General features: G+C 49.7%; 4 protein-coding genes across 9 annotated transcripts in view; 1 reads left to right on the top strand and 3 right to left on the bottom strand.

Annotated features, from left to right (window-relative positions):
• Positions 1 to 8,275: 8,275 nt before the first annotated feature.
• Ghrhr (growth hormone releasing hormone receptor) lies at positions 8,276 to 48,618 on the bottom strand. Its single transcript, XM_076566097.1, has 16 exons — positions 48,470 to 48,618; positions 21,318 to 21,408; positions 20,426 to 20,578; positions 17,858 to 17,960; positions 17,634 to 17,741; positions 17,041 to 17,138; positions 15,965 to 16,062; positions 15,000 to 15,132; positions 13,577 to 13,730; positions 13,280 to 13,340; positions 12,786 to 12,855; positions 12,127 to 12,218; positions 11,462 to 11,591; positions 10,187 to 10,228; positions 8,514 to 8,621; positions 8,276 to 8,388 (listed from the first exon to the last, which is right to left on the bottom strand). The coding sequence occupies exons 1-16, from the start codon at positions 48,616 to 48,618 to the stop codon at positions 8,317 to 8,319; spliced, it is 1,662 nt and encodes a 553-aa protein (XP_076422212.1). The 3' UTR covers positions 8,276 to 8,316.
• Aqp1 (aquaporin 1 (Colton blood group)) lies at positions 47,832 to 60,461 on the bottom strand. Its single transcript, XM_006986911.4, has 4 exons — positions 59,776 to 60,461; positions 50,864 to 51,028; positions 50,501 to 50,581; positions 47,832 to 49,739 (listed from the first exon to the last, which is right to left on the bottom strand). Exons 1-4 carry the CDS (start codon positions 60,403 to 60,405, stop codon positions 49,560 to 49,562), a joined length of 1,056 nt encoding a protein of 351 aa, XP_006986973.2. The 5' UTR covers positions 60,406 to 60,461; the 3' UTR covers positions 47,832 to 49,559.
• A 17,259-nt stretch (positions 60,462 to 77,720) lies between these two features.
• Mindy4 (MINDY lysine 48 deubiquitinase 4) lies at positions 77,721 to 187,186 on the bottom strand. Of its 6 annotated transcripts, none has more exons than XM_042273362.2 (19): positions 186,880 to 187,068; positions 183,792 to 183,911; positions 178,792 to 179,024; positions 175,458 to 175,704; positions 169,762 to 170,168; positions 136,260 to 136,315; positions 131,207 to 131,313; positions 128,613 to 128,729; positions 127,952 to 128,040; positions 119,649 to 119,750; positions 118,160 to 118,223; positions 117,161 to 117,226; positions 110,863 to 110,930; positions 98,864 to 98,927; positions 95,604 to 95,765; positions 88,847 to 89,027; positions 88,279 to 88,351; positions 85,309 to 85,399; positions 77,721 to 78,121 (listed from the first exon to the last, which is right to left on the bottom strand). In XM_042273362.2, exons 1-19 carry the CDS (start codon positions 186,940 to 186,942, stop codon positions 78,026 to 78,028), a joined length of 2,406 nt encoding a protein of 801 aa, XP_042129296.2. In that variant the 5' UTR covers positions 186,943 to 187,068; the 3' UTR covers positions 77,721 to 78,025. The 6 variants fall into 6 exon arrangements, with proteins under 6 accessions (XP_042129296.2, XP_042129297.2, XP_076422963.1 ...); XM_042273363.2 differs by having other exon boundaries at positions 119,649 to 119,747; XM_076566848.1 differs by lacking the exons at positions 85,309 to 85,399; positions 186,880 to 187,068 and adding exons at positions 184,141 to 184,235; positions 185,519 to 185,647.
• Positions 187,187 to 211,038: 23,852 nt separating this feature from the next.
• Positions 211,039 to 215,490, top strand: part of Inmt (indolethylamine N-methyltransferase) — a 5,340-nt gene continuing 888 nt past the window's right edge. Inside the window, exons 1-2 of the mRNA XM_006986912.4 lie at positions 211,039 to 211,246; positions 212,484 to 212,691. Of these exons, the coding sequence (XP_006986974.1) occupies positions 211,099 to 211,246; positions 212,484 to 212,691 (356 nt within the window). The 5' untranslated portion in view covers positions 211,039 to 211,098. The remainder of the gene's footprint in view (positions 211,247 to 212,483; positions 212,692 to 215,490) is intronic.

Raw genomic sequence — 215,490 nt, 5'->3', positions numbered from 1 at the left:
CCATCACAAGTGGCATCCAGAAGAGTCCAGGTCCTGGGCTTCCTGTAGCAATGGCTGCTTCCCCAGGTCCTCTCCATCCTGATCCTGACTTTCTCTCTGTGCTGTCCCCCCCATGTTAAGTTGTACTTCTTGAGATTCCTGGTCTTCTTCAGGGTTCCCAAAGTTCCGGAGACTCGGGCTCAAGTTCTCCTGGCCCCTCAAACCCCAGCCTTCCTCTTGGCTGACAGTAATGCCCAGACTAATGGTCAGCACCCAGCCCAGCAGTCCCCTCTCTCCTTGCCTCCAGAGGCCCCCTCAACTCCACACAGTCTCCTCTTTCACTCTTTCAGGACCCCTGGAAGCAGCTGCATGCTGCCCCAAGAGTGCTGTAAAGCCTGCTGCCTGGATAAAAACCTCATCTCCTCCCAGGGCTCCTCCTCAGCAACTCTGCTCCACCCTGAGCATCCCAGGTCCACGTCCCATTCAGTCGGCATCCTTCCCCTTAGCTCCATGCCCACTGCATAAGTCCTCTTGCAAATGTCGTCAAGTCTCTTGTTCCCTGTCTCTGAGAAAGCCTAATCCTGCCTTCGCTAGTTGAGGTGCCTACATTATTAATACTGTCTGGAAGTCCCCATGTGCCCTGTCCTCCTGCTTTGTAGCCCCCAGATACTATCGTTTCCCATCACCATGCGTCCACAAGATTGCACCTCCTATCTACCACCTCAGCTCCAGCCAACCGTGAACCTAGCTATCATGGTAGACTAGGAATGAGCAGCTCACCCCCCTCTACTGCCCACTGTCATGCCAAGCCTCGTGAGCCTCTGCTACTACCTCTAGGCAGATACCCTCTTCCCAGCTGTGCCCCGCCCCCCACACCTGTGTTCTTGGTCCTCCTCGGTGTCCAGCCACCTTCCCTTGATTTCTTCACACCCTCGGTCCTCAGTGGCTCCATCTCCATCTGAACGGCATTTGTGCCCAATTCCTCCCAGCCAAACACAGCCACACCTGCCTGGGTCCACTTGGACCTAGAATTGCCTCCTGTTGCCTAGGATGCTCCCTCCCGTCCCGGGCACACCTCCGTCAGGAGCTGCTGCATACACTGCCCCCACTTTCCCACGGCCCATTCACTTCTCAGTACCCTTCTGTCTGGCTCCCACGTCTGCCAGTCCTCTGCCAAATTTGCTCTTGCTGTGCGCGGTGCTGCCAAATCCTGGATGCGTCTCCAGCCTCCTCTTGAAAGGCTGCTCAGCAGTGCTCAGACCCTTCGCCAGAAACTCCTTGCCACACTCTTTGTTTGGCCCCATGATTCCACCGTTCATCTGCTTTCCTCCCACCTCTCTGGCTGTTCCTTCTCAGCCTCCTCAGGAACTCCGGCTTCTCAGTCAGACCCGGGAGGAAGTCTGGAAAGCCGGTGTTGTTCCCCGTGAGGTGGCTTCACCCCATGCTCTTGGTGTTGAAACCCAGTCATAGTCCAGCCGCCGCCATCCCCAGCTCCAAACTAGATCTCTTTCAACCCCACCGCTTCCTGTGGCCCACGGACATCTCATGTGTACCTCACTGGAAATTTCATGGCTACCCCTATGGATCTGCTCAGACAGATCGCCACTCTCCCCTAACACTCTCTCCTCTCTGTCTCTGCACACACCGAGACACCTCTGAGAAACTTTGCTTCTCACATTAGCTTCAACTGTTAACACCTTTTAAGTCTGCCCTTGTGGCTTAAACTATCATCTCCCTAGTGAGAGCCCCCGATTTGGATCTCACTGCTTTTGGTAGAGGTCTCTGCTTGAAATTCAGTCTGCACATACCAGCTTGGCCGAGGGGGAGCGGACTATTTTAAATGTATAACCTTCATTATTTCAGACACTTTCGATAGCTCTTGGGATAAAACCTCCCTCTCGTGGCTCTCCTGGCACTTTGCTATCTGGGTATGGCCTGGCCTGCCACACTGTGGTCTTGGTCATCTTCTCCTTTCCTCACTGAAATTCATCCACTAGTCCCCTCAATGCCAAGTTCCTCCCTGCCACTGGGCCTTTGCACATATTCTTTCCTCTACCTGGGCTTCACCTAGCCAATGCATATTCATGGTCTAACTCAGCTTAGATATGCCTTCCTACAGGGACTGCCTTCAAAAAATAACCACCACCACCACAACAAGATCCCCACACTATGGCCCTCCAGACCCTTGTTCTCTGCACATTTGACTTTTCTTTTTCAGACTTATGGCTAGTACAGTTTTGAGAGTGGTCATTTGTCTCCCTGTGCTGAACATCTGTCACATTAGTGGCTGGCCAGCTTGTTTGGAATGACCTTCCTATGTTTGAGGCACTTGCTACACAAGGAGGACCCTGCCATGGTGCTAGCTACACCTTGCTGTCCCAGCCCTGCCGAAGTAAGGTGGCAGGGTCAGGACTGAAGCTCTCTCCATCAGTAAAAGCTCCATGGGACTGGGTTGGAAGAAGGCAACACAAGGAGTCCAGGACCAGGTAGGGCTGGGGTTTTGAGAAGCCATGGCAGTAAGAGACTTCAGCGTCTCAGGACAGCCAGGCAGGGTTTCTGGCATTCTGTCTCCAGTATTACTGGTGCGAACCGCTACGTCTGTGACTAAAGACAGTGGGAGACAATACTGGCCCTGGTGGTGTGAGATGCGCACTGCTCGTGGCTACTCGGCCTCTACCCTGAGTCCCAGCCCCCCAGAGACCAAAGACCCCACAAAGGCCTTGACAGCATCGTGTTCCTGCAGAGTGGAGAGTGAAATGGAGGCATTCTTAACACCCTCTGCACTCATCGAGGTTCTTCAGAAAGATGAAGTGTGTGTGCGTGCCGGCGTCACGTGTTCATGTGTGAGTGTGTGTGTGTGTGTGTGTGTGTGTGTGTGTGTGTGTGTGTGTTTGTATGTGTGTGTGTGCATGTTGTGTTGCTGTGAATCAAACCCAGGACCTTGTACTTCCTAGGAAAGTGGTCTACCACCCTACCACTAAGCTGTCCCCTCCGTCTTAAAAAGAAATGGACATAGCACTGGCTCATGTAGTTATGGAAGTCTGCTCACTGGGAGTCTTGTGAAGGCCTGGGCGCTTTACTGGAAGGCCCGAGAACTAGAGGCAGTCAGGCAGAAAGCGCATGTTGCAGCTCAACGGTCAGACAGAGGAGGTGTGCACCCAATCTTCAAATTTTTCTGTTCTCTTCAGACCTTGGAGAGTGGGACAGTATCCACTGACCTCGGGAAAGGTTAAGTGCTTGACTTGGCCTACACATCCTTACAGTCCATAAACAACTCCTAGTTAGATGCCCCTGTCCAGTGAACACATCAGTCTCGAAACCCTGAGAAGACCACCGCTATCTCCAGACTCTAGCACACCCACTGTCACTGAGCCTGATACTTGTCTAATGATGACACCGGGTGTCCTGTTTCCCGAGGGACTGCAGAACCAGGTCTGAGGCTCATCGTCCTCCACATTTCCTCGAAGCACGGTTCTCGGCACTGAAATCAGACACAGTCTTGAGCCACGGTCTTGTCACCTGGGCAGCAGAACCAGGACACGCCCTGTGCAGCCCAGCCCAGCTGGGTTCCAAGATACACAGTCAGCCAAGTACTTGTTCCCTAGCCACCCCTGCCTTCGCCCATACCCTCTGCCCTGATCGTCCACATCCAACATGGCTGTTCTCACATCCAGCCCCATGCTCTATCGTAGGGCTTTGCACACTCCTAGGAGTGGAGGTGCCCCAGCACCAAGGAAAGTCCTTTCCTTCCTCCCTCCCTCCCTCTCTTCCTCCCTCCCTCCCTCTCTCCCTCTCTCCCTCCCTTCCTTTCCTTTCTTTCTGTCTCCATACAAAACTCCTCTCAGGATCTGAAGAGAGGTGCCGAGAGGAGCATGTGGATTGGAAAACAGAAAAGAACTTTTCCTCAAAAAAGCCAGGGTCCCTAGGAAGCTCCCTGTGGCTTGACCCTTGTACATAGACTCATGGGATAGTGATTTTCCTGTCCTGGCTCCTCAGAGCTCCCTCTCCCTTCTTCCAGGACCCTCCTTTCCCCTGCCCCCCCCCCTGCCCTTCTTCCACCAGCCTCTTAGACTTGCTGAGCCCCAAGCCAGATTCTGTGAGTCTCCTCTCCCTCTCCAGGTCAGGACCTCCTCCAGGGAGTACCAACTGCTCAGTTCCCAATCTTAGCCACAGTTCATATGCCACCTGGTGGCCAGGATGAACATTGCCTTTCCTCTTCCCCAAGTGTTTTTTCCATATGTGGATTCTACCACTGAACTAACTATACACCAGGCCAAGCAGTGTCCTTCAAGAAAACCCTCAGACATCACCTTCTAGACATTCTCTCCTGACACCGAGGGAAAGCCAAGATTCTGAGAGAGGAAGAGTTTGCCAGTCAAGAGATTTACCATGAACTTGCATGTGCAGATATATTCTAAGTCTGCAGAGCCCTTTCACAGAGTAGATTAAAGAAATGGTAGGCAAAATCATGATGGGGAAAGCTATAGAGACAACCAAACCAAGCTAATGGGAACTCATGAACTTTAGACCAACAGCTGTAGAGCCTGCATGGGACTGGATTAGACCCTCTGCATAAGCGAGACAGTTGTGTAGCTTGGTCTGCTTAAGGGGCCCCTGGCAGTAGAATCAGGATCCATCCCTGGTGCATGAGCTGGCTTTTTGGAGCCCAGTGCCTATGGTGGGACACCTTGCACAGCCTTGATGCAGGGGGAGGGCTTGGACCTGCCTCAACTGAATGTACCAGACTTTGCTGACTCCCCATGGGAGACTTTACCTTTTTGGAGGAGGGAACTGGGGATGGGTGGGTTAGTGGGGAAGCTGGGGAGAGAATGGGAGGAGGGAAGAGAGGAGGATCTGTGGTTGGTATGTAAAATGAATAAAAAATTTCTTGATAAAGAAAAGAAAAAAAGAAATGGTGGCAATTTAAAGCTCAGAATGAAATTGGAAGGGACTAAGAATTAACCACAATAAAACTCCTAGCACCAGATGCATAATTCCCAAAGCCATTGTTTCCACCAAAGCTGACAGCATAAGCTTCATTAGGAAAGTACTACCCAGCCACTAACTAGCATTTACTGCCACTAACCATTAACTAGCAACTAACTTCCCATTAACCACTAACACTAAGCACTAACTCTAGACCCTAACTGCTAACACTAACTAGCCACTCACCACTAATTAACCACTAAGGTTAACACTAACTGAGCTAACACTAACCATTAATCAACACCACTCCAATAGTGCAACACCAGTCAGAATATTATTGAAAGGTGTTTCCATGGGAACAGTGCAGGAAATCCATCACATTGTCACAGTCATGGAAGCACTAAACCACCTTTGCGGGAGCAGTATTTTGGATACAAGAATCCTAGGTCTAGGAGAATTGACTCTGGAAGTCTCTGTTCATTCCAAATACCCACTTTGTCAAAGTTCACAGAGAATTTCATGAAAGAAAGTTTGCCACCACAGCTATCTACTTTAAAAAAAGAAAGAAAGAAAGAAAAGAAGAGGAAGGAGTAGAAAGAGCAGGATGAAGAAGATGGAAGAGGAAGAGGAGGGGGGAGAAGAAGGAAGTAAAGAAGAAGAGGAGGAGGGAGAAGTCTTCACCCAAGACAAGTTCATAAATAACCATCAGCTAAATAAAGGACATCATACAGACTTTGCAAACTTCAGAGCAGAAAAAAAAAAAGAAATCTGCAAATATCCTGCAGCAACTTTCACTAATCACTGTGGCCGCTTTACACTCCCACCAGGGATGTGTGAGTTCCAGTCTCTCCACATCCTTAACAACATCTGTTATTGTCTAGTTTTCTTCATTACCCTCATTGTCCTAAGTGTGGTTGTATCTCAGTGTGGATTTATCAGCATTTTCCTAATGACTGCTGCTGCTGACCACCCTCCTATGGGCTTATTGTCTTTGAATGTTATTTTTAAGCATAACGACAAGAAGCAAACTAACAAATTTATTATGACACCAAAATGTTGCTGAAATGCAGAGGGGAAAGAAATCTTTCAGGAAACAAATCTTAGGATGTGTGTCTTGGTATATGAATGAATACAGCTGGCTTTTATTTTATTTGTAACCCCTTCTGTATGCCCCAAGTGGCGTAATGACTGTTAATTACTTGTGTGATCTGAGACTAGAGGCAGGAACGTACTGTGGCTTTTAGATAGGACCACACTGAATTTGACATTTGCCTGCCACCTTCCAAGACAGAAGCCCTGTAGCAGGACATCACGGGCTTCATACAGCTGCACCCCTCTCAGGAGCCCTCCTGAATGTGAGAGGAAAATGTCATCCTCCCCCATCAGACACACCTGCACACCAGCAGGCTAGCCTTTCTGTTCCCAGTACATAGGAAAGGAAGCCTGGATAGAAAATGTGGCCATGCAAGATGAGCAAATCCTTCCTACAACACAAGACCGCAGGGCATCCCAGAGCCACAAGCAAGGTCTGGAACAAAGGAAGTAGCACCTGGACTTCAGCCCAAGTGGGCAGGGACTAGAGCAGTGGTTCTCAATCTTCCTAATGCTTCAACCCTTTAATACAGTTCCTCGTGTCGTGGTGACCCCCAGCCATAAAATTATTTCCATTGCTACTTCATAACTGTAATTTTGCTACTGTTATATATCATGATGTAAATATCTGATATTCAAGACATCTGTTATGCAACCCCTGTGAAAGGGTAACTTGACTCCTGAGGGGGTCGCGCCCCACATGTTAAGAACCACTGGGCTAGATAGACAGACTAGGAGATCTGAGCTCTTGGGGCAGCGAGAGGGCTGTGTAGTACGGGCAAGGCTTCCTGCTAGGGTGGAGCTGGGCTCTGCAGAGCACGACTGCTGTGGTAGACCAAAAGAAGAGGGGTTGTATGCTGACACAACACTGTGCGTACTTCTTCCTGTCCTAATTAAATCCCCCACCCCATCAGGCAGCGAACAAGTCCCCGAGGACAGCGCCTGCTCTCTTCCTCCTTCCTCCTGCCAAGGAGGAGGGCGGAAGATGATGGAGAGTGAGGATGTGTGGCATCAAGAAAGCCTGCATTGAGAGAGAGCAGCTGGCGGTAGGCTCGGACATAGAAGGACGTACGTTAGTATCTGAACGGGAAATGGCCCCCATAAGCCCGTATGTTTGAACACTCGGTCCCTAGATAGCACTGTCCAGGGAGGCTGTAGAGACTTCAGAGTGAGGCCTTGGTGGAAGAGATGGGTTACTGGAGAATGGGCACTACGGATTACAGCCTGGCCTGATTCTGGTTCTGGCCAGATCCCCCACCTTCCTGACCGTTGATGCAGTGAAACCAACTGTCTCGCAACCCAGCTCTTCCAGGTGGACCCGTTTCTCCCAACCAAGCTTTCCCACCATGGGGAAGTGCGCCCTCTTAAACGGTGAGCTGAAATCAATTCTCTTTCCCTTCAGTTGCCTCTTTCTGGTATTTGTTCAGGAGAACAAAAGAGAAAGGTGTAAAGCTGGAGACTCCCACCTCTCTGGAAAAAACAGAGATGTGAGCAGTTTCCAGACCAAGCCCAGAAGGCTAACAGCAGCAAGAAGAGCTGTTCACGCTTGTTTGACATTAGAGGAAAGGGACCAACAGCCTGCTGCCACTTTACACCCATTTAGCTTGTAAACATTGGAAGGAAGGCGGGTGCCAAGTGCTCCTGGGGCTACAGGACTGCCGAACAGCAAGGGCTGCTAGGGTGCTGATGCACAAGCTTGCAATCTGGCACTCCTGAGTCATATGGAAAGGGGGGGGGTGTGACTGATGCCCGGGGCTCTGTTCCTGGTAAGTCCCAGAGAAAAGCTTGTCTTACAGTCCTTGGAAGGACAGGCAGATGGGCACTCACCTAGAGGGAGGGGGACTGGGTAACCCGTGGGCAATGGTGTCAGGTGGCCCAGTTCAGTCAAAACAGGGGACCAGATGTACACCCAGCAATGCAGTGGAGCTCTTAAAAGCGCAGTGCTTGGGGGGAAATGTTAGCGGCAGGATGAGACACATAACGGATAGCATTTATTTGAATTCGAACACAGACACGTGGCACACTCCACATTTGCAAGACACATAGAAATGCAAAGATTAGCATCTTTGCCTGTGGAGGAGGAGGGGATGGGAGGAGGGGTCAGGACAAAAGAGAGTGCTTTTAAAAAATAAATAAAACATGAGAATTCTTATAGAGACAAATGGCGATAAGGCAGCTGGAGCCAAGGAGTGAGGAATGCACCGGAAGTACAAATAAAGGCTGCTACAGAGCTCCCCTTCAGAGCCACATTGACTCAACCACAGATCATTCACAAACAAGTACAAGTTTATTGGTTTCTCTGGGCCTTGGGCAATAGCCCTAGATGAGAGGCAAGAACAGATGGGGGGCAGAGACAGGAGCTGAGAAAGTCAGAGGTTGACATACAGGCACCTGGAGAAAGAAGATGCAAAGAGCAGGAGGGAGGACCTCCTTGCCCACAGTGGCATGGCAGGCTGAGTGCAGGGAATGGGGCTCAGCCCCTGGGGATGGCTGGCCTAGCACTCTGAGGTCAACACCTTCTTCACTCTGGGCCGGGGAGGCGTGGTCCACTCAGCGCAGGTCCGACGTGCTGGCAGAAGTTCAGGGTCGTGGCCATACCATTTGCGTGAGACCTCCGTCCTCACCTCCACAGACAAGGCAGAGGATGTTAAAATAGACCCCACTGCCTCTCCTCAGCTTAACCCCAGGACACTAAAGGTGCCTGGAGAGACGGTGTGGAAGAAATGGGGCAGGCTAGGAAAGCCTGGTCGTGGGCCTTCCTTGGAGTCTTTCTGGCATTTGCCTTTAACTCTCTCATTTCTTTCAGCACTGCCTGTGTCTGAGGCCAGTCAAACACCTGGGTACCCTCTGCGCCTCCTGGCCAGATCACTAGATGGTCCTCTCTGAGCGGCTTTGACCTACCCTTGTCTTCATGTTCAAGTCATGGAGACCAGTGGATAGAGAAAGCTGGGAAGAGGGAGTGGAGTCATCTCTATCTGTGTCTGGCTGAGGGGCAGAGGAAACTGAGAGACGTTCTGCCTGATAGCTAATCTGGGGCTGTATGATGGAGAAAGGGAAAACTGGTTCCTGTCCTGGGAATCAAAAATAGAAAGTGTCATTGAAAGGAAGTGAGTTCCCTGTTGCCAAAAGTATGTGACCACCTCATGTCCAACTCTGCTTCCTAAAACAGATCCCCTCACAACCTACTTTCTGTGTGTACTCCTTTCCCAGACTGAACTCGCCTCAGTGGGGTTGATCCTTAATCCACCCTCTTCCAGGACTGCTAGTCTCAGATACTATGGTCTTGTGTTGACATTACAGTTAGAGTTGAGCAAGACTCAGAGACCAGGTTGGGTGCACTGGGAGTCAGAGGGGGAGAAGGACCGTTGGGGACAGAGGTGGCAGATAAGGTAGGATGGATGGACAGAAAGATAGAAAGAAAGATGAATGGATGGGCAGGTTAAAGGAAGGACAGAAGGAAGGGGGAAGAGAGGGAGGAAGGAAGGAATTTCCTAACCATAGAGAAATAGCACAGGAGTCGTCCAGGTTGGCCGACCACAGAGCCCTGCCAAATACAAGTCCAGCAGGAGGATCTGTGATGCCGCTGTGCACCCTGCCTGTCCCCACACAGCAGGACTTTCACAAGAGGGGAACCCACAGGGTCTTCAGGGTGAACGTCTCTTCTCAGCATCCTGCCTTCTCCCGGAGTCCCACATGTGCCATGACCTCTATGCTGTCTGTGTTCTCCACCTCTGCCTCCACTTCTGGCATCCTGGTCTAGATTCCCTTTCTTCCAGAGTTTTTCTCTAGTTCCTGTTCTGCTCTGGCTCTTCCGGTCTCTGCTTTCCCCTAGTTTCTTCTATATGAACCTCTGACTTTCTTGGTTCCTGTCTCTGTTCTTTCACTCTCTGTCCACCAACTAATCTACTTTGTCCTCCATCCTTCCTTGACCCCTGAAAGACCTCCTCCATCTCATGAGTTGGCGGTAGAACATATCCCAGCTCACAAGGGAGATGTGTACAAGGTATTCAGCAAGTATTCAGGTTCGAATTGATTCGGGAACTCAGGACCTGCTCCCACACAGGCTCACAAGAGTGGAGGATTATGGGAGTCAGCCTAGCTGGAATTTACAGAGCAGGGGCAAAAGAAAAGGAGACCGGGGAGAAAATCTACTTGTTGAGTAAAGGTGAGCCATCGGGAGCACACATACCTCTTGGTTGAGGAAGCAGTAGAGGACAGCAACAATGAAGCCCTGTGGGATCAAAGAGGAAGGAAGGACTCCATGAGAACACTTTGGCTGACCTTGGAAGGGGGCAGTCTTTCTAGTGTTTTCTCCCTCATTCATTACTCACAGTGCTCTAGACATACCAAGTCGTGCCTGCCAGGGCTGTGTAGGTAGCCCCATCTCACTGTGTATCTTCATTTTTGTATCTACATTAGTGAGCACGCAACCTGATACACGATAGGTACTCCGTAAGAATTGAAAATATAAGATAGATTAATAAATGAATGTATGGATGGATAAATGAGTGGACATATGAATAAGAAGAAGGAAGGAAGGACAGATGGGCAGGTGGGTGAACATATGGATGGATGGATGGATGGATGGATGGATGGATGGATGGATGGATGGGAAGATAGATGTAAAGAAGGATGAATATATGGGTGAGTGGATTGAAGGAAGGAGGAATAGAAGGAAGAATAGATATATGAATGGATGGATGGATGATAGATCAGAGGATGGGTGGATGAATATGGATAGATGGAAAGGACAAATGGATGGATGGATGGATGCATTGACATATGGATAGAGGATAGATGAACAGATGAGTAGAAAGAAGAATGAATGGATAGGCAAGTGGACTGAAGGAAGGAGGAATGAAAGGAAGAATGGATATATGGATGGATGATATATGGAAAGAAATATGGATGGATGGATGGATGGATGGATGGATGGATGGATGGATGGATGAAGAGTGAGTGGAATGATGCAGGAGTGAGTGGGGCAGATGGAAGGAAAGAGAAAGGAAGGGAAGAAAAGAAAGAAAAATGGATGGAAAGATGGATAGGTGGGTGGGTGGATCAATTGATCAATTGATAACAAATGATGGATAAATGAATGAGAGAGAGAGGAAGGAAAAAAGAATTGATGGTTAGATAATAAAGGATGGATGGATGAGCAGGTGATGGATAGGTAGGTGGGGATGATTAGAAGGAAGAAACAGTGCTGAATTGATTAACGGATAATGGACGGTGGATGGATGAGTGGGTGAGTGGATGGGTGGATGGATGAATATCTGGGGAATAGGCAGATGAATGTATTAGTAGAGAGATATATAAAGGTAAGTGGAAGATGGACAGGTGGATGGATGGACAGATAATTGAATAGACAATGTATAACAATAGGCCGCACCCTAACATGAAGTTAGTCAAGGTCTGCTGCCATAATCCTTGGAAGGAAGGAATGCCCGTGGGAAGGTCTCACCTGGAAGGAGCCCAGTCCCAGCTCCAGGGGTAGGCGAATGCCAAGGCCAGCACTGTCAGGCAGGAAGTTGAAGATGATGTAATGAATTCCAAACAGTGGGATAAGGAGAAGTGTTGACTTGGAAAGCCGCCTTGGAGAAGACAAATTCTAGATTACAAGGCTGCCTACCATCATCCCCCTGGAGACTCTGTCCTTCCCACAAATCTCCAGGCTTCTTTACTAAGGCTCATCACACTGCTGTGGCCATGCAGTTATCCCAGCTACTCCAGAGTCTAGATACATCTTTCAAAGTCTGCTTCTTCTAGGAAACCTTCTCTAAGTCCCCTTTCTAGGTATTTCCCATCTAGATTTAATCTCCTTCTCCGGGCCCCCATAGAAACAGATGCAGCACTTGTCAGCCATTTGCCATGGTAACTGGCAGTTTTATGTCCCACTGTCCTCTACTGTGATCTCATGAGAGGCAGGTGCCAGATCTGTTCTCTCTCTAGGGGGCATAGGGAAGAGGACAGGACCAAGGTAATAAATAACTGCCCGATGAGACAAAAACAAATGTCATTCCCTCCAAGTGCTTTCCATGAAGATTCCTCAAATATACAACACACACACACACACACACACACACACACACACACACACACACACACACACGAACACATGCACAGTACCAGTACTGAGCCCGAGTGTGGAGGCCACCCTGTGCAGGCTCCAGTTTCCTCAGCAGGATACAAATGATATTGAGAAACAGCCCAAAGTTCACCTGAAAATGAGGCACAGGAAAGTGGGTGCAAATGTCAGAGGCAGCACCAGGTGGCCCAGGACTGGCCCCAGCCCCTTTGGTGACTAGGAACCTCAAGCCCATGAGATGCAAGTCAGGAGAAGACTGAGGACTCCCCTCCCTCTCCAGCCCTGCCAGCAAGGGTGAGAGTCAGGGCTGGCCATCTGCCTCCAGCCACCTCCCAGGGTCACTACGGGATAAAGCAGCTGCCCATCACTGGGCAGTTTCTCTGCTGGGGAGAAATAACACATTCACAGAAACCATGACACATCGGGAGTGGGAGCAACTGAGTGCTCACCAATAGGGGCCATCTCCAATCATTACCACCCCAGCAAGAGATGCTCCCCGAGCCAGACACATGGAAAGTAGAAAACAGGTCTAGGAGCTGACAAACCAACCAGTGAGCGCGGCCCAGAGAGGCTGCCAGAGAAGCTAGACGCCAGTTTCCTGATTTCCTTCGGGTAGTCATGTCGCCACCCCTGCAGGACCATACAAAGAAACCTAGAGGCTGGCTGAATAAGGCAAAGGACACTGGCCTCAGAGACTGACCCCGACAGAGAGGACTATGGGCCCTTTGATGATCCACCAGTAGGGGGAGCTGTCGTCTAGGTCCCAGCACCTGGGAAGAAGACAGCCTGGGCTTGAAGGCGCCCCTTTTCTACGGTGATGATTCTATGGCTTCTGGGATCCTCTCCCATCTAGTGCTCAAGCCTTCGGCCTCGCCCTATCTCCTTCTGGCCTGATCTTCTCTCTCAGCCTCTCTATAGGAGAGCCCCAGTGAAGGCTGGCTGACTCTTCTCATCCTTGTCCGGATGTTTCCCTTCCTGTAAAAGGCCTGCTCAGAGCTGGTCTCCAGGGATACACAGCTCTGACAGCCTCTCCTGTCGAACCCCCTCCCACCCGCCCCGCCCCCTGTGCTACGGGCAGCCTGTACACCCTCGACACTCTAAGCTAGGGATTCCCTCCTCCTCCTCCTTAGACGGTCTACTGCATGCCCTGCTGACAGCACAGGGGCGGGGGGGGGGGGCAGTTGTTCTACTCACGCTGTGTCCTCGAAAGCCAATTTGCAGCCCACCCATGTACCAGTGCATAGCACAGGGAGCCCTGCGGGTGAGACGACACTGGCGTGAGCGAGTGCCCCGCAGACCATAACGGTGGGGACCAGGCAAAGGCTGGAGGGGATCTGGTCTACGTCCCCATGCTCCGTACAGGACTGTGGCCTGTCCCTTCCCCTCCCTGGGCCTCAGGGTCACCCACAATAAGAAAGGCCCTTTATGAGCTCCCTGGGCCCGCCCAGCCTCCACCTCCCCTATGGCGGCCAATGAGCCCTTGATGCTCACCCCAGCCAGCGAGAACCAGCCACCAGAAAGCGGGTTGGGACCTGGGGGACGTGGAGGCCAACAGGCAGCTCAGGTAGACAGCTTCCGCCAGCAGCCAGCTGAAGTTGGTCATGGTTGCAAAGTGGGAGATGGCCACAGAGACCTTGCACAGGATCTGGAAGCAGGGAGCTGACGTGTCAGATCTTGGGGCCCCATTTCAGCCCCTGCTGGGTCTCTTTCACCCCACTGAGACACTGAATCCTCAGGTCCCCTCTACTCTGGGCTGGACCGCTCCATTCCTTGGGCTGCCCCAAAAGGAATTTGACAGTATAATGGTGAAAGGCAGAGGACAGGTTGGGTTCATGGGTGCCCTCTGTCAAACATGTAAACCACCTCAGCCTCAACATTCTCTGTGAAAGGAAGAACTCCAGGATCTCTCGTGGCCTTGGCTCAGGGTCACTAAGAACTGCTCTATGTCCTCTGCTATATGACCTTCTAAAGCTGAAGTTCTTAAGCGTGATAATCATGGCCTGGTCATGCATGCACAGCTTTGATCTGCGATCTTCGAATATAGATGCACTCATCATGCATGTGACCATCGGCCTTGCTCCCTCGCCTACCTATGTGGGCAACAGTACCACCTCTGAGCCCGGCTGCCCAAGCTCTATCCATTCTCCAACTGTGTAGCTGGGTGACCTGGCCAGCTGCCCCTGGTTAACAAAACAGGCTTAAAGTGAGGCTTTCACAGCATTTGAAGATCACACGAGACAATACATGTAAAGTACTTGGTGTGCTGCCCGGCCTAAGTAAGTGTGCCTCTCATTTAGCAATTAATCCATCTATTAAAACAGGCCACTTGTTGGTCTGGGGAGTCACTTATCTATTCATTTCCAGAACACTTTCGAAGACCTTGAACTCTGACCCCTTCAGTTTTTAATCTGTTCCTCTCCTCTCCTTTCCCGGCCCCTCCACTTAGAACTTCCAGTTCGGTGGCTCTGCTATCACTGATAGCTTCTTCCTGGTCTCTACTGTTGTGCCAACACAGCTCTAAGGCCACCTCCTCCCTGGAGCCCTTTGATTCCCTCAGTTCTCAGCTTTCTTCACCCACTAGTCCCCAGATCTGAGTACTTCCTATCCCCTAGGTGCTTCTGGAAGGAGGGGGCCAAGCTCCACCCCGGTCCTTGGATGCTCATTAAAGGTGATGAAATGGCTGGCTGGACACCGGAGCCAACTTAAACGGGAGCATGGGTAGAAGAGGAATGGTGCCTGCCAGGTAGCCTGGCAACATTGTGGTCTATGAATGTGTGGAGAAAACTCGAGGTTCCCTTCGCTTGTCACTGGCCATGAATCCAGGGTCAGCCTGTGTGGCAACAGGCCAGGAACATTCAGGCCTGCCCTCTACCCTCTGCCCTCTGCCCCAACCCCCTCCAGCCACAGCCTTTACAGTGGACAAGCCGCAGTGGTCCGTGCTGTCGCCCCGGAAGAGGGCAGCATCCTTCAGGAACACAGCGCTGGCCTTGAGGATGAAGGTGGCGAACAGCTGCATGTGGATGTAGTTCCGAGGGCAGTGGAGCCTCCTGGAAGGGACAGGAGAGATGAATCAGGGCTTGGGCTGCAAGAGAGCTTCCCAAGGGCCTAGAGTAGGCCTGGCGTGGCTGGGGAGCTGGGCAGAAGTGAGCACCTGCAAAGCAGCTAATGCTACATCGAATGAAATCAAACCCAAAGAACTGAGTGGAATGGAGTGTGAATGGAGTGTGTCAGTCTGACCCCAAAGGTCATCTGGCCAGCGTCCTCCTGGGCTAGGTTCAAGGACAAGAGCAAGATGATTACAGCCTCACCTTCAGATAGCTCTGTAATTGTGGGTGCAGAGGCAGCCATAGCCCAGCAGAGCCTATGGGAGCCTCTGGGTGATCAGAGAGACACAGCCCCATGGGGAACTCAGCCTCTGAAGGCTGAAAAGCCATTGCACCCAGGAGTAAGGGCTGAGGGTGGGTTTAGTGGCAGAGCCCATGCAGGGGACCTTGGATTCAAGCCCCAATCCTGAAAACCAAACCAAAAAGCACTATAGTGCTCAGAAGGTTGCATCCTTCAAAGGTGTCATACAGGGACAAGGAGGATTCTCGGAACCTGAAGAGAGCTGGACTTCCAGTGTTGGCAGCCGTGGACACCCCACCAAGCAAAAGAAGGCACTGGAAGCAAGTGGACTGAGCTCTGTATGAGCAAAGGTGTGGCCACAGAACTGAGTTCTGGTGTGACGGCCCCCACACTGGGGAAAAGGCAAGATGTCAGCCATGGTCGTCTCACTTAGCTCTGAGCCCCTCCTGACCGTCCAGGCAAAGAACTAGACTTGGTCCCCGGACAGTAGAGGAGCCAGCGAAGGTCACTGAGCAGGTAACAAGAATGGTGCACCTGAGGGTAACCAGGACGGCAATAGCCACGCAGAGGGCGGCAATGGAGATGCTGTGGCCGGTGGTGTAGATGATCTTCACCGTGGAGAAGTAAGATTGCTGGGGACAACAGGAGCAGAACAGAGGTTTGGCAATCAAGCAGGGGGCCTGCAGCTCCACCAACCGCCCAGGCACTGACGTCACAGAAAGCCCCGTATGGGCACTGAGGCTGCAGGAATGGGACAAGGCAGCAGAAACCACCTCCCCGATGACTAACAAAAACCCAAGGAGAAATTAGCCCTGCTCATTACACCAGCTAGCTGCCCTTTTGAGAACACGGTCACTCCCAGGTAAAGGTAACGTCCAGGACACCAGGAACAGCCACAGGCAGTCAGGAAAAGGCTATATGGGGCCCAAGTATATGAATCAGCCTGAGCTGGGGATGTAATATGGCCAGGTACTGCCTCTACTCCAGCCCTGATGTTCATCTCAGGCAATTCCTGTGCCTCTTTGACCTGAATCTGCTTCTGAAAGATAAGCATACCCACAGTTTCGATCTTAGGGCTGAGGGCTGAGGGAAACGGGATTGTGAGTGTGGATGGGCCTTGTGAAGACACTGCTCTGTGCAGACTGTGAGGTATGCTGCCCAGAGCCAGGGGTCTCTATAATTACCACATCCTTGAGTTCCTCCTCTTGCCCATGCCACCGTCCCAGTATACTGTCCTACTGGCTGAGGACCAGAGAGAGCAAGTGCTTCCTGTCTAGCATGGCCAGCGGTCTGCTTCCTCTGAAATAACTAAAGTTTCTGCACTGGAACCTGAGAACAGACAAGGCTGACCAAGAGGAAGTTGACCAGAACTTTCAGCTGGCCCTCTGCTTCCCTTCTCCGTCAAAGCAAAGGAGCCCAAGTGTCCACAACCCTTGAGTAAATGGGCCACCTTCACTAGGCACTTTACTGCCATCTGCTGGACAACTCTTGTAAATACTACGCCCACATGATGGCTATGGTGGGAACGGCAGCCACCTGCTGAGATGGTAATCTATCACCTTTATCTGTATTTGTGGTCACCTTCCTCCAAGATGCTGGGAGCTGCTTACCTCCTCGGTTAGCAGCTCCAAGGGCACAGGGCAGGCCACAGGGTATGGTGGGAAGGGATCAGACCAGCCAGTGGTGGTGCAGTCCCTCTTCACATCCCCTAGAGGCAAGCAAGAGTCTCTGATGACAGGATTCTCCCTTTCCCAGGCAAGTGGTGGGAGGACCCTGTCAGTCAATCAAGTGTCCCAGTGAGTTGTGCACAAGGAGTCCTTCAAAAAGGTCTACCTCTGGCCTCCAAGAAACCTCTGCTGAACAGTATTCATCTGAGGAACACAGAGTGGAGTGATGGACCTCTACATCCTAAGGGCAGGAGGGAAGAAAGCAGACACCCTCTTCCCCCTAAGAGAGAGGCAACAGCCAGAGAGCCCTGGATGGATGACAGCCCTGCCCCCACCCCACCCCCCATGCTCTCAGGAATCCTACACTGAGAGGTTGGCATTATCCACCCTTATTCAAGATGACTAAAATTTTCAGGGTAACACTAGGAGAGAGAAGGTGACACTCAAACAAACCCAGGACGTCTGTCACCAAATCAGTGATGTGCAACCTAGAAAGGACCACCTGCTCCCCACCCCTGCCCTACTTGGCCACTCACCTGCCTCTGAGCTGAAGTGAGAGAAGAAGTCAGGGCAAGGGAGGGCCACCCACTGGCCAGAGCCTGTTGGGGGCCAGCACAGCAGCCCATCCCAGGTCCCGGGGCAGCCTAGGTGGAGAGGAAGAAGACACAGCGAGACCTATGAGGGAAGTGGATATGGCGTTCTGAAGGGCAACGCTGGAGAGGTCAGGATCAGGGAAGATCCATCCCCCACCCCCTCATACCCAGGGAGGTGCTGTTGGTCCCCTCCGCCACCTGAAGACATGCAAGCTCATCCTCTCTCAGCTGAGTGATGAAGTCACATTCTGGGTGGAGGTGACCCAGTGCCTAGGAGAAACGGTGACACAATGAGCCAAGCCCACTGGCAGCCTCAGGCTCTCTAGCTCTGGTGATCTGAAGACAGAGACCAAGGCAGAGACATTTCTGTGCCCTGATTCTGAGAAAGACCCATCTGCCCCACTGGGATCACGGCACGTTTGGGGGGGGGGGCATAAAGAAGGAGAGAGTGGGGAATGGAGGGAAAGTTCAGAAAGGAGAGAAGAATCGGGGGAGAGAAAGAGGGAGAAAAGAGAACAGAAGAAAGGGGGAGAGGAAGGAAAAAGAAGGGAGAGAGGAGGGGAGAAGGGAGGGATGGATGCACTTTTCCATCCATCTCATGGCAGTGAGTCCTGAGACACATTAAAGAAAGCCATCTAGAGACCCCATGGACATGACAGTGCAGTCCCTAACTTGGCCTTTTCTCTTTCCCTATACTTCTAGGCCCTGAAAGTGCTTCTGCATAAGCAACCCTGGTAGGTAGAACAATGGTCCCCAAAGATGTCCGTTTCCCAATCCCCAAAGCCTGACACAGGCAAGGGACTTAGCAGATAATCTCTCCAAGCAGGAAGATGTCTTTGATTATCTGAGTGGGCCCAGAGTCATCAGGATGCCCAAGGATCAAGTCAGAGAGAAAATGACGGGAAGAGAGGGTAGAAGGAGGTACTGTGCTTACAGTATGAAGATGAAGAAGTGCCTCAGGCCAGGGAAGGAGACTCCAGAAGAACCACAGTCCTGCCAACCATTTGGGTTTAGCCCATTGACAAGCATGTTGGCTTTCTGATGTGTCTCAGGCAAGTTACATGAGAAAACGTGCAGACTAGTAAGTGGGAGAGTACACAGGTGGCTGGGAGAGCAAGAAGACAATAGCACCCGACTGAGGAAAAGGAACACCGAGCAGGAAGGAAGGAGGTCCCTGGGAGAGGGGGAACTAGCTGGAGGGCTGGTGGAGTAGATGGCTGTTCAGACACACAGTGAGATGGGGGAAGACAGACACATAAGGATGCATGGAGGTATGGTGGATGATAAGGGTCCTGTATCAGGGTGGCTGAGTTGATCATTAGATGGATAGAAGGATGCCGCCTTCGTGTGTGGCTTGGTGATCATAAAGATTGCAGGTTGGGTACCTCCCAGAGCCCGGGGGCCACAAGGAATGGTCTCTAAGCTTTTCTGGACATCTCTGTGTTTCTGAAGGGTGATTCTGAGGCCATCTGGAGCCCAAGTGATCTGGGACATGTTTAGGATTTGGCGTTTGACCTTTTGTTAAGAGAACTAGAATTCCTAACATCTCTCAAGACTTACCCAGTTGCCCTTGCAAGATCACACACACACCACACACACACACACATTGGTCCATCAACTCTAGTCCTTAATCAGGTATCTACCCCAGTTACTGAAGGACAGGTTTAGGTCTAGGGTTCCCTCCCCTAAATGAAGCTTTCACGGGGCTGTGTACACAGAGGAGAGTGTGAGTCCTTTGCGGCATACAGAGAGTTATTGGAAGTTACCTGCAAGACATCCACATGCCAGCCCTTGACAAGTCAGATCACTCGTCCCCACCCCCCTCCCCCAGGCATGGCGGTCCCCTGTAGGCTGCCCTATCATCCTCAGCGTAGCCCAGACTAACATCAAACTCATTGTAATTCTCTTGCCTCAGCAAGTGCCGAGGCTACAGGTGTGAGCCGCCACACCACACTCGTTTCTCTTTTTACAGAGACAAATGGAGCCTCAAGTGTCACACAGTTCACTCCGTGGTCCCCAGATGCCAGCATCTTGAGTGAAGGGCAGTGAGGCACCAGGATGGATGGCCACCCTGGCAAGGCAGCAGCGGAAAAAGGCAGCCTCTGTCCCCCATGTGCTCCCACTAGTGCCTTGTGACTCCTCCCCTCCTGGCCCCTGATGCTACTTTCAGTGACCCAGAAAGTCTGCTGGGAAGTTGCAGTCCATTCAGGGAAGCCTCCTCTTTTGGCTGACCCACACCCTGGTGCACAGGCCAGGGAGCGGTGGCTGGTTTCTGAAGCCTCTCCAACCCTGGCATCACCAAAGAAAGAGTCCGCAAACGCCACAGCCGGAAGAGCTAACGCTGCAGGCCCCACAGCATCCCTGGCCACACTCCCTGCCGGAGGTGGCTCAGGAGACAGGACAATTGGGGGGTTGGGGTTGGTTCTTTTTGAGAAGGAACAGGTGGCAGCCTGGAGACGTGTGGCTTAGAGAAGGGGCAGGCTCAGGTGTGACAGGGAGGCCCTATCTGGCCTCAGCTATTCCAAGATAGAGTCTCTGGACACACGTCTCCGGGAGCCCCAGAGGAAACAGATAAGACATGGGTGAGGGAACAAGGGCACAGCTCACGTCCAGGCAGAATCTGGGACTAGTCGGGGGAAGAAAAGAGGGAGCCAGCACTCAGGAGTTCCCCAGCCACGGCCTGCCACCACCCAGCTGGAGAAGAAAAGAGAAGGAGGCCTGAGCTGGCTACTTACAACTCCCAACAGGTTCAGCAAGCAGAGGGCACGGGTACCCCACAGCAGGCAGTCCATGGCAGTGATGCCGGCACTCAGCCTCAGTGAACCCTGGCCCTTCCCTCCCAGACTGTCTCGACTGATGCCACCTAGGTACACCTTCTGCTGCCTCACCTACCCAGGAACCGTGTAGGCAGGGCCAACAGAAGGGACACCCGGCTGAATATTGAGCAGCACGGTGGGACACTGTGTTACTGCTGGCCCTAGATGGGACTCCGTGTCCTCAGCAGGGGGTGGCTGAGCTCCGCGACACCACTTCACTCTGCCTCTATGTCTGAGTGTATCTGTCCTGCCAGCAAGAATCCAGAGGACACAGAGAGGTGACAACCGCAGGACACTGCTGCACTTAGTCAGTATGCTTTCCTGTCATTTGCTGAGCCCAGTTCCCCGATGGTCTTACCTGGAAGTATAAGATAGCCCTACGCCTGCATCAGAGTGAGGGGACCTCCTATGCCTGCATCAGAGTGAGGGGACCTCCTATACCTGCATCAGAGTGAGGGGACCTCCTATACCTGCATCAGGGTGAGGGGACCTCAGAAAAATAAGAAGATGACCCAGATCTGCCTTTAAGGATCCCCAGATCTGTTGACACCCCCAGTCTCTCCCATTGGGATGGAGGGTGAGCTCAAAGCTGAGGGGACCCAGAAGAAGTGGGGCAGGCGACAGTAGAGCCTGGAAGGTTTGAATGAGCCTTATAGAAAGTGGCCATAAGGGTCTTGGGGGGGTGTGGCTCAGTGGTAAAGCATTTGCTCAACATGTGTGAGGCTCTGGGTTCAAATCTCTGGCACCACAAAGCAAAGAAGCAGTCACTAAACACAGTTTGTGCTGCCCAAGAACGTGCCACATTATTTACCTGACGGGGACACTCAGACGGTGAGGTGACATCTGCGACATCAAGGCCCCCAACTTCACATGGGGCTAAGCAAAATTTCTCAATAATCCTCCTGTCCAGAAGGGAAGCTGAAGCTAATTGGAGGCCTCTCGGAGGGATCCCTGGAGCTGGGCCACTCAAGAGGGATAAGGCATCCATCTTCCATTACAGGAGTGAAGAAATCCACTCTAGTTATTTGACTTTAAAAATACAAGCTCTCGCCTGACCAGGCTAACGACAATGTCCTAAACCAGACTAGATCTTGCTCAGCATTTGGAAATTGAAAATGAATGTCACCTTTAACAACTCTGAATAATGGGGGGACTAAGGGGTCTTGATTGTTGAATGGCATGGCCGTCTCCATTTACAGAGCTGCTGGGCTGTATGCTGGGGGTGCCAGATGTGTTCCTAGTGAATTTGTGTCATGAATGTGGAGAGCTTCCCGCCACCACATCTGCGTTTAGGACTCGTCTGACATCAGCAGGGCTTTATTTTTCCACTCTTGTTCGTTGTCAACAAACCGCTGAAAATATTTTCTACACACGTTGGCCAGCGTGGGTGGCACACGGCTCCCCTCTGGCAGGCTGAGGAGACTCAGGCAGGAAGGAATCGATGGCTGTAGAAAAGGCACGACTGAACGGGGACAGGGGCCACCGCACCAGAAGAAATACGTGATTGATCATGCTTCATAATTAGCATCTCTCCCACTAGCATTAGAGGTATTAATAATCGATATCAACAATTCATAGCCATTCATATTAGTTAAACGAGTGGCACTTAGCAGAGAAACGTCGCCCCCCTTGGAGACATTTAGCAGTGTCTGGCAGGATGTTTTACTACCACAGGCAGGGGCTGGGCATGGGGAGGAGGGCAGCCAGGTACTACTGGTGTGTGGTAGGAAGCTCCTGGAGCCATACAAAGAAAGGTCAGCAGGACAAGACTCGACTAACCACCTGTTTGTGCTTCTCCACAAACTTCCCAGGACAATCCTTAGAACCCCCTGGTGCAGTACATCACCCAGGGTGTGAGTTGCCTCCACCACTTGCTTGCTGCCATACATCTTACTGAGCTTCTGTTTTCCCACCTGTAAAAAGTGGGATTTTCTAACTAGGGTTACTATTGCTGTGATGAAACACCATGACCAAATCCTCTTGGGGAGGAAAGGGTTTATTTGACTTACACTACCAGGTAACAGTTTTATCACTAAGGGAAGTCAGGGCAGAAACTCAAACAGAGCAGGAACCTAGAAGCAGAAGGTGATGCAGAGGCCATGGAGGGGTGCTGCTTACTGACTTGCTCCCCATGGTTTGTCTGTCCGCTTTCTTATAGAAGCCAGGACCACCAACCCAGGAGTAGCATCACCCACAATGGGCTGGGCCCTGCCCCATCAATCACTCATTTAAAAAGTACCCTACAGCCAAATCTTATGGCAACATTTTCTCAGTTGAGGTTCTGTCCTCTTAGGTGGCTTTAGTTTGTGTCAAGTTGACATAAAACTCTCCAGCACATGGGGTTAACACTAGGACCTTTCATATAGACACAGATAGACAAAGAAAGGCATATAGAGCCTTCATCTAGAGCCTTGCTTCTCAATGGACAATAACCAGCACGTCTAAGAATGGACCATCAACAAAGCTGGCACCACACATCCTTTGTATCAAAAGAAATCAGAACTCCAGCTCACAATTGTGAAATATAAATTTGAAAATATTTAAACCCCTAACCATAAGATGGTAGAATAATAAGAACTTTGTGAAAACAGAAATCCATTCCATGATCTTAGAATAAGAAGACTTTCTTACATAATAAAATAAAACTGTAAGGGAAGTATCCTTAGGACTGGCCTTGTGGACATTAAGATAAATGCATGCTCAAGAAAGGACACTGTGGATGAAAATCAAACACAAGTTCCACAGTGAAAAACATTTGCCAACAACACTGACAAGCAGATGCATAGCTTTCAAAATACTCACACACAATTAATAAAGAGAAATGCAACAGAAAACGGAGCTAAGGATATGTACATACAGGAAACTGAGAAAAGTAAAACATATATACCACTGAAGAGATGAGAAGAAAATATGCTTAACATTAATAGTACTCAAGAAAGTGAAAAATGCTGTTACCCCCTTCTTTACATTGTCCTAATCTTATTTTCAAGCTTTGTTTTATTTTTAATTTGTGTATGTATTGAGGGAAGAAGTGTTCCAGTGCCCATGGAAGCCAGAAGAGGGCATTGGATCCCCTGAAGCCAGAGTTCTAGGTGGTTACAAGCCTCCCAGTGTGGATCCTGGGAACGGAGCCCAGGTCCTCCACAAGAACAGTACATACATGCTCTTAACCATCCAGTCATCTTTCCAGCCCTCGCTCAAAACTTTTGTGTTTGATAATGTACCATTATGATGATGTGAGGAAATAAGTCTCTCTGTCTCTCTCTCTCTCTCTCTCTCTCTCTCTCTCTCTCTCTCTCTCTCTCTCTCTCTCTCTCTGTGTGTGTGTGTGTGTGTGTGTGTGTATGTGTGTATGTGAATGGATAAAAATGTTACTGAACAGCTCTGAAAAATAACAACCTACTGACTCTATAATGAACATGTCTTAAGAACAAGAAGTTTTATTTCTGCATGTTTTTATTCTAAGAGAAGGTTGCCTTAAAACGTAACCTATGCGTGTGTATAATGAGTGAAAGTGTGAACTATGGGGCTGGTGAGATGGCTCAGCTGGAAAAGGCACTGGCCACCAAGCCTGATGACCTGAGTTTGACCCCTGGGCCCCACATGGTAGAAGGGAAAAAACAACTTCCACAAGTTGTCCTCTGACCTCCACACATGTACCACAACATACACATGCAAAACCAAAATTAATCGATCAGTCAATGAATAAGAAAAAATTGAAACATGAACTTGAATTTGGTTGGTGGTGTGGATCAGTAGTAGAGTGCATGCTTAGCAAACACGTAGCTCTTGGTTCTGTCCTTGATGCCAAAAACAATGGATACAAAAATATGAGTTAAACTTACTTGTTTCAATATGGAAATATGTCAGAAATGCTTTTTGAGAAACTGCATCCAGTCAACACGGAATATCAGGGACTGATTTGCCCTCCCACCTTAATAACAATAGATCCAGAAATCTGAAGAGAACATTGCTTTTTCTAACACTGGAAACAAACAAAGCAAAACATGGCTGCATATATCGAGCACTCGAAAGGCAGAGGTGGGATTATAAGTTTGGGTATTGTCTGGGCTCCATAGAAAGTTCAGGTAAACCTGAGTTATGCAGACAGATCCACCTCAAAAAAAAAAAAAAAAAAAACCCTCATAAACTAAAATCACAGACACGCTGAGCCCTTTACATCTGGATGGTTTCCAGGACACAATTCGAAGAGGAGGAACCCAGACTCAGGCTGTGGTCCTGGTGAGTAGAGGAGGTGGAAACTGGGCAATGAGGAGAAGAGTGTCGGGAGAGTTCATGTCTCCCCAGAAAAGGTCACGCAGCACAGCTGCTGGCCAAACCATGACCAAAGACGAGTTGGGAACAATTGTGTGGCCCCTGCGATGGGTGACGAGACATGTGATTGAGGTTGAACTGGGTGAAGATTGAGTGTCTGAGGAGGCAGTCTCAACATGGGCTCCTTTCCTCATGGTGTACCTCCTTGCTGTAGTGGTGATTGCATGATCCTGTGATAAACATGCTAAGACATGCTAACAAAGCCAAGCTCTCTGAGAGTGGCACATCCTTGAGGAATTCCAAGGTGATGATGTTCTTCTAAATAGGGTAGCATGCCTCCTTGAAGAATTGGGTCCACCACACAAATATGGTGTAGCTTCCTGGATGGTTGATGGGTTAAAGAACATTGTGCACTTTCTCAAAGTAGCATATGTGAGGCAGAACTAGAAGCAGGCTGTGCAGTCAATTTCACGGGCCTTGTGAGTGAAAAGACATTCATCTGAGACTTAGCCGTTGACCCAAAAAGAAGTTGCCCACGTTAAAAAAAAAAAAAAAAAAAAAAAAAAAAAAAAAAAAAACAGTTACAATAAGAAAAGAACATGAGGATGCTATCTAGCTGTGGTGGTCTGAATAAGAATGGCCCCATAGGTTCATATATTTGAATTCCTTAGTCACCAGGGAGTGGCACTATTTGAGAAGAATTAGGAGGCGAGCCTTGGTGAAGGAAGTATGTCACTGGGGGTGGGCTTTGAGATTTCAAATCCCCATACCAGGCTCAGTCTCACTCTCTCTGGATGTAGCTCCCAACTGCTTCTCCAGCACCTGCCTGCCATGCTCTCCACCATGATGATGATGGACTAAAGCCTCTGAAACTAAAGCAAGCCCCCAATTAAATCTCCCTCTCTCTCTCAAAACAAAGTTTCTCTGTGTAGCCCTGGCTGCATGGAACTCACTCTATAGCCCAGGCTGGCCTCAAGCTCACAGAGATTCCCCTGTCTCTGCCTCCCTAGTGCTGGGATTAAAGGCATGTGCCACCACTGCCCAGCTAAAATGCTTTCTCTTATAAGAGTGGTCATGGTCATGGTGTCTCTTCACAGCAATAGCATAGTGATTAAAACCCCGGCACATGAGCCTCTTCTTTGGCAGGAAAGACCAGAAAATATGGGGGATGAGATGGAGGTATTATCTTGCTGTTTCTTAATGCTTGAAGGAGCTGAGGGAATTAAGAATATAAGTTATATCTGTGTTAAAGAATCCTTTCTAGGATCCAAAGGGGAAGAACTGGATAGTGAAAAGAATGTGATAGAAGTGATAAAAGATAACCCTCAGGTTCAGTCTTTAATGGAGACAAAGAGAAAACCTATGATTGAGCATGCAGATCGGAGCCTCAGTACCAGCCCAGTATAGGAAACTGATAATCAGGGAACATTCAACATCTGAACTACTTGCACCAAAAAGGACTGAAATAAGGAATAAAAGAGCCTCTCACAGACTAACCAGTGAAGCTATGGTACAGGGGGGTGCATGAGGTAACATGCTTCGGAAACAGAAAAACCCAGTAAGACATGTAAAATACCCATTCCTCAAGGAGACAAATGCTGAGGAAATATGAGGGAAATCAATCTCCAGTAGACTGGCACATACAAGCCACGACTCAGGAACCTGGTGAAACTCTCTGACTCAGGAAGATCCTGAAACTTAAAAAGATCCACAAGGCCCTTCCCAAACTGATAGCATCTAGGGGTCTTGATCAGGTTTGTTTTTTCTACCAGTTAAAGGGCAGAAAAAATCTAAGCATGACAGGTAACAGCTGGGGCAGTTGTTAACGTAGCAAACAGGAGCAGATGGAATTAACAGTAAACATTGATGAAGGCTTTTAATGGGGTGTAAAAGCACACACCTACAGCAGAAAAATTCCTCTGCAGAGCAGAGGAGGCCCTCAGGAAGCCAAAGCATAGCTTCTCCTTGAAGGCTGAGAGTTTTCAAAGTGTGAAAGGTTGCCCCCGCCCAATTTAGGGTTAGTCGGTTTGAAGAAAATGACTAGGATAGCTGATTGGACAACTGTTGGGTCTGTCCATCAGCAAGGGACCTATTGGCAGAGAAAAATCCCACAGGGCCTTTGTTTTAAGCTGTCGGCTTTTGTCTCAGGTCAGGAGAGTGAGGAAGAAGCTGACCATCCTTGAAGTTTATCATCTTTATTTCCTAGTTATATCTCTTCTCCCTGTCTACCTACCAGAGAATTTGTTTAACACCTAGTCCTTCACAAGGATATATGTGTGTGTGTGTGTGTGTGTGTGTGTGTGTGTATGTATGTGTGTGTATATATATATATATATATGTGTGTGTATGTATATGTGTATATATGTATATACATATATATGGAGAGAGATACAGACATATACACACATTCTATATATATTTGTACATATATATGTACGCATATATATGTAATTGCTGATGTGAAGAGATTCTTTGATTGTTGAGCTGCCAACAAGTTGCACAGAAGCATCCAGAAAGGCAGCTTTCACAGGTCATCACCCATGCTATAACGGGCTTCTCTCTCAGACTCCTCCTGTGTGCTGCCCCCACAATTCGTTCTCAAAGTCACGGCCTCTTATTCTTTAATTATTATTACATGTATGTTTCTAATATAATTTGCTAAATATGTTTACTGTTGCTCATGTGTATAAGTGATCAGGGCTGACTGCTTGGAATTGGATAATCTTTCAGGGTTCTCATCCCTAAAGAAGATGAATTTTTCCCTCTCTCAGCAACCATTGATTTGTAGCTATTAATCTTGGGGTAGGGCCATATGAGGGGAGAAATGATGTGAATACACTACTCACATGGGAAATTCTCTAAATAAATAAATAACATTTCAAAGCACTGCTGTTGCTGTGATAAATGACAAAAGGTTAATTATTTCTCCTAAGATAAGGATCCAAGAACAGAGCATCCTTTCCTACTCCTCCTCAGTATCAACAGGAAAGTCGGGAACTGGAGATGGCAATGAAAAAAGTAAAGCTCACTTTTTTTATTTTGTTTTGTTCTGTTTTTCTTTTAGTAGACACTATAATTTGTAGAAAACCCAAGACACCCACAGCAAAGTTCCTAGAACTAGTGGGTGGATTAAGTAGTGTCACGGGGGGCCCAGGATCAGGAATACAAATGACAACAAATACTGGCATGGATGTGCAGAAAGAGGAACCCTTATAAACCATCAGTGGAAATCAATCCGGAGGTTCCTCAAAAGCTAGATATAGACCTATCATGTGACCCAGCCGTATCACTCCTGGTATATACCCAATGGACTGTATATCTTACTACCAAGACCCTGCACATCCACATTCACTGTGTCTTGATTCACAATAGCTAGGAAATGGAATTTCTCAAGCTGTCTATCAACCCATGAATGGATAAGAAGAATGTAGTGCATACATACAATAGAATATTATTCAGCTGTAAAGAAAACTGAAACCATGAACTTTGCAAAATGTTGTGGTTTTGATAAGAATGGTCCCATGAACTCATATATTTGAATGTTTGGTTACCAGTTGGTGGAACAGTTTGGGAAGGATTAGAAAGAGTGCCCTTGTTGGAGGGAGTGTATCACTGAGGGTGAGCTTTGAAATTTCAAAAGCCCATGCCATTTCCAGTTAGCTCTTTCTGTCTCCTGCTTGCAAATCAGGATATAAGTTCTCAGCTATTGCACCAGCCTCGTGCCTGCCTGCAACACAGTAGTTATGGACTCTAACCCTCTGAAGCAGTAAGCCCCCAGTAAACTCTTCTATAGGTTGCTTTGGTGATGATGTCTTATCCCAGCAACAGAAAAGTAACTAAGACACCGGTAAATGGATGGAGTTAGAAAAAAATAATACTGAGTGAAGTCCTCCTGACACAGAAAACAAACGTGGCATATTGTTTCTCATAGGTAGACCCTAGCTTTAATACTTTTGTCTGGTATGTTTAACCTGGGGTACATGTGGAAACCAGGATGCTAGAAAATGGATCACTGGGTGTAGACATCCAATAGTAAAATACAGATAAAGCAAAAGCAAATTTAAAAAGAGGACGTAGGAATCCTGGATTCAGAAAAGTTTAAGCCTGGAGTGGGGTGGATAGGGAAAGGAGGTGCTTGCGAGAGCCTTAATAAAAATGAAGTGTGCATGGAAAAAGCTATATGGAAACTTCCAACACAAGAAAAATTTCAATTAGAAGGAGACACTAGCACATACGTGGCATGAAAGGAGAGGCGGGGATGTACTTGAGGTTAGAGGTCTAAGTGGGAGGTTGGCGACAGGTCAAAGGTGAAATAGAGCTAAAACCAAGGTTACATGAAGAAACCTTATGCAAACCCCCCATTTTATGAGCTAATTAAAATATATATAACATAGATTTGTAATTATTATTTTCAAACTTCATTATTAAAAATGCTGCAATTAAAAAACAACAACAATGTATTTTTAAAAGGAATTTAAACAGAAGTACCTTCATGGGTAGACAATGCTGTTGCCAGAATATAAGGGCTATTAAATGAAAATCTCAGTGCTACGTATTTGGGGTGCATCCCTATGAGTTATTGATCGGGGAAGCCCCAGAGGCAGCCAAAAACAACACAAGGTATTGCCATTATCCTTGGTTTCCCACCACAACTAGATGATAATACCCCATTGCTGAAGACACCACCCACTTTGCAGGCAAGATGAAGAGAACCCAACCTGGAACTGATCAGAAAACCATCTCCCTAGCTGGGCGGTGGTGGTGCATGCTTTCCAGCACTCAGGAGGCAGAGCCAGGTGGATCTCTGTGAATTCGAGGCCAGCCTGGTCTATAGAGCAAGATCCAGGACAGGCTCCAAAGCTACATAGAGAAACCCTGTCTTGAAAAACAAACAAAAAGGAAAGAAAGAAAGAAAACCATCTCCCTGATGGGTAGTGCCCGAAGTGTTGGGTCTATGCAGCCTTCTTGGGGAGAGAAGACATCAATAGTCTGGAGCCTTTGTGATACAACACTTACCTGCTTCCAAAACATGCTCACTGGTGCAATAGTGGCATGATGATTTTGGTGGTAACCAACTACTTTCTGATTGGTAACCAATTACTTTCCAACCCAGTCAGATGCCCATGACCAGGAGATAATAGGCCCTAGGGGGTAACCTACTGTTGTTGTTTTGATAAATAGTCATATTATCAAACTACCTTCTAAATCTTAATAGTTATATCCGTAGATTTGTGCTGCTCTCAACTTTGTAAGAGGAGCTTCTTTTGCAGGGGGTAGAAGTTAATGCATTGACTCCTATCTACTTGAAGTGCTGAGTATAAATAGCACTGAGTGCTCAGCTGTGGACAGATCATCTATATCAACTTCCCATCTTCCAAAGCTCAGGGAATATCCTGGAAGAGGGAGCAGAAAGAATGTAAGAGCTGAGCCGGGCGGTGGTGGCGCACGTCTTTAATCCCAGCACTCGGGAGGCAGAGCCAGGCGGATCTCTGTGAGTTCGAGGCCAGCCTGGGCTACCAAGTAAGTTCCAGGAAAGGCGCAAAGCTACACAGAGAAACCCTGTCTCAAAAAACCAAAAAAAAAAAAAAAAGAATGTAAGAGCTGGTAGATGGGAAGGAGGGTTGGTGGATGGGAAGGAGAGCTGGTGGATGGGAAGGATGTCTGGTAGTTGGAAAGGAGGGCCAGTGGATGGGAAGGAGGGCCAGTGGATGGGAAGGAGGGCCAGTGGATGGGCAGGAGGGCCAATGGATGGGCAGGAGGGCCGGTGAATGGGAAGGAGGGCTGGTGGATGGGAAGGAGGGCCGATGAATGGGAAGGAGGCCTGTGAAATGCTAACTTCTGGGCTTGATATGGCTTTCACATGCATCAACTCACAGCAGCTGTGGTTGCTTGCATATTAATCAAGTCAATCAAAACACTAGCGTGAGTGGTAGAGGGGTCCCCAAAGCCCTACCCTATCAGATGAGCTATTTAGGCAGGTGAAGACTACTGAGCAAGGGACAGTCACTCTTCATTGGGGATGTGGCCATAATGAGTTGTTCATGACCCAGTGAATAGTCCTACACTCATGTGCATACAGATAGCACTAATTGGACTCAGGGTTTATTACTAACATAACAAAATTAAATTAAACTAAAAGAGGACATGAATCTGGGAGGGGAAAGGAGCAGGGGCACTAGAGAGAGGTGGAGGAAGGGATGGTGGATAAATATGATCAACATACATTCTATAAATATAGGCAATTTGCAAAGAATAAAAAAATTAAAAAGAAAATGCTTTTTTTTAGTTCTCTCTGATCTGAACTGTAAAATCAACATAGCTTTAGGTAGCTGCTTTACCGACATATTTTAGTAATTTTACAGAAAAACCAAAGGAAGTCAAATAGGTAACAGTTCTGTTAAAGAAGGGAAGTTAAAGGACCCCTCTGTGGGAGACACCACTTCAATCGCTGTGGCAACATATCTGGCCAAAAGGGCTCAGGAAGGAAAGGTTTGCCTCGGCTTGTGTTTTCAGAGGGCTCCAGCCCCCAACAGCTAGGAGAGCACAGCAGAATGGCTCTGTGGTGACAGACGGGTGGCACCTTGCCTGATGTGAAAGAGAGAATGCAGGCTAGCATCAGAAGTGGGTAGGATCTTCCAAAGTGTCCTCCTGCTGCCAAGGCTCCACTCCTTAACAGCTCCACAGCCTTCAAAATAATACCACAAGCACTCGAGAGATGAGCCACGGGCAATCTAACATACTCGGATCCTGGTGCCCACCGTCCAATTTAAAAACCTACCTCAAGTCAACAATAGACATGGTGGTGTGGTACCGGCCAAAGAACAGCCACATAGAGGAATGACACAAAACAGGGGACCCAGAAACAGAGCCACACAAATTTAAGTACAGAGGCAATTCGCTGAGAAAGGATCATCCCTTTAACAAACTCTGCTCAAACAACTGAATGTCCATACACGAAAGAAGAAAGTAAACCTCAATATATACCTCACAGCATTTATAAACCTCACCTAAAGCAGGTCATAGGCCCCAAACCAATAAATAACCCAGAAGAAAGCTCAGGGCGATTTGCAGGTCCTTGAGTTTGTCCATAGTAGAAGCAATTCACAGCACAACCCATGTGAGGGAAAAATGAGCCCATTATTACCCAACAGAGTAAAGCCATGTGCTCTGCAAAGAGAAGACGACAAACCACCGATCAGTTTATTATTTCTTAAAGGACTTACAGATCAGATGTCAGGTCTTAAATCAGAATTGTGCCAGCAACATAGAGAAAGCATTCAAAACCCAGTTAGAGAAAAACAAAGTAAAATTCTAAATGTGCAAAAGAACTAAGCAGGTACTTCTCCAAGGAAAACACATCAATGGCAAATGGCATCTGAGAATATTCTCCACATAGGTCATTAAGAAAATTAAAACCACAAGCTACAAAAAAAAAAAAAAAAAACTATATACCTCTTAGCACCTACTATAATGGCTAAAAAATTAAAACTGATATAACTAAGTATTTACCAAGATGCAGAGCAACTGGAGCCCTCTGTAACCTTTGCTAAGAGTGTCAAACAGTTCCGCTGAGTTTGAAAACACTCTATAATGAGATAGAAGAGGTCCACATCTCCCTAAGGACAGTTGGCCAGAGGTTAAACACCATTAAGTACCATTGAAAATCTCAATGTCATGATAAATCCTTACTATAAACACTCTTAAGTACCTAGTTTACCTTCAGATAAGCTAAGCTACTGGGGAGATGGGTTCTTTTTTGACCCTTTGATTGACAGTTATCAAATCTTCTGCCTGTGCTGATTGCCTTGCGCTGGGAGACATCAACCAAGCAACTCCTCCTTGGACAATCAGCCAGATGGTCACATGGCAGCTTAGCTGATCTGAGCACACCATAGGCGCACAGGGAGGCCCGTGCAGGTCACAGGAGCACTGCAATCACAATTTCTGGTCCAGGGTGGCTTGCTCCAGACACCACTACTCCAGGCACCTTGCACAAGCCCCCAAATCAAGACACAGAGATATATTATCAATTATGAATGCTCGGCCTTATCTTATGCTTGTCCGACTAGCTTTTATAACTTAACTTGTTTCTCGTCATCTACAATTGCCTTGGGGCTTTTTACCTTTCTTTCATTCGGTATGTACTACTCTGTGTCTGGCTGTCTGGCTGCCTGGCTGTCTGGCTGCCTGGCTCCAGGTGTCTCCTCTTTCTCCCTCATTCTCCCTTCTTCCCCCACCCAAGTTCCTCCTCCTCTTATTCTCTCTGCCCGCCATGCCCACCTATCCATCTCCTGCCTAGCTATTGGTTATTCAGCTTTTTATTAGACCAATCAGGTGCCTTAGGCAGGCAAGGTGAAACAGCAACACATCTTTACATAATTAAACAAATGCAGCATAAACAAAAGCAACACACATTTAAATAACTAAACAAAGGCAGCGAAAACAAATGTAGCACATCTTTACATAGTTAAAAATAATATTCTGCAACATAAATAAATGTAATACAACTTTACATAGTTAAAGTAATGTTCCACACAGACTTCACATGGGTCATCAGCCTCCTGAGATAAAGATGGCTCTGGTCATCCTGCCACAGGAAGGGGGCACCTCCTCAGTGACTTAGCAAAAAACCTGTGGTAGTTTGTGGGAGGCTTGTGATTGATGAAACCAGAAGCTGTCAAAGACTGTGCCTGTGCGTGCCCCTCATCTAGCAGATAAGCTGGCTGGTTGTCGCTGTTTGAGGATCATTCTGTTCCTGCAGGCTTATCTCAGGTGTGTCACCCCCAAACTAAAGGCTTTTCTTTTAGTTTTTTCCTTTAGGTTTTTGATGGTCTACTCCTGATTTTTCCCCCAAGTTGAGGAAGCTGAGCTGGCAACATTGTAAACAGGAGAATCCTTGACTTCCAGTGCCCAGTAGCAGTAGCCAGGGGGTGTATGTAAAGGATTGATTGTCGTGACAGTAACTCCCTGAACCCCACAGCCAATGAGTCTGCAGCCTAGTCAGGAGCCAGGAGGCCACTGGGAGCTCCAGAGAGTAACAAGAACAGAGACTATGAAGGAGGGCATAAACACTAAGACAGAGGGACAGCAGAAAGCTGAGAGGACAGAAGGCAAGAGGCTATGAAAAGCCAAGACAGTGAGACTGAGTCACGAGACTTCCGGAGAACTGGGCACGGCTAAGAGCCAAGCATGCCAGTGACTGCATTTCAGGGGTCTTCATGACCTCAGCAGGGCCGCTAGCTTCTAGGGCCCAGAACTTGTCTCTGCACTTGACAGTTGAGCTATAAGATTCCAGGTATCAGGGGCCAGGTGACAAGCCTAGGTCTAACAACCCTGGCCCCAAGCATCTGGCCCTCTGGAACTTGGGGTTGCCAGCACTGAAGAAGCTGCCCTGCCTATTCGTGATGTCTGTTCAAATGAGCACAGGATTCCTGCCAGCCATGTGATGGGTTATTTTCATGTTAAACATACACCTGCAATCAATCCTACTCCAAGGTGTATGTCCAGGTTAATTGAACATGGAAGTTCACCTATACACAAATGCTTATAGTGGGTAAATTTATTCCAAACGCCTGGGTGTTACCTAGATGGCCTTCAACGTGTGAATGCTTGCTCATGGGAAAATTATGCATCAGTGAAAAGGAATGCTTGATTCATGTAACAGTGCAGATAGATGAATTAATATCCACCCTCACAAACTAAAAATATAAGAAGTCAAATCCCATAGGCTACATGCCATACCATTCCATTTCTATGACACTCTAGGGGAAGGAAAGATGGTGGGCCAGGAAGCAAGTTAGTAATTACCTAAGGCTGGGAGAAGGAGAAAGGGCTCTCTCTCTCTCTCTCTCTCTCTCTCTCTCTCTCTCTCTCTCTCTCTCTCTCTCTCTCTCTCTCTCACACACACACACACACACACACACACACACACACACACACACACACACTGAACTGTAATGTGGTATTGCATGTATGATTCTGTGCATCATACAGTCCCAATTTTACTGATGAGAGCAGGCTGTGACAAATTAGCTTGGCTAGATCACAAATGTATAGCTTAGTCACCTGTAGTGGAGAGAAAGGAGAGGATATGGTCTAAATATTTCACTGGATGCTGTGAGGCTAAAGACAAAAAAAATGTGCATATATTATGCTCTCTCAGCGTGTTTCTTGGCAGGGTTTAAGTCAAAGAATCTGAATGATTACTGTATGGTGGAATAAATGTTATAGTTTGGAAGCTAGGAAGTAAAGAGTAATGAACAGTTTGTGCTGGACAAGAATCAGTGTTAGTGTAAAATCAGGCTTCTTTTTAATAGATGATATGATGGATGGTGGGTTGACATATCAATTGACCTTCAATCAGTCCATAAACAAACATACCTGTGCATACATATTTATGTTCACAAGTGTCCCAATTCTGGCCTATGACATCACAGAAGCATCAATATCTCCACTGCACCTAGCAGCTGGCTAGTATTTAAATGCATTTAAATACCACCTACAATATAGGACCTAAGGTTGTTTAAGAAAGTATTGGCTTGGGAGCTACATCCCGAATAATTCAAGATATTCCTGGAGGAATCTCTCTTGGTGCCAGAAACAGCATGAGCATTCAGGAAAGACAGGGAGAGAGAGAGAGAGAGAGAGAGAGAGAGAGAGAGAGAGAGAGAGAGAGAGAGAGAGAGAGAGAGAGAGAGAGAGAAACAACTGGAGAGAAAACCCAGGCATCACAGAACCAGCCAAAGCTGGCAGAGTTCCCACTGCAGGGACTGGGCAAGTGAGCGGCCAAATAAAGGGCAGAGGTGTAGAGTTATGATCTAAAGAGAAGAGCAAACACCCACAGCGCTGTAAATAGATCACAGAGAAGGGAATCCCTCCCTGCAGTCAGACTCCAGACAGTACAGGTAGCTGAAACAAGGGACTCCACATCACTGTCAGAATATCATGGGAACAATAGCTGCCAGCAAACCTACCAGTGAGTGCAAAGATTTAGGAAGAATAGGATATTTGTCTGGTCTCCAGGTGTCTCTCCCAAATGTGCATTAGACATAAAGGAGGAAAATGGTAACTTAACCAGTAGAGAAAGCAATCAGACATGAAACATTCGACGCTATCACCTCCAGTGAGAAGTTGGGTGCACCATGGTATGATATAATGAGAATGTGTCATATTCTCCAAGTCCAGGAGCCCGATCTAATGAGGAGAAAGCTGTGCACAAGGCACTGGAGGGCTTCTGACAAAATACTAGACCAACACAGGTTAGAACAGACCAGGGAGACATAACTAGATCTTGGTCTTGAGAAAGCACGCAGCTATTTACAATGTGGTGTTAATGTTGATTCTAATTTTGACCACTGTACTGTGGCTGAGATTCACCATTAGGAGAACTCAGTGTGACCTCTACAATGGTTCTAACGTTCTCTCCAAGTAAAACTACCTAAGATGAGAAGGAAAGCTACTGAGAGGGAACGTTTCTAAAGCATGTATTATTTCATAAAAGCCACCTACCGCTTAATGATAAGGAAGCAAAAAGATTTTAGAAGAATGGACAGGCTCTTAACAGTTTGTTAGCTAAGGAAGCTATGAATAGCCAATAAGAGTTCTTCAAGACATTCAGCATCACTGACCATTAGAGAAATATAAACTCCACCATGACACCCCAGTGCACACCAAACTAGAAAGGCTAACGGTGCGTGAAGGGCCAATGCAGGCATTGGCGAAGAAGGGAGCATCCACAGTTCTGGAATACAAAACAGAGCCTATCTAGAAAACAGGCTAGCAGTTAAATATAAAGTCAAACACACTTACACGAGCCCATAATCTTCCTTCTAAGTACATATTTACCCAAGATAAACAAAAGCAGGATAAGACAAAGACTTGTATTCAAATATCCAGAGATCTTTATCCACTGTAGCTCAGACCTGGAAGACTCCAGAGACTCACCGCTGGCGGGAGTCCATGCGGCATATGCATACCATGGAATATTACTTGACGATAAAAAGGGACATAGCTCTTACACACCACAAAGGTGAATGTCAAGGGCATTGTGCTGAGTGAAAGAAGTCAGGCTCAGTGTGAATCCTTCCAGGTGAAATTCTAGAAGAACAAAACTGCAGCAGCAGAGAAGCTGAGAGGAAACCAGGGCGTGTGTGTGTGTGTGTGTGTGTGTGTGTGTGTGTGTGTGTGTGTGTCCGTCGGGGGGGGGGGGGTTGAATGAACAATGCAGAGTTGGCTTGGTAGAGAATGTTTGGGGATTGCTAGGAATGTTCCAGGGATCATGGTCACGGTTATGCACACTGGGTAAAATCCACCAAATCTTACGTTTAGAAATATATGTAAATCATTACTCAATAAATCTAATTAAAATACATAAGTCTTAAGACAAAAACATAAAGTACAGAAATAGTTTTTGTTGTTTGTTTTTTTAATGAAAAAAAAAACAATTTTTGTATGTAAACGTTTCTGTGTAAAAGTCTAGACGTTTCCAGGGCCAGGGCATGGAGTTCTGTAATGTGGGTAAACCGCCAAAACAAGCATTATCTTTTATTCCAATACTCTAATTTTAAAAAAAATATTTATCTGGACACCACATATACAATTACATTTAAACTACGGCAGTAGCGAATGGTAGGGTTTTCCTGCCACGCTGGGTGAGCACTGGAGATAGCAGGGTGAAGTCTTTCTGCCCATCCCATAAACAGGTGGACTCCTTGATAGTGGGCACTTGGCTTCTCCCTGGCACTGAGAGCCGCCTGGTGTCTGCAAAGCTGCCAGAGCTGCGCTGAGACATTTGGTCCCGCCTGCGTCCACCGCCCCTGGTGGCGAACCTGAGCAACTACATCATCTTCTAGCAGCAGACCCCGGAGAATATCCCAAGGAATGTCAAGGGTCCCTAACACTTACCCTGTCTGGGGCTGGTGCCTTAGACATGGACAGATTCAGGAGGTCAGCTGCCTCTGGATACTTGGCTCAAATGGCTTTTTGCTGTAGGTTGCAGGGTGTGCTCAGGGCAAGATCAGGATAACCACAATCCCAAGCTGTGCTCTCATATTGCCCTCCCTCCAGAGAAAAGAAAAGTCTAGAACAGAGATTCTCATCGTGACCCCTTTGGGGTCACAAATCAGATATCCTGCATATCAGATATTTACAATACGATTTATAAAAGTAGCAAAATAGCAGTTATGAGGTAGTTACAAAAATACTTTTATGGTCGGGGATCACCACAACATGAGGAACTGTATTAAAGGGTCCTAGCACTAGGAAGGCTGAGGGCCACTGGTCTAGAAGAAGCAGGGGCCCTGGCACCTCATAATGGATCACACAAAGGCAGATACCTTATCCTCAGCCTTTTCTTAGCCATAACTTTGCAGCCACTGGCCACTCTCCCCTGATCCCTGTGGTGACCCAGCCTTCATGGGTCACTCTCAGAACTGTTTCTGTCCAGGGTTTATTAGGATATCTGCTGGCTTAGAATTAGGGGTCAGAATTGGAGTCAAGGTAAGGGGTATACTGGGTCTTCTATGGTACTGTGTTCCTAGAGTTCATGTACTGGACATTGAATGCCCAGTGCCACCTGTGAGAAGCAATTAGGGCATGGAGGAAGAGAATTCTAGTTTCCCCAGTGGGGGTAGGAGGACCATGCTACCTCTTTACCTGACCTTGGCCCTGCCCACCCAAAGCCACCCTACCCAGACCCTAGTTCATTTCCTGGATGCCCCTTTCCCTTTCTACCAGAAGCAGTCTGGCCCCGTCCGGTATCTGTTCAGGGCGACCGCTAAGGAGGTGGAGGTGGAGGTGGAGGGCAGGGTAGGTGTGAGAGGCGAGGCTGAGGAGGAGCGCTGGCCTCCAGCCAGGCCAGGCGATGTGGGAACAACGTGTCACTTTGTTTTCCTCTAGCGGAAGGAGTACTTTGATGTGTACATGGATAACTCGTTTCTTTATAAACTCCCAACTTCTCCACAGACTTTGCCCTCCTCCTTGGGGCACCGGGTTGGACAGACCCAGCTGTTCCTTGCATGTACCCTGTGTGATAATTGGCTTGAGTCTGCAGGAGAAAGTGGGACATCCAAGGTACTCTAAGTGGGAACCCCCAGGCACACAGCGCCATACCCATGCTGCCATGCCCTGTGATGTTTTTATTCAGATCTACAAAGTCTTGGTTTGGGTGGTAAAGCAGTTATTGCGTATTAGCTTAAGGGACACAGGGAGTGGCGTCCCCAGAGCACTGTGGGGGCGTGCTGAGGGAAGGAACCCCAAGCCCCAGCTGAGAAGGAGCAAGCAGGCTACAGACTGAATTCCAGCTCGGCCCTGACCCCTGAGCATGGCAAGTGAAGCACAGGCCCTCAGGCTGATGCCGGCAGGACTGGAATCCTTTCACTTGTCTCTATGGATAGACACGCTGAGAACCAGAGAGGGCAACAGTCCTATCTAGGATCACACAGCCAGCCACCAAGTCAGCACTCAGGTCCAGTGGCCCCTGACCAGCCACTCTGCCTAGAGCCATACGTAGATGGAGGAGGTGGTGGGACCTACAAAACGGGGCACCTCCAGGCCAAGCCCTTACCCGTAGCTCCTTTGGCCCTGATTCTCTGCTTCTTTCTCCACTCTACTCTGTGGCCCCCTACTTGTTCCCTGGGGAAATGGTTATCCCAGCCCCACTTGGGGTTCATCCAGTCTTCAAAGTGTAGGTGGGACAGAGCTGGGGCTGTAGAGCTGGGGGGTGAGCCAGAGCACTGCAGTGTGGAGAGTCTACACCCACACCTCTGAAGGTGTGGCCTTTTCTGAGATGGAGAAACTGAGGCACAGTGACCCTTGATGATCACATGGCTGGTATCAGACCCCAGATTCTAAGCCAAGCTGTCTGACTCTGTCTCATGTTGCCCAGGGTGCCATGGAACTCAAAATGGTTGACTTTGAATTCCTGATTCTCCTACCTCCACCTCCAGAGTGCTGGAATTATAGAAGTATGCCCCAATGCCTGACTACACATTCTATTTGTTAATGAAATAAATAATTGAAGTGTCTTGGGAGAGTGGAAAGGGTCAAAAAATGAGATGGCCACAGAGTCCTAAGCAAGGGGCGAGAAGCTTGAGAGAGAGCCTCTCTCTCTCTCTCTCTCTCTCTCTCTCTCTCTCTCTCTCTCTCTCTCTCTCTCTCTCACACACACACACACACACACACACACACACACACACACACACACACACACCTCCATCAGCTCCTCCTTTTCCTAAGCACCTGGTGTTGATAAGCTCCTCCTTCTTCCTTCCATTTACAAACATAGAGCATGTCCTGGTGTGGTCCAGAGAATCTGGAAGACTTTGAGGAGGAAGCAGCCTTAATCCCTCTGGGAGGACCTGGGTTGGGCCAGGACTTTGCTCCTTCTGTTTCCTTCAGAGCTGCTGGGGCTGGGGCTGGTGCAGGGGGCTGACAGTCAGTTCTGATCTGAGGAGGAGTCTGCTCCTTGGGGAAGGGATGTGAATCCAAGGTGGGGGTAGAGACCTGAGACCTTCTGCCTCCCCCTGCAGCTCCCCTCCCCACGTCCTACCTGATTCGTCCTCATCCTGCCCACCCTTATTTATAAACCACATGTCCCCGTGTCCCAGCCTGCCCTGCCTGTTTGTCCACAACCTCAGCTGCTTCCCCTGATAACCCGAGGACCAATTCTGGGGAACTGGGAGGGGCCCAGGGCATGTGGAGTTCAGGGATGCTTTGGCAAATCCCTTCCCTGGCTGGGGAATCGTCCCTGCCTTCCTATAGATGCCGAAGAAGCTAATGCCTAGACCTTGTTCAAAAGTGGACAGCTGTTCTCGCGCAAAATTTTAATTTCTATTATTGCCCAGGAGCAGTTTCTCACTGCTTGGCCAAGGGCCTAGAAGTCAGTTGAGAAAAATGAGGCTCAGAACAAAAAGTGAGCGGCCTTGACTTGAACGGCCAGGTAGTTCGAAGCCTTCTACTTCGCCACCCTGCATTTCTGCCCAGCCAGTGCCCAGATGTGGAAAGAACTCCATCTCAGAACTCCGCAGCTCTGACTCTGTATCTTGGTCTGCCTTCTCTAGCAACCTTGGGCTTATTGCCCAGCCCCTCTGACTTGTTCTCCATGAAACATAAACGCTACCCCTTCTGCTTAATACCAAGCAGCCAGAATAGGTGCCTGGCACCTAGGAGGAGCTTAGTACAGATTTCTCAGATGTAGTGAGTACGGAATCCTTCACGCTCAGCTCATTTATTAACATCAGGCGTGCTAGTGTGTTTATAAAGTCCCTGTAGCATGCCATGTGCTGCAGGAGCATTGGGGGCCCCCCTCTCTGCTCTGAGGGCTTTAGTCAGGGATCCCCAGTCTCCAGGCCCAGATTCCATTCCGAAAGACAAAGCTACCGAGAACTCCAACCCCCCCCCACCAGTTCCCACAGCCCTTGCTCCCCAGTTATCTCCCCATACCCTATCCCTCCACTTAGTACTAGGGAAAACAGCATTTCTGGCCACCCTTTGAGGGACAACCAGTAAAACCTGAGCTCCAGACACCCTGCTTCTCTCCATTGTTCAACCAACTGGTCCCCAGATGCATGAAGTCCCAGGACCTGCCCCATAGGAGGTCAGAAACAGCTTGGTCTCCGGGCAGGGAGGGGTGAGTGAGAAGGTCTGGAGGACAGGGCTTCACAAATAGCTTCTGCAGGCCTCGGCCTTCGGACATAACTCTCTCTCAGCTTCCAAAAGCGTTGGTCTCAGGGACTGATGGGGTAGGGTGCTGTTTCCACCTGGATAAGCTGCAAGGGATGTGGAATGACAGACATGTGAAGGAAGCAGCCTGGACTGGGTCTTATTCCTGTGGCCAGAGCACTGAGGGGTTCTGCCCAGTACAGCCTGTGACGACCTGTTTCGGGCCTTCTTCTCAGTGCTGTATTTCAGGGGACCTGAGATGGAGAGAGGCTGCCAGGGTACCACAGCTAGGTGAAGACAAGGTGGCGTGGAGGTTGGTGGGTACCACAGCTCCCTGGCTGGCATGTGGGCCTGCGCCCTCCAGAGGTGGGCAGACAGAAGAAAATGGAAAATCACCATGGCTGAAATCCCCAAGTCGGCTCAATTCCTTTCAGATCTAACATTCTAGAATATTTTTTCCTGCCAAAGATCTTGCCAAGGGTAACCTAGGGTGGCTTCCCACTCAAACAGAAAGATGGCAAGGAACGGGAGCAGGGGCTCTCAGAATCTTCTGGAAGCAAAGCCCCGGCCCCTCTAAGAGTTTCCGGTCTGGTGTCTCTGGTCCCTGAGTTTCTGGTCTGGTATCTCCGGGCCCCACATTCCTGGAGGCAGATGCGCTGCCCCTCCCAGCTCAGGAGGTCCCTGGCAGCTGTGCAGTTCTTGGAGTCCGTCTCGCGTGGTCAGTGCTCTGGCCCATCAGCCACAGTCCAGGTGAATCAGTGATCCCGGAAACTTCACGAACGGTTGAGCAGTCAATTCATCTCAGGGCCTAGAAATCCCCAGGAGGGGCAGAGAAGCTTCTTTGAGTCTGCAGCCTAACAGAAATCTCGATGGTGCAGCGAGAGGCAGGAGGCAAAAGGATCAGGTGCCAGGGGAGCCTGGAAGTTCCTGCCCATCCATCCCTCCATCACTGAGGTCCCAAGGTGCAGGTGAACATTCAGGATGCAGGAAAACACATCTTGGATGCTGACTCCAAGGTAGTGTGCATGTCAGGCCCCTGCTCATGCCAAGTCACCTGTGGGACCTGCCTCCCAAACCTGGTTTGGGTGAGACACAGGACTAGCAGCTCTGTCTAAGCTGAATGTCTTCAGTATAGATGGGCAGCTGAGGAAACAGGCTGAATAAAGACACCGGTTACCAATATTCTTAGCGAAATTTGAATTTAGTATCTATTTCTCAGTGAAACAAAATTATCCCGTGGAGAGGAGCACAGTGGCATTGTATGGTATCAATGAAGGGAAGAGATGAGTTCAGACAACACATCTACAGAGCAGATGGCTAGGGACACTGATGTCACCTGACCTGGCAAAGCCACCCAGGGGCTCTCTTCGCTTGTTATGCACATAACTCTGAGTGCCTCTGCTCAGAAGTGAGGCCTACCCTGTGGCTGCCCTCATGTTGTTCAAAACTCAAGTGAAAGAAAGGTATCCTTGGAGTTCAAATACGTGACCAGAAAGGTATGCGGTGGGCATGGCATATTTGGGCAAATGGAGTCCTCCAGTGGATTCCATAGTTAGCTCTGACTCAGTGTAGGCCTTCCACGAGTGGGCCTGGCAGCTCTCTACAATGAACTGAACACACACACACACACACACACACACACACACACACACACACCACAATGACACCTGAGATATAACAGTTCAAAGGCATGGATGCCCGCCCCATCAATTTTAAACTTAATTTGAATGCATCTTACTGATTTCTTTGGTTTCATTTTTTTATTTGATTTGCATTAACAAACAGTAAGTTTAAAAAAAAATAGTGACGTTCACGTTAATAAGGTGTCAGGATACACCGGCCTCTTCCAGAACATCAGAGACTGCAATCAATGGTGGGCTCCGGTCCTTGGAGGATGTGTCTCTCTTTAACTAACGCTTTGGGTTTTCATTTCCCCCCCATCTTTGGATTAGACTACTTTGCAGAGTGTCTCTTCCCTTGCCTATGACGTCATAACTGCAGACAGATTATGAGCTTGTCGCTTACTTTGCAGCTTACTTTCAAACACGTGCCAGTCCCCCTATGACCCAAGCTGAGCTAGTTAAACGCAAACAGCAGGATGGAGGTGGGCAAACCAAACGGCACCCGTGGATAGAGCAACTACTGGCAGAAGATATTTCTGCGGCCTCTGTTTATGTGGTAGACTTGGTCCTGGGTTAGGCTGCAAATCCCCAGAGACCTGAGGCTTGAGCTGGCCTTCCTCAGGACAGTCAACTACAAGGAAGGGTCTATAGAAGGACGAATTAAAACAGGGTGTGATCAATGAAAGTTATTCCCACTGGCCAACACAAGTGCATGTGTGCACATACTTTGGCCTTTAACCTTTACTGCATGGACAACTCTGAATTAAATGCGCTCTCCCAGTTGAAAGAATTACAATATTTTTAAAACAGACATGGAAACTAGGAATGTAGCTCAGTTGGTAGGGTACTTGCCTAGCATTCCTGAGGCCCTGGATTCTGCCTCCAGCATTGCATAAAATAGACTTGATGGAACAGCACTTAGGTAGAAGCTGGAGGATCAGAAGTTTAAGTTCATCCTTAGCTCCATAGAGACTTCAAGGCCAACCTGGAGACCTTATCTAAATAAACAAACACCCCAAATCAACAAAACCAAGTGTAGCCCAGTTGCCCTGGAGCTGCAGAGCAGTGGAACCCTCTCCCTGTGCCCAATCAGTGAGCTCCAAGAAGAGTAATGGGACAGGCTCCACGTGTAGTCAAAGTAGTTTGCCAGCGTGAAGGGGAATCACCAGCGCAGGTAATTTCTTGAAATTGCTGGATAGATACCCTCCGTCACAGGCCCCGCTGAACATCGGTCCCAAAGTACAGATGGGGACTGATGGTCCCATGGGTCTGGTAAAGATGGCCCTGTAAGAAAGGACTTCGCCTCCCTTCCCTTTGGCACTAAGAATGGTAAACACCAGCACCTTTGGTCCTTGGCCTCCCAAGAATGGCCTCACCCAGCCCCCTTTGCTAGGCAGCGAATTCCAATCATCGTCTTCATTGTATTCTAAACCTAAAGAAAACAAGGCATCATGCCCAGCAGCTCGTCCATAAAACATTAATCACTGTCCCCTCCTTGAGAAGCCTCTGACCAACGAAGGTATGCTCTACAGGAGCCATGGAAAAATCCTAATGGCCCCACACATGGCCTGGCCACAGAGAGGGTGGGGGCCTGGCACCAGTTCCTCCAGTGCTTTTCCAGCTGGGCTTCTAGCTTGGGCTCCAAGGATGCTGAGGACCAGCCTGGGAGCTCCAAAGAAAAAGAACCCTCCAGACATCTACGAAATTTCCCAAAGGTACTGTGGACCTTAGGGTCAAGTGGCAAGTGGGTGCCTTAAACCACCACATTTTCCACCGGAGCTTTGAGCCCATAGGTAACAGTGCTGGGACCAAGGTCAGTATCATACGTCGCATTAACCGGCGGGTGATCTAGCCCAGGGTACCTGCATATGCCCATCCTCTTACAGACCTCGCCAGCACCCACACCACAGAATCCCTCCGATTCTGATGGAGAAATTGAGCTGCTGAAGGAAGAAATATGGAGCTGGGGAGATGGCGTAGTGGGTGAAAGCACTCGCCATACACGGCATGAGAACTTGAGTTCAGATGCTCAGAATCCACACACAAAGCAATTTAAAAATTAAAAAAAATGAATGTAGTAATATCTGTAAACCCAGCATGTCCCTACAGGAAGATGGAAGCAGAGACAGGACAATCTCCAGATGTGTCACAGCCAGTTAGCCTGGTACAAAGAGACTCTGCCTCAAACAAGGCGGAAAGGCAAGTACTGATACCTGAAGGCTGTCTTTGGACCTTCACAAAAATGCTGTGGCTACCCACACACACACACACATACATTCACACCTCTCTCTCTCTCTCTCTCTCTCTCTCTCTCTCTCTCTCTCTCTCATACACACACACACACACACACACACACACACACACACACACACACACACACACATCTGTAAAGATTCCTGACTTCTACATCTTTAGAAACAAAAGACAAAAGAGGATTCACCCAACACTGATCCAACCTCCTGCTGACAGGACCCTGAATACAGGACCCTGGCTGGTGCTCCCTGTAAAGGGGTTTGGAAAAGCTTCTAAACTGTACCAGGTCTGATCAGGGGCCTCCGGTGGGGTGTGACAATTGTAGTGTTTCAGCATTTTGCTCTTGTGAGTTTAATGGAAAGACAAATATTCTAGGATTCGGTGGCTGCTAGAACACATCCTGCTTCCTTGTAGGCCAGGTGCAGACGGCATGAATCATCCTCAGATTAATGCTGTGGATAGTTTTGACAGGGGTGGGTGACCTGTAGTCTAATCTCAGCAAGGACACAATCTAGAGGTCAGTGACAGGTGCCCCCACCAAGCCACCTCACGTGCTAGTCACCAGACTATTCAGGAGCCTGGGGACAAAGGTTGAGTCCTGGAGGCTTTCAGGAAATGTGCTGCCTGTGTTAAAATCTGATGAACAAAACAGACAAGGGCCTCTGCTTACTCAAGAAGTCCCATCCCATCCCAGTTATTTCCCAAACCCACTCGTCTGTGCTGGGCCAAGTAGAACATGAGCAGAACAAAGTCTGCAGACCCCAGGGAGAGGGATACCTGGAGCACCAATCCCATGGGATACAGGAAAATTCTGAGACAGCCTGACCCCAAAGTTATTCCACCCAAACCTACTGGGTATTAAAGATCTGTCTTGGTGCATTATTATCCTTCATGGTGCAGCATTGGCCTTCTCCTGTTCATATACTCTATGAGCAAGTTGATCATATTCCCTTCCATTCAGGAATAGGTACAGTTTCCTGGTGTTACCTTAAGCCATCACCACATGAGTCTATCTAGAAAGAGCAGGCTTTTCAGAGTGTTGGGGGCTCCAGGGCCAGCCCTTTTCCCTCTGCCTCCTCACTACCCTGTAGGAGTGGATGCAGCTGCAGCTCATCCTGGCTTCTCTGCTGGCCCAGAGCTAATTCTACAAAGCATCACAACAAAACAGGTGAGCATCACATGATGGAGACAGCCAATTGTTGAAGCCAGGCAGAGCAGGTTCAAATCTCAATCATACTACCTTCCTGTTGTGTAGCCTTGAGCAAAAGATTTCAGGAGCCTAAGCAACCTCTGTAAATGCATATATCTCTATCTTCTAAAATTGTAAGTCACAACAGGGTCCCTGATGTCTCGTAGGTACTCCAGAAACCCCAGTTTGGCTCTTGGATTCTAGAATTAGCAACATATAGAAGTCATATAAGAAAGTGTGGAATGGAGCTGAGGTGGGAGTGGCTGAGCAGGATTTAAGTGACTGGAGTTCATAGTGGCTGGAGACTGAGGGGACCTGAGATCTGAGAGATGGAACAAGGAGGAGGCGGGCTAAAGGGGACTGTGAGAGATCACCTTGGCATACACTCACAGGTGAGGCTTTGGGCTAGCCTCTACAATGTTCCTGTAGTCTGGCAGCCACTCTCTCATTCCAGCAGCACAATACCTCACCAGGAAGAAGCCAGGGGAGTTTGGATGGGCCGAGGCAGCTCCAGGTTCCTTGCACACTGCAGTAAGAAGCACTGTTCGCACAACACTAAGCCCTCTTCGGCGTCACCGCTTACGTCGCCAGGAAACGTGATGGAGTACAGAGCCCTTCCCCTGCATCCTTCCCTTCCTGGCCTGCACTCCCCGTGACACTCGTGCTTGTGGTCTGGAGAGCATCCCTTGAGGATGGGAGTTCTCGTCTCCTAGAGCCAGCCTCTGTGGAAGGAGCAGGCTTGCCCATAGCCTGGTTCACAGTTTCCCTCAAGTGTGTTATGTGCCTCACAAGGAATCAGTGTCAGGAACGTTTGCCCAAATCTCAGTATACCACAGCACAAGAGTCATTTTCTCTGACGAGTCTACCCCCAAAAAAGCTCTCCTGGGGGTCCCAAGACACAAGTATAGGCAGAGCTTCTAGAGGGATCTGAGGGAGGGTAGAGGCCTGGCAGAGCTGTGCGTCCTCCAACTCTGCCCTGAGAACAGAGGGGTGAACAGGGGTATGACCTTGACCCTGCTTCCCCTAACTCTTCCATCCTCCAGAACCCAAAATGGCTCCTATCACTCTGTTTAAACTGGTCCCAAATTTTCCTCCACTTCCCCATAGTTGTCCCAAGATCTTCACCTCCTCAGAAGTCTCCCTGTTAAGAGCAAGACCCTGTGCCGTCCAGGACCTGTGGTGTAGCTGTACCCATCCCCTTAGGACACAAGAGCATCTGCCTTCTTCCCAGACTGGGTGGCATAACAGTGAGACTAATCCCCTGTGGACCAGGGTTCCTTTGTGGGGATGCAACACCAGCAAAGCAAAAACCACAGGAAGCCCAGAAGACCTTACAAGTCATTGTCCTTTATTTTCTTGCCATAAGATGAAATTTCAATTGCAAAGAAACATACACAGAGCAGACAGATGCAGGGTCCTTGATCATAGTGGCCAGAACCAGGTGGGATGGGTCTGCCCCGCCCCCTCCAGCATATCCCTCACCTCCACCCCGGGCCCTGAGCCATTACCCAGGCAGAAACTGAGAAATTGGAGGTGAGAGGAGTCCACTTTATTGACCAGGGAGTGAGCAGACATGGCCTTGGCTGCTAAGATTGACCCAATATGATTTAGTTGGGCACATGGGTCCTCAGTGTCCTTATCTGTTAAGTGGGCTACAGTGCCTGCTAGGGAATGGAGCGGAGTGTGCAGCCACAGGCCTCCTGACTGTCCTGTTGCTCCTGAGCACCTGAAGAATGTATCTCTCAGTTTATGTTCACAACATGGTTAAGGGCACAGTAGTGGAGCCGCTCCGGCCTGATGGGATTGAATGGACCAACTTGAGAGCTGAATCCAAGATGCCAAGCCCTGAACTGACTCTACTCTGAGCTGTCCTTGGGCTGCCGCAGAAGCTGCATCACCGGGTCAATAAAGGAAGACGATGCCTAGGGTCACACATATGCCTGTTCAGGTTGCCCAGCCTCTGACCAAAGGCAGCTGGCCAGGAGCTCATAAGCTAGGGCAGCAGTGGCCTCCTCCATCATGATGTGAACTAGGGGCACCCAAGCCCCCTGCTTGCCCAGCATGGGCATCCGTCCCCGGACTGCTCCACACCCGCTGCTTCCCTCCTTAGACATGGTGCTGTGGCTAGTTCAATGCTCTTTAACAAGCCCACTCCCCAAACCGACACTCCAAGGGGGACTGGAGAACTGAAATAAACTACCCAGTCAGTGCCATGCTAGATGGGCAGACCAAGTAGAGCTAGATATTAGAGTGTGAGCTCATCCTCCACGACAAGACAGCCTTCATTCTGCCGCAGCAAGCCTACCTAAGGGAAGCCTCTCTGGGTGACAGGCACTTCCAACATCTGAGCTACGTCTCTGCTTCCTAGTTCATCCACGTGTGCTTGTGGGCTGTGGATGTTGGGCAAGAGCTCGGGCCAGGTGGACAAAGCAGTGCTGTAGTCTGCTCCTTCTAGAACCTGTGGCGTGTCCACACTTATGTCCATAGTTCTCCCTTCCTTGCCGCTTTCCAGATGTGGTCACTGAGGCCCCAGGAGAGGGACAATTTCAAGGTCCTATAGTGAGTCTAAGGGGAAGGGTCTTGGAGGTAAGTCAGACCAAAGGCAGAAGTTAGGGGACCTCCTCTCCCTCAAAGTGCCTTTGGGGACAGAAGGCCTCCTCAAGGAAGGCCATGATCAAAGGCACGAAGCAACAATGGCAGAATCCCAGGCACCTAAGGCGGGTGACGTGCTGGGCAACTTTGGGATGAGGGGGACTTCCTAGCACACTCTGAGGGGACAACTAGCAGGGTGGGTCCCTCCCTTTCCCTCCTCCATGATGTCAGTGGAATGAGGTGCTGAGTTGATAAATCTTGGTCCCCAGGAAGCTCTGAGACCAGGAGACAGAAAGAAAGACAGTGATAATGCTGCCCCAGATAAGGCAGGACCACTCAGGTCAGGCAGGTCTTGGGGAGTCTTTGGTCAGCCTGTCAGAGTGTCTACAATATGATTTCAGCCCTCCCCTCCCTCCGCCCATCCCTGCCCCACCCCCATATGGATGCCTAGGCCAAGCCTCCTCTATTTGGGCTTCATCTCCACCCTGGAGTTGAGGTCATCAGCATCCAGGTCGTACTCCTCCACCTGGCCACTGGTCCACACCTTCATGCGGTCTGTGAGGTCGCTGCTGCGTGGGGCCAGGATGAAGTCATAGATCAGCACTGCCAGGGCACCCCCAATGAATGGCCCCACCCAGAAAATCTAGGAAAGAAGAAGCATGGGAGTTTAGAGGACAGCCGGTCATACCACCCCTTCTCCCCTTGGGGATCTCCCCAATCTGTCTTAAGTCAGAAGTAGATAGACCAGGCCCCTTCTTTCTAATCCCAGTGCCCCTCAGAGTGGGCCCAGACTAGGGTGTGTAGTAGGGACATGTCCTGGCCTCTGAACCCAACTCAGGCATCTCTGTAGCAGCCTATTCCTGAGGATGGCTCCTCCTCTCTTCCCCCAGCCTTGGAAGGTCCCCAGAGATGGGCTCGTCTAATAGAAGGCTGGCCAGGAGCACACAGACCAACAGTAATTAGAGCTAAAGCCTACGCAGCCCATGCAGCGCTTCCTCTGCTCAGAGCTCTGCTTGCAGACATGTCCTCTCCTGATTCTACAAACCCCGGGAGAGCCAACTCTCCTAAGCCCACTTCATTCACAGCCCGGGAAACCAAGGCACGAAGCCTGTCTGGGGTTGCTAAATCCAAAGGTGGCAGAGCCAAGAGTCCAACCCCACTCTCCACTACATTGTTAGGATAACAGGAAAGGACAGTGGCCAGGGCAGTAGGCCCGAGCTGCCAGAGTGGAGACTAGACACCGATCTTTATATGATGCAAACCCCCTCCTTCATCTCGGGCTTTGGTTCCTTTATTTCCTCCGCCCTATGTGAATCTCCCAGAATCTCTATGAGAGGAAACTGTGCCTCGAGGGTGGGGTAGAACTTGCTTCCACCACGAGCCTGGCGGCCCATGGTGACTTACCCAGTGGTTTGAAAAGTTGCGGGTAAGCACAGCAGAGCCGAACGACCGAGCAGGGTTGATGCCACAGCCAGTGTAGTCGATCTGGAAGGGGAGCATGTCAAGAACAGGAATGCAAAGAAAGTGACAGGGAGGGGAGGGAGAGAGGGAGAGCAGGGGAGGGGAAAGTCAACCCCAGAGGAGAAAGGGCCATGGACCAGAGGTCCTTGTGTCCTTTTCCTGGCACCCAGGGTGGGTCTGCTCCCCCTCACCCCGTGGTGGAAGTTCTATCCAGAGTACCACAGATACCACACTAGCCCTACTCACCAGTTCCTGACACGGCCCTCACCCCGGCCATGGCCCCAACCCTGGAATTCCCCTACTTACCGCCAGCAGGTGTCCCAGAGCCACAGAGAAGCCGATGGCAAGGGGGGCTGAGCCGCCTAAGTCCCGGCGCCTCCGGTCAGTGGTGGCCAGCACGCACAGCACCAGCTGCAGAGTGCCAATGATCTCGATGCCCAGACCCTGGCCGGAGTTTACTCCTGGCGCCAGCTGCAAGGGAGAGAAGCAAGAAGGCCCCGTGAGCCGGGCAGCTGGCACCAACAGACATGCTTCAACCCCTTCCTAGCTTATTACTCACCTTCTCACTGTGTGACCCCGGAGGGCACCAGACATATGAGGCAGGTAACCCAAACCACCCCTTGTCCCCTCCGACACCTGACGATCCTCTAGCTTGATTCCTAGTCCTGTCTAGACCCTGCCTCACTCTGGCCAGAGGCCCAGGGTGAAGCAGGGCCTCCTTGTTGGCTGCATGGAGTGCTCAGTGGTGAGCCTCAGGCACGGGAGGGGATCAAGGACACCCAGAGAAGAGAATCACGGGTAGGAGGACCCAAGAGGAGCTACTGCTGCATCCTTTCAAGTCCAAAGCTTTTCCTGTCTCCACCTCCTTCCCCCTCTGCATTCCCTCTCTTTCCTCTTTTCTTTCCTGGCTCCAGCCCTGCCTCCCCTCTCTTTGGCTTACATGGGCCCCACCACTGTAGTCCGGCTACCCCTGTGCCCAAGCCACTTTTGGAAACATGACTCATGGAAAAAGAAGGGAATGAGAGCTGCCGCGCAGTCACGGAGCCCCAGCATCCCTGCAGCGGCAGGGAGGAGACCCCCCCTCCCAGGGGATCCACACAGCTGCTGCAGGTCAGGGGCTGGGGCCAAGTGTACCCCACCGGGGAGCTGGGCCATGCTGGTGAAGGTGCCGGGGTAGGACCCCCTTTCCGTCTGTCTCCCATGAGGGACAGCTGAGCCCCAACAAGCTGACTCTAAAGACTCGTTCCCAGCTGAGTGGTGCTATCTCCAAGGCAACCAGGCATTCTGCAGGGCCCTAGGTGGGAGGCACACCTCCACTTCTTCAGGGGTTTTCCCAGTTCGGCCCGGAGGCCCTCTCAGAAGAACAATTCTCTTCCCGCCTTTGTCCACAGTGCTGGCTCTCAGGGCATGACTCACATCCCCTCCGCAGCCTTGAAGCCCAGCTTTGGGCCCTTCCTGACCAAACCCAAAGCTGTATCCCCCATGCCCAGTAAGCTTTCTGGGTCAATGCCCAATTATCGTCCCACTACTAAGTCAGGCAACAGAGACAGAATCCCAGTGTTGAGGTTCTTACTCTTCTACTTGTTGGCACCATGAACATGGCTCTCTTACTGGGCCTCAGTTTCTCCATCTGCAAAATGGGTTCAAGGTCTCAGTTCTGTCTAGACTCTAGGCTCTAGAGCCTCCAGAAGACTCAAAGATCACAGGGCTGTCTCAGACATTTGGTGAAGGTGGTAAAAGCAGGAACTATCAGGAGGTGGAGATGGGAGGGAGGATGGCTGCCTCGGCTGGCAGAGGCTGCCTGCAGCTGGGAAGGCTTGATGCAGGAATGAGGCCAGGATGTCTAGCCCCACTTCCACCTAGAAGGCCGTGGCCTTCGTTTAAATTCATGGCTTCTCTCCCTCCATCTCCTCTGCTCTCTTGGGATGGCCTAATTGCTGGCTGGCAGGAGTCCTGAGATGAGCACTTCCTCACCAATTAAGGGAGCTGTCCCTAAGTCTCCTTCTCAGATCCAATCCCCACCCTGCTCTTCTCACAGAGGTATCCAGAGCTAGTTCGTCTCTTGCCCCGGTTCTTAGCCAGGGTTGAGTCCCAGCCTATACCCAAAGCACGACTTTCTGCACAAGGCAGAACAGGCAGTTCCAGGCCCAGAGGTCTGAGTCCTCAGGAAGCCTGGGAACTCCAGGAGGTGCCCACTCCTGACTGCCGAGAGCCATAAGGCTGGAAGCCTTTCCCTTCCAATGCCCACATCCACTACCACCCCCAGTAGTCGCCGGCTCCCCCCACCCACCTCACTTGCCTCGGCAGCTAATGACAGCTGCTCTCCCACTCCCTAATGCACTTGATCTGCTTACATCTGGGAAAACAGTAAGAGGGATAGACACGAAAAAGGCCTGCAGAAACTCTCTGTCCAGGAAAGAGCAGGTTAGAAAAGTCAAACCATAGCAATCGTGAACAGCCCATTACATTTCAAACAACTGCTTTGATAGCACCAATTACTGTCCTTTATCACTAGAAAGGACCCATGTCCATATGCAGGTGTAGACTTTTGCCTGGATTTCCACTGGTTCAAGTGAAAACTGCAACACCGAGTTCTGTGAATGCAAGTGTGAGTGGTCATGCAGCCCTTGTGAAGCATCCGAGACCTCCCAATCGCTGGGCCCAGGCGATCTCATGGCTTAAGTTCAGACACACCAGCTCAGAGCTTTCTATGGGACGTGGCTTCTTTCTCCTCCCACGTGGAATCACCTGAGCAGCTGAGCCTCACAGAGAAGAGGAGTCCACCTGCCACCTAGCTGGGTGTTTGTCCTTCCTGGCTTGGGAGCCTTCCCAGGTCTCTGCAAACCTCTGAGTGGTTTGTCCTGCTCATTGTGCAGGACAAAGGGGATTGAAAGTGCACATTTCCCAGAACTTCCAGCCTCCTTAAGGCAGCTGACTCCGACAAAGCTGTCGGAGTGAAGGGAGGGCCTATGCTTTTATTGTTTAGCTGGGAGATGATAGGCCAACCAATGGCCTTTGAGACTCACATGTGGAAGGCTGGAACATTCCCCTATGTTCAAGAAGGAGACAGCAAGGCCAGGACCCTCACCTCAGGATTTGTGTCACTCCAAGTTCATAGGCTAATATGCTGGCTACCAAGGGACCAGACTGTTCCCAGTTTGGAATGGGTTGCTGGCAGGAGGGGTGTGTGTGTGTGTGTGTCCCAGCCCAGGACTGACCTTTCCATGCCATGCTACCTGAACCCACCCTGCCACTTGGAGGCATGTCATCAGGACAACCAAGTCCCAGGCGCAGGGCCCTGACCACCCCCCCTGTGCCCCACCCACGAGGAGCAGCAGAGTCCAGAGCTAGGCCTGGCTGAGCCTCTGCTCTCAAGGAACAGCTCCAGAGACGTGGCTGTCTGCCCACCCCACTGTCTCCAGGACTCAGCACTGGCCCGCCAGGGAGCAGTGGGCCCCACCTTGTCACCTCGCAGACGGCATCAGCATGTGCCCAGAGCTCAGCGTACAGCTGCAAGGGTTTGTGGACCACCGTCGGCTGTGTCTACAGGGGGCCGTGTGTCTGGGGCACCTCTTGTTTCCTCTCTTTTGTTAGACCTTAGGTTTATTACAGGATAATTAAATGATCTAAGAACTATAAAAATATTAGACCTCCAGGCAGTAAAAACAAATGATTTAGACTAAAAGTAAATTATTAAAAAAAAAGTGGACAGCTACAAGAATCAGATCAACCTATTCCCAAAGTGAAAGTTTTTTTTTTTTTTTTTTAATAATCCACCCCCTTAGAAACTGATAGAATGAGGAGGCAGTCAAAAAGGCTAGTAACATAAACGGGCAAGAATTAAGCCACGTAACTAGCAACACCTCATTAAAGGAAAGTAGGGAAACCGGCACCTTGGGATTAGAGGCTAATCAGTCTTTTGATGTCCCCGAGGGAAATTTAAACAAGCTGATAGAGTCCTGGCCAAGTCCTCCCGGGCACATTCGCCGTGACTCAAGACACCACGTTGGGCACGCTCTGACGAGCGGGGGGCTCCGCGCAGCACAAAGTCCCAGATGGTTCCTGTGTGTTTGCACTGGTGTGTCTGATGGCGTGTCTGAATGCGTCACTGTGCCCTCCTCGTGCTTCACACCCTCAGGGGTGGTGCCACTACTAGCTGGAGAAGGGAGGGGAGTGGCGAAAGGGGGCGACCCCTCAAGGGAGAGAGTAGCTGGCCTCAAAGGCCCTTTATGTGCTCCCAGAACCGTTTTATCTTTCTGACAAGAAACAATACACAAAGCAATGGTTTCCAACTTCCTCTCCTCCTTTTCCTTACTGCAGGGCAGGGAGAGGAAGGGGCTCCCGCGAGGAGCCTCCCCCTCCTGGGCCCCCCAGATCCAAGCAGTGTTGAGAGCATGCTGTGTGCCCCATGTCATGTATGTGCATGGGTGTGTACATGTTCAAGCAGTACATGGGCATTTCGGAGGATTGGGAGGCAGATGGCTTGAAGGGAGCATGGTCCTGCCCTGACATTACCCATTGCACGGCCTTAATTGAGTCTCAGTTTTCCCAACAGCAGAATGGAGGTGTTGGCCAGTCTTCCTTCCTGCCTGAAATCAGGTAGTGGCCCTCTAGCCAGCACCCAGAAACCCGAGTACAAGTCTCCATTCTCAGCATGGCACAAAGCCTCTGTCACAGACCCTCTCGCCCACCTACACGGCACCTCCACACAGCCAGGCTCTCCCAGAGCGGCTGGCTTCCTTGTCAGGTGGGTCCAACCTATGTCTTTCTAGAGACAGGGGGCTCATCTGTTTAGAAGAAGCTGCTTCCTGAGTTCAAAACAAAACAAAATCTTGCTTATAACAGGGAGAAACCTCCTCTCTGGAGAGGCTTGATTGGGATTTCAGGCCCTTGGAGGGGCTGATCATGCCCGCCCACTGTCTTTGGTCTATGGGCTTTACAGTCTCAAGGATGCTCAGGAACATTAGCTGCTTGGGTGAGTAAGGACAGCCCCCTGCTCATCCCGCCTAGGTACCACCCCACTGTGATGGAGGAGCCCCTCTAGTCTCCAGGAAAAGGCCCAGACAGAGGAGTCCCTGATCACCATGGGGCCCCAAGGACATTTCCCAGCCCATATCTGCAGGAATGAGGTTCAAGTTTCAACTGTTCAAGTGTCCCGAGACCTACAGGTGCTTCTAAATGGTAGGGACTGGAGTTCCCAGGGAACTGCTGCCAGCAAGAACTTAGGGCTCTTCTGTCACCATAAATGATGTCCCAGACACGCTGGGTGTTGCAGGGAGGGTGGGTATTGTGACCTGCCTGAAAAGGCTTGGTGGGTTGCCGTTGAGGACACCCTGAGTGGGGCCCTAGAGAGAGTACAGCTGTGTAGGGGCTTTCCAGAGGAGCTGCTGAAGGCTTCTTGGGCTAGAGAGGGGATCACCAGGGCAGAGGGGCTGAGGCTGGGGTGGGGTGGGGTGGGGTGGGGTAGGAGCAGCTTTTCTCAGATGCCACCTGCATATTCCCTCTTGGAGTACCCTTTTTCAAATACTTGTCCCAGGTGGACCCTGGTTTGGGACAGGCGGTCCACACTTGCTGCGCTGCTCAGCGGATGCCGTGGAGAATCCGGCCTCAGAATTTTTGTGAGAAGGAATGTCTACTCTGCCACCAAGCTCCACCTCTACATGCTCTTCCCCCTGCCCTTTCTTTCTCTCCCAGGTTCTGGCTGGAAACAATAATTACAGGTCTCAGCTAAGCTGTTACACCCAGCCCCCAGCCTTGTCCCTGGCCACGCTGGACTGGGCCAGGGCATTGGAAAGACTTCTTTTCATAGCCCATTCCTAAGTCCTGGTGGAGGCAGCAGGGGCCTCAACTCTGGTAGACCTACAGGTAAGAGGGACCCTCTCTCCTCACTGCTGGGGAAGCTAACACCCAAGAAACTGGGAGAAGAGTGAGAATTTAGAACGAAGATATAGGCCATCTGGTATGGCAGGTGGAAGCATTTCCAAGCATTTGGGTCCTGAATCAATAGGACTAACCGATGACCCTGAAGAGAACAGGGCTGCCCTCTGCCTCAATCCCCAGGTAGATAGACTGCAAGGCTCTGGGAACACAGTTCCCTCCAGATGCACTCAGATACCAGCCCAAGTCCAGAGCTCCTACCGCCTTCAGAGTCCAGCCTCCTATTATGACCCCAGTCTGCCCAAACTCAATGACCGCCTCTAGTCCATGACCTCCCTCACCCTTTGCTTGAGATCTACCCAGAAGCCCCTTCTTGGTCCACATTTGGGTTCTTACAGGACTGCCTCCTTGCAGCTCTCCTGGCCCTCCCATCCTTCCAGTTCAAAAGTTCTCTGGCCCGCCCTGACACCTCTTATCTCACCTGCCTCCTGCCTGGTATCACAGGCAGCTGTGCTGCTTATCTGGCCTCAAGCCCACGAGCTGCCCAGTGTGGGGAGCCTGGCTGACCCAGCCTTGCCCTCAGCACCCAACGGCCCCAGTCATTTCTGCAGGATGAGGGCCAGAGAGGGGAAGAATGAAAACAGCCGGGATGCCAGGACTCTAAGGCCCCAGCATCCTCTACTTTCCGAAGCCAGCCACACCCTTTTACATCCTGTGCATGGTCCATAGGTGGGAATTAGGGTCATCTAAGCCCCATCAATTGCATGGGGCAACACAGGGTGCAGGTGGCTGACCCTGGGCAGGCAGCCTCAGGGCCTCCAACTAAGAGTGAAAAATTAGGCTCCAGCTCTTTAACCCAGAAGGGACGAATGGGCTTGTAGGAGGCCCGTGGTCTCTCAAGGGCGTTTCCTGAGCCCTGACTTAGTCAGGAGAGAGTTGTCCCCACCATGTCCCCGGGGGACACCCCCTGACTCACCCAACCACTTCCTGCCACTTTTCTCTCTATTTTCTTTGGAAATCTCCATGCCAACAACTCACCCCACCCAGGTTTTGGCGGCAGGGTGGGGGTAGGAGCCGAGGAGCCGTGAGAGCCGGGATGCAGAGGAAGAGACTGCCACCTGTTCCACTTACTGCTTGTCCCTCCTAAGGCACTGAGACCAACCCCAGCCCCTCCAGGTCCAGGAGCCAGTGCCTGAGGAGAGCCATTTGGCTGGGGGACAGACTGTGTCCTGCACGCCAAAAGTCGATGGTTTGGATGGAGAGCAGGAGCCCCACCACCATGTTGGTCCCCTCCGTATGGCACTGACGTTGGAGGTCCTTTTCGGCAAGCCCTTCTAGGGTAGCTCCAACCAACAATTTAAGTTGGTAGTATGAGCGTAGCAGAAATGTCACCAGAACCTAGGCCCCCTCTTGAACGTCAGGATGCTCGGCTCCGGGAAGACTCAGGGTTAACAACAAGCAGGACTTTAGGCTAGGGTGCCTGTCCCCAGGCTATCCCCACACGAGCCTGAAGCTCCTTCTCCTTCAGCTGTACCCTGCCTGACACAGGTACTCTGGCCACTCTGGAAAGTGGAGAGGGGCGCAGAAGCCGAAGTGGGGTGTAGCCAGACTCAGGTGCTGCCGAAGCAATCACATGCTGCCTCTGCCTTCGATGACATATTAGAGAATGCAAAGCCTTTGCCAGCGAGGGCAGAGGTCCTGCCTGTCACTTGACTTGGAGGGGACAAGAGCTGGGAGTCTCCACCACCTCCTTCCCACAGGGGCCCTTCATTGCTTCCATCCTGCCCAGCCCCCACCTCAGGGGGGAACTTGAGCCTTCTCAGAGGAATTCACGGAGGCACCTAGCCCTGCTCCGACTGGAGAGACTGAAGTCTGTAGGGACACTGCCTGTCTAATTCTGCTCCTTGTGCCTGCTGCAGCCAAGTTTTCTCCAGCTAAAGTCTAAACTCCAGCCACAGGGCTAATCTTCAATCTCCAGTTGAGCAGAGGTTGGCTTAAAAGCGCGATCCTGAGGTGTTACTATGACACAGAAGTGTTCATCCTTGCAGTGGAGCCACATCAGCTGCCCTCTGCACCAGACTTTAACCCCCCCCTCCCCGTCCATCTCCAGGACTTGAACCTCACCTCGGAAATGAAAGGAGTCCACTCAGCCATAGCCATCGGACTCACAGGAGCCCTGGACCACTCCCTTGCCCCTGTCCCCATGCACCTGCCCTGCCAGGGTCCAGTCAGCTTGGTTTCTCTGGGGCTGGCTCCTCTACTGTACCTTTAGTCTTTGCCTCTGGTGAGGGATTCCAGCCTATTCCCCTCTGAGACATCATCCATCCTTGTTCAGACACTCCCGCTAAACTGGTCCCCATTAAACCCAAGTGCACTCAGCCTGGGCACTGAGCTAAGAAGTTGGAAAGGGTCTGGGACCAGGCAGCCACCCGCAAGGCCAGCCACTGAGCAGTGTGGAGTAGCCCAGGGACAGTTATTTTGAACAGCTGCCACACAGCTGTCAGCATCTGCTTATCATTCAAGCCAGGAATGATGGGCACAAGTGGTTACACACTCTCAAATGCAGCATCCACTTGGAAATCGCTTACACAAGTTCGGGACCCATGTCAACACAGTCACACCTCCACTTCCACACACAACAAGCACACAGGGCACCATTCGGTGGCCAAGGACTGTGGAGCTGAACCCTTCTCCTGAACTGTTATCCAGAAAACTCTTCCAGCAACTCCAGAGAGTTTTGTTCCCTCAACTTTGACTATGGAGGGCAGAGGAACGACTAGGGGACTGTCTCCTGACTTTCTGGGAAAGTTGATTTGGGGACGTGAGTGCAGATTAGGGGCTGCCTAGAAGTCCAGGCAACTTCTTCACAAGGGTGTCCCGCTCAGATACTTGCAAAAGTCTCTGGAGAGAGTGGACTTGGGACAGTAGGCAGAGGTTGCCGAGGGCCCAGGGCTGCCAAGGAGGGAAGTGGCTTCCCAGGTAGGACAGAGGCGGGCCGAGAAGCTCTCCAGTGGAGGGGTGAAGAACTGCTGGCACACAGCTGGCTGTCCCCTCGGCTCATTCCTGGCGGTGGGTACTCTGCAGGGGACTTGGGTCCAACCATTACTGTCTAAGTCTTCCATGCCCACAGCACCGGGCAGCACACAGACCCTGTCACATAGCCCCTGGAGTTCCAGCCCCAGTGCTCGGCAGGACCCCAGCGACCCTCATCACTTCCTCTGTTCCTCAGGGTCCCCCCATTGCAGTAGGCAAAAGGAGCCATTGCCCTCTCTGTATCCTCCTATAGACCGACCCCCCCCACCCCCTGCACGCGCCCAAGCCTGAGACGACACCCCACTCACGTCGTTGCGGCCAAGTGAGTTCTCAATCAGGGAGGAGGTGATGCCCGAGAGGATGGCCGTGGCGACGATGGCCCCCACGCACTGGGCGATGATGTACATGACAGCCCGGAGGATGCTGATCTGACAGCTGAGCAGCAGCCCCAGTGTGACAGCCGGGTTGAGGTGAGCACCGCTGATGTGACCCACGCTTTGGGCCAGAGTGGCAATGCTCAGACCGAAGGCCAGCGACACCTTCACGTTGTCCTGGACATGTGTCTGGTTTGTCCCCAGTGGGTAGTTGAAGCCTAGGGCAGAGCCGATGCTGATGAAGACGAAGAGGGTCATGGCCAGGAACTCGGCCACCACGGCCCTCCAGAAGATCTTCTTCTTGAATTCGCTGGCCATGCTGGCAGGAGGCTCGACTTCACTGCTGGATGTGCCTGGTGCTCGACTCCCTCCAAGAGCTGAGCCACAGCCTGGGCTGGGCCTATTTATAGGGCTGGGTGGGGGGGGAGCACAAAGGGAGGAAGGCCTCTCCTTGCTCCCGGCCCGCCCCACGCCACACGGGCCTCCTCTCTGCGATGGATGCAGACAGGGCTCTGCTGTCTGCCTGCCAACTTTTTCCTTCCTCCTCTCCCCCTCCTGCCCCATCTTGCTCCCTCCACCCCGCCCTGCCCAGCCTGAGGAGGCAGGCAGGAGGCAGCCGTTGCTCTAATAGGCTTTGGGAAATTCTTCCAAGCTGGCCCTTCTCAGGGGGGGCCAGAGAAATCCAGGTGTCCCCGCCCAGCCTGCAAAGCTCAAGGGTGCCTGAGGGCAGAGCCAGACACTCTAGAGGGGGCGGGGAATAGGGGTTGACTGGACTCTCTCAGGATGGACGTTGCCCTCCCTGGAGGTGGCACCCGCACCCGCCTGCCTGTCCCATCCCGCTCTGAGCGGTTACTAATCTGAAGTCCTCAGGCCCAGGGATCTGAGAGCCAGTCTGGCCTCCAATATCCCGGCCTGGGCCAAGGGGCTGCTTGTCACTTTGGGGATGTCCCCCCACCACCCAGGCCTCAGTTGATGGGAATAGAGAAACTTTCTGGGAGCCACCTACCATTCTGCCCATACGGATAGGCCTAAGCCGGGCAAGACTGTTGGAAAGCTCCCCCAAATCCTCAAACTTAAAACAATTTGAATCAACGAGAAGGAGAGTGATGTTTAGTTAGTTAGTTATAGTTAGTTAGTTAGTTAGTTTGTCGTTTTCCTCTAATAGGCAATGGAGCTGGCAGGTCACTGGGGAGATAGGAGGAAAGGCAGCTGGACCTGAAAAGGGGAGAAAGGGACACACACACAGGCTGAGGCTAAGACCCAGACACAGAGAGACAGGATGACAGACGGGCAGAGGCGAGCTTTATCAGAGTGAGAGTGGAAAGCGAAAGAGGGTCTCCCAGCCAGACAGGGAGACAGCAGGAAGAGCTAAGGATGTAGCCCCCGGGGATAGAATACTTGTCTGGGCACCGGGTTCAAACCCCAGCAACACAGAAAACAAAAACAATACTTCAGAAACAGGAAGCGCACACACTGAGCAGAGGGGACATTTGGCTGAACCGGAGTCGAGATACAGAAACGAGGCAAGAGAGAGGCCAGAGGCACTTTCCAACAGCAGGAAGGGAGGAGGCCATGCTGCTGACCCAGCACCCACCCCGTCCCCTGTGCACCCCCAGAATCTGGAGTTAAGGACCAGAGAACTGGTCACTTACCTACTGTGTGAGTGTGCTGGAAAGTGAACCAGGCCCAGTAAGGGGGCCTTTCTCTGTGACCCCAGGGCAGGGCCTGAGATGATCAGGTTCCCCTCTCTTCCCACCTTAGATCTTTGGCTTCTTACCCATTAGAGGTGGGAAACCAAGGCCCACTGAGAGAGAAGAACATCTTTGAATCTGACATCTGTCAAGGTAGAGCAGGATGAATTCGTGGTCCAAGCACCTTCTATACAGGGTCCATCCTACAGAGGATGATACTGTCTCCTAAGGGCCACCTTATGTCCAGCTGCAGCCCTGGGGCTGGATGTGACCTGCAGGGATCCTGTGGTATGTTTGATGGGAGCAGGTGGCTGGTTGGGAATGCATTCACGACCATGCACCCAAATACTTACAAGGCCAAGAAGGAGGAGCTCTGAGCAGAACGGTGGTATAAAGGCTGCTTGGCCCCCTCTGCCCAGGCAGTCTTGGCATCTGGAGGTAATCAAAGGCTTGTTAACCCTCTAGAGAGGCAGCCAGAATGATGGACCACCTCCCCGAACCTCCACCACATCCTTTATTCTGAGAGGTTCCCTGTGGCCTGACAGTGGCATGGCCCCTCTAGGATCTGGTTCTTCAGTTCCAGGGGCCTCTAACCCAACGATCAGTCTGCAAGGCTGTGCAAGGCTCAGTCAGATCCAATGCAGTCTGGCTCAGGGACCCTGCCAGGAGGATTCTAGGAAAACAGTAGGAGAAGCACTTTCCAGAGCCTGGTGTGGCCAGGCAGCAGAACAGCACAACAGAACCAAGTTGTTCTTAGGCCCTTTGGGGCCTAAGTATGTCCCAAGAGGCTCTGGCAGTATCTGCAGACCAGATACTGAAGTGTGTGTGTGTGTGTGTGTGTGTGTGTGTGTGTGTGTGTGTGTGTGTGTGTGTTGGGAGCAGTGTCAAGATTTCCTTGGGAACTACCAACATATTCTCTAGCACAGGTATCTTATTGGCACTGATAGCATGCCAAATACCATTTAGGATACTGCTGGGCAACCATGGGCCACTGAAACCAGCGCCTTGTCTTCTGGAAGCTTCCCTTCCATATCACCTCACAAACTCCATGTAAACCCAATTTAGAACTGAGCCGATGACCGTGACTTCATTCTTTGGACAAAGGTGATGTCAACAGTAGGAGACGCCATCAGAATGCAGGCATTGCCAGAAATACCAGTGGGGACCTTACCTGTCACGACCTCCCACGATGTCAAGGGGCCACTGCAATTCTAAACTGGCTGTTTGCAGGGAAAAGTGGGAAGGTTCCTGGCTGGATGTCAGGCAGAAAGGCCCTGTACTCCAAGCTCGTTCTCACTGGAGCTCGTTCTCACTGGTCTGTCACAATCCAGGCTGGCTGGCCAGGAGAGGCAGGCCAAAAGTGGGCAGTGTCTTGCTGTGCCAGGGAAAGGGATACCCCACCACTTAATCCTGATCCCAGAGCCTAAGTACCACCCCTCAAAGAAAGGTCCCCGAGGCACAGGTTACTCTACCCAGTTCACTGGCCCAGAACAAAGGCCAAGGGCCTTGGGCTACAAGCCTCAGGGTGGATAGGGGTGCTAGTGAAAGCAGTTCCAGCTTCCATGCATGGCTGGGCCGGGGAGGGCTGCAGTGGTCTAAGGTGAGATCACAGAGGTGCAGGGAGCAGCCAGAATCCTGCAGTGCAGTCAGGCCCTAGGTTCAAGGCCTGGTGCCGGCTGTGATTCTCCTTCAAGGTGTCCCAGTGCCCTGGGACTGGCTCATGTGTCTTTCCTGTGAACAGGTTCCCAGGCTCAGGCCAGACTAAATAAAGTCGGTGCCCTCCAACCTAGTGCCCAAGCTCCAGGCAGGACTTGAGGTCACTGGGGCCCTGGTGGCAGGCACGGTTTTGTTCTAGTAAGTGCTTTTCCAGATGTGTCCCGCTCCCAACATGCCCAGGAGGCTGGTGCCAGTCAGAGCCGGCTGTTCTTAGGATCGTCTGGGGCTGTCTCACTTCTTCAGAGATCCACAGCACTTGAATCTCCGTCTCAGAGGACGATGACCAGAGCCCCGGATGCAGGCTAAGGACAGGATTATTAGGTGTATGGAAAGGAAACGTCCCTGGGTGTGGTCCATCTTCCAATGCCTAGCTTCTGTGACATGCCGGGCAGAGGAGCTGAAAGGAATGGATTCCACCTCTTGCCAGCCAAGATGCTTTCCATAAGCCAGTAGGGACAAGGAATGACTTTAGTCCCTCCAGAAGGTCCACCAGGAAGAGAGTGTGGGATAAGAGGGGACTTGGCAGCCCACAGTCACCATAAGCTCACCAACAGCTTGGATGAGTTTTCCCAGCTGGCTCCAGCTTTCCTGAGTTGGAAGTTAGAACAGTGAAGCAGAAGGAGGAGATAGGATATTCCCTCCGAGGCCTGAGGAAAGTGGGCCCCCTTTCCCTTCCTGGCCTACCAATTGGGGCTCCCAACTTTGTCTGAAAACTCTCCCCAGTGGGGCACCTGCTTATACCCCTCTCCTGGCTGTCAATCCAGGACTTGTTAGCCATGGTTCTCTGGACCCCTCTCAGGAGTTCGTGGCCAGAGGTGCCAATCTAGAGGCACCCTCCTCATGTGAGGCAGGGCCAGCCCCTCCAACAATGGGGAAGATAACCTCAGCTCAAAACCAGGGGCATGGGATTTCTCAGTGCCTTGGAAGCTCAGCTCCTCTGTCCTGCGCTCAGGTTCCTCACAGCCCAGTATGGCCTCATGTTGGCCTCCCACTTCCCAGTCTTGTGGCCTAGCTCATTACACCTGCTGTGGCCATTCACATTCCTCCCCTGCCACAGTGCCCACCCCTCCTCCTTCCCAGACGCTCCTGCAGCCGCTCCACCGTGTCGGCACCCTGGACCATCCCATGATGAGCCCAGGGAAGGCTAGGTCCCTAAGGTTGCTTAGGGAGCAGAGAGCTGGGCATGGTGGGAGTTCTCGTAAGCATCTGCCCCTGCTGTCAAGGGAAGGACACCTGCCTCTCCCAGTGTATGAAGTGTGGGGAGCCTCCTTGTCTAAGAGGCAGTGCCTGGGCATTTAGGTATCACAGGGTCACTCTTAAATCAAAAACGGATTTAGCAGGTCCCCAGTGATTCAGCAGGGATGGAACAATTTAATAATTTTCTTGGCTACTGCCTCCCATTCACCCTGCTCCTCCCTACCCTCATCCGCACCCCTGCTTGCCTTGAGCCATGAGCCAGGCTCCTTGTCTTTGGGGTGAGGGGGCAAAACCACACCCATTTCTGGACAGTGGGGGTTTCTATTTTAACGTTTTACCAGCAATTTTCTGGCCGTAGTGGAACAGTGTCTGAGACAGGATGGAAAAAAAGCCGCCATTGGCCTGGTGGAGTCTATACCACTCTGCTCCTGGTCTCATATCCAGGATTAAAAACGGAGATTCAAGAATCAGGCTGAGGTCCAAGGAGGGCGCCTGAGGAGACAGGGCTGCCCCTGCCTCTCCCCCAACCCACTCGGGGCTGGCAGAGACCTCCATGAGGGAGTATCGTCACAATTTCTCCAAGCCTGTTCTGCAATGGGAATCCCTGCTGGTCCAGGAGGGCGGCTTCCTCCCACTTTGCAGAGAACACTGTTGGTGGTTTCTGAAATGGGCAGCCTGACCGCACCCTCGGAGAAGGCAGGACAGGACAGGGGCTCTGCTGCTCGGTGGGGCCTTGGGAGGAAGTGTCATGTGTGTAAGCGGTTTGGGAGGACTTCCTCACTCTGGGTTCCTTCTCTGCTCTGGACCCAGCCCGTCTGCAGCTTCCTGCTCCCTGCTATACCGGCTCCCTGCTATCCTGGCCTTTTTTAGACATCTCCTGTCTTTGCCTTGTTGCATTATAAAGCCTCAAGAGAAGGGATCCAGAAACCATTTGCGCTGAAGTCCTTGGAGAAGCTGGGGCTGAGAAAAGAAAGGAAACATGGTCCAGAGCTTGGGGGAGAGGCATCAGGATGGATCCATGACAATCTGGCCTTCTGTGTTCTTCTGATCTGCTAGCCATACCCAGCTTCCCCTTCTTCCCTTCTTGACTGAAATCCACCTCATCAGGCGGCTGCATGGGCTTTCAAAAGAGCCTTTCTTGAAAAGCACCACAATACCTGGGCAGCAGAAAGGTCTGGAACCAACCGAGTGCCCATCAACATCCCCTCCAGCCCAGCGGTCCCTCCATCCTCCTGACTGCTCAGCTTCTGAGGGTTTCATAGCACCCCACCAATGTTGTCCCTGCTCTTCACAATCCCCACAGATTCTGCCCAGGTGTTCAGACCCAGGCCACAGGGCAGGGACTTGGCAATGTCTCCCTGGGGTACACCCCCTTCTGAATGCCTCTGGGATGGGCCCCTGGGCTGGTACCGGGGTCTCAGCCTTGAATGGGGTCTGACGGCCTCTGTCACTCCACTGCTTCTTGTGGGTTCTGTCAACCGATGAGAACCATCACGACACCACTCCTGCACCTCTCAGTGAAACCCAATTTTCTGGGGCCTCCTCCGGTGATGCGGCAGGAGAATCAGGGGCTCCAAGGGCCAAGACCTCTCTGGCTTTTTTTGGTGGTTTCAGGTTTCTAGCATGCAAAGCCCAGCAAGTCCCAGACACCTTCTCCAAGAAAGCCTCCTATTCTGGGCTGTGTTCCCAGTGACACTGCTTACCCATAGGCACCAGAGCCTTGAGGACACTGCTCTGCTGAAGAACTCAGAGCCCACAAAGATGTAGTGTGGCTCGGTCCACCACCACCAGTCAGGAGTGCTCTTAGCAGCCACACACCTGCCCCATGTAGCTAAACTCTCATTAGCCTCTCTGACAAGCTCCTGTGGGTTGGTTTCCCTGAATGTCTCCACCCCAAGCCCCCTTGACAAGTCATGCAAGCCCTAAGAGTCACCCTAATAGGCCTATTTGTCCCTTCTGCCTCTCCCTAACTGTGCATGGGATGCTTGCACACACACACACACACACACACACACACACACACACACACACACACGCTTTCACATGCATGATCAAACACATGTGAATACAAACATGCATAGTTTATACTTGTTTACCCACACATGCATATATCACACATAGACGCCATGTATATGAACACGCAGACATAGGGACACTACTCACATGCATGCATGAATATGCTCCCAAAGAATAAAGATAGCCTCACATACATCTGAACCTCCACCATGGACTGTGGCCCTGCTATCAGTAGCCCTGGTCCCTGTACTTCTGTCCCATGTCTCTTCCAAATGCTCACAGCTATTATCACCTACATGGCTCATAGTATAGGAACCTGACTCTCCTCATCTACGCATGGAGCTGAATTTAATGGTGCAGGGAACAAAAAGGGATACAGCAGTGGGACTTCCTGGGGCCACCTGACTTATAGTCTTTCTTGGGGAGACACTCTGCTCTCTCTCTCTGTGCTAGTCTCTCTTCATCTCCTGGCAGTACTCTGCACCCTGGGTGCCCTCTGCCCTTGCCCAGGAGGGGAGCAGGCTTTGCAGACAGGGCATCTGGGGAGCATTCTCCAAGCTGAACAGTGCTGGACATCTCTAGGCCCTCAGGCAGCCAGTACCAGTGTGTGTGTTAGACCCCCATGGAGCAAAGACAGGCAGGGCACCTACGAGACCATTCTCGTTCATGCTTTATTTCCTCGGGTATCGTGGGCCTGTGAGCCAGGGTAGGGAGCTGAATACTAGGGGTGGGAGGCAGAGAGAGCGTGGCCAGCCCCTGCCCCATTGCCTTGGAGACCCCTCCCCCTCCTGCGTCCATCTGAGCATTCTATTCATGTGAAGCCAACATTCCAGGAGCCCACCGGGCCAGCAAGATCATCTCACACAGGCGATCACTGTCTCATCTAATGAGAAAATGATGACATGGCCCCCTGCTGTAAGCTCTGCACCCAGTCCAGTCCCCAGATCCACACACATTCTCCTTGCTTTGTGGTATTGCTCTGCGACTGTGGCCCACCAGGTCACTTTCCAGGGACTCCCTGTCTTCTACTCTGGGGCTCTGCAGTCACCTGTGTTGAACTCCCCCACCCCCCGACTCCCAGGATCTTAGAACACGGGAGCAGCTGGGGCTTTGGTCACGACAACCCCACTGCACATTGGTAAACTGAGGCTACAGGTTCAAGTGATTCCCTAAACATTATATATAGCAGGCCACCACCTCCCTCTGCCAGGCAGAGTAGCTCCAGCAAGGCACTGGGCACACCAGAAAGGACATGCTACTTCATGAACCAGGAATGGTTCATTCCTTCCTTTCTGATTACCCTCATGGCTGAGGATGAATGGTCACGAGTGGAGACCCAAGCCCTGATCTGCAAGCTGCAGGGAACCCACACTCATAAGAAAGATTAAAGGACCCAGGGCACAGCCAGATGCCACTGGGAATAGCCTGGTTGTTGAGGCAGAAGTCTTAGAGGCCTTCCTGGAGGAGGCAGTGTTTGAACCACAGATGCTTTAGAACTGAAGGGCTATAAATACATTATCAGATGAGAAATCCCCTTGGTAAGTCCTGCCCCCTGCCTGACATATCTTCCCTTCCCAGGCAGCCTACCCCATCTCAGGGCAGCTCTGAGTGGCTTCTTTCATTCTTTCCTAGTTACTCAGCCGCCTGCTCCAGGGCCGTGCTTCAAGGCCACAGTCCAAGTGTGTTCTCCTCCTCCACGCAGTAACGCTCTTTAGATCAGAATGGGGACTCGAGAGTCTATCTTCTCAAGCTGCAGCTTCTCGAAGGGCCTCTCCAGGTCTCTAGGGCTGCTTGCCCTGTCCTAGTAGCAGTACAGCACCCAAGCCTGGCACGATAACACAGTGCCCCTGCCTGTTACTGAGGGACGACCAGAACCACAGAGGATGCCCAGTCACTCCTGAGCTGAGGCATATGCCTACCACCTGCCTCGGAAAACCCCATGTAGAGTGCTCAGGGTGTGTGTACAGAGAGCCCCACAGTCCCCAGATCCCGACCCTGCCAGAGCAAAGGAGAAAGGTCGAAGGCAGACTGATTTTTTTTTTCAGGCGTGCCCGACCTGAGGGGCCACGAAGTCACAGAGGACAGAGGGGAAATGTAACAGGCATTCCTGAACGGACCTTTCACATCTGTTCTAGAAGCCTTCGTCTTGAGTCCCTGGCATGTCTCAGCTTTTCACAGGAACTTGAGTTCTTAAAATGCAGTCTCTGATTACTAAGTCTGACTGGTAGAACCTACGAATTCCGCGTTCTAACACACTCCCAGGGAATGCCAGTGAGTCCAGAGCTGCGCCATGAGCAGTAAGGGACTGAACTGTCAGGACTCTCCCATACAGCCAGCTGTTTACCGTATCCGTGGCTGAGCACAACTGATCGTTACTTCCACCTGAGCTGGAAGTCATTGCAAGAATGCAAAGAACCACTCGTGAGTTATTACCATGAGATAACCAATGCAGCTGTTTGCTATCGGTAGAAAGTATTTTCCCTGATTCTGGCTGCCAGCGAATTGACTGAAACATCTTACAGTCAGAGTCTTGAAGAGCAGACTGTGACTGGGTGTGCTATGGGAGGGACTCAGGCTCTGTGTGGTATTATGGTAAGTCTCTTGTCCAGAGAGAGATGGTTGGGATATGATAACACAGTGCCCCTGGTGCCCATCCTGGGCCCAAACTGACATCCCTGCCCAGGGAAACATTGTCATGCTGTACACTGGCTTGGACACCAGCCAGCTGAGCACCCCTGCCTACAGACAAGATGGAAAGTAGATCTTTGATGTACCATCATGTAGCCCTGCAGGGCACACGTGAGGACAGCTGAGACTCAGGACAGGAAGTGGCAGTGTGGGTCTGTGGGCAGCAGAGCCCCGCCTCTTCTCATCGACCAGGAAAGGTTTCCCGGAGGAGGGGATATGGCAGATGGATTTGTTTATATCAAGGAAGGAAGGTGGTGTAGAGGACAGTCCAAACAGAAGAAGGGAAAAGGTGGCTTTTTAGTCATGCCGGGCACATACGCGGTTCCCATGAAGCCTCTTTGCTTTGGCTGGGTTTGACTTTGAGACAGGGACTTGGGAGGATGGGATGGGATGTCCCCTGCCATCTCCAGTCCCTGCTGTGGGAGTCTGTTTTCTTTCTCCTACCTGAACTCTGAGCAGTGGAGATCTCAGCAGACCTCTTCTTGCACTATGTACAGATAAGGAGGCCTGAGGCAGTCTGGAGCACCCTGCTGGAGGCAGAGGACTTGGAAGTGGAAAAGCTTGGGCCTCTACAGAGGGGGCCCTACTCCTCACACCTAGCCAGTGGAGGGGGAGCAGAGCTGAGTGAGGACCTAGCCAGTCAGCCTTCTGAAGGTGAGGTGAGTGTGAGCACGGGATGGTGGGACAGAGAGAGGAAAGACCTAAGCAGGCCCCCTGCTAAGAGGCCGTGGGGAGTGCTGTCTAGTCCCTCTTTTCCCGTTCTTAAACAGGTACACTCAGTGACCCGAGAGGATAACAGAGCGCAGGTTCTAAGGACCCAGCCATCCTTGGAACACACCGACCCCTTCCCAGCCTCCCTTGTGGAGGCAGCTTTCAGGCCCCTGACGATTTTCCAGAAAAGGAAACAGGAGATCGCCAGAGGTACAAACCCAAGCTGCGTGCGCCGTGGGCGGGAAGAAGGGAAATGCTTGGCATTTTCTGCAAAGGTTTGGGAATGATAGGAAGCAGGTTTACAGGTGCCTAGGCTGAGAGCTGCCCACCTTAGCTAGCTGGCTGCCTTCAGGGTCTGTGGGCTGCCGACCTGTTGTTCCGTGCGCTGCTCACCCTTGGGGAGAGGGCTGAACTGAAGGAAAGGTCAGGCTCCCACACAATAGGGCCGGGTGTAGAATCAGGACACCCAGCTACACAAGCTCCCAGAACCTCAGGAAACCGGAGGAGATAAGAGGGGCGGGGCTCCAGGAAACTCCACCCATCCTCAGCCGTGGAGATGCTTCTGGAGCCCCCCTCCCCCGCCCCGCTTCTTCACAGAGCAGCCGAGCACGAAGGAAGGATGAACGTCCCCAGACTCAGTTTCCAAATCTGTCCCCAGGATCACTGAGGCTGCACCCAGAGCTTGTCACAGTGGCCTGCAGTCTCATTCTCAGAAGCGGTCACTGCTGAGGAGAGAGGCCCACCTTTAGGGCTCATCATGTGGCCCAATCTCATTTTTCCAAACCAGAGGCCAAAGCCTGGTATAGGGAGGACCAAACCAAAATAGAAGGCATTTCTCCATGTGGCCCAGGAGAGGTCAGAGGTGCCAGAGGGAAAGGGATACACCATGTAGGAAGGGACTCTGGGCATGATGAAACCAGCATCATCCAGGACTCAGCCAACATACATGAGGTCCAGCCAGCCTCAGTCTACCAAAACATCCCATATAGTCCCACTTGCATCTCAGGCCCTCTATGCATCTCACAGGAGCAAAGCCAACCCTCCTGAGCACTTCTAGTTGCCAGCTCCACTCTAAGCCCTCTATGGGGTATCCTCACACCAGAGGGGTAACATGTGCCACCATGATTACCGTCGCCAAGAGTAGAGAAACTGAGGCACAGAGTCAGTTCACTTGTTCGCTTGTTCCCTCATTTGTGTTTTGAGGCAGAGTCTCTCAGAGTGTGGGCTGACCTTGTGTTTGCTTTGCAGCCAAGGACAACCTTGAACTCTTGATCCTCCTGCCTCTACCTCCGGAATGTTGGGATTCTGGGACTTGAATTTAAGGCTTTGTATGTGATAGATACACACTCTACCTACTGAGCTATCCTCCCTGCCTGCTGTTTGTAATTTAACTCGGGTGACACAGAGGGGTGACGGGAGCTAAGACCTGAACCGAGCTCAAAATCATAAACACTCCAGTACCCCAACTCCCTACTTTGTCCTATAGCACAAAGCCCATGATTGGTGTCCCCCAAACCCAGGGTGAGTAACAGCAGCAAAAGACAGACTTGGGCCTCTGACCCATAGAAGAGCTCTCAGAACCCGACACCAGTCACGGGTACCAGAGACCCATCCTGGGGCTGGAAGTTTGACATCTGATGGAAGCTCCTGGTCCTTGGGGGTTGAACATTTTCCACGATGGCTGCTGAAAGCCCAACTGGCCAGAGGGGTGTCTCAGACCCTCAGAACACAGACAGGAGCCCCGAGTATCCCCATGGGAAGAGCCCTGTCCAAGGCTACCAAGGGACTGAGACCCATTCCGCCAGCCCGGCTGTACTCGACAATGCTTGCCATCTGGCCCAAGGTCGCCAACAGTAAGGGAAACAATGGGCAGTGCGTCCAGCCATGGCCAGCATCTGAACAAAGGCTTGGCACCTCCCCGACCCGAGGCCCCTCCTTCATGGTTTGCCAAGGCAGGCGAGTAGCGGAAACCTTCATCTGAGGCTGGGAAGTTTTACAGACTATTTCTGGGAGAACTGTGGCCGCCAGAGCAGCCAACAGAGGGGGCAGCTGCTCTGGGCCAAGCCCTGCTTGGCAAGAAGTAGAGGTGACAGCAGGACTTGAATCCAGGACATGGCCGCACCCACCTGGTTCCTGGGGTGCCTCGTTCTCTCCCACCTTGTCCTTTAGCCCCAGCTCTAAAGTTGGTCTCTTGTCTAGGGTCTACCGTCCATACTGTTGACATCTCAGTCTTCTGAGCACAGCATGGAGCCATCACCGCCCTAAAGCCTGCTGTGGCTCCCCGGTACTCATGCTCAAACTCGGCAACCTATTCAGAGTCTTTTCGATTCCTTTCTGACATTTTTAACCTTCCCATCACCCCTAGATTCCCCCAGGCCCCTTCCATCTGATAGCTATGCCCCCAGAGTATCCTCTGTGCACCTGCTCCCCCCCACACCCCCAGAGTATCTGTTCCTCCCCACCACCTTTCCCCCAGGAACTAGCATTACTCCTTCTCCCTTCGGGAAGCCTGTCTGTCTGCTTCACCCAGAGTCATCCAAGAAAGAATTGGGCTCATGAATGTGTGAGACAGGGGGCAGGAGATCAATTGTGAACAACCCTTCCTCGGAGCAAGGTTCCCATGCACCGCAGTGGCTGTTTACACACTGCCCCCATGTAATTATTAATCATGCTCCAGGTTCTTCCTGTGCTAGGGCAGGAAGGGGCAGGGCAGGGCAGGGCTTAGGGATGGTATTGAACCCAAGTGTCTCAAGCACCCTGAAAGTGATCGGGCTACAGGGAGGTGGTTATGCACTGTGCTTATCACCAGGTTCTCCGAGGCTACCTAGAGAAGTTGGCGTTTGTCAGACTTCTTAGACTCAAAAGGGTCAAAACAAAAAAAAAAAAAAAAGTACCAGATAAACACCCAGGATCACTCTTATCGGAGGGGCCACAGGAAAGGCGCCAGGTTTAATCTCAGAACCACACCCTGAACCAACGGTTTAGATGCCCAGCCCAATGTTCAGTGACAAGCTGTTGGTGGAGGAGACAGGCTGTGGGGAGGGACAGGGCGAGGTTTCTTAAAGCCTGTAGCTGTAACCTTGGGCTGGATCAGTACCTGGGGAAAGGAGGAGGGAAGTGCCCTGGGTCCGGGGAGAAGCAAAACAGCACCGTGCCTTAGATGCAGGGCTGCACTGTATGTGTGCGCGGTGCATCTGTGCTAAAGGGGAGCCCGTTGACCAGGACCCCTGCAGGATCTGCAGTGGTGGCAAAGAAGTCAAGGGCATCACGAGAGTACCTCGGGGGGGGGGGGGGTTCTCGGGGGAGGGTTTTGGAGCCAGCCCATGTTATTGACAGGACATGACGGCTGGAACGGGGAGCAGGAAGGCGGGAACCAGCCCTATCAAGGAACACCAAGGAAGGCTTCAACAGAGACGGACTCGTGGAGAATCTGCTGCTGTGATTTCAGGTGGATGGAGCTCACTCAGGGCTGGAGGGGAGGTGGGAAGAACGCCGGGAGAAGCAAACTGGACCCACCCACCCCCAACCACCTAAGTACCACCTGCTGGTCTGGCCTCCAAGAGCCTGCCACAAAAGAAAAGTGCCTCAGTTTCCCCATCTGCGGAGGTAAAGAAGGTCTCTGGTGACTCTCTTGAAGAAAGGCACAGAATGGGTATTTGTGGAACTGGGGACTGGAGAGAGAGCATGGTCAGAGAGGCCACCTGCAGGCTACGGCCACCACTGAGCCCTCAGCTTGCCCGGTGCGGCCCTGAGCCCTCTCTGTGACCGCTAGGGCTACCCGAAGCTTAGACTGCCACCCCACACAGAAGTCCTGGTCATATTACACCTGGCTATGCCATTTCCCCGCCAACCCCCATCCTGCAGTGTGCATGAAGCAATCTCCATTATCACACATGCTTGGCATTTTTGCCTGATAATCACACCTCCCACAGCCCCATGAGGGATTAGGGCATGATTAGGGAGGAGGGAAAACTGGTAAGTGGAGCCAAACATCTGCCAAAAGACTTGGCCGCCTCGTGTGATGGCCTCCTCTGAGGGTCTGGTGGACGGGTCAGGACCCTACCCAGGGGCTGTGGTAGCACAGGACATCCACATCTTACCCACGCATGTGCTCCGATGCTGCCTTCCCGCCAGCGGCCCCCTGCTCCTGCCCTGTGCACCTGAAGGGGAAGAGACCTGACCCAGAACTCGAAGCAAATCTCCTTTGCAAGGGAAGGTGCCCCACCTCGGCCCCATATGGGGTCTTTATCTGCTCTCTGCTCCTGACCCTGGTCCTGTGGGAACGAGGTAGACAGACACTGGGACTGCCACGGTCTGTCTGCCCACACTGTGCCTTCCATCTGGAATGATCATTCACTCAATTATTCACTTGTGCTTGAAGGCCCAGGGTAGCAGCTTCCTCCAAGAAGCTCCTTCTTTGTCCATCAGAGAACCTGGCAAGAAGCATCCACCGAGCCCTCACACAGTGCTGAGACCTGTTCTAAGTGCTTCAGTGTGGGGACTCTCCATCTTAGCTGACATTTTATACACGAGACACCAAAGCTCATCAAGTGTAAGTCAAGTGCTCAGGGCCACATGGGGTCAGACTGGGGCAGCTTCTTCCTCCCAGATTTACGAGGCGAGTTTCCTATGTATCCCTCTGAACTTCACAAAAATGGCCAGCTCTACAGCAGAGCCTTTCAGGCTTGAACTGGTCCACCCATTTAAAATGCAGATTCCCAGTTGAGCGGGGTTGGGATGGAGCCTGGATGAGAAACTCAGCGGCGCTGCTGCTCTGACGATCACTCTGAGTAGGAAAGCTTAGCATCCAGAACAAGGAACAGTCCTCTGTTGTCACCGCTGCTTAGCAGAGATGAAGGCATGTGGTAACTAGGTAACTAGTCTCTTCACTCCTAGCCGACTGGAGGCCCTGCTGTCCATTGGTCCGTGCTGCTCCCGTCCCTGTGATACAGAGACACTGGGCAATCAGGCCAAGTCTGAATGTATCCTTACCTTTGGACATGTCTAAGCCCTGGCCTAGTTCTGACCCCCAGGAACCCCTGCTGTCCTGGAAACTGCTCTGTGTGGCACTCTAAGGGAACAGAGCCAATGTCCTACCAAGCTAGCCATCTGGACGTGAGTGAAGGTGAGCAGCTTGGGTCCCGCAGTTAGCAAGGGTGTCTTTGTAGAGAGGCATCAGCTTCAAGGACAGAAAGAGATGTGCCCTTGCTCCTAAGGCTAAGTAAGACAGGCCCCAGGAAAATGCCTGGAAAGCTGCTGTGAACTGCAGAGTGTCTCCAAGTAGAGCAAGAGACGGAGAAATATGGCTCCTTAACACACAAGTGTGTGAGCATTCAAGATTTTAATACAGGTTGGGAGAGGGCTATGTGCCACAGAAGCCTACCCACTGCATCCCTAGAAAACCATGGGCCCACACGGACAGTGCCCACTTGTAATGGAAGGAATCACAGCTGAGTCACCTGGGAAAGTTATGGAAATAGCCGAGGTACCGAGCACACAGCCAGAGCTGATCCGGTGTGTAGGGGCAAAGCTGTGTGGGGCTTCATATGGCTCTCAAGTGGAATCCACAGAGAGAAGACTCAGGTGTTCCACAGAGGGGATGGAGGAAGAGGTTGTCCCCCACAGAGGAAGCTGGCTTACCCTAAGCAGTAGGTAGGGTAACACACACACACACACACACACACACACACACACACACACACACACACACACACCTGCCCAGCATAAGACATCCTGAGATATGAAGGAGCCAGAGCTATCTGAGTGCCCACTGGTGGCAAAGAGCAGCCTCTAGGATGGCTGTACTATACAGTAAGAAGTGTCTAGCTGACCCCTCTTTTCTGAAAGAGCCAGAGACAGCACACGGTCTGGAGGCCATGGAGCAAGGCAGGAGAGTGAAAACCGGCTGCCACAGCACCCTGTTCAAGAGACCATCCCAGGGCAAGGGGAGGCCTTTCCTCGTGAGAGTTTGGAGTTAAGTGGCCATTACACTTATCCCATGTACTCCTCTTCAGAAGTCAATAGTCATGGCCTGTTTGTCCATCTAGATCAAGGAGCAAACACTAAAGACAGAGGGGGAAGTCAATGGGAAAAGACTGGCCAGCGTATTCAGGACTTTGTCTCTAAGTAGAGAACAGCGACAGAGAACGATGGACCCCTAACACACAAGTGTGTGAGCATTACAGATTTTAACACAGGCTGGGAGAGGGCTATGAGCCACAGAAGCCGAGCCACTGCATCCCGAGAAAACAAGGAGCCCATGTGGACGATGCCCACTTGTGATGAGGCAGAATCTCGTGTGTTTCGTTCCTATAGCGCGGAGAGGGTAACTGAGAATGTGTTCTGGCTTCGGAGCCTGCGAGTGGTGGTACCTGGCTCTGCCCACCTTCCACTCCAAGGCATCATCTAAGTATCTGCATCTGGGCTCCTAGAAAAGCAAGCAAGCTCTGTGCTTTGTTGGGTTAACCTTCTGCGGCAATGCTGGGAATTGTTTGTTTTCTCTAGCGCTGCCAAAGCGCCCCTGGCAAGGAGACTAAGTGGGTTTCATTGAAAAGATACTTTTCCTCCCCAGGCCGATAAACAAGGCCACTGCAGGGAAACCAACTTCCTCAGCCAGGCACTCTGCAGCGGCCCATCCCTGGCCAAGGAAAACAAATGCATAAACATTTCAAGGAGATATAGGAAGCATTTCTACTGGGAACCTGCTGTGAATGGCCACTAAAGTTTACACAGCAAGCCCCAAGGGAGCCTGGTGCAGGACACAGCCCTCCCCGCCCTCCCATTCTCCTATGGCATGGCTGACTCCTCCCTGTCGCCCCAAAGATCTGCAGTTGGGACACAGCGTGTGCCCTATTCAGCGAAACACAAGACAAGCTCTGTAGTTGTCCCCACCAAACCCCCAACTCCCTAAAAAGGAGGGGTGCATTCTTGCAGTAGAGGAAACAGCCCTGGAGAGCCTAGAGCTCTTAAACCACATGGGGACACATGGAGGCCAAAGATGGGCTGACATAAAGCATCTACAACTCCCGTGTGCCTCTCTTGACACGTGTATAAGCACCCACCTCTTCATGGCCCCTGAGCTGGGGGTGGAGGCACCTGCTGGCTTCATCATTATTTTAGTCCTAGTTTCTTACCTGGATAGCCATATGACAGGGACTTTGAGGGCTGGAACTTTGCCCCAGGTCCCTCTTGTGAACTGCTGTGAGTAGCCCTGGACTCTGGCTTTGATCCAGACACTCCCGTAGTTATGCCCCAGCCTCCCACTGCTGCTTTATCCCACTCCTTGATGAAAGCCACAGGCCAGACACCAATGTAGTAAGCGAAATGCAGAATATACCATTTTCCCACACAACCTCTCTCCTTATTCTGCAATGTGAGTACTTCCAAAGCCCTGCCCACTCACACTGGCAGTCAGTTCTCCCCATAGCCACAGGGAAGTCTACACTTGATCCCTCTGCTTATCCCCATCTTCTTGGCTCACACGCATGGCCAAAAAGTCACTCCCTGGGCAGCTTTCTAGCCCTGCCCATTCCAGTCTCCTTCGAGACTCACCCCCATCCTCATGTGGCCTCGTAGGAGAAGCAGGTCTCCCTGGTGTGGGCTCTCTAGGGTTTGGGCTACTCTTGGACAGCAGACCACACAGCTTGTATCTTAGACTATGCTGCTCCTGCAGAAAACAGGAAGACCAGGAGACCTGACAAGGACATCCTTGAAACAAAGGGCAGGGCTTGTCCTCAGATCTTGGCTAGGAGATACTTAGCCTACTGGGGGGCCTCCACCTCGCTGTCCCACCTTGGCCATGATGAGAACAGATCTGCGCTCCCCTCACACTAATGAATCACAAAGTCTCGGCCCTGGTCATAGACTTGACTTCTGCTTTATAGAAACTGTAGTAACAAGTGTCCAGAGTCCCCAAGGCCAGCTACACCAGAGGCCTTGGAGAGAGGGGCTGTCCAGGAGGGATGCAGATGGAAGACAGGATCTTTGATGGCCTTCTTGTCTTTGGTAGTCACAGCTGCATCAGGAGGGAACCTCAGCGGTGCACCGGGCCCTACCACGGCCCTTCATGGAAGAAACTGGAAGGCTCGGTATGCCTCTGTGGCCATGCAAACTCAGGCAGGAGGGTTCCTCTGAGAGACTTGACCCTAAGACCTGGGGTCCAAGGGTCATCCCAGTGATGAGTGCTGAAGCCAGAGCTTGATGCATCCAGGGGTCACAGGATGGGGTCTGAGCCATTCCAGTTCACGGATGCCCCCTTCCATCTATGAAGAGAGTGACAGGAGAGTGTTAGAGCTGCAGAGGCCCAGGAAGGAGGCCTTGAGGACTCCACCCTGCCCAGCAGATTTCCACTTTGCCCAACCTAAACACCCATATGGCATGCAGAGCAGACACCCCAGGACCTGGTAACAGTAGGGAAGGCAGAGGTGACAGGCAACTTGTCCATTTGTGCCACAGCTGACTGTGCCTGGTGCTGGCACTATAGCTTTCTAACGATTTATGGCACCCAAGGAAATCAGGGCCCAGCTCTTGTCCAGCAGTGCCTGACAATGGCCCTTCAGGGGCACCTGTGGAATCAGGGAAACCGATATTCTGGGATGGCCAAGGTCCAGAAGAGGAGCCAGAAAGGCAGGGAAAGAGGTGCAGAGGAGGCTGGAGAGCTGAAAACAGACCAGGGCATTTCTCTACGTGCCACAGGAGCTACTGAGGTCTGTGAGTTCCACAGAAACAAGACAGGTTTTGAAAACTGATTTATAAATTAAGGAAAACTAGGTAGATAAACGGTAGTATCTCAGATCCAATGGGACAGTTGTTGTAGGTGAGACCAGGGGATTTCCTAACACCTGACTCTAATCCATAGAGTTGATTTTCCAAACAATTAATGGGCATCACATTTACAGCAGATGGAGAACCTATGCAAATCCACCACAAGGGGTAGTCTGCGTATACACGCATCCTAAGACAACACAAATTAGAATATGCATGTTGCCAGACAGCACTATCGGGCAATCAGGAGACTGGGGCTTAACAACGTGTTCACGGTGTATGAAGTTTATTAGAGAGGGAACCAACATCATGTTTGCAAATCCAGAGGTCAAGTCCAAATCGCAACTGCCACAGGCAAGGGAAAATGAGAAGCTGTACTTGTTTTAATTCAGTAACTCTCTGGGAAAGCCTAAGTTCCCAAGATGGGAACCTCAGCAAGAGAGAAAACAGGTTCTCTCAGAGTAACACTGCATGCAGCACCTCCCAACAGAATGACCAGGAGCAGCAGGCCCTATCCATCCACAGAGATATGACTGGCATTTGAAATGTCCCCCACAGGCTCGTGGTTTGAATTCTTGGTGGTGCCATTTTGGGAAGCTGTGGAACCTTCAGGAAGTGAGGTCACTAGTAGTAAGTCTCTGGAGATGATACCCAACCTCTGGCTCCTGTAGACTCAGTTTTCTGGTCTACCATGATAGGAACATCCTCCACCGCTGTTTTACTATGCATGCCCTCCCCACCCAGACTAGCTGAACCCCCTAAACCATGAACCAAGCAAAATCTCTCTCCTTTAAGTTGTTTCTGTTAGGTACTGTGGTCACAGGACTATGGACACAACTAAAACACTGGGTTCCCACCCACAGATCAACCATCTGTAGAACAAGAAACAGCAGCAACCAAAATGCACCCTCCACAAGCCAAGAATCTAGCCCGTACTGAACATGTACAGCCTGACTTCCCTTGTTATTATTCTGTAAACAATATAGTATAACAAGTGTTTGCATATTAGACATTATAAGTATCCAGAGACTAAACTATACCGAAAGATGTGTGGGCCATATGTAAATACTATGCTATTTTATAGAAGAGATTGAAGCATCCTCAGATTTTTATATTCTCAGGTGGTCCTGAAACCTCCCCATTTTTATGGAGTGACAATTGAATGGTTCATCTTGGACCCAATGTTCCTCTCCCTTATTAGCCCATCCTCCAGCTCAACTCCTATTTCCTTCCTCCGAGGCTGCTCCTTGTCTTCTCCAGCCCTCTGAACTGCTGCCTCAGTATCTCTAGTTTTTAGGCTGAAAATAACACTGTTCCAGAGGTAGCAGGATTCATACTCACTCTGTCTTCTAACTCACTTTCCTGTAGATTATAAGCAGCTTCTTGGTAGATGTATAAACTGTATTTCCCCCATTTCATATATTGTTTTACATCATCCCATTTCCCATTTAAAAAAAAAAGAGAGCGTTCTTGTCATTTGCAAAAAAACAACAACAACAAATCTTAGTTGTAATTCTGCGCCTCTTTCTCTCACAGGATGCTCTTCAGTGTGGAAGACAGAAGTTGTACACAGTCACACAGGAACATTAACATCACATTCTAGCCCCACCAGGACACCACAGGGACAAGATAGTATATAGTATTCCCAAAGCACTGAGGATGTGAGAAAGTCCTGTGTAAGACAGAAGGCTGCCCTAATGTACACACTAGTCAATGTTCCAGAAAAGCTGGGCATCTGAATGTTTTGTAAAAAAAATAAAAAAATAAAAAAAAATCTAACAGCCCACAGTTCCAGAGAAGCTAGCTAACAAGGAGGACCCTAAGAGGGGCACATAGATCACCCAGTGAAAGGGAAATAGATGAGATCTACATGAGCAAACTGGGAGTTGGGGGAGGTGATGGAGGGTAAAGGATGGGGGATGCGAACATAAGGGAATGGGAGGGTCGAGCTGGAACAAGGACAGAGTGGGAGAGCAGGGAAAGAGATACCATGAAAAATGAAGATATCATGGGAATAGGGAGAAACAGGGTGCTAGGGAAGTTCCCAGGAATCCACAAGGATGACCCCATCTTAGATGACTAGCAATAGTTGAGAGGGTGCCTGAACTGGCCTTCTCCGGTAATCAGATTGGTGAATACCCTAACTGTCATCATAGAGCCTTCATCCAGTAACTGATGGAAGCAGATGCAGAGATCCACGGCCAGAAGTCCAACTGATGAGAGAGAGGAGGGATTCTATGAGCAAGGGACATGGAGATCATAATGGGGAAACCTACAGAGACAACCAGCCAAACTAGGAGAAATGGATTAACTGTGGACCAATAGCTGTGGAGCCCCCATGGGACTGAACTAGGCCCTCTGGATAGGCAACACAGTTGTTTAGTTTGAACCGTTTAGGAGGCCCCCAGGCAGTGGGATCAGGATCCATCCCTGGTGAATGGTCGAGCTTTTTGGAGCCCAGTGTCTATAATGGGACACCTTGAGTGCCTTGGTGCAGGGGGAGGGGCTTGGACCTGCCTCAACTGAATGTACCAGGCTCTGCTGACTCCCCATGTGAGACCTTGCCTTGGAGGAGGTAGAAATGGGGGGGGGTGGTTTGGGGGGGGGGAAGGCTGGGGGGTATTAGGAGGGAGGAGAGGGGGATCTGTGGTTGGTATGTAACATGAATAGAAAATTTCTTAATAATAAAAATTTTTTAGAAACCCAGTCTATTTAAAAGGCTAGAATAGGCAGGTGGGGAAAACCAGCTTAGGCATAAATATTCATTTGAGGAACTGTCCCCAAAGTTCTGTGTTCTCTTTGGTGTCATTTGGCGGCACCCAGCAATGCTGAAAGACCTCACCCGCTAGGGTCATGCAGTTTTCTGGCAGTCCGTCCCTAACTGCCTGCAGGACAGGCATTTGGTTCTGCTTTGGTCACAGTACTCAGAAACAACTACAAAAGGAGGTCTTTCAAAAGCCAGTGCTGGCAGAATCGCCTGTGTAAGGTCCAGCCTAACCTGTGTTTGGAAACAAATGCCAACAAACTCACATTCAACACTGCCTGCATCCTTCCTAACCATCAGCAGGAGAACCCCAAGGGTCGGTCTCATAATCTACTAGGTATGGGAGACCTGGGTGGCTCAGTGATCTCTTGCTCTGGACCACTTCCCAAGCTTCCTGTATGTCAGGTAGAGCCAGGGGACTCTTACCAATTTGCTCACTTAGACAGAACACACCCACTTTGATGGAAGGTGTCCACATTGCATTCCACTGTCTAAGTGGTAGTTGCACCAGTGGGCAACCTGACAGAACTTGGAGAAATTGACGGTTACATGAGGAGTCTTCTGTTGGTAAGACTTTGGGGTTGGGATCTCATGAGGTCCCAGGGAAGGCAGCGCAGGTCTATGAGCAGGGGAAATGGTCCCTGCTCTAACTGGCACACATATGAGCAGGCATCGGTAGAGCAGTGCTAAGCCTATGTTCTGAAAAGCAGGCTGATCTACTGCAGATAATGAGTTAGTAGCGATTCAGTGATCTGTAACAATATAATGCTATTTGAAAATTTTAATTATCTCTTCCTGATCATCTCTGCAGCTCTGAAAGTACACCATTAAAAATCCTTTTATTGTTCTAGTAAGATTTGTATATAAGCAGCAAAGTCTTGGGTACCAAGATCTTAGGGGCCTGAAGTGATGGCTCAGTGGTTGAGAACACTGGCTGCTCTTCTGGAGGTCCTGGGTTCAATTTCCATCACTCCCATGGTGGCTCACAACTTTCTGTAACTGTAACCCCATGGGATCCAATGCCTTCTGGTGTACAGATGTACATGTAGACAAAACACCCATATACATAAAATAAATAAATGAATCTTAAACAAACAAACAAACCTGAAACACACATCTTAAATGCAGATTCCCAAACAGTGACAAAAAGGAGACACAATGGAGAGGGACAGATCCCCCTTCAGCCTGGTCCCCAAGGTCTAGACTGTCATTCTCTCCATACCCACTCAACCCCCAGCCTCTGCCTTCCCCGTGGGAGGCAAACCTAAGCTCTCCCATGAGCTCCCGACAGACAAAATGGGATTTGGCTTCAATGCAGAGTGAGTCACATTCGCCCGTCACCGAACATCTGTGTCACACCAGTCACGGAGCCTCGTTGGCACGCTGCTGGGTCTATGGTTGGTTTTGAAGCCATTCACAAGGAAACGAGCCCTCCCATCCTGGCCAGGTGCAAAAGCCGCGGAGAGAAGCACTTCGCTATGGTATGAGGAATCAGCCGTCTGGAGGGCGGGAAGGGCTGGTGGGCAGGACAGCGGGTCTGAATGAAGAAGAGCTTTGACAAGGCTGTAGCAGCAGCAAGGAAGGGCTGCAGAGAAGTGAGTGGGGGAGACGGAGAGGTGCCCGAAGCTGCAGCGGGAGTCAACGGCCCGGGCTGTCAGCAGCAGTAACTCAGGAGGCAGGCAGACGGTGCACTTCAAAGCACCTTGGTACTGGATAACCCTGGTGTGGGAGCTGTTTTGCCCACTATGGGACATTTTGTGCTCTTTTCCTGGACTATAATTGCCGAAAGTGTTTCAAGACTGCCAAATAATCCCAAAGGTGAAAAACCACCCTACCAAGGACCACCAACTTAATAGTTGAGCTTTGAGCTCAAAGCCAATAGCAACCTCACCAGAGAGGGCCATGGCATGCAAATGCTCCCCCCCCCACCCCCCAGCCTCAGGGCAATCACAGCAGCACAGCTGGCTCCAGCCTGAACCGAACCAGACCACTGCCGAACCCGATGGACTTCACCTAGGAAAAGGGCCCGTGTGAGGCGGTAGCAAAAGGTAGGCAGGCCTGGTTTCCATGCTCCAGACTGCGGAAGATACACCCAGGAGTTCTTTTGCTGGCCTTGATCTTCCAGACAGCTCTGCGCACGTTTCTGTCCCTTGGGCCATCCTGAATTACAAGTGGTTCTAGAGCTAGGCCTGCATGCTCCCTGCCACCTGTGGCCGTGGCCAGTCCTTCCCCTGGCACACCCAACCTTCTCTAGGCTCAGATCCAGACCCCTTGCAGAACAGATCTGGCTTGGAGGTGGTTCTCACACTTGTGCTAGGCTCAGAAAGAGCTGATATCACCTGTCACCCAGAGTTCTGAGGTACGGGGACACTCCTCTACCCCAGGTCTCCTCTTATACATTGACTCTAAAGCCCACTGCCTCCCCAGACCCCCACATGGAAATCCAGGTCTTTATTCACTCTTTACACGACTCAGCACACTGTCCTGTACTCACCCCCATGCCTTCACCCATCTGATCCCTTTCCTGCCTGCCTTTCCCCACATGTTCAGAGCCCCTTATAAAGGTCAGGGAATCTTCTGTGGTTCTACTTTCTCACAGCAGCTCAGGAAAGAGGTAGTGATACCTGACTGACAGATGGACAGAACTGAGCTCAGGAGGACAAACCGTAGGATGTGACAAGCCAGGGCAGAGGGGGGAATATGTGGACAGCAGCACACACAAGAGTGTGTCTGACACAGATAGTGGGATGCCAGGGGGAGCCCCTTCTGTGGCTAAGGGGCACTGTGAACGGGGAGCCCAGGCACGGGCACCAGGAGGGAAGTGGGGTGCATAGGAGGGCAGGGCATCCCTAAGGAAGGTAGGTGCTCTCCCAGACCTCAGAAACACCGACCCTGGCTGGAACCAGTTTCCCTCTCTTGTCTGAACCTCCCTCCAAACAGAAACATCTGGGCCCTAGCTCCAGGCCCGGTTATGAGCTCTTTCCTCTCCTCTCTGGCCTGCTGACAACTCTTTCATTTTTCTCGCACTCCAGTGAGGATGGAAGCCTGGGAGAGGTCAGTGTGTGCTGTTAGAAGTGACCCCCAAAGAGTCTGGTTTGGTTGATGTGGTTTCAGAACAGCAAGGGGAGGGGCAAGAGATGGACCCCACATTCCTGACACAGCAAAGGTGACAAGACACTCTGTGGGGCTGAGATGCGCATCATTCAAGAGCAGGGACAGCACAGAGACCTCGCGATGTTTCTAATTAGGATGCTGTTCTCTGAAGGCAAAACCCGGAGTCTGGGTTTGTGCAATGCCTCCGTGGCCACACAGCCAGGTGGCAGGAAATCACACTGTCCGCTCGGTCACTGACCACCGGGCTGGGACAGTGACGGTGACAGTCTATGCTGCTGGTGACTCAAAGTAACTGTACAACCTATACCTCCCCATCTATTAAAGAAAGGGCTAGACTGAGGGGGGGTCTGGGCACCCCTCTGTGGACTAAGCTCATCGCCAGATGGCCAGATATGTGATAGGTCCGTCCTGTAGGGTAGGTCACCAGTTCCTGCAGAGCAGCAAGGCTGGCCGTAAGGACAAGAGGTCATCTTCCCCTGGATTGGATCAGGGTGGATTCTGAACTTGACTTCCATTTGATTGAACTCCCTGAGAGTAGGAAGTGATTCGTATCCAGCTGTTTCTTCTAAAGAATCGAGACCAGAGCCTCCGGGAGAGTTGGCATGAGGAGGAGGAAGCTGCCCCCGCCCAGTAGGTGCTCCAGCTAGCCACTCTTCCCCTGCATGGACAGGAGGATTTGGAACATTCAGCTGCATCCCACCATGTATTTGAAATCTGACTCTGGTTTTGGCAGTGACCCTGAGCATGGGCTATGGTACCAGCTGTAGTCTAAGGCAGGTCTACAGGCAGCAGGATTCGCCCCCTCACCTCAACCCCATAGCCAAGACCATTCCAGCAGGTCCTCAGAGTGACCTCAGGGGCCACTTTCCCAAGTTCCTCCTTTGAGCTGTTTGAGAATCTGCAGCAAGAACAAAACACAAAGCCTTTGTAATTCAACCCCCTTGGACTAGGATGCCTGGCCTGCTGTTTCCCATTACAGTGGCATGTTATCTGATGGATGGAGGGGACAGGGACCCAACCATTCCACTCTTCACTCACCCACTCAGCCTTCCGGCAATAATTCTGGGAAAAACTCTGGGAAAGAGCTCCCATGGTAACTGGCCAGGTAGACCCACCATGGCGAATGTAAGGAGAAAGCAGAGCAGGCCAAAACCTGTTGTTAGGAATAAAGTTCCCTGGCCTCTGGTTATCATTCAGGCTTGGTACCTTCCTTGGTATCTGACTCCCAAAGGCAGGTTCACAAGGCAGATGGACACAGATGGGGCCTGGGAAGGCCCTTACCCATCGTTAACCAGCACTTCTGAAAAGTAGTTCTAGGGCCTAGGGAGATGGTTCCACAGTTAATAGTGCTTTCTGAGCACCAATGAGGACCAGAGTTCAAATCCCAGCACCAGCTGATAAGCCAGGTGCCCCACATATGTCTCTGCCTCCACCTGCAATGTGAGTATTGCTGGGCCGTGCTGGCCTCTAAACTATCCAAGAAAACATGAGCCCCAAGTTCAACAAGAGACCCTGCCTCAAAGAAATCTGGTGAGGAGAGGGTACCTGCTGCCTTCTTCTGGCCTCCATAGTATGCATAGGTATGTGTGCGCGCGCGAGCACACACACACACACACACACACACACACACACACACACACACACACACAGGCACTTTAAACACAAATGAAAGAAGGAATATTTTCTGAAGTGGTCCTAGGGCTGTAGCACCAGTAGCAACTAGGAACTGCACTGAAGTTTCACATCCTCAGGCCTCAGCGCAGAGGCCCTGGGGGCCCTGGAGGCTCCAGTTCTAACATATTCTGCAAAGGAGCTGATGTCTGGGACGACTTCCCAGTGAGTGATCCAGAATTCACATGGGCTTCCCCTAGGCTTCCTGGGGATGGATGGGGTCTGGGATGCCCAAAGTCCCTAGGCCTGCTGTCCCTAACCCTGTATGCTATATAAATGGTGATATTTCTCTCCATGACAAACACTGGGAAGCACTTCTGAAGAGGCCAGGGCTATGGCCAGATCAGGGAGCAGAAGCGAGGGCATGGAAAGCCAGGGACCACGCCCCAACTCAACCTGCTCTCCAGCTCCCCTCACGAGGGGATAGAATGGTTTAGGCATCGTCCCAAGAGACCAAAGCACCAACAGAAGAGATCCAAGCCCACCCTCGATGACTCTGAACTGAGCTCCGTGCCAGCCACCTCAGGGCAAGGGGCTACCTCAAGACGGGCCAAAACCCTGAGCCATTCTTGAACAACTAACTGCCCAAGAGGCTGAGCTCCAGAAGGCCAGTCAAGACTGGGGGCTGCTTGGTCAACCAGGAACGATCTATTGCCAAAAAGGGGCAGTGAAGAGATTAAGGGTTACCACTGGCGGGAGGGGTACAAAGAGAAAGTCAAATGGAGATATCAAGGAGCATCCCAGTGGTCTGTATGCTGTAGAAAGAGGCTGTGCCTAGAGGGCAGCTGGGGCCCTTCTCCGTCAGAAAAGTCATCCTGTGGCCTCCTGTACTAGCCTGCACTAAATGCCAAGGCCAATGTCACCTCCTTTCCCCTTCAAAGCCCTTCACTCATCACCTTGAATGAGTGGCCCTTTGTACTTGAAAGGACAGCGACCCACATGTGCCCCTGATCCTCTGATGAAAACAGCCAGCCTATGACCTACAGGAATGCTGTATCCCTGGAGGGGGGGACTGGCACAATGGGGATGTGCCTGTAGCCCTCCCATTTCCCCTTCCTGACGCTTCCACAGTGCCAAAACAGTCCCTGCTCTCTTCCTCAGTCCCACTCAAAGGCTTGTCTGCAAGGGGCAGCATGCCTGGGACTCCAGGTATGCCTTCAGGTGGTCAGCCTCTCAGGGCCGGGCTGTGGCTCTGGCCCCAGCCACAGGGAAACAGATTCCTTCTGAGACAGCATCAGTCATGAGTGCCAAGGATGATGACAGTGAAAGCTAATGCTAGAAAGTTCTCCATGCGGGCTCCAAGCTGCCCTTGCCCCCACTTTACAGATGACAAAGTAAGTCAGAAAATGAAGTCCAGTGTATCACAGCCAGCCTGCAGCCTTCCTCCAGAATTCGTGCTCGGAACCGCTATGGCACGCACTACATCCCCGGAAAAGCAACCAGAACCTGGTCTCCCTCCCGAGATGCTCCTCGATGCTTCTCTACCACACACTAAGGTCTCCCAGTCGTCACTATAGACTTGGAGAAGAGCTGGCCAAGTAAGCCAGAGGCTTCTACCAGCGACAGCCCACAGGCTCTGCAGAGCACAGCCCCAGCCTAGGGCACAACCAAATATTTAGGGAAGGAAGGGATAGGCTTGTGCCAACTCTAGCCTGGGCCACAACCTTCCCTGAATGCAGAGTCTGAATGAGATCTCAAGGACCTACCCAGTGCCTTAGAGACAGGGACGTCTCTGCTCAGTGTTCAGACTGGCTGTACCACACCAGGGTAGGCAGCTACTGCTGTTGTGGGCAGCCACCCCCCCACCACACCATGGCCATCTCATGCCCTCCCACCACATCCTGGTCATCCCATTGCCCCACCACCACACCCTGGCTATCCATGTCCTCTTCCAGTTCTATTCCATTCTCTCTCCCTCAGCCCATGGAGACACCTGCTTAAGTGTGTAAGTCCCCATCCCAGTGTCTTATCAGCTGCTTGGTATTACCTGACCACACCCCTCTCCATCAAGCCCCCCAGGAAGCTATCTACAGGTCTAATGTCCCCAGTCAATGCACATCCTCGCCTCAGGGTGAGTTTTACAACGTTAGAGGCAGCCCCACTCACTTGGTTCTGATACAGAGCTCAAGGGGAGGGACAAGGTCGCTGCAGCTGTCCTCTGGGCTGGTCTTGGTGGTGTCTAGGGAGGAGGGAGAAAAAAAGCACTCACATCATCTCAGGATATGCACTTGCCCTGAGTCCAGGACAGGCAACTCCAGGGAGCCAACCCAGCCCTCTGAGTATCACGCTCTCGTCTCCATCTGAACTGGATCTACCCTCCCTCTTGGTCATGGATTCTTACCTAGACAGTGCACTGGCCTCTCACCTCCAGCCTCCACCAAACCCAGGCCCTACTTCAGTTACCACAATATTTTTTTTTTCTAAAAACACATGTGGCCTCATTATTCTCCTGCTCTAAAACCTCCCGTGACTCCCTACTTCCTTAAAAGCAAATCCAAACCCATCAGCAACGCTCACAGGACACTCTATGGTCAAGTGCTCAAGGTCCATCCATGGCCCTCCCGTGCAGGCTAGCATCACTCTCTGGCCCCCATGAGTATCCCAAGAAGGCATGTTAAGGCTGCTTCTGGAGCAGCCTGGAGGCTCCCTGAGGAGACCGGTTAGGGTATCTCACCAACAGTCAGCCGAATCTCCTCCTGCTGGTTGGCCAAGCCGTCGTAGTAATAGAGGTCGAAGAGCCGCTCCGTCTTCCAGTTGGACAGGAGCTCTGGTTGGAGGCTGAAGAGGATGCTGAAGTGGCTCTCGCTGCAGACCACCCAGATGGGGAACCTCGGAGTCTTCAGGAAGCAGCCAACCTGAATCGGGAGGGAAAGACCTGACGCAATGTGCCGCCCGGCCGAGGCGAGGCTGCATTCCCAGAGATCCCTGGTGTGATGCTGGAAACCCCTCCTGCTGCCCAGACCTTCCAGAGCAGGCCACCTCACAACAAGGATCTCGGGGAATTCACACGCAGCATTGGTTCCAGGTGGCAGCCATGACACAGCCCACTGTCCTCTAACCTTCTCTTCTCCTCCACTCTCTCCCACACCTCACTTGCGTGGGGCTCAGCCACGGCCTCCCAACTAACTCTTGCTGCACTCCTCACAGCCACGCAGCCCACCAATCCCTGGGCCTTCCCAATCTTTGTCTTCCCTTGGAAGAGCTGTACCACTCCAACAGCTTGGTCAGTGAGCGGGCATCACTGCCTCCTTCTGGTTCCCCGGGGGCAGCTGCCCCCTCAACCACGGCGCCACAGTCCGCCTTGTGCCTTGTGATGCCACCACATGCACCCCTCCCAAGAGCCTGCCCAATGTGTGAACAAGTGGTTGAAAAATGGAGGTCCTCAGGACCTCCACTGACTTCAACTAGAATTGTGCACTGAAGACAGGTAGGCCTGGGAGCCCTGGGGAGCCAGGAGGGAAGGGTATGAGTGAGCAGTCCCACGGTGTCAGGGTGAACGTCTGAGAAAGTCAGGGTGCAGAGGGCTGTTTGGTGAGGGAGCCTGGAGGATGAGGCCAGGGTAGCACAGGAACACGGAGCAAAAAGTCACTCTGCAAATCCCCAGCCAGGGACTCTCGTAGCTGGCCAAGGATGTGTGGGAACAAACCAGAGACCCCTCCAGCACACTGGCACAATGCTTCCTGCAAAGACCTATTCTATTTATGACCCCTTGGGTAGGCCACCGGACACACTCTTCTGTAAGTGCCCCAGGCGGCACCTCGCCTGCCAGAACTAGTTTATTTAGCCATGCTGAGCTGGTCCTACCTAATCCACAGCCTCCCCCAGAGGAGATATTTGCTGCTCAGGTGTTTCCAGCCTCTGCTGTGGATTAAGGAAAGAATGGGAGCTATTTTTTCCAATGGGGAGAAGGGCACACTTGCTCTAGGGCCCACCGCAGAATACTGAGGCAGCTTCCACCACCTCAGGGGTAAAGCTGAAGATACTCGGGACTGAGGGGGTGTGCTCAGAATGTCTTCCGTGAAGGACTCATCCATTCAAGTGGAGCGCAGAAGGGACCGTGTTGGCCAAGTGCTAGCTGCTTTCTTATCTAAAATAAAGCTCCCTTTCGGTGCTCAAAAGAGGTATTCTTGGGAGGCCCGGCCCGGGACTGTACTCACTCACAACAGGCAAGGAAGGAGCCTCAAGCCAGGCATTGGCAGGCCTGGGCGCCATCAGCTCCTGAATTTTCCAAACGAGGAACAGAGGGCAGCTTGCCATTTATAAACAACAGTCAAAAGATTAAGAGCAAAACACTGCCCAGAGGGCTTATAAATGAGTGTACTCATTCACAAGCCTTTTCCACGAGGAGACATTTTCCAGAGAGACTTCCGTAGGGGTCTTAGGGAGCTGGGTGTGCAGGCCAGGCTCTCTCCTGGGGGCCATGCTGCACCATCACAATGCTTTTATTTGTTTGTTTTTATTGTTCTGAACTTTTAAACTTCTTCTTGGTGTTGAGAAATAAACTCAGGTGATTGTGGTAAACCTGTGCTCTGCCACCGAGCCGCACTCCTAGCTAGCTCCTGAGATTGTTATTTTAAATGCCATTCAAATACTATGAGTTTTGTCAATACTGTGTAAATCAATAACAATGACCTGATTATGAACATGCAAATGGGAAGCTTTTGAACTGTAAATGTGCTATAGGATGTACTATTTCTCAGGAGAATAGCTTCCAGAGTCAACGTTTTGAGGTCAAGGATTGTGTCTTAATTTGCTGTAGCATGTCAAGTTTCCTTCCATCAGCTTTTATGCATTTTACATCTCATTCTTGTAGATCTGATTAACAAACTGTGAACTTAATGTAATTTGCATGTCTTGATTGCTAGTGTGATGTGAGTGATTTTTCATGTATTTATTTGCCAAATGACTGATAGACTTCTAGACTTTTATCAAATAAATAACCGATTGCTACAACATTCTCTGGATTTTTGTTGGTTGGGTTTATTTTAGTTTTTGGTTTTGGGGGATAGTTGGTTGTATGTTGTTGTGAGACCGAGTTTCCACATGTAGCCCAGGCTAGCCTTAATATCTAGATCCTCCCGAGTGCTAGAATTACAGACATATATCACAAGCCCAGGTCTCCTGTAATACTTTACATTAAGTGAACTAACCTTTCTCCATTAATTTGAAACCCAGCCATTGTGCCATTGTGTGTATGTGTGTAATTATATTTCTGCCAATTTTTTTCATTGATCCATTTGTCTATTCCTATGCCTTATGTTTTGATTACTATAGTCTTGACTGTATCTGCTGGAGGTTGCAAATTTCATTACGTATTTCAAAACTGCCTGGCTGTTCCTGAGCACTTTTCTTTCTTAGATAAACTATTTTAAAAACCCTTTGGGCCGGGTAATGGTGGCACACACACCTTTAGACCTAGGACTAGGAGGCAAAGGCAGGCAGGTACAACTATGAGTTTGAGGTCAGCCTGGTCTACAGAGTGAGTTCCAGGACAGCCAGGTCTACAAAGAAAAACCCTGTCTCAAAACAAAACAAAACAAAACAACTTTGGGATTTTTTTTTCCCTCGAAGTGCTGGGGTCTTAATCTCTATCAGTGATTCTCAACCTTCCTAATGCTGTGACCCTTTAATATAGTTCCTCATTCTGTGATGATCCCCAACCACAAAACTATTTTCATTGCTACTTCATAACTGTAATTTTGCTACTGTTATGAATTTTAATGTAAGTATCTGATATGCTGGATGTCTGATATGCGACCTCCAAAGGGGTCGCGATCCACAGGTTGAAAACCACTGAGCTAGTATCTTGAGGCCAGTGCTCTGTACTGAGTTTCATGTCCCAGTCCTACTCGGGACTTTCAATGTTCAGTTTAGGGAAAGCAGTATCTTTACCACACTGAATCTCACTGCCCAGACTTGATATTTTACTCTGTTTTTCTAATCTTTTATGTATTTCATAAAATCATTTAGAAATCTTGTATTATCTTGGTTAGGATTGAGAAATCTTGTATTACTTTTATTCCTTGGTATTTTCACATTTTTGGATTTTTGAAAAGTATTTTCTTAGGTTTTACATTCTCTTTATCAAGAGTGTTTTTCAGTGTGTGTGTGTGTGTGTGTGTTGTGTGTGTGTGTGTTATTCCCAGTCATCTTTCTAAACTTTCAAAAGATGATTAATGATTTTTAGTTAACTTATCTTTATTTCTGAATAGGTTACTGTATCCACATATGAAGTTTCAGGGATTTTTGTTGTTGTTGTTGTTTTTCAAGACAGGGTTTCTCTGTGTAGTTTTGGAGCCTGTCCTGGATCTCACTCTATAAACCAGGCTGGCCTCGAGCTCACAGAGATCCTCCTGGCTCTGCCTCCGGAGTGCTGGTATTAAAGGCGTGTGCTTTAGGGATGTTTTTACAATTTCTTAAACATTAAGTTATTTTGTATACGTGTGTGGGGACACATGTGCAGTGACATGTATGTGACAGTCAGAGAACAACCTGAGGGACCCAGTACTTTGCTCCCACCATGTGGGTTCTGGGGATTGAACTCCGGTCATCAGGCCTGGCAGCAAGCCTTTTTACCTACTGAGCTATCTTGCTGGTTCTCAGGGGCGTTAAAATCCGAATCTTAATCTCTCACAGAGGTAGTGAATGGCCCCAGCCAGTATGGATCGCCATATTCAGGCACTTGTTCTCCAGGATCAGCATGAGACTGGTGAGGACGGCAGAGAGTCACCAAACGAGTATACATGTGCTGTACCTCACCACCGTCACCACCACACCACCATCACCAAGACAGACAGACGCTGACCCAGTCTGATGCACTACTAACTAGAGTCGTGTGCGATCATCTCAGAAGCGCTGATATGTGAGGAAAATTCCATCCTAAGGCAATAAAATAGGATGCTTACATCAAGGAAAGGTCTACGGAGCAACCAGGCGCTTGGCTGGAGGATGACAAGAGGGGACGAAGGCCTCCCTTTCGGAGGTGGGGAGGCAGGGCAGGTGGAGGGGACGGCATACGCAAAGGCCCAGAGGAAGGCCTGACCACACGGAGGCGGGTGGAGCTAAGGCCCAGCATCAGCAGGTGAGCCACGGGGAGAGGAAGGGCGCAGCTCTGGGAGGGCCCACAGCTCACGGCCAGCTTGGGATTTTAGCCTCTGCATCAGTTACCTGTGCCCAGGCCACCACAGCACACACCGCAGAATGTGTGGTTTAAACAACATAAACTTATTTTCTCAAAATTCTGGAGCAGTCTGCAACCGAGGTGTTGTCTGAATTGTCCGCCTGGGCATGTCTCTCTGGCTTCGGCTAACTGGCCCTCTGTGCCTCACAAGGTCTTCTCCCCCTGTGTCGACGTCCTAATCTCTTCTTATGATGACACTGTTGTTGGGATTAGGGCCATCCTGGTGACCTCATTCTAACTTAATCACCTTCTTAAATACCGTCACCAGATACAGTCCTGCTCAGAGGTACTGGGGTCAGGACTTCAGACATGAATTTTAGTGAACATAGTGTAACTCACAGTCTGGAAAGTGAAGGGCCCTGGAGGTTCTGAACACAGAATGGTGATTGGAACGATGTTTTAAAGATTATACTGCCTTAGTGAAGGGACCGGATGAAAAGCAGGTGGTCTCCGGATCGATGATATTAAAATACTGGGTCTTCCTCATGGCTGTATTAATGCTATCCAGTAAAGGGGGCTGACTAGGCCAAAACTTGTCTCACTTCAGACCTGGACTTGAGTTTTCAGCTTCCCTGGGGCTCCTCTGTCCCATGTGACTGATGGAGGGTCCTAGTGCCACAGGGACAGATGGCAGGAAAGGTGATATCAAAAAGGTGAAGGCTCCTGGCCCCACTCGGTCTTTAGGGGAAGGAGAGGCCAAGACCCAGCCTGATGACTTCTTGAGAGAAAGAGGAAGTGGCATCTAGAATTCCATCCTTAGTGGGCTTGCCATGGTACAACATAGGAAAGAATCCACTCCCCACAGGGGACAATACTCCCCAGCTTCGCCAGCAAAGGGGCCATGCGGGTTCCGGGAATCTATGAGAAAACAGCCACTGGCCCCAAGTTTCTCTAACCGTCACTTCATTCTCAATGCAGGGTGATCTTGACTGGTTTTCCCATCATTTGCCCTCTACTGACCAAATCACAATGGTTTATTTTTTTCACCAGCAGCCCGGACCATCGGAAGACATCGGGGACCGTGGTTAAGACAGTCTATGAAACTGGCCAGGCTCGTCCTGTTCAATCCATGGACCGTGGGGCTGGAGACTACTGGAGCCTCCCAAGTTCTCAGTGCTTCTCCTTGGCCACGGGGTCAAACTGCTGCCTTACTCCCGACAGCAACACAACCAGAGAGGAACTGTCCCCTCTCCTCTCCAGGCAATTAGAACCCACACATCTGCATTCCGTGATGGGGGTGGCACTCAGAGAGGGGGTCAGAAAGAGGCCCATCACATGGCCCATGAACAAGAGACAGCATATCCTAAATAAGAGGTCACGCAGGAAGGGTGGGACAAAGTCCCAGCTCCCTCCCACTCTGCTAAGTCGTTTACCTAGCACTCAGGAGGGGGGGGGCATGCGGTAAGGCCCCTGCTTCCTGTTTGTGGCAGTGAGGAAGCCTCAACTAGTGTCTTAGTGTTTGAGTGGTCTCAGCCTTCATGTAAGTCTCCCGTTGACCCTCAGGACAGTGCTCTCCTCAGCCAGGGAACCATGGGCCATATGAAACCACTAAGAGTGAGGTTCTGAGAAGGTCTGAAAGTAGCTGAGGCAGCAGGTCTGATCAAGAGCACCTCTAGCCAGCCCATGGTACCCTCACAAGTGCCCCACCAGCTTTACTTAAGGCCTGGGCCTTTGCAAGCTTTCTTTCCCAGCAAGAAAGGAGGCAGGGGGCCCACAGCCCAGCAAACAGGCCAAAAGAAGCTATGCAGACTGAACTGTGCCCCTCAAAGGACATGTAACCCCGAGTGCTTCTAAATCAGATGTTCTCTGGAACTGGGGTTGCTGTACTTGCCATTGGCTAAGAAGAGGTTATACTGGAGCAGTGTCCCCGTAATCCAACTGAGGTCTTCAGAAACAAAGACACAGGGAGCAATCAGCCAAGTGACACCAGAGGCAAGTCACGCACGCACCCATGCACGCACGCACACGCGAGTACGCGCCAGATGCAGCCACTCTGATGCACAGTCACATTATGAACCCTCAAGAGTTCTTTTCAGCTCTCTTTCCTGAACCCCAGAATCTGCTGTTTGAGTCTGAAGTGTCTGTGGCATTGGCAGCAAAGTCGTATTTCTTCTAGTCTGCTCTGTATTCAGGCTTGACCTAAACTCCAGCCAGACTTGGGAACCAGAGACCAGCTTCCCTTCTTCCAAGTCCTTCTATCTCATGGGTCGAGGGAACTAGGCTGCTGGGGTCCCAGAGTGCACATGGGTACCTGGCACACATTGTAGTGTTCAAAGAGCGATAAGAAACCGATGTCGCTGCGTGCCTCGATGCCTCGGAGGAGCGTGATGTTCCCATCGCCTGAGTCCAGCTCCACTATATCATTGAAAACATTGGACACGGCTCTCCCGGTCAGGAGAAGATTGACAAGTTCCTGTTGATGAGAGAAGGGAAGCTGCGTCAGATCTCTGAAATCAGCCTCGGGAGGGCGGAGGGGAGGCGGGAGCAGGGGAAAGGGGTGGAGGAGGAAAGAACCCAGGGAAGGCAAGAAACAGAACGCAGAGTGGAGACAGTAGGGGCCTGATTTTTCCACAGGCTCTGATGGGGGAAATCTGCCAACAGCTTCCATCAAAGCACCCCAAGGGAATCAGCAACCGATCTGCAAGTATTCTTTGAACAATGGCAACACAGGAGCCTGTCCTAAATCTCAGTACTGGGGAGACCTTTGAGTAGTTACAACCCAGCTCCACGCTCTGGAACAGCTACAGAGGTCAAGGATGCATCTGTGTGGTTGAAACCTAATGTAGGATATGAGTGGGACTATAAAAATGTGTGCACAGAATTTCTCTGCCCCACAGAGACACGCGATCACATAACCGAGCCAGAGCAGCTTTGTTGGAGAGTGACCTCTGGGAGAGTCTTGAAAGACAGTGTTTTGAAAAATAAGCATCTTAATGATTGAAATGACTTTAGATTCAACAGAAGTTGCAAAAATAGTCCACAGAGTTCCTGTGTACCCTTTACCCAGCTTCCCTGTTGATAACATCTCATGGGACCCAGCACATCTCACAGCCAGGAAGCCAGCCAACCCTGAGCACTGTAGCACCAAGGAGGTGCCCCTTGTCTTACGGGGTCTCACAGGGATGGTAAGGAAAGCAGGATGGGGCGAGAGCAGAGGCAGGGAGGGTAGCAAGAAGTTGGTGCTGGGCTTGCCCCAGACACTAGGTATCCAGTAGCCCTGTGGCTCATGCCACACACCCAAGCAGTCACCAAATGAGTAACCTCGGCCTGGAGCCAGTGTCGAGTGCAGTGTGGCATCTCTGGGGGGGTCTCCATCTCTGGTACGGCAGTGTATCACCGAGGCTGGACACCTCCACATCCCACCACTGGTTAGGAATAAAGCAACTAGACCTGACAGATGAGACAGGACTTGTCCTAGCCACATGGCCAGAAAGTGACTGAGCTGAACTTTCACTCACATCTGCTGAGTACATCTCTGCCACCCTTGCTACCCTGACAGCAACCTGTCTAGACAAACACTCCAGCTGAAAGGTGGTAGCTTCCAAGGACTCTTTGGAGAGGAACTCTGATGAATCCACCCCTAGCATTCAGACAAGCAGTCGCTCTGTGTCACCCTCCCTCAGCAGGGCTGGCATCGCCAGTGAGACAAGCAAGCACACAGCTGTCTCCTAGCCCATAGGAATGGCCATGCCACCCTGACCCAATCTATGATCTGCAGGGCAGAGTTGACAGAAGTATTTTCCCTTGAATTCTGAAATTGATGTTCCGGGTAGGGTACATAAACCTTCCATTGATGCTAACACCCCTGCCCCAGTGACAGTTAGGATTCTATTGATGGCCACCAAGGGGCCCCCATTGGAAGGCAACAGTGAAGGGCCTCATTGTGTCCCTGCAGCGGAAATGATAAAAGAATTCAGAGGAAATAACTGCTCTAGGATACTGTACCTCATGTCCAGAGGCTACCAAGAAAGGTGCAGGATTTTTTTTTTTTAATTTTGTTTTTAAGCGGAAAGTTTTTCCATCTGGTTTGCAATAAGAATAAAGGCCCCTGCTCTTCCATCTGGGAAGTGTTCAAAACATTCCTCCCAGCAGGAAGTGTTCTTGAGAGAGCAGGAGGACCTCCTGCCCATGTACCTCCTGCCCTTGGTGTGGAAAACCCAAAGTAGCAAAGCTTAGCCACCATCCAGTCCATTGCTACTCCAAGTGTGTGCCACAGACTTTCCTCCTGGGGGAGCTTTTAGAAACTTGGCACCCATGGAGATTACAACACTCTGTAATCTCAGCCCTAAAGAGACTGAGACAGGAGGATCTGGAATTCAAGACCAGCCAGGGCTATAGAGCAAGACATAATCTCAAAACAACGAAAAGAAAATAATGAAGAAATTCCCTAGCCCCAGCCCAGCATGAGTCAGAACCTGCTTTTCAACATGACCCACAGGGACTGGTGTGCAAATCAAAGCTAAGCAGCCATGGACTGGGGCAAATGCCTCTTCCCCATGGGAGGAAAGTGGAGTTCTGGAAGCTGGGAAGATGCCTCAGCTCCCTCCGTGAGTGTAGCAGAGAACAGGCTTGAATCCAGCCCGGGATGATGCTGGTCCAGCCTCCTCTGCTTCCTAGTTTGATTTCCCCTGCCTGGGCAGCTCCATTCTCCACCACCACAAGAGGAGACTCCCTTGGAGCAAAGAGGAAAAGCATCCAAGAGAGCAAGGCCACCAGGCAGCCAAAAGAGAGGACATTCTCCATGGCCTCTTTCCAGGGAGGGGTAGAAGCCATCCCCACACCCCTCTGTGTGTGTCTATTATACCACAGACCTCAAACTTGCCCTTGCAAAAAGGACCAAGGTAGCTTCCCAGGGTTAGGCACAGGTGAGTCAAAAATCCCAGAACAGCTAGTTAGTTCCTAGCTCATCAGAAGACTGTGAGTTCTGGAACCTGCATACAGAGAGGGTAACACATCAGTATGATCCACATGGCCATTCTCAGAGGCCTTGTGTGCTAAGGAAGGTGTGTATGGAAGCTCCATGCACACTAGAGAGGACCTTGAACGGGTGTCCTTAGTGGCATTACCTAACAGGGAGTACAAATGACAAGAGAGGTCGGGGTCTCTCCTGTCCCTAACAGGGCTTTGTTCGAAAAGACGCAGAGGGAAGAGCGGTTGTGAAGGCAGTGCCCTCTGCAAGTGGAACCAGTGCATGCGGGACCCAGGGTTACCAGCCATGCTGGGGCATGTTCTGACAGCCTGGGCTCTGTGCAGTTCAGCACCTAAGTGGATCGGTGGTCCACCTCCTCTACATCCCCATGACTCCAAGAATACCAGCCAGCAGGTAGAAAGCACGCTACACGTGAAAAACAAACTGAGCTTTCCTCCCGGGTCTCCCAGACTGTGAAGCCCAGAAGAGGCAGACTTCGGAGAGCATCATGGAGGGTGTTTGGTGATGAAGAACAGAGAAAGAAACTCAAGGAGAGGACGGGCTACCTGGCTTCCCCTCTGTGGGCCCCATTGTCTCCTGACCTGTGTGCAGTATCCGTGAGCTCCAATCAGATGGCTGGTTGGGACATCGAAGTCCTGGCGGACACTAGGAAGCACAAAGGGAGAGGCGTTAGCATGGCTGTGCCTTACTGGGGCGCCAGGTGCTCTCTCAAGGCCTCGGCTATAGATCCAGGTTTGCTACGAACCTAAGGAACCTAAGCATCCTGCACTGTGACCTTGTGGAGGTGCTACCACAAACGGCCTCCATTTTGGCCGCACCTAAATGTGGTGAGCAAAATGTAACAGGCCCTTGGGCTGGGAATCCAATGCCCAAAATTCATACCACAATTACCACTCCTAATAGTGAGGATGGAGTATCTGCCATGTGCCTCAGGACCACTCCTAATGGTGAGGATGGAATGTCTGCCACGGGCCTCAGGCAGCCAGTCTGTTCAACAGGAGGCATTAGCTGGAATGAACTCTAATGACCTAGTGACTCTGCTGTGGTTCCAATATGGTTTGAGTATGTCTCTCCAGGGATCGGGTGCTAAAATATAATTCCCACTGTGAGGTAGCAAGGGGGTAAAAAGTTGTGTGCACACATGTGTGCTTCTGGAGACCACAGGCTGACATCAGATAGCCTCCTCTATAACTCTCTACCTTATTGTTTCTAGATTTAGTGTGTGTGTGTGTGTGTGTGTGTGTGTGTGTGCAGGTGTGTATACACACACACACACACACACACACACACATACATGTACATGCATGCAATGCCAAAGCAAATCAGAGACTACTTTCAACCAACAAGAGTTCGTTTTTTCCTTCTTCCCTGGGGGCTCCGGGGACTGAACTCAGGTCACTCGGCATGGTGGCAAGCATGCTTTTCCACTGAGCCATCTTGACAGCGTATCTTTTTAAACATTTCCTTTGAGAATTTCACATGCTTAGACAATGAAATATGACATCTAGCCCCCCTCTAGCCACACCCCCTGGTCCCCCAATCACACCCTCACCAACCTCATGCCTTTTTTGTTATTATGTGGCCTAGGACCGTTCGGCCAGCATACATGCTTCCCTATGGGAACGCCACAGCGTGGCCACTGACTACAAGAGCAAAGAAGGACTTCCTACATCTGTTTTCATAGATGTGGAAAGACGCTCAGGCAGGTGGGTACTGGGGACAGGTGGAGTGAGAGCCTGATTTCTAGGCCTCCAGAGCTACACACAGACCTGGATACATACTGCCCAGGGCCTGGTGAGCTTCCTGCATTCATACCCCCAAAAAGAGCACTGAGCTGGGGCCGAGGGTAGGAAGGGCTCTGTGATTAAACAATTGTTTTTCCTTTTAATGGAAGAGGAGAACCTGGTCTAAATAGACGCTTTAAATTCAAGATCCCCATACACTCAAAAACTCAAAACGCACACTCCAATCCTCTGCTCTTCCAAGATAACCTCGGAAACTCAAACTCCACCATCCTTACCAGGAAACTGTGTGTGTGTGTGTGTGTGTGTGTGTGTGTGTGTGTGTAGTTTCTAACGGAGGGTCAAATGGGGAAGGAGTGCTCAGGAGATGGGCCTCGGGTAGCATCACAGAGACACGTAAAGAACCGCAAAGACCCAGGGTACTCTGGGAAGGCCACCAGAAGCCGACCATCGTGCCTGGGAGAGAGCCAGCGAGGGGTGACTCATGGCCAGCACAGTGCTGGGCCGGCGCTAGCTGAGGCAGAAGAATTGATGGAAACGTTCTCTGTGGCATATACAACATCTTCTGATGAGGAGAAAATAACCTCAAAGCAGCCCTGGGGGGACTGATAAGCATCGCTGGCCGTGGGCCACCTGTGGCTTTCAGAAGCAGTCCGATCTTCATAAGCTCTGGGCCGCGTGTTCACCCAGCGGGCTAGAAAGCCTGCGTCAGCTGGGAGAAGAGGGACCAGCAGAACGGACAATGGCAGGAAATGGTAATTGCATCCTTAGGTGCAAACACGATGGGAAATTCAGAAGCTGCTCGGATCTTAAAAGGGAGGGACATGTGTATTTCACATTAGGGCACTCGGGAGACGCCAAGGAGCAGCTTATGGCTTAGGAGATTTACAACTTTGGCAAATAGCAATGCCCAGTCCTCCTCCCCTGGGGAGCTCTGACAGAGCGCACGTGTGAGGAATCCTGGGGCAGAGGCCATCCTCCTCTGCTTGGGCTGTACAGGAGATCAGTTTACACAGAAGCCTGACCCAGCCCTAAGTTCTAGCTCCAGCCTACTCACTGTGGAATTGCTAGTCTTTCTTCCCTGGGCCTCAGCCTCCGGTTCTGGAGCAAATCGGTCTTGGTCTGAATTCTGTCTCTCCAAATCCACACATTGAACCCACCTGAAGACAAGCCTGCCTAAACAACCCCAGTTACTCAGGGGGCCGGGGCAGAGGGACTGAAGGTCCAATTAGCCTGGCGTGGGGATGCACACCTTTCCCCCCAGCACTTGTAGAGGCGGGCAGATCTCTGAATTCGAGGCCAGAGTGGTCTGCAAAACTAGTTACAGGACAGCCAGGCATACACTGAGAAACCCTGTCTTGAAAAACAAATGGAGGAGGAGGAGGAGGAAGAGGAGGAGGAGGAAGAGGAGGAGGAGGAGGAGGAGGAATAATAATAAGAAGAAAGTCCAAAGTCAGCCTGGTTTAGAGCAAAACTCTTTTAAATTTTAAAATGAGAAAAGAATTTGTTCAACAAATGTGAGGTTCTCAGTTCAGTACTCAGTATAGTGTGTGTGTGTGTGTGTGTGTGTGTGTGTGTGTGTGTGTGTGTGTGTGTGTGTGTGTCTCAAACCCCAACCAACCCCACGGCCCTCAGAATATGCATTTAGGGAAAGTGGGGGCCTTTAAATGGGTGCTGATATTAAAATGAAGCCAGCAGGGTGGGTCCTGATCCAGCCCAGCCTGCAGAGTTGTAGAAGAAGATTCTGTCCAAGTGCTCCTGGCCTTGTTAGCACCAGCCTCGGATACTAGGACAAATGACATCCAATGTCCTCGTAGACTCAAAGCTCTCTTTGCATGAATCTGTGCAGAAGCCCACTTTACAGAAGCTAAGGGCAGAGCTTCCATGGTGAAGGCAGACATGGGCTTGCTCCCTAATCTCACTAGGATACGGAGCTATAAACGCTAGGAGGCCAGGGTCCAGCTGACCATGCCACAGAAGCCGTCCTGGGTGTGCAAACTGTGCTTTCCTGCACTGCAAAGCCAATACGCACAGAGGGAAAGTCTGTGTGAACTTGACCATGGGAGGAGGGACTCAGTAACAGATGCTCTGCTCGCAACTCTTCAGCATCTGGGAGTAATGGGCCAGGACCAAGAGACCTGACCTGTGGGTATCTGGGTCACTTTGTGACAAGAGGCAACGGAAAGCTCTTCTTGGGAGGGCAGCAAGGACCAAGCCCCTCAAACCTTCTTACCATCCAGAGGTCCCTGGGCCACCGTGCTGTGCCAAGGAATAGAACAAGAAAACCTCAGGCTGGGAAAGCCCTCAGGGCTTAGAAAATGCAGGCTCTGGGAGTGGCCTGGTTCAAGCTAGTGATGTGCGCCATCCAAGATTCAAGCCAGTTAGTGCTGCTGCCGTGGAGCAAGCTGGCAACACAGCAGCTTCACACCTGCAGTTTCGGGCCCTTCCAAATGCATTCTTCTCTCAGAGCTTTCAGAGGTGAGGAGGGCAAGACCCTCATCTCTCACTGACAGGGAAACTGAGGTCCCAAGAAAAGACTAGACTTTGTACTCGTGTGGTCACACCATGAGCAGGGCCAGTGTTCTCCGTGGCCTGGGACACAGCCAGACGTTAGCCTGATCAGGCAGCTCCAGGCAGGCCAAACCCCTGAAGCCCCACCCAGGTTCCACCAACCCTGGCTCCAGCCAACTTGTCCCTTCACCCAAAAGTCTCCCATGTGAACATGGCATTTGGCACAGAAACTTCTGAATAGAATGGAAAATAATGGGCTCGTGTAGCCTAGAGACGTGGCCCCATCTGTAGTCACGACCATTTACCTGAACAGGGCAGGTCTGTGGCCAGCTCAGGGTGGCTCTAATAAAGTGAGCAACACCCCCACCCCCAGCCTAAATCCACACTGACAGAATAAGAGACCAGGGAATGGTTAGTGTGCTCTGGGAACTTCTGGGATGGGAAGAAGGGTGGTTGGTCCCTGACTCTGACCTCTGAAACACTGAGCCTTGTGTGGACAGCAATCAGCCATTCCTTTTCCACCTGACCATTAGTACTCGGGCTCTGCAGAACCAGGTCCCCTGGGTGAGCACCTGTGGCCCCTCCGATGGCTGCATTCCTTCTGCACCCCCAACCTACTCCAAGGTGGCGAGTTTCTCGGTGGGAAGAGCAGCCGTGATATAACAGAGAACCTGGGCTCTAAGTTGGGGGTGCCTAGGTTTAAGCCCAAGTGCTGCCATTTAAAACTTGCCCCTTCTTGGGAGTCTGTTTCCCCAAAGGCCATACGAGCATGGTGATGTCTCCTTCTATTATGGGTTACTGTGAGAACAGAGTGAGATAAACTATATAAAGCCTCTGGCATGTGGTAAATGTCACTTCCTTTTTCCTACGATCACAACAATTAAAAACAGGAAAACAATGACTGAGAGGTCATGATTCCTGAAATCTCAACCATTCATGTCACAGCCAAGAGCCGATGGTAAACCCAGGCCTCCAAGAGCTTGAAATATAGCCGAGGACATCTACAAAGGATTTGGAGAGATGGTTTTTTTCCAGGAAGGCCCAGAGAAAAGGGACAGTGGTCGGATACTTGGATGTCAAGCCTCTTCTTCCTCCTATTCTGTGTCCCCTGGGATAACAATAGTTACCCTACTGGGTTGTTACAAGGAGGAACCAGACCATGGACAAGCCTTGCATATTGCAGGAGAGCACCGTGCAGGAGGTCTAGGCCCTTCCCATTCCCAAGCAGTGAGAAGAAATAGAGAATACTTGGTGTAAGGAAGACTCCAAAGAGTGGAGAAAGGCCTTCCTGAAGGGAGAAAAAGAAAGCACAGGAACCCAGGGCCTTCACTACTGCCCAGGGTACTCCCTAAGGAACCCATGGCCTTCACTACTGCCCAGGGCATCCCCTAAGGAACTCATGGCCTTCACTATTGCCCAGAGTACTCCCTAAGGAACCCATGGCCTTCACTATTGCCCAGAGCACCCCCCAAGCTGCCTATAGTTCACAACTCATGATCTCTCCCTGGCTTTGGTCCCCCCAGGCAGACCCCAAGCAGCTGATTTTTCTACCTGACAAGCCTGAATTGCCAATCCTCAGAGCGGTGCGAAGTGTTCCCTCCTCCACAGAGAGAGCCTTCTTTAGCCCAGGGACAGAAATACCCCATCTCTCCTCTCCTTCCGTCCCATCTCCAGGGCCCATACCCACTGTTCTCATATGACCACTTTGCCCCTCTAGGCAGCAAGGGCTTTTAGGACCATGTGATGTCCCGTTGGGTCCTCACTGCCCAGAACTGGGCTCCAGACCCTGTGGACGCATAGCAGGTACCTGAGGTGCCAACCCCATTGTGGGAGAAGCTGTGAGCAAGGGAAGCCCTGATAACACCGAGATTCTGGGTGGCAAGCACAGGAAGGGATAACTAAGCAGCCCACCCTGGGTCCCGGTTGCCCTTCTAAGGTTGAGTGCATTACCCTCCTCTTCTCCTACTGAGGCCTGTCCTCTTCCTCTGGATACCGGAGCCCTCAATGGAAGAGGTAGGGAGAACTAAGACACACACACGGGCCTGGGGGCAGGAGGGCCTTCCACTCAGCTGTCAACCACACTGTACCTCAGACCACAGAGTGGGCCCCTCTCATGTGCATGCCCAGGCCCGGAGCCCACTGGCAGAGCGACTGCCCGCAGCTAGCCCCAGCGGGCACTCCCCAGCGACAACTCTGCAGCCCGGGGACCTAGCTCAGAGCCTAGCAGCTGAACTTGGAAGGACAGAAGGCTGTCAAGCTCCTGGGCTAGTGTGAGCCTATCTGAAACCTCGAGTTCCACTCACTCTAAGTCTTCCAGCACACCCGAGCAGCACCCGTCACCCTCCCGCAGGGAAGAAGACCTGTGCACGGCCTATTGAACGTGGAGACACAAGACAAGTGACGCTGCCAGCCATGCCACTGACTTATCCTTCACTTCCCAGTGACCCCTGAGAAGTGGGGCGGGTGGTCCCAGGCCTATGCTCTATTCCTGGGGTTGCCACAAGATCACAAAAGCCCAAGGTAGCAGCAACGGCCCCCATTCCTTTTCTCCTCTACTTCTGGCTAAATTGCCTCCAGATTGCACATTCTGTGCCGGCGAGATCTAGGTCAGCTTGACCCAAACTGTAGTCATCTGAGAGGAGGGAACCTCACCTGAGAAAACGCCTCCATAAGATTGACCTGTGAGCCAGCCTGTGGAGCAGTGGTTCTCAGCCTTCCTAAAGTTGTGACCCTGTAATATAGTTCCTTGTGTTGTGGTGACCCCCCACCATAAAATTATCTATGTTGCTTCTTTATAACTGTAATTTTGCTACTGTTATGAATAATAATGTAAATATTTTTGGAGACAGAGGTTTGCCAAAGGGGTCTTGACCCACAGGTTGAGAACCAGTGCTGTAGAGCATTTTCTTAATTAGTGATTGATGGGGAAGGGCCCAGCCCATTGTGGGTGGAGCCACCCCTGGGTTGGCGGTCCTGGGTTCTATAAGAAAGCAGGCTAAGCAAGCCCTGAGGAGCAAGCCAGTATGCGGCACTCCTCCAAGGTCTCTGCATCAGCTCCTGCCTCCAGGTTCCTGCCTTATTTGAGTTCCTGTCCTGGCTTCCTTCAGTGATAAACTATGATGTGGAAGTGGAAGCCAAATAAACCCTTCTCTCCCCAACTTGCTTTTTGGTCATGGTGTTTCATCACAGCAATAGAAACCCTAACTAAGACTCATTCCTTAAGGGGAGAGGATGGAAGACCCTGGCCACGTACTTACAGGGCAGTAGAAAGAATGACCCAGCCTAAGGGAGTCTGGGTGAGGCATCTGCTAAGACATGGGGATTCCCAGAACTTGGGTCTCCAGCAGTTTAGCTGGAAATGTTTGTTAGTGTCATCTCTTGTGAGAAGTACTATTGGAATTCACTGAGGGACTTCTCCCATCTGCCAGCTGCAGTATAAAGATCTTAATGGGTCCAGTACAAGGGCCCTTCCCCATCCTGGGCAGCCTTGCACATTATGGAGGAGCCCCAGGAAGGAGATGGCTGGAGATCTCTCCAACAACATGGAGCCTATAGTTGTCTGTGGAGATGACAGCCCATCTGGTCTTGGTGGCTTTTGTTTCTCATTGTCCAGGGCTGAGAAAGCTTGGGAACTCTGAGGACACTGCCTGCCAAGCACTGTGCACACAATGTAGGTTCCCCACAAGAGCTTCTCCGCTCTTGGCCTCACTGCACATGTCTCTGGTCTCCCAGCTCCCCTCTGGGGGTCTGCAATTGGCCAGTCTTGTGCTTGCCTTTATCTGTTTCTGAGAGGCCATCCCTAAACTGACCTTGGCTCTCCTAGTCTCCTATGTACCCCATGCCTCTACTTCCTGACCTAAGTCAAAGCATCCATCCTACTTCACTCTGAAAGGTTCCCCAACCAACGGGGTGAACCTCTGGGCTGTGACTGTCTTCCGGGGGCACACCAGGTTCTACACACTCTATGTCCAGTGCAGCCTGGGCTGGCCACACCATACGAGGCCTGGGAGCCTGACACCTAGCAGGGTACAAACTGCAGGAGTCTGCTTTTTCTTGGACACACAGCTGGTATATAAGAGAGGGGTGAAGATACAGAGGGGACACCCAAGTCCCGAAGACAGCATTTGTTCCCAGGTGTCCTTCTCCTACACCCGGGCTTTTACAGGAACGAGTTAAGCTTTGGCTTCTGCTTCCTGTGGCTGGGACTGACCTTTTGCCACCTGCCTTCTAGCCAGCATTCATGGCTGACTTTCATTTCAGGGCTCTTTTCTCAAGGAAAGAAACGGTCCGGCTGCCACTGCTGTTTTTAATCTCAAGAGTTTCGAGAACAAGAGTCACACAGTGGGATGCCGTGTGGCCAGGCCCTGGCCCCCAATGCCTGGCTGCGCTGCCCAACATTGTTTTTTGAACTTTCAAGATTGCCCTTCAGCTGCCAAAGATGCTGCAGTAATGAGTACTGATGGTCTACTGGACAGAAAATTTCTGTTCAGGCTGCTGGCACAACCTCTTGCCACTGACCGGCACTGCCCCCACTGTGAGCCGGGCTGTGCTCCCCACAGCACCCTCCCTCTCCTCTCCCCACCCCCAGCCCCGGGTCACCCAGGCCTGACTTGGAGAGTCCCCTGACTTCAGGGCTCTGAGCATCCCGGGGAGTTGGCAAGAACTCCCTGGGGAAATCTCTAGCCACACGGCTCAGTGTTCGGAAGCCAGGCGAGCATGAAATGTAACATGGGCGTTACTGTATGTAACTGCAGATCTTAAGGAAGAATGTGAACAGCTTGGCATCATGAGGAGAAAAGAATAACCTACACGAGCTCAGCCTCCACTGGGGGAAGCGAGGCTCAGAGGCCTGCTTCTGCCTGCTCCTAAGAGCAGCTGGGCTGCGCATGCTGGGTTTGTATCTGCCCACAGCTCCACTCTGGCTTAGAAATGACATGTGAGTGATATGCGGGCAACATCTAGGCTGGAGAGAGAACCCTGCCAGGAAGGGGAGAGTGTGTGACCCTTCTGTCGCACATTCACATCACACATGTCATCATGCTATCCTCCGCACAATCTCAGAACAACAATATCCACCTCACTGCCCACCTGGCCCCCATCCTCCCCCCACACACAGTGCTTGGAAGGAACTAGGGAGGCCTTCCCAGCTCAGTACTCTCACGGCTATGCAGCGTTTGATATTAGAGACTCTCTGGGCTCCTAGAACCTGTTTCCAACTACCACCCAAAGTAGTAACAGACCATCCAGAACAGCATCAAAGGATTCTGCAAGCTGACTCGGAACCCAGAGCAGGAAGGCCCTCGGCTATAGTCTGCTCCCTACGTTTTTAAGCAGAGCTGGGATTTCTCCAAGGAAGATCCATGCCAGATGTTAAGGAGGGGCAGACAGGGGACTTGCATTCCCCACCACCAGGCACCTGACTGCATCTGCTTTACTCCGTGAGCTTTGAAATGGTGTGTGTGTGTGTGTGTGTGTGTGTGTGTGTGTGTGTGTGTGTGTGTGTCTTTTTGTATTTTTGAGAAATAAATTAGATTTAGTTTCATTTCAATGAAAGTTTAAACAGTACGATCTAGCTCCAGTCAGCTAATGATAAAGAACTGAAGACACACTGGCTAGCAAGGGCTGTGGGTAGCTGAGTCGGGGAGGATCCAAGTGCCCTTGATCTACAATGAAGCTGTCAAAGGTTTGCATTTGTGGTTTCCCCAGTGGGCCACCTGGTGCCTGAGCTGGGTGACATCTGTACTTCTGTGTCCAGATGTTTCTATGTCCAGATGTCTATGAAGAAAGATCTTTGAGGACTGCCAACCCCTAAGGTAGTAGACAGGAAGTGGGTTCTCCCAGTTCTAGGGCCACTACCCAGCAGAGCCAGTCATCAGCAGAGCTGTCCCTCCAAAACTGGGGGCAGAGGGCTGTGACGTCACTTCAACGTCACTCTCAGAATCTGGGCAGTATTAGGACTGCATGGGCTGCTCTTGCCCTCACTGTGGCCCCATCTTTCCTCCAAATTTTACGAAACCCGTGGATCACAGGTGGGGCAGGCAAGGTTAGCTCTGCTGGGATGTTCCCACCTCAAGCAGCCTTCTGGGAGTCCATGCAGATGTCACCCAGGCTACACCGATCTGCCCTGGTTCTCCATGAAGCCTTCAGTCTACATGCCTCATAGTACTTGATCAGATCCGAAGTAATTGATGTCACCTCAAGTTTACTTCACACTGGACACCCCTGGCCAGTGATTGGTCTTCCCACCAGGCCCACCTCAGGCCCCATGGTGCTCAGTCTTGGCAGGAAGCGCATACTGGAGGCTAGCACTCAGCATGAACACAGCCCGTCTTTCATGCTCCCAGAGGGTTGCCCAAGGTGGGAGGATCCAAGCAGAGGTGATCTTGCCCTACCTGTGTTCCAGGGGCTTCCTGTAGAGGAAAGATGGGGCAAACCATGAGGGATAAGTAGCCCCGGAAGCTCCAGTTCTTAGGGGAAGAAACTCCAGCACAGAGGAGCAATCAGTCCAGACCCTAAATCTGTCTATCACCCAAAATTCGCCTCTGTATGCAGCAAACCAAAAAAACTGGGTGGGGCGAGCCTGCTTGGTAGCCGGCTGCCAGCTTGCCTTGCTGTGTAGCCTGGGCAAACCATTCACCTCCTAAAGCCACAGTGACCACAGTGGACCCACCCAGTGGGGTGGGGTTGAGACTCCATGTGGTTCAGTATGACTGTCAAGGCAAAGAGTGGGACACACTGAAGCTGCAGATGCTGCAGATGCAGAAGCAGAACATGCTGGCTGTCATTATTCTCACTGTACATGGGTCTGTCCTCTAAAGAAAGGTGAGGAGAGAACACTGGGGTGAGACAAAGCCCAGCCCACAGCAGGTCCCTATTCAGCTCCTTGGGAAGGAAGAGGCCTGACCTAGACAATCCTGCCTTAGGGACCCCAAGACACTTGCCTACAGGGCTCAAGAAAGCTGCCCAGAGGCCCTGGAGTCAGCTGGACCACACCTCTGTGTCCACGTTACATATGTGTAGATCCCTGTGCATGCCTATCTAGGAGTCAGTGTCTATGTGTCTGTGTGTACATCCATGAGTGCGTGTGTGCGTGCACGCACGCACAAGCACACATGTATGCACATGCATGTGTTGCCAGAAATGTAACTGCTATCCCCACCCTGACGGATGCCCACAAGGGACACAGGCTGGATGGGGGCTGCTGACCTGCCTGGCCAGGTGGGATGGGTCAGTGAGAGGTGGCAGTCGCTCTCTGCTCGGCCAAATGGGAAGATCACTTGGATGCAGAGCCCTGAGTCCCTTCTGGAGGGAGAGGGCTACAGGCAGGAGCTTGCATGTGGCCAGGGTGCCTACTCACTTCAGACTGCTCCTGTGAGTGCAGCAGTCAGTGTGCCCATGGGCACCATAACCTGGACCCTGGGCCAGAAGCCCCTGCACAGATGGGAAGCTGAGTGGAGAATTACCAAGCTTGGTCCCCAAGAGCAGAGCTCCCCTCAGTGAGGCTGAAAGCTCCCTAGGCCACCCTCCCTCCATCCAGGGATTAACAAATCAAGCCTGGGAGAAGGTAGAAAGGCTTATGGTCTCCACGCACGTGAGCCCATACCAGGAATGAATCATATCATTATGGCAGGATTAGAAATAAAATGCCATTAGAAAGTGCTGTGCACACTCGGGTTTAATAAGGTCAGCAGCAGCAAGCAGCAGGAGGGCCAGTGCACGAGACTGCAAAGCCCCATGCCTCCCCCCACCCACAGCAGAGGCCCAGGGGAACAGCACTAGGCCACCAGCCCAGCTGACACCAACAGGGGAACAAATGCTCTTTCTGCCAGGGCAACCCAGGCTCAACCCTTTCCCCAGACCTGCTAAGAGCCATTTCCCAAATCCTCCTCACCAGGTACTCCTAGCCAGACTCCCTCCCCCAGAGTTCCGCACCCTAGACCTGCCTCTGCTTGGAAGGAATGGAGGATCGATCGATCGATTGTACTGCACAGAAAATTCATGTGCTATTAATCCGCTGGGTTCCCTCGTGGCAATGCCCGGGTCTCTGCCTCCATTATCCACCCCTGCGCACGTGTCAGGGGAATCGCGCTGCGTGCTCAAGCCCACGGGCACTGCAGTTGCATGGAAGCTTTTTGAGGGAGGGAGAGGCCTCCCCTGCTGTCCCTGGTACATATGGGAAGGACACAGAAGGTAGCCCCAGGAAGACGTGTATATAGATTGTGACTGCTCTTCTCCACCCCAGCCAGCTCTCCTTCCTGGCTGCTCCATCGACTGTGCTGTCCGGGGGACAAGACCGACAATAAAGGGAGACAAAGGGAGATACTCACAGCTCCAGGGATCTGGACAGGATGGCAGACAAGGTGAGCAGGATGCAACCATAGGGTCCCACTTCGAACTGAGGGGGGAGGAAAGAGGAACTGTCAAACACACACTGCCACCTCAAGCCAACTGTGCAGCCGTATCTAGGGAAAAGCCTGCCAGGGCCACGGCTTCATGGCCTCCAGCCCAGTCACAGAGGTTGGTGGGTAGCCATAGAGGATACATCCCATTCAGATCTTCCTAGCCAGGCCTTCTGAAGGACAGAGGAGCACAGAACTGAGCCCCCAAAACCTAGGCAACACAAACACCATCATGGAGCCCATACATGACCTCAGAAGCACCAAAGCCCCGGAGCTAGCGGCAGTGACAGAACGTTCCATTCTGGGACCACTGTCACCTCTGACCCTGACCGAAGGGAGCTGAGCTCTGCTGTTATCGCCTCTACCAGAGAACGAGCTGCCCAGCCCCTGTGCAACACCGTGGGGGTCTAAGAGGGCTCCGCTTGACACAACTCCTTATGCAGAAGACCTGAGTTACTCAGTCAGTAAGTAGACAGCAGATGTGGAACAGGGCTGGAAGCCAGCAAGTTGCCCACTTTTGCTACAAAGCTGCCCTTTTAAAAGGGTTTTTAAATATACAGTTTTGATTATCTGGTTATCCTGGGTTTGATTTGTCTGATACTAAAATGTTGCTGATGCCGCATCTGGCCTATTTTGCACCATAGTCTCCAGGCCATGGCTGCCTGGCTCTACCACTTGAGGCAGCCACGTGGCTGGAGAGGTGTTTCTGAACTTCCTGGTTCCTACCCACCTTGCTCCACTGTAAACTACAGGCAAAGGAGGAGTCTCTGCTTACAGCAAGTTGTAAAGCACTTAGAGCAGGTCCTGCCTGGCAGCCACAGTGGCTATGGCACACTATGGTTTAGAGCAGGGCATGCCTGGCACCCACAGTGGCTATGGCACACTATGGTTTAGAGCAGGGCATGCCTGGCACCCACAGTGGCTATGGCACACTATGGTTTAGAGAAGGTCCTGCCTGGCACACACAGTGGCTATGGCACACTATGGTTTAGAGAAGGTCCTGCCTGGCACACACAGTGGCTATGGCACACTATGGTTTAGAGAAGGTCCTGCCTGGCACACACAGTGGCTATGGCACACTATGGTTTAGAGAAGGTCCTGCCTGGCACACACAGTGGCTATGGCACACTATGGTTTAGAACAGGGCATGCCTGGCACCCACAGTGGCTATGGCACACTATGGTTTAGAGAAGGTCCTGCCTGGCACACACAGTGGCTATGGCACACTATGGTTTAGAGAAGGTTCTGCCTGGCACACACAGTGGCTATGGCACACTATGGTTTAGAGAAGGTCCTGCCTGGCACACACAGTGGCTATGGCACACTATGGTTTAGAGAAGGTCCTGCCTGGCACACACAGTGGCTATGGCACACTATGGTTTAGAACAGGTCCTGCCTGGCACCCACAGTGGCTATGGCACACTATGGTTTAAAGCAGGGCATGCCTGGCACCCACAGTGGCTATGGCACACTATGGCTTAGAACAGGTCCTGCCTGGCACCCACAGTGGCTATGGCACACTATGGTACACTTCTAGCTCTGCACTACCTACCTGACTCATTAGCCCAGGGACCACAGATGTGCTGTTAGTTTTGTTCGTTGTTGTTATTACTGTTTTGTTTTAGTGTTTGGCAACTTGACACAAGCTACAGTCATCTGGTAAGAAAATGCTCAATTGAGAAAATGCCTCCACCAGATTGCCTATACGTAGCAAGTCTGTAGGGCATTTTATTAACTGATGATTGATAATGTGTTGTTATTATTATTATTATTTCTTAAAAGCCTGTTCTTTTCTAATAAGAGACAGAAAGGGAGTGGATCCAGATGAGGGGGGAAGTGGGGAGGAACTGGGAGGAGTAGAGGGAGGGGAAACTGGAACCAGGATGCTATGTGAGAAAAGAATATTTTCAATAAGAGGGATAAAAGTAAAAATTAAAAATGTTTAAAAGCAAAATAAAAAAGCAGGATGAGAAAGCCATGGGAGCAAGTCAGTACGAAGCATTCTATGGCCTGTGCTTCAGTTCCTGCTGCAGGTTCCTGCCTTCGGATCCTTCCCTGATTCCCTCAGTGATAGAGTATGACCTAAGAGTTGTAAACTGAAATAACCCTTTTCCTCCACAAATTGTATCAGTCACGGCATTTTATCAAAGCAATAGAAACCTAAGACAATGGTCTACTGAGATGGAGAATCAATAGCTCCCAGCTCCAAACCAGTAAGAAATTTGACTCCTCCCACTTGGGCATGACGAACTGTGTTTGAAGATGCAGTTATAATAGTACTCTTTGTATGTCAACAATAATTTCTGAACTTAAAGCTAAAAAGAGAAATGGCTATTTCAACATGAATGATGTAACTGAGTACATTTTCATTCCTTCCTTGGCTACCAAGAAACTCAGAATCAAATATGGTATTCCAGTTCGGAAACTATGATAGCTCAAAGTTCTAATAAAATTATCTTTCCTTCAAAGTACAGTCTTTGTTTTCACCCTGTAACTCAACTCGTCAGTTAACTGAGCATAAAAACATACTAATGAGTGAAGTTCCTGTACCAAGAGCATGGTCCCTCGAGGCACAGCAGTGCACATTTGTGATCTCAGCCCTGGAAGGTGGAGGGTATTGCAAGCTCAGGCCCGCTGTGGGCTATAAGTGACTGTACGGTCAACCTGGACTGTGCAGAGAGAACCCGTTTCAAAAGTAAGCAATACAAGAGGCTGGTCTCTACGAAAGGGGCTACCTGAGAAGCAGGTGGGCATGTGTCTGCTAGGTGCGGGTAACTCAGAAAGGAAAAGGAAAAGAAAAAAAAGAAAAAAACTTGGAAAGTGTGGAGGATGGTTCATTCAGAACAGGGTTACAAGCTCCTCTGGAAACACACGGGAAGGTGTCACACAAATCTGGGTGGAGAAGGAGTTTCAGAGAGGGCTTTCTGGAGGTGTGGTGTCTAACAGAAGTCCAGGAGACAGCAAGAAGAGAAGTGACCCCTGCTTCAGTCAAGGAAAGCGAGTGCAAAGGCCCAGAGGCTGGCCAGAGGGGACCAGAGAGCCTAGAAAACACCACCCATTTTATAAACATTCTCAACTCTGACTTTGGTAACAAACAAAATGAATGAATATCGCTCAACCTCATCTCAATCCCGTGACCTCAAACCAGGCACTTGGTGCTGTGGCTTCTACAGTGAAAAACAAAGATGACTAAGACCCTGCCTTGCCGATTTCCTGGGTTATTTATGGTGCACATTCTCAAAGACAATTCCTGTGGATGGGACGGTTGCAAAGTCATGCTGCTGTCCCCACTCAGGTGACCTAAGCTCGACAGGACTTGGACGGCAGATCCTGTGTGCAGCTTTGACACAACCTTGCAGTATCCTTAGGGAAGTCACCAAGCTCACCTCCGTCTCCCCTTCTGCTATGGCGTTGCTCTTTGTCTAGGGGAAGCCTCAGATTTAGGATCTGTCTCCCCAGCCAAGCCTGAGGAGTATATCACCCTGTAGGGCTGCAGTATAGCTGAGGGAGGATAGGCCGTGCGAGCCACTGACGCTGAACTCACAATGCACAGTGAGAAGCTATTACTGTGAGTGTGGCATGGTCCCAGGCCTTAGGACTCCTCAGAAAGTGCTTGCCTTGTTCCCCCAGCGGGTAGAGAGCCCAGACCAACCTGGCCTTTTTGCCCTCTCAGGACAAAACTGAATGGCACCAATATTCCTTCTTGCTTTAAAAAAATATTTATTAAAATTATCTCATCAAATTCAAGCTGCCAAGACATGGGAGGCCTCGGGGCATCATGATGGCATGAAAGGCAACCTGGGCCGGAAACCATGGCTAAAGGTGGGAACAATGTCTGCTGCCACTTGGGAAGAAGGAACGGTTCTCTCAGCACAGCTCTGGCCCTGGAGAGACATGAGCCCACGGAGGTATTCCAATGGGCAGCTGGACAGAAGCCTCCCACACTGGCCTGGGGCCACCAGACACCTCTCAAGTGGTGAACAGCAATGAAAACAACATGGAGGCTGTTGGTTTTGGGCCGTGGTGGCATGCATTCCCAAGCCTGGCACGAGGAGCTCTCTCTTAAGCACAGCCCATGAAAAATGGATTTGGTGTCCTCAGTGCTGAGGCAGCTCAACTGCTTCCAGAAAAAACAGAAATGAAGCTGTGGGGGAAAAGCACTGTTTCCAGAGGAACGGGGCCCAAGCATGGACTAGACAGGCTGCCCTGAGGAGCCACGGCCAGCAAAGAAACATGCCTAGAGCCCAAAGGTGGAACCCAGGGGCCTCAGCTGACAGCAGGCCCCTCTCTCTGAACTCCTCCCTGGTCTCTGTCATGCACAGGCTTCATGGAAACCCCAGGCTGAGGCACGAGATCCCACTTGCAGGCGAGGATACATAGGCCCTAGTGCTGAGGGCCACCACTGCAGGGGCAGTGACCTGGCCGAAGAGCCTCTCATCGACTGCATTACGGCCCCTGGTTGGTCCTCGGTCACTTTCCTTCTCTGGCTAGAACAGCTCCATGCTCCATCTGCCTAAGGGGACAACCTTCTATTGGCATCCCTTAGGCACACTGCTGTGCCCTCGGACACCTCCACTCACCAGGCAGCCCTGGTTCTGCTCAGAGCGCCTGCGCTTTGTGTAGAAAGCATTTTCCCACAGGTGCTCAAGGGTCTTCATTGACCCAGGAGCTATTCAACTGCTCCAGCTTCTCCAGCTTCCTCATCTCTAGATGAGGAAACAGGGCTTTCCCAAGGCCAAGGCCACATGTAACAGGAGGTCTCTTAGCCCTTGTTCCAAGCTCTCTCATTGTTCTCAGAGCCATTGCCAGACACCCTTTAGGGTTATTCTAAGAAAAAAAAAAAAAAAAAAAAAACAGAGAGAACCAGGGATGGGGCAAGTGACAGACAGCTAGTTTAGGACTTTCCCTATATGTCAACCCCTCTGCCTAGACCCAGCTGGAAGCTGCCCTAACCGAGACAACTGTACAGGCCCCCAGCTCTCCTGGGCTGCCCCAGAATGGGAAGGGACAGTTCTAGGACGAAAGGTCTTCAGTGGGGCCAGTGCCCCTGGACCACGCCTGTCTTCAGTTATTCTTAGAGTGGGACTCTGTTTCCTTCCCAGGGAACATCTGGTGCCGTCAGGGTCAGGATGCTGCTGGGGCTGTGCCAAGACCCTCAGGACCTTCAGGGAATGTGCTGAGAAAGGGCATCTAACAGGAGCTTCAGGTTGAGTCCCACCTCCCTGCTAGGCTCACCACTCAATGCCCCGCCCCCCCCCAACATCTCATCACCACCACCACCACCACCACCACCATCCCCACCTCACCACCGCCGCCGCCGCCGCCGCCGCCGCCGCCGCCGCCGCCCCCTGCCCTGAGCCTTTCCTGACTCTCATGGAGCAGGACCATTTCAGAAAGGACTTCCTTCTTTATATGCCTATTCCATGAAGCTAGGGCTCCTACACAATTTGTGAGGCAGGCACAGCTGTTATCCAGGCATGACAGATGAAGTGACGGAGGTACAGAGAGCTTCAGGATGGTGCCCAAGTCTCAGAGCCACCCAGAGTCAAAAGCAAGATCCAAAGCCAGGCTGACTATGCTCATAAGTCAAGTCCTTTGCCCCTCGAATGTACGATCCATCCTCCACACACTCCATAGTGCTTTATCCCACTGGGAATTACAAGACCCCCTATGTTTCCCGTCCCACCTAGCCATAGCCATGAGCCAAGCTGAGAACCAGCAGTGAAGTGCAGGTCTACTGGGGCAAACCAGGCGCTGTGGGGTCCCGCATGGTTCAGCCCGCCTCCCCGGGTCACTGGCGAGGTCCTGTACCAAGCAGGGTCCCCTGCAGCCTTCCCGCCGAGGAAGCTGCTTTCTTGTCACCTCCCAACTTGTCCTAGAACCCTCTCTGCTGATTCAGAGTCTAGCCTTCCAGAGCGGCTGCTTACTTCAGCAGAGGGAAAGCCCTAGAAAGCCAAGCCTCAGCTGGGCTTCTACGCCCAGATGCAGCCCAGTTGCCACAGCTCCCTGGGCCCCGTGACCACTACCAACCTGCAAGGATGTCATGGAAACTGTGTCTCCTACCCACAGCCGCACTGCTCCAGCCCCTGTCAGCACTTTCTGCCCAGTCTCTCTGCCAACCCCGGGGCGGAGGTGACCAGAGCACTACTCCACCTACCACCCTCTTCCATAAAGACATTCGGAAGCTTAGCAATGCTCGCGCCCCCGAGGAAAGCGCTGCTCCTACCTGATGAATGCTCTGCTGGAGAAAAGTCACCAGGTCCTCAGAGCAGGTCAAACTATACAGGGAGAGCTGTGAAGAAACACACGCAGGGTGAGCTACACGTCCCCAGAAGCTGTGCCCAGTGCCGGGTCAGGCCCTGTAGCCCTGGCTTTACTACAAAAAATAAAGTGCTTTTTTTTCACAGGGTCTTGTGAGTGATTCTGGACTGTTCAGCCATGCTGGGTGAGCTCGTGCAGGGTCCCCTGTACTCCCCTGTCATGGTACACAGGGATCCAGCTCCCCATCTTTCGAGGCTGGGACGACGAAGAGGAGGGGAGGGAAAGAATCACTTCTCCGTGTCACCATGCTAGGCCAGGCCAAAACCCAACAGGCTGTTCTCAAGCAGGTCAGCAAAAAAACCCATGTCCAGAACACATCTAATCAAGCAAGGCCCTGAATGAGGGTTCGGGGGTCACATGTGCACATGGCTAAGTCACAGGAAACAAATCAGCTAAAATAAAAATAGTCAGTGACTGACGGGGTATAAAGTTCTGACTGCCTTCACTGTGTCTGCGTTCTCAGTGATATGTCTTTCCTACTTCTTCCCGGAGCCTTGCACTCAGGTTGGGCCTATGACTGCAGCTCCATGCTTTCAATTGCCCTCCCCCACTTCCTACATTCCAAAGCCTCTCCCCATCCATGAGAATCCTAGAAAAGACACTGGAGACACAGGGGGGCAGGAGGCCAGTGTAGTCAGGGGACACGGCACACAGGGACCTGAGGGCACACAGGGCACCCCACACCTGTGCACATGGAGGTGATAGGGAGACACTGGGCCTCCCAGCCAGTGAGCCAATCCCCAAAGCCACCCACCTCTCCCCCACCCCCCAAGGGCAGGATTCTGGGGGCCTGGGCTGCAGGGACGGCCAGCCAGCCCCAGCTGGGGGAGGATTTACTTATATGAAAGGAGATAGTCCCCAAACAAGGCCAAAGGTGGCACGAGAGTTTTCCAGAAAGCCGTACTGTTTCTAAGACTCCATCTGCTTTGTATTTCCCTGTTGGACTGAAGTGTGGTGTTCCTGAAGCCCTAAAAAGGAAAAGAAGGTGCGTAAGTCCTCCACCAGATGAACAGGCACGCCCTCCCGCCAGCAAGACCACATGTGCCATGAAATAAATGAGGACAGGAGAGACAGCTCCAGAGAGAAGAGAGCCAAGGGGTTCTCGTTTTTCCTGCTATGAACTCACCCACGAGTCCAGGGCATGGAAAAAGAGAGTGGTGGGTGAGCTCGGAACAACCACGCCTATGTCTGGCAGGAAGAGACCTGACTCTCCCTTACAGTTGGCAAATACATCTGCCGAGGAAGGACTGCCGCCTTGCCGCTGTCTTCCCTCGGGGCCAGGATTCCAGCCATCCTCTTCGGAGCCTCCCCACCCACTGAGACAACCCCCAGCCACAACAGGGAGTGTAGCCCAGGGCAGTTCTGACTAAGAGAAGGATCTGGGTCGGGACCCACTTGTCAGCAGCTTCGATGTGGCCTGGGACACACCACCTTTCCTCTCTGGACTTCTGTTCTATAAAGTCTTGACCCTCTGCCCTTAGAGCTGCCAAACAGATAGGCGCCAAGGTTAATAAGCTGCCTGGCATAAGGCAGGTAGCAGTAGCTGACGACCCTAAGCACAACTGATGTGATAGATACTGCCCTAAGCACATCACATTTATTATCCACCATTATTATTTACAGTAATAAATGATTCATACTGGTAACATTATTAGATTTAATACGTATCATTTATTTATGCTTACTCATTTAGTTCTCACAACCACTAAGTCACCATCATTATCACCCCCATTTTCTAGACAAGTCAACAAATGATAGGCGAGGTCAATTCCCAAGGTTACACATCCAACAAGCAACAGCTTGGAGTCTGCCCTAGAGAGCCCTCCTTCTTAAGCACTATGCTAAAGTAACCAAACTGGTCCCCAGACCACATCCTTCACCAAAGCTTAGCCACCGAGCTGGGCAAAGTGATGTTTCCACCCTGAGGGGCAAGGCTGAAGATCCGGCAGACTACCTGAGGGACGGCAGGGCAGGATGGAGGTGCCGTCAAGGTAACAGAATCCAGGGCCTAGGTTGCAGCCTCTGCCACTCACCTCTCTACCTCATCCTCACTTGGAATGAGGTCCAAGTGACACAGGCAGAAGTATGCCTTGGGGTCTTAGATGGTGGTACAGATTCACGATGTCACAGCTGAGTCAGCCTGTGGCCTCAGCATCAGGGAAACACTGAGGGGAACTGAGCGTCTGGGTTACAGGCTTTCTCCTGTGCTTCCTGGGTGGCAGGCAGGCAGGCAGGAGCACACTCTCCTTCGTGAGTCTGGAGCTTGGACACCAGCAGAGCTCAGCTGCCCAGCACACAGACTCTCTGTCCTGGACTAGGACAGCCTTAGCCATCAGCTGGGCCAGAACAAGTTGGGGGTTAAATGGGATACTACGATCCCCAGAACCACTTACAGAGCAACCACGGCTTGCTTTCTGCCTCCAGCTCGCCACAAGATGTCTGCCAGGGCCAGGGCAAGGCAATGGGTCCTCTGGGAGTCTGAGGGCTGCAGCCTGCTAATGAGAAAGGGAACATGTTCAGGTTCATGAAAACACAAAGCAGAACAGGCATGCTCTATCAAATATGTTTAGGTGGTCCCTCTGCACATGGCTCCTCTTTCCTTGCAGGCTAGGGATCCCTGGCTAAGCATTGGGGTCTCTAGGCTCTACAGATGAGGACCATAGGAAGAGCCTTGAGGGGAGCCCTTGAGGTTAGAGACAGTAGGTTAGAACATTACCTACTGGAGTAAAGAAGACCTCAGAGGCTTGGCGGGGCCCTGGACATGAACTATTGGAGGATTTCTCATTCTGACGGGACCAAGAATACGCTGGCACTACTGCCACACTGCCCTGCCCTGGCCTTGGCCAGTCCCAACAGCTAGGGGCGGATGAGACGACAAGTGTTCAGGAGCCAGTACCCTAAGTAGCTGACTGTGTAAATGCAAGTTACGGGTGAGGAAGTCAGTCTCGGGGATGGCTGCAGGGGTGGGTGAGGAGGTCAGACTCGGGGATGGCTGCAGGGGTGGGTGAGGAAGTCAGACTCGGGGATGGCTGCCGGGGTGGGTGAGGAGGTCAGACTCGGGGATGGCTGCAGGGGTGGGTGAGGAAGTCAGACTCGGGGATGGCTGCAGGGGTGGGTGAGGAAGTCAGTCTCGGGGATGGCTGCAGGGGTGGGTAAGGGGGTCAGACTCGGGGATGGCTGCAGGGGTGGGTGAGGGGGTCAGACTCGGGGATGGCTGCAGGGGTGGGTGAGGGGGTCAGACTCGGGGATGGCTGCAGGGGTGGGTGAGAAAGTCAGACTCGGGGGTGGCTGCCGGGGTGCCACCATGCTGCCAACTGAAACCGGTGTGTGACTGGCAGCAGCGGCCGTGTTGTGACGGGAGCTGCCACTCCCTCCTCAGACCCCCTGAGGAGCTGTGAGATTCATGGAAAGCAGAGGACAAAGTGGGCTGGCATAGATTTCCTAGATGAGAAGGGCGGCTAGGGTGGACCTCCGGGGCGTGCGGAAGGCACAGGAGAGGAAGGTCGGGGAGAGAGAGAGGCAGGACACGGAGCAGCAGCGCGTAGGCGCGGGGAAGTTTTAGGAAGCTCAGTCAGTCACCACATCTAAAGCCGATGAGCCATCCTGCAATAAGAACGGTGACTAAGAGGTTCCTGGGACACAGCGAGAATAAGAGGGAGGAAGGCAGCGGCCAAATATAGCCGTTTCTTTCCACTTGGCATTTCCAGGCCTCCTCGTGCGATGCTCCTGGCTTCCCTCTGTGCTCTGTGGATCTCCCTACATTCTTGCAGAAGCTGGCTTAAATCTCTTCCTAACCAACAGGATGAAGACCTGCTGGGGGCAGGGCACAGGAATGCACACTCAAGAACTCCAGGTTTTCACTAACCAAAGAACGCCTGACCGCCACACCGAGATGCGTGAGCGAGAGAGTGCTGGAATCCGCCCCTCCTGCCAGCGGAAGAGGAGAGAAACCAGGAGACCAGTAAACAGCTACCATGGTGGGACACAGAGCTGTGCATCTATAGCCAGGCTGTTATTTAAAGTGAAAATCTACTTATTTTAAAATAAAATATGACAAGACACGGTGGTGCCTCCGTTTCCCCATTAGAAAGTGGCATCAACACTGAGCTCCCCTCAGGGTTGGGAGCATCCTGGTGCATGGGGAGTTTTCAGTCTCTGGCTCCATCACTACTGTCACCACATGGGCCACATCCACAGACAGGGGTTGGGGGGGGGTCACCTGACACCTACTGACGACGTGGAGCTCCTGCACTTGCTAGGCTGTGGAGGCAACAAGATGAACAATGAGGCTCAGCCTGGAAGAAAAGAAGCCAGTGACCGCCCGATGCCTCCTCCAACTCAGGAAGCCTGCCATATTTCTCACAGGAAATGGGGACCATCTCATCGCCAAACCGGATGGCCTACGCTGTTAGGAGCACCGACCCAGGTCAGCACTTGCTAGGAAAATAACATTGAAAAAACATTTCTCTGGGTTTCAGCAGAGGCCATGCCAAGGACAAGGCAGCCTGGATGGTAGAGATGGGCAAACAACAGGCGAGAGGGTTGGCTGTTAATTCTTTGGATTCAGAAACTACAGACAGGCTTCACGGCTCTCCAAAGGACGACAATGGCTTACTCACTTCATGCCCGCATCTCACGTCCACCTTCTTCTGACGCGTGCTCCACTGAACGGGTACCGCCTTCCTCCCGCTGAGTTTCATTCTCTCCTCGACCACCTCCCGTCTCATAGTACACATGCACCAGAATGTTCGAGGTGGGACTTCTTCCCACAATGACCCCACCTCCACCCAGGTTAAAACCCCCTCCGCGCAGGAGCTGTGTAAAAGCTTGCCTGAACAGAAGCACACTGCCTGGTACACCCATGGCTGGGAAACCTACAGTCTATGGATGGGGACCCCATCTGAATACTGCGCTTGAAGTGAAGGACTGAAACAAGCAATCCTGGCTTGGAAACCTTTCAGCGCAGTGACAGTCAAGATTTTCAGTCATGTACATTACTGTTTTATCTGCATTTATGTCTTTGTGAGGGTGTCAGATCCCCTGGAACTGGAGTTACAGACAGTTGTGAGCTGTCACATGGGTGTTGAGAATTGAACCTGGGCCCTCTGGAAGAGCAGCCAGTGCTCTTAACCACTGAGCCATCTCTCCAGCCTGTCATTTAAGATTTTTAAAAGCTAGCACGTGAGTCCTTAGCAAGCGCCTGGCACTGATGATGAGTACTCTCTATATGTCACTTTATGAGCCTGTTAAAACAACCTCAGAGTTCAGAACTCTATCATCCTCTTGAAGGAAGAAGAACTACATCTTGGGGGTGAAGTGATTTGTCCAAGTCACAGGGAGGAAAGGGAAGGAGAGTATGGGAAAGTCGAGCTAACCATGATGCCTTGCAGCCCATCTGTCAAGCATCTTGTGGCACACTCAAGACAGCCTGCTCATGGGCCAGTGTCTCCCTGTTCCCACTGGCCTTGCCTGCAGCCTCTCGGAGCTGGCCTGTTTCTAGAGTCTTCCCATTTGTGTCAGCTTCTAGTCAGCAGCTTCTACAGCTCCCACCTTATCCTGGCCTTCTCCATCTTTCTAAGGCATGGCTTCTTGAGACCTTGAGACCTCATTTTCTAGATAAGAGAGTGGACCACAGAAAATGCAGCGACCAGCAGTCAAGAGGTCTGCAATCTATATCTAGCCCCCAGGCAGCAGGGAGCCCACACCCTCCACACAAACACACACACACACACACACACACACACACACACACCAAACATGCACTTATCCCAAAGGTGACAACAAAGAGATGCGTCACCTATAACTGCCTACACAACCAGGACTTGACCCTCACCAGTATCTAGACAATAGCTTCACTGGCAACCCCATGGTGACGGAGAAGGTCCTCCATTTCCTAGACATCAGATACATATTTATCAACATTCCCACCAGGAATCTGGCCCCCAGCCAGGCTCTTACAGCAGAAGTTTCTTCAAGAGTCTAATTCCTCCAGAAGTGCAGGCTGAAGTGCCTAGGGAGGGCGGGGTGGGGAGCCTGTGTTTGCCCTAGTGTCTCAGAGAAAACAGGTGCTTTTACCCTAATTATCTCAAGACAATTGTACCTGTCCCCAAAGATGTGCCCATGTGAACTAAGTCTATAGAAAGTTCTGGATAAAGCTGGAGAGTGTGTCCAGGCCATGGTTTCCTCATTTCTGCTCCTCTGAGGGAGAGCAGAGGGCTGGCTGGCTGGGGACCACAGGGACCAAGTATCTGGAGGTTTAAGGCAAGTGCTCCTGCTATGGTCTTCAAGTCCCATGATTTCAGAAAGGAGGTATGCTAAGAGGGCAACATCCCAGATCCCCTCTGCATTCCTGCCAGCCTCTAAAGGGCTCTCCTGGGGCTTGTGGAGGGGATGAGCCAAGCTGCATAGCTCCTGTCCAGTGGAAAAACACCGCATCCTGCCGCCTGGCTTTGCCGGGCTAAGTGAGGCGAGGCAGCTGCCAGCCTGATGGGCTGAGTCGTAATGAGGCCAGACATCCATACAGAAAACACATGGCCTCGCCAAGCACCATTTATTTCTGCCTGGCTTCCCCGAAGGGGCCACCCACCCTCAGCCCTGCTCTCCTAGAGCCTTGTTCCTTTCTCAGGATCCTTCAGACCCGGTGTGCAAGAACCCAGCCCAGGAGCTGCTGCACGTGTGGAAGATCCTCGGGTTGGCAGAGCACCCTGAGAAGCATCACAGTCCCAAGGCCAAAGGAGGAGCTTATCCTTTTCCCCGCCCCAGCCCTGCTCTTATTAAACTGGGCAGTTTCTAAAAACATAGAAATTTCAGAGTGAAAAGGGACCACTCAGGCCTCAAAGCCTCCGAGCATACACAGCCCAGGCAGGAACATGGATGACTTTATCCACCAGTACTTGGCACGAAAGTCACTCAAACTGAAGATCTAAAACACACATAATTGCACTCACAACCCATCCCATCTGACTACAGAGTAGCTGTCTGTCCTCTTCGGACAGAAGAGGTTCTGCTGAGAAGCCCGTTATACACAGAGAGCCTGAAGAGTACCGGAGCATCCATCAGCAGTTTCCAGCCCCAACAGCCTCATCTCTTCCTTCCGTCTCTGGTCCCCACTGCTTCTAGTGTGCAGCAACATGCCGTGATAGGCAAGATACCACAGGCCAATCTTGGCTCAGGAACGGTGCCAACTTTGACCCTGAGCTAGCATCTCTCCATCTGTGGGCCTCAGTTTCCCCATCTGTACTGTGATGGGCTGAGTTCCACGGACCTATTCACTTGCATGGTCCTGGGAGGTTTTTTTAAAGGCTGTTTGCATTTTCTCAAGGAGTGCAACTCGAGAGCGCACCCAGAGATGCGAGCCCTCGACCACCACTGTCGCCCTGGTCCTGGCCAGGTCCTGCGCTCTCTGCCGCCTCAGCCCCAGCACACTGACTCCCTCCTCCCTCGGGACACACCACACCCGCTAGATAAGGATGCCTACTATAGACTTCAACCTGCAGAACACTAGCAAGGCAGAGGCTCAAACTGCAAATGACACCCCCACACACACTCCTCCTGGCCCCGAACAGTCCCCTGCTCGGTCCTTCTAACAGTACTGGACTAAGCCCTGGGTCCCCAGTGCTTCTCCTCCCTGTCCCTGTCCGCCTAAGGTGGCAACACCACTCCTCTGATGGGAGACTGGGGAGTGCATCAGTGCCCTTACCTGGAGCCCTCTGGCCAGCAAGCGTTCATGCTAGTCAGCTCAGAGGGGGGCCTTAGGGACTCTTACAGATCACCCCTCCACCATTTCTCCCTAAGTTTCCTTGGACTTGAAAGGGAGCTGAGCCAAGTGCTCCTGCTTCCCTCTCACTGAGCATGAAGGAACACCCTGGGCACTCAGCCTAAGGACCACAGGGATGAGGGATGCAGAGGGATGATGAGCAGCATCCAGAGCTACCAGGCCCAAAGAAAGGGAGCCTCATCATCTTCCACAGACAGATCCTACATCACATACTCACACAATACAAACCACACACAACAAAGCTTATTCACACAATACAACCCTCACACAGCATAACCCACACATGCAACATCATCCACCCCACACAGAATGTAACCCACTGACCTAACACTACCCACATACAACCTCCTGTAAACAGGACCCATTCAAATAACATAACCTACCCAAACACTCCAACACGACACAGCTTCCACACATAACACAGCCCTATACAACCCAACCCTCACACCACATAACCCACATACAACACAACCTCCAATCACCCACAACACAGTCCCAAGGCACAATTCTCACACAACATAATTCACACACTACAAACAACATACCTCACACACAAGATAAACCTCAGATCCAACACAATCCCACATATAACACACCCTCTAAATAGAAGACAGTTACCCCATAAAACAAAATTCACACACATACAATACAATCCCACAGATGATGCAACTGTTCTACATTACGTAACTCCCATGCAAATACAATCTCCACACAGCACAACCCTCCCAATGTAATACAACCCATACATAATACAACTCTCTCACACACAACACAGCTGCCCTCACAAAGTACAACCCACATGCAGCAATTCGAACATATAGCAAGTCCCACATACAACCCAACCTTCCCCCACACATGCCCCATACAGCACAATCCCCCAACATTAGAGCTCCCACACAGAACACAATCCTTATACATCACATAACCCCCAAAAGCAACCTCCTTCCCCTTCCTAGGTGTGCCCCCTCTGCCCCAGCACCCCGCCTGACCCAGGTCCCACATACAAATACAACAGGCTTGGCCTCTGGGTTTTGGTCCAGGTGAACTCACTTTCTGTCTCAGGTCAAGCACACAGGCGCTCTAAGCCAAGGCCACATTTCTCCCTGCTCCTCTCCCTAGCAGAGCCCTGGTACAGCTGCCCATGCAGTGGTGCACAGATTAGGCCTAGACAGCGCTTGACGGGTGCTAAACAATGTGAGGCCAGTGAAAGAGTATCACCTTCTACCACTTGGTAGGGTTTTCTTTTGACTCAGAATCACCTTAGGCTCCAACCTGAGGGGCCTCTGGCCTTTACAGCTCTGGCTCCCTTCCTCTGTGGGCTGTAAGAAACTACGACTGTTTGTATCCTGGGTGGTATCCCACTTCCAGAACGTCAACAAAGCCTTCCGACTACTGGGAAACCATCTAGGTAGGACTCCTCCAGAAGTCCAAAGCCAGGGATCTAAAGAGGCTCTGAGGGCGATTTGGGCTGACGTGAGTCATGAGGCATCGCTCCCAAGGGCCAGGGCCAAGGCTTACTCAAAGCTGCTGGTAGTCCTAAGAGCCCAGAGGCCCTCCTGGTTGCTTGGCCCAACCCCATCCCTCGCCACCTCAGGCAACCTCTGTTCTTCTCCATGCCCTAGGGCCTTTGCACATCTTGTTCTCTTTAGTGAAATACCACTCTGCCTGCCTCCCCTCCCTGTTTGTCTGGACAATTCATTCATTGCTCATACACTCATTCAACAAAAATCCTAAGGGCCTCTCCTGTGGACCGGGCAGCTCGGGGAAGTAAGTTCCTGTTCTCATGGGGCTTGTGTTCTTTGGGAAGAGGCAGATACAGACTCCTAACTGCACCAGTGAACAAGAGTATAGTGAGTGATGGCGTAACTGGAGGCAGGGCATGGGATTACCTTCCCTGGAGGTCAGGGAAGGCCGTCCTTGACAGGATCGTGAGAGGGGCCAGCAGACAACCCACTTGGGCACAAAGGGAAAGAATTGGAGGGCATAAGCTGAGAGGCAGGAAAATTTAGAGGAACTAAAGTATGACATGTATGTGTGATGGAGAATAAGGAGCTTCCTTCCTTCTGCAGACATCAGTAAGATGCAAATGTACCTGCAGGAAGCCTGTTCTCCCACCTTTGGTGGCCCGCATGACCCCGCACCACCTGTCTGTCTGGCTCTCCTGCTCAGTTCCAGCGGCCATGAGGGGAAGGGGACCACCACCACAGCTCTATGATTTACGGTCCAAGCTAAGAAGGGAAGTGGGCAAGGGCCCTGCTGAGGGTGTCAGGGACCCCAAACTCAGCAGGTACTGTCACATCAGGAGTGTCAAGTGCTTCTGGAGAGCAGAGACAGTGCTGGCCTCCGCAGAAATCAATGGCAAATCTCGAAGCTCTTGGTTGGCACCTCTGGTGGGAAGAGGGAGAGAAAGCACTGGTTTCCCTCGCTGCACAGAGCTGTTCTAGGGGTGTTGACCACATGCGGATGAGCAGGGGTGCCTAGGAACAAATACTCCGTGTGTAAAATGGAAAATACGAAGCCACAAAGGGGGAGAAAGTCATGCACAGTGGAGATGGCTGGAATGTGCAGTTCTGGCTGTTGACAGAGAAGAGACGGGCAGGGAGGGGAGGAGGGAGCCTTGGACATAGTCAGAGGGTCAGCAGGTACTTCTGGGTGCAGAAGGAGGTGGGTAAAGCTGCAAAGCCATCTTCAGTCACTTGCTGTGTAGAACAAACCATGACTCACCCACCTTGCCTGATCCTAGAAGCAGAAGTACCCTGTCCGTGTAACCAGGTCAGCAGGACCCCCGCTAGCTAACTGTTTTTTGCCCGTCTTGACCTCCAGGAGATGGGAACTATCAGGGAACACCCACACTTCCTTGCTTATTTATTCTGGACACTTGAAAGAAGCCTTAAGAAGGGAAGATGAGCACCGACTTACAGATTAGAGTTGGTTTTTCTATCTCCTTCAAACAGGAGTTTCTGCAGTACACAGCCTTGAACAGCCGCCAGAACGCCACAGGGACCACCCTGCAGAGAAAGACACATGTCACTACCAGTGAGAACGGCCCCAAGAAGCTGTCCATTCCACCCACCAGTCTCTAGCCCCACTATCCTGCTGAATATGTCCAGGGCAGGTACAAAGCGTCCCTCACCTAACTCTGGCTCTGTGACAACCACTGCACCTTCCCAACACCTGATGTGCACACATGATGCCTTGGCATTTCCTGAAGCACGCCCCCTACCCTTGCTCTGGCTTCCATTTTCTGAAAGGGACCCCCTCCAGCTCTACCTGTGAAACCCCCAGCCTTTCCCAAGGTTTGGCCTTTCTCCAAGCATGGTCAAGGCCACCTTCTGTTCTTTCATGTTGATATCCCGGTGTCAGAGGAAGTGAATTTGAGAAGAATGTCCCCAGCAAGGATCACAATGGCCCTTCTCACTCTAGTAACCATATCGTAACTGCCAGCACCAAGTGATAACCTGGGGATTGTAGGGTAGGCCAGATTATCCCCCTGATGCCCTCAGAGGTCACCATGTGATGGTGTTCCCACTTCATGTGGGACAACCCAGAAGGGTCCCTGGGGAGCCCAAGAGCAGCCTGCCTTATTCTGCACAATGCCATATTTTAACGAGGCGGAGTCATTGAAGGAAAAGTTCTGAAGTTTCCATTCTTCACTGAAGCAGCAAAAGGTAGAGCCGAACAGAAGGGTCTTCAGCTCCTGGGAAGGAAAAGCATTTTGTGGGCTGTTTGTAAAATAAACAATAACAAGGCTTGCAGCACAGGCCCTGCAGGAGTCGGTCATGGGTTCTAGAAAGTGAATTTTCTCCCAGTGGTCTCTATTTTGCAAGCCCATTCTTCTCATATTTGAGGAAGATAAACCTGACCTTAAGGGCGTCCTTACCTCTGGAACATCTGTAAACCACACCAGCCCATGCTAACATGGGCCAAGATTTTCCTTACACAGACCTTGAAATGTAAAACGTTGGCCTCACCAGGGATCCTGGAGGGCCTCGGATCCTCCATCGGAAAGACTCTAAGTTTTCCAGCCTGACCTCACATTAAAATTATCTAGGGGCACTTAAAAATAATCCTGATGCGCAGGCCATGGGCCAGGTCAATTTAATCCACATTCCTGAGGATGCGAGGCCGGTATCCATAGGTTTGTTTGCTCTTTTAGTGTGCTAAGAATGAAAGCCATGGCTATCTGCCTTAGCCCCATTATCAGATTCTAACTGCCCAAGTGATTCCACTTTGTAGCAAGGTTTCAGAGCCACAATTCTGGCACAACGTTGGCAAACTATAGTCCACAAGCTAAATCGGGCACCTATCCGGTTTTGTAAATAAAGTTTTATTAGCACACAACAATGGGCATTGTTTGCATTTTGTCAATACGGCTGCTTCCACAACAACACAGTAGCAGATATAAGTAGTTGCAACAGAGCCCTGAGCAAAATCAATAGCATGTTCTCTAGCTTTCTTTAAAAAAAAAAAGCATTCCCTCTAAGATGCCACCTATAAGTGACCTCCCTTTAAATCTTATGGAAAACCCCACCACCCAGAGGGCTTCCTGCCATCTCCCAAGGCCATGTCTCCATTCTTTAAGATCTCTACCATCTCTAGACTTAAGATAGTCAGTTTGTGGTTCATCTTCTAGTAACCCAAGTACTTCTGTCTGCTCTGCAATACCAATGCTTCATGTTCACGGGCCCTACCCTCTGCTACCCCATGATGGTGTATGGCTTTCCATCACAGTTTTACAACCAAAGTGGGGTACTCTGAAGCCCCAAGAGGGCTCTAGGACCCGCAGGCTGTTCTGCAGCCCCCCCACCCCAGTCTGCTCCCAAGGTCAGGCTCCTCCTGGGGACCTGGATCACTGTCCACTACAATCAATTCTTTCATTGCTTCCTTTAGTACAAGGAATCTCCATGACAAAGACATGTATCTGCATGTCATCATCAAATGTGGCTGACAGCACAATGGACAAATGAATTCATCCATCAGGGCTTGGTTCCCCTTTCGTGCCAAGTGTAACCATGAGTATGCTTGGAATGTACTTCCAACAGCCTGAAAACTACAGACTTGGGTCTTCTGGGTGGACCTTGTTGCCATCCTCTTAGCCAAAGAGTGACAGTTCCAGGACCCCGCAGTGTGTTTAACAACCCGGAAGCCTGAGCCCTGTCCTCTCCCATCTGCGAAACTCCTTCTCTGGGATTGGTTTCGGACAGTCCTTGCTGGGCAGGCTCTGGGGGCCTCCCAGGGCTCAGCACCAAGCGGAAGTGCCTGTGCCGAGGACCACGGTCCTGTGGTCGTGACCACGTATGCATGGTCGGAGCATGGTGACCAGCTTTGGGGCCCCTTCCCTGTGTCTAGCCCTCTGTAGCTTCAAAAGCTGGAAGGGGAACAGAGAGGAACAAAAAAAGGGAAAGGAAAACAAACCCTCTAGAAAAATCTTTTACATCAGGATCTATGTGCTTCTCACACAGTTAAGAGGGACAAGAAAGAAGCTGGCTGCATCTCTAGGAGCTTCTAGATTTTCCTCTGGAGCCTGGCTGAAAGGCTGGTGTGGGGCAGCAGGAACAAAACTTCATCCTGCAGGAACCTCCAGACAAAGGGGGAGTGAGCCACCCTGGCAATTAAGGGCCCCGAGGAACACAGGGAACCTTTGCCAAGAAGGCCATAAGGCAGGGAAGCTGTGTCCTGCTGTCATGGGTCCATCTAAAAAGCCACAGGTTCAAGGCTGGGTACGCTGACGAACTGCCAGCCCTCCCTGTCCTTCCAGCTCTGTAGCTGCCCAGAGCCGGTCACACAGGACGACTTCATTACTGTCACACCACAGCACGTGAGGCAGCTCTGGGACATCAAAGAGCAGGGTCCTGCATAACCTAGAAGACACAGCCCTCCCTCCCACAGCCCTTCCACAGTCCTGGGACTGTCACTCTCTGCCTCAGAGGATGGCCACAAGGTCCTCCCAGAAGACCCAAGTCTGTCTCGTGGAGGCAGGAGAGCAGTCAGGACTAAAACAGTCTTCCTGACCCTCGGTTCAGGCTTCTTATACATCACATCCCAGTTCCCACTTCAACAGTGTCCAGGAGATTATAATGAGAAAGAACCACTGAGCCAAAAACATCCAAGCTGTGCAGTTCGCGTCAGACGGTGTTTAACGTGGACTCCTTACACCTCAGCACCGACACCTACCTTCGCCAAGGAGAGGTCCATCGGCTTTGACACAGTTTGCAGCTTGAGCATCGATGGAGGTGGGGACAGGACAACATCTTCCTTTATCAGTTCATCCTCAACATCCTCTGGAAGAAAACATGGCCATGATGTGGTTCAGGGGAGATGGAACAGGAAGTCACTTATACAGCCACCACAGTGAGAACTCAGGAAAACCTGGAGAATGCCCCCAGCCTGAACAGCAGCCTCCACACCAGGCCCCAGGCCTCCCCCACCAGGAAAGAAGGCAAAGAGGGGCCCACTCCTGGCCACCACCCCTCCCTTGCTGTGCCACAGGTGGACAGAGTGAACCAGGGCCTTAGAACCGATAGCCAGTGAGCCAGGCCCAGCCAGGCCCAGCTCTGACCCATTCTTTACAAAAGGTGAGCAGGGGGCACACGTCTGTCGCCCCAAGGACCCACGAGAAGAGGCCAGCACAAAAGGAGTCACATTTCCGCAAAAACAAGAGTAGTAATCTTATTGTCCTCCGTGCTATTTATCGGGCATTTGAGTTGTGCTCCCCAACCCCAACTTGGCCTTTTGAAAGCTCGATTCCTACAGCCTCACTTACAACACAAACAAGAAGCATAGGCAGTGATGTAGCTGTCCCGAGTTGGGCAGAGAGAAAATGGCAGAGACAGAACACAAACCAAGACGACTGGAAACCGCCTGGTACCCTGCCTCGCCCGGACCTCCAGCCAGAAGGGCCTCCAGAACATCTCTTAAGTCTATCCTCTCCCAGCTGTGATGATTGAGGGAGAAAGAGAATCCTGCCAGTCTTCAGCAGCACACGCCTGTGACACCTCAGCTATCGAGACCCTCTGGGCCTCCCCCGTTCTGTGCAGCATACACTAGAATGCTCAGATAAAGGACCGCAAGAGAAGGTACCCCGAGGTAAGCATGCTGGCAAAGCTGGGCACACACTCCCCAGAGACCCTGCCAGGGTGGGCCTGGCATTGGGAGTGGGGGCGCAGAGGGGAATCTCAGGCCAACTTCCCAATTGTATCTCCCTCGACAGCCTCCTTCCCCCATTGGGGAGAACCAGCCACCCCACAAGGGAAACTCATCCACTGAATAAGAAGATAAGACATGAAAATGGAGTGGGGGCCATTAGGAGGGGGCAGAAGTGATGGCAAGGGGGGTGAGAACGACGAAAATTCATTCTGTACGTGTATGAAACTGTCAAAGAATATTTTTTAAGGCTGAACTTTAAGTAAGAAGCTACATTTAAATGAGACCTTTCTTCGTTTGAATCTCTGGAAACGTTACCCTGTGACCACGGCCTTATAAAAATAACCAGAAATAGAAACCAGATGTTCCCAGCAACGTGAATGGATTTTAGAAACATGGTACTATGTAGAGAAAGGAAGAAATCAAACGAGATGGCAAATAAAGACACACGCATCCCGAGCAATGCCCCAGACTCTGCGGGAACAGATGCAGCTCACGCCTAAGATAGGGAGGCTTGACGGGAAATAAGGACAGAGAGGAAGAAGGAGAACATGGCTGGCAGGCAGACTTCGGAAAGACACATGGTGAGAGCAGAGACCAGAAACATGTGGCTTATCTCACTGTGGGCACCAGAGGCCCCCGTCTACCAGGAAGAGCAACCTAAGTGATTGACTCTACCAGGCCTGAAGGGCTCCTTGCAATGCCTGGGGTCAGCCTGATTCCTGGGGGGTGAAAGGGACAGTGTTTGGGCTCATTTGGAGACCTCTGTTTGGTTTTGTGGGGGTGGAGGGGTCAGCAACATACTCTGCTCAGTCCAAGAAGTGAGTCTGGGATGGAGGCTGGGAGTCAGGGAGCAGGACTCATGACACATACGGGGTGGGGTGAGCAGCGGGGCAGGCAACCTCCCTTGGATTCCGTGGGGAGGAGCTGGCCCAGCACAGGGAGTTGATTCAGGACCACATAGCAGGCCTCAGGACCAGATGTGGCGAGACCGCCATGCAAGGGAAAAACAAAGCACTGAGGAATGACATGTTGGCTAGGACACCAAACTGTCGGCAAATGCCAGTGGTTTGAGAATGTTATTTTTAAGGCCGTCATCTGAATGCCTGATTGAACAGGAGCTAGGGGTTTGTTTTCCCATTTTATATACCCTTTGGAGGGAAAAGACATTGAGGGAGGAGGGGTATGTGGGTGGAGAGAGAGAGAGAAAAAGAATCACATTCCCCTTCAAGTGGGATCCAAAGAGAGCAAGAGACATGGTGCTGATGCTGAGTGATGGCCTTCGGACTCTTTTCTATATGAACTACTCAGATAGCATCTCTATCAGTGAGCTGGTACTTCCTACTGACCCCAGGATATCCACTGGGAGCCCCCCATCACCAGACACTGACGGTCCTCCAAGACTTGGGTTTGATAAGGATGCCCTCCCCCTCCCCTAGTGCCCCAAGATGGAAACTCAGTCCTCTCCACCCACTGTGGCTTCAGTCTCTGGATTGTTCCCATCTTTCAAACATCTCATGTCTATCCCTTCTCTCTCCACTGTCCAGGAAAGAGTGTTTTTCTATTTATTCAAAAGCACTTATTTGTTTATTTGTTTGCAGAACTGAGCATCGAACCCAGGGCCTCATCTGGCACTGCGCCTTATTCCCAGTCTTCTCTGCTCTCTTTTTCACTTTTTATTTTGAGACAAGGTCTGACTAAGTCACCCTGACTTTGAACTCACTTTGTAACCCAAGCTGACCTCGAACTCATGGTAGTCCTCTTGCCTTCAACTTCCAAGTAGCTGGAATTACAGGTCTGTATCACCGGGCCTGGTTTTATGGCATCCTCTACCAAATACCCATAGTTAATATACTAGAGACAGCATGAGACAGAGAGGCCCAGAACTGATGAAGGGATCATTCTGTTCTCCAAGAGATCCCAGCCGCCCAGAGAAAGAGACACAGTGCCCCAAACACAATGGTGAAATGTGCTGGAGGAGGAATCAGGGCAAAGGTTCAGGAACAAAGAGTAAGACAAGGACCTCTGCCATGAGAAGGCAGGGAAGCAGCCTGGTAAGGTGGCGTGTGAGGTCTTGAAACACTCTGAGACAGAAGAGCCTTATCACTCTGCTGTGACTCTCTCAAGAGCTCCTCACAAATCCCTTTCTGGGGATTTCTACATTGAAATCCATCCTATGCCAAGTCTACACAGCCCAATGCACAGCCCTGATTGTCAGCAGCTCCTGGCGCCCAGTGGTTTGGTCCAAACCTTAGCACAGCACTCAGAATCCTCTCTGCTAGCTTGCTCCAGCCCCTTCCTGACACCCACCTCCCTGTGGGCCCCGCTCCTCTCCATAGCCTCTCTCACTTTCATCACTGCCTCTTTGTGAGCAGTTACTTCCATATATCCCTTGGGCAAGACCTGGCTCATCCTTTAAAGTCGAGCCTAAATGCCACCGTTGTGGACCTTCCAGGGCCCATCACAGAACTTGTCTCCTGTATCTCTTGAAGCTCATGCATTTCTAGGAGAGGACATTTCTCTCTCTGAGGCCATCCAGTTCTGCCCTCCAAGAATACAAGATAATCTCCACTCAGCAGCCTGCCTTCAGCAAAGCCTCACCTAGGTCTGCAGGGGGCTGCAAACGAAGGCTCCTAAACCAGACCAAAGGGAAACAGGAGAACATGGACCAGAATGCACTGCCTCTTTCCTGCAGCCCATATCCTTTGCTCCTCAACTCCCTCTATTTCTCTCCCCTAACTCTGTTTTCATCCTTTACTTCCTTATCCTTGTCTGATTCATCCTCCAAGCCAGCAGAAGAGGGTCCCCTCCTTCCAGAAAGTACTTCAAATGGCTTCTGGGAACTGCCCAAAAGCTTCCCTTCCGAGGGGCGTTCCGAAGGCTGGGAACTGTGTCTAAACAGAGTCACTTTCATCTGAAAAGCTTCAAGAGCTGCACAACCCAGAGGCTTTGAGTTCCGGAGCTTCTTGACTGCATCCTTTACTCTGCACAGCCATGGACAGAAACCTGCCCTTCCTGGGCTGGGCCACATCATCCCCACCAGCGGGTTCCTGGTGATTTCTGAGGCTCTGGTACCTCTGAAGTGCATTACACACGGCATAAACAAGCCAGCCTCCATGATCAGAGCCCCGGCCTGTACTTTCAGCTAGATCAAAGCTCACTGTTGGCTGCAGGTCCAAGCCAGGAACTTCTAAGAGTACTCCTCTCCTCCTACAGCTTAAAAGGGAATGTTTAAAAGGGAGAAAGAGGCAAAGCAAGTGAATCGCTTCTATGTGCCAAGAAAGACCAGCAGGTAAAGGGCTGGCTTCCAGGAGAGCAGACTCAAGAGCACTCAAGCTCACTCTTTCACGGCCAACCCTGCCCTGTCATTGTCCACTCCGGAGTTCCTACCAGACTCTGTCTTCAAGGATTACAGACAGAAAGAAACTGCTTCAAAGCTAGAGTGGAAATAAAGGCTCCGCTTTGATCTCAGAGTGCAGCGACAGAGATGCAGGCACTGTGTGAAACGCATGGGGCTGAAGCAGGGCCCCTCACCCGTCCCTGTGCATTTTAGACCTCAATCAGGCCTATGAACCCTCAGATTCTGGCCCGGAATTATCTTCCGGAAACATTCTAAATGGCCCCAAAGAGCTCCTGTGTCTACAGCTGTGCAGTGCGGGCCCAGAGAGAAGAAACTGAGGTTCTGTGGGATGGTCTGGTTTGCTGTGGGGAAACAAGCTATTCGTTGGTTGGGTGGGTGGGTGGGTGGGTGGTTGAAGCTTGAACATTGAAATCCATCCTATGCCAAGTCTACACAGCCCAATGCAGAGTCTTGCCACATGCCCCAGGCTGGCCTCCAACTTGGGATCCTCCTGCCTTAGCCTCCTGAGTGCTGGGGTTGCAAAGCATGTGTGACTACATCCACCTATATAACCAATCCCTCTTTTAAAGAATGAACCGTCCAGAGGAGAAAGGCAGGCAGTAGATGGAGACACTGAAGGAACAGAGCACCATGGCCCTGAGGTGGCTGGTGAGGAGTCTCCCACCAAGCCTGGAGGGAGCCCTGCCACTGCCTAGACACAGCAGAGGGATGAGCCTCACCTACCTAGCAACAGGGCATCTGGTTCATCACTGGCCTTTTCAGACATCAACTGATTTTCCCTGAAAAAGAAAAAAGAAAATGTCAGTGTAGAAGAGAATGCCAGAGGCACATAAACAGTACAGGTGACTGCAAGGACTACCTGGCCCTGATACCCAGAGAGTGCCTTGAGCAGGCTACATGCCAACGAAGCTCACTGGTCACTGGGATACACTGGGGACAGGCAAAGAGCAAGTCTTATCATCAATGTGTCTGTCCCATCACTCATGGTTTCAAAGCTGGGTTTGCTTATTTATTTCTTCTCTCCCAGCTTCCCTGGAAATCCATGTGTGGCTATTTAAAAGAGGCTTCTGGGATGTGCCACGGTATGTAAAGGACACTGGCCTTGTGGTTCTGATTTCTGATTTGTGTGAGTGTGTGTGTGTGTGTGTGTGTGTGTGTGTGTGTGTGTGTGTGTGTGTTCAGAGCCTCCACCCATGTAGTAAGCTCCACTTAGATTTGTTTCCCCCCATCATGCATCAATCTGAACTAAAGGAAATAGAACACATTGAGAGCAACACTCTTACATCATTCTCCAAAAACTCATTTACTATGTCGAAAATGACAGTTCTTTTGAACATGGCATTGAAATATATTTTCCTCCACCGTCTTTGCAGGCTAAGATATGACTGCAGGAACAATCATAGTCTCGCCACGGTGCCCTCCATTGAACTGGCTTCCTCCTAAAGATGTATGAAGGGTGTGAGTGAAGACGGTGTAGGACACACAGTTCTCAGACCCTGTGGGACCCTGAGTTTCTCTGCAGCTCCAAAACCTCCCTCCCAAGCAGCCTGCTCTCCTCCCCCACACACCCCATGCCCATCCCATTCAGTGAAGCCACTGTATTTCATTCAAACCCAAAGAACCTCTGAGTCCTATTCCACCAGGACTTGCCAGGTGTTTGTGAGGAGAATGGTGGAAGAATGCTCTGGGAAGCTGGGAAGAGGAGTCTACAGAGGCAGAGCACCCCGGCAATACCATGAGGCAGAACTAAGCTGCACCGCCATCCAAAGCCTCTTCCCACAGACTCTGCCCAGCTCATCTGCTCCACTGCAGGGGCTGAGGACCTGGGCACTGTGGTGAAGGAACAGGGAGCCCAGGAACTGGCAAGGAACATGAGGCCCAAGCACTGGCCAAAGATGGCTTCTATAGTCCTTGTGAAGCATTTCAGGTGGGGACAGCAAGGGCATCTCACAAGCACTCCAAGGCCACCAGGGCCTTCTTAAACCCACTTGGCTCTGCTCCTTCCTCTCTCATGGAATCTCAGCAGCCTCTTAGTGCCATCTTGACACCCAGAGTGGCTTGTCCACAGTTCCCACATCTTCCTATGACATGTGTGCAGAGCCCGGTCTGACATGAAAGGTCCCTGCTAACCCTCATCACCATCACCTACAGCAATTCCGTATTTACCAAAGTAACCACAGCATTAACAACAAATTCCCCCTGGTTCTTTGGATTATCCCAGGCACTAGACCATGTGCTTTGAAAACCTCCAAGGCTGTCTGTCTCTCAAAAGTGCCTTTTGAAGTAGTTATTTCCCTGAGTCTCAAGAGAGGTTCGGCAGTTTTCCGTGGTTTGGATCAAGCAAGTGGCAGCACAGGAATTTAACTCGAGCCACAACTCCAAAGTTAATGGCAGTAGCCATCTCACATAACTTCCTTCTAAAACAAGAAGCCGGCCTCTTAAAAGTGCTCTGCAAGGTTCTACGTGACCTGCCCACTTCTCCCCAGAGGCCCTGCTGAGCCCCCACACTCCACCTGCCTTGCCCTGGGCTGAGCATCTCGGGACAAGCCACTGGGCCATCTCATATACTATGGCCTTTACACTGAATACCCTCTGGCAGATTCCTAGTGCCCTAAAGGCCAACTGCAGTGCCCCCCCCCACCAACAGCATACCTTCACTCATTCATGCATTCACCACCACCCCCAGCACAAATGAAGGGCTACCTATTAGGCCTGTCTCCCAACGGGGAAAAATGTATAAGATGGTGTAGCAGGCTAGCCCACCAAGATGTCCACATTCTAATCCCCAGGACCTGTAGCCCTTCTCCTACAGTGAAAATGGGCATGTGAAGGATCTGAGATGGAGAATGATCCTGGGTCTCCAGGCAGAAACAGTGAGGTCACAAGCCAAAGGAGCCCTGACCCAGAAGAGCTGACAGATGCTGAAACAGGGTTGGCACACTTTGCAGATGGGAGGCTGAGCCACAAGCAAAGGATAGGTGGGCCATGGAGGGTAGAAAGGCAAGGACACAGGCTCTCCCTCAGAGCCAAGCCAACTCTTCGGCATTAGCCCAGTGAAACTGACTTCGGACTTCAGCCTTCAGAACCAGGAGCCATTAAATTCATGTTGTTTCCATGGAGTGGCAGCCTTAGTATGGCGTCCAGGAGGGAAAGAGGACTGCAGTATCCTCTTGTCTCACCGAGTCTTGGATGGACACACAAGCCAGTGCTCCAGAGAGGAAGCTAATTGATGCAATAACCCTCACAGAAACCAGGTGACTTACACAAGGCCGTGCAATTTAGAACTGCCAACACCAGGCCTCAAACCCAGGCACCTGGTTTCAAACACCTCACTCGGTTTACTCCTTTCATTGGTACACCCTGTCCCCGCCAGGGACCTCTATGGCATCCTAGGAATGGTGAGGCAGAGTCTCAAAGTTCCTGGTAGCTCATGAGAGGGTGGGACGGCATGTCCACTGAGCGGGGAACAGCAGGGCCTCCCCCGGTCATGGGACTTCCACCCAGAGGGCTATCCATCAGCTGCAGGAGGAGCTTTGTGCCCACGTCCCATAGATCTCCTCACCAAAGGGGACCTCGAGTGTGCTCACATGTGGAGAATGTGCTATTGTTCCTTTCATGTGGCCCTTTGTGGCTAAGCATTGCAGAGTTTAAAAGGGCAGTTTAAAAGTGTGTTCTCGCCTTTCAGTGAAAATGACTAGAAACAACAAAGACAAAAAGATAAATCAAGGCTTCAAAACGTTTTCTCCAAGTGCCGCTGTGCAGACAACCCAGCGGCGGGAATCAAGGGCCAATGGCAGACAGGCATTTTGTCATACCTAGATGACCTCCACCCCATGTCTGTTCCTCATCACATTCCACAGAGAGAGTCAGGGCCTATGTTCAGAAGTATACAGGACTTAGTCCCCAAGGAACTGAATCCTTGTTTGGGTAGAAAGAACCACTGAAACTTGCCCAAAGGGGTCCCATGGGAATCTCCCAAACAACCCAGGTTGCTGCCAAGATTATAATAGGATGCTCTCCCAAACTGACAGCAAGACTCCATTGCTGAAGACACCCCCCCACACACACACAGCTCATTCACATGGAGAAGCTGAGCTGGTGCCAACATAGAGCCTTTACCCTACATTCTAGTGTCTTTGGTATGGGAAGGTGCTCTGTAGACCTCCAAAAGAAAAACATAAATGCCAGCCCAGCCACAAACCCTTTGCTCTACAATGCTGTCCTGCCTTCAAGACATGCTAGGGCAATGGTGGCACAAAGCTTGTGGGAGTCACCAACCACTATCTGATTTGACTTAAGGCCCATTCCACGAGGCAGAACCCATACCCGACACTCTTGGGGTGATCAAGAACCAGAGACTAAGATAGCCCAGGGACCTAGGGTAAAATGAAATTCTGCTGTTCTTTGATAATAACAGTAAGAAGTAGCAATAAAATGGCTCCTAATGACATTCTACTAGATTCATAGATCAGTGCCTTGCTCAGTCATCCTCAGAGAGGCTTCCTCCTGCAGCAGATGGGAACAAATACAGAGACCCACAGCCAGACACTACGCAGAGAGTGAGAGACCTTGGAACACTCATCCCTAATGGGATGTCACCATCAAATCCTTCCCCTCGGGGCTCAGGGAACGCTTCTGAAGAGGAGGCACAAAGAGTGCAAGAGCCAGAGGGGACGGAGAGCACCAAGGAAACAAGACCTAAATCAACAGGATCAACTCACATGAACTCACAGAGACTGAGGCAGCGTGCATAGGGCCTGCATGAGTCTGTTAGGATATATTATGTGGGGAAAAAAAGTCTGTTTTCAATAAAAAGGAAAAAAGAATTATATTCAGTGTATATTTGGACAACTAGGTATTATGCCTAATTATGTTTCCTTCCCTCTACCCTCTCCTCCTCCCAGTTCCTCCCCACTCTCCTCCCATCGGGATCCCTTTCTGACTCTCATTAGAAAACAAGCAAGCTTCTAAGGCCTAAGCAAATAATAGAAGTTGTTTTGTTTTGGTTTTAGTGCCACTGAGAGATCTGGGCTTTATACCTGCCCTATCTAAATCCATACAACTGCAGGCAAGGTGCTTGCGTTTAAGGAAACAAATTTCCTTGGGGGGCGGTGCTGAATGTCTCTATTCACCGTGTGGCAGTGAACAGACATGGGGCTATGAAGAACGGATGTATCCTGGTCTGAAAAAAATCTTTCCTGCCCTGGCATCCCAGCACCTTCAGAAGCAGTTCATCAGTTCCTAGCACAATGCGGACAAACAGTGCCTCATTCTTCTATGTGGCCACTGACACTTGACCAGGTTAGTTATGCTTCAAGGAGAGGTGTCTCAGGAGAGCAAGGGCATCGATCCCTGACCCTTACCATCCTTAATGAAATACCACAACCCCGAGGCAGTGGAGTTCATTGGTCCCCATTCCCATGGCACAAGAATCTAAAATCTAAGAAATTAACATAAATTTTCCCCACATCAGTGATATCCCAGCACATCCAAAAGAGGTAATGTAAAAGGATTTTGTTTAAGGCAAGGGGGGCAGGGAGCAATCTCTCAAACACATAAACTTCATGAGTGCATAGTGAAAGCCTACAGACACAAGCAGCATGCTCGGAGCCGAGACACCAGGGCAACCAAAGAAGCACTTTACACTAGAGAGTAGAGGGAGCGGCTCCTTAGAGGGACAGAAATCGTAAGAAAGAAGACACCACAAAAAAAGCAGCGAGCAGCTTTGAAGAAACCTATGCAATACTGAAAAAGAGCCATGAGCCCGGTACGAGGGAACAGAATAGAGAGAACAGGATGGAAAAGTTCTCTGCAGAACACTCAACAAATACGTGCAGGTGTATTGAAAAGAGAAAATCACTTTAGACCAATTTGGTTATGTACGTAAGAAAATCATTACCAGATGCTAATACCACTGGATGAAAGACTTTTAAGAACAGGGTTATTTACATGGCCTGTAAGTGGATTACTTATTAATACAAAAGGGAAAGTTATCTCCTTGGTAATAGAATAATTGATACACATTGAAGTGTGCCCCAACTTAGTGTCACCCAAAATAAAAGGGTGACATTACATTAATGATGTGGGGTAAAAGGCAGGGTACATCTTAGTCACATCGTCTCTAAAATGAGAATGCTTAGCAGAACTACCCAGTATTGAAGCAAACCATCCAGAAAGGCTCCAAACCTGTTTGAGTTAATAGGGTAGGCATGTTAGTCAATGCAGTGAATAACACTTGAGGCAGACAGACTAAAGAAAGTAAAGCCTGAAAGAACAGTTTGGGGACATGTACGAAAATCTGATCAGGGTCTATAAAGATAAAAAGGGGTGCCTCCTTAGTTCAACAATTAGTAAATGGAACCTCATGAAACTAAAAAGTTTCTGTAAGGCAAAGGACACCATCATTTGGACAAAGCGTCAGTCTACAGAATAGGAAAAGATTTTTACCGACTCCACATCCAATGGAGGACTAATATCCAAAATATATAAAGAACTCAAGAAACTATATATCAAAAAAAATAATACAGTTAGGGGATGGGGATTTAGCTCAGTGGTAGAGCACTTGCCTAGCAAGTGCAAGGCCCTGGGTTCGGTCCTCAGCTCTGGAAAATAAAATAAAATAACAAAAAAAATCCAATTAAAAAATGGGGTACAGATATAAATAAAGACTTCTCAATAGAGGAAATTCGAATGGCAGAAAAACACTTAGAAATGTCTAGCCATCAGAGAAATACAAATCAAAACTACTTTGAGATTTCATCTCACACTTGTCAGAATGGCTAAGATCAATAACACAAGTGACAGCTCATGCTGGTGAGGATGTGGAGTAAGGGGAACACTCCTCCACTGCTGGTGGGAGAGCAAACTTGTACAGCCACTATGGAAATCAGTGTGGCAATTCCTCGGAAAGATGGGAATCAATCTACCTCAAGATCCAGCTATACCACTCTTGAACATATCCCCAAAGGACACTCCATCCTACTACAAGGACACTTGGCTCAGGCGTGTTCACTGCTGCTCTATTCATAATATCCAGAAATTGGAAACAATCTAGCTGTCCCTCAACAGAAGAATGGATAAAGAAAATGTATTACACAATGGAGTATTACTCAACTCTTTAAACAATGACATCATGCCGGGCGGTGGTGGCACATGCCTTTAATCCCAGCACTCAGGAGGTAGAGCCAGGTGGATCTCTGTGAGTTCAAGGCCAGCCTGGTCTACAGAGCAAGATGCAGGACAGGCACCAAAACAACACAGAGAAACCCTGTCTTGAAATACAAAAAAAAAAAAAAAAACATGAAATTTGCAGGCAAATGGATGGAACCAGACAAAAAATCATCCTGAGTGAGGTAACCCAGACCCAGAAAGATAAATATGATATGAGTTTGCTTATATATGGATATTAGTCATTAAATAATAAATCATATCATTATTTATTATTAGCCATTAAATAATAATAATAAATGATAACCAAGCTACAATCCATAGACCCAAAGAGGTTAGGCATAAAGGAAAGGGACTAGGAAGGACACATGAATTTTCCTGGGAGGGGGAAATAGAATAGGTTTTATGGGTGGACTGGAAAAAGGATAGAACTGAGATTAGGTGGGGAGGGGGAGGGGACATGGGGTTGAGGGAAGGATTATGGGGAAAGACAGCTGTAATTGAGGGACCTTTGATGGGTGATATGGGAATCTAGTACAGTGGAAACTTCCTAAAATATATGAAGTAGATCCTAATGGAAGTCTCCAAATAATGAGGGAGAAGGAGTCCCAACTGGCCATCTCTTGTCACCAAACAAAGCTTCCAGAACTGAGACTGGGATACATCCAATTGAGTTGTTAGCCAAAGGGGTCCCATGGAAATCCCCACACAACCCAGGCTGTTGCCAAGACAATAGGTTGTTCTCCACTAACTGAGAGCAAGGCCCCATTGCTGAAGACAACACCCACACAGCTCACTGAACTTGGAGAAGTCAGGCTGGTGCCTACAGAGAGCCTTCACCCCCATGTTCTAGTGTCTATGATATGGAAAGGTGCTCTGCAGGCCACCAAGGGAACACCAACCCAGCCACAAAACCTTTGATCGACAATCTGTCCTGCCTGCAAACCATGCTAGGGCAATGGTGGCACAAACTTCGTGGGAGCAACCAACTGATGTCTGATTTGACAAGACCCACTCCACAGATGGAACCCACCCCGACACTGCTGTGTGACCAAAAACCAGAGACTACAGAGCCCAGTTCTCTAGGGGAGAAACAAATACTACTGGTCTAAATAAATAAATAAATAAATAAAATAACAATAAAATGACTCCTAATGATATTTTGCTATATTTATAGATCAGTGCCTCGTTCAGTCATCATCAGAGAAGCTTCCTCCTGCAGCAGATGGGAACAAATACAGAGACCCACAGCCGACATTGTGCAGAGGGTGAGAGACCTTGGAACACTCAGCCCTAAATGGGATGTCACCATCAAATCCCTCCCTTCAGAGCTCAGGGAAGCTCTGAGGAAGAGGAGGCAGAAACAGTGTAAGAGCCAGAAGGGATGGAGGACAGCAGGAGAACAAGGTTCTACAAGTCAACTGAGCAAAGCTCATATGAACTCACAGAGACTGAAGCAGCGTGTGCAGGGCTTGTACGGGCCTGCACCAGGTTCTTTTTTTATATACTATAGCTTTCTGTTTAGTAGTTTTATAGGACTCCTGAGTGTGTGAATGAGTGGGTCTCTGATTCTTGTGTCTTCTCTTGGGCTCTTTTCCTTTTGTTTGCCCTGTCCAAATTCAATATGATAATATGTTGTTGTTATATCTTACTATGTTTTATTTTGTTCTGTTTGGTTGCTATCTCTTAGAAGCCTGTTCTTTTTTAATGAGAGACAGAAAGGGAGTGGATCCGGATGGGATGGGAGGTGGGGAGGAACTGGGAGGAGTAGAGGGAAGGAAAACTGTAATCAGGATATATCGTATGAGAAAAGAATCTATTTTTAATAAAAGAGGAACAGAAAGAAAGAGGCGCCTCACTCTCCTACGTCCACCACTGAACACTTGGCCAGATTAGTTACAGGTTACAACAAAGGCTATAGATAATATTACTAGGTTTCTGTGACCTTCCCTGAGGGTGATAATGGCCCTGTGGCTGGGTAGAAAATGTTGCTGTCCTTAGAAAATTTGAGCTGAAATATCATGATACTGACTTTTATTCTCAGTAAAACAGTGCGTAAACAGAAACACATACGGACACATCAGTAAGAAGCACAGGACAGACAGATCCTGGCAACTGCTGGATGGAGGGGACAGGGACACAGGGGTTCATTTTCTTCAGCTTTACTGCAGGTTTGAGCTTTTTTATGGTAAGTGGGGAGAAACCTTGGTGAGTTTAAACAGCAGATGGGAAACGAGGAGGGGACATCAGGAGCTATGGAAGGACAGTCCCCACTGGGACTCAGTCGGACGAGAAGCCGCATGGAGGAGCAAGGTACAGACACGGAAGAGAAAATGCTGCAGTCCCAGGTACACTGAAGAGGAGCTTCTGAAGGAAAGAGAAGACAGAATGCAGGAAAGCACTGAAAAGAAAACCGCTAAGAATTTTCCAGATTGCGAATCTTCACAGACATACAACAGCCTCAATGAGACATGTAAACATAAATGCACATCCGGACACTTCATACCTGAGATGACCAGAATGCCACGGAGAACAAGAAAGCTCTAGAGGAAAGGTAGGTTACCTAGAGACAACTCCAACAGAGGCTTCTCAAGAGCAGCAACGGAGGTGGGAAGACACCTTCAGAGTGGACAGAAAAACAACCACCCGTTGGGAAATTTCCAGCTAAAATTAGCATTAAAGGTAAGCCGAAGACAGTGCTAGGCAAAGACTCTCAAGTTTATTCTCACAGACCTTCGCTGAGCCAATTACTGAAGGGCCAAACTTCAGGAAAAAGAGAAGAGAAGAGAGCTATAAGAAACTGGAAAACATTGAAGTAAAACTAAATGATAATGGACAATAAAAGGCAATAAAAGTAGTATCAGCCACACCCACCGGGAACACTAAAAGCAAAGGGAAACGTAGCTGCAGACAAGAGACAGAGAAACAGTAGCAGAAAGCGATCGCCAGGCTCAATCTTCTCCTTCCTCGGGGGTAGATCAATCAGTCCTGAGCTGTCAAGCTGATCATGATAAAGATTTAAGAGTGGCTGCAGAGACCAGAAGAGCAGGTTGTGTAATCTCCAAATCCAAGGAAACGTGCCATCAGAAAGCAGCTGGGCAGTTTCTTGCAGGTTTAGGCTGACCCTCTGACTCTGCAGTGGTAGTCCTAGGCACATGAGCCCAAAGAGGACAGGGATAACATGTACAGGAGTGGCCACACAGCATACTTACAGTAGCCCAAGGGCAGGAGCTCCCTAAATGCCCATCAGTAGGTAAGTGAAGACACAAGATACTACCGTGCTGCATAAAGGAATGGGATACTGAGCTGGCTACAACGCCAACAGCCTCAAAGGAATCAGACAGACACTGAAGGTCACATACCACACAGTCCCATTTGGGTGAAATACCACGCATTGCCCTGTGCCTGGAGCTAAGAGACAGGGGGACGGAGAGGAACTGCCAAATGAATGAATAAGGAATCTTACTTGAAGGGAAGAAAATGTTTAGAACTGTAGAGTTGGTGGTTACATGACTGTACTAAATGTTTACAACAGTCAATTCAAAAAAACAAAAATAAAGAAAATGTAGGGAAATGAACGTATACAATACAACAAGACAAAGAAAAGCTATTACGTCAGTAACTAAGGAAAGCAAGCTGATTAAACTTGCAATGAAAACACAGACATTTGGGCTGAAGCGATGGCTAGAGGGTAAGAGCACTGGCTGCTCTTCCAGAGGGTTCAAATCCCAGCACCCACATGGTGGCTCACAACCCTCCAACATGCCCGTTCCAGGGGGGCTCCAGCGCCCACTGCTGGCCTATGTGGGCACTGCATACATGTGCTACACATAATACTCATATTACCGCCCATACACATAAAATGAAAATAAATAAATCTTAAGACACTCAGATTGCATTTTTCTTGCTACTTGTGTGTTCTTTCAAGAGAATGACATGATACAAAAGTTTAACAGCAAAACACAGGAAATATGCTACTTGTATACCAGCCATTCTAAAGTTCCAGAGACAAAAAATGTTATCAGAGGAAATAGATTTTGGAATTAAAACATTATTAGTGATAAACCTATTTATTACAGAATTAAAAAGCGAAAATGTAGCCACCATGAATCCCTCCTAACAGAAGTCCCAAAATATAGGATCAAGGCTTTGACAGAACAGAAAAAGAAGGTGTTCAACCTGTGGATCCAGTAGGAAATTTTAGCATACCTCTTTCAGCAAATAATACCTCAAATGGGAGGGAGCAACTAAGAAAGAGGAATACTTGAAAGTCAAAATAACATGCTTGGTTTAACACATCCAATTATTAAACAATATATATTCTTGGCAAGTCCTTAGGGCTTAATTTTAAAAGCTGAACACATGCAGGCTGAAAATCTCAAAATAGTCCAAGCTGTACTTCTGACTGCAAAGAATTTTTTTAATCCAATAATAAAGAATAGCTCCTCTACACTCCCCCCAAAGAATAATCCATGCATTAATAATTCTAAAGAAATAATAGTAGAAAATAGAAACATTTCAAAGTGGTTAACACTAACAACTCAACTCTGGGGAGCAGGTAAGTGGTTAACAGCGGGAAGTGAGTGGCATGGGGAACCTGCTATTGTGAACAAGTGGACAGCAAAGAGCCAAGCCCCGAAGCAGCGGGATCCCCAGAAGAGGCAGACCAGGGGAGGTAAGTACGGCTTAAAGGGAACAAAACGCCTGGTGTGGCAATCCCCAAGCTAGTTCTTTGGAGAGGCTAACAGAAACGCACCTTTGGAGTCCACGCTATGCCAACCCAGTTCATCAGAGAGACCAGGAGAAAGGATGGAGTAAATAACATTCAGAAGTCAAGGGGGTTAAAACTAAACCTTTTAAACAGAATGTCTTCAGTAAGAAGCAGAGAAACAGGTTCAAACAAGGCATTTGAAAACTAACAAACTGGATCGTCTTCTAGAAAAATCCCCAAATTGGGCTGGTGAGACGGCCTGGTGTGTAGAGGACTTGCCATACAAGCCTGGTGACCAGAGCTCAGGCCCCACAGAGAGCTGGAAAGAGAGAACTCAACCCACAAAGCTGACCTCTGAGCTTTGCACGCGCATGCGCGCGCGCGCGCAAACACACACACACACACACACACACACACACACAATTTAAAAAGAAAAGTCACAAAATTGACTAAAGAATGAACAAAAAATCTGAAACTATAATCATAAAATTTTTAAAAAACTGCCACCAGGCAGGATGCCTCATGCCCCTATCCCCAACAGGCACCCTCAGAGAGTGGAGGCCAGAGGGTCACTCAAGCCAGAATTCAAGAGCGGCCTGAGCAACATAGTGATGCCTGGATCTTGAAAATTAAATACCTGCTTAAAAATGTTTTAAAGTCATTTCTATTTTCCACCTTCACACACACACACACACACACACACACACACACACACACACACACACAAAGAGGTCTTGCTGATTTTGCCACCAAATTAACAGAACTCTGCCAGGTTCCACTCCAGTCTGACCCTGGGCCCCTCTTGGCCAGGAACGCAGAGCACCCCTGAAGCCCTGTGCGGGGAGGCAGATTTTTTTGCCTTTTTGTGCGTCACTTTTCTCATTGATAAAAATCTTCCCTCAAAGCAGGTTCTGCCAACTGAGTGACTGTGTCAAGTCCATACAGAGCACAGCCCCCCGCCCCCCCACACACACACACACAGCAGCTGCTGCGAGTTAGCTGAGGCGCAGGACGATGCAAGGACAGCCTTGACTCCAAGAGTCTCACATGTGCCCACGGAAGTGCAATCTAGGAAACAAACCCCTGGACAACGGCACTGGCCATGAGTCTGAGGAACGTTATGACCCCACAGGGATGCAAGAAATGAAGAGCAGAAAATTTAGTAATGTAATTCACACCAACACAAGAGAGATTTAAAATACGAATTAACTCCAACAGACAGTCCTAAAGACGACTCTGGGCAATTGGAGGGAGGGGCTGGCTTTCTGAACCCTGCGTTCACATCCACGGTACCAAGTGTCCCATTCAAAGTGCACTTGAGGCACGCAACAAGGGAATGGACCCTGACATCAAGAGCCAGAGAGGAATCTGGCCAAGCAGTCAAGGATTGCACACACCAAAGAAGATTGACGTCACTGGCTGCGTGCTAATTGAGTCTCACGCCGCCCCCATTTTACCTGAGGCACTCTAGGGATGCTAATCTGAGGCGTCTTTGAGGTACTCTAAAGATGTTAACATCTGGTGATGCTGGGCTTCAGCCCTTCAGACACATCCTACCCCAGAGTCCTCAGAGGTGCCCTCTGAGCAGCTGGGTGCTGTTTTCCTACATTTCCAGCAGAAACCTTGCACTTAGAGACTGCCCTGTAGAGAAGCCCCAGCCTCTGTGCATCCCATCCTCGGGCCAGCTGATAGGAATGGCTTTCTTAAACCTCCGAGTGCTCCACAGTAGAGTTTCTGTTTCCTTTCACCTTGCTGTCCCCCATCCCTCTGGCTTCCTGTGTAGCCCCAGCTGAGGTCCCTAAGGGAAAGTGGAGGTGCAGTGCTGAAGTCAGAGGCAAGCGCAAGCGATGATGGGAAGCCACCTGTTGGAGTTCCTGCCAAGCTCGCGCAGGGAGAGGAGGGGAGGGAGTTACCGAGTGTCTCACCTCTGCTGGCCAGTGCGATGGATGGGAGGTGTCCAAGCCTATGGAGGGGCTTCTTCTGCCTCCCTCCACCACCAGAGCAGCAGATGTTTTTAAAATTAAGTCACAGGGAACACGAGGTCTCGGGAAGGACTTCAGGCTATCGAGAAGTCACTGTGTGCCCTAACCCATGTCTGGCCTTCACACTCTACTTGCCCGCTCCCCAAATGTCAGCCTTCAGAACAGAGAGAAAAATCCTTTGTCCTTCTTCTTCGATCCTTTCTCTTTTCTCTCACCATCTTTTTCCTTTCCTCTTGAGGATGTGGAAAACCTGACTATAACTGGCTGGTCTGATTATTTCCTGTAAGAAAGCGCTCTGCTTGGAACACTGTGAAAACAATCTGCCTTAACAATTCAACTCAAATAAATGATTTTCCTGCAAGTGGTGAAAATCCCTAATTGGGAATTGGGCCGCATACCCAGGTCTCTCTCATCCGGGTCCATGATGACGAAGGTTGGACAAAGATAGGCATCACCCGGTGATGACAGATTGGGGGTGGGGCACTGAAGGCCCTGCATCCTCCTGGAAAATCCATCGGGGCCCCGTATCTGGCTGGAGGGAACACACGTTGTACCCCGGCCTCCTGAACCATTGTTCTTGGGGGTGATAATTTCTCAGCTTAACTCTCTTTCCGTATGTGTCCCTCCTGAAATGCTTTGGCACACGCCCTTGACAAGAAGTATGCAGAGGCCGGGCAAGATCCAAGCTCACGTCCAACATTTCTCCTTCCTGTATATCTATTCCATGAGTCAAGTTGGATTCTGGAACATTCCAGGAACAAAGAAATTTACCCTAGTCTCACGTTCAGAGGGTTCCTTCAAGGGCACACAGCTTGCAAAACAAAACTGTACTATCTATGACCTTCCCTCAGTGTACTCCCATTCTTCCACTTTGGCTCAGGCCTTCAGCATACAGTTAGTATCGAGTGCTCCCGCTGGGAGTGCTGGAGCTCTCACGGTTCACCTAGATGCAGCTCATTTGTCTGCAAAGTCAGAAAGCCATTCCAGACCTAGTCTAACCTAGACACCTTAGAGCAGTGGTTCTCAACCTTCCTAACGCTGTGACCCTTTAATACAGTTCCTCATGCTGTGGTGACCCCCAACCATAAAATTATTTTCATTGCTGCTTCTGTAATTTTGCTGCTATTATGAATCGTAATGTAACTATCTGATATATAGGATACCTGATATGTGACCCCTATGAAAGGCCATTCGACAGGCTGAGAACCACTGCCTTAGAGGAACTGAGTAGGGTGAGAGGGAGTGCAGTGTTTTTCCCAAGACCCTGGGAGCAGGCAAGGCCAGGCACATAATCTTGGGCTGTAGACGCTCAGGTCCATTCATTTTCAAGTATCCCCTGCTGGAAGCTGGAGACCTTGCATGCATCTTCTTACTACTTAAGCCACACTTGGGCAGGTCACCCTTCCCTCAGCGGACACCACTGGGCAAGGCTTTGTGGTCCTCATTCTGCTTACCCTTGCTCAGGGCTGAAGTTTCTAGGCGTGGCTGAGTTCAGCTCCACTAGGTAACTGATGCCGAGAGGCAGGAGTTCAATAAATAGTGAGAAGAGGCCGGTGTGGTGGTGCACGCCTTCAATCCCAGCACACAGGAGAGAGATAGGCGGAGCTCTATGAGGTCACGGCCAGCCTAGTCTACATAGCGAGTTCCAGGATAGTCAGAGCTACATAGAGAGAGTCTGTCTCAAAAAAGAAAGAAAGGAAGGAAGGAAGGAAGAGAGAGAGAGAGAGAGAGAGAGAGAGAGAGAGAGAGAGAGAGAGAGAGAGAGAGAGAAAGAAAGAAAGAAAGAAAGAAAGAAAGAAAGAAAGAAAGAAAGAAAGAAAGAAAGAAAGAAAGAAAGAAAGAAAGAAAGAAAGAGAAAAAGAAAAATGTGTAGAGGAGAATCCTCATCTTCTTGAGGGAAAAGTGGTCACTATGGATTGCATCTCTGGACATGACCAAATTTATCAAAGCAACCAATCTTCTGCCTGAGACAGACAGTTCACAAAACACAATGATGCCAGTCCATGGTCCACTTTCACCATGGTCTGCCAATGCTCCTCTGCCCACTACCGTGGGCTGCCAATTCAACCAAGCCCACTCAAGGTAAAAAACTGGAGGGGCCCAAGAATGCTGGGGAAGAGATGAGAAGCCTGGTCCATGCAGGAGCAGAGGTATTCCAGAGGTGATGAGGGCCCAGGCTACACTGCCAGCCAACACAACCACTGAGGTTACCTGTGACTAGGACTCCCCAACTCCTGGTCCACGCACCGCCCCCCCCCCCCCGAGGGGCATGAATACCCAATAGAAATGGCCCAACAAAGCTTCCCAGCCAGGCCTGCCTCCCAGGATGGTATGAGAGACTGATAGAACGGATGTCTCCATAACCCTGGCCCTGCTACAGGGAGGGAGTATAAGGTTCCAACAGGCTGCCTGGAGGGCATTGCAGAGGTGGTGGGGTTTCCACAGTGGCTAGGAAGCTGTGTGGAGACGTTTGCCTAGCTGTGACTAGAAGCCACTTTGGGGCAGCGGTCCTACCCTTAATGTCGCAATAAAGGCCAACAAACATATCCAGGGAAGGAAGGGAGCCGTGCCAGAAAGGCCGCTTTCCCCTGGTCTCATCAATCATTCAATCGATTTAGCTCTGTTTGGTTAAGTATGCCAAAAAACAGTGTAAAACAACCATGACGTATTTTCATTTTGAACACACAGAACATCCTGGCTGGCCGTATCCCTTAAAGACCTGTGAGTGGCCAGTGAAACAGCGCTATTTGGACCACCGCAAACAGAACAGCCGCTCGGAAAGGACAAGGGAGAAAGCAAAGCACTCCTGTGAAACGACACTTGTTTCTCCAGGTGGCCTCCAGATGATGTCCCCTGAACTGGGTCTCCTTTCCTGGGACAGTCTAGGTATTCTAAACGCCAGCTTGGCCTTTATGGTGGCCACTGTCTGCCTTCCCGGGCACCCGCAGAGCGGTCCTCCAGTTTAATCCTCACAAAGTCCTGTGCAGAGTACAGAGACTCTGAGCCTTGTTTTTACAAACGAGGACACTGAGGCTCAGACTTCAGCTGTCCCCCACAAATCCGTCCCTCGACTCATAGGTCCGTGGTGACACAGAGGAAAGGGGAAACCCTATAGTAAAATGTTTCACTGAGCCTTGTCACTTGATAGGTGGACCCCTAACTTCAAAATGACCATTTATCTCAATTTCGTCCAAAAATTTTAACAACTCCAAGAGGGTCTAGTTTATCATTCAGTTCACACAGCTCTAGGAACCCTCGTTTACAACGAGTTCTCAAAATGCATACATGCCATTTGTTATTTTTAGAAAATATGCAAAAGTGAGACTATTTTTATTCTTTCTCTTTAAAAATCCACCCAGCTAAGCCAAATGACCCAAGCTTGTAATCTCAACCTCTCCGTAGGCTGAGGCAAGAGGATCGCAAGTCCAAGGTATGCCAAGGCTACAGAATGAATACAACTGAATAAAGAAAAATAAAAGAGGGGCCAAGGAGATTTCTCAGTTGGTAAAGTGCTTGCCATACAACCATGAGGACATGAGTTCAATCCCCAGCAGCCAAGGACAAAGCTGGGCATGGAGCACACGCCTGTAATCTCAGAGCTAAAGAAGCAAACCAAGATTCTGGGGACTTGCTGGCTAGCCAGCCTCGCCAAATCGACAAGCTCTAGGTCCAGCAAGAGACCCTGTCTCAAGAAATAGGGTAGAGAGCGAATAAGGAAGATATCCAGCACTGACCTCTGGCTTCCATACATACATACTAACACACATGTATACACAAACACACCGTGACATTTTCAAGTTGTCTTGAGAGACCACCATTTAGAAAGCTCAGTGATAGAGAACCCACCCAGCATGTATAGAGCTGGGTTTAATAATCAGGAAAAAAAAAAGAAAGAAAGAACTCTAGGGGCCACCCAGACAGACATGGGCAAGTCTCGGGCCCAGGAATTCTGAGTCTGTCTCTGAGACTGACCGGGGTCCAGGATTTGTTCGTGGTAGTGAGGATTGAAACTGTAACCTCAGGCATACTAGGCAAGAGCTTGGCCACAGGGCCACACCTTCAGGCCCTTCCCACCCCCACCCTTACCCCCTTTTTTGAGACAGGTTCTCACTACATTGTTCTGACTAATTGTGGATCTTGAATGTGTCTCTCAAGTAGCTGGAATTACAGGCCTTCCCCACAAGGCCTGACTCTGGTATCTTTTTAATTAATTTTTCCACTAATCCTTCAATCCCTGGAGTCCATGACCCACTGTAGCAGGTGGATGACCAGAGGTCTCTCTGGGCACACAGGCCCTGGGAAGCCTCTCTCCTCCCCCAGTTTGGACAGGGAAAGGATACCACCAAAACTACCAAAACTAGCTCCTCCCGCTGCTCTCCCCTCCATCCCACACTGCCCGTTACAGGAAAAGAACCTCCAGGAAATTTTGACCTACTCTGACTGCACAAAGAACAAACTGTTTTCTGGATGTTTCTTAGAAGAAGAAGAGGGGAGATGCTGTCTCAAGTTCACTAGCCTCGTAAGGCTGGGCATTACACTGCTTAACACATATAAACCAGAGAGCTGTGGAATTTTCATGAGTAAGCCAGCCCCAACTTAGAACCAGCTCAGCCGGGACTAAAATTAGATGTGTGTCCCTGAGCCAGCTAGGCTGCCTCCTGTGCCTCTCCTGGCAGCTATTTTCTCTAGAAATGAGGTGTGAATGTTCCTGAGTCCAAACCAAGGATCCCCTCCCTCTCTGCTCCTCCTGTCTCTAAGGAGAGTCCCCAGCTGTTGCCCGCAGGCAGCTCATGTGTGGGAAGCCGGGCAGGTGAGGTATTCACTGAGAACTCAGGACAGGGCTAAGAATACGGCTGTTCAAGGTGGATCTGGGGAGTGGGCATCAGTGCTGAAACTTAGTCTCGGAGTCCCAAAGCTGGGAAGCGCACAAATGCCTCAAGAAGTCAGAACACGGGGATGTGAGATGTTAGCACAGGGCACGTTTCCCTTCCGGACCCTAAGCAGTCTACAATATTTCATGGGAGTTTGTAAGGGGACGGGGGATGTAAGCAACAGTCTCTTTTCACCTTAACCAGAAAATTTCTGCCAAAGCCTGGGGTGGTAGTGCATGCCTTTAACCTAGTACTTGGGAGGAAGGGGCAGGCTGATCTCATGATCTCAGTTCAAGGCCAGCCTGGTCTACATATGGTGGTGAGGGTGGTGAGTTCCAGGGCAGCCAGAGCTACACAGTGGGACTCTGTCTCAAGCGCACGCACGCACGCGCGCGCGCGCGCACACACACACACACACACACACACACACACACACACACACACACACAATATTAAGCAAAAATAAAAACCTGTCAAAGCAGAATGAAGCCCTTGCAACACTCTGGCCTTACTGGATTCTAAGGATCTGAATCTAATGAGACAGACCTGTATTTCCCCAACCCCCAAGTCCTTGCTTCGCTGGCCTCATCCCCTGCCATCATCCCCTCCCACAGCAGGCCACTGTCCAGAGGCATAGACTAGACTGCAGCCCCGGAATCATGTAGGCAAGAAATAGCCCCAATAACTCAGCCGGCAGGAAGAGCTTTGACCAATGGCATCTGGAGCTCTTTCCAGAATAAATATCAATCTTTTTGAAGCAGCTAGGACCACGCCAAGCAGTCTGCTGTTGGAAATGTCACGTTGAACCTATGAGGTATGTCTAATCAAAGAGTCGGGGTTTCAAGAAAACATCCAGGGGGTCAGAAGTGGGTTCTGGGCCTTGCAGGATGGATGGGGGTGATGCAAAGGTGGGGGGGGAAGGGCAGAAGCCAGCTTCCCAGGACAACCCTGGGCAGGCTGCGGTCGGTGCCACTGGTGCAAGCTGCCAGCTCTGTGACAGCCACAGTTCCTAGGAGTCATCCCTGTGTGGCAAAGGGGTTGCTAGGCACCTGGTCATCAATCACATCAGCATGTGCCCTCAATTTCTTGGCTAGCCCGTTTTATGCCATCACCTCATCCAGATCCCAACATTTAAGGATACACACTATGACCTCATTTTTTTTTTTTTTTTTTGGTCTTTTCTCAGTGGTAAGAGATCTATCGCATCTGCCACTCACTTTTCCCTACCTGTTCCATGTACTTTGAATTTGCCTTCACTGAAAAAAAAGAAAAGTGACAGAATGCAACACATACCAGTGTAGCCTTCACTTATGATGACAAGTCACATTTGCTATGTTTTCTTTCGACATGTGCATGTAGATACACACATGCCACACCACAGCTAAGTACTTCAGCCTGCCTCTCCTAAAACAGCAACGCTCCCCCTGAGAGTTCTATGTGGCTTCATTTATATAATGACACTTTAGAGCCAGGGTCCCTGTCTAAGCACTCTCAGACTCCCCCATTTAGGACCCGTTCCCTTTGGAGCCGTTTTCTCTCAAAAGAAGAATAATAAAGCAGTTGTAATGTCTTTGCTGAATATTAAAGGAGCTGGCTGTGCTTCTGTTTTGATCTAAAATGGGGCATGTTCAACTTTTCTTCACTTAATTCGCTCCCAGAGCTTTTAAGGGTGGCTAATTGGTCACATCTAGGATGGAAAGTGACTTGAGACTTGTTGAGAAGCTTTGGTAAGGCACAGGGTGGCTCTGGGCTACAGTCTATGGTGTGGGTAGATTTCCTTAGCAGCTTTAGGGCTGCCTCCTGGACACCTATCACACGCCCTCCAGACAAGAGCTTCTATACTGCTTGGTGGAGGTGGGTGGGAAATACTGAACCTTGTCTCTAGACAAGGGGCAGAGTGCTTGACCTGGCTGCCATAGATGACGCTCTTTGGGTACTCAGTGGCCTTCTCCCTTTTCACTGAAAGGAAATTTTATGTGGAGAGAGAGAATTTACATAAAGTGTCCCTGGGGCCATAGGGAGCCATACTGTCACTTATAGGAATGCTCCTGCTCCTAGAGTCTTTACACTTGCCTAAAGAAGCAGCAGAGGGGAGACAGGACCACAATCGTGTCGGCCCGGTAGGGGCAGCTCAACGTGCCAGCCCACAGTCCAGACCTATAGAAGAACTGCCCGGAAGAAGTCAAGAGTCACACCCGTACCAACCTCCAGAGTTTTCAGGTGAAGGGACCCCTTCCCCCTTGACCTTCATAACAGAGGGGGAAAAAGCTTCACCACAAAGCAGGGCCACTGTCGTGAGTGACTGTCATCCAGCCGAGCAACCACCATCTTGGGGAGTTCATCTGTGCCCTCTTACAAAAGATCACCCCAGGTGGGCTTCTTGACTGCTTATACTCCCTCATGGAGGGGTGAAGGGGGTTTGAAGACCAGAACGGGGGTTCCATCTTTGCATCTACAGAGAACCCCTCATCCCTGCTGGGTAAAGATTACCAGATGCAGCTTTTTGGGGAGAAGAGCACCCACGTCCCTGTTAGCAGCCCTCACCTATGTTCTATAAGGAAGCCCAAGGAGCTCACTGGTTCCCCAAAGTGAACTTTGGTGGAATCACGCCTCCACCTCCCACTGGGACCTTAGCAGGAAGGACAGACAGACACTGCCTGTGTCAACCCTTGGGAAGGAATTTTAGCAACACCATTCATTCACAAACGCACCAGAGGAACGACTAACCTGACCCCTCAGGAGAGACTTGCCCAGAACAGAGAGACACAGGAATATAGGCTATCACCACCCTTGCCCACAGCCTTGCTCACCAGGACTCTGAACATTTCTCATTAGCCATCACAGTCTTGCATAATCTTGATGCCAACCTTACTTGTCATCCCATCTGTTTAGGAATATACCCATCTAAAAACGACCAACAGGGGTTGAAGTGATACAGTAAAGAACACTTGCAGAGGACCGTGTTCAGTTCCCAGTGCCTACAACTGTAACTCCAGTTTCAAGGGATCCAGAACCCTCTTCTGGACTCCGTGTGCATCAGGCACTCACATAGTGCACATACATACATGCAGGCAAAACACACACACACACACACACACACACACATATAAAATAGAAATAAATAAATAATGTCTTCAAAAACAACAAAAAGTGTTTTGCCTAACCAAATGGAATGGGAAGATCGTTATTAATGTAACTGTTAGGGAGCACATTTTTATGTGTGGTATTTTATTTCTTTGTAGCAACAACAATCCTACAAGGGTAAATATTATCTCACTTTAGATGAATAAACTCATCTACAAAGAAGGGGAAATACTGCCCAAGGTCACCCTGTTAGTACATGGCAGAGCTGTGATCTGTACCCAGATCTGTTCAACTCTAAACCCAAGGCTCTTTCTGCCTTGCTATGCTGAGAGCCACTGAAGATAGAGAGGAGAGCTGGGTTTCAAGGTCCTGCAACACTATCAAGTGCAGCTTCCCAAGGGCAGTCCAGTGCGCCACAAGTGGACTTTCCAAGGCTCTGCCAATTGAAAGCAAGTAGCTCACAAGCTCTGCTGAGCAGAATCGGCCCTTTCACTAGGGACTTAAAAGGCACTTTGGAAACTTGCAATGCCCGCTGGGGTCATCACGACAGACATCAGTTATCATCATGGAACATGGCAGAAAATGAATTGTGAGTACTGTCCCCCAGTAGACCCAACCCTAGCACACACCCAGACTCCTCCAGGCTCTGCGGATGATGTATTTCTGCTCTCTGCAGCTGGAACCCAGGCCTTGGTTTGCAAACATGCTCCCATCTTACCCAGCTTGAAAACAGTCCCCTACCCCTTAATTACCCACAACCTCCAACTGTCACCCATACCCTAGGCTTCTCTTCTCGTTGAAGGTCTTTTGAGCAGGACTCCTGGCTCTCTGGGTGTCCTTACCCCTGTTTATCAGCGCCATGCAGCCCACTTTCTACCCCAGCCTTCTACCCAGAGCCCTCTCTCTGAAGCCACCGATGAGTCACTCCACTTATCCTGCTGCCAGATCAGCATCATCCCACCCTCCTCAAACTACCAGCCACTGCCTCCTGGGGATCATCTCTGCCTCACCAGAGCTGGATCAGACTTCCCCGTCTCCCTTCTGTGCTGACCACTCCTTTCTCTTGCCCCATGCCAAGCATGTGGGTCTCCCGCTGCAAAATTCTGGCCTTAATGCTTTTTATCGGTCACTCTTGGCAATGTCCACCTTGCAAGCACTTCACCAGCCAGAGTCATGCCAGCACCACCCTAATGGCCCTCTCTCCCCACGCCTCTTGGCAGACTTTGCACAGGATCTGTGTTCTGCTTGACCTGAAATATGGAAACAAAAGCTCCCCTGTAAGTGTCCAAAAACACCCTGATCCACACGGTCCTGTATCCTTGCAGCCCCATCCTCCAGGCTCACAGCCTTCCTTGCATCCCACATCCTCAGGCTTCTTCTCCCTGGAAACTCAGCTCCTTGCCCCTCTGCCACTTTGTTCAGTACTGCACTGGACTAATTAAGCTTCCTATAGCATGGCTCTACCTGGTAAATGATCCAAGACTCCACCCACAAAGGATGAAGAGGTGGAAATGTCAATTACCCTGATTTGGTCAGTACATGTGCATCAAAACATCACACTGCCGGGCGGTGTTGGTGCACGCCTTTAATCCCAGCACTTGGGAGGCAGAGGCAGGAGGATCTCTGTGAGTTTGAGGCCAGCCTGGGCTACAAAGTGAGTTCCAGGAAAGGCGCAAAGCTACACAGAGAAGAAACCTTGTCTTGAAGAAAAAAAAAAAAATCACACTGTAACCACACTATGCACAATTACTATGTACCAATCAAAAGGTGTTTAAAGTTTAAGGGAACAGAAACACTATCTTTTTTTGGGGGGGTGGTAATCAAAAGAGTCTCTCTGTGTAGCCCTGGCTGTCCTAGAACTTGCTCTGTACACCAGGCTGGCCTTGAACTCAAAGATCTGCATGCCTCTGCCTCCTGAGTGCTGGGATTAAAAGTGTGCACCACCACTGCCCAGCCAGAAATGCTATCTTGATTCAGTCATTTCACAATACACACACACACACACACACACACACACACACACACACACGTCAAATTACCACATTGTACTCCATGTATCTATATAACTAACAATCATTGATTTAAGAAACCACCAGACCACCCAAACTACTTGGGATTTATTTCTTTGTTGCCTAGAAAAGAAAGTCTGGCTTTCAACTCATCTATCCAGTCCACCAGTCCCCTCTCCTCCTGGTCCCACACACCCAGTGTCCCAGCTAAAACCACTGCCCCTATCTTCTGTTGATACCATCTCTTCAGCATGGAATCGCCCACTCTCTGGAAACCCTTGCAATATCAGCTCCTCAGAAAGCCTTCTTCCTTAGCCTGGCTTGGAGACAGTGAGGAAGGAAGACATGCTGGCTAGTTCTATGTCAATTGGAGTCATTGGAGAGTGGAGAACTTATCTGAGAAAATGCCTCCATGAGATCAGGCTTTAGGCCAGCCTGTGGGGCATTTTCTTAATTAGTTAGTGACTGATGTGGGAGGGCCCAGCCTATTGTGGGTAGTTCCATCCCTGGGCTGAGGGTCCTGAATTCTATAAGAAGGGAGGTTGAAGCCAGGCGGTGGTGGCACACGCCTTTAATCTCTGCACTCAGGAGGCACAGCCAGGCGGATCTCTGTGAGTTCAAGGCCAGCCTGGGCTACAGAGTGAGTTCCAGGAAAGGCACAAAGCTACACAGAGAAACACTGTCTTGAAAAAAAAAAGAAGGGAGGCTGAGCAAGCCAGTAAGCAGCACCCCTCTGTGGCCTCTGCATCAGCTCCTGCCTTCCAGGTTCCTGTCTGAATTCCTGCCCTGACTTCCTTTAGTGATGGACTATGATGTAGAAGTGTAAGCCAATAAACCTTTTCCTCCCCAAGTTGTTTTTGGTCATGGTGTTTCCTCATAGCAATAGTAACCCTAAGACAGAGGCCCATGCAGGCTGCATATATAGATCCACACTGCTCGGTCACTCTGCACCTCAATTTCCCCACCTGTAAAATGGATCCAATAGCCCTCCTAGTGTTGTTACCAGGATTAAATGAGGTGCTTCATCTAACGCTCTTACAATGGGGCCTGTTAAATAATGAGTACGCAATAGTGTCACCGCTTCATTATCCTTGACACAGCCCAGACTCTCTGCTCAGCCTTCGGCTGTTCTTTCCACTTGTCTTTTGGAAGCCCCCCAGTCCTGTGGAAAAGCTGTGAATGGGTGTCTCAGATCTTGAAGGCAGGAACCCTCTTCAGCACACTCTTCTCAAACCACTTGAACAGCAAGAGACAGTGTGCAAATGCTTTGCCGAACTGAATGAAACTGACTACCAAGTATACAGACTGAGATCAAAAACTGTTTACTCCGCCAGGAAAGGGCTCCGCTGCTGAGGGACCTGTGGCTCTGAATCTGTCTTCAACAGGAAATGAAAGAAATCCCGCAGCTTTAGTAACTTCTTGTGGAATGAACAGAGAAAACAAAGTAGAATTTTCTGGAATGAGGTGCACACATGGAATCTGACTATACAGGAAGCTGTCCTGGCAGGCTATCACTTTGATTTGATGAACTCAGCTTCAAAGGCCATCTTTTCAAGGCAGGAGTGCCGTCGTCCCTAAGAGGGTGGCACAGCGGAATTCTGCCACTCGGCTGCTATTTGGGGAAGTCAGCCAGGGAGTCGGGATGAAAGAACAGAATGGGACTGACTCAAGCTCTCTCCACCCCAGTTCTGGGGTTCTGGTAGCTGGGGACCTGTGGGAAGCTGGCTGGGAGACCACCCGACTGTAGTCTCAGGATCAGAAAAGGCACGGAGGAAAAGGAGCCCGGACAACCACCCCTGCTCTCCCACAAGCTTCTTCAGATTCTCTCTGAGCTCAAAGCTTCCTTCCATCAGACAGCAGCTACTTCATCTACAGGGGCCATCTTCCTGCTCGGCATACCAGGACTCAAGGCCACAACAGAGCCGGCAAGAGTCTACATGCAACCTGAGATGAGGACTCAGGACCCTGCTAATGTCCAGAGTTGGGCAGGAAGAGGAGATACACGAACAATTGCCTTTGGGGCACACTTTTTGGTCTTAAAAGAAATCTGCACCGTGGAAAGCCTCTTTCTCCTGAAGGATGCACAAGATCGATGGCATGGGAGCCTGACACTGCTGTACCGGGGGCTGCAGTGATGCCACCCCCTTCTTGGAGACAGAGTGGGACCTGTGGTGTGCATCACAGCCACTTGGCCTTTGATTGCCAGTGCCTACTGTGGAGAGGCCAGCCCTGGAAGGAAAAAGAAACTGCGGTGGGCTAGGAGCAGAGTACACACACAAGGTCAGACGTGGCCCAGAATGAGACCCGGGGAGGTAGTGGACCACAGACCTCCAGAGCAGAATACGGAGGGGAACTGAGCTCCAACAGGCCACCTGGCTCTGTGGGCGGGACAGAAGGCAGGAGGACATCTGGGTGTGGTGTAGGTTTCAAAGGGCGGCCAAAGTTGAGTCTCCAGAGTCTTACACACCGCCCAAACAATGCAGAGACGAGTTCAGATGGAAATTCAACCCACTGCTTGTCCCATGTGGTACACATGTTGTCAGACTCAGGACGCTCGGGCGAGGGGAACAATCAATAAACCGCAAACGCCACATCCTCCCTAAGTGTCCGCCAAGCCTCAGCTGGCACAAGTCCCTCCATCTCGGGATGCGGACCGGATCTGTGGGTCTGCAACCCCTGTTCCTGATCTGGGGGCTCCGGGGAGGGGCTGGGGGCGAGGAAGCCTGGAACTGAGAGAACAGTGGTGAGGGAGAGACAGAGTACTTAATGAGTACTGCTAAATGTACACAAGTGGACAACCAGAAGTCCCAAAGATGGACAAGGTTGTGCTGCCACCTAGTGTCCATTCTGTAAAACCTGAAAGCTCTATGGAAGTCAGAGGAGCCAAGTCTCCTGAACCAACCACTGACCTGGACAAGGGCTGGACAGGGGGGCTGAGGCGTCTGAAGGAGCTGTTTCGACTCTGTGAAGGCCTCCAGTAGAACAAGACAGGTCATCCTGGCCTGGGTCTGGGGACCAAACTCCCAGCCACTCCTTGCCTAGAGTGGCTGCTTCCTATGAAGCAGGTCCTCTGCACTGAGCACACCTCTCTAGACCAGGCCCTCCTGCCCCGCTGCACCCCACCAGCTCCTCTTCACTGTCCCCTGCTCTCCGCCTCCTCGAAAGGGCTGCACTTGAGCATCCTCGGTGGGTTCTGGTCTACAGAAGGAGGCAGATGGTTCATCTTTCTGCACCTCTAGTGCCTGGCCCGGCTGGGGCACCAAAGAGGATTCAAGAGACTTGTCTAACTGGGAGAACAGAATATGGCCACAGGGCCCGTGATGGGCTACCTGGATGTTCTTGGAAAGAAACCACTGGGGCCTTGACAGGAGGGGCTAAGCTTGGACATGGCTCCTCCCAACGTCCCCTGCTGGAGTCTGCACTTTCCCTGGAAAGAGCCCTGCTGGCTCACCCTCACCAGGGCATCTATCCACTCACAGGCTCTGCAGTGGTCACTGTATACATTAACACCCTGGGGGCTCAGAGAGTCTGGGACTTGTAAGAACTGTTCGCCACAGTGCTCCCCCAAAATGCCTCCCTCAGGATAGATACATCCACCCCATCTACTGTCCCCGCCAGTCTCCAAGGACTCAGATTCTCTTTGGGAGAATCATTCTTTCTCAGATTCACCACGGAGGCTGTACACTGCCCAGCCCACCCTAGGATGGGCAGCCTATAGCTATGACTGACACAGATTCCAAAAGCTCATCCCTGGCTTCTTGTAAGTAGGACCAACCAAGGCAGAGTTCATGTTCCACATCTCTCTATGTGATCAGGCTAAGACCCCTCGTCCTTGCTGATCCGTCCCATGCCCTGGTCACTTCCCACCTCACCCTGTCACAACAGCACCTAAAGAACCCAACCACAGGACAACTCACGACACATGCTAATGACTGGTCCCTGACCCCCAGGAAGCCCCCTGGAGGAAAGATGCAGGCTGACCTGGACATTTAGATAGTAGACAATATCCTGACCTAACTGGCTTCATCTCATCTTCCTTGTTTCAGAAAAGACAACCCCTCCCTGGAGCTGAGGCTTAGGGCTTTCTTTCCCCCTCTTCCCTAACATAGCATGTCTAATCCATGGGGAAATCCTCATCCCACTCCCATGGCTTACCACGTTCACTGTCAACCACCCTGACTGAGGAAAGCCACCGTTCACTCTCTTCTGGATTATAGCAAATACCTCCTAACTGGCCCCTTGCCTTCCATGCCAACAATCTTGAGTCTATTCTCAAGCCAGAAATCAGCTTCAGGAAACCCATCAAAACAGCCCAGACTACAGCACCTCTCAACCCAGCCTGCAGGGACTCAGTGTGTCCTCAAGAAACAGAATTTTCAGTGGCCTCCACGGCACTACAAGCAAGTCCCAGCTTCCGCTTCCTCCCATCTCCTGTCCACACTGGCTTCAATGCCGCCTGCCCTACAGGGCCTCATCTCCTCCTGTCTGCTCCCAGAGGTTTGCACAGACCTCCTTCCGGCATTCCCTGAGCCATCCCCTGGCTTCTCCTGGCTGTAGCTATTCCCTAACCCTCTTCCCTGTTTCTTTTTCTCAGAAACTGAGGATCTGAAATTAAGTCCACCTAAAAGCCAGGGAAAGATCTCATAAAGAACAGGACAATATACCTGGATCACGGCAGCTGTGCTTGGGGAGGGGGTGACCACACACTCACAACACATAGGCAGCATTAACTGCAAAGTGGAAATGCCCTAAGAGCCAAGAGCCACCTGCGCCTGGACAGGCTCTCCATTCACTGGGGTTATTTCCCAGCCCCATATGAAGGTCTTAAGTGTCCAAGGACCTTCTGACCCTGACAGTCCATTAAGCCAACAAGTTAAATGGGCTCTGAAGAAGCATCTATTACATCTATTACACTCTACCTCTCTAAATACCCAATCTCAAACCTTCAGGGGAAAATTCAACTAAATTAAACTCCTCTTCTGTGGAGACCTTAATACTCCCAGGTTGCATTCAGAGAACATACCGACTTTTCTCCAGGTGAAATCCACTCATGTTGGTGACATTAACACGCTTCCTGAGCTCAGGAACCTGCCGTGGTCCCTGGGGATCAATGGCTGTAACCGTTTCCTGCTTCCCTGCTCACACAAGGTGCAAATTTTCTTTTTTAAGAAAAAGGCCAACACAGGAAAATGCCAACTCCTGGAAGGTACAGACAGACAGACAGACTGAGGACAGAGGACAATCTTTAAAAACTGTAGTGAGGCCAAACAGAATTCTGAAATGCTACAAGAAAATGTTGCAAGTAATCACCCCTTCCTCTAAGAATGTTCCCACACTAACCCCAGGCCTGCTACACCAATGCCAGCCTATGCTGCAAGAGCAAATTAAAGCTCTAGGTGGCTGCTGGTCACATGACCTCTGGTGCTGAGAGCAGCCTGGTTGTCCAGGAGGGCCCCATTTCATCACAGAATCCTTGCCTGGAGAAGACAGGCGCTGAGGAGAAAGCATAGAGGCAACCACCTCCCACGGACTCAGCAAATGACTCAGCCAGCTTTAAAGATGGGGGAAGGGACCAGCAGCTAAGGACTGCCAGCAGCCACAGGAATGTGGAAAAGATAAGAAGACCCTTCCCCTCGGCCCCCAGAAGGCAACTAGTCCTGCGCACAGCTCAGCATTAGTGAGACTCGGCTTAGATCCCTGACCTCTGTGTGGTGAGATGCTGTGCTGTTACCACCTGGGATTTTGGCAATTCTTAAGCTTGCAATAGGAAATGAATGCAGGCCCACACTTGCCTACACCATCAGGCCATCCACACCCCGCTCCTAACCAATGGTCTGTGTGAGTCTAGAAAGGTCCCTGGTGCGTAGAAAACTCACTGCTCCCTCCTCATGGGCCTTCTCTTCTCCTCCATGCCTCCTTAGGGGAGGAGGAAGTGGGACTTGTCTAACAGCTAGACTTTGTATAAATGAAGGGACATACTATGCTCAACCCTTTCCTTCTGGGAGTGAGCGGTTCTTCCAAGGCTAGCCTCCACACCAGGTGACCACACCAGAAAACTTACCCTGCCTACAAAGAGCTAGAGGAGGCTATCTCCTTGGGATCACCACCACTCAAGCCTTCCTGATCTCTGCCTTTCACTTTAACAGTCACAAAGATGCTGTAGCTAGCTCTTGCTGCCAGTGGTTTTTGTTTTATAAATTTGTTGGGGAGGGGGATATTATCTAATGGAAACCTCCTCCATTAAAAAAATCCAAAAATAATACGTGCCTCAATGGATTATTATGAAGAACAAATAAGAAAATGTGAGGCATTTAAAATGGTACCCAGAAGAGAAGAGGGAGAAGGAAAGAGAGGAGGAGGAACGTACTGTTGATTGACGGATAGAAGTCAGCACTGTTAAATACACATTAAATACCCCTGACTAGACTTTGCCTGGTACTGGAGGACAGGGGTCCATGCAAACATTTTAACCCACCTCCTCTTCCTAGAAGATGAAGATCACACCAAGATTTAATAACTGATTGTGGTGACGGATGTTAGAAAGGACACAGCTAGTATGCCAACTCAGGTCATCAGATTCCAGAACCATACAGCCGAAGCGCTTAAGTGTAAACAGCAGGTACTCAGCAAATACCTGCTGATTCACACAGGAGCAGAATAACTGGAGAAAGGCTCTCTGGCCAGCAATATGTGTAAGCAAGGTGACTTTACAGCCAGAGGCACCAAAGCAAGCCAGGGACAGTGGGTGAGGGCAACATGAAAACAGAGTGAGAACTGAAGACCTCGGGCCTCCCGCTCTACACATCAGAGCCACTCTCGAACACCTCCACAGCCCGAGAAGGGCCACTGACTGGCTCTTATGCGTCTCCCTCTCTGGTACAAAGCTCCTCTGGCACTGGAGGAGAACACGAGAGGACACTGGATGAAACTAGAAGTTAGCCGACTGGCTCGGGATGAAAAGGATCTGACCGTCAGCAGCGTGCAGAGGCGCTGGACGACGGTGAGCCGCCATCCAAAGGCTGTGGAAAGGATTTGTCCTCGGGAACAGACTCGACACACTCATCCATGTGCTCAGCAGACTCTGCTCTGACACCCACTAGATGCGAAAATGTGGGCAAATAAACACCCCGGAGGGTGTTTCCTCGTCTGTGAAACGGGGCTCATCCCCTCACAGACCTTTGATGATTACCCAGAATATTTAGAACAGTGCTTTCCACAACGTGGGTCCACATCAAAGAATTACTGACTTCTGCACGGATGCTCCTGTCGGCGGCGGTGATGGTTCCACTAAGCGGCCATTCATGGAGTATTTCTGCATACCAGGGACTGCCAGAAATGCAGGGGACACAGAGGTCCCCGCCTCTGTGAAAGACCATCTTCAGCGGAGGAGCCAGACAACAGACAAGTTAGAAAACCCAGGAATCTCTGGTAACGATAAACGCTGTCAAAGAGAAAAGCATGGTCCAGCAGCCAGTCGAAGGGAAACGCTCAGCATGCACACGTGGCTAACAAGAAAGGGACAGCGTGAGATGACGGGGAACAGGGCCTTACAGAAGGGGCCAGGCTGTCCCCTCCACAGCAACAAACGAACCCCGTGGAAAACGAAGACCTGAGAGCAGCTGTGAAGGAGAAGGACTGGCCCCAACGAGACACAGAGTTAGAACGGCAAGGGCACAGCAACCGGAAGTGTGGCTTCCGGACAGAAGGAAGGCAGCAGACAGACAGGTAAGAGCACCGAAGGACAGAAGGACAGAGGGAAGAAGGGAGGGAGGGAGGAGGGAGGAGAAGAGTGGAAGGACATTGGGAGGGAGGAAATCAGTCGGTGGGAGATCTAGAGAGCCCTGCCTGAACAAGACCTCAGTGAGGAGCAACGGTGGCGTCACAGGTCATTTCGGAAGAACAGATTACAGAGCAGACAGCTCAGAGAAAACTTTCTCTCTTTAAGACGAAAGTAAGAGGCTTTTTTTTTTTTCACCCCAACAGGAAGGGACAAGTAAATACATAAAAAGGAAAGTGAAGCCCATATGTAAACAGAAAAAAAGCACCAGAATGCTGAAACATAAAATCAAGAAAGAATTAGTAAGAGTTTAAAATGAAAGGCTTAGACCAAACAAGATTATTACACAAAATAAAGGATTTTTATTCAAGAGAGGCACGATAAACAAAGTTGTTAGACAATAACAGAATTAGAGGAGGTATTTTGCAAAGTCTAAAAGCAACAAGAGACTAATATCCACTGAAAGGAAGTTAAATAGATCTTCCTTTGAATAAGATGCTGTGACGGCTCATCAGGATAAGCAGCTTGCTGTCAAGACTGACCACCTGAATTCAACCCCCTGGACCCACATGGTGGGAGGAGACGATGGACTCCCGAAAGTTCTTCTCCGACCTCCACACCTGCACTACGGCATTCTCTCTCAGTCAGGGCCAATGTGGTCATTCATACACAATGACCAGAGTCGGGTCAAATTACTAAAAATGCATGGAAATAGGACACAAGATAGAACTAAAATTCAATAGAAAACTAGACAACAGTCATGGGATGGGGACTTTAAAAACATGATGAAGCCTATGCTTGAAAATAAGGAGAATCTTAAAGGAACTGAAACCTATTTTTTAAGTGAATGAAAATTCTAAAATGTAAAAAATAAATAAGAAGTTACTTGATAAGTTTAATAACACATTAGACATGACAAAAGAGAAGAAACATGAACCAAAAAAATCTGTCAAAAGAAAATATCCAGATGGGGGCTGGGCGGATGGTGTGAGCTCCTACAGTCCCAGAACCCTGGGGAGCCAGGAGTTTGAAACTAGCCTGGGCAGTGAGACCTCACAGCAAAAAGGAAACAATCTCCAGATGGAAGTACAGAGAGAGAATGACAGGAAAAAAATAAGTAAAGATATTTAAAAAAACCACACCACAAAAACATGGTGAAAAGACTATGTGTGTAAACGGAGTCCCAGACCCAAAAACCAGAATGAAATAGAGTGAAACAAAATCCGTATTTAAAGCGTTCACAGATGATGATTTTCCCAAACTGATGAAAAGCATCAACCCTCAATTTCAGAAAGGTTGATCTGCTCCCCAAAAAATCATCAATGAAAACCACACTTGAGTGCCGCATCCAAACTGCTGGAAGCCAAAGGAAGAAAAATGTCCTGAAAGGGACTGGAAGTGGGGGGAGCAGCAGAAGTGCAAAGAAACCCTCACACTGTGGACTGACCCGCCACCAGCCCGGAAGAAAGCCTACAGGGACGGAAGGACCTGTGCAAAGAGACCACAGGAGAAGCAAGCTGAGACTCAAACATCAGAGATCCACGGCGGTGAACTCGAAACAATCACAAATCAAACCAACAGAAAGCAGAACAAACGGAATAATTCGAAGGGGCCCAAATTAATGAAAAAGCACACATAAAGTCAAAGGGGTTCCTAGAAAATATGATAGACAAGACGAATGGGGTGTGAGTGGACACACACACTCAAGTGCACAGGGGGTGATGGCAGATACTAATATTTTAATTACTACTAATTCATAATTTCAGGAGTGAAGCAGGGACATCACTACGGACCTTACAAACTTGAAAGTGAACAAACTGTATTTTAGCTGTGTAATCTGTACCAGTGACCTAAGTACAGATAAAAACTGTCAAAGTCCTTGAAAAACATAACTTGGCCAAACTGACAAAGAATAGAAATTTCTAACTGAAAGTATTGTGATTGAATATTTAACTTAAACCCCTTCAGAAGTCCTTCCCACTAATTCTACAGTGTTCTGAAGGAGACACAACATCAAACTTACACTTCGCTCTTCCAGAGAAGAGAAGGAGGCCAGCATCCAATGAGGAAGCGGCAACAGGAAAATGCCACCAGCCAGCCTCCTCCATCAGTCTACGCACGAAAGTCCTAAATAAGTTAGTAGCAAATTAAATCCAGTCATAGCACAGCCAAGAAGCTCGCTCATTCCAGGTGTAGGACTAGCTGAACATTCAAAAATCAATTACCTCAGAAACCCCCTGTGGCCTGTTATGAAAGACTGGAGGTCAAAATGGGGTCAAAGAAATAAAAGTCACACCCCCAAGAAGCTCTGGGGGCTGACTCGTCATTGAATGCAGGGAACTCCCCTTAGCCACACCATCCAGGTGTGCTCGGAGGAACCTCAACTAAAGCCTTCTACAGCTCGGACAATGGGAAGGGCAGAGAAGGCCTCCCCCCAGAACGTCAGGAAGCGTGACCTCCGGCTCCATTTTCTTCCTGGTTGATCATGATCCTCCGGCCTTGCTGGCTCGCAGTGAGAGCACAAGAAACCAAGAGAGCGCCATGAAAGTCATGAGGCTAGACCGTGTGCACCACCAGGTGGTGCTCGGTTTGGGAAAGCCTCCACCGTGGCTCTGCATGCTCACCTGAGAGATGGGGGCTGGCTGTCCTGCCGCTTGAAGGCTTTTTCCAGCTGCTCTTGGGTCACCCTGGGATTCCCACCAGGCAAGGACAGCTTCAAAGGTGCTGTGCTGGCTTCTGTGTGGCTGTACCCCAGCGGGCTGTCCTCCGAAACACTTCTTAGTCTGGGCCTGTCCCTGCGGGACAGCCCTTGGCTGCAGGAAGTGGCATTTGGCTTCTCCCTAGGCAATTCATTCAGCTGGCCCAGAGGGCTCCTGGAGACAGAGTCACTGAGGGAAGCAGGGACCTCCTGTGGACCCGGACAGGCTGGGGTGTGGACAAGAGGCTCGGATGACTGCTGGCTCTCCTCGGGGGCCTGGAGCTTCCTGCTCAAGGCTGAGGACTGTCTCAGAGAGCGTCTGCGGAAAGAGTCCTGGAGGGGTAAGGAAAGAGACAGTGAGCATCCTCGGCTAGGGGAGCTGGGAAAAATACGTTCTTTATTCCTTGTGATGGTCCCTCCCCAGGAAGATCTGTCTCCACTCCAACTCTTCCTTTTTTTTCTTTTATTGAAAATGACTTTTTTCATACAATATATTCTGATTACAGTTTCTCCTCACCCTCCTCCTTCCTGTTCCTCCCAACTCCCTCCCATCGGGATCTACACCCTTTCTGTCTCTCCTTAGAAAATGCAGGCACTAAGGAATAATAATAAAGTAAAATAAAAGGAGAAAACAAAACCAACAAATCAGAATAGAACAAAACAACCAAACAAGCCAAGGAAGAATCGCAACAAAGGCACATAGATGCAGGGATACACACAGGAATCCCACAAAACATATAGATGCAGGGATACACACAGGAATCCCACAAAACATATAGATGCAGGGACACACACACAGGAATCCCACAAAACACACAGATGCAGAGATACACACAGGCATCCCACAAAACCCAAAATAATATATATGGAAAGGATCTGTAAGGTAAAGGAAGGAGGGAGGGAGGGAGGGAGGGAGGGAGGGAGGGAGGGAGGGAGAGAGAGAGGGAGAGAGGGAGAGAGGGAGAGAGGGAGAGAAATAGAAAATGCCCTGACTTAACATGAAGCAAAGAATTTGCAAAGATGCCATTGAGTGTTATGTTGACCGTCTACTGCTGGGCATGGCGCCTACCTTTAAGAGTGGTTTGTTTCCCAGGGAGACTCCCTTGGAGAAAATAAGTTTCATCATGGCTAAGTTTAGGAGATGGGGGCATGTGTCCACTTCTCCTTTCAGCTTTAGGACCCCATCTGGCATAGCCCCACGCAGGCCCTGTGAGTGCTGCCTCAGTCTCCGCGAGTGCATATGGGCACCAGCCCAGCTGTGTTTAGAAGGCCTTGTTTCCTTGGTGTCCTCCATCCCCTCTGGCTTTTACACTCTAACTAACCACTGAGGCAGTGGATGGGGACTGCTACAGAGAAGCAAAATACACCTTGGTGGGGAAGCTTTTCCTTGGTTCAGACTGCAGAATCCCTAAGCATTTCCAGAAACAACTCGGAGGCCATTGGTAGGCCAGACTGGAATAAGGAGAATTAATTTTGTAGTTTTCTGGCCTCATGGAAATGACTAGATACTATAAATCTGCTCCAAAGCTGTCCAGGGCATGGCTACATAGAAGGATGAAGACATTAGTCACCATTCCCAAGGAAACACATGTCTAGCCTCTTATCTCATCCATGACTTACTAGTAAAAGTTGGTGAATACCCAGCAAGTCCTGAATCCTTTCTCTTGAACAACCAGCACACGTGGCCAAAATGCCAAAGACCTACCAGAAAACCTAGGAAATTCTACAGCAACCACCATTCAAGGTGCTCCATGGGATTCATATATCACAAAGGAAACCTCACTTGCCAGAACAATTACCAAACAAGTCTGCAGCGATGCCCTTACGAGAAGGTGGATCCCATCACATCCTTCTCACCTGCACACACTGAAGGACTGAACCATCTCAACAGGAGCCACGACCCTGGCTGTACCACTGGTTCTCAAAGTGCAGTCTGCTCAACTGTAGAGTCCGCTCACCAGACCCTTTGGGGAGTTCAAAACAAAACTTAAAGTAACTAGACACAGCTTGAGTGTGTCCTCCATGGTCCGTATGTTGTGAGCCTGGTTGAGATGAAGGAAGCTACAAACGGTAGGGCCCAACAGAAGGTAACTGGGTCACACAGGCACCATCCTCTGATGGGATCAGTACTGATCTTATGGGACCAGACGAACTCCTACAAGAGTGGTTTGTTGGAGAAGAACCTGCCACCTCCCCTCAGTCCCTTTTCACACACAGCCTGCCTCTCCCACATGCATCCTGCCATGATGGCACCTGTCGTGACATCAAGTGGACAAGAGACCAGAGTCTGAGCAGATAGGAAGGAGTCTTAAGTCTCTGAGCCTCCAAAACTATGACCTAAATAATCTGTTTATGTAATATCCATCCTCAGACACCTTGTTAGAGTGCCAGGCAACTGAGTGAAGCAGTACAAATAGGACCCAATTTGTCTTTTCACAGTGTGACTTCCCATGCATAGCAACCGTAGGAAAAACTGCTGGCTTTGTACATGGATCTAAACTTTAATGAACAGCTATAATGCTGATTTAGCTTAAGAACAAGCCCAAGCGAAACTTTCATTATTAAGCATTCTTAACCCTATTCAGTCTAGAGTGCACAGCACACATCTTTTCAGTATCCCATGCAACCGAATGGGAGGTACTTATGCCCACTCGCCCAGTAAGAAGGATAGAGGCTACGGCTTGTGTAACCATCTAACTGTGAGTGAAGTGAACTTGCTGTTGTTGTCAAGGAATGGCAGACAGACCATGGTGATTCAGACTTGGAATTTGGCAGGCATTTCTTGAAAATAAACTGAGCTTGTCACACCAAGGGAAACAAATGCTGTACTGTTTCCAGTGATAAAATACAAAGCTGCAGGGTAAAAATCAGACATTTCGGGAATCCTACATCAGCCATCGAGAGCTTGGGAGCTTGGAGGGACTTAAAATTCCTGCAATCTTTGGAGGTCACATCAATGAATGTGTTGTTTTTTTATTTTTTCCATATAATAAAATGTATCCCCATTTAGAAGATCTGTATAATTCAGTAACCAATATATTTCAAATGACAAGTGCATCATGCATTAATCATATAGGCATAGAAGATTCACCACGCATGAGAGGCCTATGGGAACTGATAAAGTACAAAGAGCACAATGATGTGGTTTAAGGTTCCACATTAAGGGATGGGGATGTAGCTCCGTTTGATAGTGTACTTGCTTAGCATACATGAAGCCCTGGGTTCGAGTCCAAATACCACATACACCAGATGTGGTGGCACACACTTATAATCCCAGCAATTGGGAGCTGGAAGCAGGAAGGTCAGAAGTTCAAGAAGTCAGGGTCCAGTTTATGGATTTCCTTCTTTGACAAGACGCCTTGGGTGGGACACAGCACCAAGGTGTGGCATGGACCACACAGAGGGAAGCAGACTCTCACTCCTTCATCAATACACCAAGATGTGTGACCATAAGAATAGAGAATGCCAGAGGTCCTCAGGTGGTTTCAGATAGCCACCCAACATGAACCTCAGCCAAGAGAAATGAAAACCTTGATCAAAGGTGCCACGGGACTGGATGAGGCAGGGAGAGAATCCTGCCTCTTTGTCCTAACCCACAAGAGTTAAAAAATTAGTGCCAACAATTAATAAATGGGACCTCTCGAAACTGAGAAGCTTTTGCAGGGCAAAAGACACAGTCAATAAGACAAAAAGACAGCCAACAGAATGGGAAAAGATCTTCACCAACCCCACATCTGACAGAGGATTGATCTCCACAGTATATAAAGAACTCAAGAAACTAGACATCAAAATACTGAACAGTCCAATTAAAAAATGGGCTAAAGAGCTAAACAGAGAATTCACAAAACAAGAACCACAAATAGCTGAAAGACACTTAAAGAAATGCTCAACATCCTTAATCATCAGAGAAATGCAAATCAAAACGACTCTGAGATACCACCTTACACCTGTCAGAATGGCTACGATCAAAAACACCAATGACAGTCAATGTTGGAGAGGATGTGGAGCAAAGGGAACACTCCTCCACTGTTGGTGGGAATGTAAACTTGTACAACCACTGTGGAAATCAGTATGGCGGTTGCTCAGAAAATTAGGAATCGAACTACCTCAAGACCCAGCCATCCCACTCTTGGGCATATACCCAAGGAATGCTGATTCATACCATAAAGATACATGCTCAGCTATGTTCATAGCAGCACTATTTGTAATAGCCAGAACCTGGAAACAACCTAGATGCCCATCAACGGAAGAATGGATGAAAAACATGTGGTACATATATACAATGGAGTACTACTCAGCAGAGAAAAACAATGAAAGCATGAAATTTGCAGGCAAATGGATGGAACTAGAAAAAATCATCCTGAGTGAGGTAACCCAAACCCAGAAAGACAGTCATGGTATGTACTCACTCATAGGTGGATTCTAGATATAAAAACAAGAACAATCAGACCACAACCCATAGAACCATAGAGGCTATATATATAGCATGGAGGTCCCTAGGACGACTGTGGCTTATAATAAATTTCAGTTTTACTCAATTATTGAAAAAAATAGCCAAATGAATGGAAACACATGAACTATGAACCAAAGGCTGAGGGGCCCCCAGCTGGATTAGGACCTCTGAATAGGTGAGACAGTTGATTGGCTTGATCAGTTTGGGAGGCAACTAGGCAGTGGGACCAAGTCCTGTGCTCATTGCATGAGTTGGCTGTTTGAAACCTGGAGCTTATGCAGGGACACTTGGCTCAGTCTGGGAGGAAGGGACTGGACCTGCCTGGACTGAGTCTACCAGGTTGATCGCAGTCCTCGGGGGAGGACTTATCCTGGAGGAGGTGGGAATGGGGGGTAGGCTGGAGGTAAGGGGAGAGGGTGGGAGGGGGGAGAATAGGGGAACCCATGGCTGATATGTAGAACTGAATGGTATTGTAAAATAAAATATATATAAAAAATAAATAAATAAATAAAAAATTAGTGCCAGCATCAACACACTCATCCAAGACACAGGCACACAGCTACGTGACAGGAGAGGCAGCATTCCACAGACAACCAGTGTAGGTCTGCCCAGCCCCCTCACGTTACTAATACAGGGTGTGACGCGCTATTTTCCATTTATTGTTTTGAAAACTTCTTCACACTGTCCTCTCATTTGGACTCTCCCACCTAATGAGACCAAATCATGATCCCTCTTAAAAGGAAACCAGCAAGCAATGAGTGAAATTATTACAATTTGAAAGAAAAAAGAAAATGGAACAAAATAAACGATAGCTTTAGGACCAGGATTTCTACTCCCCTTTAACCACGGTGGTGGTAAGCAACGATATTCTATAGACTAAGGGAGTTATCCTACTCTAGAACTGCAAAGACAAAGCCAGGAATGTGTGTCTTCACTCGCAGTAAGAGGATGAAATCAGAGCATCCATTTTACTAACTCAGGTAGATAAACTAAGGGCAGGGAGGCAGGGAAGCCCACTGGGGATCCACGGGGTCATTGAAAGCGGAGCTAAAGAGAAAACAGACAGGCTTGCTTCCTGTCCCCACAGGCACGCCTTTCTCAGCCAGACGTGCCTGAAGCTCAACTCTCGCTCCCTAGTCTACAGAAAACAGAAAGACTGGCGGTCTCACCTGCGGGGAGCTGGCGACGGGCCCGGCCATCATGCCTCGGAAAATCAGGCCAGACTTTGGCCTGGTCCTCTCCACTGGCCTCTTCACATCTGTGCAAGGCTCTGATGAATGAAGATGCTCCACCTTCTCCCACGCAGGAACCACAGGGAGGCTGTCACCCAGGACCATGTGCGCAGGCTTACTTTTCTGTGGGCTTTTTTTGGATGACATGAAATTACCGAGCATATCCCCATCAAGATTGTCATGCCTGCAAAAACACAGTATTTCCATTAAAACAGAGCCTCCAAATGAATGATAATAATAAACCCCAAAGTCAGCCATGATTTATAAATATACAATTGGAAATGAGCCAAGGGTCTGTCAGGAGAGGTAAGGAACAGGAAGCACTTCTTCAATATCAGGACAAGTGCAGCAGTGTACAAGAAAAGTCAGAGATGATGATCCACAAGGGATCCTAAGTCCTAACAGCTGAAGGCTGAAGAGCATCTTGGTCCTTGCAGACTCAAACAATAAAGGATGGAACCTGCAGTGCATGCGGCCTTGCTGTATAGAGAACACACCTAGGACAACTTTGACATTTCCAGGTGTTCAGTAAAGCTGAAAACGTGCGTAGACATGCAGTTGTGTGCGTGCAAGGCAGGAGGGGAGGGAACGGAAGCAAAAGAAAAAAGTGAGAAACAATAAAAAGGATCGAAGTACTCTCTTTTGGTGGTGCCGCCTAGACGGTTGGCCATGTCTAGATGAAACGGAGTATCCACTTCCCAACCACTGGCTGTCAGAAACTCACTGAAGTAAATGAAGACAAACGCCATGTTTTCCATGAGAAGCACATGGCCACACACTCACTGCTGCTAATGCCCTAGGTAAAGAATAGGAGTGTTATGTCATCCTAATTAGTGGGAATGACAAACAAGGTTTTCCCATGAAGCAAGGTGCCTTGACCCAAGGCAGACTGCACCAGCTGTTGAGAAAGGGCATTCTTGTTATAGACCAAGAACCGAGAGAGGGAGCTTAAGTCTGTTCAGGGACGCATGTTGATGCCAATCTGAGTGCTCTCAACTTGGCTATTGAAAAAGAAGAAGAGGAGGAGGAAGATGGTGATGATGATTCCTAGACTGACTGACATATTCTACTGTGTCTCGGCAGTCGGGGCCCCTAAGAGCTAGCAGAATCCTAAAGCTTTTCAATCTCTTTAAAGAAGATGATGTCCTACAATATGGTGGGCATCATGTACAATAATAATGTTAAACAAAGTAAGAAGCCCAGGACCAAAGCACCTAAGATTCAGGACTCCACATGCAACACAGCTGCAGTTACTCCACATGTCCTGCAACACAGATGCCAATGCATTGCTCTAAAGAAACAACACACTAAGAAAAATGAGGAGGTGACAGAATATGCTAAACTTGTGGCCAAGAAAATGAAGAAAGCCAGAGATAAGGCTGGGACAGATCGCCAAGAGACGTAGGCTGGCCTCACTGAGCACTTCTACTTAAGTCTGAGTCCAGTCAAAAGTAAGTCTTTAAGAGTAAACAGACCTTGAATCTCAAAAGAAAAAAAAAAAAAGCAAGAAGTGAGAAAGAACAGGACTGAGGTAAAGAGGAGCTTTGTCTGGGCTGCTCAGAGGCCTGCACTCCACTGATCCCAGATTTCTTCCCCTGGTCCCTGGTATACATGGTACTGGTATCTACACTCTGTCACATCTCCCCGCAAGCCTTGGGTCACACATGAAAGCAGCAGTCGCTTGTGCCATTATCGGGGAATGTCAGGCAGAGGACAAAGCCAAGGAGGGCTGGGGTGACCTAAAGAGAGCACCTGGAGAATTCCTGAAGCCCGAGCACACAGGCCTGGGAGGGAACTAGCTCCGGTGAACAGTGAGCACTGGGCTGGTAGAGACTTGCAAAGTTATCCTAAGGTACTTGGGGTTTCTCCTAAAAGCTACAGGGAGTGCCTCGTGACCTCCAAGGAAGGAGTGGTCTGTCCCAATGTGGACTGTGGAAGGCTTGCCCTGTCCAGGTCAGGGTGGAATCTATGGATTTGTTGACCTCTGCATGGAGTCCAGGACAGCACTCATGAGAGTTACACAGGGAAAAAAGATGGACATATGAAGAGAGGCCTTTGTCATCATGTCAGGAAGAGCAGCAGCTTTTAGCATCACTGGGAACCAAGAGCTGAAAAGAAGGAGGAGGAGGAGGAAAAGGAGGAGGAGGAGGAGGGAGGAGGAGGAGGAGGAGGGAGGAGGAGGAGGAGGAGAGGAAAAGAGTCAAGGAAGTATAAAGGGTACTAAGGTGCATCAGGCTTGGGGAAATGGTAGGGTCAGGACCTGAAGGCTTCAACTACCTCATTGTTTGGTTTGATCTCAGAAATACTGACTTTCCCAAACAGGCAGCAAATGCCTTTGCAAAAGGGGCCACCTTATACCACCTCCTGATCTTTCATGTTTAAAGCCTCAGGTTACTTCTCTATAGTGGCCTCACGCTTTCTTGACTTGACGTTCATGCACTGAACTTTTCCAACCCTCAGGAAGAAATGCTTTTCTGCCGAGTGGAAGAAAAGACCCATTCCCCAGAAGCTATCCTCACTACTGGTGACTTCATACAGTATGTGACCATGTGAGTCACGCACACCATTGGAGAGCACGTGTGCCATAGGATAGCTGCAAACCGGTGGAACTACTCTCCAAATAATGGAGGCTCAGTTATGAATATCATGTACCTGTTTCAAAGAAAATCAAAGCAAGTCCCTGAACCTTAGGAATCATGGGATATAAAGTCAACCTTTTGAAACGTAAGTAAATACCATCATAAAAGGGTCCACTCTCCTGGCCTTTTGAAGAAAATAACATGGCTCTGTGACAGAGAATTTGAAACATACAGTGTGGTAAACTCAACAGTGATACCCAAAGACATACATGTCCAGATCCCTGAAACCCTAACTATGAGATCTGTGATGGTTAATCCTCATTGTCAACATGACCAGACTTAGAATCGCCTAGGAGACTGGTGAGACACACCTCTGGGTGCACCTGTGAGAGCATTTCCAGCAAGGTTTAACTGAATAGGAGAAGACCCACCCTGATGTGAGCAGGACCATCCCATGGGCTAAGGAGAACAAAGGGGGTCAACATGAATACACAGGCGCTGAACCTAAGAACAGGCTGGGTGTTTCTGGGAAGGTAGTTTGTAAACGTGACTGGCACTTAGACCCAGCTGACTTTAAAGAAGATGGATGTGGTTCTGTTTCCTGGCATCAACAAGTCAGTGTGATTTGTTACAGCAGCAAAACAAGCTGCTAGGCAGAGTGAGGAGGAGGAGGAGGAGGAAGAGGCACATACCTGGCTTTGCCGGCTTCTGACCATGATATTCGTCTTCCTGTGTCTTCATCTGAAAGATCATATATATTCACCAGTGTGGTCTCTGAACATCTTGACGGCAGTTTATTATTTTTCTTTGCAACTGGGAGTCCAGGGATCGGGGCTTCTTGACTTAAGTTGTCTGTGTTCCCAGAATGGTGCAGAAAGTATCTGGTTATGAGCTCAAGGTTTGTTTTTAGAGGCTTTTCCTTTGCCTATCATTGGGGAGGGAAAAAATATCATTAACTGAATATACAGAGTTAGGAGAAGAGTGGAAAGACAACCATCCCAATTCTTTGACATACATTTACCAGCTTTTCCATCACACTACACACTTCCTTATTCTGTGTGCCAGGCACTGTACTGGGTAGGGATTTAGAGACAGAGACGACATCTCTACTCCAGAAAAACTAACATCTTGTGCACTGTGATGTGAATAGAGGGCTGTCCAAAGCTAATCTCCTTTTGCATTCTTTCCCTATGGAATCAACTAGAAGAGACAGATCTTTTCATTTAAAAATACAGTTTTGATTTTGTGTTACACTTCATTTATAGGGTGGGGGTGCCACTGCAAGTGTGTGGCAATCAGAAGACCACTTAGAGTAGTTAGCTCTCTCCTTCCACCATCTCTCTGGCCTCTATGGAGCCAAGAAGCAGGTGAGGCCTGTGCAGACTATTTTACAGTGTGTTACCTTTGTTTATGTTGCATTTGTTTAACTCTGTGAAGCTGTGTTACTGTGCCTGTGTAAAACACCTGATGGCCTAATGAAGAACTGAATGACCAATAGCAAGGCAGGAGAAAGGATAGGTGAGGCTGGCAGACAAAGAGAATATATAGGAGAAATCTGGGAGGAGAGGGAGATCAAGAACATCCAGAGAAGGAGGAGGGCTCCGGGGCCAGCCACCCAGCTACACATCAAGCCATGGAGTAAGAATAAGATTCACAGGTAAGAGAACAGGGAAAGCCCAAAGGCAAAAGGGAGACGAGACAATTTAAGTTAAGAAAGTTGGCAAGAAAATAAGCCAAGCTAAGGCCAGGCTTTCATAATTAAGAATAAGCCTCCATGAATGATTTATTTAGGAGTTGGTTGGTGGGCCCCACAAAAGAGTAAAATACCAAAAACAACATTTTGGTGCCCAACATGGGGCTAGAATTTAAAAAAAAAAAAAACCAACAGCAGACTTGAACATTTATTAGTGAGTGTTCTGGGATATCCCCCACAGGCTCATGTTCTGAGTACTTGGTCACCAGCTTGTGGCACTATTTGGAAGTCTGTGGGACCTTTAGGAGATGGGGACTGGCTGGCAGAAATAGATAATAAGGGGTAGGATTTTGAAGGTTATATCTGCCTCTGACTCCAGCCTCGTGTTCTTTGTTTCTGGCCTACATCATGTTATAACCCACTCACATTCTAGCCACCCATCAGGATGGACCAAAGTATCTAAAACCATGATCCCAGATAAACTTCCATCCTCTAAGTTGCTTCTGTTAGGTATTTTGTCATAGCAAAGACAAAGGTAAATAACATTTACCACTAGTGACTGCAGAACCTGAAGCAAGAGGTTAAAATGAAAAGAAAAAAGTCATCTGGGGCTGACTCAGGTCATACCACAACGATTTAAAATAAAAAACGTATGTAAAGAAACTCTTCAAGCAATAATTTTTAGAATAAATATCAGTGTTTTCCAGCCTTGCCTGCATGCATATTTTCTTCAGAAGTTTTTGGATTTCTTTTTTTTTTTTTTAATACATGACCAACTGAGACTTACTAAACTCAAACAGCAAGAATTAGAGCTTTGATTTCTCGTGAACCCCTCCCCCCAAAATAATCTGAACAGACACCTAGTTGTCCAAGCAGCGATCCACAGTCTGACTTAGGAATCTGGCCATGAATCAGTTCCACCCCAAGAGCTGGGAGCTGGGAGCTGGGAGCACTCGGTCCTGCTGAGCTGTGGCCAGACATGGGCATTCATGAGGTGTATGCCAAGTCAAGCAGCCAAGTGTCCAATGAAGGGCCTGGTGTGGAGCCCTCAGCACAGGCCACGTCCCTCCCCTCCTCCTCTCTGGCCAGGATCCATGACCAGTGGACAACACTGAGTTCAACAGCCTTATCAGATAATTAAAGTCAGATATAAAGTTTATTTACTTGGTTTTTATAAGACCAAAACATTTACTTTGTCTTGGTCTAAATTAAGATTCCAATGAAGCGAGTTGAAGAAAACATGCAATTTATTTCAAAGGTTTTGCCTTTTCTCTCAGTGAGGTGCCCTCGGGTCCTGGACTGCCCACATTACACTTTTGTGAGTTTTTATAGCACTAAGTTCACAGTGAACACACAGCCTTGAAGTGAAGCTAATACCATTTCCCTAAACCCCAGTCTTCTGTAGGTTTTCTAATCTATCACTTAACTGTCAGGAAAAACAAGGCAATGGGAGTATTCATACCGAGCTGTAGAGCTTCTCTGGGGTCAGGTGAGCTCTGGGCTCAGCAAACCTCAAAACTACTTGCAACAGATGACTAGTAAGTATGTTTTTCTTTAAACCATAGGCTCCAATTCATTCTATCATGGCTAAAAACAACTGTTTATGTCAAATAATCAGGGATTTACCCAGGTCTGATGATACCTTAAGTTTTGAAGATAATAGCTACTTTAGAGAGACAATGGTGTGGTGGAAAAATAAAAATAACTTAAATAACAAGATACTCCTGTCGGGCGGTGGTGGTGCACGCCTTTAATCCCAGCACTCGGGAGGCAGAGCTGGGCAGATCTCTGGGAGTTTGAGGCCAGCCTGGGCTACCAAGTGAGTTCCAGAAAAGGCACAAACCTACACAGAGAAACCCTGTCTCAAAAAAACAAAACAAACAAACAAACAAACAAAAAGATACTCCTAAGAAATTAGGTGAATGTGTCAGGGGACCAGTATGGGTCTTTGGATTTCTGGGTAAAGGTCCTAGTCCCTGTGAAATATCTCCCTAACATGAACATCCCATGACCTTACTTCCAAATCCAATAACTGAAGGGCACAGGATGCTAAGTCAATGCATCCCTGACCCAGGACTGCACACATGCATGTATGGAGAACAAGAGGAGCTCAGCCTGGGGTTGACCTCACTTGGCTATTGGGGCCTAACCTCCTCAAAGGGATCACAAGGGCTCCTGCAGGCAGAGTTGCTATAAACTGAGGGCCAGTGGTTGGGGTCTGCACACCTGCCTGGACCACCACCTTGCACTTACACAGGGCAGCCTGACCCAAGGTCGTCTTTGCCACACCCTAAACAGTGGGTTAGTTGTCAAGAGCCCGGGAGATTTTTCTGCATATTCCAAATAGTCTTGTTTTCATTCCTACATACCCATTCGATCAGTTAGGATTTCATTTCATTTTATTTATTTTTATGTGTGGGCGGGGGTGATGTGTGTGTGTGTGTGTGTGTGTGTATGTGTATGTGTGTAGTACATACACGTAAGTGTGCAGGTGTGCACAGCAGTTCACAGGCATGTGGAAGTCAGGGGGGGATGTCAGGTGCCATCCTTTGTCATTGTCTGCCTTATTGCCTTAGACAAGGTGTCTCACTGCACAGGAAGCTGGCTGGCCAGCAAATTCCTAGGATCTGCCTGTCTCTGCTCCTAGTGCTGGTGTAAGAGGAATGTACGGCTTTTTATGTGGTTGCTGGAGACTCAGACTCTGACCACCAAACCATCTCCCCACACCCAAGTCTTCTTTTGAAAATCAACCTCTAGCCCAATGCTGGGCCCGGTAGCACTTGTAATTCCAACACTCAGAAGGCTGAAGCAGAATTGCCCAAGGTTTAAGGCTAGCCTGAGCTACGTAGAGAGTTTTGGCCCAGCCTTGGCTACAGAATAAGACTGTGTCTCAAGAAACAAAAAAAGAAAAAGGATCTCTACCCTAGTCCATAAATGACTGTCAGATGTCAAATAGCCACTTTGGGTCACAGCACTCCCCAGAGGGCAAATTCCCAACATACCAGTGAGTTCAGAGCTTCCGTACTGTGCCCAGAGAAGCTGGCCCAGAAGGCCAAGGCAGGATGTCCTCACTTTACTCACCAAAGCATGGCTTCCCTTACGTCTCACATGTCAGACTTCTGCATGAGACGTCACTTATAGCCTTGCATTTTAAAGTATAACAAATGCAGAATTATATGACTCTTCATAACTCACTAGTTTTTCTCTAACTCTTATATCATGCCCAAGCATGATGCAACATTTGCTGGAAAGGACTCTTTCTTCTAACAGAAAGAGAAATTAAGTCAGGATTATAGCTTTTTACATTCATGTTTTGACTCTTCTAGACTCTCACTCATTTACTACACAGATACATACAGATTCTTCAATAAGTCGTAAGACAATTCATCAAATATGGGGACACAATGTGAAAAAGACACACAGTCTCTGCCCATCGAGTAACTCCATGGGCATGAGGCAGGCAGACCCTACTGAAACAAAATGTCCTACTTCAAATACAGGGCACGGAAGAAGCCTCCAGGGCAGCATGATGGTAGCAGGTGGGATAGGGGTCTGGGACTAGGGGGCCTTCTATACCTATCAAGAAAACATATTCTCTTGGCTTTCTCAACTCCCATACACGTGGTGTGCTAAACTTAGCTTCCACCTCTGCTGACCTACATGTCACAAGAGATTTACAACCACAGAAGGGAAATCTTATTAAAATATATATATATATATATACATATATAATTATATTGCATAATATATCCTTAAGCAGTCTTGCTAAAAATGCCACTGTGTGTGGGGAAAGGGAAGCACCGAGAACAATGATCAAAGAACAGGCATGGCAGGCCCTGACTCAGTAAGACAAAGTGCCCTCAGACCCACCCGGGGACACTCAGGTCTGGTGGGGTGAACCTAGTTCACTCTGAGAGTTGTCATCTTGGCCAGTCCCCAAAACTCCTGCCGCAGCTGCCAGGCCCTGGGTGCAAGGACACCATCTCACAAGGCACTCACCTTGTTCTCCCTGTAGAGAAACTCCAGATGGAGAACTTTGCGGAGATCATTTCTGCTGTTGATGCTGAGCTCACAGCGGGGGCGCTCCTGGTCCATGGTCACAGATGTCTTCTTCAAACCCTGAGGGGAGAAGTCTGAGTCACTGGTGGCCACTTGAAATGAAAACCTTCCTTTCTCTGACGCACGGTAAACAAGAAAACTGCTGGGACTCATTAGGACTGGGCTCATCCTTGCAAGACCACAGCAGGGGCCCAAGGCTGACTTCAGAATTCGTTCTCATGAAACCACTGGCCTTGATGGCTTGGCCAGTTTGGTTTGGGGTCAGCTGCGGCTGGGGTTGTGGACTCACTTTATAAATAACAATGAAATCCAGGTAACCAGCTTGCTGAGAGTCAGCTCCGGAGCTATGTGAGTGGCCTAGACGTGGGGCCATGAAAGACGAACCTTTCAAAATAAACGGAAGTTTAGAGGGGAAAAAAAAAAACACAGTCAAAAGGCCAACAATTGTTCTCTTAACTTTTCAGCAGAGGAAGCCAGGAGACATGTTTGAAGTCACATGATCCACATCAGTCTAGCCAGGAAGCCTGACTGGCACCCAGTCTCCTGCAGGGCACCTCATGAATGTCTGCCAAGTCACCAGCAAACCACTCACTACCCATCACCCACCCTAAACACACAGAGACCAAGGTCTAGTGACAGACAGTAAACTGGGAGAATCCTGCCCCCTGCCCCCAGGAGCTTGGCATCCTCATTGGAAAACAGCCACAAGAGCTACTTCCTCCCATCACAGGACACTATGACCACCCAATGCCTGCAGAAGATGTCTCAACCCCTTCCTGCAGGGCCAGGGATATCCTTTGCTCCTGATGGATCCCAGACTAGGTAGGCGTCAACTATTCCTTCAGTCTTTGTGCTCAAAACATTATAATGGCTCCAAATGCTGGAAAACAAAAACCTCACTCAGTGGTTGGGGAAAAGAAGGCTGAGTGAAGGAGGAGGCAGGCTCAGAAGCAGCCCCCAAATCAGAAGCAATAGGAAAAGGAATTACAACTGGACGTGGTGATGCGCAACTCGTAATTCCAAATACAGGAGTCAAAAGCAGGATACTCAAGAGTATGAATATAGCCGGAGCTACATAGAGAGTTTAAAGACAGCCTGGGCTACAGAGAGAGCTTGAAGAGAACCTGGGCAATATAAACATGACCCTGTCTCAAAACCACCCCAACCACCAACACCAAAAACACAAGCAATTGCCCTAGCCCAGAGTTCTGGCTCTCTGTGATTTTATGAGTATCTTAGTTTGGACTTCTATTGCTGTGATGAAACACCAAGACCAAAGCAATTTGGGGGGAGGGGGTATTTGGCTTACACTTCCATTCACTGTTCATCATTGATAGAAGATGGGACAGGAACTCAAACAGGGCAAGAACATGGAGGCAGGAGTTTCCATGCAGACATCACGGAAGGATGCTGCTTACCGGTTTGTTCTGCGCGGCTTGCTCAACTGCTTTCTTATAGAACCCAGGACCACCAGCCCAGGGATGGCCCTACCCATAATGGGCTGGGCCCTCCCTCATCAACCATTAATTAAGAAAATGCCCTATAGGCTTGCATACAGCCTGATCTCATAGAGGCATTTTCTTAACTGAGGTTCCCGCCTCTCAGATAACTTTAGCTTATGTCAAGTTGGCATAAAACTATCCATCACATTTAGTAAATAAAGATACCTCTCTTATACTTTTAGATAAAACAAGGGGAGGAAGAGGAGGTCAGGTAGGTAGATGGTTTCTGAGGTGGTACCCAGTTGGGAGGTCAGCGTGTTGGCCCTGTCGAGGTGAGACAAGCAGGTGTGACAGCTGTAATGGAAGCATCAATGAGCAAACAGTCAAGGTGAGCCCAGGACCAATCCTGATCAAATTCTGATCATGGGACCCGGGATGTCAGGGAGGGCTATGGATTGCACTCAAGAAATGAAGGCTTCTCTGACGCTTCCACATCTAGTGCCAGACTCAGCCACCAGCCTCTGAGCACATGTCACCGATAATCCAACTTTAACCCAAGACTCCGTAAGAGAAGGTCAAGGTAGACACAGCGAAGCCAGATGCATCATAATTTTTCAAAATAAACATAAATCATAAAAAAAGCACACAAGCATTTGAAAACAGGCTCAATCGGAGCTGGGGAAGCAAGTATAAAGTTGATTAGCTATGTGCATGTTGTACGTAAGTATCAGATATAATCACTAATCCTCACTATGCATTACACATGAGTGGAATTTCAAAGTTCCTGTTTATAGAAATGACGTAGTAATGTTGAATGTACATTGCAAACTAGTAACATATATCTAAACTTCCACTTTCTGACCTCAAATCCTTCCCGTTTGTTCCGTGTGTGTGTGTGTGTGTGTGTGTGTGTGTTTCCATCTCAAATAAGTGACCCTTGGACCAGCTGAATATGACATCACGTGGAAGCACAGATCCCTTAGAGCATAGCCCTCAGCCACTCCATGTAAAATACAAACCAATGCCCACCTCCTGGCCCCCATGAAGCACCCTCCTCTCCTAGACTCCATGGGGTGCCCAAGATGCTCCTAACTTACAAACATTTTGAAAACTCTTCTGGGATGAGACAATAAGAGAGAATTCACATAAATCTTCTACAAAAGTTCATGCATGATCTGGAATTTCCACTTTTGATTAAAATGACCAAAAGAACTGACTGTCCAGAACTTTCCTTTGGGGAAGTTCTTTCCTAGAGACATGTCCTATGCCCCAGGCTGGGAGAACGTGCTCTGCCCTGGACACCTTTGCCAACCTGGCACCGCCGTGACCACTGGTGCCAGGGGAGGGCAGCAGACCAAGGGCCGGCCTGGCTCTGTGGAAGTACCCTCGGACTAGGAAGGACTGGCTTCTGGGAAATGTAGTTTCCCTGTCTCAAGAAAGGGGCGCTCTTAGGGGGAATCTCTGAGGCTAACACAAGGGGTGGAATGCTCCCCCATCCCGGAAGGTGCAAAGATACTGACGGAAACCCCAGGCTGCCCCCCCAACTTTAGAGCGGCCTCCTGGGCTTTGGAGTGTCCAGCCATTACCTTTCTGCTAAGAAACTCCCTGACCAGGGAGGCGGCCACCTCCTCCACGTACAGGCTGTCCATGCTGCTGGCGCTGACCCCGAGGCCACGCGGCCGCCTGCAGCCCCAGGCCGCCTAATCCGTTGGGCCCAGTAAAGCGGCGTTGCCGTGGCGACGGTGGCCTCCGCGCCAGGAAGAACTCCTCCCCTTCCTGGGGAACCAGCGTTCTAGGAGAGCCGGAGGGAAGAAGGGAGGAGCATCCTCCAAGCTGCTGGTCTTCGCAGGAGCCTGTGCAGCAATTGAGGGCGGAGCATAGCCTGTGAGCTCTGAGAGCCGGACTGACTTCTCGCCTCCTGTGGTGGATGTAAGTGCTCCAATCGGAAGGTTCCATTTCTCCACACTTTACATGGGAAGCACGCCTACCCTGTGGTTCTCAAAGGTCTGAGCCGGCGGGAAAGCGTCGGCAACCATCCACCCTCAGGACTACAGTTGCCCCCCAGGTGCACTGACACAGACCTTAGTGGCCAGTCCTCTGTATAGCAAGGAGGCCAGGACTCCAATTCCTAGCATCTAGAAACTGGAAGGGATGAGAGATGGGAGAAGCCCAGGTCTTTGCCCATCACTTGGGTATCACCTCAACCTTCTTCACCTCTGTACTTCCCTGATGTGTTGGTCTGGTGGGACCGCCATAATACAATGCCAGCATCTGTGGCTTCAATGGCAAAATTACTGTCCTGCAGTCTTGTAGCCTCCAAGTTTGTGATCAAGGTGTCCCCGGGGCTCTTCTTGCTTGAGGCCTCTCTCGTTGCCTCCATCTTCTTTCCATGTCTCTACAGAGCCTCCCTCTAAATGTGTCTGTGTGCTGGTCAACTCTTCTTAGAAGACACTGGTCCCAAAGAGTCAAATGTCCACTATAATGACCTCGTTTTTATCCAGCCTTACATTCAGATGAGTCACATTCTGGATACAAGGCATTAAGAATTAAAACTGTGAACTTTAGGGTCTCAACTCAGCACACAGCACCTATACTACCACTTTATATTATTTTCTTTAAACCAACATGCTTCTTATTTTTTCTTAAGAGTTCCCAGGCAGTAAGACCCACAAAAATCTTAAGCTTATATGAGTATTAAATTCTAATAAACATTAAAACATTTACAAAAGCAGACAGGTATGTTTTTATCTAAGCTCGACACACACACTGTAGTTGGGAGGCATCGTGCTTCATCTCATGTCCTGATGACGTCACTGTATCAGGACAGTTCGAATTACAGTTTCCAGGTAGCCTCACCTTCTAAGCCACCAAAGTTCTCTGCAAGGGTACTCTTGAGGCCTTGGGGCTGTGAGGCCTTGCACGTGGAGAGAGTGAGATGGCAGTAATGAACCTTACCAGGGAACCTCCTATTTCAGATGCAAAAACACACTAATAAACGTGTTATAATGTAAAAACACAAGGCAGACTTATTTACATATACAGGTAAGAGATTGCATACCAAAATGGTAATTGCTGTAGAATAATCCTCTTGTACACTGTAAAGATTTGTCACTCAAATTGGTTTAATAAAATGCCAATAGCCAGGCAGGAAGTATAGGTGGGATAACCAAACTAAGGATGATGGGAAGGAAAAGGGTAGAGTCAGGAGTCGCCAGCCAGACACAGAGGAAGCAAGATGAGAATGCTGTGCTGAGAAAAGGTCTTGTATAATATTAGAGGAACCAGCCTTAATATTATACATCCCAGGGGCTCAGGAGAGAGAACTACTAACGGCGAGGACTATTATCAGGAAATAGAATCTCAGCACACAGAGCTCTATCGTCCACTTGCTTTAATTCCTCTGGCATAACATCCTTTATACACAGCTTCAGTTCTGTTCTCATGTCTAGCTCCTTTCTTGCCTGATTTCTCTCTATATTTATCTACTGTCCCCTCTAGGTTCTATCTTTATTCCTTCATCTAGTTCTGTCCCTTCTAGGTTCTCATCTATCTAGTTCTTTCCCCTATCAGCTCCTCTCTCGTCTCCTTCTCTCTCATCTGGCTCTTCCTCATCTTGTTCTTCCCCATCTGGCTCTTCCTCATCTTCCATCTTGTTCCTCTAGTCCTCTCTTCTAGCCCTTCAATCTAGTTCTTACCCATCTCAGTTCATTCCTCTCAAGTTCTTACCCATCTAGTTCTTCCATTCTCTTTTCTCTTCTCCTCTGCCTCCTGGAAGTCTCAGTATATAAAGGGAGGGTCCGAGCTAAATTGTGTAAAGCTATTACTTAACGTCCACCTCTCCTAGGCGGTGTCTCCTTGTGGAAGTAAGTCAGGAGACTTGCATGTGGGCTGTTATCATTGTTAGTCCACCTGGGACTAAAAATGGGCGCCCACCTGGATGGTGTTTCCTATAGTCCTTGAAAGTGGCCAAGGGAGATAATCTGATTCCAGAGAAAGCCTTTCCTGAGGCTGTTCTCCAAATACCTGGAATGTGTATGTCCAGAGAGTGATCAGTCTACACTGTTAGCCCTTCTTAGGGAAAAGTCAATTGGGAAAGCTATGAAGGCACACATGATTTTCATAACAGAATACAGTTGATATATAACAAGCCAAGTAACACCAAAAACTCCTTGGGATTTGGCTTCCTCTGGAGGAATTCCCTGATCCCTCCAGGTAGTGACTTTGCCATAACCAGCTGAGTTCTTATGATATATTCCTGCGGCCCGAAGCAAAAAGGTACCAAGCCACATGGCTAAACATAGATAAAAATTATGGGTTAATTTAAGTGTAAGAGCTAGTTAGTAATAAGCCTGAGCTAATGGCCAATCATTTATAAGTAATATTAAGCCTCTGAGTAGTTATTCAGGAACTGGCAAGAGGGAGAGAACCGTCTGTTTACAGGTAATTGCTTGTCTTAGTTTTGTTTCCTGGTGCTGTGACAAAATACTGGGATCCACAGTTCCAGGTTATACCTCACCAAAGTCACAGCAGCAGGAACTTGAGGGAGTTGGCCATATAACATCCATAAACAAGAATAGAATGTAATGAATACATTCGTGCCCAGCTAATCTCTGTCAGAACACAGTCAAAAGAATGACCTGTAGTGAACAATGCCTTGGGGAACTGTAAGAGAATCTCCAGGAAAAAAACACAGAGGGTCTTTGACCTCAGGTACACTTGGTTCCCTGGATTGTTCTTGGACATGATTCTACGCCTCCTGCAACAAACATTTACAATTAATTTATGATACGTTTATTCTTGTTGGATGTCAGCACAAAACTATAGAGCCCAATCTGATCAGTGGGCTCTGAATCTGGATCTGGCCTTCTGCCTGGCTTTCATGCTTTCTCAGATATAATTGATAGTACATGCCAGGCAATTGTGTTTCAACTGCTCTGCCCTGAGAAAATTCTAGGAAAGGACTTCTCTGTTAATATTTAGTGTGTACTTACTAACATTTATTTACATGTTTTTCTGAACTCAAACAACCTTCCTTAGATCATTGGTTTCTTTGTTTCATTCGTGTATATAAAAGTACCCTGAAACTGAAGTAAGATTTTCTACAGCACTAGACTGTGGTCCAGCCCATTCTTTCAGGTCCTCAGATCCCAGGTCCAACAGACATGATCTGCGCAGGTCAGCTAAAAGGTTGACAAACCTCACTCCTTTTAAGATTTATTTATTTTTATTCTGTGTATGTGTAATGTTACTTGCATCCACATATGGGTACCATGTACATTCATGGTGCCCAGGAACTCAGAAGAGGATGTTGGGTCCTATGGTGATATTTTGTTTGTACTGAAATGTCATTTTATTTGTATGTTAATAAATAAAGTTGCCTGGGGTTCGGAGCTAATAGCAAGCCATAGCAAGAGCCAGGTGGTGGTGGTACACACCTTTAATCCAGATCACATGACAGACAGATCTCTATGTGTTCAAGGATACAGCCATCATGGAGACACACGCCTTTAATCTCAATACCAACCATAGAAGACCTGGAGGTCTACATAGACAGGGAGTGACAAGGAGGTCATATGGTTGGGTTTACAATCAATGAGAAGGCAGAACAGAAAGTCAATAAAAGGACAGACACACAGGAAGTAGGTCTTTTGCTGAAGGGAAGGACGGCAGCGGCAGGAAGGGTAAGAAGGTGGTTTTAAGTCTCAGCTCTCAGCTACTGCTCTGACCTCTTGGGCTTTTAACTCTGCATGTGGCTCTGTGTTTCTTATTTAATAAGACTGTTCATCTACAGGGTCCCCTGGAGCTGGAGGTAACAGATGACTGGGGGTCACTATGTAGGTGCTGGGCATTGAACCTGAATCCTCTGCAAGAGCAACAAGTATTCTACCACAGAGCAATCTCTCCAGCCCCACTCCTTCACTCTTACACAGTTCAAGATCTCCTGCCTACGGAATGGTACCACCCACAGTCTTCCCACCTCAATTACCATGCTCAAAATTATCCCCCACAGCCAACCTAATCTAAATAATCCCAGAGACTTTCTCCCTAGGAAACTCTAGACTGTCAAGTTGACAACTAAAACCAACTGTCGCAGTGTTATGTAAAAAAAAAAAAAAAAAAAAAAAAAAAAGAATCAAAGGATACTGGGTATGGTGGCACATGCCTTTGAATCCAGCACTCAGGAGGCAGAGACAGGTGGATTTCTGTGAGTTCCAGGCCAGCCCAGGCTACCTAGCGATGCTGTTTCAAAAACCAAAGAAATAAAACTATTCCTCTGTGGAGGTCAAGATCAAGATCAAATTCCAAGTGTGATGGTTAATCTTGCTTGTCAACTTGACTGGATCTGTCTGGAATAAGCTGAAAAGGGCAAGCCACCGGACACTCCTGTGAGAGATTTTCTTGGTATTATTTGAAGTGGAAAAACTTACCCTTAATGTGAGAAGTACCTTAAATGGCAGCCCAGATACAAAAGAGATGGAAGAAGGAATCTTAGATTTTCACCAGCTTGCTTCTTTTCTGGCCAGCAAGTTCCTCTATTCTGTGGCTGCTGCTACTGATTCCATTGCTGACATTAGAATCAGTTTCCTTCTGGTTTTTTGTTTTTGTTTTTTGTTTTTTGGGGGGTGGGGGTGTTGGTTTGGTTTTGGTTTTTCGAGACAGGGTTTCTCTGTGTAGTTTTGGTGCCTGTCCTGGATTTCACTCTGCAGACCAGGCTAGTCTTGAACTCACAGAGATCCACCTGGCTCTGCCTCCCGAGTGCTGGGATTAAAGGCATGTGCCACCACCACCCAGGTAGAGTCAGTTTCTTTTGACTTCCAACATAGACTGAAGGCCAGCAGCTCTTCGGGATTCCTACAGGCTATCGGCACCATATTGGGACAACTGCCACATCCAGCCTCACAAGACTGAGCAACTACTGAATTCTTGGCCTCCCCAGCACGAAATAGCCATTTTGGACTACCTAGACTACAGTGTATAAGCCCATCTAGTAAATCGCCTTTCAATATATATTCATTCTATTGGCTCTGTCCTGGAGAACCTTAACTAACTAATAAAGGGGCAAAGAAAAACACCGTGCATTTGTTCTTATTTATTCATTACTTATTCATTAATAAATACATATGGAGCCATGTCATATGCAGAGTATATGGTAATAATTTAACACTGTAAAACATGTCTTCATAGAGAAAAGAGAAATGGGGAAATGGCAGAGACAGACAAAAGGAAAAGAAAGTGAGCACATCAGATTTTTTAAGTCATAGACTTAAAGGAGAGAAAACACAGAAATATAAGAGGTCTTTGGGTAGGCAGAGGTTACACTTTTTTTAAACTTCATCACAGGGTTGGAGAGATAGTTCGGTCAGTAAAGTGTTTAACATGCAGGAATGAGAACCTGGGTTTGATCCAGAGCACCACGTAGAAAGGAGACCAGCATGGTAGTACACACTGGGAATCCTGGAGTGGGGAGATGGAGATAGGCAGATCTCTGGGGCTTGCTTACCAGGCAGCCTAGGCCAATCAGCAAACCCCAGATCCCTGTCACATAAAACAAGGTGAACAGTTCCTGAGGAACAACATCCAAGATTGGCCTCCAGCCTCCATGCATGCATGCGTGTTCACCAAGTAGGATCATATAATATTTCAGCCAAATCCTAAAGAAGAGAACACATAAGTTCTGCAGAGACTTGGAGGAAGAGCACGCCAAGCAAAGAAACGCCAGTGCAAAAGGCCCTGAAATGGCCTGAATGCTTGGGAAACAGCAGAGACCAGAGGGCAGAAAGAAAAGGAGGAAACGTGGTAGAATAGTCTGGGAAGAAACAATGATATAATAAAGAGTGACAGTGTGCCCCTCCCTTTGACTACCAGACTATTGAGACAATAGACTACAAGGAATTGGAATTTCCCCAGGAGTCTCATACTGGGCATGAAAAGGCTGGGGCCTTGGTGCCAGAGAGACAGAGAGCTTGTCTCCCTGGAAGAAATGGCACACAGTTCTGACAACTTGTTCGTCCACCTTTCAGGAGAGACATCAACAAGTGAATGCTGGGCAGAGCCAACCCTTGACCAGAACTGCTGAGCTATGCATATCTCTGGCCCTCTATTTAAACCTGAATCTCATCTTGGGACACTGAAGATGATGGGCTCTCTCCTCACCCACGGGGAGTGTCACCGGACCTCATTATTTGCTCCTCTTCCAAATGTGGGCACACTGAATAAATCTTCTGCTGCTTATTGAGGACAGATGATTGAGCCTGGTCTAGCCTCTAACAACCCTAAAACCCAAGAGCACAGCTGCATCGGCCTGTGCCCATCAGCAGAACATATGTTCTTAGTCAGAAGTGGGCACCCTTTGGAGAGTTAGGAGCAAAGGAGGGATGCCATCTAACTGGTTTTGACCGGGTTCTTCTGGCTCTGTTGTTCACGATGGACTATAGAGGAACAAGTCTGGAAGCAGGAAGACGAGGAAAGAGTTGTAACAGCCACCTGGGGAAGGGTTTAGGATGAGTATAGCAAGAGAAGGGAGAGAGGGGGAGAAAGAGCAAGGGAGGAAGAGAAAGATGGGGCAGAAGGGAGAGAGAGGGAGGGAGGGAGGGAGGGAGGGAGGGAGGGAGGAAGAGAGAGAGAGAGAGAGAGAGAGAGAGAGAGAGAGAGAGAGAGAGAGAGAGAATTTTTCTATAAAACATTCATATCCATACTCTGCAGTACTTCTGTCCAGGTGTGAGTCAATGGACTCCTATGTTTGTTTGTATGTCTCTAGTCCAGGGACGCATGGAGCCCCGCCCGGTTCTGGCAGCAGGAAGCAGCAGTGTGATGCTTGGAACAAGGGTGGGAGGCCTGCCCTACAGGGACAGGGGTTTTGTGAAAGCATTGTCTCCTTCACAATGCTGTAGGAGGGACACTAACTAACAGGACCTATCCAGTTCAAGACTCTCGAGGACAGTGCAGAGCTGGCTGTCTACCCCAGTGAGGGGGTTTTCAGAAGACAAGCAAGCACATTGTCCCCCTCGCCATGCCATGCCCAGAGCCAGGAGATAGGAGTGTGGATCTGATGAGGTCAACAAGCTGGCCCAGTTTAGTTAGCAGGACATTGTGAAAGTCTTCCTGAGGACTTGACTTTTAGAATTCCCCAGCCATTTAGTCCCTCCCTCCAGAGGTCAGTGGATCCTTCCAGGCAACCATCCAGGCAACATAAGAAATAGCTCATCCACACACTCCCTCATGGCCCTACCCTGGCAACCACATCCCAATCTCTGTCCCTGGGCTGTATCCCCATGGCCACCAACATGAGCCTTTGAGATCGTCATAAGCCCTGTAAGCCCTAAAGGATGAGATATAGTCTTACACTCTACCCAGAGAAGCCCACTTCCACATCCATAGAAGTCATGGGGACTAGTTGTCTGAGGGTCTGTGTGGGCCAGGATATAAAGACATGGAAGTTCATAGAGACACGAAGAGAAAGAGCCCCCTCTCCCAGGAGTCTGAGAATCAAGGATCCCAACACAACTAATGTTGGATTAAGGCCTTTCTTTTTTTCCAAACTGTAAAAGTCTACAATTTTCTAGTACTCTCACCAGATACCCCACTGACAATTTATGATGCCACCTAGGCTCGCTAGTACCTGCCTAGGTTCCTTGAAACAAAACTAGCATTCTTCTCGAAGCACTATGCAGACCCTGCCTGTGCTGGCTGTTAGTAAATTTGGGGCCAGTCTGTTCTGAAACACCATCACTGGGCAGAGAACGCAGCTGTCTTTATATGACTTGTACCGAGTGTTCTCAACTGCTGCCTTCCACCCTGGGGATGTTCTCCTCTTTGGACTGAGATGACCTCCAGGGCCAAGTCCCAAGCTGCCAAGAAGAAGGAGCGGTGAAACCAGCTCAATTCACTTGGTTCTTGCTTGGGGTTAAATGTTAGTTTTTCTTCAAATTTTTGAGAAAGGGAGAGATGGACAGGGATACTTTGAAAGGGCAAATCAGGTAGTAGATAAACTAGTGTGCAGAATCCTTACCCAGTAGTGGGGTAATACAAAGATATCTCAGCTCCCCAGAAAACATAGATGATAGAGGGTGGATCAAAACAAGGAGAGGAGCCAGCATGATGGCTGAGGAGAAAGCCAGCTGGTCAACACAATCAATCTCTCTGTCTCTGCCTCTCTCTCTGTCTCTCTCTCTCTCTGTCTGTCTCTGTCTCTGTCTCTCTCTCTGTCTCTCTCTCTCTCTCTCTCTCTCTCTGATTTATTGTTATCTGGTGTGTGTGTGTGCATATGCACGAGTGTGACCGTGCTTGTCACGATCCATGTGTGGAGGGTTTCCACAGCTGGTTCTCTCCTTTGCATCCCAAGGGTTTCACTCAGGCCGTTAGGCTTGGCAGTGTCCACGCTGCTGGCTCCTCTCTGTGTTTTCATCCTTCCTCTCTCACAAAAGGGCGTTGTGCTGGGACTAAGAGTCTACATGAGCCATAAAAACCTCTGGAGAGAATATAGTTCCTAGGATTACCCTATTCTCTACAGTATTTCTTTTTAATAATTAAATCTACTTCTTGACAATTTCATGTATATGTCATTCATTCTGATTATACTCAACATCACTGTCTCTTATCTCCCCCACCCCTCATTCTTGTCAAACTTCCTGGCTTCCTTTCAGGGTTTTCCTTCTGCTCTCTGGGGCCCTGTCATGTCTTCAAGACCGTATCACGTGGGAGACTCTGGCATATTACCAAGCTCAGCTTGAGTTCTTTGTTTTGCAACTCAAACAGGTGATGTCTTCAGCCATAGAGTCTTACCATCCAGTTCTGGTGAGCAACCAAGCGCAATGTCGGTAGCCTGTGTTGTTTTGAGGGTGGAGGAACTTCGTAACCAGCAGCTATTAGGGGAGTACCACACACATGACGCTCGGATTTTCATTCGATTACCTGTGACTTCTGGATTCAGCATTATTCATTCACGTAGAGTACTTCTGTTCAAATTCTTTTCAAAAGTGTTTTCTTGGTTAACTTAAAGAATATTAGACTTCCCTACGACTTCTTCATACATCTTTAATTTTGGTCAGACACCCCTCTCATCCTTCCTCTCTCCCGTACCCAGCCCCTTCCTCCATTTAGACCTTGCCACTCCCAGTAATCTCCCTTCTTCTATCATTTCACATCTGTTCTGTCATCATCCTCCCCAAATCAGGCCTCCTCCCCCAACTACATGGCCCCTTTCTAATTTCCTGGTCTCTATGGACACTCCAAGTTAAATACACAGATGTAAAAATTTAAAGCTTTGATCTACAAATTAAAGAGAACGTGCAGTGTCTGTCTCCTTGGCCTGGGTTTAACTCATTTACCGTAATGTTTTCCATTTCCATCCATTTTCCTGTAAATTCCATGATTTCCTTTTGCTTTACAGCTGAGTAAAATTCTATTTTGTATATGCGCCACATTTTCATTGGCCATTCACCGGTGGATGGACATCTAAGTTGGTCCCATTTCCTTTCTATCATGCAGTGAACATGGATGTAAGAGTATCTCTGTGGTGTGATATGGAGTCCTTTGGGCAAATCCAGAGTGGAATATCCAGATCATGTCGTATATCTAACTTTTAGGTTTTTGAGAACACTCCATGGTGATTTCCAAAGAGGCTGTGCCTTGGTACCAACAGTGGATGAGGGTTCCTTTTCCTCACATCTTCTCCAGCTTTTGTTGTTATTTGTTTTCTTCATGATAAAGACTGGATGATGGTGGGGTTAAGTCAAAGCAGTTTTAATCTGCATTCCTCTAATGGTTAAAGACATTGAACATTTTTTTAAAATGTATTATGTGTACAGTGTTCTGCCTGCATGTTTGCCTGCAGGCCAGAAGAGGGCGCCAGATCTCATTTTAGAGGGTTGTGAGCCAGCATGTGGTTGCTGGGAATTGAACTCAGAACTTCTGGAAGAGCGGCCCAGTGCCTTTAACCTGCAAGCCATCTCTCCAATCCGTACATTTTTTTTCTTGATGTTTGTTTGCTATTTGTATTTCTCCTCTTGGGAATTCTATTCAGTTCTGTAGCTCATGTTTTCACTGAGATGTTCATTTTCTCAGTGTCTTAGTCTTTGTGCTTCTGTGTCTATCTGTCATACACATGAGGATATTCTCCCATTCTGTGGCTGCCTCTGCAATCCACTGCTTCCTGTGCTGTACAGAGCTTCATAGTCTCATGGGGTCCCATTTGATGACTGTTGGTCTTATTCCCCTAGTGGCTGGACTTCTGCTCGTCCCTATTTGTGCCTACATCTTAAAGTGGACTCCCTACTTTTACCTCTGGCAACTTCGGAGTTTTAAGGCCTTTGATCATACCATGGTCATTTGAAGTTAGTTTTTGTACAAGGTGAGAGAGAGGAATCGAGTTTCATTCATCTACAAGTAGATATCCAGTTTTTCCAGCATTAATTTTTGAAGATGCTATCATATCTCCAATGTGAATTTTTGGCAACTTTGTCAAAATTCAGGTGGTAGTAGTTGTGTGGATTTACAGCTACATCCTCTAGTCTATTTCATTGATCTATGTGTCTGGGATTTGGCCAATAAAATAATGTTTTTATTACTATGGCTCCATAGCATAACTTGAGATCAGGTGTGGTGACACCTCTAACTCCATTCTTATTGCTTGGGATTGCCTTCACTAAACATGTTGTCGTTTGTTTTTTCTCTTTTGGGGGGGCCCACCACCCAGCTCCCAAATAAATCACACACAGAGACTTGTTCTTAATTATGATTGCCCAGCCTTAGCTTGGCTTGTTTTTTGCCAGTTTTCCTTAACTGAAATTTATCCCATCTACCTTTGCCTCTGGGCTTTTCCCATTCTCTTCTGTAAATCTTACTCTTACTCCGTGGCTTGCTATGTACCTCGGTGGCTGGGCCCTGATGTCCTCCTTCTTCTCTAGCTCTTTCTCTCTCCTCCCAGATTTCTCCTTCTATATATTATCTCTGCCTGCCAGCCCCACCTATTTCTCTCTCCTTCCTTGCTATTGGCCATTCAGCTCTTTATTAGACCATCAGGTGTTTTAGACAGTCACAGTAACGTATCTTCACAGAGTTAAACAAATGCAACATAAATAAAAGTAATATACCTTAAAATAATATTCTATAACACTTCCATGTGAACCTTAAAGATTATTTTTTCTGTCTGTGGAGAATGGTCCTGGTATTTTTATTAAGATTGCATTGGATTTATAGATTGCTTTTGGTAGAGTGAGCACATTCACAGTCTTCATTCTCCCAAGCCATGAGCAGGACAGGGTATTCCCATCTTCTCGTGTCTTCTTCAATTTCTTTCTTCAGAGTTCTAAAGTTTTCTTTTCTTTTCTTTTCTTTTTTTGTTTCTGGGTTTTGGTGGTTTTTTTTGTTTGTTTGTTTGTTTGTTTGTTTGGTTGGTTGGTTGGTTGGTTGGTTGGTTGGTTTTGTTTTGGTAGAGGCATTTTGTTTCTTTGGTTAAGTTTATTCCAAGCTATTTTTGTGACTTTTATAAATGGGATTGATTCCCTGGTGTCTTTCTCAGTCTATTAGTGGCAGACTACAGGTTTTCATTGCTGGTATTGTGTCTTGTCATTTAACCAGAAGTGTTCATCAGCCTTAAGAGTTTTCTGGTGGAGTCCTTAAAAATCTCTTATATATTAAGACTCCTTTTCCTATAATATCCCTTTTATTTCCTTCTCTTGTTTTATTGCCGTGGTAGTTCGAATGTAACTGGCCCCCGTAATCTCATAGGGAGTGGCACTATTAGGAGGTGTGGCTTTGCTGGAGTGGGTGTGGCCTTCTGGAGGAAGTGTGTGACTGTGGGCATGGGCTTTGAGGTTTCCTATGCTCAGGATACTGCTCAGAGTCTTAGTTGACTTCCTGTTGCCCACAAGATGTAGGGCTCTCAGCTATGTCTGCCTGCACACCACCATGCTCCCCACCATGATGATAACGGACTAAACCTCTGAAACTGTAATTGAGCCACCCCAATTAAATGTTTTCTTTATAGGAGTTGCCATGGTCATGGTGTCTCTTCACAGCAATAGAAACCTACCTAAGGCAGTGGTGTTGGTTCGAAAGGTTGTGATACCTTCAGGAGGTGGAAACTTGTAGAAAAAAATGGGTCATCGTGAGCCTTGGGGTTTTATAGCCTGGTCCCCTCTCTGCCACTTGACGGCAAACACAATGTTCCAGCTGTCTCGTGCCCCTGCACTGTGCCTTCCCTACATGATGAACGACATTCCTTCTTAAACCGTGAGCCGGAATAGACCCTTCCTCACTTCAGTTGCTTCTTGCCATGTGTTTGGTCCCAAGCAATGAGAAAAGTAATACAACAGGATTGAGTGAAGTGAGTCACCAGTTGCTAGAAGTTGGCTTCAGGGAAGTTATAGAGGCAGTGCCAAGGAATGGTCAGCAAGATGGTTGTATTTCCTGCTTTGGTTCACTATCTGATTCAGCAGACAGATGTCACAGGTTGACCACACAATACTTTTCTTCTCAGTTAAGACTCAAAGGGAAACAATGTGAAGGCGAGAGAAAAGGCATATTTTATTAATATATCCATATCAAGTTTTATCCACTCCCTACCAGTTGTCCCTTTTATTTATCCCAAGCTGTTGTATCGGTTTTTGCATTTCCTAAGTGGCCCCTAACATAGGAAGTGTCCTAAAGAGACGTCCACTCTTTCCAACTTTACATCTTGTGCCTCTTGCTCTTCCCAGGACCCAGCTCTCTGACCTCTTAGTCTCATGGTCTGGACAAATCTATGTGCCTTGTCCAGTGGTTCTACTGGGGCCATTTTTCCCCCAGGGTGGACAAAATTCTCAAGATCCACATATCAAGCTGATGTTCGTGGAGGTCTCTCCTCCTTCCATCTCCTAAAATCTCCTAAAGGTTGTGATCTGTTCAAGCTTCAAGAGGATTTGTTTCCTTCCAGCATTCCTGGCTGGGGCCATTTGTACAGACAATAGCATTTGGAACAGGCACAGATCCATACTCTGGTTGAAGGGTCATCGCTTCACAAACTACCAATGCCTCTAGAAGGCAAAGGCTAGACCTCTGGGACCAGAGTTGAAGAAGACAGCCTAAGAGCCCTGGTCTTTTCTCAAGGCCTGGTTATATGGTTGAGCATTAAGTTTAAAGGTGATAGAGAAAGGACCAAGCAGACGCCATAACAGGCTGCCCAGTCTTCTCTCAACCAGTAAATTCAGAGGTTACATACCTTCACCCAATCATATGACACAAAGGCTTGTACCACCCTGCTTGTTATTTTTCCCTTTAAAAACTCCTCATTCTGAGAGCTCAGGGCCATCCTTCTTCACCCACTGCGTTGGAGTGCTGGAATACAGACCAAGCCTGGGCTTATAATCAATCAACCCCTGTGTGTTTTGCGTCGGATATCAGCTCTGTGGAGGTCTTGCTCAGGGGGTCTCCAGACATGGGCACAACAATAGACATGCTGAATAAGAGAAACTTATTGAGGAAATATTCAAAAGCACTACTTGGGTTAAAATGGCTCTTATTGGCCATATCTGCTCATCAAAGTCAATCAGGAGGGTGGTGAATCATTAGCCCACTGAAAAAACAGAAGTCTCTGAGTTCATATTTATACAAGATAATAAATGAAAGGGAAGGAACATTTGAAGGTCAGCCAATAAGTGTTGAAAGGATGATATAACTGGTGAATCAACATTTGGCAACCATAATAATAATCCTTCACTTGAGTAGGAATAATCAATAAGTGCTAAAACTAGCAGATACATAATATCTACAGATCAAAGATATTTCTGTGTAAGATACCTCCGAGCTACAAAGTGGAAAATATTTAACTCTTGTTGGAGAAAGTTGACAGCATAAAGTTAATCAGCACATTAAGCAGATGATTGGCTCAACCATTGCCAATGTTTTAGCTTCTCTTGCACTTGCTGCAGGCCGCAAGTATATCAAATAGAGATTCAGCCGTATATGGTAAAGCTATACCTAGAAGGCTCAAGGAATTCTTCTAGAGGAAAGTCAAATATCAGGGAATATTTGATGTTATTTGGCTTTTAATATATCAGCTGTTTCCTACTATCAGTTTCTTGTGTGCCCATAACTCCTGGGCCATGACGGCAAACAGTATAAGCTTCTTAGACCTTCTGCTGATCTGAACTAGGTAACACTCCCTATGAGTTGGGAGAAGAGGGCTGATGTGGGATGTTTGCAATGACTGTGTCTACAATGTGTTCCCTTTCTCAGGAAGGAGGCTGGGGGTGTTGCCTATTAAGAATACACAGCTGGGCGGTGGTGGCACACACCTTTAATCCCAGCACTCGGGAGGCAGAGCCAGGTGGATCTCTATGAGTTCAAGGCCAGCCTGGTCTACAGAGTGAGATTCAGGATAGGCACCAAAACTACACAGAGAAACCCTGTCTCAGAAAAAAAAAAAGAAGTAGTAGTAGTAGTAGTAGTAGTAGTAGGAGGAGGAGGAGGAGGAGGAGGAGAAGAAGAAGAAGAAGAAGAAGAAGAAGAAGAAGAAGAAGAAGAAGAAGAAGAAGAAGAAGAGAGCTGCTATCACCTGTGAAGCCTCCCTCTGCCATGGTCCTGAGCTCTAGTCCCTCCTCCCTTCGCTCCAGGTCTTACCAAGGTTCACTTAGAGCACCAGACTCCATCCCTGCAGAGTTCCTGCACAGTTCCCTTGCTTCTCCTGTACTGACTGGTCCTTGAGCTTCCTCTGCTTTGAGGATGCAGAAGGTCCCAGGACCACATCCCACCACCATGCTAACACACCTTACCTGAAACTCTCTGACCCTAGAGCTAGGCTAGTGGCAGCTTAGACTCCTTGGCCTTGTTTCCTCTGGAGATCAATTGGTCCTGTTAGGTTTCAGACTGGGACAAACTGCTAAGGTGTCTGTTTACATATCAAAGTGAACCTGGCCACCAGGTTCTCCCTGCACCCCTGAGCCCCTACCTGTTACAGGGCCTCCCAGGCTGGTGTACCCCAACCCCTACTCTGAACTCTCCAGCCCAGGGGGCTGGGTTGCCCTTCCCTATATAATCCAACCATTTTGGTTGCCTGCTCTCTTTGGACATTTGGGCCTCCTGGCTGCTGTACTTGGTTCTCCTCTCTCTTCCCCCCCCCCCTCCCCACAGCTCAGTCTGGACTTGTTTACTCCAGACACTCTCAGATGTCCCTGTCTCTGCCTCTGGCTGTGCTCTCCCACACATCTACAATAAACCTTCTCTTCCATCATACCTAGGAACAGTCATGTCTCCTTTTCGTTTTAATTTCTTTTTTTTTTTTTTCATTCATATGGTCCCAGAACTTAGATTCAACTCTTGTTTTAAAAAAATAGATATTTTAAAAAAGCAACCATGTGGCTGTCCTCCATCTCGGCAGATAACCTCATCAAGATGTAAGCAACCACATGGCTGGCAGCCATCTTTACTAAGGTTTTAAGGTTTAGGGCACATGCCATGTGACTTCACCATCTTAAGATGACCATATGGTATAAAGCAACAATTATAAAATGCTGTGGGATAATGCTCTTGTACGCTGTAAAGAGTTGTCACTCAAATTGGTTTAATAAAATGCTGATTGGCCAGTAGCCAGGCAGGAAGTGTAGGCGGGGTGACCAGACTAGGAGAATTTTGGGAAGAGGAAAGGCAGAGCCAGGAGTCAACCAGCCAGATGCAGAGGAATCAAGATGAGTGAAAAAAAGTGAAAAAAGATACCAATCCACGTGGCTAGACATAGATAAGAATTATGGGTTAATTTAAGTGTAAGAGCTAGTTAGTAATAAGCCTGAGCTACCAGCTGAGGATTTATAATTAATATAAGCCTCTTTGTGGTTATGTGGAACTGGTGGGCGGAAAGGAAATGTCCAACTAGAAGGACTTCTCTGTCCTTCTGAACCCTCTATTTATCACTGTATCTCCCTCTATTTATCATTTTAAACTAAGGAAACAAGTCTCAATTATTTTGGATTAGTATAGATGATGATAAAAATTTGTTATATTTGCTACAACATACTATATATATCACATGTATAATTCAACTCTGGTTTAGAATCTACTATATATGATGATAAAATTTTAAGCTTATAAAAATCTACTCAGATTAACAAAAGCTGGGAACTTTTGATGCAAATTTAAGATGGGAACTACTTATGTTTGCTAACTGTTCAATACCAGAACACCAGGCTTCTAAAAGAAATTTAGATAAGTAACAATATATGTTTGATAAAGTAATCTAGGTTTATAAATTTCTAGGATGTCAGAGTCCAGCTCTAACTTGTCAAAGGGTTCTTGGGGAGAGAAGAGAGGAATGAGGAAGTATTAGATAGAAATATAGACACAGATGGAGAGAAAGACAGAGACACAGGATAGCTTCAGGAGGGCTCTAGGTCAATACCCGACCACCGCATCCTTTATTCTAATGGGCCTTTTATACACTGCCAAGGGGAGAGGCAAAAAACCTCCCCCTTGCAAGATCAAAGCACAATGTACAGCCAAGTGTAGACCCTTCAAAACACCTGGTAACCAGGTTCGTGGCCAAATCATCCCATTATGCAGCACTGCTGGGTAAAGCAAGCTCAGATTCTCTGATCTTGAATAAGGTCTTATTAGGGAGCCCCTGTGGTCCCCCACACTAGGGTCTACTCAGGTTCACACTAATATTTGTCTAGCTTCTTCATCTTTGCTCACTTTGACATGTTAAGTAGGCACTTCAGCCATTTGTCCCGGTTTGAAACCTAACAGTACCTTCAGGAGCAACTGATGCCATGCACCAGGTGCAGTTCTCTGTGGGTGACCTCCAAAGGTGCTGAAGCTTAATGCCCCATCTGAAAGTGCCATAAGGCCCCCAAACCATTCCCCTAGCCCTCAAGTATAATGGGTTTGAGTGCCTAGACATGTCCCCTTCTGGTCTCCTGCTGGTCACTGGGGTTTAATACTTCTTTGCAGACCAGGCAGTAAGCCAAGATTAGAGTTGAGACCTAGGGACAGAGCTGGATGGCTGAGCCAGCAATACTATGTAGGCCACTGGATGGCCAGATCTCACCATACCATCTCCAAGAATGAGTACTATAGAGATCTACCATAAACACCAACCACAGTCAAAGGAGCCTGACTTCCTGGCCACTGGCTTGCCCCAGACCCTGGCTAAGTCAACCCTGGACTTCAGTATCCTTCCCTTTAAATTGAGAGTGAGCTGTAAAAATCTCCCACAGTCAGAAAAAAATTGGCCTCCTTTAGCCAGGAAATGGCTCTGACTTGGCCACACATAGGGCAGAAATGCATCAGCCGTGTTAAGGTTCAGGCCTGCTGCCCTTGACGTGGGAAGGACAAGAATGTTTTGCTTGACTCTACATAAACAAACAGTTCTGACTCTGTAAAGTCCAACAGCCTGGGGCCTCCACAAAGGCAGGGTCACCCAGCAGTCACTCATCCAGCTTCCAAGGAGCAGGACCAGGACTTCCCAGCAGGCAGGAAACTGTTATGCTCATGTTTCATAATTCTAGGGGAGTATTAATAAAAAAATTATGCTAGCTAATTCTATGTCAGCTTGACACAAGCTAAAGTCATTTGAGCGAAGAGAACCTCAATTGAAAAAAAAATGCATAAGATCAGTCTTTAGATCCACAGACCCAGAGAGGCTAAGTAACAAGGAGAGTTCAAGGGTAGACACATGAATCTCCCTGGGAAGGGGAAATAGATTAGATTTCAAGGGTGGGCTGAGGGCAAGTGGGGATGGAAACAGGAGGGATCAGGTGGGGAGGGGTGGGATGGAGGGAGAGAGATTACTAGAATGGGGGGGGGGGTGGCATTTAGGAGGTAATATGGAAACCTAGTGCAATGGAAACTCCCTGGAATCTATGAGGGTGTCCTTATCAAAGACTTCTAGTAATGGGGGATAAGGAGCCTGAATCAGCCATCTTCTGTAACCAGGCAAGGCTTCTAGTGGTGGGACTGGCACATCAACCCAGCCACAAAACCTTCGACCTACAATTTAGTCTGCCTGCAAGATGTGCTGGGGTAATGGTGGTGCAGAATTTGGGGGAGTGGCTGGCCAATGGCTGGTCCAACTTGAGGCTCAAGCCATGAGAGGGAGCCCATGCCTGACACTTCCTGGATGGCCAGGAACCAGAGGCTGGATAGCCCACAGACCTAGGATAGAAGCAAACATGACTGGCAATAAATTAATAAATAAATCTGCTATTCTCGTAGACCAGAGCCTAGCTCAATCATCATCATCAGAGAGGTTTCATCCAACAACTGATGGGAGCAGATGCAGAGACCCAGAACCAAACATGAGGTGGAGCTAGGGGAACCCAGAGGAAGAGCCAGAGGGCTCAAGGACAACATGCCCATAGACTCAACTGAGCAGTGCTCATAGGGGCTCACAGAGACTGAAGCAGCAATCATAGAGTCTGCATGGGTCTGACCTAAGTCCTTTGCATATATCTTTTCTTTTTTTAAAAAAAAAAATTATTTATTTATTATGTATATAGTGTTCTGCCTGCATGTACGCCTGCAGGCCAGAAGAGGGCACCAGACCTCATTACAGATGGTTGTGAGGCACCATATGGTTGCTGGGAATTGAACTCAGGACCTCTGGAAGAACAGCCAGTGCTCTTCTTAACCTCTGAGTCATCTCTCCAGCCACCACCATCACCCCCCCCCCATATATATATATATCTTATGATTGTGTAGCTTGGTGTTCTTGTGGAACTCTTAACAGTGGGGGCTGTCTCTGACTCTTTTGCATGCACTTGGGACCCTTTTCCTCCTACTGGATTGCCTAGTCCAGCCTTGATAGGAGGGTTTGTACCTAGTCTTATTGTAACTTGTTAGGCCGTGCTCAGTTGATATCTCTGGGAAGTCTGCTCTTCTCAGAAGGGAAACAGAGGAGGAATACATATGGGGTAAGAGGGGAGGTGGTGGGTAAATACATACATACATACATACATACATACATACATACATACATACATACAATCAGGCTGTAGGTAAGCCTATGGGGCATTTTCTTAATTAGTGATTGTTGGGGGAGGCCCAGCCCATTGTGGGTAGTACCACTCCTGGACAGGTGGTCAAGCGACCATGAAGAGCAAGCCAGTAAGCAGCACTCCTCCGTGGCTTCTGTATCAGCGCCTGCCTCCAGGTTCCTGCTCTGTTTGAGTTCCTGCTCTGCTGATGAACTGTGATGTGGAATCATAAGCAAAATAAACCCTTTCCTCCCCACATTGCTTTTAGTCATGGTGTTTCATCACAGTGCTAGAAACCCTAAGACTCAGATAGTACCAACCAGGGCCATTGACTGAAGTGTTGCGGTGTCTGTATTAGTCAGGGCTCTCTGGATGAATGAAGCGGAGAAGTGTATGTAGGAAGAGCTTTGTTTTTAAGCTCTTAACTCACAAGACTGTGGAGTCTGGCAAGTCCAAATGTTCAGTGTGGAGCTGGCTAGGCAAGAGGCCATGTGCTACAGAACTCTTCCTGCTTGGGGAAGGAGGTCTCCCATCCTATGCGTGCCTTCATCTGAAATTAGTAAGTTTCCTGCTTCACCTAAAATCTGCCAATGAAAATTTAATCTCATCCAAAACACCATGGCCCAGCCAAGTTGACACATAAAATAAGCATCCTGAAAATCAGGGCTAGTATCAAAGGGCCTTTATCACCCTAGACTCGCATGGCTATATGGTAAGGTCTTGCAAAGCCAGCCTTGGAGGGCCAGAGGCCTGATGCTAGCCCTCCCTGGCCAGCCTGATGCTAGCTACCCAGCACCTCATCCCACTTGCATTTGCAGAACTGATGGATGTGACTACACTATCCAGAGCTTACACAATGGAAGGGACACCTTGGGGTCTGTGTTCATCCTTCCCAGAACAATCTACTCTACTTCCGCTCTTTCAGCCAGTCCACTGGCCCTCCAGAGGCCTCCCGCCTGGCTTCCACCTGCCTCTCCACCACCTTTGCCCTCTTGGTCTCTATGGATACACTGATTCTAATTCAGCCACGGGTCCTCACAGAAGCAGGGAAATCTGCTCAGGGTTGAGTCTCTTATGGAAATATTCTAAGAGTAGTGTTTTTTCCTCATCAGAACCACTGACGTAACACTGCAGGATGGCCAGTAACCCTGGCCTCTACCCCAAGATGCCACTAGCCCCAGGTTCCCACCTGGGATAAACAAAAATGTCTCCAGACATTGCCAGTGGGTCCCTGATAGGCCAAACTGCCGCCTTCTGAGAACAGTCCCAAGGTTTCCGTTACTACTGGGACAATTTCTGTCCCTTCTAAGAACATGGACATCATTTTAGACTTTTGTTTTGTTTTTTTGTTTTGTCTGTGGGGTTTTTTGTTTTGTTTTTGTTGTTGTTATTGTTTGTTTGGTTTTTGGTTTGGTTTTTTTGAGACAGGGTAGCCCTGACTGACCTGGAAATTGCTCTGTAGGCCAGGCTGGCCTCAAATTCATAGAGCTCTGCCTGCTTCTGCCTCCTGAGTGCTGGGATTAAAGGCATGCACCGCCACTGCCCCACAATGCAAATGGGCAAATTTCAAGCTACCTGTGCAGATATGGGGCCACCTGAAAATTCTAGGGAACTAGATAATCTCAGTGTCACATCATGTAGGAAAACACAATCCTCCACTGTGCTCCTGGGGCCAGCATTCCTGGCCTTCCTGCTCGGGACTGTGAAGAGAGAATCCCACCCAGGAGAGGGGACCTATGGGAAAATCCTGCCTTGCTAGCAAGCCCCACTTTGTGCCAAATCCCAAAATTCGTGTTCAACATCTTCGCACATACTACCAACACTGAACAGTTTCCCCAGCCCTAGACGGAAGGGAGTCAGCCCAAAGAGAAAGGAAAAACTAATCTTTCTCATATTTTACCAGAGGGAAATTAAGCAGACACTTAGCCTAAAAATTTCAAAGTCAAAAAGAAAATAACATGGCAAGTCTTTGACTAAATTATTTGTACTGAAAGTTTTCAGGCCTTGACTCAGCAATCACATGTGTAAAAGGCCAATCAAAAGCCAGACCAAAATCACAGATTCCATTCATCCCCGTAGCTGTTAGGATTTCGATTGTAGGACACCAGGGAGCACAACTAACATATTCAGGTGGCCATCCCAGGCACATGTGGGGACAGGGAGGAAGGAAGGGATCTTTGCACAAGCGCTCAGGTGCAAGTGTCAGATGTGAGAAACCCTAGACAGATGTCACACCTTCAGTGTCCCCACTCACGTTAACACACTAGGATTTAGCTTCCCCGGATCTCAGCTTCAGTCCTTCTTAAATAAATTGAGTAGGCGACTAATTGTATTTTTTACAGCTGGATGGGCAGCTGTGCAGCACCATTCTCGCGGAGAAGAAACACCAGAGACCAGGCTCTGTGAATTCCAGGAGAGTGGGGGGAGGGAGTGTGCTCCCCACAGTGAAAAGGGCGAGAATGGCGATGAAAGGTGGGCTCCAGTTCATCTTTGTGAGATGTTTTCCCAAGCTCTAGACAGCCTGAGAGAAAAAGATCGTCTTTCATTCTGGGTAGCAGGTCCCTTTCATCTGGCTTCAAGGATGGCGTCTAAGGGCGTGCTTGGAGATCCAGGGGTAGGGTTACATTACTGGGCCCCCCAAGTGATTCCCTGAGCTCATAAGGCAGTATGTGAGCAAATACATGAACCACACAGCTAAGGGCAGAGAGCATGAGGGAGGCCTCAGGGGGATGAACAGGGTGAGGCTCATCATTGGTCTGTGTTCCCGCTTTGGGCATAGAGCCTCGAACATGAATCTGGAGCCTCTGCTGCTGCCAGAGCAGCCTTGGACATCACACTACCCCCTTCCTTGTTGTTGAGGGGGCATCTATCTACCTTACAGGTTGTTGTGAAGATGACAGCAGACTCCTGTCACATAGTAGGAGACCAGTGTCAGGAACTTTGCCTGTGCTGTGACACCCGCATGCCATGCTTGCCCTCTGGCAATCCGCTCTGAAGTTTGCTGCCCAGAAGCTCTCACCCTTGGATGACTTTTGGAAAGAGAGAGAGCAAGCTTGTTTTGTTTTTATCTTGTGATCTTTGCCGAGTCATCTGCAGTGGTGCATGTTAGGGGGAGTTCCTGCAGAATTCTGCAACTGGTTTGATTCCTAGCATTGATCTGCCTTTTGTAACTGCTACCTTTTGTGTCCAGTACCTTCTGTTGGAAGTATGTAAGTCTTATCTGAGAGTTTCCTAAGGGTTCAAAGCTTATGCAGAGCTTGGTTGCAGGAGAACTGGCAAGCCAAGATGTCTCTGAACTGAGAATTTGTCTTGGCATTGTCTCTTTGGGGAACTTAGATAAGAGGTACACAGAAATTGACTTGCTAAAGGTATGAAACATACAACAATAAAAAAGCCCTTTGCTAAGCTGCAAAGTCAGTTTGCCAGAGGCTGACACCACCCCCCACCCCACCCCACCCCACAGCTGGAAAGGCTAAAAAAAAAAAAAATCATCCTTAGACTGCCTCTGTGTCTTCCTTCCATGGCGTGAACCCACACCCGATACAACAGATGCAAGGGTATATGCAGCCTCTCTGTCAATTTTCCCTTTCCCTTTGTGGTAGCAGCTGTGCTGGTTAGTTTTTGCCAGCCTAACACAAACTAGTCACCTGGGAAATGGGAATCTCAAGTGAGGAATGGCCTCCATCAAACTGGTCTGTGCAGTGTTTTCTTGGTTAATGACTGATAGGGGAGAGCCCTGGGCACTGTGGGTAGTGCCACCCCTCGGCCAGTAGTCCTGGGTTGCATAAGAAAGCAGGCTGAGCAAGCCAGTAAGCAGGGGTCCTTCAAGGTCTTCCTCTGCTCCTGCTTAAGGTCCTGTCCTGACTTCCATCGATGATGGGCTGAGCAGGAAGTATAAGTCAAATAAACCCTTTCCTCCCCAAGTTGTTTTTGGTCATGGCGTTTACCATAGCCCTAGAAAGCATACTGGGGTGGCATCTTTCAAAACAACTAGACCAGACCACACCAGATCTATGCAAGCTAATGCTCCGGGGGGGGGGGGGGGGGGGACACGGACAGGACACATGCACATGTGCACAGCCGTGTATGTGGGTATGTGGAGCTCTACACAGTGCAATGATACTTTCTCGTGTATGTTAACACTTTTTCAATTGTTTGTCTAAATAGAGGCCTTGGCCAACACAGGCCTGATGATTGAGGGAAGTGCAGTCAAAGTTTACTCCTGAGCTAATAAAAGAGAAGCCATTAAACCAAGTGAGAAAACAAGATTAAAACCACTGAAGAATCATTAACTCAGTTAAAGACAAGCTGTTTACAAAGGCAAATTCACCGAGTGCAGGGGAGAAGTTCTGACAATCTCGGATCCTACTTCCCCATCCCAAGGAGCAATTCTGCTCAGTTCTTGTATTGTCTGCAGTAGCAGCGATGAAGCCCAGGGGGTTGAATGTGCTGGCCAGGGGCCAGGCCCTGAGTCTCCACCCTCTACTCTCAACCCCAAGAGTGGAGCATCGCTGAGCAGCCCCTGGTCTCTCTGGTCCCTGTCTCTTTCTCCTTGTTCCTCTGTAATTCTCTGCCTCTCCCAATCTGAGCAGGACCACCTCCAAAGACACCACCCTGGGGAACGAGGCATGAGTGCTTCCTCAGGACAGGACTCGGGGCACCCTAGCATTCTCTTGCTTCATCACAAAAATCAAATCCAGCCAGGAATCTGACACCAGCTCTCTGATGTCATTGGCAGGGACCCTAGCTCCACCCTGAGAAGGGAGGTCTACTCAAAGAGGTTATAAAAGGTGTAGTGGGAAGGAAGGAGCACTCTGCAGGGGTAAGAGGAGTACAGACAGCTCTGACAGGCTGAGCAGAATGGAGGACAAGGTATACAAGGACTATGAAAAAGAATTCAGTCCCCGAGACTACCTGGACACCTTCTACAACTTCAACTCAGGCCCCGTGGCAGAGCGGGAAATCGTGAAGTTTAGCTTGCAGAACCTTTACCAGACCTTCTCTGCGGGTGAGTGGCTGAGGTCCCCCTGGGGAGGGGCTGGAGCGGTGCCAACGTGAAGAGCTCACTCTGTACGTACAGATGCTGCAGAGCTGACCGGTCTGGCGGCCCACAGGACCCACAGATGGCGATGCATGTGGGTCCAGTGGAGCCATGCCTCGAGAGCTTGCAGCCACTGTCAGCCTCGGTTGCTTCCCTTGTAAAATTCGAGGGGTACACCCAGATTTGTGGAGCTCGCAGGCCGCTGCTGCTGGGAGAAGTGACAGGGTGGGCATGAGTACCAAAGCTGCTCTACCCTCCTCCTCTGCCACAGGCCTTCCAGAGAGTTCTCCGGACTTTCTGGGACCTTGAATCTCTCTGAAAAGCTGATGAAAACTGTTACACACACAAGCATACATGCATACAAGCATCCACAATTTCTGCCCCCCCCCAAAACATCTAAGTGGGGGCACTAATGCTCAGCATTGTGGGGAGGGAGAGAAAGACAGCCAATAGTAGCACCAGCAAGAGTAAAGCATAATAGTTCAGAGGGCCGAGCACCAGTGGGAAGAGTGTGTTCTGTGTGACCCTGGAGATTGCATAACCTCCCCCCTCCCCCCCCCCCTCCCCGCAAAAAACTTTCTTAACCAGACATTCAGTGCCAAGGAAGGGATATCAAGGAGCTCCCTCAGAATACAGAAGAAGAGAAGCTCGGAGCTCCTAGGGAAGGCCGGAGCAGAGTTCAGGCGCTGGTTCTTGGCAGGGGCATAGTAGGCGTAAAAGGAGACTGCAGGGGGGAGGGGGGAGGGCTTGGAGGCCACACCCTAGGGCTACCCTTGTACCCTAGGGCTAGCCTTACACATGGCTCCCTTTTCAGCATACCTGAAGGGCTCTGAAGAACTGGCCGGCTTCCTTCCCAACCTGTACACCAGACCCTGTCACTCCCATCCGTATGCCAATTTCTAAATTCCACTGTTCTTGGCGATAAGCTAGTGTCAACCGATTACAGATCAATCCTAAATTTATCCAGAAGGCCAGACATGCCTCTCAGGCCTCCACTAGTGTCCTGGAGGCAACAGGGAGGATTTTGAGAATGTCAGCCGCACCCCACCCCCTAGCCTTGCTCCCCAATCCTGTCAACTCACAGCCCAGAGGCAGGAGGCTACTGCCCCCCTCAGCTGGCACCTCCTCCGAGGCTTGGAGTTCTCCACGCACTCAGCAGGATGTGGCGTCAGGGTGCCCAGACATGTCCATGCTATCTCCACAGGAGGTTTAAAGGGCGACGTCCTGATTGACGTCGGCTCGGGCCCCACCATCTACCAGCTGCTCGCAGCCTGCGAGGCCTTCCGGGAGATCATCGTCTCTGACTACACGCCGCAGAACCTGCAGGAGCTGCAGAAATGGCTGAAGAAGGAGCCAGGGGCCTATGACTGGTCCTCCATAGTGCAGCATGCATGTGAGCTGGAGGGGGACAGGTAACCGCCCCGTGTCTTCCACCCACCTCATCCTTCTCAGACAAGGCCCCCGTGGTGCTCAGGACAGCGCAGGGACCTGCCACCCACCTCTCTTTCCTCCTGGTCTGCCTGCACCTCATGAACTTATAACCCCTGGGTCAGTCCAACCTCCAGTCCCAATGCTGCCCCCAAGCTGTCTGGCCCTGCTCCCCCTTTCTCTGTACCTGTTCAAACCAGCTGTGACACCAGCTCCTACGTCACATCCTCCAGGAAATCCCGCTGACTGTCCCAGCTCACACCACTCCCACTTTGCTCTGGTGACTGGCTCAGGGTCTCCTCTGGTGTAGCGGGACACACTTATCATGGAAAGACGTGCTATGAGGTACACCCTCACACTTAGCACTGTGACAAAGCCCCAGAGATCAATACCAGTGGCCTTCTGCAGGTTCTGTGTCCACTTTGGTTCGTAGAGGGCATAAGCCCCAACTGGAGCTGCAAGGGTCAGTGATTCTGCAGCTTGGGAAACTGAGGCACTGGCTTGGAGAGGGTCTTCTAGCCCTCCTCAGAGCAAGGTAAAAACAGGTCAGTATTTCTGCCCTGATCCGGGAGCAGAGGACTGACCTTGTCACAATCCAGGACAGCCTTTGGTGGTCACGGCTAGAGGGACCTTGGAGTTGTCCCACCTGGGTGTCACTATGAGTCAAGAGCACACACAGGCAGGAGGAGGGAGCCCCATGGCCCCTGTTACAGGAGGAAGACAGCCACCATCATGCTAGACTGAGACAGGTCATGTGAGATGAGAGGGGAGGCTTCAGCAGGGACAGGAGAGCAATGGTCTGGGCTAGAGGCGGCCTCACCCAGGAGCTGGGGCTCCTGTAGTTGAGGTGAGGGAACAAGGGCCACATCCCAGGATGACCATGCAAGTGACACGGGCAGTATGGCAAAGGTTGACGACCCACGTATGAAGAGGACACGGTCGGGCATTGGGGAGGGTCACCAACGCCACACATTGGCACCCTCGAGGCTGTGGTAAGAGTGACATGATGACACGTGTGTGTGTATGTGTGTGTGTGAGTGCATGTGTGTGCATGGGTATGTGTGTGTAAATGAGTGTATGTGTGTTTGCATATGTGTGGATGCAGCATGAATGTGTGTGTATGTGGAAGTGTGTATGTCTATGTGTGTGTGAGTGTATGTGTATATGTTAATGTGCATACGTATATATATGTGTGGTGTGTGTGTATATGTGTGCATGTATGTATGTACAATGTATGTGTGTAGGTATACATGTGTGTGTGTACGTGTGTGTGCACACACACATGTGCAAATGGGGCATGAATTCCACAGTGGATGTGTGGAGGTCAGAAGGCAACCTGTGGGAGTTGGTTCTCTCTCCTCAACGTGCAGGCCGGGTCCTATGGGTTCTGAGGTTTGGTAGTAAGCTCCTTTACCAACTGAGACACCCCACCAGTTCAGGACCTGCATCTTTGAAAGAACTATTCCGTACACCAAGCTGAGGAGGGTGTCAAACCCAGTCAGAGCAGCAGGTGGCAGTGTTACTCCCAGCAGTGACAATAACTGGGGGGGGGGGGCGTGGGGGGCCGTGGAGGATGCTGGAGCCTGTAGCAACTCCGCGGGGAGACGGGGGGGGGGGCGGGGGGGGCGGGGGGGGCGGCGTGGAGGATGCTGGAGCCTGTAGCAACTCTGCGGGGCTGGTTAGCCATGACTAGTAGTTTAGATGTGAAGAGGAGCCAAGGGTGACCCCAAGGTTCATGGCCACAGACGCAGGAAGGAGGTAGAGGAGAGCATTTAGACAGCAGGTGCATCTGGGGCGCTGTGGCTGGAGCTGCCTCGGTGGCGCGGCCACGGCCACAGGGTATGACTTGGAACTCCAAGGTTACTGCAAGGCTGGGCTAGGAACCCAATCAGGGGTGGGATAGGATCACTGGATGGCCAGAGAGGAGGCTTGTGGTTGGGTTGTTTTTTTGTTTTTGTTGTTTTTGTTTTGTTTTGTTTAACCCTTTTGTTCTTTGAGGGGCCAGCTCTCAAGAGGCTGAGACAGGAGTCTCGTGGGTTTGAAGCTAGCCTGAGCTACCGAGTGAGTTCTAGATGAGTCTGGGCTACACAGAGAGACCCTGTTTCCAAAAAAGAGCAAGGTTTTTTTTTGGGGGGGGTTGTTTTGTTTTGTTTTTTAGCTTAAAAAAATAATAAAGACAATGGGGAGACAACTAAGTCATACAGTGCTTACCTTGCCTGAAGATCTTAGTTCAATTTCCAGAACCCACATCTTGTGTTTTTTGTTTGTTTGTTTCATTTTGTTTTGTTTTGAAGCAAGAGGTGGTGGCCTGTGCTTATGATCTTAGCACTAAGCAGGCTAAAATAGGAGATCCACAGGGCTTGTTGGGCAGCCAGGCTAGGCTACTTGCCCAATGAGATACTCTGGGTCAACAAAAGAAGAAAAAGGAGACAGCCCCCGAAGGATGACACCTGAGGTTGTACTCTGGCTTCCACACACATCCACAAACATTGGCATGCACATTTTCACACACATATGCACCGACACTCAAAAGGACAAACAAGATAATAATAATGAACTATACCAAAGAGATTGAATGAGTGTAGAGAAGGAAGGGAGATGGGCGGTGGTAGCGCACGCCTTTAATCCCAGCACTCAGGAGGCTGAGGCAGGCAGATCTCTATAAGTTCAAGGCCAGCCTGGTCTACAGAGCGAGTTCCAGGACAGGCTCCAAAGCTACACAGAGAAACCCTGTCTTTAAAAAATAAATAAATAAAAGGAAGGAAGGGATAGTGGAAGAGGAA

This window comes from Peromyscus maniculatus, chromosome 3, assembly GCF_049852395.1.
Source record: "Peromyscus maniculatus bairdii isolate BWxNUB_F1_BW_parent chromosome 3, HU_Pman_BW_mat_3.1, whole genome shotgun sequence".
Lineage (NCBI taxonomy): Eukaryota > Metazoa > Chordata > Mammalia > Rodentia > Cricetidae > Peromyscus > Peromyscus maniculatus.
This window is presented reverse-complemented; position numbering and strand designations above follow the sequence as displayed.

What these genes read in the sequence shown, in the direction of transcription:
- Ghrhr (XM_076566097.1), bottom strand. Translation starts at nt 48,618, where the DNA reads ATGTCTAAGGAGGGAAGCAGCGGGTGTGGAGCAGTCCGGGGACGGATG. An exon ending in TTGGCTTTCGAGGACACAGC is followed by an intron (nt 12,856 to 13,279) that starts GTGAGTAGAACA and finishes TCTTCTTCCCAG; the next exon opens with GTGCTGGGACCTAGACGACA. An exon ending in CCATAGTCCTCTCTGTCGGG is followed by an intron (nt 12,219 to 12,785) that starts GTCAGTCTCTGA and finishes CCTCATTTTCAG; the next exon opens with GTGAACTTTGGGCTGTTTCT.
- Mindy4 (XM_042273362.2), bottom strand. Translation starts at nt 186,942, where the DNA reads ATGGACAGCCTGTACGTGGAGGAGGTGGCCGCCTCCCTGGTCAGGGAG. An exon ending in CCGTCGCCAGCTCCCCGCAG is followed by an intron (nt 170,169 to 175,457) that starts GTGAGACCGCCA and finishes TTACCCCTCCAG; the next exon opens with GACTCTTTCCGCAGACGCTC. An exon ending in GTCTTGGCTATGGGGTTGAG is followed by an intron (nt 78,122 to 85,308) that starts GTGAGGGGGCGA and finishes CTCTCTTCATAG; the next exon opens with ATGGAAGGGGGCATCCGTGA.
- Aqp1 (XM_006986911.4), bottom strand. Translation starts at nt 60,405, where the DNA reads ATGGGGCAGGAGGGGGAGAGGAGGAAGGAAAAAGTTGGCAGGCAGACA. An exon ending in ACTCACTTGGCCGCAACGAC is followed by an intron (nt 51,029 to 59,775) that starts GTGAGTGGGGTG and finishes TCTCCCTTGCAG; the next exon opens with CTGGCGCCAGGAGTAAACTC. An exon ending in CTCTGGGACACCTGCTGGCG is followed by an intron (nt 50,582 to 50,863) that starts GTAAGTAGGGGA and finishes CTCCCCTTCCAG; the next exon opens with ATCGACTACACTGGCTGTGG.